This window comes from Schistocerca nitens, chromosome 10, assembly GCF_023898315.1.
Source record: "Schistocerca nitens isolate TAMUIC-IGC-003100 chromosome 10, iqSchNite1.1, whole genome shotgun sequence".
In the NCBI taxonomy this organism is placed as follows: Eukaryota; Metazoa; Arthropoda; class Insecta; order Orthoptera; family Acrididae; genus Schistocerca; species Schistocerca nitens.
In genome coordinates, this window is record NC_064623.1 from 155900682 (window position 1) to 156189039 (window position 288358).

The following is a 288358-nucleotide window of genomic DNA, read 5'->3' on the forward strand; positions in this document are numbered from 1 at the left end:
AGGGACTTATAGAATTTGGGGGGGGGGGGGGGGGCAGAAATCCAGGCAGGACTGGCATAACAGAGGACAGGACGAATTAAGGATTTGTAGGTGTGGAGGATGGTAGAGGGGTGCAACCCCCATGTCCGGCCATAGAGGAGTTTGAGGAGTCGGAGGTGGTTGTGGGCTTTGGATTGGATGGAGCGGAGATCACGATCCAGTTTAACACGCGTAATGTATCACTAAGCAAATACCGTCCGCACTGACGGAATGATACGTGATACTTCGTACTTATACGTTTGTGACTACGGCAGCGCCAACTATTACAAAGCGAAAAAAGTGGTCCAAGTAAAACATTCGTATTTCTTTACGTACTACACGAATATGTAATAAAAATGGTGGTTCCTATTTAATAAAACGTAGTTGATATCCGTTTGACCTATGGCAGCGCCATCGAGCAGGGCAACCATAGCGCCATCTGGTTTCCCCCTTGAAGCTAGACGAGTTTCGTTCTTTGTAGTTTTTTCGTTTGATGTTTATTTCGTGAGATATTTGGCCCGGTCACTATCAATGGACCACCCTGTGTAGGTCAGATGTTGTACTTTAAAGTCACATGCCCGGTATCGGCAGATAAATACGATATTGCAGTGCCTGTGCTATTCTGATTGCGATGAAAAGGTCCTTTGGACGTGCGTACATACCTGCAAGCATTTAATCAGTTAACGCAGGCACCACAATATCGTATGAGCAGCTCATGTTGCGAAATTGCTCCCCTCATACAAATTTTATATACTAGAAGTTACTTGCGTCAAAAGATAATTACTCGTTTCTAAACCCATCCTCAAATAATTTAGCCAGTTGTCGAGTTCGGCCTGGAACTCTTGAAGTAAATTTATGTGCGAAAACGCCGCCGCGTTGACAGTCACTGTGAAGACCTTTTTGGTCTGTCTTTCTATTTCTGGCATCCTGTTTGAAATTTTTTTAGCATCGCAAGTTGCGAACACAAACCGTAATAGAATTTCTTCCATCTCTGAATAAACGAAACAAACTTTGAGATTACTGTACGAGAGTCTCTTGCCACAGAAATTTCTTCTCTACACCGACAGATCGCAGGCGAGCGGCAGACTGGAACTTGTGTCGTGTTGTACATACAGCATTTTCAGCGATCTGTTGCACGCATAGACGTCTGCGCAGATATTCGCGGAATCAGATCGTTGCACGTTGACGGGCCTTATGGACCACATTCTCTCCTCCCGAAATACTTCTCACGCAGTGCAGGTCATTCAGATTTTATGTGACAGTGCTGTGCTTCAGTGTGTTTTTTTAGAAGAACTTCACCATTCTGTGTTGTATTTTTAAAATGTGTGTATTATCATATTTTTGCTGACCGTCTTTGATTTTTAACTTAACATAGAAAAAACAGCTCCCATATTTGTTTTTCTTTATTCGCTTGTCTGAACAGTGGAATATTTTACCGCATACAGCCCTCCCCCGCCCATATGGGATCGAGGGGGATGAAGTAACAACATAGGAATAAAATGAGTTGGAACATAAATATGGCTCTGAGCACTATGGGACTCAACATCTTAGGTCATAAGTCCCCTAGAACTTAGAACTACTTATACCTAACTAACCTAAGGACATCACACACCCATGCCCGAGGCAGGATTCGAACCTGCGACCGTAGCAGCCCCGCGGTTCCGGACTGCAGCGCCAGAACCGCACGGCCACCGCGGCCGGCGAATATAAATATCTCGGAAGATAAAACTCATGTAAGGATTTCCGGTAACAAGACAATGGTGCACGTTTATCAGTCCATTACGGTTTTTTATTGCGTTATTGAAGGTCGTCCATATTTGATCTCGTTTAGTAATACAGAGAAGCTGCATTCATCACTTTGTGTTCCTCATTACGACTTATCGTATGTATTTCACTTTATTGAATTACATTGTGAATATGTTGCTTGTATTCTGCTTGATTTTCGCTCTCCGTAATAATGGATGGAGTAAATGAGCCGGCTGTGGGGGCCGAGCGATTCTAGGCGCTTCAGTCCGGAACCGCGCTGCTGCTACGGTCGCAGGTTCGACACCTGCCTCGGGCATGGATGTGTGTGATGTCCTTAGGTTAGTTAGGTTTAAGTAGTTCTAAGTTCTAGGGGACTGATGACCTCAGATGTTAAGTCCCATAGTCCTTAAAGCCATTTGAGTAAATGATTCCGTATTTTTGTTTAATATAAAACAGAAGCTGGTTTCATTGGATACTGCTCTGTAGACACTTGTTCTGACCTATGAACGCGTGTGTGAAATGCTATATTTAAATGCTTTGTAAATATAATGTTGGTATTCGGGTTTTTTAATTATCATCTATTTTCGTACTTTCTCGCATTTAATGGAGAACTCCATGTTAGCGGCTTTTGATGGAATTAATATTCAACTTTATTACAACTTAACATGGAGTGAGTATGAATTTCTGCTTTGAATGGTGTTGCTCTTTGCAATTAAGTGTGCCTTGTAGTATTAGTGACAGAGTATGTACGGTAGTTATCGTGCTTACTTCGAACCCCATATTTATATAAAGAATTGTGTGGTATAGTGTGACCGTACTTCTCTCGTACTGAATGCTACTGCATTTAGTTAACTGTAGTTGTACAGAAATCACCTGTAGATCAAATGATGAAAGCACAGCTTCGTATTATTCGCTGTTGAATGTACATTGGAGTGAGTAAATGATGGTAGTAATGATTGTAGTACATTTATTTCCGTTAAAGTTTATTGTTTGTAGTACATGGTAATAGCGTGTGAACACCTGTGGGAAACTACTGTGGCGGTTTTAGCATTTGCAGCAGGAATGCCTTAGTCACTAAGACTACGAAGCATACTGGGTTGCCAGAAGGAATGTCGTTCAAAGCAGAAATACACGGAACTATTCATTCCGTGACAGGATGTAATATAGTTGAATACCAATACTGTTAAAAGCTACCAAAATGTACACTCCTGGAAATTGAAATAAGAACACCGTGAATTCATTGTCCCAGGAAGGGGAAACTTTATTGACACATTCCTGGGGTCAGATACATCACATGATCACACTGACAGAACCACAGGCACATAGACACAGGCAACAGAGCATGCACAATGTCGGCACTAGTACAGTGTATATCCACCTTTCGCAGCAATGCAGGCTGCTATTCTCCCATGGAGACGATCGTAGAGATGCTGGATGTAGTCCTGTGGAACGGCTTGCCATGCCATTTCCACCTGGCGCTTCAGTTGGACCAGCGTTCGTGCTGGACGTGCAGACCGCGTGTGACGACGCTTCATCCAGTCCCAAACATGCTCAATGGGGGACAGATCCGGAGATCTTGCTGGCCAGGGTAGTTGACTTACACCTTCTAGAGCACGTTGGGTGGCACGGGATACATGCGGACGTGCATTGTCCTGTTGGAACAGTAAGTTCCCTTGCCGGTCTAGGAATGGTAGAACGATGGGTTCGATGACGGTTTGGATGTACCGTTCACTATTCAGTGTCCCCTCGACGATCACCAGTGGTGTACGGCCAGTGTAGGAGATCGCTCCCCACACCATGATGCCGGGTGTTGGCCCTGTGTGCCTCGGTCGTATGCAGTCCTGATTGTGGCGCTCACCTGCACGGCGCCAAACACGCATACGACCATCATTGGCACCAAGGCAGAAGCGACTCTCATCGCTGAAGACGACACGTCTCCATTCGTCCCTCCATTCACGCCTGTCGCGACACCACTGGAGGCGGGCTGCACGATGTTGGGGCGTGAGCGGAAGACGGCCTAACGGTGTGCGGGACCGTAGCCCAGCTTCATGGAGACGGTTGCGAATGGTCCTCGCCGATATCCCAGGAGCAACAGTGTCCCTAATTTGCTGGGAAGTGGCGGTGCGGTCCCCTACGGCACTGCGTAGGATCCTACGGTCTTGGCGTGCATCCGTGCGTCGCTGCGGTCCGGTCCCAGGTCGACGGGCACGTGCACCTTCCGCCGACCACTGGCGACAACATCGATGTACTGTGGAGACCTCACGCCCCACGTGTTGAGCAATTCTGCGGTACGTCCACCCGGCCTCCCGCATGCCCACTAAACGCCCTCGCTCAAAGTCCGTCAACTGCACATACGGTTCACGTTTACGCTGTCGCGGCATGCTACCAGTGTTAAAGACTGCGATGGAGCTCCGTATGCCACGGCAAACTGGCTGACACTGACGGCGGCGGTGCACAAATGCTGCGCAGCTAGCGCCATTCGACGGCCAACACCGCGGTTCCTGGTGTGTCCGCTGTGCCGTGCGTGTGATCATTGCTTGTACAGCCCTCTCGCAGTGTCCGGAGCAAGTATGGTGGGTCTGACACACCGGTGTCAATGTGTTCTTTTTTCCATTTCCAGGAGTGTAGTTCTCCACTAAATGCGAGAAAGTAAGAAAAACAGATCCAAACTAAAATAAAGTAGAATAGGAACAACATATTTATAGCGTATTTAAATCGATCAGTTCATTGGCAGATTTGCAGGCAACAACAAATGTCCTCAGAAAACTATGCAAAAAAACCAACTTCTGTTTTATATGAAACAAATACAAAATGGAATCATTTATTCCACGAACTATTAAGGATGCATGCAAAAATAAAGTATAATGCGAGCAAAATATTCAGAATGCAACTCCAGTCACGTAAGAAAACGTGAACACGAGCACAATGCAGTAAAACCAACTTCTGTGTCACGCCGTGTGAAATAAGTTTTACGTTTTGACATATTGTGCTAAGGTGCATTGATTTCCACTTGATAATGGCCACAAGGAAGAATTTGCAATGTCGGGTTTTACAAATAAATAATTTTACAGTCAAAAGGTGACCATGATGTCATTCACAGTATTTTACTGTGAACCTCAGCTATGAGAAGTTAGTCTTTCATTGAGATTTCTCGACTTTATCGCTTTGCAAGGTCACAAAAACCTTTCGATTTTTTGGCACTTGCTTTACTTTACCCACGAACTATGAATATTATCAACTAAATCGCGTATTTCGAATTTAATATACGGATTTACGAACCATATTTTCTTGTATTCAAAGTTCACTGCCACGCCACTGACAGCGCTGTTGTCATTCTGTGTGTCTGTATCGTAACATGGGTCTTGCATTTCTGATATCTTGGTGTTCTGCGACAAATACACCACTGGCCATTAAAATTGCTACACCACGAAGACGACGTGCTACAGACGCGAAGTTTAGCCGACAGGAAGAAGATGCTGTGATATGCAAACGATTAACTTTTCAGAGAATTCACACAAGGTTGGCGTCGGTGGCGACACCTACAAAGTGCCGACATGAGGAAAGTTTCCAACCGATTTCTCATACACAAACAGCAGTTGACCGTCGTTGCCTGGTGAAACGTTGCGATACCTCGTGTAAGGAGAAGAAATGCGTACCATCACGTTTCCGACTTTGATAAAGGTCGGATTGTATCCTATCGCGACTGCGGTTTATCGTATCGCGACATTGCTGCTCGCGTTGGGCGAGATCCAATGACTGTTAGCAGAATATGGAATCGGTGGGTTCAGGAGCGTAATACGGAACGCAGTGCTGGATCCCAACGGCCTCGTATCACTAGTAATCGATATGACAGGCATCTTCTCCGCATGGCTGTAACGGATCGTGCAGCCACGTCTCGATTCCTGAGTAAACAGATGGGAACGTTTGCAAGACAACAACCATCTGCACGACCAGTTCGACGTCGTTTGCAGCTCGGAGACCGTGGCTGCGGTTACCCTTGACGCTGCATCACAGACAGGAGCGCCTGCGATGGTGTACTCAACGACGAACCTGGGTGCACGAATGGCAGAACGTCATTTTTTCGGATGAAGTCTGGTTCCGTTTACAGCATCATGATGGTCGCATCGGTGTTTGGCGTCATCACGGTGAACGCACATTCTAAGGGTGTATTCGTCATTGCCATACTGGCGTATCACCCGGCGTGATGGTGTGGGGTGCCATTGGTTACACGTCTCGGTCACCTCTTGTTCGCATTGACGGCACTTTGAACAGTGGACGTTACATTTCAGATGTGTTACGACCCGTGGCTCTACCCTTCATTCGATCCCTGCGAAACCCTACATTACAGCAGGATAATGCACGACCGCATGTTGCAGGTCCTGTACGGGCATTTCTGGAGACAGAAAATGTTCGACTGCTGCCCTGGCCAGCATGTTCTCCAGATCTCTCACCAATTGAAAACGTCTGGTGAATGGTGGCCGAGCAACTGGCTCGTCACAATACGCCAGTCACTACTCTTGATGAACTGTGGTATCGTGTTGAAGCTGCATGGGCAGCTGTACATGTACACGCCATCCAAGCTCTGTTTGACTCAATGCCCAGGCGTATCAAGGCCGTTATTACGGCCAGAGGTGGTTGTTCTGGGCACTGATTTCTCAGGATCTATGCTCCCAAATTGCGTGGAAATGTAATCACATGTCAGTTCTAGTATAATATATTTGTCCAATGAATACCCGTTTATCATCTGCATTTCTTCTTGGTGTAGCAATTTTAATGGCCAGCAGTGTATGTAGAGTACCTTAAGCGCCAAGCACTTTTTAGCTGCATCCATTGTTCGTTATGTTCATTGTGACACCCGACAATTACTTCCCTAATTATGTATATGACATATTGCTCTATCGTTTCCGTATGATATTTGCCAATGAATCTTGTTAAAATTCACGTGAAAGAAAATCAGTTTTGAAAATAAATGTGTGATGTAATGTACGAACTAGGACTTAGATTTCTGTTTCAGGTTGTGTAATGAATAGTTTTGCATCTTCCTCTTTATACAGGGTGTTTCAAAAATGACCGGTATATTTGAAACGGCAATAAAAACTAAACGAGCAGCGATAGAAATACACCGTTTGTTGCAATATGCTTCGGACAACAGTACATTTTCAGGTGGACAAACTTTCGAAATTGCAGTAGTTACAATTTTCAACAACAGATGGCGCTGCAGGTGATGTGAAAGATATAGAAGACAACGCAGTCTGTGGGTGCGCCATTCTGTACGTCGTCTTTCTGCTGTAAGCGTGTGCTGTTCACAACGTGCAAGTGTGCTGTGGACAACATGGTTTATTCCTTAGAACAGAGGATTTTTCTGGTGTTGGAATTCCACCGCCTAGAACACAGTGTTGTTGCAACAAGACGAAATTTTCAACGGAGGTTTAATGTAACCAAAGGACCGAAAAGCGATACAATGAAGGATCTGTTTGCAAAATTTCAACGGACTGGGAACGTGACGGATGAACGTGCTGGAAAGGTAGGGCGACCGCGTACGGCAACCACAGAGGGCAACGCGCAGCTAGTGCAGCAGGTGATCCAACAGCGGCCTCGGGTTTCCGTTCGCCGTGTTGCAGCTGCGGTCCAAATGACGCCAACGTCCACGTATCGTCTCATGCGCCAGAGTTTACACCTCTATCCATACAAAATTCAAACGCGGCAACCCCTCAGCGCCGCTACCATTGCTGCACGAGAGACATTCGCTAACGATATAGTGCACAGGATTGATGACGGCGATATGCATGTGGGCAGCATTTGGTTTACTGACGAAGCTTATTTTTACCTGGACGGCTTCGTCAATAAACAGAACTGGCGCATATGGGGAACCGAAAAGCCCCATGTTGCAGTCCCATCGTCCCTGCATCCTCAAAAAGTACTGGTCTGGGCCGCCATTTCTTCCAAAGGAATCATTGGCCCATTTTTCAGATCCGAAACGATTACTGCATCACGCAATCTGGACATTCTTCGTGAATTTGTGGCGGTACAAACTGCCTTAGACGACACTGCGAACACCTCGTGGTTTATGCAAGATGGTGCCCGGCCACATCGCACGGCCGACGTCTTTAATTTCCTGAATGAATATTTCGATGATCGTGTGATTGCTTTGGGCTATCCGAAACATACAGGAGGCGGCGTGGATTGGCCTCCCTATTCGCCAGACATGAACCCCTGTGACTTCTTTCTGTGGAGACACTTGAAAGACCAGGTGTACCGCCAGAATCCAGAAACAATTGAACAGCTGAAGCAGTACATCTCATCTGCGTGTGAAGCCATTCCGTCAGACACGTTGTCAAAGGTTTCGGGTAATTTCATTCAGAGACTACGCCATATTATTGCTACGCATGGTGGATATGTGGAAAATATCGTACTATAGAGTTTCCCAGACCGCAGCGCCATCTGTTGTTGAAAATTGTAACTACTGTAATTTCGAAAGTTTGTCTGCCTGAAAATGTACTGTTGTCCCAAGCATATTGCAACAAACGGTGTATTTCTATCGCTGCTCGTTTAGTTTTTATTGCCGTTTCAAATATACCGGTCATTTTTGAAACACCCTGTATAAGTTAATCTCTACTTTCATAGATCTTGGCACAGTCTCCCTGTGGCCATATTGTACGTAGCTGCTTTATAATTACTGGGGGTATTTTCGTTCTGTCTTTGGAACTACTGTCAAATGCGTGTTTTTTTTTCTCCAGATGGGTTTCGCATGTTTTAGGTAAAGCGTCATCAGTGGTCTGTAATTAAAGATATTTATAATTTGATTTGTTTTTGAGATCGAAAAAAAGTTCGTTAACAACATGTTGCTTTCTCGCCTACATCGGGAAATGCCGGCCGCGAGCACATCTTCAGAGTTTTTCTTCGTTATACTCTGAGACTTTCAGTCTAATTTTTAGTTGCTCTGCGGAACTAAAATACACAGTACAAACTTAGAAGTATAAAAATAAGCAGAAAACAGTGGCGTGTGAAAAAGTGCGGTGTGTAGAACGTGAGAAATACATAGTTCTGCAGAGAAACTTAAAGTTAGACTTTAAGTATCAGTGTCTGAAGAAGCCGTCCGGAGTGGCCGAGCGGTTCTAGGCGCTACAGTCTGGAACCACGCGACCGCTACAGTCGCAGGTTCGAATCCTGCTTCGGCCATGGATGTGTGTGATGTCCCTAGGTTGGTTAGGTTTAAGTAGTTCTAAGTTCTAGGGGACTGATCTTAGAAGTTAAGTGACATAGTGCTCAGAGCCATTTTTTTTGTCTAAAGAAAAAAAAACACCAAAGATGTGCTACCAGACGGCGTTTCCCGATGAAGGCAAGAAACCAAGCGGAAATCACCGTAACTGAAAAGCAACATATTGCTAACGAACTGTTTTTCGAACTTAAAAACAAATCAAAGTATAAATATCTTTAATTACAGACACTATAACGCTTTACCTCAGTAAAGCGAAACGCGTCTGGTGAAAAAACACACTTATTCTTGTAGTTGCAAGGACAGAACGAAAATACCCTCAGGGATCTTGATATACACTCCTGGAAATTGAAATAAGAACACCGTGAATTCATTGTCCCAGGAAGGGGAAACTTTATTGACACATTCCTGGGGTCAGATACATCACATGATCACACTGACAGAACCACAGGCACATAGACACAGGCAACAGAGCATGCACAATGTCGGCACTAGTACAGTGTATATCCACCTTTCGCAGCAATGCAGGCTGCTATTCTCCCATGGAGACGATCGTAGAGATGCTGGATGTAGTCCTGTGGAACGGCTTGCCATGCCATTTCCACCTGGCGCCTCAGTTGGACCAGCGTTCGTGCTGGACGTGCAGACCGCGTGAGACGACGCTTCATCCAGTCCCAAACATGCTCAATGGGGGACAGATCCGGAGATCTTGCTGGCCAGGGTAGTTGACTTACACCTTCTAGAGCACGTTGGGTGGCACGGGATACATGCGGACGTGCATTGTCCTGTTGGAACAGCAAGTTCCCTTGCCGGTCTAGGAATGGTAGAACGATGGGTTCGATGACGGTTTGGATGTACCGTGCACTATTCAGTGTCCCCTCGACGATCACCAGTGGTGTACGGCCAGTGTAGGAGATCGCTCCCCACACCATGATGCCGGGTGTTGGCCCTGTGTGCCTCGGTCGTATGCAGTCCTGATTGTGGCGCTCACCTGCACGGCGCCAAACACGCATACGACCATCATTGGCACCAAGGCAGAAGCGACTCTCATCGCTGAAGACGACACGTCTCCATTCGTCCCTCCATTCACGCCTGTCGCGACACCACTGGAGGCGGGCTGCACGATGTTGGGGCGTGAGCGGAAGACGACCTAACGGTGTGCGGGACCGTAGCCCAGCTTCATGGAGACGGTTGCGAATGGTCCTCGCCGATACCCCAGGAGCAACAGTGTCCCTAATTTGCTGGGAAGTGGCGGTGCGGTCCCCTACGGCACTGCGTAGGATCCTACGGTCTCGGCGTGCATCCGTGCGTCGCTGCGGTCCGGTCCCAGGTCGACGGGCACGTGCACCTTCCGCCGACCACTGGCGACAACATCGATGTACTGTGGAGACCTCACGCCCCACGTGTTGAGCAATTCGGCGGTACGTCCACCCGGCCTCCCGCATGCCCACTATACGCCCTCGCTCAAAGTCCGTCAACTGCACATACGGTTCACGTCCACGCTGTCGCGGCATGCTACCAGTGTTAAAGACTGCGATGGAGCTCCGTATGCCACGGCAAACTGGCTGACACTGACGGCGGCGGTGCACAAATGCTGCGCAGCTAGCGCCATTCGACGGCCAACACCGCGGTTCCTGGTGTGTCCGCTGTGCCGTGCGTGTGATCATTGCTTGTACAGCCCTCTCGCAGTGTCCGGAGCAAGTATGGTGGGTCTGACACACCGGTGTCAATGTGTTCTTTTTTCCATTTCCAGGAGTGTATTTTACCATCTAAAACTATCGGTGTTTCTTCACAACTGTAACACTCTGTGTCTAATCTTTACTCACGTCCAAAAATGGTATTGTATTCTTTTAAACATACGTAATTTTTTAGGTGAACTCCTATTAATACTAAACAAGTAATGTTAACCGAATACATAAAAAATAAAGAGGAAAACCTCATAATAAACGTCACATAGAGATGCAAGCTCTCACTCGGCCCATCCTTCTCCTTCAGGGAATTTGTGGAGGAAGGTTGTCACTGGTATGTGACCTGCACCTAAAAATACTACGTGGAAGAATGTATGATGGGGCAGTTTGGTTGTGGTAAGCGTATCAGACAGTGCATTCATCATATCTCTGATCAGTGTCTTGGGATATTCGTTAAATCGTTGTTTCCGTCTTTTTCTGAGAAAAAACCACTTTGCTTAGGGCTGCCGGTTAACCTCTGTTCAAGGAGCACAGCGGGAAACGCCAGATACCAGAGCGGAGTAATAAAGCGCATTGACACGATTGACTGTCTTGCCTCAGCTGACTACTCCAGACAAGTGAGTCTGCTGCAGAGCCCACGTCGTTTTATCCTCGTACTGACAAGGGAACCTCCCCATCGCACCCCCCTCAGATTTAGTTATAAGTTGGCACAGTGGATAGGCCTTGATAAACTGAACACAGATCAATTGAGAAAACAGGAAGAAGTTGTGTGGAACTGTGAAAAAATAAGCAAAATATACAAAGTGAGTAGTCCATGGACCACATAGGCAACATCATGACAGTGTGAGCTTAGGAGCGGCGTGGTCCAGTGGTAGCGTGAGCAGCTGCTGAACGAGCGGTCCTTGGTTCATGTCTTCCCTCGAGTGAAAATTTTACTTTCTTTATTTTTGCACAGTTATTATCTGTCCGTTCGTTCACTGACGTCTCTGTTCACTGTAATAAGTTTAGTGTCTTTGTTTTGCGACCGCATCGCAAAACCGTGCGATTAGTACACGAAAGGACGTGCCTCTCCAATGGGAACCGAAAACATTTGATCGCAAGGTCATAGGTCAACCGATTCCTCCACAGGAAAACATGTCTGATATATTCTATACGACACTGGTGACGGCATGTGCGTCACATGACAGGAATATGTTGTCGAACCACCTAACTTGTACACTTGGCGAATGGGTAAAAAGATCCTTCTACCTTGCCCGATTTAGGTTTTCTTGTGGATGTGATAATCACTCCCAAAAAAGTGATGAAAACATAAGAGTTTGTCACATAAACGGAAAATAAAAAATTAAAATTTTCGCTCGACGGAAGATTTCACCAAGGACCTTTCGGTCCGCAGCTGCTCACGTTACCACGAGACCATAGCGCTCCTGCGTTCCTAATGTCCTTGATATTGCATATCTTCCCATGAACTACTCAGTTTGTATAATTTGCTTATTTTTTCACAGTTCCACAAAACTTCTTCCTGTTTTCTCAATTGATCTGTGTTCAGTTTTTCAAGGCCTATCCACTCTGCCAACTTATAACTAAATTTGAGGGAGTTGCGATGGGGAGGTTCCCTTGTGAGACGCCAGTCTGGAGTGGCCATTTTCATTTACATGTCACCACCAAAATTGCCTTTGTTGTGAGAGCATACTGTAGCGCAGTTTTGTCCTCGGAAAGGTGAAGGTGTGTTTACGATGGATTATCCTTCTTACAAAAACTCGAAACATTGTAACAAAAAACGTAGGAACAAAGAATGGCAGTAGTGTATATTAACGACCAAAGCAGAATTCATAGTAGAAGTTGTTATCAAAGGTCACTCCTGAGAACTGAAAGAGTACGACAAGTGTGAGCCAAACATTTCACAACATATTTACCAAGAGCAGGCATTATTTACTACTGTTCTTTGAACGTTATTTGAAAGTAAGTTTACGTACTATAGTGCAGCCAGTTTAATCCTTAGAGCTGTCAGTCAGCTGTATATTATGATGATGCTTTTGTTCATTTGAAGAGCGAAACCGGTCAATAAAAAAATACAAGGTTCGACTTGTGGCTGTTTTCTAAGAATTAATTTCAGAACATGGCAGCATACATTTATCTGCTCGAGAAAATATGTACAATATCTGCAAACACATCGAACAATATCTGCAACGCAGTAAATAATGCTGCTCCGCTTTAACCTTTGCAACTTGTTTCCTTGCTAAGAGACAAATAACAATGAAAATTATTTTTGCCTTCAAGTAACGATTCTGACGTTTCACTGTTGAAATAATAAATTATTTACCAAGTCGCTATCCGTTTTCCTCAACAGATACTAATTTTACAGAGAAGAATGAGGTACCGTTAAAACGTTTTTAAACCGGCTTCTGACATCATATACTGACTTTGCGCTAAAATGTACGATTTGTGACCAATTTTAACATAAGGCTTTTAACTATATAGGCAAAAGGGCATCTTGCATGTCCAGCTTCATACCTACATTTTACGAAGCTAACTTATTAACCACGGATATGTGACCCGTTTTCATATTATCTTATTACAAACACCATTTCATTTGTTTGAAAGTATTTATGAAGTGGAGGGTTTGTATACAGCGTTCTCATAGATAATAACGGTGACTACTGCGGTAGTCCATCATCCCCGCTAATCGTACGAGTTGACTTTTCTAAACTAATATACTTCCTGAAACGACAAACATGTTTTGTCATTCTTGCCTTCAATTGTTATATACCTGTTGCTATTGTGTCCTAACGTGCTTACATAACGCACTACATGCAATAAAACCTGAAAATACAGTTAGAGCCTATTATGGTCTTACTGATATGCCAGGTTAGAAGCGAAGACAACGTTTTAAGCTATACTTGTCGCATTTATTTATTTATTTTTTTTTCCTTTATTGTATTTCAATTCCCCATCGGGGCGGGCTGGCAGCAGCATAGGCGCTGCTCTGCAGCCGAAAGACATAGAACAAAACAATAGAAGACATTTAAAAACAGCAAAGGAGAGAATAAGGTGAACATAAATATAAAAAAGGGGAACATCATGGAAGGCAATAGACAAAAAACGGGGTGACTGTAAAATGAAGAGAAAAAAACTGTTTAAAAGTAGCACACATAAAAAGCCACACACTGCGACGGTTAAAAGAAACACAAGGCACAGTAAGACTGGAGCATAAAGGTAGCGACGGACGGCATAGCACATAACGTAACACCGGCGGCGAACCTCAAGGCAGGACACAATTAAAACACACCTCTTGACGCACACGAGAAACAGCACTAAACAACACTGATGTGGCACACTGATGAAGAGCAACACAGAGGATTTGCCAGGCGCTAGGAGATGAGGGAGACCTGGAGAAGGGAGGGAGGGGAAGAGATGGGGGAGGTGAGTGGGGGGCGCGCGGAAGAGGGCCAGGTAGGGAGGGATGTGGGAAGGAGAGAGGCAAATATGGGGGCAGGGTCTCAGGGGACGGGGGGACGGAGGAAAATCCGCTCTGGGAGAAGGAGGAAAGAGGAAAAGGGGGCCCTGGGGAGGGGGGGGGGGAACAAGGCCAGACTATAGTTGGAAGGAAGGGTAGATGTCACGGCGAAGTTCGTCATCCGGGAGGGGGAGGCGTTGGAAGTTGCCCTGATGAAGGAGATGGAGGGTGTGGAGGTGGAGAGAGGGAGGGATACAGCGATAGAGGCGCGGCAACGGGCGGGGGGTGGAGTGGAAGGAGGAAACCAGAGGGTGGGGGGGATCAAGCCTGCGAACAATGGAAAGGATGCGGAGATGTTGGAGGAACAGGAGGAGGTGGGGGAAGGGGATCAGTTCGCATTTATTCTTTATATTTGATATTCATATTTCTGTTTCAACTTCCCTTCAACAAGAGGTAAATGTAAGTTAGAAATTACAAACAATAATGCATCGAAATGTACACTGCTGGCCACCGTAAATGCAACACCCTGAAGGAAGCATCCGAATCAAGTGAAATTTACACCATGGGTTTGCAGCGATGAGATATGCAACTGATTAGAATTTCAGCGCAGACGCACATCACGCGCGCCTGTGGCGCCACCTCATAGCGCCATTTAAGGCTTGGCGATTTCGGCGAGTGTACGTTCGGCACGTGTGTTTACCTTGTGGTTGTTTCACAAGACGATCAGTTATTCCTCGTAGACAACAACGAACATCATCTGATCAAGTATCCGAGTTCGACAGAGGAAGGATAGTGGCTTACCGAGATTGTGGATTATCATACAGAGAAATCGCTAGTCGTGTTGGACGAAACCAAACAACTGTAATGCGGATATGTGACCGTTGGATGCAGGAGGGTTCGACGGACCGACGTGGTCGATCGCATTCACCTCGGTGCAACACTGCACGTGCAGATAGGCAAATTGTGCGCATGGCAGTGACGGATCCTTCAGTGACATCCCGAACCATAGCACAGCACATTGCGTCTGTAACGCATCATCCAGTGTCTGCGCGTACCATTCGACGCCGTTTACAGCAGAGTGATCTGTCCGCAAGACGTGCATTGCTTCATCTACCATTGACGCAGAACCACAGACGTCTCCGTCGCCAATGGTGTGATGACAGACGGATGTGGACGGCAGAATGGAATGACGTTGTCTTTACTGACGAGGCACGCTTCTGTCTGCAGCACCACGATGGTCGGATTCGAGTGTGGAGACACCGTGGAGAGAGGATGCTGGACAGCTGCATTATGCACCGCCACACTGGTCTTGCACCGCGTATTATGGTATGGGGCGGTATTGGATATTACTCTCGCACGCCTCTAGTACGCATTGCCGGTACTTTAAATAGCCGGCGCTACATATCGGAGGTGCTGGACCCAGTTGTCCTTCCTTACCTTCAGGGCTCGGCCACAGCCATATTTCAACAGGATAATGCGCGACCACACGTGGCACGCATTGTTCAAAGGTTCTTCGTCAATAACCAGATTGAATTGCTTCCCTGGCCGACTCGCTCTCCGGATCTTTCGCCGATAGAAAACATGTGGTCCATGGTTGCTCAACGAGTGACCCAGATTACATCCCCAGCTGCCACACCAGATGATCTTTTGGCAACGTGTGGAAGCTGCTTGGGCTGCTGTACCCCAGGAACACATCCAACGTCTCTTTGACTCAATGCCGAGACGTGTGGCAGCGGTGATCTCCAACAATGGCGGCTACTCTGGCTACTGAGTCTGGCAGGAACCACATGTCACAGACGTCTGTAAACGTAATCATTTGATACTTGGTCAACATGTTATCTCCAAAATAAATTTTGTTGTGCTACCTCTTGTCTTTCTTGGTGTTGCATTTACGGTGGCCAGCAGTGTATATGGAAGAAGGTATCCTAGATTCATAATTATTATTTCATGACGTTCAGTTCATTTTTAAAGATATTTTCTCTTTATTCCCACAACTACCCTTACACCAACGACTACAATTACTCTAGAACTGGGATTATTTAAAAGTATAAAAGTGGCGAAAGTTTCACACCAGTCCCTTGATTTTCATGTGCAATGTAGGCTGTTTCTCTGTAAAACATAAGATATCTTTTTGGTTTCAGGTATATTTCATATGTCTTGTAGGAGAACACAAGTACAAAAAGATACCAGGATCTTCTGTAACTTTACAATGTGTAACGAAAACAAAGCAAGCAACACAACAATAGATAAGTAGACACGAAAGCAAAAAATTTATTTCTGTAATAGGAGTAACCTTGGCCACAATATGGTAACTTCCTGTGTTAGCGGAAGCCACCACAGTCCATAGATTCTGCACTTGCGCAGTGTACAGCATAGTCGGCAATTTAGAACTCTGAACGCGACACTGTCTATAGATCATTCACGTCATAGAAACACTTGCGTCGTGGTTGGCTGTTAATTTACAAGCCACTGTGGTGAGGCACACGTACTTCGAGTCGTCGATTTTGGCCAGAAAGTCGCTCGTGTAAAACAGGTATAATTTTAATTAATATTGTGGTTCAAATGGCTCTGAGCACTATGGGACTTAACATCTATGGTCATCAGTCCCCTAGAACTTAGAACTACTTAAACCTAACTAACCTAAGGACATCACACAACACCCAGTCATCACGAGGCAGAGAAAATCCCTGACCCCGCCGGGAATCGAACCTGGGAACCCGGGCGCGGGAAGCGAGAACGATACCGCACGACCACGAGCTGCGGACAATATTGTGTTTATACTGGTTGCTGGTGAGGAGGAAAGTTAGTTATTAGTACTTTATTAATCTCATTCATAAGCAGCCGTATCACAGTCATCACAGTCGCTCAACAAAGTTATAATTAAGCTTTACTTGTTTAATCAGAATCGGACGATGACTCTCCGTGTCCGCAGTCTCGATGATTCGAAGCGATCTGCAATCCTGTGTAAATAAAATGTCTTGGTTTCTTGCCTTGCGTAGTCAGTCGGGAAACCTCAGATCAAGCGGAAAGTTTGCTCTGATAGAGTTTAATTACCCGATGAAATAATGGAGCTCTTGAATCTAATAATTGCAGGTTCGTTTCCAATTCATCGGAAGTTCCCTTCCGAGTACCAACGAAGCGACGCCTCCGTGCATATTTCCAATTACAGAATACATCTTGACAGTGAACTGAAACTTTTGGAGGCAGTGAAAGTAACTTCACACTTTTATGGAGTTTGATAATAATATGGGACTGCAGTAGCAGAAGTTCTAATGAACTGGGTGAAAATCATGATTGAAGCTAGATGTAAACACAATCCTGTTGATGTCGTGATGGTCAGATAAGATACGAAGTTAGGGGACATCCACAAAAAAGAAATATTTGAGGAAATGTCCTTTCCTAACAAGGTTCATCAGAGAGGTAGTCATCACAAAAACATCCCTGACTCATTCAGTGCTGAGAAACGTATAGTGGAGCTTGGATTTTATCGGTGGTGAGAATTTTTTCAGCAACTTCAAGAGCGGCAGCCTGGAGAATATCAATCCCCAGCTTACAGAGGTAAAATATAAAAATATAATAAAGTATTATTTTAGAATAATTTTGTCTACTGCCAATAATAATAATAATAATAATGGCAGTAAATTGTCTTTACAAGTTCTCTGGAAACATCGAAAGAAAAGTATTAGTACCTCCAGATCTTCAAGGAGTATTGCAGACAAGAGGCTAGAGTGTTTTTCCACAAACTTTTTACACTAGTCTGAGAATTGCATGTCGGGACAAACTGACAGTATACTTTATTCTTTCACCATTTTATCACTTGAAGGTAAAATAGCAGAAAGAAAATGCTTGCCAAGAAGTATCTTTATTGTTTCAAACATTGTTTCTCATTACAAAATAGTCTGACACATAACATTTACAAAAATATAGTTTTACTTGCAGTATCTTCTATTCCTCTATATAAAAGTATATGACATTATGTTAAATATTATTCCAATAAAACCACCATTTAAATATTTATGCACTCAATTAATGTTAAATTTAATGTAAATAGCATGTCCTTCTGAATTACTTTTCTATTAATTGATTTTGTCCATTAACATCCATGAAATTCAGTTTCAAACTTTAAAATTGCTCTTCTGAACCACTTGATAATGTGGACAAAGAACGTTATTTTCCTGTGCTCTTCAATTGTTATAAGTGTTCTAGCACCTCTGAGTTCTGTTGTACAGTTATTTTCCTTTCACACCCTTGGCTATTGCAAGTATTAACTAATTTCTTCTAGAATCACCGCAGTTTTATTGTAATGTATAAGTACTAACACTGGTCACAATTTTCATCGAACTCGATATAACTCATTTTGTGTATATGTTTTCAGCGGTTAAAGTTACCTTTTGCAATAATTTACAATCTTGAATGTATAGCAGAGCTACAGTACTGGTTTGCAGTTTCCTTTGAATAATACAAGTAGCACTGGTTGCATATAAGCGAGCAGTAATAACAATACATGGTGTTCATTCATGATCGTCAAGGAGTTAGACATTTTAATTCCACCATCACAATACAGATATTCGCTAATGAAATTCTTAATAAATAATGCATCACAATTTCATAAGAACAATGATACGTCCCACACAAGAACAATAATTAGCTTTGTTAACCATTATTGAAACTGACAGTGGCCCTGAAAGGCCTTCAATATGCATCAAACTAAAGATTTTGGTCGTTTGACCAATAATATAAATCGTCTAACAGGTAGCAAAACAAATTTTAAAACTAACCTAAACTTATTTCTCCCAGACAACTCCGTCTACTACATTGACGAATTTCCGTTTAAAAACCGGTATCCTGCAAACATTTATACATATTCTACGGCGCGTTCCACATCATTTCGATAAAAAAATTATTCAAATGGTTTATGGAGCATATAATTAAACTATAGGTCGTTTCTATTAGAAACTCTGCTGTTCCAGGGTAATAGTGTAGCTGTTCTCATTTGTTTACTTCATTTTGTAGGTCTTCCATAGTAGGAAAGTTCAGTAGAATAGATGTGTCTCACAGAAGCGAAGATGAACAAGTGCTCATAGTTCTGAAGGTATGAGTCTTAGAGCCCATGTCTGCTCTACGTTTTTTCTTGTTTTGTTCCATACAATATGGAATACATGAATGCAAAAATTGTTACATGCTTTATGCCACGTCCTCTTCAAGGAACCATCTCAGCATTAGTGTTAAGTGTTAGGAAAACACGTGAGAACTGAACGTGAGTCCTCCTAGATGTGTGTGTGTGTGTGTGTGTCTATTTGTTAGTGTATGTTCGTGTGAGTGAAAGTGGGAGGGGGAGAGAGAGAGAGAGAAAGTGAGAGAGTAGACAACTGGAACAAAGTTTCTTAGAATTTTGTGCTAATGCATAGAAGACTCATAGTAGTAGGGTACGGCAAAGTGTCCATCGCACATTTGTGGACTGATCAGTACTGCTACCTGCCAATGAGTCTACAAACCAGTTCTAATGTACACCATGAATGTTGTCAGTGAATTTGAAAGAGGAAGTTTGTTCCGGAATTTTTAATAACATCTGTTCGGATTTTCAGACCGCTGATGTAAAGTAGGTCATTTTACATTCTGGATAAACAACTTATTTAAACAATGCCTTCGAGCTAAAATGTAGATACTTGTTGTTCCTTCTTTACGATGATTCCATCCGTGAATCACTTATGCGTAGATCCGATAGGGAAATGTAGCCACACAACTCGTCAGGTAACGTGTCCAAGGTGGTTCCCCAATAAGAGTTAGTTACATACGTTAATCATGTATATTACTACAAATCAGACTATCTTCTGAATCCTTTCATAAACAAAGCTATTACCCGTTGTTCTATCCTTTTGTAAAATCATATCTGTTCTGTTACATTTGCTGACTGAAAACAGGCTGCTGCCTTATGGTATTTTCCATGTACTAGGGCATCAAGATGACTGGACTACGTGCTGAAATCAGAATAACAAAAACGGGATCCTGTTGCAATGGCATTGGCTGCATTATCCCGTTAGGTAGGGAAAGTGGTCACTATGTAAGCGTTCAGAGAAACGCGTGTGATTCATATATAAATTATTTTCCTTTTCACTTAAAATGTTCGGCTGGATACCTTATATTACGTACATTCAGAATGTGTAGGCTTGACTTCTGTCAAGATGCACTGTTTTGTGAAAATCCAGTTTCCCCTGGAATGGTCGTTTTATGGTCACTTTGCCCCACCGTTCCCTGCTTCTTGATCCTAGTCATGATTACATTATAGAGAGCTGCCTGTCGAGGCATTACGTTACAGGATTCCTGCATAAGCTGAGGCTAAGCTGGAGCCTAGAGGACAGCCACTCGTTGTGCACATTTTGTACTTGAAGTTGTATAGAGCACTACTTTATCTTTACTCTTTACCAGTTTGTACCGACATACTTTTACTGCTGCTGTTGCTTCGGCACTAGACGACCCTCAGGATGCAGGTAGCGACCTCCCTGTGGGGCTCGGCGGGTGTGAAGACAACTTCCCCGTCTCGCTCGTACTGGGCATACGGCACGGAGAAAATGCATTCGAAGCCGAGGCGACTGGCGGCGCGCGCCGAGTAGTGGCTGGTGCAGTCAATACGCACCAGTGGGATTCCATGTTGCTTCGCCAGCTCACTGTAAAAGAACCACACCAGCGATGACAGGCATTAACAGAGATCCCTGTTGTGACTGACAATTCGCAATTTTTCACAAACACAACTTTTATTGATGTAAGTTCACGAGATTGATGACTGAATATACACTCCTGGAAATTGAAATAAGAACACCGTGAATTCATTGTCCCAGGAAGGGGAAACTTTATTGACACATTCCTGGGGTCAGATACATCACATGATCACACTGACAGAACCACAGGCACATAGACACAGGCAACAGAGCATGCACAATGTCGGCACTAGTACACTGTATATCCACCTTTCGCAGCAATGCAGGCTGCTATTCTCCCATGGAGACGATCGTAGAGATGCTGGATGTAGTCCTGTGGAACGGCTTGCCATGCCATTTCCACCTGGCGCCTCAGTCGGACCAGCGTTCGTGCTGGACGTGCAGACCGCGTGAGACGACGCTTCATCCAGTCCCAAACATGCTCAATGGGGGACAGATCCGGAGATCTTGCTGGCCAGGGTAGTTGACTTACACCTTCTAGAGCACGTTGGGTGGCACGGGATACATGCGGACGTGCATTGTCCTGTTGGAACAGCAAGTTCCCTTGCCGGTCTAGGAATGGTAGAACGATGGGTTCGATGACGGTTTGGATGTACCGTGCACTATTCAGTGTCCCCTCGACGATCACCAGTGGTGTACGGCCAGTGTAGGAGATCGCTCCCCACACCATGATGCCGGGTGTTGGCCCTGTGTGCCTCGGTCGTATGCAGTCCTGATTGTGGCGCTCACCTGCACGGCGCCAAACACGCATACGACCATCATTGGCACCAAGGCAGAAGCGACTCTCATCGCTGAAGACGACACGTCTCCATTCGTCCCTCCATTCACGCCTGTCGCGACACCACTGGAGGCGGGCTGCACGATGTTGGGGCGTGAGCGGAAGACGGCCTAACGGTGTGCGGGACCGTAGCCCAGCTTCGTGGAGACGGTTGCGAATGGTCCTCGCCGATACCCCAGGAGCAACAGTGTCCCTAATTTGCTGGGAAGTGGCGGTGCGGTCCCCTACGGCCCTGCGTAGGATCCTACGGTCTTGGCGTGCATCCGTGCGTCGCTGCGGTCCGGTCCCAGGTCGACGGGCACGTGCACCTTCCGCCGACCACTGGCGACAACATCGATGTACTGTGGAGACCTCACGCCCCACGTGTTGAGCAATTCGGCGGTACGTCCACCCGGCCTCCCGCATGCCCACTATACGCCCTCGCTCAAAGTCCGTCAACTGCACATACGGTTCACGTCCACGCTGTCGCGGCATGCTACCAGTGTTAAAGACTGCGATGGAGCTCCGTATGCCACGGCAAACTGGCTGACACTGACGGCGGCGGTGCACAAATGCTGCGCAGCTAGCGCCATTCGACGGCCAACACCGCGGTTCCTGGTGTGTCCGCTGTGCCGTGCGTGTGATCATTGCTTGTACAGCCCTCTCGCAGTGTCCGGAGCAAGTATGGTTGGTCTGACACACCGGTGTCAATGTGTTCTTTTTTCCATTTCCAGGAGTGTATAAACGAAAGGCAACAATAACGAAAAAAGTTTCCTAATAGAGGCAAACAAAAGTTCACTTCTAATTTCCCACAAAGCTTCATGGTAACACACACACACTCTAGTAACAGTCCAATTCCGAGACAAAGACGTAATCTTCAACGGTCGCAGTACACGAGGTCGGTATCCGGCGTGAACTGTTCGGACTTGGTTCTAGCCCCTAAATAGCTGTCTCCAGCCAATGAGGTTTTGGCGTAGTGATACTTCCTGCAGGCCGTGGCTCGAGCTCCCCCTGGAAGAAATAGTGCTCGGCTTGTCTGTTTCCATTATCTTGTAAGTAAATAGCCGGTGTTTACCATGGTGCTTTTGGGTATGCCTTGGGCGTAGAAAATCTCGTCCTCTGTGGTGTTATATGGGTTGTCGGCCCTCAGGGGCTACCTTGGTTCCGGTATAACAATCCCATTTAAGCCTCTTTTTCATAGGACAGTCACAATTAATTTTTTCATCGAAGTAAAACATAAATGATAGACTATTTGATCAAAAGCATATGGACAGCTACTAGTGAAATATGGCCTGTGTTCTCCTTCGGCTTTGCGATGGCTTGAACTCTTCTGGGGAAGCTATCAGTGAGTTGTCTTAGTGTCTGGTTGGAGGGGACCAAACAGCGGGGTCATTGGTCCCATCGGATTGGGGAAGGATGTTGAAGGAAGTCGGCCATGCCCTTTCGAATGAACCATCCCGGAATTCGCCTGAAGCGATTTACGGAAATCATGGAAAACCTAAATCAATTTAGCTGGACGCAGTTTTGAACTGTCGTCCTTCATTTGGGTTTTCCATGATTTCTCTAAATTGCTTCAGGCGAATTCCGGGATGGTTCCTACGAAAGGGCAAAGGGCATGGCCTACTTCTTCCCCACCCTTTTCCAATCCGATGGGATCAATGACTTCACTGTTTGGTCCCCTGCCCCCCGACCAACCAACCAACCAACCAACCAGACAGACACCTTAGTGATAGTTTCCCCATATATCATACTATATATCATATTACCACGCTAACAATCAGTATACACACACACACACACACACACACACACACACACACACACACACACACACACACACACACACAACAAACGAAAGCAGAATTATAGTAATAATCAGTATATATATACTATAATGATACTAATAATCGGTATATATATTAGTGTAATGCTGCTTCAGTAAGTTGGTAATTTTCATGTAGGTCATGCTCCTAGGGTGTCATGTGGGATGCGAGGCCTCCTTACAATGTGCCTGTATTGGCTCACAGTGTTGTCTCAAGAGTCTGTAGCGCCATGTGCAGTGCCGTGCCGTGCGATGGAGCCTCTCCTGGTGAAGTTCTTTCCTGTGGACTTCCCAGCAACTGAGAAATACACTCCTGGAAATGGAAAAAAGAACACATTGACACCGGTGTGTCAGACCCACCATACTTGCTCCGGACACTGCGAGAGGGCTGTACAAGCAATGATCACACGCACAGCACAGCGGACACACCAGGAACCGCGGTGTTGGCCGTCGAATGGCGCTAGCTGCGCAGCATTTGTGCACCGCCGCCGTCAGTGTCAGCCAGTTTGCCGTGGCATACGGAGCTCCATCGCAGTCTTTAACACTGGTAGCATGCCGCGACAGCGTGGACGTGAACCGTATGTGCAGTTGACGGACTTTGAGCGAGGGCGTATAGTGGGCATGCGGGAGGCCGGGTGGACGTACCGCCGAATTGCTCAACACGTGGGGCGTGAGGGCTCCACAGTACATCGATGTTGTCGCCAGTGGTCGGCGGAAGGTGCACGTGCCCGTCGACCTGGGACCGGACCGCAGCGACGCACGGATGCACGCCAAGACCGTAGGATCCTACGCAGTGCCGTAGGGGACCGCACCGCCACTTCCCAGCAAATTAGGGACACTGTTGCTCCTGGGGTATCGGCGAGGACCATTCGCAACCGTCTCCATGAAGCTGGGCTACGGTCCCGCACACCGTTAGGCCGTCTTCCGCTCACGCCCCAACATCGTGCAGCCCGCCTCCAGTGGTGTCGCGACAGGCGTGAATGGAGGGACGAATGGAGACGTGTCGTCTTCAGCGATGAGAGTCGCTTCTGCCTTGGTGCCAATGATGGTCGTATGCGTGTTTGGCGCCGTGCAGGTGAGCGCCACAATCAGGACTGCATACGACCGAGGCACACAGGGCCAACACCCGGCATCATGGTGTGGGGAGCGATCTCCTATACTGGCCGTACACCACTGGTGATCGTCGAGGGGACACAGAATGGTGCACGGTACATCCAAACCGTCATCGAACCCATCGTTCTACCATTCCTAGACCGGCAAGGGAACTTGCTGTTCCAACAGGACAATGCACGTCCGCATGTATCCCGTGCCACCCAACGTGCTCTAGAAGGTGTAAGTCAACTACCCTGGCCAGCAAGATCTCCGGATCTGTCCCCCATTGTGCATGTTTGGGACTGGATGAAGCGTCGTCTCACGCGGTCTGCACGTCCAGCACGAACGCTGGTCCAACTGAGGCGCCAGGTGGAAATGGCATGGCAAGCCGTTCCACAGGACTACATCCAGCATCTCTACGATCGTCTCCATGGGAGAATAGCAGCCTGCATTGCTGCGAAAGGTGGATATACAGTGTACTAGTGCCGACATTGTGCATGCTCTGTTGCCTGTGTCTATGTGCCTGTGGTTCTGTCAGTGTGATCATGTGATGTATCTGACCCCAGGAATGTGTCAATAAAGTTTCCCCTTCCTGGGACAATGAATTCACGGTGTTCTTATTTCAATTTCCAGGAGTGTACATATCAGCGATTCGATATGGAACGTTCAGTTAGTTCAAACTCGATGCTGACTTGGCTTGAAGGTTCATACAAGTTGCCAATTGATTCCACTGTTTTAGGATTTAATGCACTGGTAGCAAAAACCAAGTGGATAAACAGTCCAGTTGCCTGGAAACGATTGCATGAATAATTTTTTAGGCTTTGCAGGGTTGTCATCTGACCGAAACTGGGGCCTAAATACAAACAGCAGCACTTCGTTGGCACAAAAGGTCACACTGAGGAGGAATGGCAGCCCATTACTCTTCAAGGCCGAAACGACAGTGATGGTTACGATAGGAATTCGACGTTGTAACTCATCCCACAGGTGTTCCATTGCGTTCAGTTTGGCCAGTCTAATTCATCAACGTCATTAAACAATTGTCCCCACAGATGCTGATTTACGATGGGGAACCAGCGTCTTCATACTGTTCCTCTATTGCAAACAATACACAATACTGTGAAATGTGTTCACATTCTTCGGCGTTGAGCGTTTTCTTAAGTGCAGTAAGGGGAGCACGCTATAATCAAGAAGATCATTCCTAGACCATAACGCCAACTCCTCTGCACTCCACCATTGGCACTACACATTATGGTAGGTAACACTTTCTAGGTGTTTACCAAACCCATGTCGTTCCATAGGAGTGCCACAGAGTATAACGCGATTCATCACTCGTTTCCAGTCATCCACTGTCCACCTCAAGTGTCACTTAGGACTGACTACAAAAATATGTTGCTTACGAGGACGCCATTCTTTTTAACTCCGTATTTTTTTCTGTCATCAGTCTTCTAAGTGGTTTGATGTTGCCCGCCACGAATTCCTCTCCTATGCCAATCTTCTCATCTCAGAGTAGCACTTGCAGCCTTTCGCGTCTTCCCCTACAGTTTCTACCTTCTATAGATCACTCTAGTACCATGGAAGTTATAACGGATCTTTTACGTTGGGATAAATTTATTTTAATTTTTGTTAGATGTTTTCGTTAAATAGCTGAATAAATTGTAATTAGGAATAATTTAACTAAGCAGAGTAGAGAAGACAAAGTCAAAGAGATGTTCATTGGGCGGACATTGTCGTAATGTAACGTCATTGCGTTGTTCGGTTGTTAAAACAAGTCGTTTGTGTTCCGTTCTGCTGTTCGGTCGTGCGCGTATCTGAAACATCCACATAATAGTTACGATTCGATGTTCCGACAAAAGGGGTTAACGTCAGTGTTAATTTGAATTGTGGCCGACAGGATTAGTTTTGACAGATGCGTGAAAACGGACGTAACGAAAGTTGTTCGCATATCATCCTTGAACGTGACTTTTTATTTAATTAACGATGGCGGGTTGATTAAAAGCTATTATCTCATGATTAGGAACAATCCCTCTTTCCTCCTAGATAGTGATCATTCATTAACATTTACGTCATAAGGAAAAGATTATTAATAAAAGTGATGTTAAATGACAATTACGTGTTATTACGTTAGTGTGGAACCGACGTAATATCTCTGAAATGACATTGATATATAATTTGTATTAAATACTGAACTGAGATAGTAAGTAAATTGAAATTAGTGAACATTTGATACTGAGACTATAGAAGCAGAAGCGCTTAAGGTTTCTCTTCTCTAAAATGGCAAAATAGGTACGAACTTTAACTCAATAGTCGACATTATGTATTGCAAAGACATTGGCATTTCATACTTATTTTGACGACGTGCTGTTAAACAAAGGAACTTTGAGTCTTTGTACGAGTAATAAAATTAAATCTAAAAACATAATTAATAACGGCGAACTCCGCTTTAACAAACTGTACTGCTTGTCGTCATCGGGCAATAACTGCTCAACCCTGGAGACTTGTGTGGTGAATTTAGATGTCGGGCATATAAAACAAACTTAAAAATCCGTTCAAGCTACAGTGGAGTCGGCACAACACGACGTGGGCAGTTATCATAGCTGATGTTTCAACAGATGTCCTACCATCCTGTCCCTTCTTCTTGTCAGTGTTTTCCACACATTCCTTTCCTCACCAATTCTGCAGAGAACCTCCTCATTTCTTACCTTGTTAATCCACGTAATTTTCAACATAATGCTGTAGCACCACATCTCAAAGGCTTCGATTCTATTCTGTTCTGGTTTTCCCACAGTCCATGTTTCGCTACCATACAATGCTGTGCTCCATTCTCAGAAATTAGTTCCTCGAATTAAGACCTATGTTTGATACTAGCAGACTTCTGTTGGGCAGGAATGGCCTTTTCGGCAGTCCTAGTCTACTTTTTATGTTCTTCTTGTTCCATCAGTTGTGGATTGTTTTGCTGCTTTGCTAGGAGGATTCCTTAACTTTGTCTACTTCGTGACTTCCTGATGTTAAGTTTCTCGCTGTTCTCATTTCTGCTTCTTTTCATTATCTTCGGCGTTCCTCCATTTACTCTCAGTCCATACCATGTACCGATTAGACTGTTCATTCCATTCAACAGATCCTGTAATTCTTCTTCATTTTCACTGAGGATAGCAATGTCATCAGCGAATCTTAAAACTGATATCCCTTACCTAGAATTTTAATCCCACTCTTGAATCTTTTTAACTCTGTACTCGTTGTCACTGTGCTAGCTGGACTGCTGGTATAACTTTTGAACTCATGAATGAATCGTCGTGTTTATTTAATGCGACTTTTACAGCAGCTCTCCGCAATGCTGGAAGGTCCCTAACTCTCAATACATGGGATCTGCCTGGTCTTGCTTAACTTACATCTACATCTACATCTACATGGTTACTCTACAATTCACACTTAAGTGACATTCCACTCTCGAATGGCGTGTGGGAAAAAGGAACACCTAAATCTTTCCGTTCGAGATCTGATTCCTCCTATTTTATTATGAGGATCACTTACACTACGGAGATGGGTGTCAACAAAATATTTCCGCATTCGGCAGAGAAAGCTGGTGATTGAAATTTCGTAAATAGATCTCGCCGCAAAGAAAATCGCCTTTGTTTCAGTGTCTGCCACCCCAACTCGCGTATTACATCAGTGACACTCTCACCCCTACTGCGCGATAACATGAAACGAGCTGCCCTTCTTTGCACTTTTTCGATGTCCTCCGTCAATCCTACCTGATAAGGATCCCACACCGCCCAGCAATACTCCGGCAGAGGACGGACAAGTGTAATGTAGGCTGTCTCTTTAGTGGGTTTGTCGCATCTTCTGAATGTTCTGCCAACAAAGCGCAGTCTTTGTTTGCCTTCCCCACAATATTGTCTGTGTGGTCTTTCCAATTTAAGTCGTAAGTTGCTCGTAATTGTAATTACTACGTATTTAGTCGACTTGACAGCCCTTAGATTTGTCGGATTTATCGTATACCCAAAATTTATCGGATTTCTTTTAGTACCCATGTGGGTGACCTCGCACTTTACTTTGCTTAGTCCTAATTGCTACTTTTCGCACCATACAGAAGTTCTCTCTAGATAATTTGTAATTGGAATTGATCGTCTGATGATTTTACTAGACGGTACATTACAGCGTCACTTGCAAACTATCTGAGGGGGCTGCTCAGATTATCACCTAGATCGTTTATGTAAATCAGGAAGAGCAGAGAGCCTATGAAACTACCTTGCGGAACGCCAGATATCACATCTGTTCTACTCGGTGATTTACCGTATATCACTACTAACTGTGACCTCTCTGTGAGAAAATCACGAATCCAGTCACACAGACGATACTCCATATGCACGCAATTTGATTAACAGTGGCTTGTGAGGAACGGTATCAAAGCCCTTCTGGAAATCTAGGAATATGGAATCGATCTGAGATCCCTTGTCGACAGCACCCATTATTCCATGGGAATAAAGAGCTAGCTGCGTTGCACAAGAACGATATTTTCTGAATCCGTGTTGGTTATGTTTCAATAAGTCATTTTCTTCAAGGTGATTCATAAATTTCGAGTACAGTATATGCTCCAAAATCCTACTCCAAATTGAGGTCAGTAATATGAGTCTGTAATTCAATGGGTTACTCCTATTTCCTTTCTTGAATATTGGTGTGACCTGTGCTACTTTCCAGTCCTTAGGAACAGACCTTTCGTCAAGTGAGCGGTTGTATATGATTGCTAAGAAAGGCGCTATTGTGTCGGCATACTGTGAAAGTAACCTGATTGGTATACCATATGGACCGGAAGACTTGCCTTTCTCAAGTGATTTGAGTTGTTTCGCAACATCTAAGATATCTACTTTTATGTCACTCATGCTAACATCTGTTCTGGTTTCGAATTCTGGAATATTTACTTCGTCTTCTTTCGTGAAGGAATTACGGAGAACTGTATTTAGTAACTCCGCTTTAGTGGCACCATCATCGGTAACATTTCCGTCGGTATCGTGCAGTGTCGGTATTGACTGTTTATGGCCCCTGGTGTACTTTACATACGACCAGAATGTCTTTGGGTTTTCTTCCATATTTTGAGACAATGTTTCATTGTGGAAACTACGAGGCTTGTTTTTTAAGTAAGTACCGTTTTGAAATAAAAAAAAAGACTTGCTAAGATATCTCAATAATTTTATTTTTACATGAAAGCCTGTACCTTAATCTACTTTTCTACATAATTTCCGTCAATATTGAGGCACTTGTCATAACGTTGTACCAGTTTTTGAATACCCTCCTCATAGAAGTCTGCCGCCTGACTTGTTAACCACTGCATCACCACTATTTTGACTTCGTCATCGTCTTGAAGATGCTGACCGCCCAGGTGTTTCTTCAAGTGCAGGAACAGATGGTAGTCACTGGGCGCAAGATCGGGGATGTATGGAGGATGATCTAGAGTTTACCATCGAAAAGATGTGATCGAGATCTTTGGTCTGATTCGCCACATGGGGACGGACATTGTCTTGAAGCAAAACGATGCCCTCGCTCAACTACCATGGACTGTTGCTTTGATTCTGGTGTGACGTAGGCCACCCATGTTTCATCGCCCGTAACAACTTGGCTTAAGAAATCATAACCGTCGTTGTGGTACCGCTCAAGGAAAGTCAATGCAGTGTGTCAACGTTTGGTTTTGTGCACATCCGTCAACATTTTCGGTACCCAACGTGCGAACAATTTTCGGTAATTCAAGCGCTCGGTCACAATGCCGCAAAAAACACTACGAGAAACATTAGGAAAGTCATCCCACAAGGAGGAAATCGTAAAGCGTCTGTTTTCTCTCACCTTATTGTCCACTTCCTGCACCAAACTTTCATTAACGTACGAAGGACGCCCACTCCGTTGTTCATCATGCACATTTGTGAGGCGATCTTTAAATGCTCTCACCCAGTTTCTTCCATTCCATCGCTGAGAATGTTTTGTCCGTAACTGCACAGATCTCACGATGAATATCGATCGCTTTTAGGCATTTAGGACTAAGAAATCTTATAACAGTCAGCACTTCACAGTCGGCGGGACTCACGATTATCGGAGGCATCTGAAACACTCAGTACACAACATAAACAACGAAGTGCGTAGATTACGGTACACGCTTTCATGAAAAATAAAATTATTGAGATATCTTAGCATGTCCATTTTTTAAATTTCAAAACGGTACTTACTTAAAAAACACGCCTCGTACTAAAAACATCTCGCATTGATATCTTCACTAAACCTGTGGTCGATCCTTTGCGTTTACACTTTACAATCACATCACCTCAACAACAGAGGAAATGGGCAGGTTTAGGACAGTGTTGCATTTGCCAATCAGGTAGCATCCAGTGACTAGTCCAAATTCGAAGTCACTGTGAGGCGTAGCGCCGTATAACGATCCTGCCTTGGAGGCGGTTAAGTGGGAGATGTGTCTCAGAGCTGGATAGTCACAGATGAGTGACGCGAGACTGGACGCGCACGTAGTTTATGTGTCAGCCGATAGAGGTCAATATTGGATAGGGGGACTGTGATTTTAGTTTCGATTGTGCCCACTAGAGTGTACTAACTAAAGTAATAGAATGTTTTTCATAAACTGTTCTAGTATTTTCATAAAGTGTTATTATGTCTTTTAGTGTATGTAAAATGTTATAAATGTGTTTTAGCAGTATGAATGATGCGTGAGTGTGATTTAAGGTTAACGAGTCATGTAGTAAGATTTAGTGTGGGAACATTTCGAAGAAGTATGGATATGGACAAAGGGGATTTTTGTAGAATAGATTTGTAAAGTAAGTTTACGGTAAAGGGAAAGTTAATTCAGGTATAAATAACAATAGTAAATAACTTTATGCATAAGCAAAACTTCAGCATATTAGATAATTACGTCGGTAAAAAGTGCAGTCGTTAGGTTTTCTATTTTGCGTTTGGTTATTGATGAAAAGCGCGGACTGACGCGGAAGAATGTTGTTTTGCTATTGGCTGTTGAGTAAACTGACCAATGGTAAAGCAATATTCTTCGCGCGCCGTTCTCTGCTGGTAGAGAAGACTTAGAGTATTCTAGAGAAGAGTCGAAGCCTAGCCATGAAACAGTTCGGACGTTTGTAATAGTAGTACCGATGGAAACGATAAGTTGCCGGATCTAACAGTGTTTCATACATCAAAAGTGTGGTAAAGTGACGGCATAATTATTCCGATGTGTGTGTAGAAATTTCGGAATTTATAAGCGAATTTTGTGACGAGAAAAGACAGAAATTCCGCGTGGCGTATTGAGCAGGTCGGTGGCTAAAAACTGTGACTGCATTTGGTACCGACAGACTTAATATTTGGCGAGCATTCTCAATCAAAAACAATTCGTATTTTTGTAGCTAATATGTTTTCGGGAAATGCAACACCATATACTTGCTAACGTGAGTGAAAGGGACTGTGAGTGATTGTGTTAAGACTAGCACAGGCTTGGTAGTGATGTATTAATAACCCTTTCGTGAGCCGTGGGAAACATGCTTCCCACTACAATGAACTCGCTCCTAGTCCCGTGGGATTCACAGTTCCCACCTCTGTACGGTGCTACCACCTAGTGAACAGTATAGGGTACTACTTCCAATCGGAAGTTCCCGTCGTTTTTGCTGTACCTTCGCGCAGAGGCATTGTATAGCTGAGTGTTGCTCTGTAGACGAGCCTTTCAGTGCTGTTTGCGTGACATTTTGTGATTTTTTCCTCAAAGCTATAGTATAAGGCAAATATTTCTGATTTACCCAAATTTATGAAGGAAAACGTAAAATTGGAACGAGGAGAATTCCAGTTTGAAACAAAAGGAGCCATTTTTGCAGTAAAATGGATGGATAACCGACCAGTCACTTTCCTGTCCTCAATTCATGACCCATGAGAAACAGCCACAGTGAAAAGGAAAAACAAGGATGGTACTAGTACAGAGATTTCTCGTCCTGAAGTTGTGGCAGAATACAACAAAATAATGGGTGGTGTCGATAAGTTTGATCAATTACGAGAAAGGTATGCTATTGGCAGACGTTCTGTAAAATGGTGGCACAGAATATTTTATTTCCTGGTGGACGTTGTTGCAGTGAAGAGTTTTATCCTGTGGAAAATAACTAAAAGAGAAAGTGGACAGCACGATTAGCTCACATACAGGATCCATCTACCCAGACGATTGACCGCTGGCTTCTCATACCAAAAAAGGCGTGGACAAAAACCTGTCTTTCTGGCAAAAAAGGGGTATAGTACCTGAAGACTTTCGTCATGTGGCTGTAGGGGAGCATCAACCCATTTTAGGGGAAACCTGCTGGACGTGCCGTCATTGTAGTACCGAAGCTGCGGAAAAGAGCACTCGCTGTGTTTGTACATATTGTCCAATATCACTTTGCATAGACCCATGTTTCAGAAAATTTCATGGCAAGTAATTGTGAACAATCATTGTAACAAGAGAAGTAAATTTATCAAATAAATATGACATATATTGAAAAAGTTGTTTTTGTCATTTAACTCCAAGGAAGGGCAGTGGGAAGAATACTTCCCACCTTGTTGTGTGACCTCACTTTCACAGTTGGAGCAAATTTGATATTCTGTATGATAAATATACCTATCTGTTAACTACTATCTGCTCTACATTCATTAAAATAACTGCTCAATCATTTTGCCCACAAAAAGGTTAAGCACAAAATTTCCAACCTTTCATTTCGTGCGAAAATTTTCTCCCGAAACGTAAATTAGTGACTTTTATTGCAGCGTAGTTCACGTCGAAGTACAGTAGGTTTCGCTCGGCTTCCCTACTGATGATATGCTGATGGTTCAAATGGCTCTGAGCACTATGGGACTTAACATCTGAGGTCATCAGTCCCCTAGAACCAGGGTGCGATTTGTGCTTTTACCAGTGGGGGGGACGTCTTAGGGGGTTAGTAGAATTATATATGTTACTAGCTTGGACCGTGGCGTTACGCATGTTTAAACAGCTATTTATAAATAGATGTTAATGCCGAAACTCACTATTCACGCGTATGCACTATCAGAAAAGCCATCCCTTGTTATATCTTTAAAAGTACATTATAGGTAAAGCTTATTTACAAAATCATCTACATACAGGTATACGAGAGGAATTCAATAAGTAGAGGCAAATTTGTGAAAAGCTGTACTTATTCTGATGTTAGAAAACTGAAACATATTAATAGTATTAATAGTAAGACTTACCAAAAACTTTCAGTGTTCGGCTCCACAAATTTAAATTATATGTAAAGTTTTAGTCCAGTGCGTGCGAAATAAACATCCCAGGTTGGGATGCATAAACTAAAACCAGAGGAGGGGATGGTCTGATGCAGAAGGGGGGAAATCCCCCCCCATCCCCCTCTGCAAATCGCACACTGAAGGTTAGAACTACTTAAACCTAACTAACCTAAGGACATCACACCCACCCACGCCCGAGGCAGTATTCGAACCTGCGACTGTAGCAGTCACGCGGTTCCGGACTGAAGCGCCTAGAACCGCACGGCCACCTCGGCCGGCTGATATGCTGAAACAATGTTCACAGGTAGGTGCAGGTTCGTCGTAAAGGGACGGAAAGAACCGCGCCGCCGCAACTGACCTCTTTTGATTTATTAATATACTGTCAACTGCTTCTCTACTGACAACAGAATGGTTCCCACCCCCTTTTATACTGGCGTGTTCCCCTATCAGTCAGTTCTGCGATACTGTTAGTATAAACTTCTCCCCTTGGGTGCCTGCTCTGTTAGACTGTAGAGGCAGGGTAGGGCGTGGCTGGAGCGCCCACCTCGAGCGGCTGACGAGTGCCGTGGCGAGTCCTCGGCCGCGGGCAGCGGTGTCTACGCTGACGACGCGAACCTCGAGCTGGCGGCGGTCCGCCGGGTCGGGGAAGCGGCTGGCGAGCTCCGCAGAGGCCCGGGCGTCCACGAAGGTGAGCAGCTGCAGGATGCGCCGGAAGCGCGGGTTGGGGCACTGCGCAGCCGCCGCCTCCCCCTCCGCCTCGCCGCCCGGCTCGTGCAGCCCGTTGATGCAGACCGCCAGCAGCTCGCCCGACGCAGAGTCAACCGCCATGAGCGACAGGTCTGCACATCCAGGTCACCTCACAACATTGCTGGCGGTGTCGTCACCTCACACACGACACACTTCTCAGTACCAATTATTACACTACTGGCCATTAAAATTGCTACACCAAGAAAAAATGCAGATGATAAACGGATATTCATTGGACAAATATATTATACTAGAACTGACATGTGATTACACTTTCAAGCAATTTGGGTGCATAGGTCCTGAGAAATCAGTACCACCTCCGGCCGTAATAACGGCCTTGATACGCCTGGCCATTGAGTCAAACAGAGCTTGGATGGCGTGTACAGGTACAGCCGCCCATGCAGCTTCAACACGATACCACAGTTCATCAAGAGTAGTGACTGGCGTATTGTAACGAGCCAGTTGCTCGGCCACCATTCACCAGACGTTTTCAGTTGGTGAGAGATCTGGAGAATGTGCTGGCCAGGACAGCAGTCGAACGTTTTCTGTATCCTGAAAGGCCCATACAGGGCTTGCAGCATGCGGTCGTGTATTATCCTGCTGAAATTTAGGGTTTCGCAGGGATCGAATGAAGGGTAGAGCCACGGGTCGTAACACATCTGAAATGTAGTCCACTGTTCAAAGTCCCGTCATCGCGAAAAAGAGGTGACAGAGACGTGTAACCAATGGCACCCCATACCATCACGCCGGGTGATACGTCAGTATGGCGATGACGAACACACGCTTCCAATGTGCGTTCACCGCGATGTCGCCAAACACGGATGCGACCATCATGATGCTGTAAACAGAATCTGGATTCATCCGAAAAAATTACGTTTTGCCATTCGTGAACCCAGGTTCGTCGTTGAGTACACTATCGCAGGCGCTCCTGTCTGTTCAAAATGGCTCTGAGCACTATGGGACTTAACATCTATGGTCATCAGTCCCCTAGAACTTATAACTACTTAAACCTAACTAACCTAAGGACAGCACACAACACCCAGCCATCACGAGGCAGAGAAAATCCCTGACCCCGCCGGGAATGCTCCTGTCTGTGATACAACGTCAAGGCTAATCGCAGCCGTGGTCTCCGAGCTGATAGCCCGTTATGCTGCACACGTCGTCGAACTGTTCGTACAGATGGTTGTTGTCTTGCAAACGTCCCCATATGTTGACTCACGGATCGAGACGTGGCTGCACGATCCGTTACAGCCATGCGGATGAGACGCCTGTCATCTCGGCTGCTAGTGATACGAGGTCGTTGGGATAAAGGACGGCGTTCCGTATTACCCTCCTGATCCCACCGATTCCATATTCTGCCCACAGTCATTGGATCTCGACCAACGCGAGCAGCAATGTCGCGATACGATATACCGCAATCGCGATAGGCTACAATCCGACCTTCATCAAAGTCATAAACGTGATGGTACGCATTTCTCCTCCTTACATGAGGTATCACAACAACTTTTCACCAGGCAACGCCGGTCAACCGCTGTTTGTGTATGAGAAATCGGTTGGAAACTTTCCTCATGTCAACGCGTTGTAGGTGTCACCACCGGCGCCAACCTGGTGTGAATGCTCTGAAAAGTTAATCATTTGTATATCACAGCATCTTCTTCCTGTCGGTTAAATTTCGTGCCTGTAGCACGTCAACTTGGTGGTGTAGAAATTTTAATGGCCAGTAGTGTAGGAGGTGAAAAACAAAGCTTACAAATACACATCGTAATTACGGAAATAGTGCAGTACTTACAAGGGGGCGTTCAATAAGTAATGCAACACACTCTTTTTCTAAGCATGTTGGTTTTGCTCAGGATTCCAATACACCTATTTTTCAGTGCAATCTCCTTTCAATGCGACGGCCTTACGCTACCTCTTTGACAGGATCTGCATGCCCACATTGTACCACTCCACTGATCCACGTCGGAGTCAACGGCTTGCTGCGTTAATAGCCTCCCAACCATCCACGTATTGCTGCCCACAGAGTGCATCCTTCAATGGACCAAACACATTGAAGCCGGAATGTGCGAGGTCCAGGCTGCAGGGAGGATGAGGAGGAACAGTCGTGGAAGGCTTGTGAGCTCCTCTCGGGCGCGCAGACTTGTCTGAGGCCTTCCGTTGTCATGGAGACGGGGAAGTCCGCTTGCAGTTTTGTGGCTACGAACACGTTGAAGTCGTTTCTTCAGTTTCCTCCTGGCAGCACAGTACACCTTCAAATTGGTCGTTGCGCCATGAGGGGACATCAAACACAATAACCCATTCAGAGTCCCAGAAGACCTTACCGGCTTTGAACACCTCTTTGTGAAACAGGTGATGTGGCGCCACTCCATATAATCCTGATGCGTTTCCGGTTGGGAGTGATGAAACCATGTTTTATCGCGTGTGACGATGTTCGATAAAGATTGTCTCTGTCGTGATGCTCAAGCAATTTCGCAGAGATGGCCCATATTTATTTACACTACTGGCCATTAAAATTACTACTGCACCAAGATGACGTGCTACAGACGCGAAATTTAATCGACAGGAAGAAGATGCTGTGATATGCGAATGATTAGCTTTTCAGAGCATTCACACAAGGTTGGCGCCGGAGGTGACACCTACAACGCGCTGACATGAGGAAAGTTTCCAACCGATTTCTCATACACAAACAGCAGTTGACCAGCGTTGCCTGGTGAAACGTTGTAGTGATGCCTCGTGTAAGGAGGAGAAATGCGTACCATCACGTTTCCGACTTTGATAAAGGTCGGATTGTAGCCCATCGCGATTGCGGTTTATCGTATCGCGACATTGCTGCTCGCGTTGGTCGAGGTCTAATGACTGTTACAAGAATATGGAATCGGTGGGTTCAGGAGGGTAATATGGAACGCCGTGTTGGATCCCAACGGCCTCGTATCACTAGCAGTCGAGATGACAGGCATCTTATCCGAATAGCTGTAACGGATCGTGCAGCCACGTCTCGATCCCTGAGTCAACAGATGGGGACGTTTGCGAGACAACAACCATCTGCACAAACAGTTCGACGACGTTTGCAGCAGCATGGACTACTAGCTCAGAGACCATAGCTGCGGTTACTCTTGACGCTGCATCAGAGACAGGAGTGCCTGCAATGGTGTACTCAAAGACGAACCTGGGTGCACGAATGACAGAACGTCATTTTTTCGGATGAATCCAGGTTCTGTTTACAGCATCGTGATGGGCGCATCCGTGTTTGGCGACATCGCGGTGAACGCACATTGGAAGCCTGTATCCGTCATCGCCATACTGGTGTATCACCCGGCGTGATGGTATGGGGTGCCATTGGTTACACGTGTCGGTCACCTCTTTTTCACATTGACGGCACTTTGAACAGTGGACTACATTTCAGATGTGTTACGACCCGTGGCTCTACCCTTCATTCGATCCCTGCGAAACCCTACATTTCCGCAGGATAATGCACGACCGCATGTTGCAGGTGCTGTAAGGGCATTTCTGGATACAGAAAATGTTCGACTGCTGCCCTGGCCGGCACATTCTCCAGAACTCTCACCAATTGAAAACGTCTGGTCAATGGTGGCAGAGCAACTGGCTCGTCACAATACGCCAGTCACTACTTTTGATGAACTGTGGTATCGTGTTGAAGCTGCATGGGCGGCTGTACCTGTACACGCCATCCAAACTTTAATGCCCAGGCGCATCAAGGCCGTTATTACGGCCAGAGGTGATTGTCCTGGCTACTGATTTCTCAAGATCTATGAACCCAAATTGCGTGAAATCGTAATCACATGTCAGTTCTAGTATAATATATTTGGCCAATGAATACCCGTTTATCATCTGCATTTCTTCTTGGTGTAGCAATTTCAATGGCCAGTAGTGTATTTATCTATTTACACGTCTAGTTCCGTAGGACCGAATTGAGGAGCAAATATCCAATGTTAGTACATGAAATTGCAACCTAAAAGAAACAACAAATAAAATGAAATGTTTATGAACCCAAAGACGTCAAGCCATAAGTTTATTTAAACGCAATAAGCAATGTAACACAGGAATCAGCTTAATTGTTCAAGGAACTCTTCGACAGAATAGAAGGAGTAACCCATGAGGAAATTCTTCGTTTCGATTTGAAACCGCATGGATTACTGCTACAATTTTTGAATTCTTTTGATAGCTCACTGAAAATGGATGCAGCAGTATACTGCACACCTTACTGCTCAAGATTTAAGAAAGTGCGATCTAAATATAGACTGGTTTTCTACTTGGTATTAACTGAGTGAAGCCCGCAAATTCTTGGAAATGAGCTGATATTGCTAACAAGAAAGAATAGTAATATATATATATATATATATATATATATATATATATATATATATATATATATATATATTAATAAGCCAATGTTAGAATACCCAGATTAGTGAACAGGGGTTGACAAGAGATTCGCAAACTTACACCACTTATTGCCAGAACTGCCCGTTTCTGAGCCAAAAATATCCTTCGTTGCTACTCACGGCCTTGTGTTAGGCGGTGAGGAAGCCAGCAGGCTCACACTTTTGAGCACCCTGACTGGTGAAGGAACGTGACAGCACTGGCAACAGAGACGTCCAGTTGAGCAGCGAGGTGTATGACTGTGATCCGTCGATCACTTCGAATGAGAGTGTCCGCACGCTCCAACATTCCAGGAGTCACAGGGGATCGGACAGGTTTGCATGACATTAATGCATTGATGCCAGAAGCCTCGCCCACCGATTCACCGTGCCTTTGTTCACTGACAGGTTCCTGTGGACATTTTGCAAGCGCCTGTGAATATCTCTCGCGCTCTGGTTTGCCTTCAAAAGAGACTGAAAGAGAGCTTTCTGCTTTGAACGCACTCCTGTTACAGACGCCATATTGAAGGCTAGGTATAGCACCGCCACCTGTCGGAACTTCATGAGACTACAAGGTCTGAAGCAGGGATATTCCATGATGTATCACGACAAATTCTGTATTTTTTTAAACCGAAACTGGCCAAGAAATTGTTTGCATTATTTATTGCACGCCCCTCGTACCTTACTTCTGCATTGCTCATCACAGTGTCTCCAGTGTTTCTCTGAATCATAGCGGTGTGGTTATACCGGTTTTGGATATCTCCATAAGTTTATTCCGTCTATAGTACTTAATCTTGTTCAGAGGTTGTATACTGCCCTCCCCTCCTTTTCCATCCTCTCAGGCCTCTCCCTCGGCAGGTCCCACCTATTTTGTTCTTCATAGTGTGTGCTCCAAGTGGGTTTAAAGTGTGTTGTTCTGAAGTGTATTTAATACTGTGGCCAACTTATAACCTGTGCGTGTGACTTCAGTGTCTTTTTTGTGTTCTACGAATCGACAACTGTGTTTTTAAACTTTATGTCGACTTTTTTAATTGTCCCCCCCACCCATGAACGTCTCCATGTCAGTCAGTGTATTTTTACCTAAATTATCTCCCCTTACTCCGTTTTATGTCCCAATTTTTTATGGCCTTATATGTAACGTTTTCTTCTTGTATTAACTGTCCTCTCACTCAGCTGAAGAGTGGCGGATTGTGCCGCTGACAGCCCTCCCCTGTTCATATGGGGCAGGAGAATGAAATCATAAGAAAGAGAAAAAGAATTGCATACTGCCAAGTCGTTACTTCCACACTTCCTATTGTAACATCTCCTGTTAACTTCGTGGTTTCCGATGGCAAAACACACTTCATAAGGCAACATATCTGAACTCTTTACGAAATGTTAAGCACTATAAACGAAATAAGCTTAAAAATATATCTAAAAACTGCATGATTACATCGCTGGTTACACGAAGAAAGATTGGAGACACTTGGGTAAGTATTGCAGTAGTAAGGTCTGCAAATATCGTGTAACTCATGGTCAATCCTCAGTTGGACGTTTTACATCATGAATCCGTTTGCTAACAGCTGCACAAAACTTACATCGATTAGCGCCTGTCGGACGGCTAAGAAACGCCGGGACTGGCGACAGACACGCACCCGTCTTAATGCTACACTTCCTATTAACTCGTCCAAGTACTGGTCCGCCTTCCGCCGCCTTACCGGATCTAAACCCCTCCCCCCGAATACCCTCTCCATCATGATGACCAACCCTTCCCTGACAACCTTAGTAAGGCCAATCACTTTGCCTCCTACCTCTCCGATGTCTTTTCCATCCCCGATGATCCCCAGTTCAATTACTCCCTCTTCCCAGATGTCCGCGATCGAACTGACACCTCTGTCCCTCCCCTCGCTCCTGGTTTCCAGTACTTGGACAACATTGCACACACGGAACTCAATGCCCCTATCACTACACAGGATCTCATCGCTACACTCCGCACAAAACGCAACACCGCTCCTAGTCAAGATCGTGTTACCTATCACCACCTCTGTGAAGTTGTGGTCTTGTCCACCGGCTGCTACCCTGGCCTGTGGAAAACCTCCCGGATCCTGATGTTCCTCAAACCCGACAAACCGCCATCTGCTGTCTCCTCCTACCATCCCATCAGCCTTACCTCGGTCTTCAGCAAGGTCCTGGAATCCATCCTTACCCGATGCATCCACCAGTATCTCCGCCAGCACCGCCTCCTTCCCGTTACCCAGTGTGGCTTTCGGCCGTCCTTCTCAACCGATGACCTTCTCCTTCACCTCACTGACCACCTCTCCGAACAGCTCAACTGCCATTGCTCCACCATCCTCCTCTCCCTCGAACACGCCTATGACCATGTGTGGCATTCCGGTCTCCTCTTCAAGATCCAAACCTTCGCCCTTCCTCTCAACTATGTCAATCTGATTGGGTCCTTTCTTTCCCAACGTCCTTCCTATGTCACCATCCATAACACAGATTACTAGACCTTCTACCCCTCCGCCGGTGTGCCCAAAGGTTCCGTCCTCTCCCCTCTTCTATACCTTTTGTATACGGCGGACAATCCGCTGCCTTCACCCCCCGTCCACCTTCTCCAGTACGCCGATGACACCGCCTTCCTTGCCCTTGCACCCACCCTGAAACGCTCGCAACACCTTCTCCAATCCCATCTTGACCGGTTCACCACTTGGTATAACCAGTGGTTGCTCAAGACCCCGGCGATCGTCGTAGGCAAAACCACCCCTTCCTTCCGTCTCCTATCTCACCATTTACGGCCGTCCTATTGCCCTCACCCCCACCCTTAAGTACCTTGGCGTCATCCTTGACCATCGCCTCTCCTGGACCCCCCCCCCCCCCCATCTCCAGACAATCCAAGCCAAAGCATGCTCCCGACTCCATCTCCTCAAGCTCCTTTCTGGCTGCAAATGGAGTCTGGACCCCTCCACCATCCTCCACACCTATAAATCCCTTATCCGCCCTATCCTCTGCTATGCTCATCTCGCCTGGTTCTCTGCCCCTCCTACCTTCTACAAACTCATTCAAATCCTAGAACACCATGCGCTGTGCCTCACCTATCGCAACCGTCTCCCCCACGCGGATCCTCTGTGACCTTATTCCGTTCCTGCACCTCCTTTTCCTTGAACGGATACGGATCCTCTGCACCTCTCGCAAACTTGATCGCCCTCACCCACTTGTCTCTCCCATCCTCTCCCACTCCCATCCACTGACGCGCCTGCATTCCCACGTCCCACCTGCTCTCCATCTCTCCACTCTCCATACCCTCGCCCAAGGTGGCTTCCACCAGCTCCCCCTCCCTGATGATGCCCTCATTCCCTCCATCTACCCCTCCTACCAACTTTGATCCTCCTCTACCGCACCATGTGTTTTTTCCCGAGGGCACCCTCTCTCCCTTCTCTCCCTCCTCCCTTCCTCCCTCCCTCCTCCTCTGGGCTTCCAACACCCCCTACCTTCTCTCCTCCCCCTCCCTTCTCCAATGCCACTGGCATTTACACACTCCCCTCTCCCTCCCACCCCCTCCTTATTTCCCTTTTTGGCAGGTCCCCGGACTCGCACACGAATAGTGAACTTTCGCGGTCCGGAGATCTTCGCCTAGAGTTGTGTGTGTGTGTGTGTGTGTCGTCGTGTTCGTGTTTAAGTGTTCCAGTGTTACTCGTTTGTGCTCCAACGTTCGCATCTGCCATCTGTCCTCACTGTTGGTGTCCACGTGTCTGAACATTTTTATTTTGGACTCTGCGCCCGTGAACGGCTCCGTGTGTTTTACTTTTGTATGTCTACGTTTGTATATCCACTCTGTCCCCTGTCTGTTCTGCGATTGTCTTCTTTTGTCTCATTAGTTTTCTCTGTGGCCGAAGAGCGGCGTAATGTGCCGCTGCTGGCCTACCTGTATCAAGTGTGAAATTACCATTAAAGAAAAAAAAAGCGCCTGTCGCCTGCATGGATATTGTTCCTGATACAGACATAGAGCGGGTTACGTAAAACGAATCGCTAGGGGCAACTGAATCACCTTGTACATTAATTAAATTTGTTGTTCACCCCCCCCCCCAAATCCCCCTGTTGCACTTAAAAGGGGGAGAATTGAGCTGTGCATGAGTTAAGATCGATTTCTACCGCTCATGAAACCTCTGTGCCCCTCGTATCCAGCGACAGGTTGCTCGGTAGATCGCAAGGGGGAGCATAGTCGAGTACTGGGCTCCAATTCGCTGTGTTTTAGATTGCTATGGAAAGTGCGACTACCATGTTTGAAGAATTATTGTTTCCCTCTGCCTCCGTGGTCGCGGGTTTGCGTCATTGAAATTTGCACATTTGTTATTTTTCCTACCTTGGTTGTGGATACCGTGATGACAGTATTTATTTTGCAGTTAAATATGTGCGTACAAAGGAAATGATGTGCATGTGACACTTTAGGAATTATTGCTGTCCTCAGCCTTCTTGGTCATGGGTTTGTGTCTTCGGAATTCTTCTGTGACGAGGGTGTTGGAAAGTTGGTACAAGGCTACAACAAATGTTTAAGTCGGAGCCCCGACTATGTTGAGAAGTGGGGCTATAAGGTGTAGTTAACTGTTGAAAATAAAACATGTTTTATTTTCCCTGTGATTTCCATGTCGAGATCGATCGGACCTTAATGAACGAATAGCCCTCAAGAACAAGCATTCCATGTTAATAGCACAAGTCCGACTTATTCTAAGCCTACTTCTAAAAGGTAAACAAAATTTAGGTTTTGGTGTTGCTCGTTTTATGCAAGTTTTATTTCTGTGTTTATTTGCCAACAAGAAATTAAAATTAAAATTGATTGTATCCTTTTAATGACCCATAGGTTAAAACTTCAAAGAAGTTAGCCTCTGAAAGAACTTGTTCTCTTTTTAACTCTCACGTGGGAACGTACTATTGTTATTATTAAGAAACATTAAAAACCTGGCTTGGCCTTGTGAAGTTTATTATCGTGCGAATAATAATTCCTGTTGTTATCACCTTCTCTCTCTCTCTCTCTCTCTCTCTCTCTGTGTGTGTGTGTGTGTGTGTGTGTGTGTGTGTGTGTGTGTGTGTGTGTGTGTGTGTCTGTGTGTGTGTATGTATGTGTGTTATAGAGCTCCTAATCTAAGCTTATTGAAGGGACTGAATGATGGCTAAGTTCAAGTTAATCGCCTTGTGCTAACTTCTCCTTAATGACTACACGTATTTGTTTCTGGTCATCCAGCTGTCATTTAATATTGTCATTATTTTTCAATTTAAAATTTTATTAAAAGCGATTATATTATTTTTTAGAAATCGTGATCGTTCCTGACAAAGAAAATTTCTCTAAGTATTTCATGACATTTAAAATTTTCATTGTGTCATTTTTTAAATGTTTTGTGATGACTTTCTCATTATTTAGCCAATTTTAAAATATCACAAAGCAAATCAAAATTGTTAATATTCTTCTTGCGTTTGGTTCAACATCGTACCACTCCCAGGTTGATGCTCTCTGCCACTTGAGCGATGTTCAACGGCCAAAAGTATATTAAGCTGATGATATGCTCTCAGTTACTGCTGATGAAACACACTGAAGCGACAAAGAAATTGGTATAGGCATACGTATTCACATATAGAGGTGTGTAAAGAGGCAGACTACGGCGTTGGGGTCGGGAACGCCTAAATAAGAGAACAAGTGTCTGGCGCAATTGTTAGAACCGTTATTGCAGCTACAATGGCAGGTTATCAAGATTTAAGTGAGTTTGAACGTGGTGATAGTCGGCGAACGAGCGATGAGACACAGCAGCTCAGAGGTAGTGATGAAGTAGGGATTTTCCCGTACGACCATTTCACGAGTCTACGGTGAATATCAGAAATCCGGTAAAACGTCAAAATTCTTACATGCCTGCGGCCGGGAAAATATCCTGCAAGAACGGGACCAACGACGACTAAAGAGACTTGTTCAAAGTGACAGAAGTGCAATCCTTCCGCAAATTGCTGCAGATTTCAATGCTGGGCCATCAACAAGTGTTAGCGTGCGAACCATTCAACGAAACATTATCGATATGGGATTTCGGAGCCGAAGGCCCACTAGTGCACCCTTGATGACTTCACGACACAGAGCTTTACTCCTTGTCTGGGCACGTCAACACCGACATTGGAATGTAGATCACAGGAAACATGTCGGACGAGTCACGTTTCAAATTGTATAGAGCGGATGGACCTGTACGGATATGGAGACAACCTCATGAATCCATGCATTCTGCATGTCAGCTGGGGACTGCTCAAGCTGGTGGAGGCTCTTTAATGGTGTGGGTCGTGTGCAGGTGGAGTGATATGGGACTCCTGCTACGTCTAGATACGACTCTGAGAGGAGATACGTACGCAAGCATCCTGTCTGATCACCTGCTTCCAGTCATGTCCATTGCGCATTCCGACGGACTTGGGCAATTCCAGGACGCCACACGTCCAGAATTGCTACAGCGTGGCTACAGGCACACTCTTCTGAGTTTAAACACTTCTGCTGGCTACTAAACTCCCCATTGTTGAGCATATCTGGGATGCCTTGCTGCCTGATTTTCAGAAGAGATCTCAACCCACTCGTACTCTTACGGCTTTATGGACAGCCCTGCATAATTCATGGTGTTAATTCCCTCCAGCATTATCTCAGACATTAGTCGAGTCCATACCACGTCGAGTTGCGGCACTTTCGCGTGCTTTCGGGGGCCCTTCACGATATTATGCAGGTGTACTAGTTTCTTTGGCTCTTCAGTGTATAATAATCGCTGCCTCACATCATAAAAATAGACAATATTAACAGAGTAGGATATTTTACGTGGTTTTAGATTGTCGCATTCTACATCTAGATACACAATCTGCCAACCACCATGCCGTGCATGGTGGAGGGTTCCTTGTACTTCTGATAGTCATTCCTTCTGCTGTTCGCGTAGCGAATGGACGAGGGAAAAACGATTTTGTTTGTGGTCCTTACACGAGATACGTATGCTGGATTGTTCTGCAGGCTGTCGTAGATGGCGCTTTGATGTACTTTCGCAATATTGTTTCGTTCGTCTTCTTCCCTCAAAAGGTTCGCATTTAACTTCATGGAGTATTTCCGTAGTAGCCAAGTGTTCATCGAACTTAATAGTAACTAATCTTACAGCATCCATCTGAATTGCTTCGACGTCCTCCTTTAATCTGATACGATGGGGATCCCAAATAGTCGAACAGTACTAGAGAATGTGTCGCACAAATATTCTGTATATATGTATACATGAACTACGTTTTCGTTTGAGTCTTCCAATGAACCGAAGTCGGTGATTATACGCCACTAAAAATCACCTTTCGCGTTTTCATTTCTTGTCACTTTGAAGTATTACGTCTATAGAGGGTGAACATTAATATAACCAAGGAACTGCAGGGATGGATTCCTGATTGCAAACGGAGGAAAATAGTTGCTATGAAAATAGTTGCGATGACAAAAAAATGGTTCAAATGGCTCTGAGCACTATGGGACTTAACTTCTGAGGTCATCAGTCCCCTATAAGTTAGAACTACTTAAACCTAACTAAGCTAAGGACATCACACACATCCATGCCCCAGGCAGGATTCGAACCTGCGACCGTAGCGGTCGCGTGGTTCCAGACTGCAGCGCCTAGAACCGCTCGACCACTTTGGCCGGCTGCGATGACAACAAATCGTCCCGGAACAGTTGTAAGTAGGCTGTTTAGGTTTTTTTATTGGTAACGCCACCTCAGTATGAAAATCACTGGCTGTGCCGTGTGCAGTCTGTGGCTGCTTTGCATTGTTGTAATACTCGCCATTGTAGTGTTAGGCAGCTGGCTGCGAACAGCGCGTAGCGTTGCGCAGTTGGAGGTGAGCCGCCAGCAGTGGTGGATGTGGGGAGAGAGATGGCGGAGTTTTGTAATTTGTCATGAACTGCTATATATATGATGATATCAAGGTAAATACATTGTTTGTTCTCTATTAATATCTTTCATTTGCTAACTATCCCTATCAGTAGTTAGTGCCTTCCATAGTTTGTATCTTTTATTTAGCTGGCAGTAGTGGCGCTCGCTGTATTGCAGTAGCTTGAGCAGCGAAGATTTTTGTGAGGTAAGTGATTTGTGAAAGGTATAGTTTAATGTTAGTCAGGGCCATTCTTTTGTAGGGAATCTTGAAAGTCAGATTGCGTTGCGCTAAAAATATTGTGCGTCAATTTAAGCGTGTACTATTTTTAAAAGGGGATGTTTCATATGTCGACCCTTAGCCGAGGATACCTCACTGGAATCTTCTGATTTTTTTTCTTGTAGTTTGTGTAATTAGTGTAGCTTTTGTTTATTGCTAGCGCGTAATTGTAGAGAAAATCTCCTTTGTAGTTGCAGTCTTTCATTGTTGTACAGTAGAACAGTTGTGGTATGCATGTAGATTTGCACCAAGTATTTCGCAGCTGCAATTAACTAGATATTATTTTCAGTGCTATGTTAATGTGTTCCCCTATTTTTGCTCTTCAAATTGTGTTTTTCTGTGTTGTCGTGTGAAATATTGTGACAATAATGGCGTGTGAAAAACGTAATACTAGGCTCCAAAGTAAACTGAGAAATGACAGTGAAGACGAAAGCAGTGTGTTAGCGCCGCAGAGTAATGAATTAACTAATGTTCAAAGTAATAATTTGGTAATTGTGCATAGGGAAATGGAGCGGGCGGCAAACAATGGCGTAGACAGTGATCGGTCGGTCGGCAACAGCTCGCCTCAGGAATCCGAAATGACAGGACACAATTTCGCAAATACTGTAGATTCAGGTTTTGGGTCATCACCGTTTTCTCAAATAAGTCAAAACACATTTTCTGCTTGTCAAAATGTGAATGTTGCCGGTGCAAATGCACTGCCGAAAAGCGTAGAGAAACAGATTCCAGACACTAATACATTATTATTGCAATTAATGCAACAAATGGAACAAAATCAGAAACAAATGGGACAAAAGCTTCAAAAGTTAGACATAATGGAACAAAAGCTTCAAAAGTTAGACACAGTGGAACAAAATCTTAAAAAGTTAGACACCACACTTGAACAAACACGTGAGGATTTAACTAATGAGTTACATCACATCGAATCGAAATGTCAAAAAGTCTGTAACGACGTAAAAACACAAATTTGTGAGCATTTCCAACCTATTTTTTCGCGTCATGAAAATGCACTACAGAATCACGAAGCAGCCATAAAAGAACTGCAAACTACTGTTCATGAAAATCATGAGACCTTACAAGCTAAATTTGACTCAGTTGCATCTACCGATTCGGTTACGCAACTTGCAAAAACTCAGGAAAACTTGAAGGACACAGTAGATTCGATTTCAACACAAATGGACAATCTGAAACTTGGTTCAGAAAAACACACTGAGGAAATGTGTTCACTATCGGAGAAAGTAGCCGAACTTTCGGATCAGTTCACTAACTTATCTACGAAGGTAGATGATAATCTGAACGACACAAAACCGGTAGTCTTTAATGACACAGAAGAGAGCGAACAAATTAGGAAACTGAAACAAAATCTGAATCAAATTAATACGCAACACCAAAGAGAAATCCGCGAAGTACAAGATCAGCTGACACAGGTAATACAAGAATTACGTATTTCAGAGGACACTCGCGCCCCAATATGGGAAGAGGGACATAGAAATACGGATCAACCACAAAATAATAACACAGGACACTTCGGAAATTATGAAAGAAATTGGCAAGGTGCACCGAATTTTGAGATAGAACCGCCGACACGACGTAACAATGACCGATATGCTACTCGCCGACACGATGATTTTGACTATAAGCTGTTTATTACTACACGTAAATTCAAAACGTTTAAGAATTCTGCCAACGACATTCATCCACAAGCGTGGCTCCATCAATTCTCTCATTGTTTTCCTCCCAACTGGTCATTGGAGCACAGGTTAGAATTTATGTGTGGCTACTTAGAGAATGAACCAGCTGTAAGAATGCGATCGGTCATTCACGATTGCCACAGTGAAGGAGAATTTTACCATGCCTTCCTCTCAGCATATTGGTCTCAAGCTACGCAAGACCTAGTAAAACATAGCATCATAATGATGAAACATTTCGAACAATCTGAATTTTCCAGTCTTGTGAAATATTTTGAAGACATGTTACACAAGAATCAGTATCTTTCAAACCCATACAGCCCCTCAGAACTCATCCGCATTTGCTTAATCAAACTGCCTGAACATTTACGACATATTATTTTGGCAGGACGTTGCAAAGACGACATTGAAGCATTTCAAGGACTCTTACAAGAACTGGAAATTGACACTGACAGTCGCGGAACGCATGAGCACAACAATTACAGATCACATCCGTCGCAATTCCGCGATGAAAGAAATAATAACTGGACGCGACAAGGCTATTCTCACAACACAAATCGTGACCAAAACAGACACCACCCGTATGACAACCGTTGGCAGAGTAGTAATAATTACAGGGAAAGATCACCTCTCCGCGGTAATGACTATCACAGAGACAATCAGAGAAACAGACAATATGGGAACCAAAACAATTATTATTACGAGAGACAGAATAACTTTAGACGCAACGGTCCAGCGCGCAGTTACGATTCAGGGAGAAATTCTCCACCACTTAACCGACAAGAAAGAAACCACAGGAACTACCGACATGACGACAGACGATATATTCGTAACGACAGACCTGAAATGCATCAGAACTGGCGGGATTTAAACAGAGCTGGGCCCTCTCGGCAAGGTGAATTTGTAGAAGTTAGGTCTCCTAATCCCAATAACGACGCACGCCAACAAAGAGACAGACAATGACTCGCACAGCAGGCAGCCGCGTGCGCCAGCTGGCTCAGGGAAAAATAACATAGACGCTAACCTTGACAAAAATTCCAGTATTCTTTACCGACGTATACCACATGATAATTGCGTTAAACTTGAAACTCTGCGTACTAGGAAGAGTAAAAGTCTACACCACATTTCACATGTAAAACCGTTTATTGAAAAATAATCTGCTTTTTAACTTTGTCTTTGCCATATAATTTTTCACTTTACATTACTAGTATGCTTTGTCAGACTTAAGAAACTGTTAACATGCAACAATGTTTGAAGTTAAATATCCAGCCTAGAACCTAGGGAACATTTTTAAACAGAAATTACGAATGCATTGTTATAGTGAACAGACTACACAGTGTTGTATTTGTACATTCTTGCTTGTTAGTTGCACGATTACGTAACGACTATCAGGCTTACATACTTCGAACATGTACTGGTACTGCTAATGAGATTTTAATGGAACATTTTGGTTTACTTGAAAATACATTATGGATACAAAGTACTTTCAGTGAGATACCAGATGACATAGTGGTTAGTTTATGTGACAACTACACGGTTTTATCACGACACTACTAATGAGTGACAATTTACAATGTTGCTTTTGCGGTGTATCTGTTTTATATCTGCACAGTTCTTCTGAATTCGTCTGTAAAGTAAAACATGTTTTAGTAGTAACTTTTGTGGTATAGCTACAATGAGACAGCCTTTTCTGTAGCACAACAATACGTTACAGCACAGTACTTTCTTGATCACGATAAGGTACGTAATAACTACGATATCTATATGCAAAGAATTTCACTTTCGTTTATGATGAGGTAAGTACATTGACTTCTGCAGAACTTAGATAATTACGACACTTCCACAGAATTATCTTACAGCAAGACGCACATTTAGCGCTACAGGACACGCATTTGAGTGATTAATTTCGCACTTAAAACATTTATTTTTTTAAGATATTTGAAGTACAATGATACAAGGGTTTTCCGTGAAATATTTCATTCCATTGCTGTAATCTGTAACACCTGAGGGTATAATTACATTAATCCTCAGGGGGGTACACGCTTACTTTGTGTACCATGTGTGTGGCAACCACAAGGAACCCTAGCTAATATGGTATTTGCTTATACAACTTTACACATCGGTACCATATTTCTCCAACACATAAATTACACAGCTATCTGATTATTTGACAGAGAAATAAACATTCTTTTTACTACGTCAGTGACAGATGTTTACGCAATTACACATTTGGATAACTTCACACTTACGAAATTGTATGTTGTTTGTACTTTGTGAACTGTTCATATTTTTTCAGAACCATTGTGATACTATGAGAGCTTTGAATGATATATTTGGTAAGGGAGCATGATTTTAAAGTATGTTTGAGGCGGATGACACTTTTGACATGAGCAGAGAATTTTTTTAGGTTTTGAAATTATTGGAGGAAGCTACGACGTTTTTGAGATTTGACTGAGGTGTTATGATGTTATTTTTACGACAACGATGTGTATTATGCTGTTGAGGTATGTTTATGATCAATAAGCTGATGCTATATAAGGAATGTGATTACGTGTTTATATGTATATGAATAATGAATAGAAGGTAGGGACTCTGACTGGTGAAAAAGGATGTTGTAAACCGAGAATCGTACTTTAAGAGTTATGAAATTGTGTAAATGCGTGAATGTATCACAATGCCGGCGAAAATTTTTTGGACACTGTTATATTCATACGATTTTGTTTCTACAGATTTGTAACGCAAATTCTTGACCTATGAAATTTTTATATAAGACTGTCGCTGTAGCGAAAACTGCTGTCGTAAATATTTCGTTAAGAAAGGTAAGTGACCGTGAAGTAATTCAGTGTGAGCGGCCAGGTATGTCAGACGCCTGGAGAAAAAGCCATTATTGCGAGCCCTTTTCAGCGGCACAGGTAGAAAAAAAAAGGGGAGGCCATTATCCTCGCTATTGATGTTCCTTTGTAGAGAGCATCGCAAAAACGACACGGTTGAACTTGAAAACATATGTTGACACTGTGGAGCTCTTAATTTATGATATTTACAGAAATGCCTAATGAAATGACGAGAAATATTTTTACATCTGCACACCTGATTATGACAAGCGTCTTTCTACGAGAGTTGAGAGAATGTCTACTAACTTATGAAATGTCACATGACTATTGAATGATATTTTTATGCTTTGGTTTGCGTAATTGCTTATTTCATTTGATATCTAGTTTCTAGCTGCACTGCAGCATTGGTTAAAATAAAATTTTATAGATGTACTAATATAAATATTTTCTGTCTACAGATCGAGTAAATAATAATTTTTTTAAAAAAATGAGGGAGCACAAAAAGACATTTACCTTCACAGGAACTGCAATCATAGTTTTCTTTTCAAGTACTTGTTAATTTCTTTTGTAGAATAAATTGTGATGCATCACTCTAGTATTAAGATGTGACATAGGTATTAGACATGGCCATTTTTAGTGTACTATTTTTTCTGCTTGAGCTTTGTCATGTTTAGGTATAAGTGATTTCATTTTCTGCTGCTGTTTGCCAGGCATAGTGCTACTGAATTTTAATTTGTGTTACTCTGGTAAGCCAGATTTATTTTCTTGTTTGCTGCACATTGCCTTATATTAGTCGTAATATTGCAATTGCTTCGCTAATTTCTAAAATGCTGCTTCCTTTGCAAATCTGCACTTTTTTGTCATTGCTGTTTGCGTTAATTGTTTTATGTGCTGCTGCATTGCCTCCTCCCTTAGTTTAGCATCTGAGCTCAGTAGATTTAAGTTAGCTTAAGAGGGGGTAGACTATATAAGAAACTAGTTGTGATGAATGGAAAGAAATGCATTGAAGGTACATGAAAACGTTTTGGGCCAAAATGAGTATTGTACAATCATCCATAATTATTTTGAAAGAAATATGAACAGAGTAGAGAAAGCAGGTATTGATAGGACTTTTTGGAAATAATGAGGAACGAAGGGAGATCTCCGAGAAGTAAAGAAAGTTTTGTTTGCAAAATACTGCAGTAAAAGAAACCCTGTCCTTTCCTTGTGTTATCCCACTATGTGTTTGTGTACCCATGTGTATTTGTTTTCTTCCTGTCTCTGTGTACTGTTTCATAGAATTTTTTTTCTCTTCTAATACTAAGCTACATTCACTATGATGAGGAATACTGTTATCCTCAAATATAATTTGCATTAATAATATGTTATTTTCTTTGTAAAGATGTTTAGACATTATTTATTCTGTTTTGTTTTAATGCTCATGTGTGAAGTTGATGTTTCAAAATTTATTCTGATCTTTATGTATGTACTTATGTCATTATTTTTGTAACACTGATGTATATGTTTATTTCTATTCTATTGTAAAACCTGTACTACAGATGTTATCTGTATTGTTATGTTCTTTAATGATGTATTTTGTACCTTTGTAATTGTATTCTTCTGTTATAAAATTGTAATTGACACCAGTTCATCATATTATTAACTTGTAAGTTACATTTCACTGCACACGTTTCTGTTGGTCATAGTATATGGACAATATGTGAGCAGTAGGGACTGTTAGTGTTTGTATGTGTGTTAATAATCCAGCAAGGGACTGGATAACAGCATTGCTGGTTCTAAGGACAATTCCAAAAACTTTGTGAGTGCACAAGTGGTGGTTATGGACTTGCTATATTATCCGCAAGACTCTTCAATTGTGATTGTGCACCTGCACAGTCACAACGGATGGCTGCTGGCCGTCTCTACAAGGACTACAGTGGGTCTACATCTTTGATGATCCATCAGTACCATTATTTCTACAAGGACTGCAGTGGGTCTGCACCTCTGGTGGCCCAACAATACCGTAATCTCTACCAGGACTACAGTGGGTCTGCTCTGTGATGACCTACCCACCAATACTCTTCAAAACTTCGACTGACTCTGTGGTGGGTTTGCTCTGTTGTGGCCCATTACCTGTCAGCATGTCAAGAGTCAGCACTGTCTTTCCGTTGGAAGGACAACGCTACTTCTTCAAGACTGCATGGAAATCCACTACTTCCGTGTGCATTTTCTTTTACTGCTCAGACTTTGAGAAAAACACTGCTATTTTACCGTCATGAACGATCAGGACTGTCTTTATGGACTGTGAGAAAATTTGAGCTTTTGACCAACATTGTATCAATAAGTGTGTGCATTTGATTTCTTTGTTATTGTAATTGTGAAAAAAATTTTAACAAATATGTATTGGCCAGTGCCCAAAAAAATTTTGTAAAATTTTTTGTGGGTAGCATGGGGGCTATGTAAGTAGGCTGTTTAGGTTTTTTTATTGGTAACGCCACCTCAGTATGAAAATCACTGGCTGTGCCATGTGCAGTCTGTGGCTGCTTTGCATTGTTGTAATACTCGCCATTGTAGTGTTAGGCAGCTGGCTGCGAACAGCGCGTAGCGTTGCGCAGTTGGAGGTGAGCCGCCAGCAGTGGTGGATGTGGGGAGAGAGATGGCGGAGTTTTGTAATTTGTCATGAACTGCTATATATATGATGATATCAAGGTAAATACATTGTTTGTTCTCTATTAATATCTTTCATTTGCTAACTATCCCTATCAGTAGTTAGTGCCTTCCATAGTTTGTATCTTTTATTTAGCTGGCAGTAGTGGCACTCGCTGTATTGCAGTAGCTTGAGCAGCGAAGATTTTTGTGAGGTAAGTGATTTGTGAAAGGTATAGTTTAATGTTAGTCAGGGCCATTCTTTTGTAGGGAATCTTGAAAGTCAGATTGCGTTGCGCTAAAAATATTGTGCGTCAGTTTAAGCACAGTCTAGTAAAATTGATAAAAGGGGATGTTTCACAGTGTACAGAGCTGCAGCGTATTCACGTCACAACAGATGTTCATAGCGGCCTCCATCGGATTGCAGATGACAGGGATAGTATAGGTTGTCATACATGACACACATAATCGTACTTTGGCTTACACCATGTTGCCGGACCACATGCCTGGAGCTTGTACTAGGGTTGGTCTGACAAGGGAACCTCCCCATCGCACACCCCTCAGATTTAGTTATAAGTTGGCACAGTGGATAGACCTTGAAAAAAAGAACACAGATCAATCGAGAAAACAGGAAGAAGTTGTGTGGAAGTATTAAAAAAAAAAAGCAAAATATAAATGCTGAGTAGTCCATGGCAAGATAGGCAACTTCAACGACAGTCTGAGGTCAGGAGCGCCGTGGTCCAGTGGTTAGCGTGAGCAGCTGCGGAGCGAGAGGTCCGTGGTTCAAGTCTTCCCTCGAGTGAAAAGTTTAATTTTTTTATTTTCAGACAATTATTGTCTGACAAACTCTTATGTTTTCATCACTTTTTGGGAGTGATTATCACATACACAAGTAAACCTAAATCAGGCAAGGTAGAAGAATCTTTTTACCCATTCGCCATTGTGCAAGCTAGGTGGGTCGACAACATATTCCTGTCATGTGATGCACATGCCGTCACCAGTGTCGTATAGAATATATCAGAGGTGTTTTCCTGTGGAGGAATCGGTTGACTTATGACCTTGCGATCAAATGTTTTCGGTTCCCATTGGAGAGGCACGTCCTTTCGTCTACTAATCGCACGGTTTTGCGGTGCGGTCGCAAAACACAGACACTAAACTTATTACATTGAACAGAGACGTCAATGAACGAACGGACAGATCATAACTTCGCGAAAATAAAAAATTTAATATTTTCACTCGAGGGAAAACTTGAACCGAGGATCCCTCGTTCCGCAGCTGCTCACTCAAACCACGGGACCACGGCGCTCCTGTGCTCACATCGTCCTCGATGTTGCCTATCTTGCGCATGGGCTACTCAGTTTGTATATTTGGCTTATTATTTCATAGTTCCACACAACTTATTCCTGTTTTCTCGATCGATCTGCGTACAGTTTTTCAAGGCCTATCCACTGTGCCAATTTATAACTAAGGGGGGTGCGATGGGGAGGTTCCCTTGTGAGTATCCTGTAGAACTCGGTCCTCTAAATCTGGTGTACCCACAGTCTGCCTCCTCCCTGAGCGTTCATCTGTCTGAGAGGACCCATGATCAGACAAACACTCAAGAATGAAGTGTGAAGTGGTTGGTGTCTGCGAGGGTACAATTTTTAGTATAGACGTGCTGCCTCTCGACCATTTCCACCTCCTGGCAGTACACAAACACCACCTTGGTTTGTTCCCGACACGAACAGGTAACCACTCTGTTACTAACCTAAGCTGCGTCAACCACACAGCCTGCAACACACAGAGAACACACGGTACGTCTACCGTGGCACCGGACACATGTTCGTAGGACGTTTTTCCCTCCATTTCCAGTCACGAATGCGTTCCTGCAGTTAATGTTCACTTCGCATACTTAGTGGACTTTTTATGTCAATCAGTACACCACTGATACTACCGGGTGATCAAAAAGTCAGTATAAATTTGAAAACTGAATAAATCACGGAATAATGTAGATAGAGAGGTACAAATTGACACACATGGTTGGAATGACATGGGGTTTTATTAGAACCAAAAAATACAAACGACAGATGGCGCTTCATCTGATCAGAATAGCAATAATTAGCATAACAAAGTAAGACAAAGCAAAGATGATGTTCTTTACATGAAATGCTCAATATGTCCACCATCATTCCTCAACAATAGCTGTAGTCGAGGAATAATGTTGTGAACAGCACTGTAAAGCATGTCCGGAGTTATGGTGAGGCATTAGCGTCGGATGTTGTCTTTCAGCATCCATAGAGATGTCGGTCGATCACGATACACTTGCGACTTCAGGTAACACGGAAGCCACGGACTGAGGTCTGGGGACCTGGGAGGCCAAGCATGACGAAAGTGGCGGCTGAGCACACGATCATCACCAAACGACGCGCGCAAGAGATCTTTCACGCGTCTAGCAATATGGGGTGGTTCTAATAAAACCCCATTTCATTCCAAGCATGAGTGTCAATTTTTACCTCTCTAGCTACATTATTCCGTGGTTTATTAAGTTTTCAAATTTATACTGACTTTTTGATCACCCGGTACTTAGGAGACTTGTTATATCAATCAGTATACCACTGATACAATATACAAACATTACGGGATTGTTTTTGCGGTCATTTTCATTAACATACACAGAGAGAACAAGAGGGATGCTTACACCCTTCCCTGGGGGCCCTTTGCTGATGAAAACTCACCATGCTGAGCAACATTCTGGGTTTTATCACTTAAAAAGTCTTCGGGACAGGTAACTGAGAACTAGTTCCGTATGCTCCGATCTTTGTTAAGTCTCCAGCGTCCCTCCCGTGCGCCTGCGACATCGGCAGCCCGCATGACAGAACAGAGATGCGGGCTGCCTTCATCACAGCGAGGGAAACCCAAGGAGACGTTTACGGTATGAACGACGCCGCTGTCGGAGACGAAAACACAGCCTCGTGCCTCAGCCAGGGACCGCTACCCGAGCACCGAATATCGACATTAGCGCCAGAGGTCGCGATCAACAAACGGACTATTTTCCTACGCCACTCCCGTGATCGAAAGTAGTGTCAGAAGATTCATTCGCCAAACGGCCTTATAAGCCGGCGCACCGATGGCAGTTTGACACGCCACCCAGACTTGTGGCGGTCTGCTACCCGGCCGCAGCATCCACGCGCCTCGTTTGCCGGTCGTTCTGGATCGTCAGAAGTGGTAGCTTCGCACTGTGACTCAAGAATGTCGTGTTAAGATGGTCTGGCCTCTCTGGACAGCTTTGTCGTAATGTTGTGCCAACCTCTCTCTAGTGGCGTTGTTTTCTTTGGTGGACTTTCTCGAGCGAGAGACTTGTGAGGAACACATTTTATTTTTTTATTCTTCTGATACAGGACCCGAAGTAGGATTCGTACCTTGTTTTTTGCTTATACTGTGTTTTGTTTCACTAGTTTTACGACACCAGCAATGATCTTCTCTATTGGTTTTTCCCAATAGAAACAGATTGAGAAACATCGTGTGGTGTCACAAGGCTTAGGCCTGTCCCACCCCTCATTAAATCGACCAAGACTTATACGAATAATTGTAAGAACAGTTATTATTATTATGTTCTTTAAGTTTGTTTTTGGGTTTTCAGAAATACTGTGGGAAGAAAGTTTATTTATGTTGCAGATAACGTGGAAGACGTTGCCCAACGATCACCATGAAAGTTCGACGTAGTGGCAAGTGGGCAAGGAATAAAAGGAATGCTACAAACTACCGCGAGCCATGGAAGAACCTGGGCTGCGAGGGCGTCGAGCTTCGTAGGTCGTTGTCGGACAACGTCAAAGGAAGAGATATTCTGCTTTCTCTTTGTAAACAGATCGATCGAGTCTTGAAAGGTTCATGTAAAACGTGGCGGGTGACACATTAGGTGGGACCCGATGCCTGTAATACTTCCACAGTCATTAAAAATTTGTTAAACGGCAAAACCAATAGTTCATCATTTAAATAGATAAAAAGTAGTAAAGATATAGGAAAGGAAGAGCTGCGGCGTCAGAACGAAAAGTGATACATCGCTCAGTGACGAAGAAGGACGTAAACAGTTGGCGTTACGTGGTGAAAACAAATCAACTGATAAAATAGTAAGTCTGTAATTAAGCATAAAGCCATGTAGCACTGTTATCGTTCGCATTTTGTCTCTGCTGCCGAAAATACAGCATTAGCTACTTGCCTGTTGACTTTAGATGAAGTGCACACTTTTGTTCCCAGTCACTATTACGCATGGCTAAGGCCTTCTGGAATGATCATGGACTCTTGTGGACACGCCTGACTGTCTTCGAATTTGGTCACGTGGAGGACATTCGCTCTTGTAGCGTATGCACGTTGTCGATATGTGTGTAGTGCTACAACCGCTGCAGATTTGAACATGTAACACGTCAGCCTCAGTTGCAAATAGAAACCACACTTTACCCAGGTTTCAGCCAAAATAATTTGGCCTTCTTCAGAAGCGAGTGACACTAAACTTTTTTACTTGACATGGCCAAACTTGGGAATGCAGTAGTTTAGTGTCACTCGCTTCTGTAGAAGGCCAAATTATTTTGGCTGAAACCTGGGTAAAATTTGGTTTCTATTTGCAACTGAGGCTGACGTGTTACATGTTCACTTTTGACAGTTGCTGACAGGGCTGGACAATATTAAAAATTGTCAAAAATTCCCTTCAAATGTCCTCTTAGCTAAAAACGTTACGTAGTGTAAACGGGCAGGCCGTGCTGCTGAACCCTTCCAGCCAAACTATCACTCAGTAAACGTTTGTGTTAGGTGCTGTTGTTCGACGTGTAGAAATTGGGCTGGTGCCCTTCGTGCACAAACCATACTCGTTCTCCTGTTTTCGAGAGTAACGTTTTCCAGTAACGGCAGATTTCGCAGAGCAGAAATCGATGATAAACTGCACCAGTTAATTTGTCCGGTAAAGTGTATGGAGCTGTTAATCTGTCACTGACAGTTCCATACCACGCATTATTCAACCACGCCCCTATAATGGGAAAAACAGTATAGGTGCTAATGACTCAGATGTCCTGCAGCTTAAACTCAATTCCATCAATTCGCCCCCCACACCAGAAACATCTACACTATGAAGCTCAGAAGAATTTCTGCGTCGGGTGCCCCACGACTGCTCATGAACAGTGTTATTAGTCGTCTGAAAAAGTATTGCCAATATTGCCAGTAGACTTAATTGTTCAACCTTGTGTTTCATTGTCCGCTGATTAGGACTCACAGTTTCTTCTATTTTTTGTTAGTAGAGAAACCCGGCGTTCCTCAGGTATTTATTTACAGGTATGCGTCCACGGAAGTACCACGAAGCGTGTGACCTTCTGCTAAATGTTTATAATGTCACGTTTCCAAAACTGTGTGTCCCACAGTGGTATAATTTTGTAGGTACATTCAGTAGATGTGAATACTGCCTATCTAATGTGTTGCGAGTGGAGTTAGTAGCAATGAAGTAATAAATTTAAATACCACTCATGATGAGGCAGTTTTTCTCGCATCTCACTGTTTATGGCGTCATATCTCCATATATGTGTCGTACAGTTATATAATGTAGTAAGTACAGTCAGCAGAATATGTGGATACTCCAGAATGAAATATTCACTCTGCAGCGGAGCTTACACTGCTGTGACACTTCTTGCCAGATTGAAACTGTGCGCCCGACCGAATCTCGAACTCGGGACTTTTGCCTTTCGCGGGTAAGTGTTTTAGCAACTGAACTACCCGAGCGCGACTCGTTTGGTGAAAGTAAGGTTGTCAGGATGGTCTTCAGTCGCGCTAGGGTAGCTCAGCTGGCAGACCACTTACCCGCGAAAGGAAAAAGTCCCGAGTTAGAGTCTCGGGCTGGCGCACAGTTTTAATCTTCAAGGATGTTTCATATGTGTACACTGTCTGCGAAATTATTGCCAATAGAGTTAGCACAAAGGAATAATAAATTTAAATGTCGTGCATCATGCGGCAGATTTTCACGCATCTCACTGTTTACGACGTGATATCTCCTCAACTACGTGTCTTGGAAAAATTTTGCAGTTACTTTCAGTGCTATATATCCATACTGTGTGCAAAATGTGTCGCTAATATAGTTTGTAGTAAGAAAGTAATAAATTATTATGCCATACCTCATGCGCTACTTTTACTGCAAGAGCAGGTGCAAAAAGTAGTAAGCGATAACCTTCTTCACCTTCATCATTTTGCAGGGGCTGTCACCGAGAAAACATTTCGTAAGGTTTTAAAATTTAAAAAAATTGTTGCAAGTCACTAAGTGCCCTCAGTCTCAAATATTGGGTGAATTAAGTCTGGGAATTCACGTGTCACGTGCTACGCTACTTTTTCACCCTCGCACCCTCCGCTCTGATAGACAGGTGGTTTCTAAGCACACAGCGATCGTTGCCTGACAGTATGTTACACAGGGTGTAAATTTTAAGCTGACAAACCAGAATACTCGAAAAATAAGCTTCACACGAAAAAATGTGTTGAATGCAAAGTTGATTGTTTTCAAGGGGGACATCTGATGGTGCTAAAATTAGCCCGCCACCCCAGCCCCCTGGGGGTGGGGAGGGAGGCAACTTTAAAATTTCAAATGGGAACCCTCACTTTTTATTGCAGAATCAGATTCTACATAAAAAACTACGTACATTTTGTCTTAAACTTTTGTTATGATTCTTGATAGTTGGCGCTTTAATTCAAAGAAAATCCGTGTTCTCATTTTTGCGTCGAAAATGGTTACGGATAAATAAAAATTACTTATTTACTTCATAAATTTTGATTCGCTAAAACTAAAACTCTCCCTCTCTCCCAATAGGGTGGGGTTTGAGAGAGAGGAATTAGAGTTTTACAAATATTGACCCAAATATTAATTTTTTCCGCAGATTCGGATCGGGTCAACATTAGCGAATGATAACCACGCAAAAATCAGAACATGGATTTTCTTGAATTACTTCGCGAACTACCAAGAATCAAAACAAATGTTTAAGACAAAATGTACGTAGTTTTTCATGTAGAATCTGATTCTGCAATAAAAAGTGGGGGTTCCCCATTTGAAATTTGTAAGTTGCCTCCCTCCCCACCTCCAAGGGGCTGGGGTGGCGGGATAATTTTAGCACCATCAGATGTCCCCCTCGAAAACTATCAACTTTGGATTCTACACATTTTTTCGTGTGAAGCTTATTTTTCGAGTTATTCTGGTTTGTCAACTTAAAATTTACACCCTGTATATGCACCAAGTTTGCTTGAAATCGGTGCAGTGGTTTAGGAGGACATATGGAACATATATACATAGACACTTACATGCATTCATTTTTATACTGTGAATGGAATTACAGTTCCAGTGCAAGAGAGGAAAAATCTAATAAAACATGAAAGCAGATATCGCATCTGTATTAAAAACAAGAAATAGAAGAAATATCCTGCCATTGGCTATGTTTTAACCGAATAGAATGAAACGTCTTTCGTAACGAAAAAAGACGTTTAAGTAGTTTCGTAGACAGTTTCATGAACTATTCATATGGCAGTTACGGATAATAGCACATGAATGGAAAATGGTTCTGAGCACTATGGGACTTAACTTCTGAGGTCATCAGTCCCCCTAGAACTGAGAACTACTTAAACCTAACTAACCTAAGGACGACACACACATCCATGCCCAAGGCAGGATCCGAACCTGCGACCGTAGCGGTTGCGCGGTTCCAGCTGAAGCGCCTAGAACCGCTCGGCCACTACGGCCGGCGCACCTGAATGGAGGTTTTAACCATGAATACGTGAGAAAATTCAACATATTTGCTTCTCTCACACATCAGTTTTCACGTAGCTCCATTCAAGAAAACGTTTTTAGAACAACGCATACTATCGTGACTCGACCATGTCACTTGCAGCCACATTCCTGGCGCGCTCACTCTTCTGATCTGCGGACAGCACGTGAACCCCTGTCGTTTAGGCATCCCAAACGACGCAACTGTGTTGCTGATTGCAGGCCTGCTGATACAGCAGCCGCTGGGCGGGCAACGCGGCCAGCTGCCAGCGCAGAGGCGAGTCAGTGAGTTGTTGGCTAGACAGGTAGGTAGTGGAGTGGCTCTTACTGTCGGGCAGCGAGGACAGGCAGTAGTCTTCCAGCTCGCGGCACGTCTCCTCCCCCGGCTGCACCAGCTGCACCGCCACGTTGAGCGGCTCGTCGCGGAAGAAGAGGCGCCGCAGGAATGAGATCATGCGGGGGCCATCCTGCTGCGTCAGTGGGCGGATCTCGTAGCTCAGCGCGGCGGCAGGGGCCGTGGAAGGAACGGGCGTCGTCGGCGGCGACTCGAGCTGCTCATAGAAAAGAGAGAAAACGACACTTAATGTCGGGCTTTGTGAGCAGGTTTCAACAGTTCTCCTGCATCAACAGGTCACAGTCCGAAACGTTTATGCAGAGAGAAGGTTATCGTCACGACTGCCCCATGGAAGTGTGATAGGACCGCTGTTGTCTTGTATATACATAAATGATTTGGTGGACAGGGTGGTTGTTTGCTGAAGATGCTGCGGTGTACGGTAAGGTGAAGAAGTTGAATGACTCTAGGAAGATACAAGACGATTTAGACAAAATTTCTGGTTGGTGTGATGAATGGCAGCTATCTCTAAATGTGGGAAAATGTAGGTTAACGTGGATGGGTAGGAAGAACAAAACTTTAACGTTCTGATACAGTACTACTGGTGTCATGCTTGACACAGTCATGTCGTTTAAATAACTGGGCATAACGCTGCAAAGTGATATGAAATGGAACGGGAATGTGAGATCTATGGTAGGGAATTTATTGGGTGAAAGTCAGGAAAGAGTGGTTCACCTGTAAAGGAGATCGCATATACGACGTTGGTGCTAACCATTAGGTCGTTTGGGCCTATCTTCATTCTATTGAGTGTCTCAACATATTTCTGCGAGTTGACAACATGGTGTTCGCAATGTCCCAATTCTGGTGCTAATAATCCTTCCAGATGTTTGGCAAGTCTGTAGCTGGGCGAACTGATTGCACTAACAATGGGCCTCAGAGGAACACTTTCCTTGCGTATCTTTGGTAATCCATAAAGCCTGGGAGGTCTGGCAGCACGAGGCGTTAATTTCTTCACCACTTCATCTGGTAAGCCAGAATCCTTCAATAACTTCCCTGTCCTACTGACAATGGCCTGTGTGGGATCACGACTAAGCTTGCGGAACGTGGCGTCTTCTAATAAATGTAGCATCTTCAGGTAGTAGTCTGCACAGTTCAGAACCACAGTGGCATTCCCTTTGTCGGCTGGCAAGACAACCAAGTCTTCATTCTCACGTAATAACCGTAAGCAACGTCGTTCCTCCTGGCTAATATTAGATTTTGGTGGCTTAGCTTTCGTCAGGATATGGCTGGTAGTTAGCCTGACGTCCTCAGCTGCATCGTGTGAAAGATTCCTAATGCACTGCTCTATTCCACTAATTATATCCAATATTGGCAGACGTCGTGGAGCTGGAGAAAAGCCGCCAGACCTCCCAGGCTTTATGGATTACTAAAGATACACAAGGAAAGTGTTCCTCTGAGGCCCATTGTCAGTGCAATCAGCTCGCCCAGCTACAGACTTGCCAAACATCTGGAAGGATTATTAGCACCAGAACTGGGACATTGCGAACGCCAAGTTGTCAACTCGCAGAAATTTGTTGAGACACCCAAGAGAATGAAGATAGGCCCAAACGACCTAATGGTTAGCCTGGACTTTGTGTCACTTTTTACGAGGGTGCCAATACAAGATACACTGGATCTTTTGGCCCAACATTTTCCATCTGGAATCATTAAGCTGTTCCGTCACGTCCTAACGACAACGTACTTTTTGTACTGCGATGAATATTATGAGATGACGGACGGCACAGCCATGGAATCACCACTGTCTCCAACAGTGGCAAATTTCTTCGTGGAGCACTTTGGGGAGCAGGCTCTGCAAACTGCGACATTACGGCCGTATTGCTTTCTACGATACGTTGATGACACCTTCCTGATATGGCCTCATGGTGAAGATACATTACAGCAGTTCGTCGATCATATGAATGGTGTCCATCCCAACATTAAATTTACTGTCGAGAAGGAGAAGTACGGCGAGCTACCATTCTTGGATGTTTTGGTTGAGCGGAAGGCAGGAGGCCAGCTTGGTCATTCAGTGTACCGGAAACCAACAAACACTGATCGGTACTTGAACGCCAATAGTTTCCACCACCCTGTACACAAGAAAGCTGTACTGAACACGTTGGCTCATGGAGTCAAGATTATCTCTGACGACGACCACCTACAGTCTGAATTGCAGAACTTAAAACGTGTTTTCGGAGAAAATGGATACAGCAAAAGAGACATCGCAAACGCTTTCAAGGGCCGCCGACGAAAGACACCAGGCGAATCAATTGAAGAGGGTAAACGGGCTGTATTCCTGCCATACTGTGGAACAACTAGCAGTAAGTTAGGACGTCTGCTGCACAAACATAGGCTAAGACCAGTGTTCCGGCCCGCCCCTAAGATGCGAGATATGTTGCGCCCTGTTAAAGACGACATTGGTCTTCGAGTGACTGGTATGTATGGTGTACCCTGTGAATGTGGCAGTATTTACATTGGACAGACAATTCGCACGGTTGCGGAGCATTGGACTGAGTACAAGCGCCATATAAAACAAAGGGAGCTTGACAAGTCGGCCATAGCGGAGCATTGCCTAGAAAACGGACATAAGATACAGTTCGAAAATACAAAAGTGTTGGCTCATGCGTCTACATATTGAGACTCCGTTATAAAGGAAGCGGCCGAGATTCGTTTAAACAACAATTTATACAGAGACCAGGGATAAACACTGAGCAGGGCATGGGGACGGGCGTTGGACATCGAAAGAAAGCAGAGACGCGGGAGAGGCAGTTTCAAACGTGGCGCCTCCCCCTGGCGCCACCTGACGCCACCGGTGCTGCCACGAGCAACAGCTCCCTCCGCTAGCAGTCCGGGTCGACTTACGCGCGCGCACCACGTTGGATCGATCTGATTGGCTGATGATGATGTCATCATGCCTACATAAGCGAGAAACCGTAGCAGCCCCGGCAGTCAGTGAACTCCTGGCGACGATGGCGGAGATGGCCACCGAAAGCTCGAGGATTTTATTCGAATTGACGCGGCTGGAAAACCGAGAATGTTTTATTCAAGTACACATTTAATGATGGATTCGAAGATTACAGGATTGTTTCTCCTACTCCATCAACATCATATTTTTTCTAAATTTAAACCAACTACACTGCTGGCCACCGTAAATGCAACACCCTGAAGGAAGCATCCGAATCGAAATTTACACCATGAGTTTGCAGCGATGAGATATGCAACTGATTAGAATTTCAGTGCAGACGCACATCACGCGCGACTGTGGCGCCACCTCATAGCTCCATTTAAGGCTTCCCGATTTCGACGAGTGTACGTTCGGCACGTGTGTTTACCTTGTGATTGTTTCACAAGACGATCAGTTATGCCTCGTAGACAACAGCGAACATCTTTTGATCAAGTATCCGAGTTCGACAGAGGAAGGATAGTGGCTTACCGAGATTGTGGATTGTCATACAGAGAAATCGCTAGTCGTGTTGGACGAAACCAGACAACTGTAATGCGGATATGTGACCGTTGGATGCAGGAGGGTACGACGGACCGACGTGGTCGATCGCATTCACCTCGGTGCACCACTGCACGTGCTGATAGGCAAATTGTGCGCATGGCAGTGACGGATCGCTCAGTGACATCCCGAACCGTAGCACAGCACATTGCGTCTGTAACGCATAATCCAGTGTCTGTGCGTACCATTCGACGCCGTTTACAGCAGAGTGGTCTGTCCGCAAGACGTCCATTGCTTCGTCTACCATTGACGCAGAACCACAGACGTCTCCGTCGCCAATGGTGTGATGACAGACGGATGTGGACGGCAGAATGGAATGACGTTGTCTTTACTGACGAGGCACGCTTCTGTCTGCAGCACCACGATGAACGGATTCGAGTGTGGAGACACCGTGGAGAGAGGATGCTGGACAGCTGCATTATGCACCGCCACACTGGTCTTGCACCGGGTATTATGGTATGGGCCGGTATTGGATATTACTCTCGCACGCCTCTAGTACGCATTGCCGGTACTTTAAATAGCCGGCGCTACATATCCGAGGTGCTGGAGCCAGTTGTCCTTCCTTACCTTCAGGGCTCGGCCACAGCCATATTTCAACAGGATAATGCGCGACCACACGTGGCACGCATTGTCCAAAGGTTCTTCGTCAATAAATTGCTTCCCTGGCCGGCTCGCTCTCCGGATCTTTCGCCGATAGATAACATGTGGTCCATGGTTGCTCAACGAGTGACCCAGATTACATCCCCAGCTGCCACACCAGATGATCTTTGGCAACGTGTGGAAGCTGCTTGGGCTGCTGTACCCCAGGAACACATCCAACGTCTCTTTGACTCAATGCCGAGACGTGTGGCAGCGGTGATCTCCAACAATGGCGGCTACTCTGGCTACTGATTCTGGCAGGAACCACATGTCACAGACGTCTGTAAACGTAATCATTTGATTACTTGGTCAACATGTTATCTACAAAACAAATTTTGTTGTGCTACCTCTTGTCTTTCTTGGTGTTGCATTTACGGTGGCCAGCAGTGTATAAATTTTGTGTAAGTCGTCTTGTATTTCTTACGGTTATTCAACTTCGACACCTTACCGTCGCCGGCCGGGGTGGCCGAGCAGTTCTAGGCGCTACAGTCTGGAACCGCGTGACCGCTACGGTCGCAGGTTCGAATCCTGCCTCGGGCATGGATGTGTGTGATGTCCTTAGGTTAGTTAGGTTTAGGTAGTTCTCAGTTCTAGGGGACTGATGACCTCAGAAGTTAAGTCCCATAGTGCTCAGAGCCATTTGAGCCTTACAGTCCACCTCAGAGGCTTTGTTAATAGACAAAATTTTTGCTGTTGGACCCACCGAAATCCACGTCAGCTACACGAGCATCCATTCCTCAGGAGCAAGGCTACTGTATGGTGCACCATGTCATCGAGTGTCGGTATAGGCCCCTACGTTTTTCAAGATGACAGTCGGTATGCAATCACTGTACCGTGTGTTTGGTAGGTTACCGTGATTGAAAACTTTTTTGCGCATGAGGTGCTCCATTTTCCTGGCAACAGTTGGCTTCAACATGGCTGAGCAACGGGACATACTGCACTGATATCGATGGTGAGCCGCGGTGCACCTTTTCTGGCACACCAGCTCTATGGCAGTACTATCTATTACACGGCTGTATTACGATCTTTGCCCCTGAGGTAGGGGAATTGGTCGTCGGACTCAGTACGAGGCGCTAGGACGAGCTTCAAGGGACGAAGGAGCAAAACACGGGGACTCGGCCAGCAGCTGCGCGGCCGGTCTACTTTGCACGACGCTCGCGAGTCAGTGGTGCACCCGCCTGATCTCAGCTCCGGCCACTGCTCGTCGCCTTGCCTTGGTCCCTGTTCTCTCGAACAGACCATTTCCTCGAGACCATCTCGAACAACGCTCTCCATCGGAGGTGTAAGTGGTTTTGGTGCCTTAGTTTCGTGGAACCATTTGCATTGTAGCGGGTGTCACTTGTGGGTTGGTTAACCAGTGCAGGGCTTCACAACATACGTGCTCGCGGAGCAAGCTGTGAGCAGCAAGGCGCGAGCACGGAGCAGCGCGAGCACGCTACCCCCACTACCGGACCAGAGCGGACAGTGGGGAAAGTCACGTGGGGCACACAACAGCTGCCGCCAGTCAATGTAAATCCGCGGCCACCTGCAGGGATATCACTCACGAATTATTACTGCGACAAATGAAACAAATAAAGGAGAATGTACACATGCCACATAATTTTATTAGCTTGGTGTATGCCTCTACATTCGCATTAATTTGTGAACTGTTACACAATAAAAGGTGTCACTGAAGTGTGGGATTCTCGGTTATCTTGTACTTTTTGCCCCTTACAATTGCGTCTATGTTCGGAGTAATTGTTCTTGTGCATCGTAGGCGCAGCGTGCAGTTTAAATTTCGATCAGACAATGCGGTTCTCGGGCGAGTCTTGTTACATTTCATTGCAGAGAACAGTTATTCACAAACATACGTGGAACCGAACATTGATATTATTGTAGCCGCCAGTTTGTGCAAACGAGGAAATCTATCCCGAGGGAAGTGTCTGTAGAATTCCAAAATGTTTTTCTTGTTCTGAAATTTGTCTCTGTATTCTCTGTCACACTGCAGGTCAATAATTTCTTGCTGCATCTCAGGACGAATCTCTTAAGTATTCGCTGAATATGGAGAGAACAGATCAAAATCACTATCTAGTGCTGTCAGATCTTGAAAGCGCTGATCAACTAAACTATGTGAATAACGTTCACAGTCTTTGTGAACATCTTGCATGGATGATAATTTAGGAAAATGAGCTAGGTTTCCTGTTTCCAGCTGACTCACCCAAAGTGTCAATTTCATTTTAAAAGCTCGTATTCGATCTGTGAAATGAGTAATTAGCATATCTTTACCTTGTAGTAAAATGTTCAAAGCATTCAGATGGCTAGTTAAATCTGCTAAGAACGCGAGATCACATTCAAACGTGCGCGCGCATTTCTCCTCCCTCCCCTCCCTCCCCTCCCACCCTACTCCGCGACCTTGCACCTGCTCGCGAGCACGTGCCTGAGCAGACGCGAGTACTCGCGCTCAAAACCGGCCAGTTGTTAAGCCCTGGTCTAGTGCATGTGTTGATGAAGTAAGAGCAGCCGGCAAGGTGTGTGATCGCATGGACACCAGCAGTCAATACTTCCTTTAAGGAAATCAGCGTCCTAGAAGATGTAGCGACTGTAAGCTACTGAAAATATTAGGTCATAGTCTAGTTGTAATTTGCTGCATACCAAACTTAAACAATTCAGTTACATTGCAGACCTATGCAAGGAAATTAAGGTGCACGAAACCTAGTTTGTGCTGAAGTTGTGCATTTGAATAACGCAATATTATCTTGAAATTTCTCCATTTCATCTTGTACACACTCTCGGTCTTAACCATATGTGGAAATATTGTTTGGGAAACTATGAGGGCGTAAAAGTCTGATACTCTATTCTCAGCATTGGATTTGTGTACAGTTCTTAGTTTAAATGTTTTACAGCACTGATACTGCTGCAAAATCTGTCACTTCTATTAATAGCACTTACTGATTTTTTAATTTATATTATTTACTTCTTAACTTATATTAATTGATATTTGCTTGGTGTTTGCCGTGTTTTCTGCGGTCTGTTTGTGTTCCAGTTTTTCTGCGAGTTGGGGTGTGTGGGAGCGGCGCTACGTTCTGCTTCGGTGAACAGAGGCTGTGACGTGTCGTCTAATGGGAAGCGACTCCCGGTTGGGCCCCGGCGTTTAGGTGTTGTTTGGATGGCTGGTCTGCTTCTTCCGGCATTGTAAGTTACGTCACATTTCGCCCAGGTCAGCCTGGCGTCACTGCCCGTTTGATACACTCGCACTTATAATTAAAAAAAAAATTAAATTTGCTTGCCAATGAATAATATTAACTCTAACGTCTTACTTGTGTTATTGCTCAAAAATATGTATATATTTGGTGCCACATTCATTTCTTTCAATCACTTCTGATGTAATTTACTGTTCGTTAAGTAAATGTAATTTACTGCTTGCTTAAGAAGGAAGCTGTCATTTTTCGATATTATCGTAATGATGACCACATGTGAGCTGTATGTTGGCTATTTGATTAATGTGGTCTAAAATAAATTGTTAATTTATTTCTTGAATTGCTAGTTGTTGTGTTTAAGGAGTGAAATTATAGAGACCTTGACCTTCCATGCTAAGTGTACCGTTCATCCCCAGTTCCTATGCCACAGATGGGAACTGTGCGATTGTTTGCTTACCGTGTCGTTTCAAGGCACTATGATATTACGATGGTCCCCAAGATCGTCTGACCTGACGATGTGTGTGTGTGTGTGGTTTTTTTTTTTTTTTTTTTTTTGTGTCGCCACGTTAATGGCGCGGTTTACCGCTCTCGACCTGCTACGACCTAAGAAAGCAACAGTACGAGAACAACCAGGATTCCTGTTGGTATGTTAGGTCGTGTCATGCATAACGTTCCTGTCAAGCTGCAGGAATGTGTGCTCCGAGGGGGAGCTCGTCTACCGGATATGGTATCCAAGAAGTAAAAATGGCTGTTACATTCAAATAATGGATCACTCTGTACTATATGCAGACATACCTAAATATGTGTAGAATAATTGTGCTTCTCCATTAACCTCAGTTCCAAAATCTCCCTTTCTTTTCAGTGACGCTGTATTTCACATGCTTCTATTTCACTGTTAACTTTCGGAGAGTGAGGTAGTATGAAAACTAAGTGTCGAAAATGGTGAGGAATTTCAGAAACTACGAGCCACGTTTAACAAAAAATGGTTCAAATGGCTCTGAGCACTATGGGACTCAACTGCTGTGGTCGTAAGTCCCCTAGAACTTAGAACTACTGTACTTAAACCTAACTAACCTAAGGACAGCACCCAACACCCAGCCATCATGTGGCAGAGAAAATCCCTGACCCCGCCGGGAATCGAACCCGGGAACCCGGGCGTGGGAAGCGAGAACGCTACCGCACGACCACGAGATGCGGGCCCACGTTTAACACTATTAGTTGCTAGTGTGAGGGCCTTCCACGTGGATGGCGTTGCAGCTGTAGTATTGTATGGAGTACTACTATGGCTTATGCTGCTGCGTAATAAATTGTACTTCTTACATGTCGCTTGTTTCTGAGACGTCCGGAGCTGATCGTGCCATTAGCTTGCTACGAACGTCAATAATGTCCAAGCGCTTCTCGTCACTCGCATCTGCATGAGTTCAAATGGTTCAAATGGCTCTGAGCGCTATGGGACTCAACTGCTGTGGTCATCAGTCCCCTAGAACTTAGAACTAATTAAACCTAACTAACCTAAGAACATCACACACATCCATGCCCGAGGCAGGATTCGAACCTGCGACCGTAGCAGCAGCGCGGCTCCGGACTGGAGCGCCTAGAACCGCACGACAACCGAGGCCGGCTCTGCATGAGTCTGGAGTCGCTTTTTGGCTATGTTAAGCAGCGGGAAACTTAACTTAAGGATTGGGGATCACGAAGAATTCTGCTAACTAGACATCAAGACAACCCATGATCACGGAACAAGGGGGACATACAAAGCACACTAGTACTAGTAAAAAGGGCTTTCCTGTCTATGAGAAGTCTGTTAATATCAAATATAGGCCTTAGATTGAGGAAGAAATTTCTGAGAATGCACGTTTGTAGCACAGCATTGTGTGGTAGTGGAACATAGTGTGGGAAAAGTGGAACAGAAGAAAATCGAAGCATTTGAGATTTTGTCCTAGAGGAGAATGTTGAAAATTAGGTCGACAGATAAGGTAAGGAATGAATAGGTTGTCCGGAGAATGGGTGAGGAAAGCAACATTGAAAACCGTTATAGGAGGACGGCACGTGTGTGAGGACATAGAAAATAACATACATAGTACTAAAGCTGTACAGGTTAAAACTGCAGAGGAAGACACAGGTTGGAATACATGCAGCAATCAGTTGAGAACGTGGGTTTAAAATGCTTCTCTGAGATGAAAATCATGGCACAGAGTAGGAATACGTGCCAGGCCGCATCAAAACGGTCAAAAAAAGGGTACCCTTCTGTACGGTAAAAATAATTGCATTCGGTTTATTCACGGAAACGTGAGCGTAATTATATACAAAATCTGTAGACGAAATAGCATCGTCGTTGTTGGGTGGAACGTGTTACTATCTGAACATTAAAAAGTTTGTAGACGAAACAGCATCGCCGTTGTCGGTTGTAACTTCCACGGATGGAACGTGTTGCTACGTGAACATTAAGAACAGGCATCTGTGAAGCGTGATAACGTGATAACATAATACAGGAGTGCATTGCAACAATGGTAACTTTAGTACGAGTGGTGAACAAGCTTAACTCTTAACACGAATGTGATTGAGCATACGCATTGCTAGGAAGGGTGCTACGTGTCAAAAAGTCAATAAACGAAGTAATATGATTGATTCTGTTACCAGTCAACCAGGAGTGATGGTCAGCGATACCATCCCTCCTCACAGCAGGATCTCTGTGGTTGCCAGCCGTGACACCGTTACAGGGCAGCGGTACGTCGACGATATTCTGCGCCCCGTTCTGTTGCCCTTCGTGGCAACCCACTATGCTCACATCTCAGCAAGATAACGCCCGCCCGCACGCGGTGGGAGTTTCTACTGCTTGTCTCTTCGTGCTTTCCAAACACTACTTTGCCCAACGAGGTCACAGAATATCTTCCCAACTGAGAACGTTTCGAGCGTTATGGCATTGTGGTGATGATGATGAAGTTCCATACTCCTTAACAGATCGCAGGGGACGATGCGGGAGACCGTCACCGCCGTACTATGCAAGGTCCTAGCGGAGGTGGTTTGCCATTGCCTTCCGCCGACCGTAATGAGGATGAATGATGATAATGAAGACGACACAACACACCCAGTTATCTCGAGGCAGGGAATCGAACCCGGGACCCCGTGCTCGGGAAGCGAGAACATTACCGCGAGACCACGAGCTGCGGTATTATGGGCCGGGCTCTTAAACCAACTCTAGATTTGGACGATCCAACGCGCCAATTGGACAGAATCTGGGACTATATCCTTGAGGAGGACATCCAACAACTCTGTCAATCAGTTCCAGGCCGAATAGCTGCTCGCATAAGGACCAGAGGTGGACCAGCGCGTTATTGTCTTGCTCAGTTTTTGAAGCTCCAATTTTGCTGAAACTGTACTCATTTGTTCGCCGGTACATGCACATCACATCTACCGATTCCCGTCCCATTCGGATAATTCCTTCGTGGTGCATCGTATCTTTTTTTTTTTTTTGTCCGAGAATGTACGAGTATCTTGCATATACCCATATGTTTATTTCTTTACTGTGCATAGCGTTCAATAGACTCACTTCTAATATATGTGAAAGAGTGTTATAACAGAATTAAATTTTCACTCAGCAGCGGAGTGTATGCTGATATGAAACTTCCTGGCAGATTGTTTGCTGGATCGAGACTCGAACTCGAGCCTTTGCCTTTTGGACGCAAGTGCTCTGCCGACTCAGACACCCACACACGACTTACGACGCCGCTCACGCCTTTGGAAGGCCGGTGACGAGATACTGGCCGAATTAAAGCTGTGAGTGCGGGTCGTGAGTCGTGCTTGTGATGTCAGTCATACCACCACACCGACGCCTGAGAGATCGATCCGCCGGATGCGATTCTCTCGATAAATGGAAGAACGGCTGCGCTAGCCAAAGAGTGCATAGCCAGTCGCAGTACTTACGCTCGCCGCTAGACCACTTCATGTGCAGCAGGAGTGTAGTGCAGTTGTGCCAGTCTACAGTTCGTAGCCGCGCTCAGTGCTCAGCCAGCGCCGATGTTAGTCAGACATCGTCTGCAGCTCAGTCATTGCTGCCATCAAGTCTCTCTAGCCCAGTTGTAAAGTTCCGTAATAGTACTACAGTAAAGTCGACAGTACTAAGTTGGCAGCTATAAACAATTCTACGTTATGCCATGTTGACAGGCAAGCTAGTCTTCAAAATCACCGGATTCGACATTCAAGATTACGAGAGACTAATTCGTCACTGCAAGATTTGACTTGTAAATGATGTCATTCTACAGACGCTTAGTCTAGTCGCGTCTTCTGTGATTGTCAACCAACAGATCATGGACTATAACAAAGTAATAAATACTTTCTTAGTTAGTATTCCCGATAATTAATTGTGTTTTCCTGTTGTAGCTACCAAGCAGTCTTGGCATAGTAGAACCCACGTTTCCACCTCCTTGGCTACCTCATATTTGCTACCTCATGTTGATGGACTCGGTTATGGTGGAAGATCGAGAGCCATCAGTGCTTGTGTAGTTCAGTTGGTAGAGCACTTGCCCGCAAAAGACAAAGGTCCCGAGTTCGAGTCTCAGTCCGGCACACAGTTTTAATCTGCCAGGGAGTTGCACCAGACTGTGTAACTTCAAAGACCGATATAGACACTATTACTTTGTACTAGGTGATACGCAACAATATGACTATGCAGTCTGTTTTCTCATGTGCTTATCCCAATTGAATATAGGCCTGTAACCAGCTTCTTAAATTTTTCCAGATCTAAAAATGGCAGTTTAATTTGCTGACACTAGTTATCAATGTACGAATATTTTCAATATTTGCTAATAAACTGTTCTCACCAGAAGACTAAAGTGGCGCTAGGCTACAACCTTTTCTTACTCCTTTCTCATCTACTCCTTCCCTTTCGCGCCCGTCGATTTTTGTAACTGCAAATCAGTTAGTGTAGAAGTTGTAGATAACTTTTCATTATTTGTATCTTAATCCTGCTACCTTCAGAATTTCAAAGAGAGTGCCTACATATGTCTCAAAAACTTGGTAATTACCGTCAAAAGATATCGGAATAACAGATGCCGTTAAGAGAAAGATGCTTCTAACAGTCATTGGCCGAACGAGTGAAAGAGCAACATGGAAGAGGAGGAACAATTACGAGCTGGATACAGAATATTTAAAACGCTTTGCACCATACATATAGGGATGATAGGTCACAACTTTTGTTTAACACTAAATATTCGCTAATGCTTGCCACTGACGCTACGCGTGTTTTAAACACACATCAAAATTTTTTTTGCATCACCTCGGTTCCTAGAGTTCCGGGACCTGTACAGAAAATTGAAGTAGAGATCAACATAAACATCATTTCCGCCCTTTTTATTGCTCAATAAAACCACACATTGCATGTTGTACAACCATACAGGAAGACCTTCAGAGGTAGTCGTTCAGCTTCCTGTACACACCAGGACCTCTAATACCCAGTACCACGTCCTCTTGCATTAATGCATGCCTGTATTCGTCGTGGCATACTATCCACAAGTTCATCAAGGCACTGCTGGTCCAAATTTTCCCACTCTTCAACGGCGATTCGGCGTATATCCCTCAGAGTAGTTGGTGGGTCACGTCGTCCACAAACATCCCTTTTCAATTTGTGCCAGGCATGTTCGGTAGGGTTCATGCCTGGAGAACATGCTGGCCACCCTAGTCGAGCGATGTCGTAATGCTGAAGGAAGTCATTCACAAGATGTGCACGATGGGAGCGCAAATTGTCGTCCATGAAGGCGAATGCCTCAACAGTATGTGGCGACATGGTTGCACTATCGGTCGGAGGATGGCATTCACGTATTGTACAGCCGTTACGGCGCCTTCCATGACCATCAGCAGCGTACGTCGGCCCCACATAATGCCACCCCAAAAGATCAGCGAACCTCCACCTGGCTGCACTCTCTGGACAGTGTATCTAATGCGTTCAGCCTGAGCGGGTTGCCTCCAAACACGTCTCCGACGATTGTCTGGTTGAAGGCATATGCGACTCTGATCGGTGATGTGAACGTGATTGCCAATCCTGAGCGGTCCATTCGGCATGTTGTTGGACCCATCTGTACCACGCTGCATGGTGTCGTGGTTGCAAAGATGGACCGCGCCATGGACATCGGGAGTGAAGTTGCGCATCATGCAGTCTGTTGCGCACAGTTTGGGACGTAACACGACGTCCTGTGGGTGCACGAAAGCATTATTCAACATGATGGCGTTACTGTCAGGGTTCCTCCGAGCCATAATCCGTACGTAGCGGTCATCCAGTTTAGTAGTAGCCCTTGGGCGGCCTGAGCGAGGCATGTTATCGACATTTTCTGTCTCTGTGTATCTCCTCCATGTCCGAACAACATCGCACTGGGTCACTCCGAGACGCCTGGACACTTCCCTTCCTGGCACAAAGTAACAATGCGGACGCGATCGAACCGCGGCATAGACCGTTTAGACATCGTTGAACTACAGACAACACCGGCCGTGTACGTCCTTCCTGGTGGAATGGCTGCAACTGATCGGCTGTGGACCCCCTCCGTCTAATAGGCGCTGCTAGTGCGAGGTTGTTTACATCAGTGGACGGGTTTAGTGACTGAACAGACGAAGGGACTGTGTCTGTGATACAATATCCACAGTCAACCTCTATCTTCAGGAGTTCTGGGAAATGGGGTGATGCAAAACTGTTTTTGATGTGTGTAGCTGGTTCTGTCCCTGACACGTGGCAGGGTGCAGGCACTCTGTGGTGTCCGTATGCAATGCGTATGGTCTATCGTACGGTCATTAACTACCCTTGAAAGGGGTAGGTTGACCTAAAATACACTGTCCATTCACATTAATTTGATCACCTATACGGTATAAGGCGCTGCAGTCATGGACTGTGCCGCTAGTCCCGGCGTAGGTTCGAGTCCTCCCTCGGGCATGGGTGTGTATGTTTGTCCTTAGGATAATTTAGGTTAAGTAGTGAGTAAGCTTAGTGACTGATGACCTTAACAGTTAAGTCCCATAAGATTTCACACAGATTTGAACATTTTTGATCACCTACAGTCCTGGAAATTGAAATAAGAACACTTCCCAGGAAGGGGAAACTTTATTGACACATTCCTGGGGTCAGATACATCACATGATCACACTGACAGAAGCACAGGCACATAGACACAGGCAACAGAGCATGCACAATGTCGGCACTAGTACAGTGTATATCCACCTTTCGCAGCAATGCAGGCTGCTATTCTCCCATGGAGACGATCGTAGAGATGCTGGATGTAGTCCTGTGGAACGGCTTGCCATGCCATTTCCACCTGGCGCCTCAGTTGGACCAGCGTTCGTGCTGGACGTGCAGACCGCGTGAGACGACGCTTCATCCAGTCCCAAACATGCTCAATGGGGGACAGATCCGTAGATCTTGCTGGCCAGGGTAGTTGACTTACACCTTCTAGAGCACGTTGGGTGGCACGGGATACATGCGGACGTGCATTGTCCTGTTGGAACAGCAAGTTCCCTTGCCGGTCTAGGAATGGTAGAACGATGGGTTCGATGACGGTTTGGATGTACCGTGCACTATTCAGTGTCCCCTCGACGATCACCAGTGGTGTACAGCCAGTGTAGGAGATCGCTCCCCACACCATGATGCCGGGTGTTGGCCCTGTGTGCTCGGTCGTATGCAGTCCTGATTGTGGCGCTCACCTGCACGGCGCCAAACACGCATACGACCATCATTGGCACCAAGGCAGAAGCGACTCTCATCGCTGAAGACGACACGTCTCCATTCGTCCCTCCATTCACGCCTGTCGCGACACCACTGGAGGCGGGCTGCACGATGTTGGGGCGTGAGCGGAAGACGGCCTAACGGTGTGCGGGACCGTAGCCCAGCTTCATGGAGACGGTTGCGAATGGTCCTCGCCGATACCCCAGGAGCAACAGTGTCCCTAATTTGCTGGGAAGTGGCGGTGCGGTCCCCTACGGCACTGCGTAGGATCCTACGGTCTTGGCGTGCATCCGTGCGTCGCTGCGGTCCGGTCCCAGGTCGACGGGCACGTGCACCTTCCGCCGACCACTGGCGACAACATCGATGTATTGTGGAGACCTCACGCCCCACGTGTTGAGCAATTCGGCGGTACGTCCACCCGGCCTCCCGCATGCCCACTATACGCCCTCGCTCAAAGTCCGTCAACTGCACATACGGTTCACGTCCACGCTGTCGCGGCATGCTACCAGTGTTAAAGACTGCGATGGAGCTCCGTATGCCACGGCAAACTGGCTGACACTGACGGCGGCGGTGCACAAATGCTGCGCAGCTAGCGCCATTCGACGGCCAACACCGCGGTTCCTGGTGTGTCCGCTGTGCCGTGCGTGTGATCATTGCTTGTACAGTCCTCTCGCAGTGTCCGGAGCAAGTATGGTGGGTCTGACACACCGGTGTCAATGTGTTCTTTTTTCCATTTCCAGGAGTGTATATAAAGCCTAAATAACCAGCTTTTTCAGCACAGCCTGCTACGAGACGCGCAGGCAGAGATTCAGAGACTTTCTGGTAAGTACCGAAAGGGCTGTGGAGTCATTCCGACTCCAGTATCAGTGCCGCACTAGGTTTCCCATTTGAAGATCCATGGTGCGAACAGCCCGATCGAGGTTGAACCATAGGTTCTAGATTGGCTTTAAATTTAGGGGAGTTAAGTGGCCAGAGGATTAAAGTCATCCTGGTGCTCTTCGAACCTCACACGTACAATGTGAACTGTCAGACTTTGTATTGTCCTCCTGGAAGATACCATCGCACCAAAGAGGAAGAAGCTTCATGTAGCGGTGGACATGGTCCCCAAGGATAGATGTATACTTGTGCCTTCCACAATGACCAGATCAGCCAGGGAAGTCCTCTAAAATATTCTCCGGGCCATAATGCTCCGTTCTCCTGGCTGGACCATTCCAACGATTGTTTTCTTTTAGACGTTTCAATCCGAAGGAGCATAAAACGTGATTCGTCTGAAACGGTCAACTGCCTCATTCAGTGGACGTCCAGTTGCGTTACCAGCGTGCAAATTCCAGCCTTCTTTGCCGATGAGGAGCAGTCAGCATGGGTGCATAAACCAGGCGTCTCCCGCAGAGGCCTATACGCAGCTACGGTCGTTGAGTACCCACTGAAACCTTCCCGTCTCCTCTTTTTTTTACCCAACCTTCCCTTTTACAATAACTTACGAAACCTTTCCTTAGGATTTCTGTCTCTTGCTTAATAATAGCAAATGAAATCTTCCCTTTGAAATTTATTCTCTTTCTCAATCTTCACATACAAATTTAATTGCTGCTTATTAAAAGTGATTTTCTGATTATTTCGATGAAACATAGAATGTGTCGTCGTCGTGGCCCTCAGTCGTTATTCACAATAACCCAAAACTGTTCCTTACCTTTTTTACTGTTACTGGATCGTCATCTGACTGCTGCATCGAACTGCGACATGAATATACTTATTCTGGTTTACTATACTGTATTATCTCCTGGTGGGCTGTCATAATAAGTGACTGTATTTATTACCAAAGCTGACGTTATTCTCTAATAGCAAAGCTGACGTTATTCTTTAATTAATTTGACTGAAGTTACGTAATTCATAGTTACACTTTTTCTTGACAACAATAACATTTTTGCAAAGTTCTTCGTTGATGGTTTTTGGGATGGATTATAATTAGTAATGCAACATTGCTGGCAAAAATTAATTATATTCTGAAAACGCTTCAAATATTTGCTGTTGGTAATGAAATGATTTTACAAACGTTCAAATGCGACTTACTTTTTACAATAATCTTACAACTAGAATTGCGCAAACGTACGTTCAGTAGTTTTGAGTTTCGCAAAGAAAATAATTCAATAATATTAGTTCCTCTTATGGTAACAGTTAGCTGATGTCTCTGTACATTCGTTTACAATCTCTTGTAAATCATAGCTGGTGGCTGACAGGCACACTGCTCCTCTCAACCTCTCGCTTCAGACCTGCTACCGACACGCTTCACATCTCGCTCACTACTGACTTCCTTCGAAGCGCTAAAGTGCGGTCTCTCCTGCCAACAATGCTTCCCAGTGCAGACAATCCCTACTACCACTACAAAATGTATCAATGCGCGGTCTTTCCCGCTCTTTTCTTAAAATGTATCCATACGCGGCGTCTCCCGCCCTTTTTAAAATTATATCAATTTGCGGTCTCTCTTGCCAACAATACTTCGGTGCAGACATTCCCTGCTACCACAATTATTTCCAACATGACAAATATTAATTATTCCTACTTAATCCTATTAATAAAATATATGACTGGGTGTTGTGTGATGTCCTTAGGTTAGTTAGGTTTATTAGTTCTAAGTTCTAGGGGACTGATGACTATAGATGTTAAGTCGCATAGTGCTCAGAGCCATTTGAACCATTTGAATAAAATATAAACATCTTTCATAAATTGTGGTTTGACAATAGACAATAGAAGTATACACGTCTTACACCCCTGTTGGTGGCCCCTTGGTTGATTTGGTCGGTCAGTTGCTCAACAGCTGCACGTCTGTACCCCCGTATAAATCCGCACACTTGTCGTTCGCCCCTGTCGTCTATGGCCCGTTGTGTACCATAGTTGCCGCGGCTCTGGTCTTGGATAGCGCCATTTTGCCATGCACGGTATACGTTAACCGTGGCGACACGCCAACACACTACAAACTTACTTGTTTCGAAAATTGCTTCCAAGCTTGACCCTAAAGCCAACGTTCGCGCCCTTCTTGACGGCTGATAAATCGCTCATTTTCCGCGTTATAACAACTACTGCACTGTCTTGTACCCTCGACACGCTTTGTATACCCTCCACTGCTAGGTCTGCCATCTGCTGTCTGTGAGTGTTTCTTGCACGTTGACCTCGAAAATAGGCGATGGTCACATTGATGTGACTAGACCGCGTACATACAGGGTGTTACAAAAAGGTACGGCCAAACTTTCAGGAAACATTCCTCACACACAAAGAAAGAAAATATGTTATGTGGTCATGTGTCCGGAAACGCTTACTTTCCATGTTAGAACTCATTTTATTACTTCCCTTCAAATCACATTAATCATGGAATGGAAACACACAGCAACAGAACGTACCAGCGTGACTTCAAACACTTTGTTACAGGAAATGTTCAACATGTCCTCCGTTAGCGAGGATACATGCATCCACCCTCCGTCGCATGGAATCCCTGATGCGCTGATGCAGCCCTGGAGAATGGCGTATTGTATCACAGTCGTCACACAATACGAGCACGAAGAGTCTCTACATTTGGTACCGGGGTTGCGTAGACAAGAGCTTTCAAATGCCCCCATAAATGAAAGTCAAGAGGGTTGAGGTCAGGAGAGCGTGGAGGCCATGGAATTGGTCCGCCTGTACCAATCCATCGGTCACCGAATCTGTTGTTGAGAAGCGTACGAATACTTCGACTGAAATGTGCAGGAGCTCCATCGTGCATGAACCACATGTTGTGTCGTACTTGTAAAGGCACATGTTCTAGCAGCACAGGTAGAGTATCCCGTATGAAATCATGATAACGTGCTCCATTGAGCGTAGGTGGAAGAACATGGGGCCCAATCGAGACATCACCAGCAATGCCTGCCCAAACGTTCACAGAACATCTGTGTTGATGACGTGATTGCACAATTGCGTGCGGATTCTCGTCAGCCCACAAATGTTGATTGTGAAAATTTACAATTTGATCACGTTGGAATGAAGCCTCATCCGTAAAGAGAACATTTGCACTGAAATGAGAATTGACACATTGTTGGATGAACCATTCGCAGAAGTGTACCCGTGGAGGCCAATCAGCTGCTGATAGTGCCTGCACACGCTGTACATGGTACGGAAAGAACTGGTTCTCCCGTAGCACTCTCCATACAGTGACGTGGTCAACGTTACCTTGTACAGCAGCAACTTCTCTGACGCTGACATCAGGGTTATCGTCAACTGCACGAAGAATTGCCTCGTCCATTGCAGGTGTCCTCGTCGTTCTAGATCTTCCCCAGTCGCGAGTCATAGGCTGGAATGTTCCGTGCTCCCTAAGATGCCGATCAATTGCTTCGAACGTCTTCCTGTCGGGACACCTTCGTTCTGGAAATCTGTCTCGATACAAACGTACCGCGCCATGGCTATTGCCCCGTGCTAATCCATACATCAAATGGGCATCTACCGCCTCCGCATTTGTAAACATTGCACTGACTGCAAAACCACGTTCGTGATGAACACTAACCTGTTGATGCTACGTACTGATGTGCTTGATGCTAGTACTGTAGAGCAATGAGTCGCATGTCAACACAAGCACCGAAGTCAACATTACCTTCCTTCAATTGGGTCAACTGGCGGTGGGGGAAGTACAGTACATACTGACGAAACTAAAATGAGCTCTGACATGGAAATTAAGCGTTTCCGGAAACATGTCCACATAACATCTTTCCTTTATTTGTGTGTGAGGAATGTTTCCTGAAAGTTTGGCCGTACCTTTTTGTAACACCCTGTATTGACCTTCACCCGTTCAAATGTTTATCATATACCATGTAAAAATATGGAATAAACCTGTGAAGAACTTTTCGAAATTTTTGGAAACAACGGGCCACATCGATTCAGTTAGGCAAAAAAGTGATCGAAAGTATCCGGACATCTGGCTTAAAAGTTCGTGGTGCCCTCCATCGGTAATGCTGGAATTCAATATTGTGTTGGCCCACTCATAGCCTTGATGACAGCTTCCACTGTCACAGATATGCGTTCAATCAGGTGCTGGAAGGATTCTTGGGTAATGGCATCCCTTTCTTCACGGAGTGCTGCACTGAGGAGAGTTATCGATGTCGGTCGATGAGGCCTGGCACGAAGTCAGTGCTCTTAAACATCCCAAAGGTGTTCCATAGGTTTCAGGTCAGGACTCTGTGCAGGCCAGTCCATTAGAGGGATGTTATTGTCGTGTAACCATTCGACCACAGGCCGTGCATTATGAGCAGGTGCTCGATCGTGTTGAAAGATGCAATCGCTATCCCCAAACTGCTCTTCAACAGAGGGAATCAAGAAGGTGCTTAAAACATCAATGTAGGCCTGTGCTGTGATAGTGCCACGCTAAATAACAAGGGGTGCAAGCCCCTTCCATGAAAAGCTCGACCACACCATAACACCACCGCCTCCGAATTTTACTGTTGGCATTACACACGCGGGCAGATGACGTTCACCGGGCATTCGACATACCCACACACTGCCATCTGATCGCCACATTGTGTACCCTTATTCGTGACTCCGCACAACATTTTTCTACTGTTAAATCGCCCAATGTTTACGCTCGTTACGTGAAGTGATGCGTCGTTTGGCACTTGCCGGCGTGATGTGAGGCTTATGAGCAGCCTCTCGACATGAAATACAAGTTTTCTCACCTCGCACCTAACTATCATAGTTCCTGCGGTGGATCTTGATGCGGTTTGGAATTCGTATGTGATGGTCTGGATAGATGTCTGCCTACGAGTTGCGGCTAGAAAAAAACCGGACTGAAGCTGGAAAAAACATTTATTTACAATTATTTACAATTTCATGTTATCTCCTTCAATGTACTCTCCTCCTCGGTCTCTACACCGCTCCATACGAATTTTCCACTGTTCATAGCAATGCTGCAGATCATTTTCGGTAAGTCCATACATTACTTCCGTCGCTTTTTCTTTTACTGCTTCAACAGTCTCAAATCTAGTTCCTTTCAAAGCTGACTTGACTTTAGGGAAAAGAAAAAAGTCACAGGGGGCCAAATCAGGTGAGTAGGGTGGATGATCTAAGATGGGAATGTTGTGTTTTGCCAAAAACGTCTTCACTGACAACGCACTGTGAGCTGGGGCATTGTCTTGGTGAAGGATCCATGACTTTTTTCTCCACAAATCGTTCCGTTTTCTCCGTACTCGCTCACGTAGGGTAGCCAGGACGCTAATGTAGTAATGCTGATTCACTGTTTGTCCCTCTGGTACCCAATCAATGTGCACAATCCCTTTGATGTCAAAAAAAAAAACAATCATCATTGCCTTGAATTTCGATTTTGACATTCGTGCTTTTTTTTGTCGTGGAGAACCAGGAGTTTTCCAATGCATCGATTGGCGTTTAGTTTCGGGATCGTAAGTAAAAAACCACGATTCATCGCAAGTAATAACATTTAGTAAGAAGGTGGGATCACTTTCAATGTTTTCCAGGATGTCAGAACAAATCATTCTTCGGCGTTCCTTCTGTTCAATTGTGAGACACTTTGGAACCATTTTTGAACACACTTTGTTCATGTTGAAACTTTCATGAAGAATCTGCCTAACACTTTCCTTGTCAACTCCTGTTAATTCAGACACTGCTCTGATTGTTAAACGGCGATCTTGTCGAACAAGTTTACCGATTTTTTCAATGTTTGCATCAGTTTTTGCTGACAATGGTCTGCCAGTGCGAGTGTCATCACTGGTGTCTTCGCGGCCATCTTTAAATCGTTTAAACGACTCAAACACTTGTGTTCGCGATAAACAATCATCGCCGTACACTTGTTGTAACATTACAAACGTTTCACTTGCAGATTTTCCTAGTTTGAAACAAAATTTGATGTTAACACGCTGTTCTTTCTGTACACTCAACATTTTCCGACGCACAGACAAAACGTCAACTACTTAAAACAGACACCACGGGCAGACTGAGTGCAGGAGGCAGATGAAACTCGAGCAGTAGGCGGAGCGAGAGTCACGTGACAGGCCACGTGACTTTCAGCCTTATTGCATTCGTTTTATTGTTTCACCAGTACTAGTCCGGTTTTTTTCTAGCCACACCTCGTATAACACATTACGACCCTCTTCAACGGTCGGTGGTCTCAGTCACTCAGCAGACGAGGTCGGCCTGTACGCTTTTGTGCTGTACGCGTCCCTTCACGTTTCCACTTCATTATCACATCGGAAGCAGTGGGCCTAGGAATGTTTAGGGATGAGGAAATCTGGCGTACAGACGTATGGCACAAATGACACTTAATCACCTGACAACGTTCGAAGTCCGTGAGTTCCACGGAGCGCCCCATTCTGCTCTCTCTCAATGTCTCATGACTAGTCGTTGATATAGAGTACCTGGCAGTAGGTGGCAGCACAATGCACCTAATACGAAAAACGTATGTTTTTGGGTGTGTCCGAATACTTTTGATCACATAATGTAACTAGGAACAATGAACAGAATGTCAAAAATCAGAGGAAAACAGACGATAGAATATTAGGGCACTGAAACAAGGTAGTAGATGGATTAATGTAACATCTTAAATATACCTTTTACAAGTAAATGTTATTTAATGTAATATTTTGAACGCTTTTGTAAATAAGAAAACAAAAAATAAGTTGCAGAATAGGGAAAGAGCAACTTCGGTTTGGAGGATAAGTCAGTTATCTCCGTCACTGATATTTAAAAACTAACACCATTATCTGACAAGGACACAGTGGGCCGCTATCATGCGCACTATTGCCAACCCTTGCATATTACCGTTCTGAACGATCTCGTCCGGCTCTAGTACAAAGCGGTGATGACCAAGGAATTAGTGAGCGTAATACTAAAATAAACGGATCATCATCTGCTACGACGCAAGTCTAACGTTCTATGAGAGAAACGTGGAATTTGAAAAGGAAGGAAGGAATGAAGACTGGGTTTAATATCCCTTCGACATCGAGGTCATTAGAGACGGAGCACAAGCTCGGATTGTATCAAGGGTTGGGAAGGAAATCGGCCGTGTTCTTTTAAAGGAACCACCCCAGCATTTGTGTGGAGTGATTTAGGGAAATCAAGGAAAACTAAATCAAGATGGCCTGACGCGGGCTTGAACCGTCGTCCTCCCGAACAGTAGAATTTAAACCTGCCTGTAGTAGCAAATCAGCGCTCCATATGAACAATGCCAATTGGAAAGATGTTCGAGTTTCATGATGTATGTTAACGGGATGTGGATGTGAGGGAAACTCTTAAGTGGAGCCTTACACTGCTTACTTTGTGAAGAGAAATACAAATAAAATGTGTGACAACCGACTATCTGGGACAACATAATTCGACAGTGTGTAAGACATTTTTTGTTTATTTTATTCTAGCAGCTTTTCATTTGGAAGTTAGCTGCCGTTCCAGACTTTGCTTCCACATGAGGTGTCAAATCCAGGTCCTTCGAATCACTAGCCAGTGACGCTAACTCTTTTTTCTCCTTCGAAATTATCTATTTCCATTGGTAACACGAGTTACTGAAGTTTTACCCAGAAACTAGAAACATCAAACCACTGATTGGAATTTTTTTTAAATAAAATCATTTTTTAATATAGCACATTTTGGAACCAGCTAGCCCGATACAGATTCCTAGTCTCATACACATAGTTCTGGAAATTGGTGATTGAGTATACTTGTAAGAGTTAAAACGAGGAACGTCGGACGCATCAGTATTCAGCTGATAAACAAATAGTTCATCTCCTTACTATTCGCGATTGCAAGCGCCCACGTTTTTCGATATAACTACTACAAGCATTTTCACAGCTAATAAACAGTTCACAGTCGCAAATTATCCGCAATATCTCTATGAGGTTAGAAACCTGTCTGGGGCTGGGAGAAATTATAAGAAATACTTTTTAGCTCTGTTTAAGATGTGGTACATTAAAAATTAAATTTTAGTTACATCATTATTTTATGGATTTTAGTCCTGCGTTTGAGTGAAATTTTTCAGTTTCAAACGTATTGATGAGATTACATCAGACACATGTGGTAAATTTCAAGTTTATTTCCGTTTCACTTCACCTGAGTCAACTAGTGTATTGGTTCCTTCTACATGTATCTCGCATAAAGAGTGTGAATATAGTATTAGACAGATTCAAGCTAACACGAAGAATTACCAGCAATCGTGCTTCCCGCGAAACTTTCGCTACTGGAACAGGAAAAAAAGGCGAAATGGTCATGGTACCAAACACCAGACAAGAAAAAGAGTAACTATTCCACTGTTATTCTGTTCTGAGCGATGTTAAAAGTCTCGCATCTCCAACTCATAGGGAAGTGATATCCTTCGCCATACACTAGACAAGAAAGCTAATTGATATTACATTGTCATCAAGTTGTGAGCTGTGTTGAAAGTTTTAAGTTTCTACCTTACCGGGTTCATTGGGGCTTCCAGATGCTTGTTGCCAACCTTTTGCGCGTCAGTGTGTATATGTGTGGGGAAGAGGGAAGGGGGAGGTGGGGTGACGTGTGGGACAGTGGGATAGGAGATGGAGGATTATGAGTTTAGTTCTGCTGCTGAAAATTGTAATTTGAGCAATCGAAAAATTTGACAGATTAAAGGAGAATTGAATCAACTTCGCGCACACTTCACTTCAGCATTTTTTTATTCAAAAAGATTTTAGGGTTTTCTAATTGAAAATTACGTTACGATACTCAGGGAATTAAACACCACAACACACACATACTCCTGCCAACAAGCAACTGAATGTCTAAGCAGTTTAGAAATGAGAGCAAAAATATAACAGCAATATATATTTATCAGCAGCTGATTGCGGTTCAGAGGTCTGTCACTTAATCACGCGCCGAGCGCGTGCATTGTGCGAACCGGCATTAGCTAACAGCTCCCAGGATTGCATCAGCGTAATTGAGTTGTCGGTCACGCGGATATATAATTCAGCTGCCCCTACCGATCGTTCTTATGCAACCTGCAGCACCTTCAAATAGCACAGGCAAGATATTCATATACTCTCCCATGCTATGTGCAAACTATTAGTCCTACAGAAAAAAATGAACAGGGCTGTTATGTAGGATGTTTAATGTAGACAAATTTTGTACTCCGATTCGTTTTCGTTAGAGGCAGTAGTATTCGGGTCAATCAACAACAAACTACACAAGTGACTTTATACTCGTAAGCCGATGCCTGGAGCGAAAAAGTACCCAGTACAAAATTTAAGTACATTAAATTTTCTATAGAAATTTCCAATTCATTTGTTATGTAGCCTATAACGAAGCGTGGGAACATGAAAAACTAGTGTATGGTTTTTGAAGGCTCCGCAGGTTACATAGAATCCAGCACTAGGGGCAGCTGAATTACCCTGAATATACGCTGAAGAGCCGAAGAAACTGGTATACCTGCCAAATATCATGTAGGGCCTCCACTAGCACACAGCAGTGCCACAACACGACGTGGCATGGACTCGACTAAAGTCTGAAGTACTGCTGGAGGGTATTGAGACCACGAATCCTGCAGGACTGTCCATAAATCCATAAGAGTACGAGGGCGTGGAGATCTCTTCTGAACAGTAGGTTACAAGGCATCCCAGGCTCAATAATGTTCATGTCTGGGGAGTTTGGTGACCAGCGGAAGCGTTTAAACTTCTCTTGGAGCCACTCTGTACCAATTCTGGACGTATGGAGTGTCGCATTTTCCTGCTGGACTTGCCCAAGCCCGTCGGAATGCACAATGGACATGAATGGATGTGCCGGCCGGTCTGGCCGTGCGGTTCTAGGCACTTCAGTCTGGAACCGCGTGACCTCTACGGTTGCAGGTTCGAATCCTGCCTCGGGAATGGATGTGTGTGATGTCCTTAGGTTAGTTAGGTTTAATTAGTTCTAAGTTCTAGGCGACTGATGACCTCAGAAGTTAGGCGCAGTGGTAAGACACTGGACTCGCATTCGGGAGGACGACGGTTCAATCCCGCGTCCGGCCATCCTGATTTAGGTTCTCCGTGATTTCCCTAAATCACTCCAGGCAAATGCCGGGATGGTTCCTCTGAAAGGGCACGGCCGACTTCCTTCCCCATCCTTCCCTAATCCGATGAGACCGATGACCACGCTGTCTGGTCTCCTTCCCCAAAACCAACCAACCAACCTCAGAAGTTAAGTCGCATAGTGCTCGCAGCCATTTGAACCATGAATGGATGCAGGTGATCAGAAAGGATGCTAACGTACGTGTCACCTGTCAGAGTCGTATCGAGACGTATCAGGGGTCTCATATCACTCCAACTGTACACGCCCCACAGCATTACAGAGTCTCTACCAGCCTGAACAGTGCCCTGCTGACATGCAGGTTCCATGGATTCATGAGGCTGTGTCCATACCCGAAAACTTCCATCCGCTCAATACAATTTGAAACGACACTCGTCCGACCAGGCAACCTCATTATAGTCATCAACAGGCCAATGTCGGTAAGGACGGGCCCACGCGAGGCGTGAAGCTTTGTATTGTGCGCCATCAAGGGAACACGAGTGGGCCTTCGCTCCGAAAGCCAAAATCGATGATGTTTCGCTGAATGTTTCGGAGATGCTGTGTCCCATCGCTCGCGCGCCGACTATAACACTACGTTCAAACTCACTTGATTGTTGATAACCTGCCATTGTAGCAACAGTAACCCAGTAACCGATCTAACGACTGCGGCAGTCTTACATAGGCGTTGCCGACCACAGTACCGTATTCTGCATGCTTACGTATCTCTGTATTTGAATAGGCATTCCTGTACCAGTTTCTTTGGAGCTTCAGTGTTTATGATGGTGTTTATAAAAAAAATAGAGAAACGTCGAGATGGTTCTCGTAATGCCTAGAGCTCTCACAGAACATTCATACAAATATGTGAGAGTGTCAGAAAGTTCATTATTTGGGATATTAAGATGTCTTGGCGACGCATGAGAGGCCCATGTTGCACTATGTCGGTTTGCGGTGAGGACGTTTTCATAACACCAAGTCTTGACACCCGTTCCGATTTTTTTCCAGAAACGAGTTTCCGTGTTTTATATTTTATTCAATTCCATATCTTCAGGTAAGATGTCGCCTCGCCTCACTTCTCCAACCATGCCTGACATTACGTGAATATCACCATTCTAGGATGCTGGGTTGGAAAAAGGGGGTGCAGGATATCAATTTATCGTCTATGGCCTCTCAGATCATCAGACCGTACATCCTGCGATTTTTGTCTGCGGGATACACAAAGGATAGTGATTTTGTATCACCTATGTCAGAAGAATAATATACAGAATAATGAAAAAGAAAACTGATGTGTTAGATGACGGTCAGTTTGGCTTTAGGAAAGGTAAAGGCACCCGAGAGGCAATTCTGGTACTGCGGTTGATAATGGAAGCAAAACTAAAGAAAAATCGAGACACGCTCATAGGATTTGTGGACAATATTAAATGGTGCAAGATGTTAGAAATTCTGAGAAAAATAGGGGTAAGCTATAGCGAAAGACGGGTAATATACAATATGTAAAAGAGCCAAGAAGGGCTAATGAGAGTGAAGGACCAAGAAGTAAGTGCTCAGATTAAAAAGGGTGTAGTCTTTCGCCTCTATTGTTCAATGTATACATCAGGTTTGCATTAAATCGCTCTGCAAGAAGCGATTACTGAAATAAGACAGGTTCAAGAGTGGAATTAAAATTCAAGGCGAAAGGATACCAGTGATACGATTCGCTGATAACATTGCTATCCTGAGTGAAAGTGGATCTGCTGAATGGAATGAAAAGTCTAATGAGTACAGAGTACAGGTTGAGAGCAAATCGCAGAAAGACGAAGGTAATGAGAAGTAGTGGAAATGAGAGCAACAAGAAACTTAACATTAAGATTGATGGTCACGAAGTAGATGACTTTAAGGAATTCTGCTACCTAGGCAGTAAAATAACCAATGACGGACGGAGCAAGGAGGACATGAAAAGCAGTTTAGCGCTGACTAATAAGGGCATTCCTGGCCAAGAGAAGTCTACCAATATCAAATATCGGCCTTAATTTGAGGAATAAATTTCTGAGAATGTATTTTTGGAGCACAGCATTGTATGGTAGTGAAACAAGGATTGTGGGAAAACCGGAACCGAAGAGAATCGAAGAATTTGAGATGTGGTGCTACAGGTGAATGTTGAAAATTTGGCGAAGTGATAAGTTTATGAATGAGGAGGTTCTGCGCAGAATCGGAGAGGAAAGGAATATGTCGGAAACGGCGACAGGGAGAAGGAACAGGATTATAGGACATCTGTTAAGAGATGAGGGAATGACTTGCATGGTAATAGAGGAGGCTGTAGATCGCAAAAACTGCACCGGAAGGCAGAGTCTGGAATACACCCAGCAAATAATTCAAAAAATGGTTCAAATGGCTCTAAGTCCTATGGGACTTAAAATCTGAGGTAATTAGTCCCCTAGACTTCAGACTACTTAAACCTAACTAACCTAAGGACATCACACGCATCCATGCCCGAGACAGGATTCGAACCTGCGACCGTAGCAGCAGCGGGGTTCCGTACTGAAACGTCTAGAACCGCTCGGCAACCTTTCTCTATCCAAGAACTTTGGGAGTGGGTTTGTACCGTTTGTAGTTCGTGTGAAATAAAAAACCTGCACTAGGAATAGATAAAACTGTGTTGCGTCATTAGGATAAGAGAATAAAGACTGTGAAGAAACCTGCTATCTCCTGAGAAGTAAGGAAGAACTGAAATACTGTACTGATGGGCAGATGGACCTCCGTTGCGGCGAGAAAAATGCATCGCCTTGTTGGTGTACGATAACACGCGTTGCAGGGACGACACCGCAGTATACGTAAACAGAAGTTAAGAAAAGTAGGTCAGATTTTATCTGCAGCTGATTGCGTCCCTGCAGTGCAGAGGTCTATCGCTTACCCACACGCCGAGCGCGTGCATTGTGCGAACCGGCATGAGCTAACAACTCGCAGGATTGCATCAGGGTAATTGAGTTGTCGGTCACGTGGTTCGTTTATCGACGTCATTGACCGGCAACGCATTCTCCTGGGAGGGTCTGCGTTGTTGTTTCGAGGGTCGACAGGTGATTACGTGGGCTGATCCGCACTCAATTAGGTGAAACATTGCAATACGAAACTGTGAAATCGTTAGAGGTGAGTGCTGACTGATGTGAAATGAACGTAGAAAAAAATCCGTACATCAAGAAGTAATTCACGTAGAGTAACGAAATTTTGGGAATACGCGTGTCTAGGTGACAAATTTAAGTGATTAACGTTGTAGCAGGTGATCAAAAAGTGAGTATAAATTTGAAAACTCAATAAACCACGGAATAATGTAGATAGGTAAAAATTGACACAAATGCTTGGAATGACATGGGGTTTTATTAGAACAAAATCAAAATCAAAATAAAATAAAATAAAAAAAGAAATACAAAAGTTCAAAAAATGTCCGACAGATGGCGCTTCATATGATCAGAATAGCAATAACTAGCATAACAAAGTAAGACAAAGCAAAGATCATGTTCTTTACAGGAAATGCTCAATATGTCCACCTTCATTCCTCAACAACATCTGTAGTCGAGGAATAATGTTGTGAACAGCACTGTAAAGCATGTCCGGATTTATGGTGAGGCATTGGCGTCGGATGTTGTCTTTCAGCATCCATAGAGATCTCGGTCGATCACGATACACTTGCGACTTCAGGTAACCCCAAAGCCAATAATCGCACGGACTGAGGTCTGGGGACATGGGAGGCCAAGCATGACGAAAGTGGCGGCTGAGCACACGATCATCACCAAATGATGCGCATCTGTCGGACATTTTGGTTTTTTTTTTTTTTTTTGGTTCTAATAAAGCCCCATGTCATTCCAAGCACGTATGTCAATTTTTACCTCTCTATCTACATTATTCCGTGGTTTATTAAGTTTCAAATTTATACTTACTTTTTGGTCACCCGGTATGATCACACATTGTAAGCCCTAGAAAAGGCATTATAATTCTGTGAAATGCTGCCACATTAATGACAGATGTAACAGCCAGAATGCTGAACGCAAGCATGTAGATGTGCATGGATTGTGTCGTACAAGTGCCAGATGTCAGTTTGTGGTCTGGAGTTTCACACCTGTTGCACGTGTTCGGTCAATACAGGGGCGGTTAATGCTGGTTCTGGATGACGCTGGAGTCGTCTTCCGGTGATGTTCCATACGTGCTCGATTGGAGACAGATCTGGTGATCGAGCAGATCAAGGTAACATGTGGAGACTCCGTAGAGCATATTAGGTTAAAACAGCAGCTTGTGGGCGAACGTTATCCTGTTGGAAAACATCCCCTGGAATGCTATTTACGAATGGCAGCACAACTGGTCGAATTACAAGACTGACGTACAAGTTTGCAGTCAGGGTGCTGTCATATGAAGTCGCACCCCAGTATATGTCCAGTGTGTCAGACAGGCTGATTGCAGACGCTCACCTTGCCTCGTCCTAATCAATACACCGACGCAGAAACGGCTTCCGTTAGAAGTCAAAACAGACCTCCACTCCGCCCTCCATTGAGCTCCTGCTGGACATCGCCGAAGTCTCAAACGGTGGTCACGCTGCAGAGCGTCTGGTTCAGAACTGTCCTTGAAATAACCGATTTGGAAGAGTTCGTTGTGTCACTGTGGTGCTAACCGTTGCTTGAATTGCTGCTGCAGAGGCACTACGATGCGCCACAGCCATACGCCGAACACGTCCGACTTCCCTCTCGGTAATGCCACTTGTCCAGAGCCATACGTGCGACCACACTTTCACGTGACCGCCGCTGCCGGCAATCATATACAGTGGCTGCATCCCTGCCAAGTCTTTTTTCAGTGTCGCGGAAGGAACATCCAGCTTCTCGTAGCCTCGTATCCCTCAGTGAGCTGCTTGAGCTCACAACCAGTTTTTTTACGTCTTCAGTTATTTGCTGGATGTATTCCAATCTCTGTCTTCCTCTACAGTTACCTCTAGTACCATGGGAGTTACTCCCTGATGATTTAACATACAGGGTGGCGCACGAAATGTGTTACCACTTTGTTTTTGAATATAAACTTTATTGTCAAAACGATCTGAAATGAAAATATACTACAACGAAGAGCCGTCCATGGAGATTTGTTCTAACTCAGTACATGCTGAATATGTCCACCATTTCGTTTCCTAACTTCCTTCAAACGAACACTGAAGTTAGTGATTACCCTACGGCACATGTCTTCCGTAATGTCACTGCAAGCTTGAAGAATAAGTCTTCTGAGCTCCAGTAAATCACGTGGATGTTTCGGGAAAATATTTTCCTTTAGGTACCTCCCCAAAAAAAAAGTCACATGGATTGAGGTCTGGACTACTGGGGGGCCAATTTTGTCCGTCAAAAAAAATGGTTCAAATGGCTCTGAGCACTATGGGACTCAACTGCTGAGGTCATTAGTCCCCTAGAACTTAGAACTAGTTAAACCTAACTAACCTAAGGACATCACAAACATCCATGCCCGAAGCAGGATTCGAACCTGCGACCGCAGCGGTCCTGCGGTTCCAGACTGCAGCGCCTTTAACCGCACGGCCACTTCGGCCGGCTTTGTCCGTCATTGAAGCGACCTGGAAACCTGAGTGAAATGATCCGCATGTCGAAATGCCCGTGTAAAAACTCCAACACAGTGTTTGCAGTATGTGGCCTTGCTCCATCTTGCATGTGTTGAAGGGCAAGGCAGTAGCAAGAAGCTGTGGAATGAAGCTATTGCGAAGCATGCTAAAAAAACGCTCGCTGCTCACAGTTTCTTCAAAGAAAAAGGGTCCAATAAGTCCGTGACTGGAAACTTCTGCCCACGCTGTAGTCCTCGGAGCATAATGTTGTCGTTCATGAAGCACTTGTTGGTTTTCAGTGGCACAAAAGCGTACATTTTGTTTGTTATCCACACCGTCTAAATGAAAATGCGCCTCGTCTGAAAACCAAACGGTGTTGAGGGTTTCTTCCCTCTCCTTCGCCCACTGAGCAAACAGTAGTCTTCAGTGAGCTTCTGTGCATAGGTAATCTTGTATTGGAACATATGGAGTTCACGTTTAAGAATGCGTTGAACGGAGCGTCTGGATATTCCCAGTTGCACTGCTGCCTTTCTACACGATTTCCCGGGACTTCTCCGTACAGCAACTCTCCGGCGAACAAACAGGCCGAGGTCGCTTCGCTTCCAATACTGTTCCTTCCTGTACAAATTTATCGTACAACCTGTGGATGGTCTTCTTGCAAGTGACCCATCGTGTGTTAAACTGTTGTCGAAAACGCCTCTGAGTCACAACAAGGCTTTTCGTTTCATGAAAACGTAACACAATTGCCGATCATTGCTGTGTCGTCAGTCTTCCATTGTCAGCCATTGCTGCTTACTCGTCTCCCAGCGGCAGTATCGTGAATTACACGTCATTTCGTAAATCATTTGTTTTTCCAAGCTCTGCTGGTACTGCTGTAGGCATCCAAGCGGGATATCTAATGTGCGTCGTAAATTGTGAAAGAAACAATTGGTAACACATTTCGTGCGCCACCGTGTATGTCCTATAATCCTCCCCCTTTTTCTTGTCACTGTTTTTCGTATGTTCCATTTCTAGCCGATTCTACGGAGAACATCCTCATTCCTTACCTCATCAGTCCGCCTAATTTGAAACATATTTCTGTAGCACCGCATCTCAAAAGCTCCGATTCTTTTCTATTCCCTCATGTTTCACTGCCATACATTTCTCCAAACGTACATTCAAATGTCTTCCTAAAATCAAGATCTATGTGTGCCGCTACCAGACATCTTTTCGCCAGGAATGCCCTTCTTGCAAGTACTACTCTGATTTTATGTCCTTCTTGCTGCATCCATCATTGATTATTTCGCTCCCTAGCTAACAAAATTACTTAACTTCATCCACTTCCTGATCGCCAGTCGTGATGTTAAGTTCCTCGCGGTTCTCATTTCTGCTACTTCTCATTACTTTCGTTTTTCTTCGATCTACTCTCAGTCCACATTCTGTATTCATTAGGCTGTTCACTCCATTCAGCAGATACGGTAATTCCCCTTCACTTTCACTACGGTAGTAATGTCGGCAATTATCATTCATATCCTTTCACCTTGAATTTTAATTCCACTCTTGAACCTTTCTTTTACTCCCATCATTGCTTCTTACAGCGCGTATTTCAAGCAAACCTGATTTCATCGTCATGGTGGCACCACTAGAGCCACCCTTAAGCGACTGGCGTGAAATTTGAATGGAGATCTTCTTTCAGATGTAGAAACGCGCCTCCAATCTCGTGCAACTGCATCATGGAGTTGTGATTTTTTCCGCAATTGAACGAAGGTTTGTCATAAAGTTGTAACTATCAGCTCGAAAAGAAATCGAGCTTCTATAAAAAAAAATTCGCGTTTCAATGTGACACGTCTTTTCCTACGACGAATGACTTGTCGGAGATCTTGGTTGTAGAAGTCTGATTCTGGTACTCAGGAAACTTTCTACCTTTGAAAAGGTAGTGTCATCATTCTGGTTTTCATCTGAGGAAAAACGAAGAATTGGTTCCATGTCAGAAGAATGTGGGGGTGCGCCCGAAGAAGCAGCATGTGTTGACTGGGTCCCACGACGATTCTTCTTTACAGACTCCTGTATCCTCGTCACGACATTTCGTTGGGATGCTCCTCCGTCAGTTTTCCCCTGACGAGCACTACTTCTAAGGGCTGTCAATTCGACTAAATACCTAGGAATTTGTGGTGTGCGTAGTGTAAGACCTTCGGTACACACAACATCAGATTATTTGACTTGTCGCTCTAACGAAGTAGACGAGTGTCAGCAATATGTCTCGTGGTCTTATCGTGGCGTGTTTGTCTTCTGCCGTTAGGTCAGACGATAGAAATGCCACTTGCACGCTTAGAGTAGCAGGTTGACGGTGACCAACGTTAAACAGAACTTGATTAATTTTCACACACATTTATTAAAATAATAAAAAGCTTAGACATTATGTAACTTGAGCCGGCCGAAGTGGCCGTGCGGTTAAAGGCGCTGCAGTCTGGAACCGCGAGACCGCTACGGTCGCAGGTTCGAATCCTGCCTCGGGCATGGATGTTTGTGATGTCCTTAGGTTAGTTAGGTTTAACTAGTTCTAAGTTCTAGGGGACTAATGACCTCAGCAGTTGAGTCCCATAGTGCTCAGAGCCATTATGTAACTTGATTCTGGATGCTGTTTACAATTGACAATCTGAAGTTCCTTCGGTCTTGGTACGTTAATCTTATTCTCACATATCTCTGATACTTGACAAAGTGTCTATTCATTTATCTTCATGGCTATGTACAGGAATATGGTAATCTTATTAGGCGCAGACTGAAACTTGACTATAAACTGGTACAGACAAATGAAGACTGGTACAGACTAATGCAGACAATTGCAGACTGACTAATCAGAGGTCTGTACACTCGTTATAATACCTCGCGCGTTCATGTATCACTGCGCGAGTGTAATCCGCGAGGAGAAAAGTTCTACGTTAGCAGCAATCTCATTGGCTGCGTTACATATTAATATGCGGATCGCCAGAAGCAGAATTTGGTCCGTCTCTAAGGCAGCGCCATCCCATAGTGTGGAGACGGACGAGTGCTGCGCCTGCACTGTTGTGCTTAGCAGGGCGCGCTCTAGTGGGAAAGTTGTGTACGCGCTGACTACGCGGAACTATGTACACAACAGAATTACAATTACGACCACATACTTCTAGATAATATTGTGCGGAAGACGAAACAAAGACTGTGCTTTGTTGGTAGAACACATAGAAGATGCTATAAACCCACTAAAGAGACAGCCTACATTACACTTGTCCGTCCTCTACTGGAATACTGCTGTGCGGTGTGGGATCCTTACCAGGTGGGATTGACGGAGGCCATCGATAAAGTGCAAAGAAGGGCAGCTCGTTTCGTGTTATCGCGCAATAGGGGTGAGAGTGTCACTGATGTGATACGCGAGTTGGGGTGTCAGTCACTGAAACAAAGGCGGTTTTCTGTGTGGCGAGATCTATTTACGAAATTTGCATCACCAACTTTCTCTTCCGAATGCGAAAATATTTTGTTGACACCCACCTACGTAGGGAGAAATGATCATCATAATAAAATAAGAGAAATCAGAGCTTGGACGGAAAATTTTAGGTGTTCCTTCTTCCCTAGCGCCATTCGAGAGTGGAATGGTAGAGAAGTAGTGTGAAAATGGTTTGATGAACCCTCTGCCAGGCACTTAAGCGCTAATTGCAGAGTAACCATGTAGATGTAGATCTGATAGCACCACAACGTGGCGGTGTAAAAAGTATGGCAGTAATTTCTCCAACAATGATCAGGTTTTCGTGCATGACGGCGGTAGTCAATTCACACGTTTCCAGTGTTTACTTTGGTCCCTTATTTTGGGACGATAATTACATACCACCTGTGGTGGTTAGGTAGCTAATGAGGTGACCAGGACTGTCCTAATACAGTAGCAAAATTTCAAATACTGTCTCGATTTGGCGGGACTTTTGATAGTGTGTGAGCAGCGGCGGAACCCAGCAGGTGGCCACCTGTCTCGTGTTCAAAACTGTAAGAGTTTCTAGATTATTTTTGACATTCAAGGGATGTGATAGCTCTGTATTTTCATTCCGTGTATCATACACCGTACCTGCACTTTCGATATTTTTCGAACAGTAGTCTTCAGCAGTCCGTCTGCTGCGCCACAGAGGTTCTGAGTTAAAGCAATGTGGTCTTTGGTTGTCTGTAGCATTATCATTGCTGTAGCATTCTGTGGGTTGTTGTTGTTGTGGTCTTCAGTCCTGAGACTGGTTTGATGCAGCTCTCCATGCTACTCTATCCTGTGCAAGCTTCTTCATCTCCCAGTACCTACTGCAACCTACATCCTTCTGAATTTGCTTAGTGTATGCATCTCTTGGTCTCCCCCTACGATTTTTACCCTCCACGCTGCCCTCCAATACTAAATTGGTGATCCCTTGATGCCTCAGAACATGTCCTACCAACCGATCCCTTCTTCTGGTCAAGTTGTGCCACAAACTCCTCTTCTCCCCAATCCTGTTCAGTACCTCCTCATTAGTTATGTGATCCACCCATCTAATCTTCAGCATTCTTCTGTAGCACCACATTTCGAAAGCTTCTATTCTCTTCTTGTCCAAACTATTTATCGTCCATGTTTCACTTCCATACATGGCTACACTCCATACAAATACTTTCAGAAAAGACTTCCTGACACTTAAATCTATACTCGATGTTAACAAATTTCTCTTCTTCAGAAACGCTTTCCTTGCCATTGCCAGTCTACATTTTATATCCTCTCTACTTCGACCATCATCAGTTATTTTGCTCCCCAAATAGCAAAACTCCTTTACTACTTTAAGTGTCTCATTTCCTAATCTAATACCCTCAACATCACCCGACTTAATTCGACTACATTCCATTATCCTCGTTTTGCTTTTGTTGATGTTCATCTTATATCCTCCCTTCAAGACACCATCCATTCCATTCAACTGCTCTTCCAAGTCCTTTGCTGTCTCTGACAGAATTACAATGTCATCGGCGAACCTCAAAGTTTTTATTTCTTCTCCATGGATTTTAATACCTACTCCGAATTTTTCTTTTGTTTCCTTTACTGCTTGCTCAATATACAGATTGAATAACATCGGGGAGAGGCTACAACCCTGTCTTACTCCCTTCCCAACCACTGCTTCCCTTTCCTGTCCCTCGACTCTTATAACTGCCATCTGGTTTCTGTACAAATTGTAAATAGCCTTTCGCTCCCTGTATTTTACCCCTGCCACCTTTAGAATTTGAAAGAGAGTATTCCAGTCAACATTGTCAAAAGCTTTCTCTAAGTCTACAAATGCTAGAAACGTAGGTTTGCCTTTCCTTAATCTTTCTTCTAAGATAAGTCGTAAGGTCAGTATTGCCTCACGTGTCCCAGTATTTCTACGGAATCCAAACTGATCTTCCCCGAGGTCGGCTTCTACCAGTTTTTCCATTCGTCTGTAAAGAATTCGCGTTAGTATTTTGCAGCTGTGGCTTATTAAACTGATTGTTCGGTAATTCTCACATCTGTCAACTCCTGCTTTCTTTGGGATTGGAATTATTATATTCTTCTTGAAGTCTGAGGGTATTTCGCCTGTTTCATACATCTTGCTCACCAGATGGTAGAGTTTTGTCAGGACTGGCTCTCCCAAGGCCGTCAGTAGTTCCAATGGAATGTTGTCTACTCCGGGGGCCTTGTTTCGACTCAGGTCTTTCAGTGCTCTGTCAAACTCTTCACGCAGTATCGTATCTCCCATTTCATCTTCATCTACATCCTCTTCCATTTCCATAATATTGTCCTCAAGTACATCGCCCTTGTATAGACCCTCTACATACTCCTTCCACCTTTCTGCTTTCCCTTCTTTGCTTAGAACTGGGTTTCCATCTGAGCTCTTGATGTTCATACAAGTGGTTCTCTTATCTCCAAAGGTCTCTTTAATTTTCCTGTAGGCAGTATCTATCTTACCCCTAGTAAGATAAGCCTCTACATCCTTACATTTGTCCTCTAGCCATCCCTGCTTAGCCATTTTGCACTTCCTGTCGATCTCATTTTTGAGACGTTTGTATTCCTTTTTGCCTGCTTCATTTACTGCATTTTTATATTTTCTCCTTTCATCAATTAAATTCAATATTTCTTCTGTTACCCAAGGATTTCTACTAGCCCTCGTCTTTTTACCTACTTGATCCTCTGCTGCCTTCACTACTTCATCCCTCAAAGCTACCCATTCTTCTTCTACTGTATTTCTTTCCCCCATTCCTGTCAATTTTTCCCTTATGCTCTCCCTGAAACTCTGTACAACCTCTGGTTCTTTCAGTTTATCCAGGTCCCATCTCCTTAAATTCCCACCTTTTTGCAGTTTCTTCAGTTTTAATCTACAGGTCATAACCAATAGATTGTGGTCAGAGTCCACATCTGCCCCTGGAAATGTCTTACAATTTAAAACCTGGTTCCTAAATCTCTGTCTTACCATTATATAATCAATCTGATACCTTTTAGTATCTCCAGGGTTCTTCCATGTATACAACCTTCTATCATGATTCTTAAACCAAGTGTTAGCTATGATTCTGTGGGTAGAAAGTGGATAAATCGGGCCTTGGTCACATTACTGAGAAGGGGACCATACGAACTTCAGCCCATCGATTTGACTCATATTGAAAGGGTGTGCAGGACACAACTGGGTTTCAGTACACACTAATGATGCAATGAAGGCTTTCACGACTGGATGTTTCAGCTGCTGAGAATTTTTCCGGGTTGTATGGCCGTGGTCCATGGAACTCTTCAATCCCTGACGTTTCGTCCAAGGCTACGTTGGACATCTTCGGAGGTGCTCCTGATTGTGCTGAGTCTTGCCGACGGCCATACATCCTGGAAGAATTCTCAGCAGCTGACACACTAATGACCCAAAACATCATGACTACCTGTTTAATAGCATGTTGTTTCACTTGGATTGCACAGTGAGTGACCGTCCAACCTCTGCGTTTTGTGATGCGACGTGGTCGTCCAGTACCATACGGACTACTCGTTATTTCCCAATCATTCAACCACTTTCCACAGGTGCTCACGACAGTAGTACGCCCACAGGCGACCAGATTTGCCGTTTCAGAGATTCCCGTTTCCAGCGGTCTTCGTCAGAACCCCTCACATCAATGGATTTCCGCTGTAATGGCTACCCACTCGTCTCTCTTCCGCTTACATTCTTTCCTTACTGCGTCACACGCCAGCAGCACCACCAGGAGGCAGGCAACCTCGCGGTGGGTAGTGGCCACAATGTCTTAGCTCACCAGTGAAAGTAAACAGAAAGACACAAATCTCAACCGTTTTCGAGAAAATTGAGTTTCAACATTTTTGGCGTGGTTGTATACTTTGTAAGGTCGCTAATAATCAAGCACTGCGCAACCGAGCGAATAAGCGTATAGTTCCGTAACTGCGAAGTCTTTGGATCGAATCTCACTGTCGGTACTTCCTTCTTTTTGTTTTCATTCCCACATGTGTGGTACGCCACAAAATAGTGTGATGAGCGAGAACCGCTTACGAATGTGAACCAAGTTTGTTTTACAATAGACGCATTGAAAGAAGCGTGCAAAAAAATTAGGCATTCGTTACATTTGCTGCATGTCGCAATAATTGCTGTTTTCCATATTTCCACTATTAGCATCATTCTGATTCGTGCAGTGCACCGTAAGATAACGTTATACATGTATGTGGATACATAATACAGGGTGATTCAAAAAGAATACCACAACTTTAAAAATGTGTATTTAATGAAAGAAACATAATATAACCTTCTGTTATACATCATTACAAAGAGTATTTAAAAAGGTTTTTTTCACTCAAAAACAAGTTCAGAGATGTTCAATATGGCCCCCTCCAGACACTCGAGCAATATCAACCCGATACTCCAGCTCGTTCCACACTCTCTGTAGCATATCAGGCGTAACAGTTTGGATAGCTGCTGTTATTTCTCGTTTCAAATCATCATTGGTGACTGGGAGAGGTGGCCGAAACACCATATCCTTAACATACCCCCATAAGAAAAAATCGCAGGGGGTAAGATCAGGGCTTCTTGGAGGCCAGTGATGAAGTGCTCTGTCACGGGCTGCCTGGCGGCCGATCCATCGCCTCGGGTAGTTGACGTTCAGGTAGTTACGGACAGATAAGTGCCAATGTGGTGGCGCTCCATCCTGCTGAAATATGAATTGTTGTGCTTCTTGTTCGAGCTGAGGGAACAGCCAATTCTCTAACATCTCCAGATACTGTAGTCCAGTTACAGTAGCACCTTCGAAGAAAAAGGGACCAAAAACTTTATTGGCTGAAATACCAACGTTTAATACACCACCTATCAGGAGGTTTAACACCATACTTCGTTCGAAATGCACGCTGAACAACTGTCGTCGATTCACTTCTGCCGTACTCAATAACACAAAAAGCTTTCTGTTGAGCGGTCGCCATCTTAGCATCAACTGACGCTGACGCCTAGTCAACAGCGCCTCAAGCGAACAAATGTACAACTAAATGAAACTTTATAGCTCCCTTAATTCGCCGACAGATAGTGCTTAGCTCTGACTTTTGTCGTTGCAGAGTTTTAAATTCCTAAAGTTGTGGTATTCTTTTTGAATCACCCTGTATACCGAGTGATCAAAAAGTCAGTATAAATTTGAAAACTTAATAGACCACGGAATAATGTAGATAGAGAGGTAAAAATTGACACACATGCTTGGAATGGACATGTCCGAAAGAACAGATACCATACTCGTATATATAGTTAAGGCTCACCGGCCACTTGACCATCTTCTTCTGTGCGAATGCACGAACAGTGCCCGAACTCTTACGGGAATCGCCAACGCGCCGCGAGTAATGAGTATAATGGCCGGGGGCACTACGAATGTAGTGCGGGACAATACGTTGAGAATGTGGGTTTCGCGGGAGGCGTGCCAGAGATAAATCCCTGCAGTCGCGATATCCTCTGTGTCCTCGGTGGCTCAGATGGATAGAGAGTCTGCCATGTAAGATCCCGGGTTCGAGTCCCGGTCAGGGAACACAGTTTCATCTGTCCCCGTTGACGTATGTCAACGCCTGTAAGCAGCTAAGGGTGTTCATTTCATTGTAATTTCATTCTAACGAGCTGCTTGGTCTCCGATGGTATCTGTTCTTTCGGACATGTCCGACATGTCCGGAGGAACAGATACCATCTTAGTAAATACATATTGAGCACTTCCTGTAAAGAACATCATCTTTGCTTTGTCTTACTTTGTTATGCTAATTATTGCTATTCTGATCAGATGAAGCGCCATCTGTCGGACATTTTTTGAACTTTTGTATTTTTTTGGTTCTAATAAAACCCCATGTCATTCCAAGCATGTGTGTCAATTTGTACCTCTCTATCTACATTATTCCGTGATTTATTCAGTTTTCAAATTTATACTGACTTTTTGATCACCCGGTAAATAAAATGATTGTACTGATTTCATTGAAAGTATGTGTCGTCTTTTTATTTCCAGTCTCCTTACCAAAACATTTTTTCTAGTTTTTTCAGAATAAAGATTATGAAAATAATAAATATATTGCTAGAATTGCATGGGAATGAAGAAAAAGCAGTAGTGCTGGCAACGGGAGCCGATCCGGAGACCTCGCGCTTATAAAACAGATACTCTCTTGGCTGTCGATTCATTGATTGCTAGCGACCATGAAAGGTATACGAGCACGCCTAAACTTTTCAGAGAGGTTTTTCTCGAAAACGGCTGAGAGCTGCGTGTTCCTCTTTGCATATATTCAGGTCCTATCCGTGCTCTAGAGATCCTAAGTCGGTGGAGGAAGAGGAGAGAGGTGGGGACTTCATACTGTCTCCTCCTGGGTTAGTCTGGAAATAGCTTGCAGCGCATAGAGGTAAACATACAGAGCATGTTCAATTGTGAAAATACGATTTGGTAATGATTTTCAGGTAACGTTGATGCTACATTCCTTGCTTCGCGTAATTTATGATGTGTTTGGAAAACAGAAATTTGTAGTGAGTTTTTTTCTGTATTGGTTCAAACATTGGTTAGTTTCATTGGTGAGACACGATTATGCAAAGTTTTCAGTTCACATGGCTTGCATTCACAAGTTAAAGATTTACCACACCTTCGCCATTCTATTAACTCAAGTCATGGCAGAGTCATAATTCCCATTAAAACAGTGATTTTTGAAAAGATGGTTGCAGTTGTTGAAGAATCAGAGTTTTAATATAGCTTATGAATGCTAGTCTCTTTCTGTGCCATTAAGTAAATGCTGCCTTCTCTAACACCTCGTCATGAATTTAATTTTCTGATTATGTACTCGTATATTATGTATTGGATATTATTGTTACTTCATTTAGAACGGGAAAGTGGTCAAACTTTGATTATTTAAATGTGTTAAAATGTAAAGTAATATAGAATAAGCTGTAGCGAATCAGATGGACCGCTTCAGAAAAGGCAACTGCGCTAGTCAGTTGAGCGAGTATGTTCGGCGCGCAGGAGATGGATAGAGGGCAGTTCGGCTGGAGACACCAAAGGGTACAGTTCGGATTGAGACGCGAAAGCGGAAGTCGCTCTTTAGGTGAAACGACTTGAAAATTTCTCGTTGTGTGGTATCGCGGGGCTTAAGTCTCTGAGCGGTGAGCAGCTGCGCGCCTGCAGTGAACTCCTATAACTTTTCATGTAAATATCGAGGTGGAGTATTGTGTTTCGCGATGAGATTGTGAATGGTCCAACTGTGTCAAATGGATATGCGCTCTAATGTAACAGTAACTCTAAATACGACCACTTTCGCTATTTGTTTACTTTCTGAATAAACATGATTCTAACCAAATCGCAACTGCCTGGCCTACATCATTCGTGGGTCGTTTATTTAGTTGCCGATATTATTATTACTGTTATTATTTGTTATGTTTACTTTGTATTTCGCAAACTTGCCATCAGGCAGACAATTTAACCAATACAATTGCCTTCTTAACTTTGAATGTCACGGCCAATAGCCTTGCATTAATGCGCTTTCTGATAAATAAAGAACAAAAGTAGCTATTATGCACTAAACTTTACAACAAATATTTTGTTAGCTAGTGATTCAATACGGTGTCATGCTGTCATCGTACAATGTGTTTAGTGTGGAGGCTCAAATGGTTCAAAGGGCTCTGAGCACTATGGGACTCAACTTCGGAGGTCATTAGTCCCCTAGAACTTAGAACTAGTTAAACCTAACTAACCTAAGGACATCACACACATCCATGCCCGAGGCAGGATTCGAACCTGCGACCGTAGCGGTCTCGCGGTTCCAGACTGCAGCGCCTAGAACCGCTCGGCCACTCCGGCCGGCTTTGCGTGGAGGATATGATGATCTGAAAATACTGATAATTTACTATATCTTTCAAACAAAGAAACTTACAGAGTTGATATTTACAACGTTTGTCAATTTAATGATGCGCTTCTATATGAAATGTCGATCAACCAAAGCGTTCAGATTTTAGCATTCAGGTCTTTGTTACAAAACTTGTTAATTTCACTTTAACACTACATCCCTAAGCCTTATAGATATGATAAATATTCAAGTTTTATTGGGATTACCATGAATATTTATGGAGGATGGCAGATTAAAATTACTATGGCTGTATTCCCTGCACTACTACAGAATTAATTAGTTTTCATAAATGTTTCCCTTTATGGCCGATCTTAGATCCGCCATATTTAACACTGCTACGTCTCCTCGGTCACAATGGCTTTTGCTGGGTTTCCCTATGACGTAGGTTCTCGTCTGTCTCACTCGCACACTGCAGCGCTTAGCACTCAATAGACCCCATCTTGTGGTGAATCTGCGCCTTTTGTGGCACGCGGTCCTGGAGGACAGAGTTCGTTTCACAGTTCCTGTAGGCTGACTCTTTCGGACATATATTTAAATGAGAGAGCAGTGCTGGTTAACTCACAATGTGATCATTAAAATGTAGACGCAGGCTTCCGCGGCCGTAGTCACAGTCAATAAAATTCTTCTGGGTCTGAGGCCGCATTGTCAACTACAAAATTCCGACGTTTCGACGACTGTCGCAAGGCGCCTTACTCAGGGTATATTGCAATACAGCCTGAGGAAGGCGCCTTGCAATAGTCGCCGAAACGTCGCAATTTTATAGTTGACAACGCCGCCTCAAACCCAGAAGAATTTTATTGACTGTGATTAGTGAAACTTCATGACTGCCCCTCGAATAGCAAGATACCTACATTATTTCTTCCTATATACCACTCATGAATCGCATACATAGGCGGAAGGGAGGCGGGAGCGGGATGATGTTGGTACACAACATAACCTCCGCAACGCACCACTCGCTGACATAGAAAGTGCAGATACTGTTGCGAGCTGCTACGTCAAAAATGAGTTACTCATTGCCACGGCAAGATAAACAGCTTGCCGGCCGCTGGTGGCCGAGCGGTTCTGGCGCTATAGTCTGGAACCGCGCGACCGCTACGGTCGCAGGTTCGAATCCTGCCTCGGGCATGGATGTGTGTGTTGTCCTTAGGTTAGTTAGGTTTAAGTAGTTCTAAGTTCTAGGGGACTTATGACCTCAGCAGTTGAGTCCCATAGTGCTCAGAGCCATTTGAACCATAAACAGCTTACTGAATGCTCTACTACAGAGTACAACACAGGAACACGACACTAATTTCCTCTGTAAACAACGATTGGAATGTAACACCAGTCGTTCGATTGACATTAGCTCCTTAGATCATGGAGCACGTCTACAGCGGCTGTGAGAACGTCCTTAGAAAATCTCTTTGCACCAGATGTTCCCTCCATTGCCGAAAATATGGAAATCGCGTGGTGCACGATGTGGACTGAATGGCGGATGTTTACAAACCACCCATCTACAAGGGTGAGGCTGGGCCTGCATCGTGTTCGCCGTGTAGGGTGTTGCACTGCCGAGCGGCACTGCTCAAATTTCCATTGCTCTCGACGTCGCACAGCATTGCGAGTGTCGCACAGTGCGAATAGCCGTAATGGCTGTGTCCTTTGTCATAAACTCTGTGTACACAACTCCTTCACAGTCGAAGAAAGTGGCCATGCCGAACCCCGCTGACGACGCAACCTAGCACTTCATCCGCGGAAACGATGACGTGTGTCTCCACTCTGAAGGCGCTCTCTTTGTTGCACGTGGAAAATTATTGACACGTGTCTCATCGAGCGTAGGACGGCTCAGCAAACCACTGCTTTCCGCGGATGCGGTCGCTCTGTCACTTAGTGCAAGTATTTCTATCTGACGGCACATCGGCGACTCGCTCTTATTTGTGATGAAGAAAAAGGTGAGATCATCAGCATAACGCAAACATCTATTTCCCCGGTGAAGAAGTAGGGATAAGGAATCGTGCCTTATCCGAAACTCACCTTTAGCAGTTAATCAAAGAACCAACTGCCCGCAGCTCGTGGTCGTGCGGTAGCGTTCTCGCTTCCCACGCCCGGGTTCCCGGGTTCGATTCCCGGCGGGGTCAGGGATTTTCTCTGCCTCGTGATGGCTGGGTGTTGTGTGATGTCCTTAGGTTAGTTAGGTTTAAGTAGTTCTAAGTTCTAGGGGACTGATGACCATAGATGTTAAGTCCCATAGTGCTCAGAGCCATTTGAACCATTTGAACCAAAGAACCAACTAGTGGAAGTGACGTCTTAGGCCTGCTGTTGAAAAATAGACCCGATCTGTATCGTAGAACAGGGAATCAATGACCATAAGGCAGTTAAAGCATCACTGAATACGACGGTAAACAGGAATACAGAGATAGTTAGATCATTCTGTTTAGCAAGAGCGACAAAAACAGAGTCTATTCTTCAGTTTCTCCCGGCGTATTTGTTGCTCGAACAGTCCACGGGTATATGGCTCTAAGCACTATGGGACTCAACATCTGAGGTCATCAGTCCCCTACACTTAGAACTACTTAAACATAACTAACCTAAGGACATGACACACATTCATGCCCAAGGCAGGATTCGAACCTGCGACCTTAGCAGCAGCGTGGTTTCGGGCTGAAGCGCCTAGAACCGCTCGGCCACAGCGGCCGGCACCACGGATATACTGCCGGTTCATAGTTTCCAACGGAAGTCATAGTGTCACGGAAGAAGAGGTAGCCACTGCCTTTATTCCATACAATGGCGCACTATCAGGGAAAATCGGCCGTATATTAAAGAAACAGCGAGTTAAAACCATCTTTTGCCCGCCCAATAAAACACGGGCATTACTGGGAAGCGTGAATGATGACCTCGGTTTGAGGAAGGCCGGCATATACCAAATTCCCTGTGAGTGTCGAAGATTTATATCGGACAAACAGTACGCACCATCGAAGATCGTTGCCGAGAACATTAGGGGCACACTCGACTGAAATATCCAAATCAGTCGGCGGTAGCAGAGCACTGTTCGTCCGAGAAACACGAGATGGATTATGAGTGTACCAAGATCCTGGCTCAGACCTCTAAATATTGGGACAGCGTTATAAGGGAGGCTATCGAAATTTGCACCAGGGAAGATCAACCGAGATTGCGGCTACAGTCTCAGCAAGGCTTGGGACCCAGCACTGAATGTAATTAAGAAGACTCTCAGCAAGAAGTACGAACTGGCGACCAGGGCGGACGTAGCAAGCACCTCGACGCTACGACAGATTCCGACGCCCACGTCTTCGCGACCGCCGGCGCGCGGGCGCGGACGGCGAAGAGAGCGGCCCGCGGAGGGACGGGAGTTAAATCGGCCGCCCGCCCTCAGGAGCTCAGTTCGTTAGCGCACCTGACGATGGCGACGTGTCTGATCGCCGAAATATTGTGCCCGTTGACACTATGAACCGGCAGTATACCCGTGGACTGTTCGAGCAAAACAGAGTTTACGTTATATGACAGGTCAACATGAAAATTTCATCTCCAGCACTGACAACGATGACCATCAATGGACAAAGTTGAATAGCATTGTAGAATTGTTTCGATCGATATTTGCCGGGAAAAATTGTGAGGGTTGGAAAAGACACACACTGATTCGACGATCAAGCTGCTACAAAAGCAAAGAGGGCTTCCCTGCTAATTTAAACGTAGTCAAAGTCTCAAACATAAACAAAAACTAAACGAAGAAATAACTAGCGTAAGAAGAGCCATGTGTTCAGCAAATTTTCTTTTTTCTTTGCGTATTCTCCCGCTCCAAGGAGGGGTCGCCCTTGTTATTACGCATTTGGCAGTGTTAGTGGCAGAGGGTGGCCGGATGCTTTTCCTGCCGCCACGCCGAACCCCCCGGGACGTAACGAGTGTACCACAGCTGTCTGCGTCTAGTGTGTGGTGTCACCGCACGACACCACACTTGCTAGGTGGTAGCTTTAAATCGGCCGCGGTCCATTAGTACATGTCGGACACGCGTGTCGCCACTGTTAGTGACCGCAGACCGAGCGCCACCACACGGCAGGTCTCGAGAGACTTACTAGCACTCGCCCCAGTTGTACGGACGACTTTGCTAGCGACTACACGTACGAAGCCTTTCTCTCAATTGCCGAGAGACAGAATAGCCTTCAGCGAAGTCCATGGCTACGACCTAGCAAGGCGCATTAACCATATCTGGAGAGAGTCTCACTTGTATTATCAAGAGAAATGTACCACAATGAATTAAAGTTAAGTATACGAGAAGCTCCGTTCTTTTCTTTATAGCTTTCATCACGTATCCTGTTTCAGACTTAACGCCAGTCGGCGTGTGTGTACGCGTGCCTTTCGGTTACCCGTCACTGTGGACTGGCTGCCTTGTCAGTCCACTACATAGTGTAAGCCACGAAATAGTGCGAACGTGTTCAGATGTCTGTGAGGCGTGTAACTGAGGCGGAACGTGCAGACCAGCTCGGTGTTCACCTAGCGGAATGTGGAAAACCGTCTAAAAACCACATCCAGGCTGGCCGGAAAACCGGACCCCGTCATTAATCCGCCGGGCGGAATCGATCAGGGGCCGGCGCGCCTACCCGAGTGTAGAGAGCCTGTATACAGAGAGAGTGGCCATAGACCAAGTTGCCCGTGATTGGTTGACTAGCTTTGGCAGAAAAATGGCGCCAAACGTCTCTCGCGCTTCCTATGTTCGCCCTGCTTTTGAATTGAAGTTCAGAGGACTTTTGGAAACGATTAAAAGGTATTTGAATTACTGAGAGACTTGTTATGCGTTGTGGATGCATGTTCGATTTAGTTGTATATCGTTTTTAGTACGTATATTAGCGTTTGCGATGTTAAATACAAGTTGAAATAATGAAGTGTTTTGTGATGAAGTCGGTAGGCCTACATGTTTGAAGTAAACACGTTAGTAATTGTACAGTATTGTTTTTGGCATCTGTAATTCGTTCTGCAGACGTTCGTAAATGATGCCAGGTTGTGCTGCAATTGGTTGTTCCAATAGAGGCGAAGGTGGATTTCCCGTGTTAGCATTTCCACGCAATGAAGAAAGACGAAAGCAGTGGGCAGTCTCAGTCAACAGGGCTGACATAAATCAAACAGGAGCCTCGTGGAAACCAGTTCTAGGGGACTTATGACCACAGCAGTTGAGTCCCATAGTGCTCAGAGCCATTTGAACCATTTGAAGCCAAAAGTCGCGCCCGCAATTTGGCAGAAAAATGGCCGCCGTATCGTCCGGTTGGCCGCTCTCTCCCTATACAGGCTCTCTACCCGAGTCCAGGAAGCAGCGCATTAGCGCTTTTGGGTACTCTGGAGGGGCCATGTGTTCAGCAAATGCGAAAGTAAAATTCTGTCTATCAACATGATAGAAAATTCTAAGCAGTTTTGATCTTACGTTAAAGAAATGGACCGAAGACGTCTGTCCACTCACTCTGTGACCATACTGGCGCTGTAAAAGAGGATGATACAGAAAATGAAGAAAGGCCGGTCGGAGTGTCCGAGCGGTTTTAGGCGCTACAGTCTGGAACCGCGAGACCGCTACGGTCGCAGGTTCGAATGCTGCCTCGAGCATGGATGTGTGTGATGTCCTTAGGTTAGTTAGGTTTAAGTAGTTCTAAGTTCTAGGGGACTGATGACCACAGATATTAAGTCCCATAGTGCTCAGAGCCATTTTTGAACCAAAATGAAGAAATACTAAATGTCTCTTCCAAAACTGTTTCACAGAGGAAGAACGCACTGTAGTCACTCATCTCAACCGTAGCATATACAACATAGTCACAGATAGGCTATGTTCACTGAAGAGCCAAAGAAACTGGTACACGAGCCTAATATCATTTAGGACGCCCGGGAGCACGCACAACAGTACGTGGCTTGGACACGACTAATGTCTGAAGTAGTGCTGGAGGCAACTGACACTATGAATCCTGTAGGGCCGTCCATAAATCCGAAAGAGTACGAGGGGGTGGAGATCTCTTCTGAACAGCACGTTGCAAAGCATCCCAGATACACTCAATAATGTTCACGTCTTGGGAGTCTAGAGCCAGCGGCAGCCTTTGAACTCAGAAGAGTGCTGCAAGCGTGCAGAAGTGCCGCAACTCGACGTGGTATGGACTCGAGTAATGCGTGATGTAGTGCTGGAGGGAACTGACAGCATGAATCCTGCAGGGCTGTTCGTAAATCCGTAAGAGAATGAAGGGGTGGCGATCTCGACAGCACGTTGCAAAGCATCCCTGATATACTCAATAATGTACATGTCTGGGGAGTCTGGTGGCGAGTGGTAGTCTTTAAATCCAGAAGAGTGTTCCTGGTGCCATTCTGTAGCAATTCTAGACGTGTGAGGAGTCGCATTGCCCTACTGTAGTCGCACAAGTCTGTCAGAGTGCACAATGGACAAGAATGGACACAGGTGGTCAGGCAGGATGTCCACGTACGTGTCACGGTGTCAGAGTCGTATCTAGACGTGTCAAGGTCCCATATCACTCCAACTGCACACGCCCCACACCATTACAGAGCCTCAACCAGCTTCAACAGTCCCCTGTTGACATGCAGCGTCCATGGATTCATGAGTTTGTCTCCTCCATACCAGTTCACATTAATCCGCTCGATACAATTTGAAACGAGACTCCTCCTACTAGGCAACATGTTTCCAGTCATCAACAGTTCAGTGTCGGTGTTGACAGCCCAGGCGAGGCGTAAAGCTTTGTGTCGTGCAGTTACCAAGGGTACGCAAGTATCGATGATGCTTCGTTGAATGGTTCGCACGCTGCCAGTTGTTGAAAAAAATGTTCAAATGTGTGTCAAATCTAATGGGACATAACTGCTAAGGTCATCAGTTAGTAAGGTTACACACTACTTAACCTAAAGTATCCTAAGGACAAACACACACACCCATGCCCGAGGGAGGACTGGAACCTCCGCCGGGACCAGCCGCACAGTCCATGACTGCAGAGACTGAGACTGCTCGGCTAATCCCGCGCGGCGACAGTTGTTGAAAGCCCACCACTGAAATCTACAGCAATTGGCGGGAGTGTTGACTTCTGTCACGTTGAACGATTCTCTTCGCTCGTCGTTCGTCCCGTTCTTGCACGATCTTTCTCCGGCCGCTGCGATGACGGAGATTTGATGTTTTACCGAATTGCTGATGTTCTTGGTACACCCTTGAAATGGTCGTACAGGAAAATCTCCAGTTCATCGCTATCTCGGAGATGCTGTGTCCCATGGCTCGTGCGCCGACTATAACACTATATTCTAACTCACTTATATCTTGATTACCTGCCATTGTAACTGCAGTAACCGATCTAACAGCTGCGCCTGACACTTGTCTTATATAGACGTTGCCAACCGCATCTGCCTGTTTACATCTCCCTGTATTTGAAAACGCGTGTCTATACCAGTTTCTTCGACGCTTCAGTGTAAAGAAGTAGCCAAGAGATAGAAAAACAGCTGAAATCGCTCAACGAGATACCAGTTTGATTCTGCACAGTGTATGCGAAGTGGCTTGCCCCTCTTTAAGGAGCCGTGTAAGCCCAGGCCTCTGGAGGAGCGAAACGCACCGAATGATTGGAGAAAGGAACAGCAGTTTTGAAAGAGGGGCGTCGAAAAGACGCAAAAAATTATAGATCTATACCTCTGACGTCTGCCTATCGTAAAATTTTGGAACATGTTTTAAACTGACATATCATCACATTTATGGAGCCGGCCGAGGTGGCCGAGCGGTTCTAGGCGGTACAGTCTGGAACCGCGCGACCGCTCCTGTCGCAGGTACGAATCCTGCCTCGGGTATGGGTGTGTGTGACGTCCTTAGGTTAGTTAGATTTAAGTAGTTCTAAGTTCTATGATGACTTTAGAAGTTAAGTCCCATACGGCTCAGAGCCATTTGAACCATTTGAACATTTCTGGAGACGATGATCGTGTGAATCGCAGCTCGCTCTGTTCGCCCGCGAGAACCAGAGAGCTGCAGATACAGGCGCCCAGGCAGATGCCGTGTTGCTTGACGTCCGGAAGGCATTAGGTACAGCTCCGCGCTGCCACGTAGTGAATAAAATACGACCGTATGGAATATCAGACCACAGCATGTCATTCTGAATGGAGAAAAGTCTGCAGACGAAAAAATTACTTCGGGAGTACCCAAAGTAGTGTTACAGGTCCATTACTTTCTACTTAATACGTAACGTCGGAAGTTGCACAAGGCTTTTCGCGGATGATGGGGTTCTGCCCAGAGAAGTCGCAAGCGGTGTGAGATGGTTCAAATGGCTCTGAGCACTATGAGACTTAACATCTGACAAGGGAACATCCCCATCGCACCCACCTCAGATTTAGTTATAAGTTGGCACAGTGGATAGGCCTTGAAAAACTGAACACAGATCAATCGAGAAAACAGGAAGAAGTTGTGTGGAACTATGAAAAAATAAACAAAATATACAAACTGAGTAGCCCATGCGCAAGATAGGCAATATCAAGGAGAATGGGACGTCAGGAGCGCCGTGGTCCCGTGGTTAGAGTGAGCAGTTGCGGAACGAGAGATCTTTGGTTCAAATCTTCCCTCGACGGAAAATTTTATTTTCGCAAAGTTATGATCTGTCGGTTCGTTCATTGACGTCTCTGTTCACTGTAATAAGTTTTTAGTGTCTGTGTTTTGCGACCGCACCGCAAAACCGTGCGATTCGTTGACGAAAGGACGTGCCTCTGCAATGGGAACCGAAAACATTTGATCGCAAGGTCATAGGTCAACCGATTCCTCCACACGAAAACACGTCTGATATATTCTATACGACACTGGTGACAGCATGTGCGTCACATGACAGGAATATGTTGTCGACCCACCTAACTAGTACACTTGGCGAATGGGTAAAAAGATTCTTCTACCTTGCCCGATTTAGGTTTTCTTGTGGATGTGATAAACACTCCCAAAAAAGTGATGAAAACATAAGAGTTTGTCACATAAACTGAAAATAAAATGTTAAACTTTTCACTCGAGAGAAGACTTGAACGAAGGATCTCTCGTTCCGCAGCTGGTCACGCTAACCACGGGACCACGGCGCTCCTGAGCTCAGACTGTCCTTGATATTGCCTATGTTGCACACGGACTACTCAGTTCGTATGTTTTGCCTATTTTTTCATAGTTCCACACAACTTCTTCCTGTTTTCTCGATCGATCTAAGTTTTTCAAGGCCTATCCACTGTGCCAACTTATAACTAAATCTAAGGGGGGTGCGATGGGGAGGTTCCCTTGTGAGGTCATCAGTCCCCTAGAACTTCGAGGCAGGATTCGAACCTGTGACCGTAGCGGTCACGCGGTTCCAGACTGAAGCGCCTTTAGCCGCACGGCCACACCGGCAGGCCTATGGGACTTAACTACTAAGGTCATCAGTCCCTAAGCTTACACACTACTTAACCTAAATTATCCTAGGGACAACCACACACACCCATGCCCGTGGGAGGACACGAACCTCCGCCGGGACCAGCCTCATAGTCCATGACTGCAGCGCCCCAGACCGCGCGGCTAATCCCGCGCGGCAGTAGCATAATTGTCCGTGCCTTGGAGCCAGAAACGTGTTACAGCGGATGGAGGAACTCATCTTGATGTCTCGGCGAACATATTCGCCGGACGTAAATCCTATTGAACCCGTCTGGATCGGTATCGGGCGCCATCAGCGAGTACGCAAATTACCTGCCCGTCATGTACGCCAATTACGTGACCTGTGCGTAGACATCTAATGCCTCATACCTCCACAAACCTACCAACAAGCTGTCGGATCCCTGACACGCAGAAAAGTCACCTATTTCTTTCCTAAGATGGACAAAGAAGCTATTAAACACCTGGTCATAATGTTTTGGCCCATCAGCATACTTCCATAAAATATCTGGTCGTATGCGTTCTGAGCAATCTGAAGCGGCACGACCACATCTCTGGTAAGGTAGATGTGACACTGATATTCATTGGAAGAATCCTCAAGACATGTAGTTTATCAACAAAGGGAGTAGCTCACGAAACACTCCATTCGACCAATACTTGAATATTGCTCTTCACGCTGAGATCACTACAAGGTGGGAGTACCGAGCGAGGTGGCGCAGTGGTTAGACACTGGACTCGCATTCGGGAGGACGACGGTTCAATCCCGCGTCCGGCCATCCTGATTTAGGTTTTCCGTGATTTCCCTAAATCGCTCCAGGCAAATGCCGGGATGGTTTCTTTCAAAGGACACGGCCGACTTCCTTCCCCATCCTTCCCTAATCCGATGAGACCGTTGACCTCGCTGTCTGGTCTCCTTCCCCAAACCAACCAACCAACCAACCAAGATGGGAGTAATAGAGGAAACAGAGGACATCGAAATAAGAGCAGCACGTTTCGTTACAGGTTCATTTAGTAAGCGCAAAAGCGTCACACACATGCTTAGCCAACGTCTGTGTCATGTACTGTAGGAGAGGTGTTCTGAGTCACGGTATGGTCTACTGTTAAAGCTCCGAGAGCGTAGCTTCCTAGAAGAGGTAGCTAATATACAGGGCGTAACGTGTATAACTGTAGATATTTTATTGGCTGAACGACTTTACATCAGTATTTAATTCATTTGCAGACTAACAGTTATAGCTATTAGGGTTAGTATGTTTTGGGGCTGGTTGTAACGTCCTAGTGCTTGTGGCAAGAGAAAGCCGTTAAAGCTTATTTTCCTCTCGGTATCAGGCCAGGTGTTGAAGAGTGGGTGCAAGACGCAAAACGGGTAGTCTATGCTGACAGGTGCTAGTTCACTTAGTGGTGCAATTACGGCCATGCAGAAAAAACAGGTCGTAATTTTTGTGACGTGTTTGTGGAGAGACAGTTCGATGCAGAGTAAAAGGAACCACCTTCCTAATATGTGTACATATTACGGTACAACACATAAAAGTAGCTGCACTTACATTCGTTATCACCCACTCGAGTCAGAAGATAGCAAGAGCCGACAAATTCAAGAATTATAGCACAATCAGCTTAACAGCTCATGCATCCAAGTTGCTCACAAGAGTAATATAAAGAAGAATGGAGAAGAAAACTGACAATTTGTTGTATGAAGATCAGTTTGGCTTTAGGAAAGGTTAAGGCATCACAGAGACAGTTCTGGCGTTGCGTTTGGTAATGGAAACAAGAGTGAAGGAAAAACAAGACACGGTCGTTCGATATGTCAACCTGGAAAGAAGCGTTCGATAATGTAAAATGGTGCAAGATGTTCGAAATTCCGATTAAATAGGATTAAGGTATGGAGAAAGAAGGGTAATATATAATACGTACAAGAACGAAGAGGGAAAGATAAGACTAGAAGACCTCCGGCCGAAGTGGCCGAGCGGTTCTAGACAATTCAGTCTGGAACTGCGAGACCGCTACGGTCGCAGGTTCGAATCCTGCCTCGGACATGGATGTGTGTGATGTCCTTAGGTTAGTTAGATTTAAGTAGTTCTAAGTTCTAGGGGACTGATGACCTCAGAAGTTGTCCCATAGTGCTCAGAGCCATTTGAACAATTTTTGACTAGAAGACCAAGATAGAAATGCTACGAGTAAAAAGGATGTAAGCGAATGGTGTAGTATTTCGCCCCTACTGTTCAATTTGTACAACGAAGAAAGATTGAGGGACAGAAAAGAAAGGTTCAAGCATGCGATTAAAATTCACGGTAAAAGAATATCAGTGATTATTCGCTGATCACGTTGCTGTCCTCAGTGAAAGTAAAGAAGAATTATAGGATGTGCTGAATGGAATGAACAGTCTAATGAGTAGAGAATATTGACTGAGAGTCAATCGAAGGAAGACAACAATAATGAGAAGAGCAGAAATGGGAATACCAAGAAACTTAACATCAGTATTGGGGTCACGAAATAAAAGAAGTTAAGGACTTCTGCTACCTAGGTAGCAAAAATAAACCTTCATTTATGGGTTGCCATTCAGGCAAGTGTCATATTAGTCATGAGTTTGTTCTGCAACAGGACAATGAGCGCAAACATGCTTCTAAATTGTGCGGAAGTTATGTCAGTAGAAAAGGAGAAATGAGGGGAACTGAAGAACTTCACTTGACCAAGTCAGTCATCTGACCTAAATCGGGCTGAACTCTTACGAGGTGAATTTTTCGTGGAGGTCAGAAAACCAATGTCATCTAATGTTGAAGATCTATGGAGTAATTTACAGACATGTCGGACTGCAATAGCTGCTAAAACACACAAAATGATATTTCCAAAATGCCAAGAGTTTATGCAGCTGTTCTGGGGGCAAAGGGTCGGTACTTTGAAGACACTGCAATATAAACTATACAGGGTGATTCAAAAAGAATACCACAACTTTAAAAATGTGTATTTAATGAAAGAAACATAATATAACCTTCTGTTATACATCATTACAAACAGTATTTAAAAAGGTTTTTTTTTCACTCAAAAACAAGTTCAGAGATGTTCAATATGGCCCCCTCCAGACACTCGAGCAATATCAACCCGCTACTCCAACTCGTTCCACACTCTCTGTAGCATATCAGGCCTAACAGTTTGGATAGCTGCTGTTATTTCTCGTTTCAAATCATCAATGGTGGCTGGGAGAGGTGGCCGAAACACCATATCCTTAACATACCCCCATAAGAAAAAATCGCAGGGGGTAAGATCAGGGCTTCTTGGAGGCCAGTGATGAAGTGCTCTGTCACGGGCTGCCTGGTGGCCGATCCATCGCCTCGGGTAGTTGACGATAAGGTTTCATAACTAACCTTTTTCGTAGGACTCTCCATACAGTTGATTGTGGAATTTGCAGCTCTCTGCTAGCTCTGCGAGTCGATTTTCCTGGGCTGCGAACAAATGCCTGCTGGATGCGTGCTACATTTTCATCACTCGTTCTCGGCCGTCCAGAACTTTTCCCTTTGCACAAACACCCATTCTCTGTAAACTGTTTATACCAACGTTTAATACACCACCTATCAGGAGGTTTAACACCATACTTCGTTCGAAATGCACGCTGAACAACTGTCGTCGATTCACTTCTGCCGTACTCAATAACACAAAAAGCTTTCTGTTGAGCGGTCGCCATCTTAGCATCAACTGACGCTGACGCCTAGTCAACAGCGCCTCAAGCGAACAAATGTACAACTAAATGAAACTTTATAGCTCCCTTAATTCGCCGACAGATAGTGCTTAGCTCTGCCTTTTGTCGTTGCAGAGTTTTAAATTCCTAAAGTTGTGGTATTCTTTTTGAATCACCCTGTATTTTATTCTACTTAGCGCTAGAGGGAGAAAATATTTATTTTGTTCGTCTGTTTAGTTTGGTCGATGTGTTTGTAAAATGTGATAAAGTGTATGGTTTTTATGATAGGTAATCAAAAACTTTTGACTGGTAGTCTATTTATTTTTTTATTTCCTCTCGAGGTACTGGAAAGCCTTCAGACGAACCAGTTCACTAATGGAGTAAGAGTTGCCAAACATTATTTTAATTTCAAAATTGCTAGCTATTAAAAGAGGTTATATTAGAAGCTGTGCAAACAAGCATCCATACAAATAGTAAAATTTCGCGTCTGGAGCACGTCATCTTCGTGGTGTAGCAATTTTAATGGCCGGTAGTGTACTTTCCTAAAATTTCCTCAATAAACCGAAGTCGTCAATTCACCTTCCATACCACAGTCCTCACACGCGCGTTCCATCTCACATCGCCGGCCTCGGTGGCCGAGTTAGTAACATTAACTGGTTTGGCACAAATGGGCTAGCTTTTAAACCCTGAAAAAGTACAGGTAATCCAGTTCTGTACTTTCAGAACTCTGTTGCAGTATGTAGGGTCTCAAAGACCGGCAGGTGCTGAAGTAAATATGTTATTTAATCGAAGGCTTCCGAGTTTTGCCAGTTTCTGCTGACTGAGGATTTGAGAAAGACGCGACGGTGGATGAAACGAAGAATATGTGGAGGGGATGTGTATTTTACGTTCCCCCTTGTGATGTAATCAGTCCTAATACACATTATGAGCTCCCTAATACGGATATGTATCGATATTTTCATTTGTGAGAGAAGAAGCTCATATAAAACTATAATCTCCAAAACTCCATCATTCATGTATCGCTTTTGACATCTCACGTCATTAGGATAATTTAGAAATTTTGACGTTAAATATTTTCGCTAAGTTCCTTAAAAATATTAGTTGATTTAAACAGGATCTTTACCACAAATGTAAATAATTTTCTTTTTTGCCTTTATACGGAATATTTGTCCTCTCTCGCACTTTGGTGGGAAGAGCTCTAACAAGGGAACCTCCCCAACGCACCCCCCTCAGATTTAGTTATAAGTTGGCACAGTGGATACGCCTTGAAAAACTGAACACAGATAAATCGAGAAAACAGGAAGAAGTTGTGTGGAACTATGAAAAAAATAAGCAAAATATACAAACTGAGTAGTCCATGTGCAAGATAAGCAACATCAAGGACACTAGGAGTCAGGGAGCGCCGTGGTCCCGTGGTTAGCGAGAGCAGCTACGGAACGGGAGGTCATAGGTTCAAGTCTTCCCTCGAGCGAAAAGTTTAATTCTTTATTTTCAGTTTATGTGACAAACTCTTATGTTTTCATCACTTTTTTTGGGAGTGATTATCACACCTACAAGAAAACCTAAATCGGGCAAGGTAGAAGAATCTTTTTACCCATTCGCGAAGTGTACAAGTTAGGTGGGCCGACAACATATTCCTGTCATGTGACGCACATGTCGTCACCAGTGTCGTATAGAATATATCAGACGTGTTTTCCTGTGGAGGAATCGGTTGACCTATGACCTTGCGATCAAATGTTTTCGGTTACCATTGGAGAGGCACGTCCTTTCGTCTACTAATCGCACGGTTTTGCGGTGCGATCGCAAAACACAGACACTAAATTTATTACAGTGAACAGAGACGTCAATGAAAGAACAGACAGATCATAACTTTGCGAAAATAAAGAAAGTAAAATTTTCAGTCGAGGGAAGACTCGAACCAAGGACCTCTCTCTCCGCAGTTACTCACGCTAACCACGGGACCGCGGCGCTCCTGAGCTCACATCATCCTTGATGTTGCATATGTTACACGTGGACTACTCAGTTTGTATATTTTATTAATTTTTTTCATAGTTTCACACAACTTCTTCCTGTTTTCTCGATTAATCTGTGTTCAGTTTTTCAAGGCCTATCCACTGTGCCAACTTATAACTAAATCTGAGGGGGGGTGCGATGGGGAGGTTCCCTTGTAAGAAGCAGTTCTGTTTTAGTTGTTGTAAAGAGCAGTCCTGTTGTGTACAGAGCTAAAGCTTGGACGCTGATGGCTGTAAATTTTCTTAATCAGTCGAGTGAAACATTTCCGTATATAGATGGTAACAGTGTGTAAACTTTTCATTTCGTAGTTAGCGAGCGAACGAACACTAGAACTTTTGATTTCTTAGTGCAAGAAGTATCGACGACCGTCATATCCCCGAAAAGAACACGAGTCCAGCAACGGAATCACGTAAATAACAATGCATTAAATTCGTAATATGGGCCTTCCATTCAGTATTACTAAAAAGTGTCTAACATCCTGGATGTGGAAACGTCACTAAACAGTTATTCTTTAGTGAAACGCCCGCATCTCGTGGTCGTGCGGTAGCGTTCTCGCTTCCCACGCCCGGGTTCCCGGGTTCGATTCCCGGCGGGGTTAGGGATTTTCTCTGCCTCGTGATGGCTGGGTGTTGTGTGCTGTCCTTAGGTTAGTTAGGTTTAAGTAGTTCTAAGTTCTAGGGGACTTATAACTACAGCAGTTGAGTCCCATAGTGCTCAGAGCCATTTGAACCATTTTTAGTGAAACGACATGTTACATCCTCCAACCGGTACTATTGCCGCTCCCAAGTTTCGGTTGATATGATCTGCTGTGAAAACAAGAAAGAATCCAAGAAGCAGCCATTTGTGCTTGCTTATTAACATTACGTTAGTTATTAATCGTTTTGCCTACAGACTGTGTAAGTAGGCTGTTTGTGTTTTTTATTATTGGTAACGCCACCTCTGTATGAAAATCACTGCTTGTGCTGTGTGCAGTCTGTGGCTGCTTTGCATTGTTGTAATACTCGCCATTGTAGTGTTAGGCAGCTGGCTGTGAACAGCGCGTAGCGTTGCGCAGTTGGAGGTGAGCCGCCAGCAGTGGTGGATGTGGGGAGAGAGATGGCAGAGTTTTGAAATTTGTCATGACCTTTTATATATATTATGACTATTGAGGTAAATACATTGGTTGTTCTCTATTAAAATCTTTCATTTGCTAACTATGCCTATCAGTAGTTAGTGCCTTCAGTAGTTTGAATCTTTTATTTAGCTGGCGGTAGTGGCGCTAGCTGTATTGCAGTAGCTTGAGTAGCGAAGATTTTTGTGAGGTAAGTGATTTGTGAAAGGTATAGTTTAATGTTAGTCAGGGCCCATTCTTTTGTAGGGATTATTGAAAGTCAGATTGCGTTGCGCTAACAAAATATTGTGTGTCAGTTTAAGGACAGTCGAGTATAATTGTTAATAAGGGGACGTTTCAACTGCTACCCTCTGTTCGTCTACCATCAAGCTAAACCGTCGTGTAAATAAACGTATGCTCTATAATTTATCATCGGCTGCATTGTTCAAGCCGGCCGGAGTGGCCGAGAGGTTCTAGGCGCTACAGTCTGGAACTGCGCGACCGCTACGGCCGCAGATTCGAATCCTGCCTCGGACATGGATGTCTGTGATGTCCTTAGGTTAGTTAGGTTTAAGTAGTTCTAAGTTCTAGGGGCCTGATGACCGAAGCAGTTAAGTCCCATACTGCTCAGAGCCATTTGAACCATTTTTTTGCATTGTTCAAGCTTGTGGTACCGATAATACCGCTGGAAGTAGATCTGACTCATGTATAAGGTATTTTGCTGTTTGAGCGAATGTAAGGCTATCACTTGCTAAGGAATCGGAACTCTTAAGTTTACCAGACAATAGTTGTGCTAAATCCATCTAATTCTCGTATGCAATATCAATTTCGATGTGCTTAATTTTTAAAAAACCAACTTACAAAATTATAAAAGTCGCTAAATCTGCGTAGAAACATTTGCAAATTGTTGAAGAACTGGAGGAAAGTTCGGCCGTTCTGCCAGAATCGTTGAATCACGTCTGTGTCGAACTAGTGGCTAGCTACAAAATGGTTCAAATGGCTCTGAGCACTATGGGACTTAATATCTGAGGTCATCAGTCCCCTAGAACTTAGAACTACTTAAACCTAACTAACCTAAGGCCATCACACACATCCATGCCCGAGGCAGGATTCCAACCTGCGACCTAGCGGTCGCGTGGTTCCAGACTGAAGCGCCTAGAACCGCTCGGTCACACCTGCCGGCTGGCTAGCTACAACGGACATGTGCAGCTAGGTATGATAATCAACTGTGATTCCACACACTCACGGTTATGCCCTCGTTGGCTCCATCCCACGCCTTGGGCTCTCCGTCGGGCAGCGTCTTCTCCTTAGGCTGCCAGCTAGAAGAACCTCCACAGCACGCAAGGATCCTTCCGTACGGAGACATGGCAGAGCGCTGGGCTACTGGCAATGCGAAACGTCGCAGCCGGTGTAGAGAACGGGGCCACACGCGGAAGGGGCAGATAAAGCAGCCGAGATGCCGTATCGCCGCTGATACCGGTGGCCGTGACGAAAGCCAATGTGCAGAGGTGTGCCGTTTTAAAAAGAGCGGGACGTCTGCTTCCACGTACGGAACGAATATCCAACCTGTGTTACTCAAAATTATACTGACAATGACCATAATTTACGTCACAGCTCGTAGGGGTTTAGAGAAAAACGCGCAGAAAAAGCTCCAGAAGATTGTACTGCGATAATGTCGCACTGCCGACCAACTTTAATTTTGATGAGACTGTCTCCAGATTTCATATTTATTTGGCTACTACAGGGTGGCGCACGAAATGTGTTACCATTTTGTTTTTGAATATAAACTTTGTTGTCAATACAATCTGAAAGGAACATATACTACAATGAAGAGCGTCCATGGAGATTTGTTCTAACTCAGCACATGCTCAATATGTTCACCATTTTGACACCTAACTTCCTTCAAACGAACACTGAACTTAGTGATTACCCCACGGCATATGTCTTCCGTAATTTCACTGCAAGCTTGAAGAATAAGTCTTCTGAGCTCCATTAAATCACGTGGACGTTTCGGGAAAATGTTTTCTTTTAGGTACCCCCAAAGGAAAAAGTCACATGGATTGAGGTCTGGACTATTGGGGGGCCAATTTTGCCCGTCATTGAAGCGACCTGGAAACCTGAGTGAAATGATCCGCATGTCGAAATGCTCGTGTAAAAAATCCAACACAGTGTTTGCAGTATGTGGCCTTGCTCCATCTGGCATGAACCACTGCGTGTTGAAGGGCAAGGCAGTAGCAAGAAGCTGTGGAATGAAGCTATTGCTCAAATAACGCTCGCTGTTCACAGTTTCTTCAAAGAAAAAGGGTCGAATAAGTCCGCTGTAATCCTCGGAGCATAATGTTGTCGTTCATGGAGCACTTGTGGGTTTTCAGTGGCCCAAAAGCGTACATTTTGTTTGTTGACCACTCCGTCTAAATGAAAATGCGCCTCGTCTGAAAACCAAACGTTGTTGAGAGTTTCTTCCCTATCCTCCGCCCACTGAGCAAACAGTAGTCTTCAGTGAGCTTCTGTGCACAGGTCATCTTGTATGGGAACATATGGAGTTCACTTTTAAGAATGCGTTTAACGGAGCGTCTGGATATTCCCAGTTGCACTGCTGCCTTTCTACACGATTTCCCGGTACTTCTCTGTACAGCAACTCGTACCGCTTCAATATTCTCCGGCGAACAAACAGGCTTAGGCCTAGGTCGCTTCGCTTCCAATACTGTTCCTTCCTGTACAAATGTATCGTACAATCTGTGGATGGTCTTCTTGCAAGGGACCCACCGTGTGTTAAACTGTTGTCGAAAACGCCTCTGAGTGCCAACAAGGCTTTTCGTTTCATGAAAAAGTAACACAATTACCGATCGTTGCTGTGTCGCCAGTCTACCATTGTCAGCCATTGTTGCTTACTAGTCTCCTAGCGGCAGTATAGTGAATTACACGTCATTTCGTAACTAATTTGTTTTTCCAAGCTCTGCTGGTACTGCTGTAGGGATCACAGCGGGATATCTAATGTGCATCGTAAATTGTGAAAGAAACAATTGGTAACACATTTCGTGCGCCATCCTGTAGTTTCGACGTTGCGTCAACGCCATCTTCAGGCCCGAACACTTTGGTATCAGTTGTGTGTCGCTGAGTGCTAGAAATCTGCTGTGAGGCCAACACGTGCTCCACATGGATGGCAGGCAGTAACTAACATTAGTTACTACTCAGTACTCAGCCACACACGATTGATATCATCAAAGTGTACGGGCCTGAAGATGGCGTTGACGCAACGTCGAAATTAGTAGCCAAATAAATATGAAATCTTAAGTAGAGCTGGAGGAGTTTCATTTTTAATAAAAATTGTACCAGCAGAAGTTCTCCCATCATACAGTTTAAATATGGATGTACGAAGATCTCCATTTCAGAGTGGCACTTACACCCTATGCCTCAAACAGTATTCCAATATTAAACGAACCTAGGAATATATCTCAGAAGCACATACCTGGTAAGGTTTTCATCTCAAGACAACGAAATATCTCAAAAATCACGCATCAGATTAAAAAACAGAAAAATAGGCGTCGGGTGATATAAGTGTTGATCCCCCCCCGCAGCCTCTTCTCAAAGGGGTGGATGGGGGGGGGGAGGGGAAGGGGAAGAGGCAACTTTGAACTCTTAAATACACCGATGGAAAAAAAGAATCTAACACCAAGAAGGAGTTGTGCGAGATAAACGAAAGTTGGTAAGCGTGTTTTTACGTATGAAAGATGACGTCTATTCAGATTTCACGCCAGTCGTATCTATGAGGATGCACACCAAGTCTGCTGTAAATATGCGCTGCAACAGTCGCAAGCGTGCGTTACGTTTGAGATTGAAAGTAGTGAGCTGATACTTCCTGGTAGATTAAAACTGTGTGCCGGACCGAGACTCGAACTCGGGACCTTTGCCTTTCGCGGGCAAGCGCTCTACCATCTGAGCTACCCAAGCACGACTCACGGCCCGTCCTCACAGCTTTACTTCTGCCAGTACCCCGTCTCCTACCTTCCAAACTTCACAGATGCTCTCCTGCGAACCTTGCAGAACTAGCACCCCTGGAAGAAAGGATATTGCGGAGACAAGGCTTACAGACAGTCTGGGGGATATTTCCAGAATGAGATTTTCACTCCGCAGTTGAGTGAGCGCTGATTTGAAACTTCCTGGCGGATTAAAACTGGAAACATCCGCCAGGCTGTGACTAAGCCATGTCTCGGCAATATTCTTTCTTCCAGGAGTGCTGGTTCTGCAAGGTTCGCTGGAGAGCTTCTGTGAAGCTTGGAAGGTAGGAGACGAGGTACTGGCAGAAGTAAAGCTGTCAGGACGGGGCGTGAGTCGTGCTTGGGTAGCTCAGATGGTAGAGTGCTTGCCCGCGAAAGGCAAAGATCCCGAGTTCGAGTCTCGGTCCGGCACACAGTTTTAATCTGCCAAGAAGTTTCAAATCAGCGCACACTCCGCTGATGAGTGAAAATCTCATTGTGGCTTAGTGAGTTGATGTTAACCAAGAAAGTCTTTAAGAGCACTATGATGCCATCATCAACACCTCATAGAGTTTAAACTAGGTCGTGTAATAGCACTATCAGAAGCCGAATGTTCCTTCTGCGATACCGGAGAAAGACTCTGGTGTAGACATTGTGTAAGACGTCGTGGTCTCCTGACCTTCATTGCTTACATATTCCGCCCTCACAATCAATTCCGCACATCAAGACGCTTCATTCGAACCCAAACTCGATAAGATAAAGTCAGTGTTGTATGAATTCATGTAAACGATATGCAAATAACTAATAAATCGCAAGTGCGCACCGTGGTTGAAATACTCGAGGCTGGCGTACACACATACATTCCAGACACGACGGTCACAGGAGCTTTTAGTTCGAGAGGGGCAACCGCACGCCAGGAGGCCGGTCCCAACCCATCTACATCGGCCGGTGACCGCCTGTAGAGAAGGCAGCGTTTGTCCAAGTGAAAAGACGACCCCGTGTTCGGCTTAAAAGCAAATTCCGCTACATTGTGTGGGAGCGGCCAGCCTACGCATTCTTTACACATAGCACGCAGTCTCAGAGAGACAGCAAACGCCAAACGCCGATACTACAGATTTCCGGATTGGTCGCCTTAAACGAAACGTCATTCTCCCGTTTTAGAAGAGCAATGCTGATTGGCAGACGATATTTCTGACGCCTTGAGCTGAAGGAGTAATGGAAGAGACCGAAAGATATACCCCTTCACATCTGGCGTGGCGAGGGGCGATTCCGTTGTCACTCTTGGAGCGAGAGCACATAATGAGAGCGTGCGCCATCGTATGTGTACTCAAACAAGTGAGGAACAAGTCTCTCCTCAGTACTTCACAGGGAGAGCACCTCTGTCGAGAGCGAATCGGAGTGCGACTCTATATTGAGTCCCTGCGATTAAGCGTGTTGACCGCCACACTTATGGTGCAGTGTGAACGGACAGAGTTATAGTTAAACACCTACGAGCGAATTTTGAGTGGCATCGCGGTGGACTGGTTATCTGACCGGTGTACCATGCCAATAGTTAGACTAGGGGCGAATAGGAATCCTTGACTTCATCAAGGCATAGGGAGAGTTTGATTGGTGAAGGTCAATCCATATAGAACGAGAGTTATCTTATTTGTCAGCGGCGAGCGGCACAGACAGCAGTCATCGCAGCTTACGGTACTGTGCGCAACAGCTCTTGCGAGCGCCATATTTCTTCCACAACAGTACACTTCACTGCATTTCACACGCGACAGCCTCGACCGTACCTAGTAACATTCTAACGGATAATTATTCAAGTTGAGTAGGCGCAGCTCTCAGCCATTCTGCCAAGTCAATAACAATCTTAAACTTTGTATAGAAGTTTCATTAGCGAATCCTATCCTTGAGAGGTAACTTCACACTCCGAAAAGTACCAGGAAATAACGTGTTAAGTTCATAACTAAAAGTGCCATTTTGGTTTCTCAGAATTTTGGCAAAGTAAATAATAACTTTCGTTAGTTTCATGTTCAAAATGGTTCAAATGGCTCTGAGCACTATGGGACTTAACAGCTATGGTCATCAGTCCCCTAGAACTTAGAACTACTTAAACCTAACTAACCTAAGGACAGCACACAACACCCAGCCATCACGAGGCAGAGAAAATCCCTGACCCCGCCGGGAATCGAACCCGGGAACCCGGGCGTGGGAAGCGAGAACGCTACCGCACGACCACGAGATGCGTTAGTTTCATGTTTTTCTTGCACTAACTAGCACTGTTCCAGTACCCAAGTATCCCACTAGTTACATAAGAAATTTTGTGAATTTTTTGTGTCATTTCCTTACAGCGGACGACTCCAGAAATTTATTGCTGAAAGTTTTCCACGCATTTCTCTTTAGAACGTTAGCAGCGTCTGCCTGACTTCTGTAGTAGTGCGGGGGTGGAAATTGCATCTTGCAGGAGCCACAGGGTAAAGGGTACAGCTCAGATTAATCCGTTGCACAGAATGACAGAATAGCAAACCCATACGCACATGACTAGTGGTCGTCACGGGGAGAAGGCTACGTGGCCTTACCGAGAGGGAAGACCGTCGTATTGGGCGTGTGCTTGTGGCGCATCGTACTGCGTCTCCAACAGTTGGCACCACGGTGACAACGCACTTTTACAACTCTGTTACTTCAAGGACAGCTCCGAGCGAGATGCCCTGTAGCCACTGACTGCAAACCATCGCCGTCTGCAACTCATTGAGGTCGGAATGGAGGTCTGTTGTGTTTCCTGATGAAAGCTGGTTCTGCCTCGGAGCCGGTGACGGCCGTGTGTTTGTTATAAGGAGGGCAGTTGAGGGCCTGCAACCAACCAGTCTGCGTGCTAGGCACACAGGACCTACACCAGGAATTATGGTCTGGGGTGCGATTTCGTAGGACAGCAGGAGCGCTCTCGTGGATATCCCACGCACCCTGACTGCAAATGTGCTCTTCACTCTGGTGATTCGACCTGTTGGGCTGCCATTCATGAGCAGCATTCCAGGGGATGTTTTCCAACAGGATAACGGTCGCCCACATCCCACTGTTGTAACCCAACATTCTCTAAAGTCTCGACATGTTGCCACGGCCTTCTCGATCAGCAGATCTACCTTCAATAGAGCACATATGGGATATCATCGAACTATAGCTCCAGCATCATCCAACATTAACCGTCTCTGAATTGATCGGCCAAGTGCAATAGTCATGGAACTCCATCCCACAAACTGACATGTATAACAATGCATCCACGTCTTCATGCTTGCACTGAACATCCTGATGGTTACACCGGTTATTAATGAACCGTGAATCTACTCTAAAAACCTTTTTTTTTGCTTTATTTAATAGCGATTCATCAAGAACATTAACACATTTAATCACACTATGTGAGCGTGGAAGTAGTTGCCAGTGGGTAACTGACGAAAACAAATCAAATTTCTTTCAACATATGGAAATTTTATTCCTAAAAGCCTTTCTTTTTTTAGAAACAGATTTAAAATTGTAATCAGAAATCACCCTCTAAATATCAAGTTACAATTTATTCAGAGGCAGAAAGAACAAATTTTTGACTGTATGAGCTTTCGGGCTGAGAACCTTGCTGCTCCCTTTTGACAGGGCAGGAGTCACGACCGCTCACAACAGCCTCTGAAAGACTACACTGGTGCAAATCTACAACACATCAGTTTACTTTAAACTAAAAATTTTAACAACCCACACAAACACATTAACTTTGCACTCGGTGGGAGGGATGGAAATGGTACAAAACACTAACTTTAAAAGATTAATTTGCCACCGAAGGTGCAACATGATTAAAAAAAAAACATCTTACGGTGGAAGCGTGGCAACTTTATATACTAAATTGACCATTTAAATAAAAACCCATGAACTGCAGTCTTGCATAAAATATACAAGGTTGGCCAAACATGCTCTACATTACACATACAGGGTGTTACAAAGAGGTACGGCCAAACTTTCAGGAAAATTCCTCACACACCAAGAAAGAAATATGTTATGTGGACATGTGTCCGGAAACGCTTACTTTCCATGTTAGAGCTCATTTTATTACTTCTCTTCAAACTACAGTAATCATGGAATGGAAACACACAGCAACAGAACGTACCAACGTGACTTCAAACACTTTGTTACAAGAAATGTTCAAAATGTCCTCCGTTAGCGAGGATACATGCATCCACCCACCGTCGCATGGAATCCCTGATGCGCTGATGCAGCCCTGGAGAATGGCGTACTGTATCACAGCCGTCCAAAATACGAGCGCGAAGAGTCTCTACATTTGGTACCGGGGTTGCGTAGACAAGAGCTTTCAAATGCCCCCATAAATGAAAGTCAAGAGGGTTGAGGTCAGGAGAGCGTGGAGGCCATGGAATTGGTCCGCCTCTAGCAATCCATCGGTCACCGAATCTGTTGTTGAGAAGCGTACGAACACTTCGACTGAAATGTGCAGGAGCTCCATCGTGCATGAACCACATGTTGTGCCGTACTTGTAAAGGCACATATTCTAGCAGCACAGGTAGAGTATCCCGTATGAACTCATGATAACGTGCTCCATTGAGCGTAGGTGGAAGAACATGGGGCCCAATCAAGACATCACCAACAATGCCTGCCCCAACATTCACAGAAAATCTGTGTTGATGACGTGATTGCACAATTGCGTGCAGATTCTCATCAGCCCACACATGTTGATTGTGAAAATTTACAATTTGATCACATACTGACGAAACTAAAATGAGCTCTAACTTGGAAATTAAGCGTTTCCGGACACATGTCCACATAACATCTTTTCTTTATTTGTGTGTGAGGAATGTTTCCTGAAAGTTTGGCCGTACCTTTTCGTAACACCCTGTATACCGCCTCTCAAGATGATAAGAAAAACATATTTCAGGAATTCGGCCGTTACATTTCAAGCAATAAATTCGTTAACACCGAATCCGACAAACATGACAGAGGCAGCTATTAACGTATGGCAGATTGAGAGGGAGATTACAGAACAACCCGAACCGCAAGTTGCTCTAACCCGCCCTTACTTCACAAGGGAAAAACGGAGCACCCAATTCATAAATAACCACCTTCCGCGCCGACGCTCAAGGCGGACAAGTGTCTCAGTGCGCGACCGACCAACCCATCGATCCAACCGCCAATGACCATTGCCTGTGCAACTCGAGCAGACTGGAGGCCTAAGATGCAGGAACTAAGCCCCGACCGGGCGACCACTAGCTGAGTTCTGTTACTGGCGGAGTGGCAAGACTCTCATTTTGCCGGCTTTAAAGTTCGATCCAAACGACAGACATACTGGTACTCCGAACGACAGACACACTAACTGCCGCACTAATGCGAACGAGAGGCAGACCATCAACTGGTGACGAGAGACTGACCCAGAGTGACTGACAAGGGAACCTCCCCATCGCACCCCCCTCAGATTTAGTTATAAGTTGGCACAGTGGATAGGCCTTGAAAAACTGAACACAGATCAATCGAGAAAACAGGATGAAGTTGTGTGGAACTATGAAAAAAATAAGCAAAATATACAAACTGAGTAGTCCATGCGCAAGATAAGCAACATTTGCTTATTTTTTTAAATAGTTCCACACAACTTCTTCCTGTTTTCTCGATTGATCTGTGTTCAGTTTTTCAAGGCCTATCCACTGTGCCAACTTATAACCAAATCTGAGGGGGGTGCGATGGGGAGGTTCCCTTGTGAGTGGCGAGCTCATAGCGCCCCTTAAATGCACGTCAACAGGCAACCTTTCCCCTTTCCCACCAGAGGGAGACACCAAAGCTGCGATTGCCACAGCGGCGCCACCGCCAGAAACGGAGGGCGACTGCTTCAAACAACGCGCTGCGGCGCGCTCTTCAAAACGGAAATTTTTTCCACGGCTCAATTAATGTACCAGCATTCAGATTTTCAGTGGCTTTTCTCGCACTTACATTAACCTGTCATCTTGCAATGTTAATCACTTAAATGTGCTACCGAGAAAAATGTTTTCCCGAAATTTCAATACTTTACATTAATTAATTATTGCTGCTCTCATTTTTTCTACGTCAGTGTAGGAACATTCTATTTTCATTGGATAATCGTATTTCACTGGAAAAAATACGTAGCTTTTGTATGTAACACAATCTTTGTTGTGTCATAGATGGCGCTGTACATAAACGAAAATGGAGTTCAAAAAACACATTGACTTTAGAAAAATGCATTCTATAAAAAAAAAAGAGAGAACAGTCGTGTTCAGTGATTATGAAAAAAAAGATGATTTGAGTCTGTCCTCACCTCTCACCAACATGGTGCTTGTTTGTAAGAATTGTTTTTCAGTACATGTTCAAAAATGTCGCCATCAACTTCGATGCAGTTATGTATCGGCACATGGAATGACTCGGCACAACTGAGAAGTGCCATATCTTCTGACATGCATTGGCGATACGCTGAATCATGTAAACGCGCTTTGTTCGTACTTCATTATAAATTTCCCTCTTAAGTAATCCCATAAACAAAAGTCAGGTGACGTCTGATCCGGTGATCTTTCAGTCCAATACAACGGACCACTTCTTACTGCACATGCGATCTAATACTTCCCGTGCCGCTTCAGAACATCGTGCTGGACAACAATCATCTTAAAACCACATTGTTTGTTGCAAATCCAACGGAAGGTGTGCAAGTAATACCGAGAGAACGTCATCCAATGACGCTCGATGTTTATCACCATTTAAAGCGCCATCGATGAAGAGTGGACAAATGAGTTTGTCACCAATTGTTTCACGCCAAACGTTCATATTCCCCAGCTCCTTGTATTCAGTCTGGCGCTACCAATGCGGGCTTTCCACATTCCAATAGTGCATGTTGTGTCGATTAATCGTATCTGGTTCGTGAAGATCGACTCGTCACAGTAAAATACTCCAGCGAAGAAACTGGAGTGTCTCTCTATTTGCTGCGGGGAACACTGGAAAAATGTTACTCGCTTCTGGAAACCATTGCCATGCAGTTCCTGATGGAGGGAAATATGAAGCGGACGCTATTTTATACGTCGGCAAAAAGTCGTCTAAATAATTCCCGATTCCCTATTTAACTGCCGAGTGCTGATGTGGCGGTTATGATTCACTGCAGCTAATATCACATATTTCTTCTTCTCTCCAACAACTGTTTCTCGACGGTTCCTCTTTCGTGACTGCACATCGGTCGAGAACTGCCGAATAACTCGACAAAAAGAAGATGGTGCTCACACCTTGTTTGGAAAACGTGAGCGTAACGGGTTACAGCATTATCGACATTTCTGCTATTTTCCCCACAAATCTAAAACCGCCTCAATTTTAAGAACCTGCATTATAGCTAATGATGTAGTCAAGGTATTCCATAAGCACGCAATGTCACTACGAGCCGCTTTTGTGGTACAGTGTCAAAAGCCTTCCGGAAATCCAGAAATACGGAATCGATTTGAAATCCCTTTTCAGTAGCACTCAACACTTCAAGTGAATAAAGAGCTAGTTGTGTTTCGCAGGAACGATGTTTTCTAAACCCATGTAGACTGTGTCAATAGACCGTTTTCTTCGAGGTAATTCATAATGTTCGAACACAATATAAGATGAACATCAACAAAAGCAAAACGAGAATAATGGAATGTAGTCGAATTAAGTCGGGTAATTTTGAGGGAATTAGATTAGGAAATGAGACAATTAACGTAGTAAAGGAGTTTCGCTATTTGGGGAGCAAAATAACTGATGATGGTCGAAGTAGAGAGGATATAAAACCCAGACTGGCAATGGCAAGGAAAGCGTTTCTGAAGAAGAGAAATTTGTTAACATCGAGTATAGATTTAAGTGTCAGGAAGTCATTTCTGAAAGTATTTGTATGGAGTGTAGCCATGTATGGAAGTGAAACATGGACGATAAATAGTTTGGACAAGAGGAGAATAGAAGCTTTCGAAATGTGGTGCTACAGAAGAATGCTGAAGATTAGATGGGTAGATCACATAACTAATGAGGAGGTATTGAATAGAATAGGAGAGAACAGGAGTTTGTGGCACAACTGGACGAGAAAAAGGGATCGGTCGGTAGGACATGTTCTGAGGCATCAAGGGATCACAAATTTAGCATTGGAGGGCGATGTGGAGGGTAAAAATCGTAGAGGGAGACCAAGAGATGAATACACTAAGCAGATTCAGAAGGATGTAGGTTGCAGTGAGTACTGGGAGATGAAGAAGCTTGCACAGGATAGAGTAGCATGGAGAGAGGCATCAAACCAGTCTCAGGGCTGAAGACCACAACAACAACAACATATGATCCGATCCGATTCTACAAGAAAAATGTTATATTCGTATTTAAGATTTCGAAAGTTTACGTCCAAAGAGTGAGACATGGCGGGGACCCGGTGATTTTTTAGGCACCTGTATCGTGGTATTCCATAGACCCTGTGGGTACTGTGCAACGTCGCATTACTGCCAAGGGTTACGTGATCATTTTGGCTGGTTAGATATGTGCCATGGTATCCTGTTTGTTCTCCAGTGGAGATGCTGTGTTCCAATACGGCAGGGCAGCTGTTCACACACCTCACATCGTTCAGGACTGGTTTCCTGATCACCAGGACAAACTTTCGCCTCTCCCCTGGCCACCATAGTAGGCTGTGGTCTACTCTGGAGAGAATTATGTGTGATCTCTATCCACGTTCGTGGTTACCTCAACTTGTTACTATTTTGCAGAAACAATTGTATGAGACGCTTTGAAACCATACAGGACCTGTATTTATCCATTCTGAGACGATTGGAAGCTATTTTGAGTGCCAACGGTTTTCCTACACCGGAATGTGTTTTTGGTGTTAAACATTTCTGTCCACTCGCTGTGCATAAAACACGGAACCTATGCGTGCTGGCCTATGTTTACGGTTTTTGTCAACTTGGGAAACGCTAGTGTCCAGATCATACGAGGTGCGACGATAAAGTAATGGGACCAAGATGTGGCAACCCTGCAGGCTTGTGTAGGCACAATATCTTTGACCTTGATGTATAAGCTACTTCTAGTCCAAGTGGCACATCGATGCAACTGCTCAGTCGTGAGTTGTGCTCTAATAAGTTAACACAGGTTTGTGTCTCTCGTCACGGAAATGGAACCGCACAATATTGCGCAATGGTATGCCATTTCTTTTTGCTTTCAGTTGTGTGAAAACGCGATGACAACTTACGATAAGCTTCAGAAGGCTTTTGGAGAGGAGGTTATGTCAAGAGCTCAAGTTTTTCGATGGCATAAAATATTTTGTGAAGGCAGAACGAATGTTGAAGATGAAGACCGAAGTGGACGACCATCGACCTCACGGACGGATGTCAACTTGGCCAGGGTGCGTGAACTCGTACGATCTGATCGAAGATTATCCGTGAAAATGATTGCAGAAGAACTCAACATCAATCGAGAAACAGTTGGTCTAATAATAACTGAAGATCTTGGTATGAGAAAGATTTGTGCAAAAATGGTCCCCAAAAATCTCACACCACAACAACGAGAAACACGGAAAAATGTGACAGCCGATCTGTTAGAGCAAAACGAAATCAATCCAGAATTGTTGAGCCGTGTCATCACTGGTGATGAAAGTTGGGTTTTTCAGTACGATCCAGAGACAAAACGCCAAAGTTTGGAATGGTGCTAAAAAGGATCACCCAGACCAAAAAAAGCTCGCATGTCAAAGTCAAAAGTGAAATTCATGCTTGTGCGCTTTTTTGATTCCAAGGGAATTGTTCATAAAGAGTGGGTGCCTCCTGGACAAACAGTTAACTAATATTACTACAAAGAAATTTTTGAAAGACTTCGTAAAAGAGTTCTTCGTGTCCATGCCAACATTTCTGATAATTGGATGCTGCATCACGATATTGCGCCATCCCATACTGCTCTGTCAGGACAGCAATTTTTCAACTCAAAACAAATTTCAGTACTACCACAGCCACCTTATTCACCAGATATCACTCCGTGCGACTTTTTTCTATTTCCAAGAGTCAAAACGGCGGTCAAGGGACACCATTTCCAAACAACACAAGATGTACAAAGAGCTGTGACGAGGGTCTTGGAGGATATTACGGAAGATGAGTTCCAGAAATGTTACCATCAACGGCAGAAGCGCTGGAAAAAGTGTGTGCAATCAGAAGGGAACTACAACACTAAACTTGACTAAAACTGTAAGCAACATTTTTTTCACATCAGTCTCATTACTTTATTGTCGCACCTCGTGCATCAACACGGAAATGAACAAAACTGTGTAACATTTTGTCACCGAGCACGTTGAAATAAACCTCCTGGTTCACCTGAAAGAGTGGGCCCAATTCACGGTCCCTACAAGATTACAGAACCACCTGCGGCCTGAAATTCACCCGCAACACCCTAAAGTGTAAATGCGTCATTGGGGGAAATCAACACTCTTCGGCCCACACTACACACTCAGTCAGCCGCTCTTCAGTTTCTGTGTGGTTTGGCCTAACAAAAGCGTGCAGCTTTACGTGCCGCTGTGAGCGATCGTCTTTTACGGAGCTTCCGTTTCCAACTGTATATTCATGCAGTTGCCCTACTAAAATCAAGAACGCAAGCGACACGAGGCGTTCAGTAAGTAATCCAACAACACATGTTTGCTCGGCCAATTTCGGTTGGAAAAATGCAGAATATGTTGTGGGACATCGTGGAATATTCCTGCTTCAGTCCCTACAGTTTCATGAAGTTTCGACAGGTGGCGCCGCACTTCAAAGTGGTGTCTGCAACGGAAGTGCATTCCAAGCAAGCAGTGTCATTGGGTTTCTTCCGGCGGAAAACCACAGCATCGCATATATTCATAGGCGCTTGCAGTATATCTACCGATAGTTCGTAGTGAACAAAAGCACGGCGAGTCGTTGGGTGAGGTGTCTGCCACCATCGCAACAAGGTCGCGAAAACTTGTCCCATCTTCCACGTGCTGGCCGGCCGCACTCAACTCTGACTCATGCAGTGTTGTAACGTGCGGATTGTCTCTTTTGAGGTTACTGACCGATCACGGTCAAACACCTCGGTGCACAGCTGGACGTCTCTATTGTTAGCGCTGACACACTCGTCCACCCGTTGAAGTACCCAAAGGTGTGTGGGCGCTGGGTTCCTTGCCGCCTAACCTTAAAGAGCAACAGAAGATCATTTGTGCGCAATTGCTTGCGCGTTACGAGACTGATTGTGACAGTTTTATGTCGAACATCGCCGCTGGCGATGAAACATGGATTCATTACTTAGAACCGGCAACAAAATGGGAACCATGGAGTGCCGCCACGCCATGTCTGACCCTTAACATAGACAAATGTAATGTATTGGGAATACATAGAAAGAAGGATCCTTTATGGTAAGATTATATGATAGCGGAACAAACACTGGTAGCAGTTACTTCTGTAAAATATCTGGAAGTATGCGTACGGAACGATTTGAAGTGGAATGATCATATAAAATTAATTGTTGGTAAGGCGGGTGCCAGGTTGAGATTCATTGGGAGAGTCCTTAGAAAATGTAGTCCATCAACAAAGGAGGTGGCTTACAAAAGTCGTTCGACCTACAGTATTGCTCATTAGTGTGGGATCCGTACCAGGTCGGGTTGACGGAGGAGATAGAGAAGATCCAAAGAGAGGCGTTCTGCATCGCGGTGTAGTTTGCTGTCCAGATTTCGAGAGGGTGCGTTTCTGGATGAGGTATCAAATATATTCCTTCCCCCTACATATACCTCCCGAGGAGATCAGGAATGTAAAATTAGAGGGATTCGAGCGCCCACGGAGGCTTTCCGGCAGTCATTCTTCCCGCGAACCATACGCGACTGGAACAGGAAAGGGAGGTAATGACAGTGGCACGTAAAGTGCCCTTCGCCACACACCGTTGGGTGGCTTGCGTAGTATAATTGTAGGTGTAGATGTATGTCTCCTCCGAAGAAAAAGTTCAAAGCCGCTCCCTCAACCAGTAAAGTCGTGGCGACGGTCTTCTGGGACTGTGAAGAGTTATTCTGTTTTTTTTGTCCTCCCTCGTGATGCAACGATCAACTCTGAAGTATGTTGTACTACCGTCAGGAGATTGAGGAAGCCACTTCAGCGTGGTCATAGCCTGAAAAATGCAAGCGAACTTCTCTTTCTCTATGACAACTCAAGGCCTCACCCTCGTCAGCGCACTCTAGAGGTGTTAACAAAACCTTCCGTCTTCCATCTGTTTGACCCCATGAAGGATGCACTTCACGGGAAGCAGTACGTGGTTGACTTGGAGAGTAATTGCAAGAAGAGAACTATAGTGGGCATAACATTTTCTCCGAGCAGAGGTACTATTCTTGACAAAGTATTGGTACATCAACCGACTGGTGGACGCCCAAGAGGTCGTTCGCGAAGGAGCTGGAAAGACGGAGGTAGCAGATGCAACAGCCAGCCTCGAGGATGCCCGAGACAGAAGTAAATGGGCAACGTGTCTAATTAGTTTCTGTGATGTTCTATTTAACCATGATTCCTCATCCTCCTCCTGAACAGGTCATGAAGACCCAACGGTACGGACCGGCCGCCGTGTCATCCTCAGGCCACAGGCGTCACTGGATGCGGATATGGAGGGGCATGTGGTCAGCACACCGCTCTCCCAGCCGTATGTCAGTTTCCGAGACCGGAGCCGCTACTTCTCAATCAAGTAGCTCCTCAGTTTGCCTCACAAAGGTTGAGTGCACTCCGCTTGCCAACAGCGCTCGGCAGACCGGATGGTCACCCATCCAACAACCTGCCCAGCTCGACAGCGCTTAACTTCGGTGATCTGACGGGAACCGGTGTTACCACTGCGGCAAGGCCGTTGGCACAAACGTGATTCGTGGACTTGATCTATTGATCATTACGTTATGTTTTATGTTGACGTATTTGTATATTTCTGTCTGCTGCTGTGGGCCTGAATGGCCTGTTTATATGCAATAAATGATTACGATGATAATGTTTAATTTCAGTATGTCCGTTATGGATGACGAACTGCAACTATGATTTAAATCGATGATTTACGAATATGCGACTAGTCGCAATTTTTTATTGTAGATACGATTTATTGTACCATCAAAAACGGCTCTGAGCACTGTGGGACTTAACATCTGTGGTCATCAGTCCCCTAGAACTTAGAACTACTTAAACCTAACTAACCTAAGGACATCACACACATCCATGCCCGAGACAGGATTCGAACCTGCGACCGTAGCAGTCGCGCGGTTCCGGACTGAGCGCCTAGAACCGCTAGACCAACGCGGACGGCTATTGTACCATCAATTAGTTTTCGAGCCGCTGCAGGGTGAGCATCAGATAGAAATGTTACAGGGACATCATATCGTGGTCCAAGTCTAGCTGCGGTGACGGGGAGAGCAGTGAGAATAATTAGTGGTGTTCACCCAAGGACGTCACGTAGGCACTTTTTCAAGGAGTACTGCACCATCACAGTACATGCACTATTGGCCATTAAAATTGCTACACCAAGAATAAATGCAGATGATAAACGGGTATTCATTGAACACATATATTATACTAGAACTGACATGTGATTACATTTTCACGCAATTTCGGTGCATAGATCCTGAGAAATCAGTACTCAGAACAACCACCTCTGACCGTAATAACGGCCTTGATACGCCTGGGCATTGAGTCAAACAGAGCTTGGATGGCGTGTACAGGTACAGCTGCCCATGCAGCTTCAACACGATACCAGAATTCATCAAGAGTATTGACTGGCGTATTGCGACGAGACAGTTGTTCGGCCACCATTGACCAGACGTTTTCAATTGGTGAGAGATCTGGAGAATGTGCTGGCCAGGGCAGCAGTCGAACATTTTCAGTATCCAGAAAGGCCTGTACAGGACCTGCAACATGCGGCCGTGCATTATCCTGCTAAAATGTAGGGTTTCGCTTGGATGGAATGAAGGGTAGAGCCACGCGTCGTAACACATATGGTGTAACGTGCACTGTTCGAAGTGCCGTCAATTCGAACAAGAGGTGTCCGAGACGTGTAACCAATGGCACGCCGTACCATCACGCCGGGTGATACGCCGGTATGACGATGACTAATACACGCTCCCAATGTGCGTTCACCGCGATTTCGCCAAACATGGATGCGACCATCATGATGCTGTAAACAGAACCTGTATTCATCCGAAAGAATGACGTTTTGCCATTCGTGCACCCAGGTTCGTCGTTGAGTAAACCATCGTAGGTGCTTCTGTCTGTGATGCAGCGTCAAGGGTAGCCGCAGCCATGGTCTCCGAGCTGATAGTCCATGCTGCTGCTAACGTCGTCGAACTGTTCGTGAAGATGGTTTTTGTCTTCCAAGCGTCCCAATCTGTTGACTCAGGGATCGAGACGTGGCTGCAAGATCCGTTACAGCCATACGGATAAGATGCCTGTCATCTCGACTGCTAGTGATACGTGCCCGTTGGGATCCTGCACGGCGTTCCGTATTACCCTCCTGAACCCACCGATTCCATAGTCTGCTAATAGTAATTGGATCTCGACCAACGCGAGCAACAATGTCGCGATACGATAAACCGCAATCGCGATAGGCTACAATCCGACCTTTATCAAAGTCGGAAACGTGATGGTACGCATTTCTCCTTCTTACACGAGGTATCACAACAACGTTTCACCAGGCAAAGCCGGTCAACTGCTGTTGGTGTATGAGAAATTGGTTGGAAACTTTAATAATGTCAGCACGTTGTAGGTGTCGCCACTGGCGCCAACCTTGTGTGAATGCTCTGAAAAGCTAATCGTTTGCATATCACAGCATCTTCTTCCTGTCGGTTAAATTTCGCGTCTGTAGTACGTCATATTCGTGGTGTAGCAATTTTAATGACCAGTAGTGTAATAATCTTATAATAACAAGCTTTTTTTCACGCGTTTTGCAACTTCTTATTTATATATTTTCTACGGGGCCTAAAATATACTGGAAATTTAAAAAATTGCTAAAACCAGACCTATCACCTGGTGTTGTGCTGTTCAGCCACACAATTTGCACCAGAAAGAACGTCCGTAAGTACTTAGGGACAATGTGAAAGTATCTTGACACTCCGCCCGTCAGTTCAGTTGAGATGGGTGCGGCTGTGGCGTGAAAGATGAGCACAGCTATACACGAGCGTGTGTAAGTGTTTATGTGTATGTGTGTGTGTGTGTGTGTGCGTGCGTGTATGTGTGTGTGTGTGTGTGTGTGTGCGCGCGCGCGCGCGCGTGTGTGTGTGTGTGTGTATGTGTGTGTGTGTGTGTGCGTGAGTGCGTGCGTGTGGGTGCGAGAGTGAATGTACGTGCGCTCGTTGCCGCCCTTCGCGGTATCCACTTTGCGGCCTTGTTAGCTGTAACGCTAAGCGGCTGTTTGCTTAAGGCAATCTACGCGGGTCTGTGACGCGCCAGCAGGCATGAGCGCCCATTTAGCGACCTGTTGTCCACTGAGCGGTAGCGTGGCTTAGGAGCTCAGACTTGTCCTGATAATGGAAAGAGTATACAATGTAAAGTGGCATACCAAGAACACCTCGACCGAATGCTATAACGCTGATGCTACAATAGATATTGGTTAAAATTTCATCCTTTTCTCTTTTGTGCCAACATCATCTCAGAGTAGCACTTGTATCCTACGTTCCCAGTTATTTGTGTAATGTTCTCCAGTCTCTGTCTTCCCCTAAAGTTTTTTCCTCTGTAGGTCCCTCGAGTATCGTGAAGGCTATTCCCTGATGCCATAATACACTCCTGGAAATTGAAATAAGAACACCGTGAATTCATTGTCCCAGGAAGGGGAAACTTTATTGACACATTCCTGGGGTCAGATACATCACATGATCACACTGACAGAACCACAGGCACATAGACACAGCCAACAGAGCATGCACAATGTCGGCACTAGTACAGTGTATATCCACCTTTCGCAGCAATGCTGGCTGCTATTCTCCCATGGAGACGATCGTAGAGATGCTGGATGTAGTCCTGTGGAACAGCTTGCCATGCCATTTCCACCTGGCGCCTCAGTTGGACCAGCGTTCGTGCTGGACGTGCAGACCGCGTGAGACGACGCTTCATCCAGTCCCAAACATGCTCAATGGGGGACAGATCCGGAGATCTTGCTGGCCAGGGTAGTTGACTTACACCTTCTAGAGCACGTTGGGTGGCACGGGATACATGCGGACGTGCGTTGTCCTGTTGGAACAGCAAGTTCCCTTGCCGGTCTAGGAATGGTAGAACGATGGGTTCGATGACGGTTTGGATGTACCGTGCACTATTCAGTGTCCCCTCGACGATCACCAGTGGTGTACGGCCAGTGTAGGACATCGCTCCCCACACCATGATGCCGGGTGTTGGCCCTGTGTGCCTCGGTCGTATGCAGTCCTGATTGTGGCGCTCACCTGCACGGCGCCAAACACGCATACGACCATCATTGGCACCAAGGCAGAAGCGACTCTCATCGCTGAAGACGACACGTCTCCATTCGTCCCTCCATTCACGCCTGTCGCGACACCACTGGAGGCGGGCTGCACGATGTTGGGGCGTGAGCGGAAGACGGCCTAACGGTGTGCGGGACCGTAGCCCAGCTTCATGGAGACGGTTGCGAATGGTCCTCGCCGATACCCCAAGAGCAACAGTGTCCCTAAGTTGCTGGGAAGTCGCGGTGCGGTCCCCTACGGCACTGCGTAGGATCCTACGGTCTTGGCGTGCATCCGTGCGTCGCTGCGGTCCGGTCCCAGGTCGACCGGCACGTGCACCTTCCGCCGACCACTGGCGACAACATCGATGTACTGTGGAGACCTCACGCCCCACGTGTTGAGCAATTCGGCGGTACGTCCACCCGGCCTCCCGCATGCCCACTATACGCCCTCGCTCAAAGTCCGTCAACTGCACATACGGTTCACGTCCACGCTGTCGCGGCATGCTACCAGTGTTAAAGACTGCGATGGAGCTCCGTATGCCACGGCAAACTGGCTGACACTGACGGCGGCGGTGCACAAATGCTGCGCAGCTAGCGCCATTCGACGGCCAACACCGCGGTTCCTGGTGTGTCCGCTGTGCCGTGCGTGTGATCATTGCTTGTACAGCCCTCTCGCAGTGTCCGGAGCAAGTATGGTGGGTCTGACACACCGGTGTCAATGTGTTCTTTTTTCCATTTCCAGGAGTGTACATTTAATATCGTGTCCCGTTTTCTTGGCGGTCTTTTCAAAATGGTTGAAATGGCTCCAAGCACTATGGGACTAAATAGGTGTAAGTTATAGAATAAGACGGGTAAGACAAAATAAGACTAGAAGAACAGTAACGAAGTGCTACGATGAAAAAGGTTGTAAGACAGGGATGCAGGATTTCTCCCTTACTGTTTAGTTCAAAAAATGGTTCAAATGGCTCTAAGAACTGTGGGACTTAACATATGAGGTCATCAGTCCCCTAGAACTTAGAACTACTTAAACCTAACTAACCTAAGGACATTACACACATCCATGCCCGAGGCAGGATTCGAACCTGATACCGTAACAGCAGCACGGCGGTCTTTTCCGCATGTTCCTTTTTTCGTCAATTCCCTACTTTATCATTCCACCTAGTTTTCAACATTACTCTATAGAGCTACTTCTCAAACGCTTTGATTCTCTTCTGTTCTGACTTTCCCACTCTTCATGATTGACTACCATACAGCTCTGAGCTCCAAACGTACATTCTCAGAGAGTTTTTCCTCAGATTAAGGCCTACGTTTGATACTACTAGACTTCTCTTGACCAGAAATGCTCTTTTTCCTCTACTAGCGGTTTTTTATGTCCTCTTTACGCCTTCCGCCATATGCTATCTTCCTTCCAAGACAGCAGAACTCCCCAAATCTGACGTTAAGTTTCTCACTACTCTCATTTCTGCTACTACGTATTACCTTCGTCTTTCTTCGATTTAGGGTCAATCCACATTTCGTACTCAGCAGACGGTTTTGTCCCATTCACTGTGTACTGTATGTTTTGGTTGGCAGGAGAGCCAACACCGGGTTACTAGAAGGAGGCCGAAAGGCACGCGTTTTAGCTCACGCAGGCTGGCGTGAGGTCTGGAACAGGACAAGGAAATTAGAATTTAGAAAAACGGACGTAGCTGGTGGAATACTTAACTTTTATCCGTTAATGAAAAACGTCGGTCTTGCCGGTACATGAATCAATATCAATAGTAACTGATAATGGCGCCTTGCTAGGTCGTAGCAAATGACGTAGCTGAAGGCTATGTTAAACTATCGTCTCGGCAAATGAGAGCGTATTTTGTCAGTGAGCCATCGCTAGCAAAGTCGGTTGTACATCTGGGGCGAGTGGTAGGAAGTCTCTCTAGACCTGCCGTGTGGCGGCGACGGTCTGCAATCACTGATAGTGGCGACACGCGGGTCCGACGTATACTAACGGACCGCGGCCGATTTAAAGGCTACCACCTAGCAAGTGTGGTGTCTGGCGGTGACACCACACTGTAATTCTTCCTTACTTTCGTGGAGGCACGCAAAAGTCATCGGAGAGTCATTGTATTTCTCCCTGCATTTTAATGTCATTTATGAAAATCTGTTTTATTTCTACAATAATATCATCAACGTATAAACAGTAGCCGGCCGCTGGGGCCGAGTGGTTCTAGGAGCTTCAGTCCGGAACCGAGCTGCTGCTGTGGTTGCAGGTTCGAATCCTGCCTCTGGGATGGATGTGTGTGATGTCCTTGGATTAAGTTAGGTTTAAGTAGTTCTACGTCTAGGGGACTGATGGCCTCAGATGTTGTCCCACAGTTCTTAGAGCCATTTGAACCATTTTTTGAACCAAACGGTAAGGGAGAAAGCCTGCATCCCTGTCTTACAACCTTTTTCATCCTAGCACTTCGTTACTGGTCTTCTATTCTTATTTTGTCTTACCCGTCTTATTCTATAACTTACACTTATTTTTTTCTAAAAATTTCGAACATCTTGCACCATTTTACGTTATCTTAGTTAACATATCCTACGAGGCTATATTCATTTTCTTTATGCGAACTTATTTTTCTGTACACAAAAATCTATTCCTTCAGAATAAGCACAGTGCGAGTTCGTGATGGCTTTGGGATCTCTCTAATGTTACTGAAACTGTCCCCGGAGCACATGTAGGTGATCACATTCTTTGACACTTTGACAAAGGTCAGGTCAAAGGGGTGATGGACGTGGGAACATCATACCGACACGCCTCACGGACATTTGGCTGTGGCGCTAGGGGAAGACACGGGGCTTTTCTAGAACGTCTACACTGGTGGGAGACCGCCATTGTCACTGCAGCGAATATATCACTCCTCTGAAGGAGTAACTCTATTGTCTGATGTAAGGAGAACAGAGAAAAAAAAGCCAATGGAGACATAAGTCTTATGTAATAAAGAGATGCTTTCATGTTTATACTTCAGTAAAACCTTCATGTGGGAAATTTCAATTACTTCTCATTCAGATTATATGTTGAAGGGATTTAGTTTTTGTTTAACAAAATGGATTTCGGTCCATATTGGGCCATTTTATGGTTATGTAAAAGATCATGAGCTGGGCAACATTCAAATATTTGCTTACAATACGAGAGCCTCGTGACACAGAAACATCTAAAAACTCACATATAATTACCGTTGCTGTAAGGTGCCCTCGGATAGCTAAGGGAAATATCAGGATATGGTTGGTTAAAAATCAGCTGAAAGCTCCAGAAAATGACTGACGTATGTAAAACACAAAAGATTTTCATACATTCATAGTTGAAATGGAGGACAGTGGGACGTCAGCTGGTATAAATTTATATTAAAAATGTAGAAATTCCTCCAGCTGTATTTAAGGTGTCGATTTTATCTTGGCAACTAGTTTCAACGTTGTAACAACGTCATCTTCAGGCCCATATACTTGTTGACGTCAACTGCGTGCGGCTGATACTAGAAGTCGGTGGTGAGGTATGGACGTGCTCCGTGTGGAAGGTGGTTAGTCTCCGAGGGAACCAAAGCGATGCTGTTCAGACATGGAGGAGATACAGAGAGACAGGAACTGTCGATGACATGCCTCGCTCAGGCCGCCCAAGGGCTACCTACGGACTATGGCTCGCAGGAACCCTGGCAGCAATGCCACCATATTGAATAATGCTTTTCGTGCCGCCACAGGACGTCGTGTTACGACTCAAACTGCGCAATAGGCTGCATGATGCGCAGCTCCCGACGTCCGTGGCGAGGTCCATCTCTGCAACCACGACACCATGTAGCGCGGTACAGATAGACCCAACAACATGCCGAATGGACCGCTCAGGATGGCATCACGTTCTCTTCACCGATGACTGTCGCATATGCCTTCAACCAGAAAATCGTCGGAGACGTGTTTGGAGGCAACCCGGTCAGGCTGAGCGCATTGGACAAACTGTCCAGCGAGTGCAGCAAGGTGGAGGTTCCCTGCTGTTTTGGGGTGTCATTATGTGGGGCCAACGTACGTCGCTGTTTGTTATGGAAGGCGCTGTAACGGGTGTACGATCCGTGAATGCCATCCTCCCGACCGATAGTGCAACCATATCGGCAACATATTGGCGAGGCATTCGTCTTCATGGACTATAATTCGCGCCCCCACGTGCACATCTTGTGAATAACCCTTCAGGATAACGACGTCGCTCGACTAGAATGACAAGTGGATTTCGCGCTGCGCAGTCATAAAGCTCACCGAATTTGGACAACAGTGAATATCTCGCGGCTGTGTCTGGCCAATAGAGATGATTTCTTCAGGCACCTACTCATCATGCACGTGTTCTGTCTGTCACTATGACGGCAATACACGCGAGTAAAGCAGACAGTGAGAACTTGTGGATTTTTTTTCCTTTGGCTCATCTGTCTCCTGACAGTTTGGATGTGGCCTGCCACGAATTTCTCCACGTCACCAATTCCTTCATCTCAAAATGGCACTAAGTCCTCAATTAATTGCTGGACGTATTCCAATCTCTGTCTTCCCCTGCAGTTTTTGCCATCTATAGCTCCCTCTCGTACCATGGAAGTTATTCCCTTATGCGTTATGTCCTATCATCGCTTCTGACTGGTTTTATGCTGTCCGGCAAGAATTCCTCTCCAGCGCCAAACTTTTTATCTCAGAGTAGCACTTGCAACCTACGTCCACAACTACTTGCTGGAAGCGCTCCACCCTCTGTCTCCCCCTACAATTAGTGCACTATACAGCTCCTCTAGTGCCATGGAAGCTGTTTACTGATTCTTAACTCTTGTCTTATCCTCCTGTCCCTGTCTTCTTCTCGATGTTTCCCATACATTCCTTTCCTCGCCGATTCTGCTGAGAACCTCCTCATTCCTTACCTTAATTTTTAACTTTTTTCTGTATCATCAAATCTTAAATAACTCCATTCTCTTCTCTTCCAGTTTTCCCATAATCCATGTTTCGTACCACACAATGCTGTGCTCCAAACCCACTTTCTTAGAAATGTATTTATCCAATTACGGCCTACGTTTGATACTAGAAGGCTTGTCTTGGCCAGGAATGCTCTTTTTGCCAGTGCTAGTCTGCTTTTGAGGTTCTCCTTGCTCCGTTCATCGTCGGTTCTTTTGCTCCCCTGGTAGCAGGATTCCTTAACATCTACACTACTGCCCATTAAAATTGCTACACCAAGAAGAAATGCAGATGATAAACAGGTATTCATTGGACAAATATATTATACTAGAATAGATATGTGATTACATTTTCACGCAATTTCGGTGCATAGATCCTGAGAAATCAGTACCCAGAACAACCACCTTTGGCCGTAATAACGGCCTTGATACGCCTGATCATTGAGTCAAACAGAGCTTGGATGGCGTGTACAGCTACAGCTGCCCATGCAGCTTCAACACGATACCACAGTTCATCACGAGTAGGGATTGGCGTATTGTGACGAGCCAGTTGCTCGGCCACCATTGACCAGAGGTTTCAATTGGTGTGAGGTCTGGAGAATGTGCTGGCCAGGGTAGCAGTCGAACATTTTCTGTATCCAGAAAGGCCAGTACAGCACCTGAAACATGCGGTCGTGCATTAACCTGCTGAAATGTAGTGTTTCGCAGGGATCGAATGAAGGGTACAGCCACGGGGCTTAACACATCTGAAATGTAACGTCCACTGTTCAAAGCACCGTAAATGCGAACAAGAGGTGACCGAGACGTGTAACCAATGGCACCCCATACCATCACGCAGGTTGAAACGCCAGTATGGCGATGACGAATACACGCTCCCAATGTGCGTTCACCGCGATGTCGCCAAACACGAAAGCGACCATCATGATGCTGTAAACAGAACCTGGATTCATGCGAAAAAATGACGTTTTGCCATTCGTGCACCCAGGTTCTTCGTTGAGTACACCATCTCAGGCGATCCTGTCTGTGATGCAGCGTCAAGGGTAACCACAGCCACGGTCTCCGATCTGATAGTCCATGCTGTTGTAAACGTCGTCGAACCGTTCGTGTACATGGTTGTTGTCTAGCAAACGTCCCCACCTGCTGACTCAAGGATCGAGACGTGGCTGCACGATCCGTTACAGCCATGCGGATAAGATGCCTGTCATGTCGACTGCTAGTGATACGAGGCCGTTGGGATCCAGCACGACGTTCCATATTACCCTCCTGAACCCACCGATTCCATATTCTGCTAACAGTCATTGGATCTCGACCAACGCGAGCAGCAATGTCGCGATACGATAAACCCCAATCGCGATAGGCTACAATCCGACCTTTATCAAAGTCGGAAACTTGATGGTACGCATTTCTCCTCCTTACACGAGGCATCAAAACAGCGTTTCACCAGGCAACGCCGGTCAACTGCTGTTGGTGTATGAGAAATTGGTTGGAAACTTTAATCATGTCAGCACGTTGTAGGTGTCGCCACCGGCGCCAACCTTGTGTGAATGCTCTGAAAAGCTAATCATTTGCATATCACAGCATCTTCTTCCTGTCGGTTAAATTTCGCGTCTGTAGCACGTCATTTTCGTGGTACAGCAATTTTAATGGCCAGTAGTGTAACTCCTGACCTCCAATTCTGATGTTGAGCTTTACACCTTTCTCATTGCTACTACCTTGCATTACTTTCGTCTTTCTTTGATTTTCTCCCTCTCCATACTCTTTACTAGTATAATGTTCATTCCATTCAACAGGTCGTGTAATTCTTTACTTTCACTGAGGGTATCAATGTCATCAGAGAATCTTTTCATCGTTTTCTTTTCACCTTTAACTGTAAATCCACTCTTTATCCTTACTTTTATTTCTATCATTCCTTGTTCGATGTGTAGACTGAAGAGTAGGGGAGAAGGACTACACCCCTTCTTCCCTTTAATCGGAGCACTTCATTCTTAGTCTTTCAGTCTTATTGTTCCCTCTGGGTTCTTATTGTATATTACCTGTATTTTGCTAATGCTTACCCTTATTTTACTCAGAATTTCGAACATTATTTCACACAGTCGAACGTTTTTTTCAGGCTGACATATTCTATGAGCGTGTCTTGATTATTCATCTTTCTTGCTTCCATAATTAACCGCAACGTCAGAGTTGCCTCACTGGTGCCTCACCTTTCCTGAACGCAAACCGATCATCATCTGGATTCACCACGACTCAATGACCTGAGGACCCACCCATCATCAGGGGAGTTGTTGCTAGCTGATTGTGCCCCTCGGGGGCAAACTGTCACAGGACTGTACTACCGAAGACACGTGATCAAGTTATGGGAGCCTATCAAGACGAAGCGTTGCACAAAGCTGCCTTAGAGGTGTTTTCGCTCGATAACACGTTGGACTCACACTGTTCGGGAGGACGACGGTTCAAATACGCATCTGGTCATCTAGATTTAGGTTCTCCACGATCATCTGAATCGCTCCAAGCAAATGCGACGGTGGTTCTTGTGAAATGGCACAGCCGATTTTCTTACGCATCCTTGAAACAATATGAGCTTTTGCTCCCTTCCACTTTGCGCAGGACGTACTCGTACAGACCATATTCTCGGGACACGGTGCCCAGCGACTGCTTTCCCTTTCCTCGTATCAAGAAACCATTCAGGCACTTCCAGAGTGGCAACGATTTTCGAGGTGCAATATTTCCCGAGCATCCAAAATGCACACTTCTCCAGCAAAGGTTTCATGCAAGTCATCCATCATTTAGCTAAATGTAAAGTTTTCTCGTCATGAGGAGTGATCGAAGACATTTTAAAGGAAACTCGGTTATAAGGTCCTTGAATGATAGGCAGCAGCATGAAGACTTCTGACATTATTGGGCCAGTACTGTTGGCGGGGAACGCTGAGACGAAACAGCTGCGCCAGCCGGCCGCTGTGGCCGAGCGGTTATAGGCGCTTCAGTCCGGAATCGCGCTGGTGCTACGGTCGCAGGTTCGAAACCTGCCCCGGGCATGGATGTGTGTGATGTCCTCAGGTTAGTTAGCTTTAAGTAGTTGTACGTGTATGGGACTGATGACCTCAAATGTTAAGTCCCACAGTGCTTAGAGCTTAGAGCCAGATGGTAGCGCTGGGACTGAACTGCTAATGGAGCAGATCGGAACTGCTGGTACTGTCGACATGAGGCGTAGTGAGGAATTAACTTTCCTCGGTCCGTTGATGGCCTAAATACACTCCTGGAAATTGAAATAAGAACACCGTGAATTCATTGTCCCAGGAAGGGGAAACTTTATTGACACATTCCTGGGGTCAGATACATCACATGATCACACTGACAGAACCACAGGCACATAGACACAGGCAACAGAGCATGCACAATGTCGGCACTAGTACAGTGTATATCCACCTTTCGCAGCAATGCAGGCTGCTATTCTCCCATGGAGACGATCGTAGAGATGCTGGATGTAGTCCTGTGGAACGGATTGCCATGCCATTTCCACCTGGCGCCTCAGTTGGACCAGCGTTCGTGCTGGACGTGCAGACCGCGTGAGACGACGCTTCATCCAGTCCCAAACATGCTCAATGGGGGACAGATCCGGAGATCTTGCTGGCCAGGGTAGTTGACTTACACCTTCTAGAGCACGTTGGGTGGCACGGGATACATGCGGACGTGCATTGTCCTGTTGGAACAGCAAGTTCCCTTGCCGGTCTAGGAATGGTAGAACGATGGGTTCGATGACGGTTTGGATGTACCGTGCACTATTCAGTGTCCCCTCGACGATCACCAGTGGTGTACGGCCAGTGTAGGAGATCGCTCCCCACACCATGATGCCGGGTGTTGGCCCTGTGTGCCTCGGTCGTATGCAGTCCTGATTGTGGCGCTCACCTGCACGGCGCCAAACACGCATACGACCATCATTGGCACCAAGGCAGAAGCGACTCTCATCGCTGAAGACGACACGTCTCCATTCGTCCCTCCATTCACGCCTGTCGCGACACCACTGGAGGCGGGCTGCACGATGTTGGGGCGTGAGCGGAAGACGGCCTAACGGTGTGCGGGACCGTAGCCCAGCTTCATGGAGACGGTTGCGAATGGTCCTCGCCGATACCCCAGGAGCAACAGTGTCCCTAATTTGCTGGGAAGTGGCGGTGCGGTCCCCTTCGGCACTGCGTAGGATCCTACGGTCTTGGCGTGCATCCGTGCGTCGCTGCGGTCCGGTCCCAGGTCGACGGGCACGTGCACCTTCCGCCGACCACTGGCGACAACATCGATGTACTGTGGAGACCTCACGCCCCACGTGTTGAGCAATTCGGCGGTACGTCCACCCGGCCTCCCGCATGCCCACTATACGCCCTCGCTCAAAGTCCGTCAACTGCACATACGGTTCACGTCCACGCTGTCGCGGCATGCTACCTGTGTTAAAGACTGCGATGGAGCTCCGTATGCCACGGCAAACTGGCTGACACTGACGGCGGCGGTGCACAAATGCTGCGCAGCTAGCGCCATTCGACGGCCAACACCGCGGTTCCTGGTGTGTCCGTTGTGCCGTGCGTGTGATCACTGCTTGTACAGCCCTCTCGCAGTGTCCGGAACAAGTATGGTGGGTCTGACACACCGGTGTCAATGTGTTCTTTTTTCCATTTCCAGGAGTGTAGTAGGGAGCTGTTGGATATCCGCGTGGCGCTGCGAGGGTACCCGATCAGCTGCGACAAGCATGCTACCTGCCAGCGATGTGTGCCCCGGAGACCCCCCCCCCCCCCCCAAGGCGCTATGGAGGCGACTTGGTAAACAGCCCAGGCCATAGAAGGAAAATATCTCGGTGTTCATTAAAGCCCTTCATCCACGTACGCCTGGCGGGGCGACTACCCGTACGACCAGCCAGTTGTGCGGAGGAATCGACTTCTAGGCGGATACAGCAAAATGTGTCGCATTGAAAGGTGAAAATGCGGAGTGCAGCAATTAGTGGGAATCTGCTACTTAGTGCGTCTTTGACGCTAGGTGGTGGTGCCATCGCTGGCTAGAGTCGGAGGAGCGTGAATGGTGAGTTAGTTGGCGCGTCTCGGAGCGGCAAGACGGTTGGTGTCCGCTGGGTACAGGCACTGCAGGCCGTTTCCAAGTACCTTGACTGGTAAACGGCACTGAATTAATTTTGGTACACGACAGTGCTTAGCCGGACTTGAGGGCCCAATGTGCATTTGGCGGTAGCTTTGGCTTGATGCGGAGGTTATAGGACTGACATGTGTCCATGTGTTTTGGATAAATGGCAGCATCGGTCGTAAATATTGAATTCCTTTATTTTACAGATCGAATTCTCACACGAAAAAGAGCAGAATTACAGGTCCAGTACACCATATTATATTTTTGTTAATATATTTTCATTATTTTTGGTGAATGCCTGTTAAGGCATCATTATGTCTGTCAAATTTTCGCGTATGATAAGAGAGGGCGTAACGTCCCATCGTGAAGTCTTAATGTTTTTACGTTTAAACGAATTTTTGGAAACGTAAAAAAGATGTCTCTGATGTTAATTTTCTGTATTTGTTTTTAAGAAATTACTATGTGCTTTTACATTAGGTATATTTTTATAAAAAAATTTATATTGTACTTTACGTTAGAGGACGTAATTTATTGTAATTTTTATTATGCTTGTACTACGTTTCTAAAGTTTTGCTATGACTTCTGACGATAAAAGATGGTGATTTTAAAGGTTGTTTTTATGGAAGCTTTGGTTTTTCTATTAATGGTATTTGTTGTGTTTGATGTGATCGTGTTATACGCTTTGGAATATAGAGAGCACTATAATGCTTGTTTTTCCTATCCTGAGCTTAGCTAGTTGCCGGTGTAAGCTACAACAAGCTCACTGTACGTTGGATCGCCTACTGCTAAGGTTACAAGATAGGCTCTTCTGTAAATTTTAGCCGGCCAGGGTGGCCGAGCGGTTCTAGGCGCTACAGTCTGGATCCGCGCGACCACTACGGTCGCAGGTTCGAATCCTGCCTCGGGCATGTATGTGTGTGATGTCCTTAGGTTAGTTAGGTTTAAGTAGTTCTAAGTTCTAGGGGACTGATGACCTCAGAAGTTAAGTCCCATAGTGCTCGGAGCTATTTGATTTGTAAATTTAAACATTACTGTATGCAGTAAAAGTGAAGATATCTATTGCAAGTAAAGAACGCAGTATATGTTATACCTCACAGAAAATGTTGTGTTATTATGATAGGCCTACAAGGTTCGAATTATTTACTATGTACGAAAATCTGTATATTTGCATATATTTACTGTTTCTGTGGTTTTCTGATGGTGGCTATAAACGGGGCTACGTTTGTGTTGAGATCGTCATGTCTGATGGTTCTTACGTTTTCTAGCACAGTGACCGAAATCGATCCGTAAAATAAATGATTTTAATATTCACGACCGATGCTCTGTATATTGACAATGATATGGCTGTGGTGCACACGGTTCCTAATGGAACTGGACATCAAGGCGACCTATGTCCAGCTATGGGTTTCAACAGAATGTCAGCCTGAGTGTTCCTAGCCCTATACGGAGTGTTTACAGATTAGGTATACAAAAGTAACCCTTAATTGTGAAAAAGGTCAGTAAGTTGCAGAAATGTTTCATACAACAGTGAACGTAGTATATCTTCAGCTTTTATTTAGAAGTGTTCACTGTGGCTACCTTTTGTAACACGACAAATGTCCGACGTGTAATCAGTTTCCTGACAAATCCTATGTCGCAAGTCTTGGTGTATGTTGGCATCTGCTTCTGTTAGCCCTTGTCGCAGCCCGTCGACGTTTTCCGGAGGCGGAGAAACAAACACTTTGTCTTTAATGTAATCCCACTGGAGTTAAATCAGATGACAGTGTTGGCCAGCGTACTGTTCCATCACGTCCAGTCCAGTCCGGCTCATTTCTACGGAGTTACGCGACAACTTCACGACGATAATGTGCTGGCGCGGCATCTTGCTGGAAAATAAATTCTGCGCCCATATCATGTTGTGACTGTGGCATTACACAATGTTCGAGCATGTCCAGGTGTGATATGCGAGTTGCAGCTAAGTCGGCAAGAAAGAAAGGATCTAAGTCTTGTTAAAGGTTAGAGCGCAAAAACTATTTAGGCCACTCCAGTATATGTTCGATTACATGAGAAAGTTTCAACCCATAAGCCAAAAATATGCCGATTGGCATTACTGCGGGTATGGAAAGTATTTTCGTCACAGAACACAATTGTATTAGGGGGACCACACCCTGCCTATCTAACCCATGTTAATTTAGGCAAGTATTTGACCCATTTCTGAAAAAACTATTTGATGCAGTACCTTAATATTTTTACTGTATGTTACATAATGCTAATAGAGTCAACTGTACTAAAATCTACTTTATCCATTTTATAGTTGTTAAGAAATACGTTTTTAAATGTATTAACAAAAAATATTAATTTTTTTCTGCAGAAACTTTTTTTTGTGAATATTAGTGAATGTAGTACCAGAGATGGCTTTTTATTTTACGCAGAGTCTCTGAAAATTTCATTCGTTTATTTATGATACTTTCTGATATAATGGGGCATATGTACTGAAAATTTTAGTTTGCGGGAAATTGACTTTAAAGAAAAACTTTTGAAATTTGTTACTTACAGTTAATTAAAACTGTCCTGCTGCATATGATGGCCCCTCTTTGGCCTCTAGCAGGTCTTCCAGCTTCTTTTCACCTTCCTGGATGTTTGTCTTGCTTTCTTGGCCATATTAGATGCAGACCTGTCTGCATCGGCTATCTTCATTTTATCGCAATGTTGCAGCCCAGTGATCATATTTTCACCAGGATTAATTCCCAGCTTTTTCAGTACTCAACACTTTCCAATATTACCACAATTGAATGTAATAACAGCATCATGAACTAGTTTCATTGCATGCATGCCTACAAATACAGTTTTAGGAAGGCGGTTCCAAATTATGCTGTTGAAACATTCATTTGGGTTATGCGTCTGCCTATGCAGACATTTCCTTAGAAGGATAGGATGAAAAAAAAATTGCTCTGAGCACTATGGGACTCAACTTCTGAGGTTATCAGTCCCCTAGAACTTATAACTACTTAAATCTAACTAACCTAAGGACATCACACACATCCATGCCCGAGGCAGGATTCGAACCTGCGACCGTAGCGGCCGCGCGGTTCCAGACTGTAGCGCCTAGAACCGCTCGGCCGCTTCGGCCGGCGGTCAGGATGAGCCAAGTCTCTGAAAATAGGTTTAATTGCTGAAATAACATCAGCAGGAAGAGAATGCTGGTGAGAATAGGATTCTCCAGTTGCCTGTACCACGAATTTTCTCCTGATGGACACAATCCACGACATGGCTTATCATCAGTAGAGGACTTATGGAAGAATATGGCCCAAACATCTCTCTTCATTAACTCCAGATTTTCTTTATTTCTCCTAATTGCCTGCTCGTAGTATACCTGCAAGTTTTCTACAACAACTACTCGCGATCACAGTTGAACAAAACTAACCGCATGTTTGAAAGCATGTTGTTTACAAATAGCAGAAACGAAAGAATGCAGACCGTTGCATTCCGAGGATAGCCAACACACTCGGGAGTAAAACAAAATCCCTAACGTGCAATGTAGGGGATATAAAGATCTAAAATATACGCAGAAAAGTGGGTGACAGGAAAGTGGGCGACACACATAAATACACGTGTTAGGAAAATGCTCTTTGAGTGCTCGAAAAAAAAATTTCAGCAAAATCCTTTTCAGAGTACTTAAATAAAACCTTAAACTATCGAAATATGATCAACCGGAAAATCAATTTTTTTCTACCTGAACCATCGTGTGGTCCCCTTAAGAAAATCGTCTTCAGTCTGCATTTTTTTAATCATTTCTGCACATAACCTAGCGTGTTTTTCTTTGTCTCTCTTACTTAAAGTGCGCAACAGTTCCAATTTGTAGGGTTTGAGTGACAGGCTTTTCCAGAATGTCTTCCACACTGTAACACTAGACATATTCAATTTTAAGCTGGCACACCTCGTTGATTTACCAGGACTACGAATGTAAGACGGCCGAGCTTGTTCAATTGCTGCGTCAGAGTCGGCTGGCTGACCCTCATCCGGCATCCTGCATGACACGCAGCCAGTCTCAGTAAAACGATAGTACCAATCAATAACAGTCTTTGAGGTGGTGGCTTGCGATATTTAGTTGTGAATCGTCTCTGAACTGTATTGGCAGATTTGGATTCATGAACCCATAAGCAACACTGTGCACTGTGCACATCTGCGTGACTGCTGGAATAACAGACAGTCTGTGTAGGGAGAGAGTGGCCAACCGGACGACACGGCGGCCATTTTTCTGACAAACTGCGAGCGGGACTTTTGAATGGCCAGTAGTGGAGTAGTGGAGTACACACTCACCGAATCAAAAGCACAAGACAATATGGCGAAATCATTCGTTACATGCCTTTCTTTGCAGCTATAATATACTCATAGTAGCCTACTACGTACAGCACAGGAAAATTTGACACAGTGACTGTAAAAATTATTCGTTACTTGCATTTATCTCATTTAAAGTTCGTTTACTAGACATATTGCAATGAAAGTAACGTAAATAAAAAATAGTGTATAGCATTTGTTTTGTATCGGAAGTGCATAACGCTAAAGATTTAACGTACCTGTATTACGTCAGATGAATGAAAGTCGTAAGCAATTTTTTACAACCAAATGCAGCACAACCTGGCATTGTTTACGAACGTCTGCAGGACGAATTACAGATGTCAAAAACAATACTGTACGATTACTAACGCGTTTACTTCAAGCATGTAGGCCTACCGACTTCATCACAAAACGCTTCATTATTTGAAATCGTATTTAAGATTGCAAACGCTAATTACGTACTAAAAACGATATGCAACTAAATCGAACATGTATGCACAACGCATAACAAGTCTCTCAATAATCCAAATACCTTTTAATCGTTTCCCAAAGTCCTCTGAACTTCAATTCAACTCAAAAGCGCGGCGAACATAGGAAGCGCGAGAGACGTTTCGCAGAAAAATGGCGCCAAAGCTAATCAACCAATCACGGGCAACTTCACCTATGGCCACTCTCTCTGCATACAGGCTCTCTAGAATAACTCATTCGCGCATGCCACCTAGCAGGAACGTCTGGAACTAACAATTTTAGGCGGGAATAAATCTCGGACGTATACTTCATTCAGTGCTGTATCAAATATATCTGTAGTTTATTTACCCATTTCACAATTGAAGTTTACTTTTCTGTAACTAATTTGTAAGCGCTCTGTACTTCTGCTGTGTTCAGTGGTGGTCTGCATTTGCAGTACCTCGAGTCACATTGTACACTAGCAGGCGACAAAATATTCCACTTTTACAATTCTTGTTTTAGAACGGTTGCGACTGTACCGCCGAACTGACTGTAGTAGTAGCAAGTGTTGTTCATGAGCTAGCTCAGACCGTTTCTCACTCCGGCATAGCAATTTCTGAGTATTGTGAGTGCCAGAGGCCGCGCCTTGGTGGGCCGATACTGCGTGCAGTGTTTTGTGTGTGGCCCAAGCTAAGCCAGTCTGAAGGTTCGTATCGCATTGGCTGGCATAGCGTGCAGGTGTACAGAGAAACTTGTTTTTGAATAAGCTAACGGCGTCTCTTCACTATTGGATTAAGGGGGACGTTGATGGAATTAACAAAAAAGTCAATATTCGATTTATTTTTTATTTGTTAGTACAACTCATGGACAGTAAGTTCCCAAAGGTTCAATGTTGAAATCGCATCCGAAGTGCCTGAATATTAATTAAAAGTGTGACGCGGCCTCCGTGCCAAAAATGCATGCCCAAGGCAGGATTCGAACCTGCGACCGTAGCGGTCGCACGGTTCCGGACTGTAGCGCCTAGAACCACTCGGCCACACAGGCCGGCGCCCACGTTTTGAAGCAGCACTTAAATACCAGCACAGTCAACAATGATTCTGTGTATTATTTCAACCAAACATGTGCGGGATACATCTAGAAGGCCGTGGTACGTACTCTTTGATTTATGTATATAATCTTTGACTCTGTTCGTATCTTTTAAACAATAACAAACTAGCTGCATCGTTTAAGACGAAGCAATTTTTTTTTTTTTTTTTTTTTTTTTTTTTGCCTTGTGATACTGACGGAGATTTATACAAGTGTTCTATTCTTTGTTCATTCAGCTATTCCACGACCACAAAGAGTGTGTACAAAACTGGGTAAACGTCGGGAGGATGAAGGTATTAGAAAGAATGGGCTTCGAGACACGAAATTTTACTCAAGACATCCCGAGAAAAATAGATTTACAGCGCGTCTCTGCAGCTGAAAAGTCAGTTGAAGACCTGTTAAAGGAAAGAAGACAGACAACAAGAAACCAGAAGAGAAGCCTTGAAGGGAAAGACGACCCAGGGTACAAATGTGGTGCCTTTTGAAGAAGTGACATAAGGAAAAAAGTTAGGTTGAACTTTAAACTGCATTTCCTGGAAAGTTTGTTTTTTAAAGTTTATGTACATTTTCCTCAGATTCTATGAATGAAAGAATTATGAAATTTTGTACAAATATTTCTGTAAACCTAATAAACTTTGTCTCAAGAGCAAATTTTGAAATTATGATTGCAAGCTGAGATATGGGGCAAAGTGCTTGGAATTTTGCATGAATTTAAATTTGTACTTCTGCAATTATAATTAAAAAAGTATGAAAATTCTCCTATTTGACCTCTCCCAAAAACCTCAGAAGGTTACAACATATAAAGAGATGAAACAAAGAAATTTTTGTAGAAATCTCTTGAATACTTTCTGAGAAAAAGGAGCATACATTATTTTTTGAAAATAAAACTTCAAATTTCATTCAAAAAAAGTTGAATATATATAATCAAAGGATTTTATATCTAAATGCTTTACTTTCATGTAAAGGGCGGTTCAAAATTTCATTGCCTTATCTGCAAAACTGTGGATTTGGTGCATTTTTGAAATAGTGTGTGTTTTTCATCAACGTCCCCCCTTAAGTGAAAATTTACTGAACTGATTACTCTTATCATCAGGAGTCTTTTGACTAATAACTGTTTGCTGATGCACGTAGGTCACTGTGTAAAAATCGAGATATGGGAGGGTCGTCCACGAAGGAAGTTCCGTTTCTATTTCTATCCGCGGCAGCGCTACCATCGAAGTTTCGAGCATGCGTGGCAGTTACACTGACTCAAGGAGAAGACGGAGAAGACATGTACGCCATTTTCAGATCGCTGTTGCCGACGTGTGCTTTGCAGTGCTTCTTTATAATGTCAGGCGTAATTGAAAATGCTGCCGTGTGTAATGAGATCTGTGATTCGTTTTCTAAATGCAAAGAAAAATAAACCAAAGGAAATTCATCGGCAAATCTGCGAGGTTTACGGACAGAATCCTATGCTTTGTTTTGCCCCACAAGCTTTTCAGCTCCTGTCGCACTTTCGGAGTTATTCTCGGTGGCAACAGTTAGTGACACACCGTGTATATTACAGGGTGGTTAGAAGGTGGGTTAGACTGTTGAATGAAGGACGTGACCAAGTGCACGATGAAGAACGAAATGGACGCCCGTCTGTCGTTACTGACCAACTGGTAAGTTTACACTTAGTGCACTTGCTATGGAAGTTCCGCAAATCTCACCATCACTAATTCATGAAATTGTTACTGAAGAACTGAAATTTCGAAAACTTTGCTCACATTGTACCCAAAATTCTTACTGAACAACGCAAAAAACAGTGGATGGGCAGTGCACTTCAGTTTTTGACACGCTACAATGAAGAAGGCGGTGGGTTTCTTTCTCGGATAAGTCACGGGGGATGAAACTTGGCTATCGTACGACATCCCTGAAACAAAACGGCAATCAATGGAATGGAGACACACTTCATCCCCAACGAAGGTTAAGCCTAAGCAAATCTTGATGCCTCGAAAAGTCATGTGCACTGTTTTTTGGGACAGAAAAGGCATTTTTCTCATTGATTTCTTACCACGTGGCCAACCAATCAATGCACATGGCTACTGCGAGACCATTAAGAAATTGCGCCGTACAATACAGAACAAGCGCCGAGGATTACGATAATGCCTGACCACAAACTGCGAATGTGACCAAAACAACTTTTACGGGAATTTCACTGGGGGCCGTTTGATCATCCTCCGTACAGCCCGGACCTCGCTCCTAGCGACTTTCATCTCTTCTTACACCTAAAATCTGTGCTTCGTGGTCAACACTTCAACGATGATGTCGAGCTGAAAGAACATGTTACCACATGGCTGAATACACAGGCGCAACCTTGTATGAAGAAGGCATACAAAAACTTGTGCCATGCTATGACAAGTGTTCAAAATTGTTCAAATGGCTCTGAGCACTATGGGACTTAACTGCTATGGTCATCAGTCCCCTGGCCTAGAACTTAGAACGACTTAAACCTAACTAACCTAAGGACATCACACACATCCATGCCCGAGGCAGGATTCGAACCTGCGACCGTAGCGGTCACGCGGTTCCAGACTGTAGCGCCTAGAACCGCACGGCCACTCCGGCCGGCTATGATAAGAGCCTACAAAATTTCGGAAGCTATGTAGAAAAGTAGTTTAACAGTTGTAGATTTTTGTACAATAAATATTTTTTCTGTATCTGTATACGTTTGTTTCATATAAGCAAACGGAACTTACTTTGTGGACATACCTCGTAATATCATTGCTTAACGTATGGCATGAGACAGCTACGTTACTGCTATGGAAAATCAACATAAGAGAGAGGTTTTCTTTGTCAAGGCTATCATCGTAATTACCTTGCGACTTTGGTAATTTCCTGTGGAATTCATCTATCAGTGGTGATCGTTTTCAGTAAATAATTACGGTTGTTTTCAGATTACCTAAAGAAATATGTGTGATATATAATGTTCTTGAATGGGCGGTGGATGTCCAGTAAATGTTGTCGGTAGAACGAACAAGACGTCGTTTGTCACTGTATGGTGGGCGACAGCTGTTAATGGTACCGACTCTACAGCTAAATGAGGCGTCCGTTGGAGTTGGCCGAGGCTCAGTCGTAAGAAGTGATTGTTAAGCCTTGGCATTTTATCGAAAGCTTTATCTCTAGTATAGGGTAAAATACTTATGTACAATGTGTGTAAATAGCGTTATGAAATTATTGATTTTAATTAATATTCCATTGGTTACATTGTATGTTATACTGACTGAGTTTGTTCAAATGACTGCTGTTATTTTAACAAACTTGAAAACTTTCCTTAATTCGATCGCTTGGACATAAAATTGAGAAAAGTGTACGTATCATTGATGGTTAATACACTACTGGACATGAAAATTCCTACACTAGGAAGAAATACAGATGATAAACGGGTTTTCATTGGACAAATATATTATACTAGAACTGACATGTGATTGCATTTTCACGCAGTTTGGGTGGATAGATCCTGAAAAATCAGTACCCAGAAAATCAACCTCTGGCCTTAATAACGTCCTTCATACGCCTGGGCATTGAGTCAAACAGAGCTTGGATGGCGGGTACAGGTACAGCTGCCCATTCAGCTTCAACACCATAACACAGTTCATCAAGATTAGTGACTGGCGTATTGTGACGAGCCAGTTGCTCGACCACCATTGACCAGACATTTTCAGTTGGTGAGAGATATAGAGAATGTGCTGGCCAGGGCAGGGGTCGAACATTTTCTGTATCCAGAAAGGCCCGTACAGGACCTGCAACATGGTGTCGTGCATTATCCTGCTGAAATGTAGGGTTTCGCAGGGATCGAATGAAGAGTAGAGCCACGGGACGTAAGACATCTGAAATGTAACGTACACTGTTCAAAGTGCCGTCAGTGCGAAAAGAGGTGACCGAGACGTGTAACCAATGGAACCCCATACCATCACGCCGGGTGATACGCCAGTATGGCGATGACGAATACACGCTTCCACTGTGCGTTCACCACGATGTCACTAAACACGGATGCGACCATCTGTAAACAGAACCTGGATTCATCAGAAAAAAATGACGTTTTGCTATTCGTGCACCCAGGTTGGTCGTTGAGTATACCATCGCAGGCGCTCCTGTCTGTGATGCAGCGTCGAGGGTAACCGCAGCCACCGTCTCCGAGCTGATATTCCTTGCTGCTGCAAACGTCGTCGAACTGTTCGTGCAGATGGTTGTTGTCTTGCAAACGTCCCCATCTGTTGACTCAGGGATCGAGACGTTCCTGCACGATCCGTTACAGCCATGCGGATAAGATGCCTGTCATCTCGACTGCTAGTGATACGAGACCGTTGGTATCCAGCACGGCGTTCCGTATTACCCTTCAGAACCCACCGACTCCATATTCGGCTAACAGTCATTGGATCTCGACCAACGCGAGCAGCAATGTCACGATACGATAAACCGAAATCGCTATAGGCTACAACCCGACCTTTATCAAAGTCAGAAACGTAATGGTACGCATTTCTCCTCCTTACACGAGACATCACAACAACGTTTCACCAGGCAACGCCGGTCAACTGCTGTTTGTGTGTGAGAAATCGGTTGGAAACGTTCCTCATGTCAGCACGCTGTATGTGTCGCCACCGGCGCCAACCTTGTGTGAATACTCTGAAAAGCTAATCATTTGCATATCACAGCATCTTCTTCCTGACGGTTACATTTCGCGTCTGTGGCACGTCATCTTCGTGGTGTAGCAATTTTAATGGCCAGTAGTGTAATTTAATGGTCTGTGATTACATAATAAATGTTTAGTTTTAATAAACGTTTGTAAGTGTCACTCAGCATTTTTAACACCCAGTCCTCGCTCCACCTACCCATTTGGAACAAAAGAGCCAACGCAATCAAGTACCATGGTCGCAGACTGATGTTGTCGAGATGGTAACTAAAGCTTCATAATAGGGCCTCGTATAGAGGCTGGTTGCGTGATAATGTTACAGACTCTCAGGGGTGATGGATAAGGCCAAATGTATCAATCTGAGGTAAGGGACTCTGGTGTGGGGGGCGACCGAGTTGTAAGTTGTGACCGGGAGTCGTCCTGATACCAGCGACAGCGGAAAGCATGTACCGGTACTGACGTTCGTAAGAGCGTAGGGTGGGCAACTTTTAGAGGTAATGGAATGGGTAAAAATAAGAAAAAAGTCTAGTGAACCTGGGTTACATTACGCACAATATAAGAGCTAAGAGTACTTCTTCAGTAGATCCTCCAGGAGTTCACGGATAAAGCCGTAGAATACCTCACACGCTTAACGAATGCCATCCTGACACACCAACACTTCCCTGACTTTTGGAAGACGGCCAAGGTCCTGATGTTCAGGAAGCCAGGGAAAGACCACTCCCTCCCACAAAATTACCGACCCATCAGTCTGCTGTGCTCGCTCAGCAAGATTGTTGAGAAGGTAATACTAAAACGTATCACTAGGCATTGCATCGCCAACGACACCCTAAGACCGGAGCAATTCGGCTTTAGGAATCACCACTCGACAACACAACAACTCCTCCGCGTAGTCGAACATATAACACACGGCTACAACATGAACAAAGCCACAGGGGCCGTGTTCCTAGACATCGAAAAGGCTTTCGATCGTCTCTGGCACAACGGACTCATACGCAAACTAAGCGAAGCTGGTTTCCCGGACGGACTCGTACGTCTCATACACTCATATCTCACGAACAGATGTTTCAACACTAACGTGCAGGATAAACAATCAACACAACACGGTATCCAAGCTGGAGTACCCCAAGGAAGCATCCTAGGGCCCATCTTGTTTAACCTGTACATTAATGACTTCCCAGCGACACGAAACACGACGTTAGCCGTCTACGCGGATGACACAGCCATCCTCGCGCAAGACTGGAAACCGTCGAACATCAACTCACGAATACAGACAGCACTCAGAACAGCTGAGCCTTGGCTGGAGCGATGGCGTATTAAAGTAAACGTCGACAAGTGCGAAGCAGTTCTGTTCACACGCAGACCGAAACTACTGCGCAAACACCAACACTGTAGACCGATAACACTACATACACGCCCAATACGTTTCCGAGAGAAAGTCAGATACCTTGGTGTCTGGTTGGACCGGAAACTTACATGGGGGGACCACATCGAATACGTTGCCAACCGAGCGCACGCGAGGCTCAAACAGCTTTACCCAATGCTCAACAGGGAAAGCACACTGAATAGGAGGGTGTCGAGGTCCTTATACATGACGCTGATTACACCTCTGATGACGTACGCAGCTCCCGTCTGGGGATATGCAGCTCCCACACGACTGCGCCGCCTGCAGATCATACAGAACAAGGTGCTACGAATCATTAGCAAAGCTCCACGCTTCACACGCACCGTGGATCTTCACCACGAATACCGCCTTGATACCCTCAAGGAAGTATTCAAAAAACACGCCACACGACTATACAGGAACTCGAGACACTCGAACAATCCTTTCATCCTCACTCTGGGAAACTACGATCACAACCACAGGTGGAAACACAAGCGGCCAAAGACACTGCTAGCTAGGGCATAACCACCTACGGTAAACTAAAATACGCAAACAGCGACAAACGTCGGTAAGCCCCTGCATATCAGCAACACTGACTGGCAACTACCAGCTGCTATTAGAGCCGACCAACAGGCCACAGCAGGGACACCGACGAACTCGCCCACAGACGCACAAATAATCTGCCAACATTCCCTCACACTGTGCTTCCGGTATATGACTATCGGACACAAGATCGATAACAAACCTAACTGTTGCAGGTTGCAGGACGCGGAACGAGGACTCTGCACCAGCACCCAGCGCCAGCCGCCGAGCAGCACAAACGCACAACGTCAAGGTATCGACATGCATGATATCCACTACTAACAAAGCCTATCCTTGCACAACCTATCGCAGGCAGCAAGACATCCGCTACTGCTCTTGCCGCCCGACCTAACTTTCGCAGAGGTTTTTTTCCCTTGGCTCTTGCCTTGGCACTTTTTTTCCTCTGCCCTTCAAACCGCTACCCTTCGTCAGATTTCGACCAATTTATCTCCAGATGAGCGCGTATTAATGGTTAATCCTAACCAGACGTACGCAAACGTCGCAGTACCCACATCCTGCGACACCTCACTTTAGTGAATACTAACCCTTATGCAGAGATGGCAGTAGACCTTTTGTGTTGGCCATCATGCCGGTGTGGGCGTGGAGGGGCTCCACCTCTTAAAAAAAAAAATCTTCAGTAGATGTTTCACACTAGCGATGATGAACAAGTCCTCGTAGCTCCTCAGGTGAGCATTTTAGAGCCCACGTTTGCAAGACATTTTTTTCTTCTTTTGGTCCACACTACCACCTCTGAAAGTAACCTATTCTATAAGTTTAGTCAGAACAGTATCGGCACATGTATTCCACTGTCAGAGGAACGAGAGCGATTTTCGCTTATAACTTTTAACTCTGTCCTTTCCTGACCAATGGCTGTTACGTCAAATTGATACGTTTACCGTTCTCCACCATCCGTGAAAGTTTGTAACATCATCCCGGAAACACCCTGTGCTATACAGAGTGAGTCACTAACTATTGCCACCAAGAATACCTCCGAAAGTACGATAGGAGCTGAAAAGTTTGTGGGACAAAGTTGCATGGGACAACGGGGGCCATAATATGACGTTGGTTTTTGTCGTTAGGTGGGGTCGCATCAGAGATATGAACTTTGTTTTATTAAATGGGATGCTGTAGTTTAGTACTTATTTTCTGATAGCGACTATCGAGACGAATCCAAGTAAGGTCTTTGAAGGTCAACGAAGATCTAAAACGTGGCATGAACGTCCATTTACAGAAGGTGTTCGTATCAATGCAGTGCTGCAATCCTCTTATCATTGATCAAGTGGTATTCCTTATCAATTCGGCGCTTAGCCGCGCGGGATTAGCCGAGCGATCTCAGGCGCTGCAGTCATGGACTGTGCGGCTGATCCAGGCGGAGGTTCGCGTCCTCCCTCGAGCATGTGTTTTGTGTTTGTCCTTAGGATAATTTAGGTTAAGTAGTGTGTAAGCTTAGGGACTGATGACCTTAGCAGTCAAGTCCCATAAGATTTCACACACATTTGAACATTTTGAACTTCGGCGCTTATCGGAGCACATGCTCTGACAATTCTCTCTCGCATATCTTCAGACGTAGTTGCGACGTCTTTATAAACAATGTCTTTTACGAATCCTCACAAGAAAAAATCCAGAGGCGTCAAGTTTGTCGAAAGAGCCGGCCACGGCACATCTCCTCTGCGTCCAATTCAACGATTTGGGAGTTGTCTCTGATACTCATTTGTAGCCATCAGCGAAAAATGTGCTGGAATCCCATCGTCTTGATACCACATTCTGTTTCTTGTTCCTAAAGGTATTTCTTTAAATAACAGACCTAATGTTTCTTGCAGGAATATGGTGTACTTCCTAACATTAAGATTTCCTCCGATGAAATAGGGGCTTATAATTCTGTCCTCCAGAATCTGAAGTCAACATGAATTTTCAGTTGCTCTATAATGCATGTTATGCAAATTAACTGTTACATAGTTCGTGAATGTAGCCCCGTCAGTAAATAAAATCAAATTAATAGATGTGTCACCCCTCTGAATCTGATGTTGAGCCCATCGGCAGAATTCAATGCTACGCATACAATCCTTACAAGTTAATTCTTGGTAAAGACTGATATGGTAAGGCTGGTATTTATAGCGATGCAGAACACGAACAACACTACTCTGGCTCACGCCAGATTACCTTGTGATTTGACGCGAACTAACACAAGGTTCTCCAACTAATTTCCGTTTTCTCGTTAGTAATTTTCCTTTTCCTGGTATGTTTCCGATGCGTTAATGATCCAGTTGTTCTCAATTTATCATACACATACGAGGGCAGTTCAATAAGTAATGCAACACATTTTTTTTCTGAAACAGGGGTTGTTTTATTCAGCATTGAAATACACCAGGTTATTCCCCAATCTTTTAGCTACACAACACTATTTTTCAACGTAATCTCCATTCAATGCTACGGCCTTACGCCACCTTGAAATGAGGGCCTGTATGCCTGCACGGTACCATTCCACTAGTCGATGTCGGAGCCAACGTCGTACTGCATCAATAACTTCTTCATCATCCGCGTAGTGCCTCCCACGGATTGCGTCCTTCATTGGGCCAAACATATGGAAATCCGACGGTGCGAGATCGGGGCTGTAGGGTGCATGAGGAAGAACAGTCCACTGAAGTTTTGTGAGCTCCTCTCGTGTGCGAAGACTTGTGTGAGGTCTTGCGTTGTCATGAAGAAGGAGGAGTTCGTTCAGATTTTTCTGCCTACGAACACGCTGAAGTCGTTTCTTCAATTTCTGAAGAGTAGCACAATACACTTCAGAGTTGATCGTTTGACCATGGGGAAGGACATCGAACAGAATAACCCCTTCAGCGTCCCAGAAAACTGTAACCATGACTTTTCCGGCTGAGGGTATGGCTTTAATCTTTTTCTTGGTAGGGGAGTGGGTGTGGCGCCACTCCATTGATTGCCGTTTTGTTTCAGGTTCGAAGTGATGAACCCATGTTTCATCGCCTGTAACAATCTTTGACAAGAAATTGTCACCCTCAGCCACATGACGAGCAAGCAATTCCGCACAGATGGTTCTCCTTTGCTCTTTATGGTGTTCGGTTAGACAACGAGGGACCCAGCGGGAACAAACCTTTGAATATCCCAACTGGTGAACAATTGTGACAGCACTACCAACAGAGATGTCAAGTTGAGCACTGAGTTGTTTGACTGTGATCCGTCGATCATCTCGAACTAGTGTGTTCGCACGCTCCGCCATTGCAGGAGTCACAGCTGTGCACGGCCGGCCCGCACGCGGGAGATCAGACAGTCTTGCTTGACCTTGCGGCGATGATGACACACGCTTTGCCCAACGACTCACCGTGCTTTTGTCCACTGCCTGATCACCGTAGACATTCTGCAAGCGCCTATGAATATCTGAGATGCCCTGGTTTTCCGCCAAAAGAAACTCGATCACTGCCCGTTGTTTGCAACGCACATCCTTTAGAGACGCCATTTTAACAGCTCCGTACAGCGCTGCCACCTGTCGGAAGTCAATGAAACTATACGAGACGAAGCGGGAATGTTTGAACATATTCCACAAGAAATTTCCGGTTTTTTCAACCAAAATTGGCCGAGAAAAAAAATGTGTTGCATTACTTATTGAACTGTCCTCGTATTTAAATCTACGACGTGGAGGGTGAGTACGTTGAGGATATCTTTCAGCGTATAAGTCTCTAGCTCTCACTGAATTTCGTTGGCATTCTCCGTAAATGAGAAGCATATCGACTTGTTCTTCGAAGGAATACATCATTCGCGTTCGCTTGATGCGGCGATACTAGTCTTACCGTTCCTATTAGTGTTGTATTGAGAAACCGTCGAATGGCATTTCCATGTCAATATCACGTTAGATGGATACGCCGTATTCGGCGAATATTGACTATTTGCGCGATATACGAGAGTAAATCGTCAGAGCATGTACTTCAATAAGTGGCGAAGTGATAAGGAATACCACTCGATCCATGATAAGAAGATTACAGCACTTCACTGATACCAATGGTCATCACTTCGAACACCTACTGTAAATGGACGTTCATGCCACCATTGTGATCTTCGTTGACCTTCAAAGGCCCTACTGTTGCACATCATTGGACTCGTCTCGATAGCCGCTATCAGAAAATAAGTACCAAACTATAGCATCCCATTTAAAAAACAAAAAAAAAAACAAAGTTGACGTTCACATCTCTGATTCCACCCCACCTAGCAACAAGAAACCGTCATATTATGGCCCTTGTTGTCCCACGCAACATTTGTCCCACAAACGTTTCAGCTACTATCATGCGTTCGGAGTTATTCTAAGTGGCAATTGTTAGTGTCTCGCCCTGCGTAACTTCAACACGGTTTTTCAGCTTCTCTTATTAAGAAGTGGAGCGTATTGATGCATCTGTGACTAACCGTCTGACAATGAGCATATTCGCCTTCTGCTTGCGTTACCTAGCCTCCTCGTGTCCGGAATTTCCACAGCAGTAGGTCTGCGGCAAACACTCCGATACGGCACGCCGTCTCCTTGCCGCTGCCGTTGCGGTGTCTACAGCCCAGTTTCCTCTACACGCTCCGACAGCGGAGGAACGCAGGCGCCGCGTGGTGTATTAGCAAGACGCCTGGCTCTTGTGACCGCAATCGGAACTTCCTCTTTATATCGCACTGTGAACAGCTGTCTGGCGGAGCATATCGTCGGATGGATACAGATGACGCCACACCAGCAGCTCAGATCTTACCAGTGTCACCAGATAGTTTCCCCGGTACTGAGAAATGATTAACACGAGCGGAAGCTACCAAGACATGGGTCCTGTGAGATTTTACGAAGGAAACGCGCTGCACGGTTAGCCTCTTTGGTAGTTCTAATGTATCGAGAATATCTTATGCAACAAAAAATACCACGTCACTGGAAAACAGTGCACGTCACACGCCCTTACAAAAAAAATAAAGGATCGGCTGCACAGGATCATAGACCACCATGGTTGACATCCGCCTGTCGCTACATTCTAGAGCGTATTCTGAGCTCAAGCATTAAGACGGACCTGGAAAGATAAAAGATTTAGAAAAAAAATATCCGTCGAAGGCGAGTAGGAATCGCGCAGCATGAGTTCATCCAACCCGATTTTTGCCTGTTATAGCTATCGATATTGGCAAGATATTGGTCCTGGAAACCCGAACAACTTATCAAAATCTCACTGTAGTTCCCCAGAATAGCTTGGACATGAAAAAACGAGGGAGCAGGGGTCTTTAGCGTATACAGGGTGGTCCATTGATCGTGGCCGGGCCAAATATCTGACGAAATAAGCATCAAACGAAAAAACTACAAAGAACGAATCTCGTCTAGCATGAAGGGGGAAACCGGATGGCGCTATGGTTGACCCGCTAGATGGCGCTGCCATAGGTCAAATGGATATAGGAACCCTCATTTTAATTAGTACGTAAATAAATATGAAAGTTTTAGTTGGACCACTTTTTTCGCTTTGTGATAGATGGCGCTCTAATAGTCACAAACATATGGCTCACAATTTTAGACGAACAGCTGGTAACAGGTAGGTTTTTTTGAATTACAATACAGATCGTAGCTACTTAAACCTAACTAAGGACATCACACACATCCATGCCCGAGGCAGGATTCGAACCTGCGACCATAGCGGCCGCGCGGTTCCAGACTGAAGCTTCTAGTTATCACAGATAAGCCGCATAAATTAGTTAGGGCTAGCTTAAAATTACAGGTAAGACACAGTCACATCATTCAGAGTCATGAATTGCATTTCAAAACTGTTATTAGGGTCGGCTGAGGTAAACATCAGCTTAGATTTTACTTCTTATGAAGACAAACTTAGTCTCACAGTGCAGTGTTACATTTCCGTGTGTATGAGTCCATTATTTGGAATTCTACTTAGTCAAGTCGCGTACGTAGACTCACAGGACATTTTTCGAGAAGTACTTTTGCTTATTTATTCTTTCAAAACTCGTTTTGTAATATCATGAAGCACTTCTATTCTGCTAGTATTTTGTGTTGGAGTTGCAAGTCATGTATTGTGACGTCACGTGTCGTTGCACTGTCCATTGTTCTCCAGAAAATAGAGTTTCACTGAACAGCTTATTTAACATACAGTTTTACGTTTTCTAATTAATATGGTAAACGTAAATACTGTTACCAGATAGCATTTCCATAAGTACACCACTTGCACTGCTCAGGATTACAACACAGACACACACGCACACACGCGAAGTTTAAGACACTATTTCAGTCCAGTACAGTTGTAGTTCACATTATGCAACTTATTATTTATTTTAATTCAGAGAGGTCGTAAAAGATTTGGTTAAATGGAAACCATCGCTAAGAGGACAAGGAGCCGGTAACGTCATATGGAGATACTGCTGGAAGTGCATTCCAAGGGAGACACAACCCCCTGGTGGAAATAAAAAAATCTCTGAGAAATAGGTTTCAGTGACTGAATTCACAGATGAACTACAGAGTCCCCATCTGGTATGGTGGCAACGAACTATCAGCATCGGTTCAGTCTCAATGTGCAGACGCGGATTATTGGCCTTGTTCAACTAGTCATCATTCCTCATCATTCCACAACGCCTCATAGGATATATATATATATATATATATATATATATATATATATATATATATATATATATATATATATATATATATTACTGGCCATTAAAACTGCTATACCACGAAGATGACGTGCTACAGACGCGAAATGTTAAAGGAAGAAGATGCTGTGATATGCAAATGATTAGCTTTTCAGAGCATTCACACAAGGTTGGCGCTGGTGGCGACACCTACAACGTGTTGACATGAGGAAAGTTTCCAACCGATTTCTCATACACAAACAGCAGTTGACCGGCGTTGCCTCGTGAAACGTTGATGTGATGCCTCGTGTAAGGAAGAGAAATGCGTACCGCCACGTTTCCGACTTTGATAAAGGTCGGGTTGTAGCTCATCGCGATTGCGGTTTATCGTATCGCGACATTGCTGCTCGTGTTGGTCGAGATCCAATGACTGTTAGCAGAATATGGAATCGGTGGGTTCAGGAGGGTAATACGGAACGCCGTGCTGGATCCCAACGGCCTCGTATCACTAGCAGTCAAGATGACAGGCATCTTAACCGCGTGGCTGTAACGGATCGTGCAGCCACGTCTCGATCCCTGTCAACAGATGGGGACGTTTGGAAGACAACAACCATCTGCACGAACAGTTCGACGACGTTTGCAGCAGCATGGACTATCAGCTCGGAGGCCATGGCTGCGGTTACCCTTGACCCTGCATCACAGACAGTAGCGCCTGCGATGGTGTACTCAACGACGAACCTGGGTGCACGAATGGCAAAACGTCATTTTTTCGGATGATTGCAGGTTCTGTTTACAGCATCATGATGGTCGCATCCGTGTTTGGCGACATCGCGGTGAACGCACATTGGAAACATGTATTCGTCATCGCCACACTGGTGTATCACCCGCCGTGATGGTATGGGGTGCCATTGGTTACACGTCTCGGTCACCTCTTGTTCGCATTGACGGTACTTTGAACAGTGGACGTTACGTTTCAGATGTGTGACGACGCGTGGCTCTACCCTTCATTCGATCCAAGCGAAACCCTACATTTTAGCAGGATAATGCACGACCGCATGTTGCAGGTGCTGTACGGGCGTTTCTGGATATAGAAAGTGTTCGACTGCTGCTGGAATAATGGTAATGTGGCTACTACATGGTGGTGCTGCTCCAGCTCAGCTCCGTACGGGAACCTTAAAGTAGCATTCCTACACTAGAAATGGTGGCCGAGCAAGTGGCTCGCCAAAATACGCCAGTCATTACTCTTGATGAACTGTGGTATCGTGTTGAAGCCGCATGGGCAGCTGTACCTGTACACGACATCCAAGCCCTGACTCATTGCCCAGGCGTATCAAGGCCGTTTTTACGGCCAGAGGTGGTTGTTCTGGGTACTGATTTCTCAGGATGTATGCACCCAAACTGCGTGAAAATATAATCACATGTCAGTTCTAGTATAATATATTTGTCCAATGAATACCCGTTTATCATCTGCATTTCTTCTTGGAGTAGCAATTTGAATGGCGTGTGTGTGTGTATCTGACAGAACAAACACTACTTTTATACATACTGTGAAAACGTGATGGCTCCTTGACATTGGAAATTTGAGTCGGTCGGGGACCGTGTCTGGATGGGCGAAGCAGTTAAGGCAACTGAACATGAGAGGCGGTATATCCGGGTTCAGGTGAGGCACAAGTTTTCACCTTTCGCCATTGCATTTCCACAGTGCCCTGTGTGGCTGAAAGTCGCTAGTTTCCCACCACCCACCCTTTCCCTTTCCTTCCCACTGATCTACTGTACACACAGTTTCTGTACATCTCTGCAGGTGACACTGCATCCTCTGCTGGAAGAAGTTGCCTTTGGTGGAACGAGGGTAATGTGGCTACCACATGGTGGTGCTGCTCCAGCTCAGCTCCGCACGGGAACCTTAAAGTAGCAGTCCTACACTAGAAAACTGCCCGTAGAGCCGTGCCCGTCAGCACGCCGCTTCTGGAATTCGGACAGGCGTGCCAGGCCCCGGATTGAACCCTCTCGGCAGATTAAAGACGAGAGCCCGGTGTTCACGAGGTTTTTAGGCTGTTTTCCTTATCTGACAAGGTGAATACTGGGCTGGTACCCACGTCCCACTTTAGTTACACGATTCACACACATTTAGAAAATGTTCGTACACTTTCACGTGGGTAACACAACAGGCAGACAGCTGGAACACGAGGATTCCATCTGGGGGGGGGTTAACGTGGTGTCGATTTTAAGGCCTTCCGGCTGTTCTCTAATATTGACGTTGCCAAATCCTGTGTAGGTACGGGACGGCGGCAAAAGAAAAAGAAGAAGAAGATTCTTATATTAAAGATAACGTTCCTCAGACTGAAAATGTACATGTTCGTCTAAAACAATGGCGTAGTTCATAACTGCGTAATTAGACGAGCCGGCCGGAGTGGCCGAGCGGTTCTAGGCGCTACAGGCGCAGGTTCGAATCCTTTAGAGTAGACGTGTGGTTGAGAAACCTCAGGTAACAGGCCTCGGCGTATGCGAGGTGGTTTATGGCACTAAACACACATTTGAAAATTATAACGTTTATGACCTGTAATTCATGCCCTTATTTAAAGCAAGATAGGCGCACCGAAAATAGTGCCGTTAAAAACAGTTATAAATTCTGCAAACCTCATATTTTAACACCACAGTCAGTCTTCACTCAGCAATATCAACCAACTACATTCATAACGATTTCGTGAAATGTAGATCGCAGACGCAATATACTCCAAATATTTAATCTTCGTGTGGCAGGTCGCAAAGGGAACTTCAAATTTAATTTGAAATACGCTACTGGCCATTAAAATTGGTACACCACGAAGATGACGTGCTACAGACGCGAAATTTAAGCGACAGGATGAAGATGCTGTGATATGCTAATGATTATCTTTTCAGAGCATTCACACAAGGTTGCCGCCGGTGGCGACACATACAACGTGTTGACATGAGGAAAGTTTCCAACAGATTTCTCATACACAAACAGCAGTTGACTGGCGTTGCCTGGTGAAACGTTGTTGTGTAAGGAGAAGAAATGCGTACCATCACGACTTTGATAAAGGTCGCATGGTAGCCTATCACGATTGCGGTTTATCGTATCGCGATATTGCTGCTCGTGTTGGTCGAGATCCAATGACTGTTAACAGAATATGGAATCGGTGGGTTCAGGAGGGTAATACGGAACACCGTGCTGGATCCCAACGGCCTCGTATCACTAGCAGTCAAGATGACAGGCATCTTAACCGCGTCGCTGTAACGGATCGTGCAGCCACGTCTCGATCCCTGAGTCAACAGATGGGGACGTTTGCAAGACAACAACCATCTGCACGAACAGTTCGACGACGTTCGCAGCAGCATGGACTATGAGCTCGGAGACCGTGGCTGCGGTTACCCTTGCCGCTGCATCACAGACAGGAGCGCCTGCGATGGTGTACTCAACGACTAACCTGGGTGCACGAATGGCAAAACGTCATTTTTTCGGATGAATCCAGGTTCTGTTTACAGCATCATGATGGTCGCTTTCGTGTTTGGCGACATCGCGGTGAACGCTCATTGGAAGCGTGTATTCGTCATCGCCATACTGGCGTATCACCCGGCGTGATGGTATGGGGTGCCATTGGTTACACGTGTCGGTCACCTCTTGTTCGCATTGACCCCACTTTGAACAGTGGACGTTACATTTCAGATGTGTTACGAGCCGTGGCTCTACCCTTCATTCGCTCACTGCGATACCCTATATTTCAGCAGGATAATGCACGACCGCATGTTGCAGGTCCTGTAGGGGCCTTTCTGGGTACAGAAAATGTTCGACTGCTGCCCTGACCAGCAGATACTCCAGATCTCTCACCAATTGAAAACCTCTGGTCAATGGTGGCCGAGCAACTGGCTCGTCACAATACGCCAATCCCTACTCGTCATGAACTGTGGTATCGTGTTGAAGCTGCATGGGCAGCTGTACCTGTACACGCCATCCAAGCTCTGTTTGTCTCAATGCCCAGGCGTATTAAGGCCGTTATTACGGCCAGAGGTGGTTGTTCTGGGTACTGATTTCTCTATGCACCCAAATTGCGTAAAAATGTAATCACATGTCAGTTCTAGTATAATATATTTGTCCAATGAATACCCGTTTATCATCTGCATTTCTTCTTGGAGTAATAATTTTAGTGGCCGGTAGTGTAATTTCTTCCAGATAACTCTTACTGTTCTATAGAAACTGTGATGGGAAAAGTAGTGTAGTGAAAAAAATGTGAAATGCTGTACGTAGTGTACTGTTAATACACTGACGGAAAGGAATCGTAACACCAAGAAGGAGATGTGCAACATAAACAAAAGTCGGTAGGCATGTTTCTACATCTGAATGATGAAGTCTGCTCTATAGTCGCACTAAGAAGCATTAGTTTTGCTTTAAATACACGTGGTACCGCTCGTGAGCGTCAGTTACCTTTGCGACTGGACAAGGTGAGTTGTAGTTAGTCAAGAATTCTTTCAAGACGACAAAGAAGGCGCTATCAACACCTCACTGAGTTAGACCGATGTCCACGAGAAGTTGGACGTTCCTTCTGCGATATCGCAGGAAGACTTGGCAGGAATGTAGCCACTGAATATGATGTCTGGCTGCGGTGGTCAAGAGAATGTACGGTCGCAAGAAGACCGGGCTTCGGATGACCCCATGGTACTACCGAGAGGGAAGACCGTCGTGTTCGGCAGTCGCCACCACAGTGACACAACGAACTGTTACAAGTCGGCTACTTCAAGTAGAGCTCCGAACCAGACGCTGTGTAGCCTGCATTCAACAGATCCCAAACCACCACCATTTGCGACTCACCAGGAAAGTACTTGGGCTCGAACAAGCAGATCTGTATGGACGGTTGGTTACAGGAGCATTGTGTACCTCTGAATGTGCTGGTGTGTGTCGTTTTTCTGCAAAACTCTGCAGTCGTGCTCTAGATATCACTGTAGATGTAATTGTAGACGCCATACGCAATGCAGCAATCTTAACTATAAATGTAAATGCGGAATGTCAATAAAATGCTCCGAGCAATACGAATGACTGCAAAACGCACAGTGAAGAAATGCAAGTTGATCGCATGGCGTATTTGCACATTCTGTAATACCAGTGTTGAACGCAACGTCAATGACACTTTTGACGTTGTTCACTGGTTCACCAATATCGTAGCCAGCGTTCTGCCACGCGAACGAAGCATTGGTCTGTATACTCCCGCAGATAACTGATTGTAAATGACAGAATGCATATTCGTGATAAAGAATCTGTCGTGCAATTTCGGCTGCATATTACTGGAACGTAGTTTAATGAAGTCTGTTATTCTCTTGGCATATATTTTATATTGCCTGAAGAAATACACATCCAGAGGTTGTGCATATTTTGTAGTTTTAGGCGGAATGATTTTTAAATCTACATGTTTTCCGCCAGATGGTTCCAGTAGTACTCGTTCATCCTTATGTCCAGACCAGGAGTCACAAAGTACTAATGACTTTCTCGACAAATGTGGATTCAAAACTGACAGAAAAAACGTCTTCAGATGTTGTTTCGTCATCTTCCAACTCACACTTGCAGCGACGACGAAATTTGGAGGGCACCGCGTTTCTATTTCCCTTGACACGCGGGTCCAAACTTTCCACTGGATTCTTGGAAGCAAATATAGAGTTTGTCTGCCAGTCGTCCGTCCATTGATATAGCAACATCGATCGTGTAACTATGTGTTGCACAGTTAACTGATTGCAACATCGCGACAGTGTTTCTCTCCCCTTTCATGGATAGTGTTCTGTCACAAGAAAGTTCATAGTTGAACTGACTCTGATCACAGTTCCGTACAGAACTAATATCGATGTTTTCTCTCGTGATATGCTCACTGACGTCAGCAACAAACGTTTGAGCTCTTTCAATCAGCTCTTCTTCGTCTTCCTTATCTTTTCGTGCTTGGAGCATAGTGATACGGCGTGATTTTATCCTAAAGTCCTTTTTCAAATTAGTAATAAATCCTAGAGAAGCTGTAAAGTTTGTACACCCGAGATTTCTGACTACGTCGAATGCCAAATGTTGTAAATGCCAATAATGAAGGGCGGAACCGCATTCTCGCACTTCATCGAATTTCACCATTACACGCTCCTTGATGGTCTTGAACAGCAGTGTACGATTTCCTTTGAAAACTGTATTTCCTTCTCTTTTCTTTGCCACGTAATCCAGTATGTTTTTAATATTGCTTTTAGACTTCAGTTTAGGGTATCTTTCCAGAAGCTTGTCGTCTGTGTCGAAACCTCTTACGTAATAATCATCGTACATGTTCTCCAGTGTGTTGTCATCAAGCGCCGTAATGATACCTGCAACTTTAACCTTCTTCTTGGGAGACGGTTGGTATTCACTGTCACTGCCTCCATCGCCTCTTCCCGCACTTGCCGTAGCACTGCCGTCTGCAATGAGTTGTTCCTCATTATCATCCCTATCATCATCATTATGTGTTAGTGTTACAACTGTATCTGTTTCTAACTTAAGCCGATATTTCTGCACTATAATAGATACCAGAAAACATGCGAATGATTCGTCTTCTACACCAATACCATCTTCACGAAGAAGGGTTTTTCGTAACTTCATCTCAACCAGTCGCAATACATTAGCAGGATTGATTACCAGTCGCCGAGCCATCTGACGCTTCCATACACAAATAATGTTACAAAACGCAACTTGAGAGGCACACTGCACCGTCCCTACTGGTCCCGACTGCCGTACCGGCAGGTCAGTGGGCAATGTGGCATGGCATACGCAGAGGCCTCTAACGGAGGACTGCAGAGTTTTGCAGATGCGGGAGTATCACTAGTGCAATAAGAGACCTTTACATTATTTCTCACACGATTTTGGTGTATTTTTGTTTGTTCGAGACCAAGTACTTCCCTGGTCAGGCGTGCCATGCGAAAGCTCATAGCGGGCCAGGGTGGAGGTGAGCTGTGCTTCCTTGATGAAAGGTGGTTCTGCCTCTGTGCCAGTGATGGACGTATGCTCGTTAGAAGGAGGCCAGTTGAGGGCCCCTGCAACCAAACTGTCTGCGTGCTGGACAAACTGGACCTACACCTGGAGTTATGATCTAGGGAGCTGTCATACGAATTCGCTTCACTGCAAATTTGTACCTCAGCCTGGTGATTCGACCAGGTGTGCTGCCATTCATGAACAACGTACCAGGGGTAGTTTTCCAACAGGATAACGCACGCCCACATACCACTGTTGTAACCAAACATGCTCTACAAAAATGGTTCAAATGGCTCTATGGGACTTAACATCTATGAACTTCCTGGCAGATTAAAACTGTGTGCCTGACCGAGACTCGAACTCCGGACCTTTGCCTTTCGCGGGCAAGTGCTCTACCAACTGAGCTACCCAAGTACGACTCACGCCACGTCCTCACAGCTTTACTTTCGCCAGTACCTCGTCTCCTACCTTCCAAACTTCACAGAAGCTCTCCTGCGAACCTTGCAGAACTTGCACTCCTGAAAGAAAGGATATTGTGGAGACATGGCTTAGCCACAGCCTGGGGGATTTTTCCAGAATGAAATTTTCACTCTGCAGCGGAGTGTGCGCTGATATGAAACATCCTGACAGATTAAAACTGTGTGCCGGACCGAGACCCGAACTCGGGACCTTTGCCTTGTTGTTTGGAAGGTAGGAGGCGAGGTACTGGCGGAAGTAAAGCTGTGAGGACGGGGCGTGAGTCGTGCTTGGGTAGCTCAGTCGGTAGATCTCTTGCCCGCGAAAGGCAAAGGTCCCGAGTTCGAGTATCGGTCCGGCTCACAGTTTTAATCTGAAAGGAAGATTCATACCAGATTTGTTATCAGTCGAGTACGCATGGAACATAATTGGACTACAACTCCAGCATCACCCACAAACAGCATTATTCGTCCCTATACTGACTGACCAAGTACAACAGGCGTGGAACTCCGTCCCATAAACTGACATCCGGCACCTGTACAACACAACGCATTCTTGTTAGCTTGCTTGCATTCAACATTTTGGCGGTTATGCTGATTATTAATGTAGCAGCACTTCACATCTGCAGTGGCGTATCTCGCGATGTCATTAACCTGTGATCTTGAAATGTTAACCACTCAAATCTGTTACCTAGACAACTGTATTTCCTAAATTTCATTAATCGACGTTAATTATTTTTTGGTGTTGCGATTTTTTCCCGACAATGTAGGTTGTTGTTGTTGTGGTCTTCAGTACTGAGACTGGTTTGATGCAGCTCTCAATGCTACTCTATCCTGTGCAAGCTTCTTCATCTCCCAGTACCTACTGCAACCTACATCCTTCTGAATCCGCTTAGTGTATTCATCTCTTGGTCTCCCTCTACGATTTTTACCCTCCACGCTGCCCTCCAATGCTAAATTTGTGATCCCTTGATGCCTCAAAACATTTCCTACCAACCGATCCCATCTTCTAGTCAAGTTGTGCCACAAACTACTCTTCTCCCCAATCCTATTCAATACCTCCTCATTAGTTACGTGATCTACCCACCTTATCTTCACCATTCTGCTGTAGCACCACATTTCGAAAGCTTCTGTTCTCTTCTTGTCCAAACTGGTTATCGTCCATGTTTCACTTCCATACATGGCTACACTCCACACAAATACTTTCAGAAACGACTTCCTGACACTTAAACCTATACTCGATGTTAACAAATTTCTCTTCTTCAGAAACGCTTTCCTTGCCATTGCCAGTCTACATTTTATATCCTCTCTACTTCGACCATCATCAGTTATTTTACTCCCTAAATATCAAAACTCCTTTACTACTTTAAGTGTCTCATTTCCTAATCTAATACCCTCAGCATCACCCGATTTAATTTGACTACATTCCATTATCCTCGTTTTGCTTTTGTTGATGTTCAACTTATATCCTCCTTTCAAGACACTGTCCATTCCGTTCAACTGCTCTTCCAAGTCCTTTGCTGTCTCTGACAGAATTACAATGTCATCGGCGAACATCAAAGTTTTTACTTCTTCTCCATGTATTTTAATACCTACTCCGAATTGTTCTTTTGTTTCCTTTACTGCTTGCTCAATATACAGATTGAATGACATCGGGGAGAGGCTACAACCCTGTCTCACTCCTTTCCCAACCACTGCTTCCCTTTCATGCCCCTCGACTCTTATAACTGCCATCTGGTTTCTGTACAATTTGTAAATAGCCTTTCGCTCCCTGTATTTTACCCCTGCCACCTTCAGAATTTGAAAGAGAGTATTCCAGTTAACGTTGTCAAAAGCTTTCTCTAAGTCTACAAATGCTAGAAACGTAGGTTTGCCTTTCCTTAATCTTTCTTCTAAGATAAGTCGTAAGGTTAGTATTGCCTCACGTGTTCCAACATTTCTACGGAATCCAAACTGATCTTCTCCGAGGTCCGCTTCTACCAGTTTTTCCATTCGTCTGTAAAGAATTCGCGTCGGTATTTTGCAGCTGTGACTTATTAAACTGATAGTTCGGTAATTTTCACATCTGTCAACACCTGCTTTCTTTGGGATTGGAATTATTATATTCTTCTTGAAGTCTGAGGGTATTTCGCCTATCTCATACATCTTGCTCACCAGATGGTAGAGTTTTGTCATGACTGGCTCTTCCAAGGCCATCAGTAGTTCTAATGGAATGTTGTCTACTCCCGCGGCCTTGTTTCGACTTAGGTCTTTCAGTGCTCTGTCAAACTCTTCACGCAGTATCTTATCTCCCATTGCATCTTCATCTACATCCTCTTCCATTTCCATAATATTGTCCACAAGTACATCGCCCTTGTATAGACCCTCTTTATACTCCTTCCACCTTTCTGCCTTCCCTTCTTTGCTTAGAACTGGGTTGCCATCTGAGCTCTTGATATTCATACAAGTGGTTCTCTTCTCTCCAAAGGTCTCTTTAATTTTCCTGTAGGCAGTATCTGTCTTACCCCTAGTGAGAAAAGCCTCTACATCCTTACATTTGTCCTCTAGCCATCCCTGCTTAGCCATTTTGCACTTCCTGTCGATCTCATTTTTGAGACGTTTGTATTCCTTTTTGCCTGCTTCATTTACTGCATTTTTATATTTTCTCCTTTCATCAACTAAATTCAATATTTCTTCTGTTACCCAAGGATTTCTATTAGCCCTCGTCTTTTTACCTACTTGATCCTCTGCTGCCTTCACTACTTCATCCCTCAGAGCTACCCATTCTTCTTCCACTGTATTTCTTTCCCCCATTCCTGTCAATTGTCCCCTTATGCTCTCCCAGAAACTCTCTACAACCTCTGGTTCTTTCAGTTTATCCAGGTCCCATCTCCTTAAATTCCCACCTTTTTGCAGTTTCTTCAGTTTCAATCTGCAGTTCATAACCAATAGATTGTGGTCAGAATCCACATCTGCCCCTGGAAATGTCTTACAATTTAAAACCTGGTTCCTAAATCTCTGTCTTACCATTATATAATCTATCTGATACCTTTTAGTATCTCCAGGATTCTTCCAGGTATACAACCTTCTTTTATGATTCTTGAACCAAGTGTTAGCTATGATTAAGTTATGCTCTGTGCAGAATTCTACAAGGCGGCTTCCTCTTTCATTTCTTCCCCCCAATCCATATTCACCTACTATGTTTCCTTCTCTCCCTTTTCCTACTGACGAATTCCAGTCGCCCATGACTATTAAATTTTCGTCTCCCTTCACTACCTGAATAATTTCTTTTATCTCGTCATACATTTCATCAATTTCTTCATCATCTGCAGAGCTAGTTGGCATATAAACTTGTACTACTGTAGTAGGCATGGGCTTTGTGTCTATCTTGGCCACAATAATGCGTTCACTATGCTGTTTGTAGAAGCTAACCCGCACTCCTATTTTTTATTCATTATTAAACCTACTCCTGCATTACCCCTATTTGATTTTGTATTTATAACCCTGTAATCACCTGACCAAAAGTCTTGTTACTCCTGCCACCGAACTTCACTAATTCCCACTATATCTAACTTTAACCTATCCATTTCCCTTTTTAAATTTTCTAACCTACCTGCCCGATTAAGGGATCTGACATTCCACGCTCCGATCCGTAGAACGCCAGTTTTCTTTCTCCTGATAACGACGTCCTCTTTAGTAGTCCCCGCCCGGAGATCCGAATGGGGGACTATTTTACCTCCGGAATATTTTACCCAAGAGGACGCCATCATCATTTAATCATACAGTAAAGCTGCATGTCCTCGGGAAAAATTACGGCTGTAGTTTCCCCTTGCTTTCAGCCGTTCGCAGTACCAGCACAGCAAGGCCGGTTTGGTTAATGTTACAAGGCCAGATCAGTCAATCATCCAGACTGTTGCCCCTGCAACTACTGAAAAGGCTGCTGCCCCTCTTCAGGAACCACATGTTTGTCTGGCCTCTCAACAGATACCCCTCCGTTGTGGTTGCATCAACGGTACGGCCATCTGTATCGCTGAGGCACGCAAGCCTCCGCACCAACGGCAAGGTCCATGGTTCATGGGGGGACAATGTAGGTAACATACAATTATCGTCCTTCGAAATTAGTTACATTGAATATCACAGCATAATAACATAATTTTAATTATTTGACAATATATGAATCGACATTGCAGAATTATCATTGGTCCTGTAGTAAAATCGTTGACAACCTGCAACCGACATGTTATATTATGTTGTTATTGTGACGCATCACATAAGTAACATTAACCTGACAACACATGCATGATCAAATACTGAATATAATGTTGTTGAAATGTACTAAGAGTAAGTAAATTAGAAATGACGACAATGCTATGTTATCTATTAACAGCATACTCGGTATAACTGTTCGTTGTGTAAACTGTAATGTTGGTATAATACAGTTGTGCTGTAACGTGTATTTAATTGGTGAATAGCTAAAAAGCTAAAATAGCGATGTATATCGACAAAGAAATAAATTAAGTGCAAAATAGTGAAAATGTATCATTTATAAATGATCTAAAGGACAGGGTGCTGCTGTTTGCTGATGATGCTGTGGTGTACAGGAAAGTGTCGAAGTTGAGTGACTGTAAGATGATACAAGGTGACTTAAAGGAAATTTGTAATTGGTGCGTTGAATGCTAGCTTGCTCTAAACGTAGAAAAATGTAAGTTATCGCAAATGAGTACGAAAAAATTTCCGTTACAATCGAATGCAGCATTAGCGGTGTACTGCTTGGCACATTTACATCAGCTAATTACGTGGTCGTAACGTTACGAAGCACTATTCAGTTGAACGAGCAGATAAGGACGGTAGGAGGGAAGTCGAATTGTCGACTTCGCTTTATTAGGAGCAATTCAGGAATATGTAGTTCATCTATAAGGGAGACCACGTACAGAAGAGTAGTGCAACCCATTCTTGAGTACTGCTCGAGTATTTGGGATCTCCAGCAAGTCAGATGAAAGGAAGGAATTCAAAAAATGGTTCAGATGGCTCTAAGCACTATGAGACTTAACATCTGAGGTCATCAGTCCCCTAGACTTAGAACTACTTAAACTTAACTAACCTAAGGACATCACACACGTCCATGCTCGAGGCAGGATTCGAACCTGCGACCGCAGCAGCAGCACGGTTTCCGGACTCAAACACCTAGAACCGCTCGGGCATATCGGCCAGCGAAATAATTCAGGGACGGGCTGTTAGATTTTTTCCTGTATGTTCGATGAACACGCGATTATTACGGAGATGCTTCAGGAACTCAGTAACAATCCCTGGAGGGAAGGAAAAGTTTTTTTTTCCCATGGAATACCACTGAGAAAATTTGGAGAATCGGCTTTTCAAGGTGACTGCAGAACGACTTTACTGCACCCAACGTTCATTGCGCGTCAGAGCCACGAAGGAAAGATACCAGAAATTAGAGCTCTTAGGGAGGCATATAGGTAGCCATTTCTCCCTCGCTCTATCTGCAAGTGGAACAGGAAAGGAAATTACTAGTGGTGGTGCAGGGTACCCTCCGCCATTCACCATGCAGTCGTTTGCAGAGTATGTCCGTTGATGTAGAGATCTCTCTCTTCGGTTCACGGAGAGTCTTTGCCAGAGAAACATTGCAGTTTAACTTCACTGAAAAATTCTTTTTTTTTTTCATTCCAATTTATACCAGAAATAACTGAAGTATTTGTAGTGAATTCAGCGAGGGTATGTTGATGATTACGTGTCTGACGCAGCTTCATAGTATTATTCAGCATTACCGTCTCGGAGCTAGAATACAACTAGAGTTGTAAAACTACCGTAAGTAAGCATAGACTAGAGCAGGTTCCCTAGTGTTCGTGGTCAGTTAACATCGTAACCGCGTTACCTGTATGTTAGGTATGTTGCATACCTATTGGGCGTTACTACATTTCAATCTCTTTCTCTGCGTATGCGACCAGTGTCTTACTAGGTTCCTCTGGAAACCGGAAGAGGTGAATCATCTACAGAGTGAATGAGGATACATGTGGGGCTGCGTAACCTGCGTAACATTTTTATTCTACATGGTTATTCTCCAGTCCGTCACAAAAATAAACAGTCAATGTTTAATTCAGATTATACTCGAAAATTGTTGATTTGTAACGAGAAACACAGGCATTCTGTAGTAAAAATTAAAATTTATTTACCATAGAGTGCTAGAAAACGCATTTTCCTCAGGAAGGATACAAATTTAAAAAAACGCTATACGAAAACACATCAAACATGGCTTCAGTACTTCGTCGAGGCCATATAAAAATGTTTGCGATATTCATAAACAACTTCCGCATCTATGAGTAATGCCAGAAAACTCTTGCCATTGACCATGATGAAGGACGTTTATTAAGTACAAAATAACAACAATAACTACATAGTTTTTTTCATGCTCGTAATTGCTCTGGTTACATAAAAGCGCGGAATTTAGACGATCACCTAATTTTTATCCCTTATAAAATGCAATTTGTATTTTGTAAGGATACAAAATACACAGTGAACTAACATTAAATGATGTGCAGTTCTAATTATGTGCAAAACAAACAAAAAACAAACCGAAGTAGTCGGTTCTAGTCTATAACATATTATTTATGTTTCTTTCCCTACCAATGCTACGAATGCTACCGATAATACTACCATCTACCACCTCATTTATGCAGTGAGCGTTATATCATAATTTGGAAAAAATTTCGGACACTTTCAGGAAAAGAAGATCCATATTTTATGGACACATTCTCAGAATCAATGATAATAGAGTGACCAAAAGAATTCTCTACCTTGTCCTTTCAATGAATATTAAAAAGAAATGGATACCTAAATTCGAAAAAGATGTTTGCGAAAATAGGCATCACAAACAAAATTCCACAGTACAGTGCTGCATTTAAAACTTTAAATCCCAAGCAACATTTTAAAGCTAATTCAAGTGTTATCGTTTAAGAGAACATACACAGAAGAAGGTAAAAGAAACCAGAGTGAGAAGATGAAGGTATTTTGGGAGAAGAAGAAAGCGACTACATCAGCAAAGTAAGTTGAGACGTGCTCCTTACCTGGGCATAATCATGTAAATAAATAAATAATTCATCTAGCTGATGATGTATGTAGGTCTCAGGCATTGGCGACAAAATAAATCAAACGCAACCACGAAGTTAACAGTTGGTACATGCCATTTTCCTTGACTTCCGGAAGGCGTTCGATACAGTTCCGCATTGTCGCCTGATAAAGTAAGAGCCTATGGAATATCAGACCAGCTGTGTGGCTGGATTGAAGAGTTTTTAGCAAACAGAAGACAGCATGTTGTTCCCAATGGTGAGACGTCTACAGACGTTAAAGTAACCTCTGGCGTGTCACAGGGGAGTGTTATGGGACCATTTCTTTTCACAATATATATAAATGACCTAGTAGATAGTGTCGGAAGTTCAATGCGGCTTTTCACGGATGATGCTGTAGTATACAGAGAAGTTGCAGCATTAGAAAATTGCAGCGAAATGCAGGAAGATCTGCAGCGGACAGGCACTTGGTGCAGGGAGTGGCAACTGACCCTTAACATAGACAAATGTAATGTACTGCGAATACATAGAAATAAGGACACTTTATTGTATGATTATATGATAGCGGAACAAACACTTCTAGCAGTTACTTCCGTAAAATATCTGGGGGTATTCGTGCGGAAGGATTTGAAGTGGAATGATCATATAAAATTAATTGTTGGTAAGGCGGGTGCCAGGTTGAGATTCATTGGGAGAGTCCTTAGAAAATGTGGTCCATCAACAAAGCAGGTGGCTTACAAAACACTCGTTCGACCTATACTTGAGTATTTCTCATTAGTGTGGGATCCGTATCAGGTCGGATTGACAGAGGAGATGGAGAAGATCCAAAGAAGAGCGGCACGTTTCGTCACAGGGTTATTTGGTAAGCGTGATAGCGTTATGGAGATGTTTAGCAAACTCAACTGGCAGACTCTGCAAGAGAGGTGCTCTGCATCGCGGTGTAGCTTGCTGTCCAGGTTTCGAGAGGGTACGTTTCTGGATGAGGTATTGAACATATTGCTTCCCCCTACTTATACCTCCCGAGGAGTTCACGAATGTAAAATTAGAGAGATTCGAGCGCGCACAGAGGCTTTCCGGCAGTCGTTCTTCCCGCGAACCATTCACGACTGGAACAGGAAAGGGAGGTAATGACAGTGGCACGTAAAGTGCCCTCCGCCACACACCGTTGGGTGGCTTGCGGAGTATAAACGTAGATGTAGATGTAGAATTATATACAAATAGGTTACGCACTGCACTTGGATCTTAGAATGTAGCGTCACTGCATTCGTAGAATATCGCAGTATCGTTAATTTACCTTAATGTCCCACGATACCGGCTTGAAGACATCGTGCGGCTGCTGCTCGAACACTTGCGTAGCCATGCTTCGCGATGATTCTTCTTGCAGACGGCGGTAGAGGGCACACAGAGAGCGTAGGAAGCTGACAGAGATTCCTGTGCGTGTAATGCGAATGCCCGGTAGAGAGGGACGCGTTCTGTTACCGAACGCCTGTTGCGTCGCTGTCGTGCGCCGCGACGGAAACGGTTAGCGCGACGGACAGCGCGTGTTTGTGCTCTGTGCGCGGCGCCCGCCGACGCGCAAGTCTGCCGGCGTCGTCCGCCCGCCGCTTCCCGGCATGCACCGCGCGGGCGCCGCTCGCCGAAGTCAGCGCCCCTGGCGGCCGTGCACGGAAGAACAATTCGGCAGCCAGCTAACAAACGAACATCTGAGTTTGTAATTATACAGAAATTGTAAAAGTTGCTAATCTCAAACTTCCTAAAGTTTTTGACCGAACGCTGTGAAATATTAACACGACGTTGATTTGGACTATATGTGTGTTTTTATATACGTGTTTTTACATGTATGTAATATACAGGGTGCGTCAAAAAAATGTATACACACTTTGAACTGTCATAGACAATTTATTTCCCGTTCTACAAGGTTAAATGTCTGTGAGAGAGTAATGTTATGTTTCTTCAACAGGTGGCAGCAGTGGTAAGGAAGTAACTGCAACATGGCGGACGTGCGTTTGAGCTTTCACGCGCGGAAGCAGATAATTAAGTGGTACTGGAAGTTTGAGAATGTAGCTGCGGTTCGAAGACAGTGGAGAAGTGAGTATGGTACAGAACCACCTTCAAGGTTAACAATTACACGTCTACGAGACAAATTCGAAATTCATGGAACAGTGTATGATGTACATAAAGGTCGATCAGGACGACCTCGTACAGCTAGCTATAAGTGATGATTCCACAAGTACGGTCTTGGAACTGTTTCAGCGTTCGCCTCAAAAATCTTCAAGGCAAGCGGCACGTGAGAGGAATGTAAGTGCTAGTAGTGTGCTACGCATTCTGAAGAAAGGCAAGTTTCGTGAGTACATTACAAGACTGGTGCAACAGCTAAGTGACGACGATCCAGATCGAAGTTTAGAATTTTGTGAATGGGTTCAGGAGATGGTGAGACGAGAACCGAGATTTATGGGTAGCATAATTTGGTCGGATGAAGCCCAATTCAAACTCAATGGAACTGTCAATAGGCACGATTGTGTGTACTGGACTGAAGATAATCCTCACATTACAGTTCAAAAGGCTGTGAATTTGCCTGGTGTAAATGTGTGGTGTGGTTTGTCTGCAAGGGGACTCATTGGGCTTTTATGCTTTGAAGGTCCTGTTACTAGAGAAACGTACCTAACAATGCTTGCTGATTCCATATTCCCTGCCATTCGTGCATTATACGGTAATGATGAGTTTTATTTCCAACAAGATGGCGCCCCATCGCACTATCATAGGGACGTATGAGCATAGCTGGATCACAATGTGCCAGGCCAGTGGATAGGACATAGCGGACCAATCGAGTTTCCTGAACGCTCTCCAGACCTCACGCTGCTGGATTTCTTCTTATGGGGCACAGTAAAAGATGAGGTGTACAAACGTAGACCACGTAACCTGGACACACTTTGGAATGAGATTCAGGCGGTGGGCGCAGAAATCTCATTGGACACTTTGGTACGATGTACGGAATCAGTGGCGACTCGTACTCAGAAATGTATTGATGCTCAAGGCCACCAGTTTGAACATTAATGACATTTGCAAAGTACAGTTATTTTTCCAGTTGGACTTTAAGCTTTCCATTTCCAGAAATTTAACATTGTAGAATAGGAAATAAATTTTCTATGACGCTTCAAAGGGTGTATACATTTTTTTGACGCACCCTGTATTTTCACCAACTGCAACATAATCGCATACACAAACAGTGATCCAATACTGTAAAATGTTTTTTATTCCAGACTCCAATCACAATATCAATTCTTTACACGATGACCGGTTTCAGTTTGTAATGACCATCCTCAGATCTTTTTTACACCATGTCCTAAAGTGATAAGGCCATAATGGCATCGTCAAAGCAAATAAATATTATCAGCACAGCATCGTCACATGGATCTAAAATACGGTGTAGAATAGGCCACATCGTCCACATAATGATGAATAATCTCCATGTGGACGATGTGGCCTATTCTACACCTTATTTTAGATCCATGTGACGATGCTGTGCTGATTATATTTATATGCTTTGACGATGCCATTATGGCCTTATCACTTTAGGACATGGTGTAAAAAAGATCTGAGGATGGTCACTACTGACTGAAACCGTTCATCGGCTAAAGAATTGATTTGTGATCAGAGACTGAAATAAAAAAACTGAATTATTCATGGCGTTTTTTCTTTCATTTTTCTTCCGAAAATCCTCTTATATATTCACTCTGTTTCTTCTTGCCCTTTTCTATCCACTTCTTTCTGGTTATTCATACATTCCTTTCCTCGCCAATTCTGCGGATAACCTCCTTATCCCTTGTCTCATCACTTCACGTAATTTGCAACTCTTCTGTAGCACCAAACCTCACATGCTTCCATTCTTTTCTGTTCCAATTTTTGCAACAGTTCATTTTCACTACTATACAATGCTGTATTCCAAACGTACATTCTCAGAAATTTATTCATCAAATTAAGGCCTATGTTTCAAATTTGTAGACTTCTCTTGGCCAGGAATACGGTTTTTGTCAGTCTTGCCTGCTTTTTGTGTCCTGCTTCTGTGCGTCACGTGTTATTTTGCTGCGTAGCTAGCAGAAATTCTTAACCTCATCTACTTCATGATCAGCAATTATTATGTCAAGTTTCTCGGTATTCTCATTTCTGCTACTCCTTGTTAGGCCACAGAACTGGTCCTCCTCCATTAGTGTATCTGCCATGGTAGGTACCAGGCAGTGCACCATAAACACACTGAAATGCGCTGGAGTTCCATTGTGCATAAAGCACATGTTTCTCCTTATTTGCAGAGGCACATGTTCTAGTAGGACAGGGAGGGTATTCTAAATACAGTCCCTGTAGCCAGCACCTGTAAGACGTGCTGGGAGAACGTGTGGCCCGACCAGAGAGTCACCTATAATTCCAGGCCTCTCGTTACTCTTAATCTGATGCTGATACCTAGCCTTTACTGTAGCAAGAGGACTGCGATCGGCCCCTATGTGCTGACTAGTCCACGTCTTCCAAATGTTGCCTCGTCTGTAAATAAAACGAGACACAGATTGGCAGTTTGAGTAACAAACCAAGGGCCAAAGTTCATCCGTGTTGGGCCATCAGAAAGCGTAAGTCCCCGCACACGTTGAAGTGAACTTGGCGATGTACTACACGCCACAGCAACTTGTCTTGGGCTGGAATCTGGATATTCTTCGACAGCCGGTAAAACGTGCTCTTTCTGGCCAGGTGTACGAGCTACACACTATCTTATGTAATTCTGCTGGCTTTCGTGGCCGTTGTCACTGAAGTTAAAATCTTCTGTGTCATTACGCCGCGTCATGTTTCTACTAAAATGATCGACGTTTCGACCCCTCTGATGGGATCATCCTCAGGATGATATGGTGTCCACTACTGCCAGAACACTGTCGAGTGTCGCGTCCTCTTATAATGGAGAGTTTTCTCGCGTTCGTGCTGGAGAAGTGACAGTATCGGTTAAAATTAATACGACTACCATTGGTGGGCCATAGTCATTGGCTAATGTTCCCTCTAAAAATGGTTCAAATGGCTCTGAGCACTATGGGACTCAACTTCTGAGGTCATTAGTCCCCTAGAACGTAGAACTAGTTAAACCTAACTAACCTAAGGACATCACAAACATCCATGTCCGAGGCAGGATGCTACCCCCTTCATCTCAGAGTAGCAATTGCAACCTATGTCCTCAATTATTTGCTTGACGTATTCCAATCTCTGTCTTCCTCTACAGTTTTTGCCCTCTACAGCTCCCTCTAGTACCATGGAAGTCATTCCCTCATGTCTTAGCAGATGTCCTATCATCCTGTCCCTTCTCCTTATCAGTGTTTTCCACATATTCCTTTCCTCTCTGATTCTGCATAGAACCTCCTCATTCCGTACCTTATCAGTCCACCTAATTTTCAACATTCGTCTATAGCACCATATCTCAAATGCTTCGATTCTCTTCTGTTCCGGTTTTCCCACAGTCCATGTTTCACTACCATACAATGCTGTACTCAAGACGTACATCCTCAGAAATTTCTTCCCCAAATTAAGGCCGGTATTTGACATTAGTAGACTTCTCTTGGCCAGAAATGCCTTCTTTGCCATAGCGAGTCTGCTTTTGATGTCCTCCTTGCTCCGTCCGTCATTGGTTATTTTACTGCCTACGTAGCAGAATTCCTTAACTTCACTGACTTCGTGACCATCAATCCTGATGTTAAGTTTCTCGCTGTTCTCATTTCTACTACTTCTCATCACTACTTCGTCTTTCTCCGATTTACTCTCAAACCATACTGTGTACTCATTAGACTGTTCATTCCGTTCAGCAGATCATTTAATTCTTCTTCACTTTCACTCAGGATAGCAATGTCATCAGCGAATCGTATCATTGATATCCTTTCACCTTGTATTTTAATTCCACTCCTGAACCTTTCTTTTATTTCCATCATTGCTTCCTCGATGTACAGATTGAAGAGTAGGGGCGAAAGGCTACAGCCTTGTCTTACACCCTTCTTAATACGAGCACTTCGTTCCTGATCGTCCACTCTTATTATTCCCTCTTGGTTGTTGTACATATTGTATATGACCCGTCTCTCCCTATAGCTTACCCCTACATTTTTCAGAATCTCGAACAGCTTGCACCATTTTATATTGTCGAACGCTTTTTCCAGGTCGACAAATCCTATTAAAGTGTCTTGATTTTTCTTTAGCCTTGCTTCCATTATTGCTTTTAATGTCACAAAAGGTTTTGACTTTCCTGTATGCTGAGTCTGGTCTTCCGACAATCATATCTTTTTCGATGTCTTCACATTTTTCCCGCAGCCATTTCGTCTTAGCTTCCCTGCACTTCCTATTTATTTCATTCCTCAGCGACTTGTATTTCTGTATTCCTGATTTTCCCGGAACATGTTTGTACTTCCTCCTTTCATCAATCAACTTAAGTATTTCTTCTGTTACCCATGGTTTCTTCGCAGCTACTTTCTTTGTACCTATGTTTTCCTTCCCAACTTCTGTGATGACCCTTTTTAGAGATGTCCATTCCTCTTCAACTGTACTGCCTACTGCGCTATTCCTTATTGCTGTATCTACAGCGTTAGAGAACTTCAAACGTATCTCGTCATTCCTTAGTACTTCCGTATCCCACTTCTTTGCGTATTGATTCTTCCTGACTAATGTCTTGAACTTCAGCCTACTCTTCATCACTACTATATTGTGATCTGAGTCTATATCTGCTCCTGGGTACGCCTTACAGTCTAGTATCTGATTTCGGAATTTCTGTCTGACCATGATGTAATCTAATTGAAATCTTGCCGTATCTCCCGGGCTTTTCCAAGTATACCTCCTCCTCTTGTGATTCTTGAACAGGGTATTCGCTATTACTAGCTGAAACTTGTTACAGAACTCAATTAGTCTTTCTCCTCTTTCATTCCTTGTCCCAAGCCCATATTCTCCTGTAACCTTTTCTTCTACTCCTTCCCCTACAACTGCATTCCAGTCGCCCATGACTATTAGATTTTCGTCCCCCTTTACATACTGCATTACCCTTTCAGTATCCTCATGCACTTTCTCTATCTGTTCATCTTCAGCTTGCAACGTCGGCATGTGTACCTGAACTATCGTTGTCGGTGTTGGTCTGCTGTCGATTCTGAAACTACAGACTGGTTCACTTCCGACCTATTACACCATCCACGAGGGATATACCTAGCGCGCATGCGCAGCAGGAGACTGTACGCGCGAAAGGAAAATAGATGTCTTATGTCCTGATGACTTATAAAGTCGTTCGTTCTACCGTGCGCAACTCAAGGGCGACTGTATGATATACTGAAGCGTCATGCGTTCAAATTATTTGTGAAATCAAGGTTCCTATTTATAAAGAAATTGTTTTCTACCATTATCTATTAAGTAATAGTTTTTCTTTCATGTAGGTTAGTACTGTTCTGAATTACAGTCGCAACAGTTTTATATTACGACACTTGATTACACAGATATATGTATATCGAAATTTACATTTATACAGCATATTGCACATGGAGGATCCACTTATTTTTGGAGCTATTGCCCTGGCAGTGACAGTAAATCTTCGGATTAGGGCAGAACGGCGACGAAAACGAAAAGTCAAACGTTATTGGGTTCGACCTTGGCTGACACGAATGGTGGAAGGCAGGGAAATATATTCACTGTTAATGGAAGGACTGAGGCCCGAAGATCCGCAAGAATTTCGGAACTTCGTTAGGATGGACATGGCCTGTTTCGAGAAGCTGTTGTCTATGATAGAAGATGGAAAAAGAAAGTGTGACACAGTCATGAGGGGGGCTATCTCACCTTCTAGAGAGTAACAATTATATGGTTATGTTTTGTGATCATACCAGCCTAGATCACTAATAAAATACCGGTGAACGCCCTGTAATGTTGCTGGCTGGTTGTAACATTACGTTTCCTGGCGAATGGGGAATATTTTAAGTGTCTGGCTTTTAGCCCCAGAATAGCACAGCCCACCATTTCAGAAGTTATTGTGTATATTTGCACTGCAATTTGCAACACATTAAATGACCAATACTTAGGTGACCTTGTGTTATTTTTCCAAGTTTGGACTATACTCAGAATTTTGCAGTCCTCGTCTGTCGCACTGGGGAAACTGCAAGGACGTTCTCCCTTTCACTGCCAGTTTCTCTTTTCTGGCATGTTGAAATCAAGCAAGAGCTTCAATTAAATCAAACCTGAACTTCCGTAAACTAAGGCATTACGATACAAATCGAAAATCACCGTATAACGTTATATGCATATTCCTGAGAAAGAAACGATTTCCGACTACCTTATTATGATACAGTGGGTCATACATACACCTTTCCTCGCTGTATGCCTGATTTCAGACTCTTAATTCCTCTCTGCTCCATTTCATTTTTAGAATACGAAGCTATCAATAGAAAAAAGAACCTTTCACAAACAGTAGTATATGAGAGTCTACTGCAAAAAAAAGTTTCTTTTCTGCATTTGTGAAACCTATTTACTGAAAAAAATGCAGAAGATCCCCAACGCGAAAAATCCCCAATACGAACGTCTGAAATTAGCCACTAGACGCCTAACAATAACCAAACAACAAGCAGAAAGCACCGTGGTACACCATTTTGCGCATGCGCGAATTATCGCTGCCTACTGCGCATGCGCGAGTTGACGGCGGTTTAGAATTGTTCTCTATTCCTTCGTGCAGAAAATGTGTCTGCTAATTTTTGTAGTTTCACCCGTTCTACCGCTAGATGGGTGTCGCGATAGACCAGTACCGTTCGCGGCGGATCTTCGTGTAATACCGGCTTTACTATCCGCCGAGGTGACTTGCAGCACGTTGTTTATGCCTCTCGCACACCGCTTCCGCGTATTCCCTTCCTTGATGGCGGGGAGCCACGATGCCGGAAGCCTATAGCCGTCCTCTCTATTGAAATTACATGCATTCTTACAAGGGAACCTCCCCATCGCCCATGAAAAACTGAACACAGATCAATCGAGAAAACAGGAAGAAGTTGTATGGAACTATGAAAAAAATAAGCAAAATATACAAACTGAGTAGTCCGTGTCCAAGATAAGCCACATCAAGGTACATGTATACTGATGAGCACCGTGGTCCCGTGGTTACCGCGAGCAGCTACGGAATGGAAGATCCCTGGTTCAATCCTCCCTCGAGTGAAAGGTTTTAATTTTTTATTTTCAGATAATTATCAAAGTTCATGCACTCAGACATGATCAACTTCGCTCTCCAAAATTCCAGGACATGTTCAGATTTGCTTGGACACATGCAGGATTTGACGGTCTACACACGGAAAAACTTGAAATCTTTAAAAACGTATGTTTTGACAGAGCACAGGGAAAACTGTGCGACTGTGAAACTTGCATTCATTTGTTGCCGTTTATGTGACAAACTCTTATGTTTTCATCACTTTTTTGGGACTGATTATCACATCCACAAGAAAACCTAAATCGGGCAAGGTAGAAGAAACTTTTTACCCATTCGCCAAGTGTGCAAGTTAGGTGGGTCGACAACATATTCGTGTAATGTGAAGCACATGCCGTCACCAGTGTCGTATAGAATATATCAGACGTGTTTTCCTGTGGAGGAATCGGTTGACCTATGAATTTGCGATCAAATGTTTTCGGTTCCTATTGGAGAGGCACGTCCTTTCGTCTACTAATCGCACGGTTTTGCGGTGCGGTCGCAAAACACAGACACTAAACTTATTACAGTGAACAGAGACGTCAATGAATGAACGGTCAGATCGTAACTTTGCGAAAATAAAGTAAGTAAAATTTTTACTCGAGGGAGGACTCGAACCAACGACCTCTCGTTCCGCAGTTACTCCCTCTAACCACGGACCACGGCTCTCCTCAGCTTACACAGTCCTTGATGTTGCATATCTTACACTTGGACTACTCAGTTTGTATAAGTTGCTTATTTTTTCATAGTTCCACACAACTTCTTCCTGTTTTCTCGATTGATCTGTGTTCAGTTTTTCAAGGCCTATCCACTGTGTCAATTTATAACTAAATCTGAGGGGGGTGCGATGGGGAGGTTCCCTTGTTAGAAATTTCAACCGCTTCTCGGACCTTTCTTCCATAAATGTTTATTTCTTTAGCCAGTACACGTACGTTATTAAAATCGATGTCGTAGCCACAGTTCTCATGATGTTCCGCTACTTCCGATTTTGCGCTTTGTTTTAGCCGCATGTACCGTTCGTCTTCGTGTGCGAGCGGCATAAACAACGCGCTGCAAGTCACCTCGGCGGACAATAATATTTTGGGTAAACATTCCCCTTCTCTTGCTTTGTCCGTTTCGAATCTAGCCAACGGTGACTACCAACCAGTAGCAGTAGCAGGAAGTTCAACCAATAGCCCCTTTTCCAGTGAAAGTGTGGAATAGTGCCTTTCTATCCAATGACGATGGACCGCCAATGACTTTTAACCAGTACCATCACTTCTCTAGCACGAACGGGAAAAAACTCTCCTTTATAAGAGGACGCGACACTCGTCTCTGACAGTGTTCTAGCAGTAGTGGACACCAAAAGATCCTGAGGAAGATCCCAGCAGAGGGGTCGAAACGTCGATCATTTTAGTAGAAATATGACGCGGCGTAATAACCCAGAAGATTTTAACTTCAGTACACATTATCTTCCTCGATCAACAGTCTGCCTCGGCGACGAAATGGTACACAGCACCAAAGATTGGATGATTCGATTGTCTTGAGTCTGGGGACGCCGTCTGATACAGCCATGCAGCCTAGCGTCGATAGCCAATCACGGGCCAACAGGACAATGCACGTCCGCATGTATCCCGTGCCACCCAACGTGCTCTAGAAGGTGTAGGTCAACTACCCTGGCCAGCAAGATCTCCGGATCTGTCCCCCATTGAGCATGTTTGGGACTGGATGAAGCGTCGTCTCACGTGGTCTGCACGTCCAGCACGAACGCTGGTCCAACTGAGGCGCCAGGTGGAAATGGCATGGCAAGCCGTTCCACAGGACTACATCCAGCATCTCTACGATCGTCTCCATGGGAGAATAGCAGCCTGCATTGCTGCGAAAGGTGGATATACACTGTACTAGTGCCGACATTGTGCATGCTCTGTTGCCTGTGTCTATGTGCCTGTGGTTCTGTCAGTGTGATCATGTGATGTATCTGAGCCCAGGAATGTGTCAATAAAGTTTCTCCTTCCTGGGACAATGAATTCACGGTGTTCTTATTTCAATTTCATGATATCCAGTATTACAAATGTACTGTCTCTGATGGACACAAGTCCAGATCTTCCGTTCTCAAAACTCCGCCATCTCTCTCCCCACATCCACCACTGCTGGCGGCTCACCTCCAACTGCTCAACGCTACGCGCTGTTAACAGCCAACTGCCCAACACTACAATAGCAAATTCCGACAATGCAAACCAGCCACAGACTGCACACAGCACAGTCAGTGATTTTCATATAGAGCGCTACGTGGCGTTACCAACATAAAAACCTAAACAGCGTACTTACAAAGTTTTAACAAGTCTCTCGGGCAATAAACCCCATCTAGGATACAAAGAATCAGACAGGTGCATAGATAACGGAAGTTGTTGGGTTCTCCCGGGAAAGCCTTCATTAATGTAAGAGGCGGTCAAAAAGTTTTTGTTCGAAGGCCGTGCATTCCACAATCGGTGTGCTGGTGAGCCACAACTGGCGTGAGCACTGAGGCAACCATCCCGCCGGTGCACACAGCCTTGCCGAGCGCGGCTCGTGTTCATGCCGTTTCTTGCTTGACACCTTCTCTCTATGGAACTGTCGCCTCGTTTCTTATTCGATTTACTGGCGTCACCAAGTTGCTGGCTTGCCTGCCCGTGAGTGGCAGCAGCAGCGCGTATCGATAAGAGCGCTGTCGTATTATCTTTGAAGAGACCGTTAGTATTTCCGGGTCGTCGTTTGTCGGGGGTTCAGTCGGGACGCAACGCCAGTGAAGTCCGGACACCCAGTACTCGCCGAACGCTCGCGACACGCATGCACTGTCCGACTGGAGCGGTCGTCTCATCGGACGACGTGTATTCGGTCTTTTGACTGCTTCTGGGCCTCGTCAGTTGGTCATCTTGCCGGACATGGGTCGGTTCCTTCCCTGTGTAGAGATGTTGGGTGGCCAATGGGCAAGTATTACCTCTGCAGTGAGCTCCGGACAGCCAAGACTCGTCCGAGTGTTGCTGACACACGTGACTTGAGTGGGAACCTTGGTTGGTCGTTCGGTCGGTCGTCTTCGGGTTCTCTGTGTGCGTCGACTTGTTATTCGTCCTGGTTGTTCCACAGTCCTTTTACGATTGTTCGAGTTCTTGTGGAAGTGTTTGCGTGGAACTGTGTCTAGCTTGTGCAATGTCGACTGAGCAATATGTTAATGCTGTCTGCGTACTGGAGTAGGCTGTTGGTCGGTTGGGACAGAGCAGTGAGGAAGTCTCCGCGGCGAGGTCCTTAGCGTAGTGTTCCGTAGTGTGTTTTTCCCCGCCGTGTTGATGCTGCCCGTACCGCGTGTAGTTTGACAGCCTTTGGTGTTGTTCATATTTTTCAGTGCTTGTTGTGCCTTGGCTGTTTTTAGATACCAGTTTTGAAGACGTAGTGCTGCTGGTAACTTCGTCCTCTCTGCCATTGGTCGGCCGGAATTGATTAGGTTGTGGGTCTGTCCTTGAGCCGTTCCTGGGTCGGATTGCTATCCAATTATTTAGTATTACGCTTGTCTGCCTGACTCCCCTCACCTTACATTAGATCTACCTCCTCAGGCCGACCCTTGGAACACTTCTGAGCACCACTTTTCTGTTGGTTTTAGATTGTGATTTTCTGTTAGTCTGAAGTACTGCCAGATGCTTTCAGCCTTTTATTAGTTTAGTTTGTTTAATTTTAAGGTAAGGCCTTCAGCCGACTTAAAGTAAGCTTTCAAGATTGAATTGTTTAAAACTATTTTAAAAAAGAGATTTGCCTCCATTTGAAACCTTTGTTATCCAGGCCTTAAGCCTTGAGTTGTTCAGTGTTCAGAATGTGGCCTTCAGCCGCGCTTTTACGTGAAATGTTTTTAAGATAAAGAATTCAGCCGTCTTAAATTAAAACTCTGAAGATTCTTGTTTAAACTAATTTTGCTTTAAAAAAAGAAAGAGGAATTTTGATTGGAAAGGCCTTAAGCCTTGAGTTGTTCTATGTTCAGCATGTGGCCTTTAGCCGAGCTTGAAATATTTTGAGGTAAGGCCTTCAGCCCCGTGTATTTCTTAAAGCAAACTTAATAACTTGTGTTCGGGTTTGCGGCCGTATTGTATTGAGTCGTTTTAAGGGTATGTGTGATTACGTATTTTTAGGAAAATAAAGTATTTGTATTTTGTGCAACTGACAGCAACTGATTTGGGCCCCTTTCCACAACCACAACCTGATCCGCTCTGTCGTGCGAAACCAGATTTCAACAGTTGAAGATACTGGTTTGTTAAAACACCGTGTCCAGCTGTGTGAAGAAATCCACAACAGGAGTCTTCGACTCTTCAGGGTCTTCCTGAGGGATCGAATGCGCGATAATCGCATGGGGATAAACCAGGACTATGGAGCCGATGATCGAATGTCGCCCTATGAGTTGGTGTAACTTCTCAAACAGACATGTAACAGATCGATCGGCGTCTTGTGCCGAATCGCGAGGAGCCTGGAACTTGGCGCACCGTACCAAAACGGTGGTTTTCGACTGACATGGTACCCCATACATTTTCTTCATTCTGCGATGGATGTGTGCAGGTTTTGTCCTTCGGCAGTGATTTTAAAATCCTTGGCTGAAAACGAAGCGAGTGTTAAGAAAATTCTTGCACTAAATTTACACTGACAATTTGCGGTGTAATTTTTAACACAATTACATTTGTGAGTTTTGCGTTACTTATAACGTCCAATAACTTAATCCGTGTATAGAAATCTGGGACATTACTATAAAAAGTAGATGTCAGATGGTTTCTCAAATGTGTTACTCTTGAATACGTGTTCCTTTTCAGTGATGAAGTCTTGCATTTGTAATGCATGCGACCACCCAAACTTGGCACATAGTAATTCCATGGAAACGTCTTGATCGGTAAAAAAAAAGTATTTATGACGCGTTTTGACTTATCATCATCAGATAAAATATGCTTACAAAAGCTCATACACGTGAGCAATAAAAGAAAAACGTACAGTCTCACATGGAATTGCCATTAGCCGATATTTCCAAAAGACGTTATGTGGAGACTTCACATGCTAGACATATGAAGTCTCCAAATAATATCTTTTGTAAATATCGCCTAACGGCAATTGCATATGAGACTGTACGTTTTTCTTTTATTGCTCACGTATATGAGCTTTGTAAGCATGTTATATCTGATGATGATGACTCGAAACACTTACTGAATAAAGTTTTCTGCGATCAAGACGTTTTCATGGAATTAGTGCATATCTTAAATACTTGCTTTTAAGCATGTAAGCAAGAAGAAGATATTGCTCTAAAAAGTAGATGGCAGATTACTTTTTAAATGTATTCATGTCTTTAATGATATTTGATTTTAAGCGTGTAAACAAGAAGAAGGGTAGGGGAGGAAGTAGCGGACATCTGATTAAATTAAAAATGCTTAATGTGTCGAATAACTGACTTAAGCATGTAAGCGAAAAAAAAAAGTTTAGGAGAGGTTTGAAATAATGTTTAAAGTTTGTTGGAAAACGCTAAGTTGCCTCATTGTGGAACACTGTATCAGTAAGGTAAGCCGGCCGAAGTGGCCGTGCGGTTCTAGGCGCTGCAGTCTGGAACCGCGTGACCGCTACGGTCGCAGGTTCGAATCCTGCCTCGGGCATGGATGTGTGTGATGTCCTTAGGTTAGTTAGGTTTAACTAGTTCTCAGTTCTAGGGGACTAATGACCACAGAAGTTGAGTCCCATAGTGCTCAGAGCCATTTGAACCATTTTTCTTTTAAGTAAGGTAAGTGTTTCTCCAATTTAAGCTAATTTTTCGCGTATCTCAATATTTATGACGTCGTATCTCCTTGACTGAGTGTCTTACAATCATATAATTTTGGAGTACATTCATTGATATACTTGGATACTGTCTGTAAAATGTGTTGCAAATGTAATTAGTAGTAAGGAAGTAATAAATTAAAATGTCGCGCCTAACGCAGAAGTTTTACTGCATGATCAGGGTAAATGTAGGAAGCGGTAAACATTCTTCTTGTGAGCATTTTCTTGGGGTGTCAGCGAGAAAAAGTTTCATAAAGGTTTGAAATTACGTGTGAAGTTTGCAGAAAGTAGCTCAGTACTGTCACTTTAAAATACTCGACGAATAGAGTTCGTGTTTTTATTGGCCATCCATTACACTACCACAAGACAAACACGCCTTATTGTGTTAAGGTTTCAACATAAGAGTATATTCCTTAATGAGTAGATTATGGCAGGATTTTAAATTGTGTGAATTATTACGCGGAATATTGGAAACCAAATTTTTGTTGCAGCTGGAGGCGTTAGATGGGTAACATATAAATGTTAGGAGTTTGCAGGATAGCGGTTTAGTAGTATGGGTATACTGTAAAAGACACAAGGACGATGGTGTAGTATTGTAGCAGCACCACCGTTTAGGATAGGGAAAGTTAGTTTTGTGCGATATTCAAAGCACGAGTTACAGCCAGGTGTGGGACGGATTGCTAGAAGTTAAACATACGAGCAGTTGCGAAAGCAAATAGAGGCCACAGGGGCGTAGAACTGCTGGAGATGGCACACACAGCAGTTTCCATGGCGCAAATCGCAGGCAAATCACTGGCCAACCTAAGTGTTACACATACGTGACACGAACCAGCGCGCTTGACAAAACAGAAGTGCACAGCCGAGTATAAATAGGTGTCGTTTCCTAACGAAATTGATTCAAGTGTGGCAGCTCTCCTGGATAGTGGGGCATGTCACACTACCGGCGACACACGGAAGCAGATGGGGTGCCAGCGTCACAGTCCACAGCGTGTCGTTGGCTCGACCCTCTGAGGCCGATGCAGGGCCCACAACCGGCCGGCGGCGGGATACTCTTCGGCTCACTACCGCGGGCAGTCGTCTCGGCTCCCGGCACACGCTGGAGACTTCCGAGGCGAGGGCCACAGATATGGACGCCGGATAGCAGGCGCTTGTCAGTCACCGTGATCTCAGCCACGCCGGTGACGAGAAGGACGCAGCTGGCCGCCTGCAGCTGACACCGAGTGGCGCTGAGTTGGCAGGGACGCAGACCGCTGAGTCAACCGTGGCATCCTGATGACGACGCACTCCGCTGGCATACGAGGCTGGCACGACGCAGCATCGGGTCGGGCAGGCCGTTGGGGTGCTACCTCAGCATTGCGGGGCCTGTGACGCAGACCGAGGTGAACGGAGCATTGTAGAGGAAACAAATAAATCGTTTGGAAAGTTCTTGCCGAGTTTTCGTATGGCACCTCCTCGCATCCGTCCACTACATTTGATGTCAATACGCCACATTTGGCGTCTCATACCACAACAGTATGAATGTTTACTTGTAATTTAAAAACAGTTTGTGATGTTTCGTTATTTAGCTGAGCTCAATGTAAAAATCGACCTTGCCAGATGTCTGAACCAGGGAACACGTGTCCCAGAATAGTAAGGATACACTGTGGATTGATGTGGCAAGAAACATCAGACAGATTCCAACATGTAACATTTTGTAGCAATATGTAATGGACTCAGTACAGGTGTACACTCACACGGAAAACAGGCGGTAGACCTGGGTTCATTCTCAGCACCCTGGGAAAATGGAGTGGATCTTCGAAGGAGATTTCTTATAAATGACTTGTGAGTCCTATCCTAGAATAGTGCCTAGGTGTCTGGGAGCAGTACCAAATAGGGTCGACAGGGGACACTGGCCGTTTCCAAAGAAGGGTGGCGCGACTGGTGACAGGTTTGTTTGGCTGACAGAAGGCTGTCACGGAAAACCTGAATTGGCAGACAGTTGAAGACAGGCACCTGACATCTCACGAAAGCCCAGCTACAAAGTCTAGACAATCAGTGTTAGTGAATAAGCTGGAACTGTTCTTCAGCCTCCAAGTATCGCTCCCGTGGGACACTTTACACAAGATTACACTTAAAAAGAAGCTTAGCGTCATTTAAGTGTGCATTTTTATCGCATTCCGCTCGCAAATAGAACGAAAAGAAATCATGACTCGTGGTACCACTCTAAGCACCTCCAGACGTACCTCTCACAGCGGTTTTCATAGTGTATGTATAGACGTGGGTAGAGGTAGAAACTTGAGAAAGTTTTATTGCGTTGTGGGCATCCCCTGCCGGTAGAGAAACCTGCACCCAGTGTATTTTTGTGTCTTCTTTGGAGCAGAATAAATGATAGTTTGTTCATTCCTTGAATCATATACCTCTTTGTAATTCATTCTTTTGACACTTTGTGATATTGCTTTAAAAATGGTTCAAATGGCTCTGAGCACTATGGGACTTAACTTGTGAGGAACTTAGAACTACTTAACCTAACTAACCTAAGGACTTCACACACATCCATGCCCAAGGCAGGATTCGAACCTGCGACCGTAGCGGTCGCGCGGTTCCAGACTGTAGCGCCCAGAACCGCTCGGCCACTTCGGGGCCGGCCTTGCTTTAAAATTCAGCGTGCGGTTGAAGTAATATTACGCCGCTTGTGGCAATCGCGAATATTACGTCATCTCGTCGGTTTCGTGTGTTTTGATATTGATTTCGCATTCAGAGTGAACAGTGAAGAGGAGAAATGTTTGGAGAAAATGATTTACGAAGCCTTTGAAGAGCCTACAGATGATGGAAACTAGGTACTTGATGACGATTCAGACTATAAGTCATCTGAAAATTGTAGGAGTTCTAGGCTTTTTGAAAATTAATTACTGCATACTTTTATCGTATTATTTTCACAAATTGTGTTGGTATGAAGAATTCTCCTCCAGGTACATCAGGAAATGAATGCTTGATAAAAGTTCAGTGACTGTGTCTCTCTTCAAGTTTTAATTCACATCTACTATTACTGTCAGGAAAATAATCCCAACACCGAGAAAGAGTTGGCAAGCTTGTTCCTACTTCTGAAAGATGGCGTCTATTCAGAATTTGCACCAGTCGCTTAAGAGTAGCGCTAGTAGTTACTCTATGAGGATGCAAATCAGGTTTCCTTTAAATACACGCTGTGGCGATCGTCAGCGTTAGCTACTTCAACGACAGCTCCGACCTAGACGCCTTGTAGCGTGCATTCCAGTGACTCCAAACCACTGCCGTTTACGACTTCAGTGGTGTCAAGCGAGAGCTCATTGGAGAGGAGGGTGGACGTCTGTTGTGTTTTCTGATGAAAGCTGGTTCTGCCTTGGTGCCACTGATGGCCGAGTGTTTGTTAGGAGGAGGCTCAAATGGCTCTGAGCACTATGGGACTTAACATCAGAGGTCATGAGTCCCCTAGAATTATAACTACTTAAACCTAACTAACCTAAGGACATCACACACTTCCATGCCCAAGGTAGGATTCGAACCTACGACTGTAACGGTCGCACGGTTCCAGACTGAAGCGCCTAGAACTGCTCAGCCACCCTGCTCGGCTAGGAGGAGGCCAGTTGAGGCCTGGGAATCGACGTGTCTGAGTGCTAGACGCACTGGAATAACACCTGGAGTTATGCTCTGGAGTGATATTTCGTATGACAGCAGTATCAGTCCCATCAGTCTCCCACGAACCCTGACTGTAAATTTAACGTCAGTCTAGTGATTCAACTTGTTGGGCTACCATACGTGAACTGAATTCCTGGTGATGTTTTCCAGCATGATAACGCTCGCCCACATACTACTGTTGTTACCCAACGTACTCTACAGAGTGTCGATATGTTGCCTTGGCCAGCTCGATCACCAGATCTGTCTCCAATGGTACACACATGGGACATCATCAGACAACTCCAGTGTCATCCACAAACAGCATTAACCTTCCCTGTATTGGCCAATCAACTGCGACAGGCATGGAAATCCACCCCACGAACTGACATCTTGCACTGATGTAACACAATGGATACACGTTTGCATGCTTGCATTCAATATTCTGGCGGTTACATTGATTAGTAATGTACCAGCTTTTCATATTTGCAATGATTTATCTCGCGCTCGCGTTAACCTGCGATCTTGCAATGTTAAATACTTAAATGTGTTACCTACGCAGATGCATTCCCGAAATTACTCTACCTTAATTACTTTTTGGCTTTGCGATTTTTTATCCATCAGCATATATCTTGGCCCAGCCCGTACGTGCATAGTCTCTCTGCACAACAGATGCTTCAGGAGAGTCCCGGACCGAGTAGGGATCAGCCTGTTGGCCACTAAGCAGACACCAGGAGGCGTCAGCTATGCCACTAGAGGTCGCGGTGTACAAGGACTATTTTATTGCACATAGACAGGTGATCGGAAATAGCATACACATTATTCCACTGCAGGCAGCCCATTTAAATCCAGGCACAGACCACAGAAGGCAGTTTGACTGTACCTCACCTCGAGCCCTCATCTCCACTCTATCCAGTCGAAAGCCCACAACTGCCTCTGACTCCTTAAACTCTGGCTGGACATTGGGGTTGCACCCCTCTACCATCCTCCACACATACAAGTCCTTGATCCATCCCATCCTCTATTATGCCAGTCCTGGATGTCTGCCCCCCCTCCCCCCAGATTCTGTAAGTCGCTCTAGATCCTCGAACACCATGGACTCTGCCTCGCCTCCTGTATACACCTCCCGTGCCCCACGTGGATCCTCTATAACCTGATTCCTTTCCTCCATATGCTGCTTTTCCTCGCCATCCTGATGCCCCCCAACACTGATTGCTCCTCTCCTCTCCAACCCCTGCCCTCTGCTGCGCTTTCATTGTTGGTCCCCCCTATCCTCCACCTCTACACCCTTAATTTCCTTTCCTGAGGTGTCTTTTGTCAACTCCGCCTCCCAGATTGTGCACTCTCTCCCTCCATTTATCCCTCTTGTCAACTCTGATCCTCGCCTTCCCCCCCTACCTCTGTCCTTTTCCTGGGCTCCCTCTCCCTTCCCACCCTGTTTTTCCCCACCTACCATTCCTTTGGCTCCATTCTCTCCCCCGAGTCGTTTTGCTTAGCCCTCCACCTTCCCTACTCTTTTCTCATGTCCGCCCTGCCTCCCCCCCCCCCCCACCTATTATGTGTCCCTCCATCGGCTGCCCCCTTTTTTTGCTTTCCCTCCTTTTTCCCCCTCATCTGTCCGGGTCCCCCCCCCCCCCCACTCCCACCTGCCTTCGTGTCTATAGTGTAGTGTTTATGTGAGTGTTCGGTGTTGTGCGTCCCCTTTTCAAGTTTTTCGAACAGAAACCTGACTATCACGCGTTTTTTTTATTGTGCCTGTCAAATTACTATGTGTAATAATCAGCATCACAAAACCTTTGTTTTTATATTTTCACCTCCACAACTTTTCACCATGCTACAGCGTGTTATCGCCTGTTTTTAGGGTTTGTTATCCACTCATTATGTTTTTAACTCGTCTGTAGGCCGCAGAGCGGCATATTATGCTGCCGCCAGCCGCCCCCCGCCCCCCCCCCTCTGCGGGAGAATCGAAATTCAACAAAGAAAAAAAAATAGAAGGTATTCTTCGCCGAGTAATCGGCTGGGCAGGAGCCGAGGGCAACCCACAACCAGGGGTTTGCCTCGGTGCATCCAGGAAGACGTGTCGCAATCCACCACCGTTACATCGCTGAGTCTTTCTCCTGGAACCACGACCAATCGACGTGTGGCCTACGACGCTGTATCAACCAACAGGATTTGTAAATCATACAGATTGTTGACTTTGGTTACACCGAAGTCTAAATCCTCCCACCTACTGTGGACATTGACCATTAGTGATTGATGTCGAACGCCAGAAAATATAACTTATTTATCTTCTGAATTACGTTGACAGCCTTATTCAAGCCCTGGCCTCCCGCCAGACTAGTTAGCGGAGGTATGAATTGTTGTTCTACTACAATTGGCCCTCTGGTAAGAGTGATTTTGTTGTCTGGACATACAGCTAGAAATTATTTGCTATTGTTGTAATTCGGCCATCAGTCAGTTATTGTTTCTGATTTCGGCCTTCAGCCATGGTCAACACCACTAAAAAGGGATTTGTGTTTACTCGCAGGAAACAAACTTAATTTCTTAACGTTCTGAGAATCGAAGTTGTCCTCTGACCTCAGCTATAGCAGCATCACATCTGTTATGTGCTAAAAACTGTGCTACAACACATTATTAATACCGCACTAAAATTTCGCTTTGAATGTAAGGTGCAAATGACGTTAAATTTACGCCATTTCATGTGAACAGGAAATCGCACAACCGCTACGTCATTTCTTTTCGAATAAGAGCTGGTATGCAAATAATCGACTGCACATGCTCCGATATGAAGCTATCCCTTCCGTCCCCACAAATGCAACCTTGCTCACAGAACCAGGTCAGTATTTTTCTTTGAAGCTGCGTGTACGGTAGTGCATGTACAGAATATGTGGATGTTTTAAAAATATTATGAAAAGGAAGGTTGCCACTCACCATACAGCGGAGATGCTGAGTCGCAGAAAGGCACAACGAAAAGACTGTCACAAATAAGCTTTCGGCCAGCAAGGCTTTCGTCAAGAATAGACGACACACACACACACACACACACACACACACACACACACGGTCATGCAAACGCATTTCACACACATACGTGATTGCAGTCTCGGTTAACTGAAGTCCTGTGGCCTGTGCTAAGAGTATTGTAGGGAAATAGTACTGTTTTTAGCTTGGAAGAAAAGACATTCCATATTTGCTGATAGTCCGGTTAGTTACTTTTGAACAATTATTCTGTTAATTAACTTGTAATGTCAATTCGTAGTGCAATCATTCTCACAACAAAATTTGTAAATGTTGCCTTACTTATTGAAGTCTGCAAACATACAGTCGGTTTATCGTGGCAGCGCCTTCAAATCTAGGTGCTCAGGTAGAGCCTGCACGCAGCGCCCCTCACGAGAATCCAACCATCCTAGAGGAATCGGATTCCGACCATGGCTAACGACAGGCCTGGCACGCCCACCACGGATGCATCCTTTGGCGGGACTGGCACCAACTCTGCGTCCAACACTCTCCCACCCTACCCGCGCCCGTTAGGCCAAATTTTTCTGCCCCTCTGATGTAGTACTGTCACCGTCGAAGGATGGTACGGAGCTTCAAGGCCCACCGCCACACCTCCAAAGTGTATTGCAGTAACGCAGTGTCACTGCCCTGTGGATAGATTTACTGCCTCACCAACACAGTTAGACCGCAAAATACCGGTGATGCTGTATTGTAACATACCACAAAAATAAAAAAAATTAAGTCTGCTGATGAATTACCAAGTGCTGTAAAACAAAGCTCTCGAATTAAATCCTGATAACGCTTTGCGTGTACTCGTCACTGCACTGCACAACACTCTTCTGGAAAGTTGATCTCTTATTACTGAAACGATAAAAACCGTTTAGAGAAAGTTCCTGCAGAGAGATATGTACGACAGGGACAAATTACACATCTACATCAGCAAACCGACAGGCTCTTCTGCCCAAGTCTATCCTATTCCTGTACTCTACAAATTTGGTAACCTTTCTACATTCGCGTCCCGAAAAGGCACTACAGTTACATGCTTCGTCAACACAGATGGTTTCTGTACCAAAAAAAAAAATAAATTGGTTCTAGAACAAAACATTACAGCTATTGGAATTACTGAAACCAAATGCTTCGGCAGAGACATAAGCCTTCTCGATTATGTATGTCGCAGGTTAGACAAACCAAAACCAGACAGAGTAAGACGTTTAAAGGAGTGGTCACCATCTTTCAAGCAAAATAACTGGCAGCTATAAGACTTGAGGAAAATTTAGAAAACCGATCTTCTTCGCAGCCGTACATGTAACTCCCACAGAGGATATACAAATGGATCTCTTTGATTACATCTCGACACTTGTCCCAGCAATCATCATACGAGACCTTAATGATATATCCACTCCTCTTGGCGCCAAAATCAACAACATAAACGGCGATCTCCTCCTTGCAGGTCTAAAGTACAATCTGATTCACTTAGAAAGTAATTCACCTAATTTCGCCAATCACCCTGGAACCTCCATAGTTGATGACATTGTTCGCACACCGCAAATATCTAGTAACTGTGGACGGAGGTGATACCATTTCCAGCTACCATGTCCTCATCATCATAAAAACAGCGGCTATCACTCAGTCAAGAATGCCAATGACAACAGGAAAACTTCATCGAATTCAAAAACCCTAATACAGAAAAATTCGGAACGGAATTTTTAAGCAAAGAGGCCATCACGACAGCCATTAAAACTTCAAAAGACCTTGACAACTATAACTAGCTAATCGTCCTAACGATAAAATCCATCACTAACAATACATCAAAGAAAACAATCATAGAACATAAGGACAGGCTTCTACACATGTTCTTAACGTAATCAAAGAAATAAGAAAATTATATAGACAAATTAAACGATTACCTAATGAAAGGACTAAAGCTGAATGGGACCGTCTTAACAATCAAGTTAGATCAGAGATTCGCCAATTCAGAGCAAGTAGATGGGAACCTGAGTCACCACTGCTTCACCTACATAACCAAACTCTCGTTTGGAATAAATTCAAGAAAAATTAGTGGCAAAACCGTCACCGAAGTACTGTGTTTACAAACAGATGACAACATCACTGTGGAAAAAACACACGATCATCCACAGGACCACAAATTTGACGATAACCAATAGGAAATTACTGCTAGGAAACTTCATTTATTCCTGTACAAAAGTAGTGCACCAGAAAATCAACCACTATTGAAAGAAATAAAAGAATGTGAGACAGCCTCTGCTATATTAAGCAGCAAAACTACAGCACCTGGAAATGACAGCATTGGACAATTTGATCTCATACTACTTCTGCCACAGAGACTTGCTCAAACACTAAAACCTGTATTGATTGCAGCCTTAACTCAAAAAATCTGTACCGTCCCAATGATAACATTGACATATTAGAATGCTTCCGGAACCTGGAGAACCCAAAGAGAACCCTAACTTGTACAAGCCTATCACATTCCTTCCAATAATTGGCAAAACCTGTGAAGCAATGTTTAATAACAGACTATAACAGTTTGCAGAAGACAGCAGCATCACACCACTTGAACAAGCTGGCTTCAGAAACAGTCACAGTACCGCTGATCCATTATGAATTAGCAAAGTAGCAAAAATCTGCAGCTTAACAGATGCAATTGCTGCTCTCTTTCTGGACATAGAACGCGTCTTTGATAAGGTATGGCATGAGGAACTTCTTGACAAAATGCTAAAATACAATTTCGTACCCGAAATAGAACAATTAACAGCTAACCCCTTTGGGAATGGAAAAGTAAAGTAGGGGATCAAAAACCATCTTACTTCACAGTCAAAGCGGGAGTCCGTCGGGGTGCCGTCACCTCCCCATCGTTATATACGGTATGTAGAGCTGACATCCGAAGTTAAAGGTGGGAGAATGAAGACATAGCAGTGAACGAGGGTGACACCACTTACTGACGTCACGCACCCACCCTCAATGCAATCAATGAACAAGCCAACAGCTACATCAGCGAACTTGAAAGCTGGCTCACTAAATGAAGAATCCGACCTAATCCAACCAAAAGTCAACTTATCCCATTCCGACATAGAAATCTCACTAATCGCCAACGGCAGGACCCCAAAAACTCAGCATTCGACTTTGCGACAAGAAAGTACTCCATAACCAAACGTAAAATAGGTAGATATCTAAGTAGATGAACTCTCAAAATGGTAGAAAAACACGACTGAAAAGATTGAACAAGCTGAAATCCGACTTACTTAAGTACGTCTCATGAAATACCGAACACGTGAAGTGCAGAAACCAGTTGCCCTTCTTACAGACAAAATATTTCTCCGACACATTCTCAAATATGGAGCTCGAGCATGGATTGTATCATTTAAGCAGCCGAAAACAATTCTATCTGCGGACCGGAAGATGCTTCGAATAGCTGGAGATCTACGCTTTGACTTTCCAACAAACTACACTCCTGGAAATTGAAATAAGAACACCCTGAATTCATTGTCCCAGGAAGGGGAAACTTTATTGACACATTCCTGGGGTCAGATACATCACATGATCACACTGACAGAACCACAGGCACATAGACACAGGCAACAGAGCATGCACAATGTCGGCACTAGTACAGTGTATATCCACCTTTCGCAGCAATGCAGGCTGCTATTCTCCCATGGAGACGATCGTAGAGATGCTGGATGTAGTCCTGTGGAACGGCTTGCCATGCCATTTCCACCTGGCGCCTCAGTTGGACCAGCGTTCGTGCTGGACGTGCAGACCGCGTGAGACGACGCTTCATCCAGTCCCAAACATGCTCAATGGGGGACAGATCCGGAGATCTTGCTGGCCAGGGTAGTTGACCTACACCTTCTAGAGCACGTTGGGTGGCACGGGATACATGCGGACGTGCATTGTCCTGTTGGAACAGCAAGTTCCCTTGCCGGTCTAGGAATGGTAGAACGATGGGTTCGATGACGGTTTGGATGTACCGTGCACTATTCAGTGTCCCCTCGACGATCACCAGTGGTGTACGGCCAGTGTAGGAGATCGCTCCCCACACCATGATGCCGGGTGTTGGTCCTGTGTGCCTCGGTCGTATGCAGTCCTGATTGTGGCGCTCACCTGCACGGCGCCAAACACGCATACGACCATCATTGGCACCAAGACAGAAGCGACTCTCATCGCTGAAGACGACACGTCTGCATTCGTCCCTCCATTCACGCCTGTCGCGACACCACTGGAGGCGGGCTGCACGATGTTGGGGCGTGAGCGGAAGACGGCCTAACGGTGTGCGGGACCGTAGCCCAGCTTCATGGAGACGGTTGCGAATGGTCCTCGCCGATACCCCAGGAGCAACAGTGTCCCTAATTTGCTGGGAAGTGGCGGTGCGGTCCCCTACGGCACTGCGTAGGATCCTACGGTCTTGGCGTGCATCCGTGCGTCGCTGCGGTCCGGTCCCAGGTCGACGGGCACGTGCACCTTCCGCCGACCACTGGCGACAACATCGATGTGCTGTGGAGACCTCACGCCCCACGTGTTGAGCAATTCGGCGGTACGTCCACCCGGCCTCCCGCATGCCCACTATACGCCCTCGCTCAGTCCGTCAACTGCACATACGGTTCACGTCCACGCTGTCGCGGCATGCTACAAGTGTTAAAGACTGCGATGGAGCTCCGTATGCCACGGCAAACTGGCTGACACTGACGGCGGCGGTGCACAAATGCTGCGCAGCTAGCGCCATTCGACGGCCAACACCGCGGATCCTGGTGTGTCCGCTGTGCCGTGCGTGTGATCATTGCTTGTACAGCCGTCTCGCAGTGTCCGGAGCAAGTATGGTGGGTCTGACACACCGGTGTCAATGTGTTCTTTTTTCCATTTCCAGGAGTGTACTTTCACGAAACACTTAAAACAGGAACATTCTAGACAGAATGAAAGAACAAATCACCATATTCGGGCTCAACAGACACCGTAATAATGGACTTACAAAATCAGCTTGAGCTTGCAGCACGATCATACAAAGTTTAATTTACTGAAATTGAAATATGCATTTCCTCCCTACTTTATTCTTGAAGCAGTATCGAATTTGCTATACCAGAATCCGCTGGGAAACGAAATCAATGGAACTGTCAAGAGATCAAAGATACCTACAAGGATTTGGGAAGATGCAGCAGCCTGATAGAGAAACAACAGCTCATTGAGCAAAATTACTTCACTCATCCCCTATAGTAGAACATTTTCTATATCGACTATGTTTTCAAGTCCCACATCTTCTACAGATTTAGAAGGAGATTTTCTCAAACAACAGCTCATTGAGAAAAATTACTTCACTCATCCCCTATAGTAGAACATTTTCTATATGGACTATGTTTTCAAGTCCCACATCTTCTACAGAATTAGAAGGAGATTTTCTCCAACAAAACTCCAAAATCACAATACAGCACTAGCAAGGCCACTGAGATAACATAAAAATATATAAGGCGAACAACAGACAACCAATCCCAGCTGAGGAATTATCGACTGAAAGGCTTTTCCTTCAGCCGTAATACAAATGTCGTCATTTAGAATGAAGGAAATTTAATGAACAACATTTTCCTCTCAACTATCCATCTACATGCAATTTAAAAAATTCTATAAAATTAAATAAACACCCAATTCTCCTAAATAAACGTTATCACAACAGCACAAACCACAACTACCAGCTGAGAAAGGGCTGTGCTCTCCTACAGCCTACCATCTCCTTCAGAGGTGGAATGAAGATAATATTAAAAAAAAGAGAATGTATCGCATGGCCTATTGTGCCACGCCTCCTAGCGTCAACACATGCTGTTAGTTCATCCATATGATTGTCCAATCCTTAATCAGTACACGATTCTGATGAAGTATATTACTTAACTTATAGTCGGATGCCACTACGTTCTTTCTTTTATTGTTATGGTGGCCGCTACGATGAATTAATCAACAGTTTTACAAAACCTTAGACTCATTGCACAAGCAGGGAATTTGTGAACGTCTTTTTTCAGTCTATGTTAGTAAGAGTCTAATCTCGTTCACGGCTAACCGCCCAGTGATCTAGTTGTAGGTTGGGCACCTAACTGCATCCAGGACCAACAAAAATATGATTTTCAGTATTTCACATAATTGTCAACCGAATTTAAAAATTTGTAACGCAGTTATAAACTACTCATTAAGGAGGAGGAGGAGGAGATTAGTGTTTAACGTCCCGTCGACAACGAGGTCATTAGAGACGGAGCGCAAGCTCGGGTGAGGAAAGGATGGGGAAGGAAATCGGCCGTGCCCTTTCACAGGAACCACCCTGGCATTTGCCTGAAGCGATTTAGGGAAATCACGGAAAACCTAAATCAGGATGGCCGGAGACGGGATTGAACCGTCGTCCTCCCGTACTCATTAAGGGGAATAATGATGATGAAGGAGGGCACGATCAGCAGAGTAAAGTTGCGTCCCATCCGCCGGAATAGGCCGAAGAAGATGCGGCACAAGCAGGGTAACACATTGCCATCAACTCGTCGAGCCCCGGAGGGCAGTCCGAAAACGCCTACAACCCGCACCAGAAGAGGCCGGCGGATACGCTGGAAGTACTCACATGTTCCAGGAGGCGGGGTCTATACTGGAGTCGCAGCAGGCAGAATACACTGCGCACTCTGTACATTTGTGTCTTCTTTGGAATGGACTAAGTAAATGTTTACTCTTTGAATGATTGTTATTCCTTGTAACTGATTCTTATGTAATGCTCGTTTCACAACAGGTCCCGCAAACATGAGTACCGGAGATTTACAAGGTAAATCAAGGTAACGACGAGCTGGAAATGAATAACAGAAACTTCGCCATTATGTTTCAAGGAACTCATGCCACTGAACTGCATTATCTTGATTTCATTAATACTGTCTGGTCATCTGCTACGAAAATGACTTAAAACATTTAATTTGTCATGAATATTGAAACACAAAACACTGAATATTTTAACCTACATGGAACACGTAATAAAAAAAACTCATATCAACAGGACGATTGGTGCGTTTGTAAATGCTAAGAATGAGTTCTTTATTATGTTCTTCACATGGATTCAAATACGCAATACTGCGTGTTTCAATATTCATGACAACTGAAATAAGTGATTTTTCGTACGAGATGATGGCTTACGGCAGACTGAAGCCAGTTGCAATGAACTTCGTATTCTGCCTTTACACAAATATTTGGCGCTTTATTTCCAAATATGTGCCGATTTCCGATTGCGTGGTTAGGAATCTAAAAGGACAGTTTAAATTCTACATCTACACCTACACTCCTGGAAATTGAAATAAGAACACCGTGAATTCATTGTCCCAGGAAGGGGAAACTTTATTGACACATTCCTGGGGTCAGATACATCACATGATCACACTGACAGAACCACAGGCACATAGACACAGGCAACAGAGCATGCACAATGTCGGCACTAGTACAGTGTATATCCACCTTTCGCAGCAATGCAGGCTGCTATTCTCCCATGGAGACGATCGTAGAGATGCTGGATGTAGTCCTGTGGAACGGCTTGCCATGCCATTTCCACCTGGCGCCTCAGTTGGACCAGCGTTCGTGCTGGACGTGCAGACCGCGTGAGACGACGCTTCATCCAGTCCCAAACATGCTCAATGGGGGACAGATCCGGAGATCTTGCTGGCCAGGGTAGTTGACTTACACCTTCTAGAGCACGTTGGGTGGCACGGGATACATGCGGACGTGCATTGTCCTGTTGGAACAGCAAGTTCCCTTGCCGGTCTAGGAATGGTAGAACGATGGGTTCGATGACGGTTTGGATGTACCGTGCACTATTCAGTGTCCCCTCGACGATCACCAGTGGTGTACGGCCAGTGTAGGAGATCGCTCCCCACACCATGATGCCGGGTGTTGGTCCTGTGTGCCTCGGTCGTATGCAGTCCTGATTGTGGCGCTCACCTGCACGGCGCCAAACACGCATACGACCATCATTGGCACCAAGACAGAAGCGACTCTCATCGCTGAAGACGACACGTCTGCATTCGTCCCTCCATTCACGCCTGTCGCGACACCACTGGAGGCGGGCTGCACGATGTTGGGGCGTGAGCGGAAGACGGCCTAACGGTGTGCGGGACCGTAGCCCAGCTTCATGGAGACGGTTGCGAATGGTCCTCGCCGATACCCCAGGAGCAACAGTGTCCCTAATTTGCTGGGAAGTGGCGGTGCGGTCCCCTACGGCACTGCGTAGGATCCTACGGTCTTGGCGTGCATCCGTGCGTCGCTGCGGTCCGGTCCCAGGTCGACGGGCACGTGCACCTTGCGCCGACCACTGGCGACAACATCGATGTACTGTGGAGACCTCACGCCCCACGTGTTGAGCAATTCGGCGGTACGTCCACCCGGCCTCCCGCATGCCCACTATACGCCCTCGCTCAAAGTCCGTCAACTGCACATACGGTTCACGTCCACGCTGTCGCGGCATGCTACCAGTGTTAAAGACTGCGATGGAGCTCCGTATGCCACGGCAAACTGGCTGACACTGACGGCGGCGGTGCACAAATGCTGCGCAGCTAGCGCCATTCGACGGCCAACACCGCGGTTCCTGGTGTGTCCGCTGTGCCGTGCGTGTGATCATTGCTTGTACAGCCGTCTCGCAGTGTCCGGAGCAAGTATGGTGGGTCTGACACACCGGTGTCAATGTGTTCTTTTTTCCATTTCCAGGAGTGTACATCCATACTCCGCAAGCCACCTGACGGTGTGTGGCGGAGGGTACCTTGAGTACCTCTATCGGTTCTCCCTTCTATTCCAGTCTCGTATTGTTCGTGGAAAGAAGGATTGTCGGTATGCCTCTGTGTGGGCTCTAATCTCTCTGATTTTATCCTCATGGTCTCTTCGCGAGGAATACGTAGGAGGGAGCAATATACTGCTTGACTCCCCGGTGAAGGTATGTTCTCGAAACTTCAACAAAAGCCCGTACCGAGCTACTGAGCGTCTCTCCTGCAGAGTCTTTCACTGGAGTTTATCTATCATCTCCGTAACGCTTACGAAATGGTCCTGTAACGAAGCGCGCTGCTCTCCGTTGGATCTTCTCTCTCTCATCTATCAACCCTATCTGGTACGGAATCCCACACTGCTGAGCAGTATTCAAGCAGTGGGCGAACAAGCGTGCTGTAACCTACTTCCTTTGCTGCGGGTGAATCGAGGAGTGACAACCTTCATATTTTTCCTTGTCTCAAAGTCGATAACTGATCAAGTGGTTGTCGATGTAGCGCGTGACGTCAAAATGACGAAAATTGCTGCGAAACGAGCATTAGCCGTGATTCTTTTGAGGCAACACTCGTTTCACAACACTTCCCTCATGTATGAACCACATTCTGACGGCGCGCGCAATATTGATGACAGCAGTGTTCGATGCGTGCTCCAAAAAAGGACTTCATACACGCATAACAGATATATATAAAAACACGTCATTCTTAGACTGATTTATGATAACTTGTTGTAACTAACCGCCACATGATAATTAATCGACGGCCGATGCCTTAATGTACGAGTGCTACCTGACGAATGTGTTGTTACCGTCAATAATTTACAAATTAAGCATGATCAATGTTTCAAATGTAATTTGCAGTATGCCGTTTCAAGGTAACGGGGCACTAAAAAATTATCACAAACGCGTCACCATTATAATTAAATGTCACTTAACAGCCCAACAATAACACAACCCTTCAAGATATACGCACATCAAAAAAAGTTTTGTATCCCCTCGGTTCCGAGAGTTCCGGAACCTGCACAGAAAATTGAAATAGAGATCAACAAGTGGCTCTGAGCACTATGGGACTTAACTGCTGTGGTCATCAGTCCCATAGAACTCAGAACTACTTAAACCTAACTAACCTAAGGACATCGCACACATCCATGCCCGAGGCAGGATTCGAACCTGCGACCGTAGCGGTCACGCGGTTCCAGACTGTAGCGCCTAGAACCGCACGGCCACTCCGGCCGGCTAGAGATCAACATAAACATCATTTTCGCCATTTTTATTGCTCATGAAAACCACACATTGCATATTGTACTACCACACAGCGAGACCTTCAAAGGTGTTGGTCCAGATTGCTGTGCACACCGGTACCTCTAATACTCAGCAGCACGTCCTCTTGCATTGATGGATGGCTGTATACGTCATGGCATACTATCCAGAAGTTCATCAAGGCACTGTTGGTCCAGATTGTCCCACTCCTTAACAGCAAGTCGGCGTAGATCCCTCACAGTGGTTGGTGGGCCACGTCGTCCATAAACAGCCCTTTTCAATGTATACCAACGATGTTCGGTAGGGTTCATGTCTGGCAAACATGCTGGCCACTCTGGTCGAGCGATGTCGTTATCTGAAGAAAGTCATTTACAAGATGTTCATGATGTGGGCGCGAATTGTCGTCCACGAAGACGAAAGCCTCGCCACTATGCTAGCGATGTGGTTGCAATATCGGTCGGAGGATGGCATTCACGTATCGTACAGCCGTTACGGCGCCTTCCATGACCACCAGCGGCTTACGTCGGCCACACATAATGCCACCCCAAAATAGCAGGGAACCTCCACCTTGCTCCACTCGATGGACCGTGTGTCTAAGGCGTTAAGCCTGACCGGGTTGCCTCGAAACACGTCTCCGACGATTGTCTGGTTGAAGGCAAATTCGACACACATCAGTGAAGAGATCGTGATTCCATCCAGAGTGGTAGAGTCGTCATGTTGCTGGGCCAATCTGGTTTCTGTACAAATTGTAAATAGCTTTTCGCTCCCTGGCCGCGCGGAGTGGCCGTGCGGTTTGAGGCGCCTTGTCACGGACTGCGCGCCACTCCCGCCGGAGGTTCGAGTCCTCCCTCGGGCATGGGTGTGTGTGTTGGTCTCAGCATAAGTTAGTTTAAGTAGTGTGTAGGTCTAGGGACCGATGACCTCAGCAGTTTGGTCCCTTAGGAATTCACACACACACATTTTTTTTTCGCTCCCTGTATTTTACCCCTGCCACCTTCAGAATATCTTATATTAATGAAATATACGTTTTACGCTTTATGTGCACTATGCGCAGACCATATGATGGTAACTCTGTTCACTGAAACCGGTCATCGTAAATAATGATGTTACAAATGTGGTTTTACCTGAGTAGTTGTCTTTCTTTAAGCTGAATATTTACAAATCAGCATGAACAAGTTTAAACATAGGATATTCCAGTTTGTCAACATGCTGCGCCATTTCGTTCTAACATACTCTGATACTGTGTTGGGGCGAATGTCAGTATGTAGTACGACTGCTGAAAAGGAAGTTGTACAAAAAAAGTCCATGGTTAAACGGGATGCGTGGCATTATTATACTAAGCGTATTGTGGGGAAGTAGTACTCTTTATATCATGGAAGATAAAGACATTAATATTTGCTGATAGTCCGGTTTATTATTATTATTGAGCAATTATTCTGTTAATTATCGCCGGCCGGGGTGGCCAAGCGGCTTTGGCGCAACAGTCCGGATCCGCGCGACCTCTACGGTCGCAGGTTCGAATCCTGCCTCGGGAATGGATGTGTGTGATGTCCTTAGGTTAGTTAGGTTTAATAAGTTCTAAGTTCTGGGGGGAAGGAGACCAGACAGCGAGGTCATCGGTCTCATCGGATTAGGGAAGGACGGGGAAGGAAGTCGGCCGTGCTCTTTCAAAGGAACCATCCCGGCATTTGCCTGGAGCGATTTAGGGAAATATCGGAAACCCTAAATCAGGATGACCGGATGCGAGTCCAGTGTGCTAACCACTGCGCCACCTCGCTGGGTTAAGTTCTAGGGGACTGATGACCTTTGAAGTTAAGTCCCATTTGAACCAATTTTTGTTATTACCCTGTAGCGGCAGTTCGTAGTGAAATCATTCTCGCAGCTACGTTTGTGAATCTTGCCTTATTTATGTAAGTCTATATTTTGTCCTGTCCATGGTCACAAAATGTCAATGGCTAGGTCTACCACGTCTCCTTTTGTAATATTATGTTGTAGGTTGTGTAATTTCAAACCATGAGAGTGGGTGGGCATAGCGTTGAACCTGTATTTCGATGCCATCAGTTTCATTCTGTTGTTGTTATGGTCGCCCCTACGTTGCATTAACCAGCATTTATACGGGATGTTAAACCCACAACACCAAGTAGAAATTTTCTTAACGTCTTTCTTCAATTTGTGTTACTAAACAGCCAATCTTGCGCTGTGTTTGAACTGTTTGGCCAGTTTCTCGTAGTTCGGGTCGATCTTTTGATCCGCCCTAGATCTAGTGACTTGGTACTGTAAGGCGATCATGTCATCACCCACAACACCAAGTAGAAATTTTCTTAACGTCTTTCTTCAATTTGTGTTACTAAACAGCCAATCTTGCGCTGTGTTTGAACTGTTTGGCCAGTTTCTCGTAGTTCGGGTCGATCTTTTGATCCGCCCTAGATCTAGTGACTTGGTACTGTAAGGCGATCATGTCATCTTGGTTTTTGTATGTTATCCATGTGTACGTCGGAGAGAAAGAGGAAGGTTACGTTACTGTTAAACAAACTTTGGTCTTGTCTTGGCACCATTCTTGCATTTGCGCAGTTTTACATTCTCAGTTGAAGTTTGGTAGGTGATGGTCGTATTCTGTAGTGCTGTGTTGACTTATGATTGCATCTTTTAGATGAAGAAAGATTGACTGGAAAGGAGAGCAAGGATGAATAAGATGTATGTATTAGATAACGAAGAGAATATAAATTTGAATAATGTTGCAACTTTTTGAAGAGAAGAAGCCTGAAGTAAGACTGCGGTGCTACGCAGCCAGTTTGTCAGAATGATTATTGTAAACTAGTTGCTTTGCACATTTGCTCAGAGCTGACAGAAAGACCACCCCTGTTTCCTGAGTCATGCAATAACATATTAATTGATTAAGCTGTTTGGTTTTATAGTAATTCTCTATTAACGTTGTATCTTCTTTAAATCATTGTTCACTTTGCTAGGCATAGTATTGTTCAGACGTATGTTATGTGAAAACATCATGCCAAGTTTTACGCTCTCTTTTTAAATACATGGTTCATTCTAAAATAGTTGTCTTGGAATATTATTTCATAGGAATAGCTACTCTCTCCATCCCACTGTTCATTACTACGCATTATGACATCTCACAGTTTGAATATAGTTTGGAACTTTTATTTAGACATACAAAGCCAGCAAAAAAATGTATATCGATATTTGTGTTGCTTGAGGCTTTCCCGACGGACATGTTGTATATATGGTTCTCGGGCGATACGTCGGATGTCATAGTGAAAACTCCTCAATATTTCATCAGCGCAACTGGCCGACATCTTCAGCTGCGACGAACACACTGCTAAGGCATTTTTTTTTCTTTATTGTTATTTAACACCTTACATAAGGTGGGCTGGCAGCAGCATACTACAGTGCTCTTCAGCCACAAGTTTTACAAAGAAAATACAATGGTGATACAGAAAAAAGTGGAGGGCAAAAAACAGTAGACACAGAAACAAATAACACGTAGCCGTTCACACGCGAAAACACCTAAAGAAACTGATGGCCCTGCACACGGACACTGATGACGGAGGCGACACGTGAACGATGGAGCGTGCGCGGCGAAAACCACTGAGGCACAAATACATCGGCACACACACTAAAACGATGGCGATGATCTCTGGCACGTGAATGTCCACTTAACGTGTGCGAGTCTGGGGACCTGCCAAGAGGGGAAGAAGGTGGTGGAGGAGGGAGAGGGGAGAGCAAAGATGCCAATGGCAGAGGAGATGGTGGGAGGAATGAAGGTATGGGGTAGGGGAAGACCTGGGAAGGAGGGGGGAGAAAGGGAGAAGGGAGGGAAGGGGGAGAGAAGAGAGAGAGGGTGCCCATAGGATCAAACACAGGAAGAGGGAGGGAGTATCAAAGTTGGTAGGGGGTAGATGGAGGGGAGGAGGGCATCATCAGGGAGGGGGAGCTGGCGGAAGCCATCTTGGGAGAGGGTATGGAGAGTGGAGAGATGGAGAGCAGGTGGGACGTGGAAATACAGGCGCAGCAGCAGATGGGGGGCGGGAGAGGATGGGAGAGACAAGTGGGTGAGGAGGATCGAGTTTACGGGAGGTGTAGAGGATCCGTATCCATTTGAGGAAAAGGAGGAGTTGGGGGAATGGAATGAGATTGTACAGGATCGTCGTGGGGGAGATGGATGCGATAGGCGAGGTGAAGAGCATGGCGTTCAAGGATCTGAAGGGATTTGTAAAAGGTAGGAGGAGCGGAGATCCAGGCAGGGTGGGCGTAGCAGAGGATGGGGCGGATGAGGGATTTATGGGTATGGAGGATGATTGAGGGGTCCAGACCCCATGTACGGCCAGAAAGGAGCTTGAGGAGACGGAGTCGGGAGCGTGCCTTGGCTTGGATTGTCCGGACACTGGGGGTCCAGGAGAGGCGACGGTCCAGGGTGCGCCAAGGTACTTAATGGTGGGGAAGAGAGCGACAGGACGGCCATAGACGGAGACATAGAAGTCGAGGAGGCGGAAGGAAGGGGTGGTTTAGCCTACAATGATCGCCTGCTAAGGCATGACTAGAGCCCCCTATTTATGCCAGTCTTAGGCAGGAAGTGCGCATGCGCGGAGGCGCCAAATTCGATGGCAAATAGCTACGATATCAACCGATAGCTGGAAGGACAGCGACGCCACCTGCAGGATGAAGAACCAAAGACTTCAGCGCACGCGCGGTGGCTGCCGCTGCTGCCCTGCGCTGCCACCGGCTGCACAACCGACCTCTGTCGGAAGCCGCAAGCAAAGATGCGCGTCCGCGTAGGCGCATGACTATCCTCCGGTTGTCAACAGCATATTTATGTTACTGGCGATTCGTCATCCGTCGAATGACAAATAGTGCTCCTCTCTGCTCGGTGCGACTTCAATAGGGCCACTGCTGGATCCCAAGCTGTACTGAGCAGAAAGCCTGTGTCTCTCTTAACAAGATTCGTCGAGCTACGTATTTCCACTGCTTCCTTAATAACACTGTCGCAGTACGAACTCGTCGATGCAAGATTTTAGTGTGTTGATAATTCATAGAATGTCCTGTACTGAGACTGCTCGGCCACTGCACTCTTCTCTGGTTGCTCTAGACGAGTGTAGCGTCGGTGTTCAGTACATCTCTGTTCTACAGTGCGACAAGTTTGTCCGATGAACGACATGCCGTAGCTACAAGGAATCTCGTAAACACCGGGTCTTCTCAGGCCAAGGCTGTCCTTAGACGAGCCCAAGAGAGCTCTGAGTTTTGCCGGCGGACGAAAGACACATTTATGCCTCTTCAATAATCTTCCTATTTTTGAAGAGTCACCGCCGATGTATGGCAAAATGACCATTCCCCTTTGTTCTTCGCCTTCTTCCTTACGTTGGGTAACCCGCTTCGAGTGTAATGCAATATCGATATTGCCGCTCGATTTGAGTTACGAGTGAGCTGTAGTATGGTCTTTGGCTCGACAGATGTTAGTACTTACATCTCAATATTTAGAAAACAAGATGGCTGGAGCCCGCTTGACATTCGAGCAACGAAAATTTAGGGAGCGAAAGGCTATTTACAATTTGTACAGAAACCAGATGATAGTTACGAGAGTCGAGGGGCATGAAAGGGAAGCAGTGGTTGGGAAGGGAGTGAGACAGGGTTGTAGCCTCTCCCCGATTTTATTCAATCTGTATATTGAGCAAACAGTAAAGGGAACAAAATAAAAGATCGTAGTAGGTATTAAAATCCATGGAGAAGAAATAAAAACTTTGAGGTTCGCCGATGACATTGTAATTCTGTCAGAGACAGCAAAGGTCTTGGAAGCGCAGCTGAACGGAACGGACAGTGTCTTGAAAGGAGGATGTAAGATGAACATCAACAAAAGCAAAACGAGGATAATGGAATGTAGTCGAATTAAATCGGGTGATGCTGAGGGAATTAGATTAGGAAATGAGACACTTAAAGTAGTAAAAGAGTTTTGTTATTTGAAGAGCAAAATAACTGATGATGGTCGAAGTAGAGAAGGCATAAAATGTAGACTGGCAACGGCAAGGAAAGCGTTTCTGAAGAAGAGAAATATGTTAACATCGAGTATTGATTTAAGTGTCAGGAAGTCGTTTCTGAAAGTACTTGTGTGGAGTGTGAAACATGGACGATAAATAGTTTGGACAAGAAGAGAATAGAAGCTTTCAAAATGTGGTGCTACAGAATAATGCTGAACATTAGATGGGTAGATAACTAATGAGGAGGTATTGAATAGAATTGGACAGAAGAGAAATTTGTGACACAACTTGATTAGAAGAAGGGATCGGTTGGTAGGACATATTCTGAGGCATCAAGGGATCACAAATTTAGCATTGGAGGGCAGCGTGGAGGGTAAAAATCATAGAGGGAGACCAAGAGATGAATACACTAAGCAGATTCAGAAGGATGTAGGATGCAGTAAGTACTGGGAGATGAAGAAGCTCGCACAGGAAAGGGTAGCATGGGGAGCTCATCAAACCAGTCTCAGGACTGAAGACCACAAAACAACAACAATGCCGATGAAGTGCATTGTCAGTGGTGGTGGGAGTTCGGTACAGAACCGCCAACCCGCCTAAAAATTAAACGCATCACTGACAAGTCTGAATTGCATGGAACGATTTGTGATGGCTCAAATGGTTCAAATGGCTCTGAGCACTGTGGGACTTAACTTCTGAGGTCATCAGTCCCCTAGAACTCAGAACTACTTAAACCTAACTAACCTAAGGACATCACACACATCCATGCCCGAGGCAGGATTCGATCCTGCGACCGTAGCGGTCGCGGGGTTCCAGACTGAAGCGCCTAGCATCGCTCGGCCACACCGGGCGGCCGATTCGTGATATTCACACAGGAAGACAGCGTACAGCTACTGCTTCGTCCTGCTTCGTCGACTCTCGTGTTGGAAACTTAGTTCATTCTTCACAGAACTCTACTAAACAATGTGCACGTGACGTGGAGTTTCTCAGTACAAGTGTACGAAAAATTCTGAAACCTGCAAAGAGGAAAGTTTGCATTCCACGATAACTACACGTGATTAATGATGACGATCCTGATCGTCGAATGCAATTTTGCGAATGGTATCAGCAAATGGTAATTGATCAACAGTTTGTTACGAAAGTAGTGTGGAGTGACGAGGCACAATTTAAACTTACTGGAACCAGGGGTTCATGTGTGGTGTGGACTATCATCTAGGGGCTTAGTAGGACCCTTTTTCTTCGATGCTACTGTCACTGGAGATGTGTACCTGGAAATGTTACGCACATCAATTTTGCCAGGCGTATGTGCGCTTTATGGAGCTGATGAATAGGTCTTCTACCAACAGGACAAGGCGCCTGCACACTACCACCTAGCAGTACGAGTTTTCCTGGATGACAATTTTCCGGGTCATTGGACTGGACGAGGAGGGCCCATTGAGTTGCCTCCACGGTCACCAGCTCTAACACCTATGGACTTTTGCTAGTGGGGAACTTGAAAGATAACGCCTATCGACGTAAGCCACGCACGTTGGACGAACTTCGCCAGGAGATTACAACGACATGTGCAACGATCTCCATTGTAACATTGACTGACATAGTTGCGGCGACAGCTCGCCATTTTGTTATGTGTATAGGCACCAACGGTGAACATTTTGGGCACTTAAAGTTACCATGTGCTACACTGAAGGTTGTACAACATGTGTGATCAATTATTAAATGTAAAATAAACACATAAGCAATACTTTTCGTTCCTTAAAGTTGGTATATATATATATATATATATATATATATATATATATATATATATATATATAACACTAGTCCACAATGAATGCAAACTTTTTCTTTGGTCTTGTGCTTCGAGTATTTCTTTAGAAGTAAATTGGGATTAAAAGAAACATACAACTAATAAAATGTTCTGGGCTATTATATCGTTGACGTGCAGATTTCACATTAGAGCCCAAGGTTTCGTTCCAATCTGAGGAGGACATTTTCAAGGGGGATTCTAGCGTCTTTGAATGTCCGATTCACACCCTGGATCGGTATTCAGTAGCGAACCAGAGTGTGAATCGACCACGGTTTAATTACCGGAAACGTTTTCTTAATTGTAACATTTCAACTTGTAAAAGTTTACATTTTACGAAATCAGTATCAACAGAATTACCAGGTGTTTCCTTACATATTTCAGTACTAGATATCATTTTCAATTTTTTCCCTGTAATTATTACTGTTGAAACGAAATTTCATCTACGTATTCGGGATTTAATACAAGCAAAATTAAAATACGTGTATTTAAAGTCTACTAAACCTGACAGTGTTTTGAAACTCCTAAAACATACTTGCACACACAAATCAGAGTTTTAAAAAATTAAATATTTTAGCCACTCAACAGGTAATGGCTGCTACCTACGGGACCAGCAACGTAAGTGTTAATAAAGAAATACAGTTTTTCGTGGAGCACCTTGACAATCTGTGATCTAGGTAATTTTGTAGCGAATACACAGGAGGGCTACAGGAATAACTAGCTGCGAGTACCTTCACTTACGTAATATACTCACGTCATTCGACATATTCGAGAAATACTGTCAGGGTCTAAAATATTGGGCCGTCCTCACATAAAGTCATTTCGACGGCCACATGATCAAAAACTGGCCCTAAACCTAATGTAGGTTTCAGATTCTGTCCCATGCGATAATTCAAACAATTTGAGTTATTTGTACTTTTGGCAGCAGTCTCTTCATGTCAGAGAAGCACTTATACACAACGTTCAAATGTGACGCCAAAGAGTGGCAAGTACAAATTGTACAAAATACTGAACAGTGATCCATGACTCATTTACACTTTCTACACTGTTGCGAAATCGGCCTCAGGCGATTTCTGCACTCCTCCAGTCCTGTCGTGGCGTTTCGGTTGTTCACAGAGAACTCGTCTGCCTATTGGTTCTTTTGTCATTCTGACGTGTTGGACCAAACCTGAAGCTTCTATGATACCTAACCACTGTGTCATATAATTGTGCACTGCTGGTGTATACTGCCACAAAATCAGCACCGACTGTAACAGCTCCCCTTCGAATCAAAAACCAGTTACAGTCAGATATTCAACTTGAACAAAGACAAGTTTTCAGCCAAGATCGCTTTTGTAAAACCTTATCTTACGACGACAGTTTTAGGTAAACAGAGTTACCATTATCTGGTGTCTCAATAATGCACATAAAGTGTAAAACACATCACATTCACAAACCAGCGTACAAGTAATTAATATAATATATAATATATAATACACTCCTGGAAATTGAAATAAGAACACCGTGAATTCATTGTCCCAGGAAGGGGAAACTTTATTGACACATTCCTGGGGTCAGATACATAACATGATCACACTGACAGAACCACAGGCACATAGACACAGGCAACAGAGCATGCACAATGTCGGCACTAGTACAGTGTATATCCACCTTTCGCAGCAATGCAGGCTGCTATTCTCCCATGGAGACGATCGTAGAGATGCTGGATGTAGTCCTGTGGAACGGCTTGCCATGCCATTTCCACCTGGCGCCTCAGTTGGACCAGCGTTCGTGCTGGACGTGCAGACCGCGTGAGACGACGCTTCATCCAGTCCCAAACATGCTCAATGGGGGACAGATCCGGAGATCTTGCTGGCCAGGGTAGTTGACTTACACCTTCTAGAGCACGTTGGGTGGCACGGGATACATGCGGACGTGCATTGTCCTGTTGGAACAGCAAGTTCCCTTGCCGGTCTAGGAATGGTAGAACGATGGGTTCGATGACGGTTTGGATGTACCGTGCACTATTCAGTGTCCCCTCGACGATCACCAGTGGTGTACGGCCAGTGTAGGAGATCGCTCCCCACACCATGATGCCGGGTGTTGGCCCTGTGTGCCTCGGTCGTATGCAGTCCTGATTGTGGCGCTCACCTGCACGGCGCCAAACACGCATACGACCATCATTGGCACCAAGGCAGAAGCGACTCTCATCGCTGAAGACGACACGTCTCCATTCGTCCCTCCATTCACGCCTGTCGCGACACCACTGGAGGCGGGCAGCACGATGTTGGGGCGTGAGCGGAAGACGGCCTAACGGTGTGCGGGTGTGCGGGAGCGTAGCCCAGCTTCCTGGAGACGGTTGCGAATGGTCCTCGCCGATACCCCAGGAGCAACAGTGTCCCTAATTTGCTGGGAAGTGGCGGTGCGGTCCCCTACGGCACTGCGTAGGATCCTACGGTCTTGGCGTGCATCCGTGCGTCGCTACGGTCCGGTCCCAGGTCGACGGGCACGTGCACCTTCCGCCGACCACTGGCGACAACATCGATGTACTGTGGAGACCTCACGCCCCACGTGTTGAGCAATTCGGCGGTACGTCCACCCGGCCTCCCGCATGCCCACTATACGCCCTCGCTCAAAGTCCGTCAACTGCACATACGGTTCACGTCCACGCTGTCGCGGCATGCTACCAGTGTTAAAGACTGCGATGGAGCTCCGTATGCCACGGCAAACTGGCTGACACTGACGGCGGCGGTGCACAAATGCTGCGCAGCTAGCGCCATTCGACGGCCAACACCGCGGGTCCTGGTGTGTCCGCTGTGCCGTGCGTGTGATCATTGCTTGTACAGCCCTCTCGCAGTGTCCGGAGCAAGTATGGTGGGTCTGACACACCGGTGTCAATGTGTTCTTTTCTCCATTTCCAGGAGTGTATATAGGTATTACACATAAATCAGTACAGGTCAATACATGTGACTTATTTGCCCTGTACATGTACTCCGTGCCTTAATTAGCTGGACTGTTGACGTAAGATTTATTGGAACGCCATGTTAAAACGAGTTTGTACAATCCGTTCAAGGTTAAACCCACTATTGAAAAATGTTTCGCCAAATACATCCGTCCTATATTACAGACCACACAGTACATCACTGATGCAGGGCACCGATGAAGCGACACGCTACGAAATTTTCTAGACAACATGGTGACATTTAGTGCCACTGGAGGTCGCTTGTGTATTATGTCATCGTCAAATGCAAATATAACTATATCATTTTAATAAAAATTTGCTTACTGGTATCCAAATATGTTCTCTGCAGCAGGTAAAAGCTAAAAAATTTCTAAAAACAGAAGGATATACGTAAGTATATGAAGGTAAAAGAGTTAGTCGAGAGAGAGAACATGTGTTTAAGACTACAACTTAATCGTATTTTAAAAGCCTGTCTTTGTGTAACGTCAGATATAAGACAAGATAATCACTCAGTAAAATTATCGACGATGTGCTTGCACAGCGGAAAACTATTTGACGACGGAATTGAGAGAGCTTGTGTGTTCATGACATCGTCAACTGCAAATATAAATACGTAATTTTAATAAAAACGTGTTTACTATAGAATTATAAGATTATTTTCGTTGGAGGTAGAAGCTAAAATATTTTCTAAGGCCATAAAGAACATACGTAACCATATAGAGGCAAAACAGTAAGTTAACAAAGACCACAAGTCGTTTACACTGCATCCTAATTCGTAATCCAAAATTCTACTTTACAAGACAAATAGTCGCACAGTAACATTTGCTGTCAATATGCTTGCAGAGCTGACAATAAGCTGAGAGCCGAGGTTACAATGTTTTACTTCCTTCTGTTTTTAAGAAATACTTTACCTTGTACTCACTACACAAAAAAATTGTTATTGTATTCCAGTTAGGAATTACCAAATTTTAATTAAAATTACAATTTGCATTTGCAGTTCACGATGACGTGAATACACAAAAGACCTCTTGTGGCACTAAGTGTCAGCAAGTTCTGTAGCAACTTTCGGTGCGAATCAGTTTAGCGGCTGAGTTTTATCAGTGCTTCACTCTGTGATCTATAATATGGGACGGTCACACTTGGAACATTTTCTAAATACTGAATTGATGTATGTGTGTTGAACATGCTGGTTTTACCTTTAACATCCATCATACGTCAACAGTCTAGCTAATTAAGATATGGAGTATACGAACAGCGTAAACTGACCACATGTATCGACCTGTACTGAGGTATGTGTAATAATAATCTTGTTGTTGTTGTTGTCGTTCTCTTCAGTCCAGATACTGGTTTGAAGCAGCTCCCTATGCTACTCTATCCTGTGCAAGCTTCTTCATCTCTGCATCGCTACTGCATAACTACATGCTTCTGAATCTGCTTGGTGTATTCATCTCTTGGTCTCCCTCTATATTTTTTCCCTCAACGCCGTCCTCCGCTACTAAACTGGTGATCCCTTGATACCTCAGAACATGTCCTACCAACCGATCCCTTCTTATAGTCAAGTTGAGCCAGAAGCTCCTCTTCTCCCCAATTCTATTCAATATCTCCTCATTAGTTATGTGATCTACCCATCTCATCTTCAGCATTCTTCTGTAGCACCACATTTCAAAAGCTTCTATTCCCTTCTTCTGTAAACTATTTATCGTTTGTGCTTCTCTTCCATACATGGCTACACTCCATACAAATACTTTCACAAACGACTCCCTGACACTAAAATCTATACTCGATGTCAACATATTTCTCTTCTTCAGAAACACTTTTCTTGCCATTGCCAGTCTACATTTTATATCCTCTCTACGTCGACCATTATCGCTTATTCTGCTCATCTTCTACTTTAAGTGTCTCATTTCCTGATCCAATTCCCTCAGCATCACCCGGTTCAATTCGAATACATTCCATTATCCTCGTTATGGTTTTGTTGCTGTTCATTTTATATCCTCCTTTCAAGACACTTTCCATTCCGTTCAAGTGCTATTCCAGGTTTTTTTCTGTCTCTGACAAAATTACAAGGTCATCGGCGACCCTCAAAGTTTTTATTTCTTCTCCATAGTTTTTAATACCTACTCCGAACTTTAAACATAGGATATTCCGTTTAGTCAACGTGCTGCGCCATTTCGTTCTAACATTCTGGGATACTGTGATGGGGCAGATGTCAGTATGTACTACAACTGCTGAAAAGGAAGTTGTAAAAAACAGTCCATGTTTACACGGGCTGCGCCGCATTATTATACCAAGAGTATTATGGGGATGTAGTACTCTTAATATAATGGAAGATAAAGACATTCATATTTTCTGATAGTCCGGTTAATTAGAATTGAGCAATTATTCTGTTAATTTTCCTGTAACGGGAGATTGTAGTGAAATCGTTCTCGCAGCTACGTTTGTGAATCTTGCCTTATTTATATAAGCCAATAGTTTGACTCAGTTTTATTCGCTAGGTATCAATGGCTAGGTCAACCTTGTCTCCCATTGTCAGTTTAAGCTTTAGATTCTGTTAAGAAGTTTGTGTAATACTTATTCAGTGCAATTTCATATTATTAGAATGACTGAGCATATCATTGAACTTGTAATTTAATGCTATCAGATTTATTTTTTTGTTGTTGTGGTCGCCCCTACGTTGCATTAATCAACATTTATACGGGATGTTTATGTCACAACACAAAGTAGAAATTTTGTTAACGTCTTTCTTCAATTTGTGTTACTAAACAGCTAACCTTGCGCTGTGTTTAAACCCGTGCATGTTGTCGTCTTGTTTTTTTAACTGAATAACATCTGGTGACGTTTCTGTCTGTTATTCAAATATGTGAACAGGGACAGAGCTTCTCATTTGCAACCTACTTGGTAAATCATTACCGCCTCTCATAATCAAATAATTTTATATTGGATTCAGTCAAGCAATGTTTTTGGAGGACAACGTTTTCGTCTTTGTTATCTTTTTATACAGGGTGGTCCATTGATAGTGACCGGGCCAAATATCTCAGGAAATAAGCATCAAACGAAAAAACTACAAAGACCGACCCATAGCACCATCTGATTTCCCCCTTCAAGCTAGACAAGTTGTAAATAGGCTGTTTAGGTTTTTTTTATTGGTAACGCCACCTCTGTATGAAAATCACTGGCTGTGCTGTGTGCAGTCTGTGGCTGCTTTGCATTGTTGTAATACTCGCCATTGTAGTGTTAGGCAGCTGTCTGTGAACAGCGCGTAGCGTTGCGCACTTGGAGGTGAGCCGCCAGCATTGGTGGATGTGGGGAGAGAGATGGCAGAGTTTTGAAATTTGTCATGAACTGCTATATATATATATATATATATATATATATATATATATATATATATACTCCTGGAAATGGAAAAAAGAACACATTGACACCGGTGTGTCAGACCCACCATACTTGCTCCGGACACTGCGAGAGGGCTGTACAAGCAATGATCACACGCACGGCACAGCGGACACACCAGGAACCGCGGTGTTGGCCGTCGAATGGCGCTAGCTGCGCAGCATTTGTGCACCGCCGCCGTCAGTGTCAGCCAGTTTGCCGTGGCATACGGAGCTCCATCGCAGTCTTTAACACTGGTAGCATGCCGCGACAGCGTGGACGTGAACCGTATGTGCAGTTGACGGACTTTGAGCGAGGGCGTATAGTGGGCATGCGGGAGGCCGGGTGGACGTACCGCCGAATTGCTCAACACGTGGTGCGTGGGGTCTCCACAGTACATCGATGTTGTCGCCAGTGGTCGGCGGAAGGTGCACGTGCCCGTCGACCTGGGACCGGACCGCAGCGACGCACGGATGCACGCCAAGACCGTAGAATCCTACGCAGTGCCGTAGGGGACCGCACCGCCACTTCCCAGCAAATTAGGGACACTGTTGCTCCTGGGGTATCGGCGAGGACCATTTGCAACCGTCTCCAGGAAGCTGGGCTACGCTCCCGCACACCCGCACACCGTTAGGCCGTCTTCCGCTCACGCCCCAACATCGTGCTGCCCGCCTCCAGTGATGTCGCGACAGGCGTGAATGGAGGGACGAATGGAGACGTGTCGTCTTCAGCGATGAGAGTCGCTTCTGCCTTGGTGCCAATGATGGTCGTATGCGTGTTTGGCGCCGTGCAGGTGAGCGCCACAATCAGGACTGCATACGACCGAGGCACACAGGGCCAACACCCGGCATCATGGTGTGGGGAGCGATCTCCTACACTGGCCGTACACCACTGGTGATCGTCGAGGGGACACTGAATAGTGCACGGTACATCCAAACCGTCATCGAACCCATCGTTCTACCATTCCTAGACCGGCAAGGGAACTTGCTGTTCCAACAGGACAATGCACGTCCGCATGTATCCCGTGCCACCCAACGTGCTCTAGAAGGTGTAAGTCAACTACCCTGGCCAGCACGATCTCCGGATCTGTCCCCCATTGAGCATGTTTGGGACTGGATGAAGCGTCGTCTCACGCGGTCTGCACGTCCAGCACGAACGCTGGTCCAACTGAGGCGCCAGGTGGAAATGGCATGGCAAGCCGTTCCACAGGACTACATCCAGCATCTCTACGATCGTCTCCATGGGAGAATAGCAGGCTGCATTGCTGCGAAAGGTGGATATACACCGTACTAGTGCCGACATTGTGCATGCTCTGTTGCTGTGTCTATGTGCCTGTGGTTCTGTCAGTGTGATCATGTGATGTATCTGACCCCAGGAATGTGTCAATAAAGTTTCCCCTTCCTGGGACAATGAATTCACGGTGTTCTTATTTCCATTTCCAGGAGTGTATATATATATATATATATATATATATATATATGATATTAAGGTAAATACATTGTTTGTTCTCTATTAATATCTTTCATTTGGTAACTATCCCTATCAGTAGTTAGTGCCTTCCTTAGTTTGAATCTTTTATTTAGCTGGCAGTAGTGGCGCTCGCTGTATTGCAGTAGCTTGAGTAGCGAAGATTTTTGTGAGGTAAGTGATTTGTGAAAGGTATAGTTTAATGTTAGTCAGGGCCCATTCTTTTGTAGGGATTATTGAAAGTCAGATTGCGTTGATCTAAAAAAAAAAAAAAAATCATTGTGTGTCAGTTTAAGCACAGTCTAGTATAATTTTTCAAAAGGCGACGTTTCATATGTCGACCCTTAGCCGAGGATACCTCACTGGAATCTTCTGATTTTTTTCTTGTAGTTTGTGTAATTAGTGTAGCTATTGTTTATTGCTAGCGCGTGATTGTAGAGAGAATCTCCTTTGTAGTTGCAGTCTTTCATTGTTGTACAGTAAAACAGTTGTGGCAGGCATGTAGATTTGCAGCAAGTATTTCGCAGCTGCGCTTGCAATTAACTAGATATTATTTTCAGTGCTATGTTAATGTGTTCCTCTATTTTTGCTCTTCAAATTGTGTTTTTCTGTGTTGTCGTGTGAAATATTGTGACAATAATGGCGTGTGAAAAACGTAACACTAGGCTCCAAAGTAAACTGAGAAATGACAGCGAAGACGAAAGCAGTGTGTTAGCGCCACTGTGTAATGAATTAACTAATGTTCAACATAGTAACTTGGTAATTGTGCATAGGGAAATGGAGCGGGCGGTAAACAATGGCGTAGGCAGTGAAACAATTGGTGAACAGGGAAGGATTATCGATCGATCGCTCGGCAACAGCTCGCCTCAGGAATCCGAAATGACAGGACACAATTTTGCATATACTGTAGATCAGGTTTTGCGTCCTCACCGTTTTCTCAAATAAGTCAAGACACATTTTCTGCTTGTCAAAATGTGAAAGTTGCCGGTGCAAATTCACTGCCGAAAAGCACTGAGGAACATGTTTCAGACACCAGTGCATTGTTATTACAATTAATGCAAGAAATGGGACAAAAGCTTCAAAAGTTAGACACAGTGGAACAAAATCTTAAAAAGTTAGACACAATGGAACAAAATCAGAGACAAACACAGCAACAGTTAGACACAATGGAACAATACCAGAGACAAACACAGCAACAGTTAGACGCAATGGAACAAAATCTTCACACCACGCTTGAACAAACACGTGGAGATTTAACTACTGAGTTACATAACATTGAATCGAAATGTCAAAAGGTCTGTAATGACGTAAAAACACAAATTTGTGAGCATTTCCAACCTATTTTTTCGCGTCATGAAAATGCATTACAGAATCACGAAGCAGCCATAAAAGAACTGCAAACTATTGTTCATGAAAATCACGACACCCTGCAAGCTAAAATTGACTCAGTTGCATCTACCGATTCGGTTACGCAACTTGCAAAAACTCAAGAAAACTTAAAGGACACAGTAGATACGATTTCAACACAAATGGACACTCTGAAACTTGGTTCAGAAAAACACACTGAGGAAATAAGTACACTATCAGAGAAAGTAGTTGAACTTTCGGATCAGCTAAATAATTTATCTACGAAGGTAGATGATAATCTGAATGACACAGAAGAGTGCGAACAAATTAGGAAATTCAAACAAAATCAGAATCAAATTAATACGCAACACCAAAGAGAAATCCGGGAAGTACAAGATCAGCTGACACAGGTAATACAAGAATTACGTATTTCAGAGGACACTCGCACTCCAACACGGGAAGAGGGACTTAGAAATACGGAAAAGCCACAAAATAATAACACAGGGCATTTCGGAAGTTATGAAAGAAATTGGCAATGTGCACCGAATTTTGAGATGGAATGGCCGACACGACCTAACAATGACCGATATGCGACTCGCCGACATGATGATTTTGACTATAAGCTGTTCATTACTACACGTAAATTCAAAACATTTAAGAATTCTGGCAACGACATTCATCCACAAGCATGGCTCCATCAATTCTCTCATTGTTTTCCTCCCAACTGGTCGTTAGAACACAGATTAGAATTTATGTGTGGCTATTTAGAGAATGAACCAGCTGTAAGAATGCGATCGGTCATTCACGATTGTCACAGTGAAGGAGAATTTTACCATGCCTTCCTCTCAGCATATTGGTCTCAAGCTACACAAGACCGAGTAAAACATAGCATCATAATGATGAAACTTTTCGAACAATCTGAATTTTCCAGTCTTGTGAAATATTTTGAAGACATGTTGCACAGGAATCAGTACCTGTCAAACCCATACAGCCCCTCAGAACTCATCCGCATTTGCTTAATCAAATTGCTTGAACATTTACGACATATTATTTTGGCAGGACGTTGCAAAGACGACATTGAAGCTTTTCAGGGACTCTTACAAGAATTAGAAATTGACACTGATAATCGCGGAACGCGAAAACAGGAATACAACAATTACAGGTCACATCCGTCGCAATTCTGCGATGAAAGAAATAATAACTGGACACGGCAACGCTATTCTCACAACACAAATCGTGACCAAAACAGACACCACCCGTATGACAACCACTGGCATAGTAATAGTTACAGAGAAAGTTCGCATTTCCGTAGTAATGAATATGACAGAGACAATAATAGAAACAGACAATATGGATACCAAAACAATTATTATCAAGGGAGACAAAATAACTTCAGACGCAACGGTCCACCGCACAGTTACGATTGCAGGAGAAATTCTCCACCACATGACAGAGAGAAAAGAAACTATGTAAACTACCGACATAACGACAGACCTGAATTTCATCAGAACTGGCGGGATTTAAACAGGGCAGGGCCCTCTCGTCAAGGTGAATTTGTAGAAGTTAGGTCTCCTAATCCCAATAACGACGCACGCCAACAAAGAGACAGACAATGACTCGCACCGCAGGCAGCCGCTTGCGCCGGCTGGCTCAGAGAAAAATAACATAGACGCTAACCTTGAGAAAAATTCCAGTATTCTTTACCGACGTATACCGCATGATAATTGCATCAAGTTCAAACTCTGAGTATTATGAAGAGTAAAGGATTGCACCACACTTCACACGTAAAACCGTTTATTGAATGATAATCTGCTTTTTAACTTTGTCTTTACCATAAAACTTTTCACTTTACATTTTTAGTATGCTTTGTCAGATTTAAGAAACTGTTAACATGCAACAATATTTGAAGTTAAATATCCAGTCTAGAACCTAGAGAACATTTTTAAACAGAAATTACGAATGCATTGTTATTGTGAACAGACGACACGGTGTTATTGTGTGTGTACATTCTTGCTTGTTAGTTGCACGATTACGTAACGACTATCAGGCTCACATACTTAGAACATTTACCAGTACTGCTAATGAGATTTTAATGCAACATTTTGGTTTATTTGAAAATACATTCTGAATTTAAAGTACTTTCTGTGAAATACCAGATGACACAGTGGTTAGTTTATGTGACAGCTACACGATTTTATCACGATGCTACTGAGTGACAATTTACAATGTAGCTTTTGCAGTGTTTCTGTTTTATATCTGCACAATTTTTCTGCATTATTCTGGAAAGTAAAACATGTTTTAGTAGCAACTTTTGTGGTATAGCTACAATGAGACAGCCTTTTCCGTAGCACAACAATACGTTACAGTACAGTACTTTCTTCATCACAACAATAAGCGTAATAACTAAGATATCTATACGCAAAGCATTTCACTTTCGTTTATGATGAGGTAAGTACATTGACTTCAGCAGAACTTTGCTTACAGAGGACGATAACTACGACACTTCCACAGAATTATCTTACAGCAAGACGCACATTTAGCGCTACAGGACACGCATTTGAGAGACTAATTTTGTACTTAAGCCATTTATTTTTCAAGATTTTTGAATTGCAAAGAAGGTTTTCCGTGATACATTTCATTCCATTGCTGTAATCTGTAACACGTGAGGGTATAATTACATTAATCCTCAGGGGGGTATACGCTTACTTTGTGTACCATGTGTTTGGCAAGCACAAGGAGCCCTAGCTAATATGGTATTTGCTTATACAACTTTACACATCGGTACCATATTTCTCTAACACATAAATTACACAGCTATCTGATTATTTAACAGAGAAACAAACATTTTTTATTACATCAGTGACAGATGTTTACGCAATTACACAGTTGGATAACTTCACACTTATGAAACTGTATTTTGTCTGTACTTTGTAAACTGTTCATATTTTTTCGGAACCATTGTGATACTATGTGAGCTTTGAATGATGTATTTGGTATGAGATCATGATTTTTGAAGTGCGTTTGAGGCAGATGACACTTTTAACATGAGCAGTGAATTTTTTTAGGTTTTGAAATTATTGGAGGAAGCTATGACGATTTTGAGAGTTGACTGAGGTGTTATGATGTTATTATTACGATAACTATGTGTATTATGCTGTTGCGGTATGTTTATGATCAGTAAGCTGATGCTATATGAGTTATTTGATTATGCTACGTATCTGTTATGATGAAATATTGAAGAAATGTCGACGAATAAGGTAAGGAATAATGAGTAGTAGTTAGGGACTCTGATTTGTGAAAAAGGTTGTTGGAAACCAAGAATCGTACTTTAAGAGTTATGAAATGTGTGTAAATGCGTGAATGTATCACAATGCAGGCGAAAATTTTTTGCACACTGTTATATTCATAGGATTTTGTTTCTACACATTTGTAACGTAAATTTTCGACCTGTGAAATTTTCATATGAAACGTCACCTTTGAACAATTATACTTGACTGTCCTTAAACTGATACACAATATTTTTTTAGCGCAACGCAATCTGACTTTCAAAAATCCCTACAAAAAAAATGGCCCTGACTAACATTAACCTATGCGTTTCACAAATCGCTTACCTCACAAAAATCTTGATTACTCGAACTACTGCAATACAGCGAGCGCCACTACTGCCAGCTAAATAAAAGATTCAAACCATGGAAGGCACTAACTACTGATAGGGATAGTTACCAAATGAAAGATATTAATAGAGAACAAACAATGTATTTACCTTAATATCATATATATATATATATATATATATATATATATATATATATATATATATATATATATATATATATAGCAGTTCATGACAAATTTCAAAACTCCGCCATCTCTCTCCCCACATCCACCACTACTGACACTGTTTGTTCTCTATCAAAATCTTTCATTTGCTAGCTATGCGTATCAGTAGCTAGTGCCTTCCATAGTTTGAATCTTTTATTTAGCTGGCAGTAGTGGCGCTCGCTGTATTGCAGTAGTTCGAGTAACCAAGATTTTTGTGAGGTAAGCGATTTGTGAAACGCATAGGTTAATGTTAGTCAGGGCCATTTTTTTGTAGGGATTTTTGAAAGTCAGATTGCGTTGCGCTAAAAAAAATATTGTGTATCAGTTTAAGGACAGTCAAGTATAATTGTTCAAAGGTGACGTTTCAAAGTTTCGTTCTTTGTGGTTCTTTTCGTTTGACGCTTATTTGTGAGATATTTGGCCCAGTCACGATCAATGGACCACCCTGTATAGCCTTACATATTGTATGAGAACTCGTAAATTTGTTCTAACACAATTGGAGTTTGTACAGTGGTCAATTTTAATGCTGTTACCTTCACTTTCTTCACGAAACTGAGCCATAGCTTCGATGCTACTTCGTAGTTTCTTGCGTATCCATTGTACTTGTGCCGTGCGCCTCAAATGTCACGTAACTGATCGAAAAAGTTCTATACCGTATAGAACGTTCAAGCATATCAGGAAATCTCGAGCCCGTTGGAACGCAAGTATCGTTTGCCGAATTCCATTTCAAACTAAGAGGCTAGCGAAGTGTATCACACTGAACTTGTAATCCAGCGCCATAAGATTCTTTCTTCAGACAAATTCCGGGACGGTTTCTCTGAGAAGACACTGCCGATTCCCTTCCCGATCCTTCAGTCATCCGATGGGACCGATGATCTTGCGGTTTGGTCCCCTCCCCGAAACTAACCAACCAACCTAACACGATGATGCATGACAGTGGAAAGTTAACTAAAAGTTTTTGCGTCACAAGTGACCTTAAGATAAAATTACGTTCAGAAAATGACACCGGACTTCGTAGTTTGGCTACCGAAAGAAAATAGGTTTGCTTTTGGGACGCGCAATAAGTGAAAATGGTGGCAGATGCATTGCATGATCGTAGTAACACGACCGACGAACGAACCTTTGCCAAAAGGCATTGAATAAAATCAGACGACAACAAGAAATGAATTATATAATAAGAAGTGATTAAAATAAATATTCATAATAACATAATTTAACTCAGTCAGTGTATTATTGCACGATACCTACTTTAGTCCATCCGTTCAGGAGGAAAACTAGGAAACAAGAGAGTAAGAGACGGCGCTGAGAGAACAGCATTTGTCCTTTTTAAAACAAACAAAGAACTAAATACAGCTGATGAACTTCTGTGTATTTACTACATGTTTGAGATTGGGAAAACATGGGTATACAGGTAAATATTTTATAATACAGCCCCATTAAAAGTCGGTGGTAGGGTTTCTCATGATTAACTTGACAACGCCATTCAACAAGTCGCTATTTAAAGCAAGTCCATTCCATCATATTCACAGTTTTTCGCAAATAATGTCGCTTTAACTTCTTTTGTCTTAGAATCCACATAATGCATACTACATTACATCAGTTACATAAATTAATAAATAGCCTTATTTCACTGACACAAAAAATGGAATTGTGATATATGTAAGAAAATGTTTTCTTCCTTTGGTTAAAGTAAGCTGTCGCTTTTCCCTTTCTTCCATTAATCCAGTATTCGAGGACATGAGAACAGCTGACACAGTCTGCTTGTTACTGATTTGTGAAAAGTAAATCATACGCCCACGGAGGTGACAGAGATCGGCAGACTGTTTCATTTCAGAGGATGGGATCCAGAAGATGAATTTCTTGTTCATACAGTCCATAGATGTCACGACCCACCTAGCACGTCGTTCAAGTGGCGGTAATGATTTACCAAGAAGGTTGCAAATGAACAGTTCATTCCCTGTTCACATATAACAGACAGAAACGTCACCAGATGTTAATCAGTTAAAACACAAGACCACAACATGCACGGGTTGAATAACAGGGCAAGGTAACTCTTTAGTAACACAATTTCTACTTGATGTTGTGAGTTTAACATCCCGTATACATGTGGATTAGTGCAACGTAGGGACGACCATAACAACAAAAGAATCAATTTAATAGTCCTCAATAAGAAGTTCAATCAACATATTGGCTTTTATAAATAAGGCAAGATTCACAAACGTAGCTGCGAGAATGATTTCACTGGAAACTGCCGTTACAAGATAATTAACAGAATAATTGCTCAATACTATATAACCGGACTAGCAGCAAATTTGAATGTCTGTATCTTCCATGATATAAAGAGTACTACTTCCCCACAATACGCTTAGTATAATAATGCCACGCAGCCTGTATAAGCATGGACTTTTTTTCCACAACTTCCTTTTCAGTAGCCTCACCACATACTGACATCTGCCTCACCACAGTATCCCAGTATGTTAGAACGAAATGGCGCAGCACGTTGACAAACCAGAATATCCTATGTTTAAACTTGTTTATGCTGATTCGTAAATATTCAGCGTAAAGAAAGACAACTTCTCAGGCAGAACCACATTTGTAAAATCTTTATTTACGATGACCGGTTTCGGTAAACAAAGTTACCATCATATGGTCTGCGAATAGTGTACATAAAGCGTAAAACATATTACATTCTGAAAACTTGAAAGGGTACAGTACCGCCCGACATTGAAAATGGTACAACATTCTTCCTTATTCTTGTCAGAACAACATATTTTTTGTAATAATAACTCAATTTCACTTAATACACCGAAGCCGGATACCAGTGTAGGAAAGAAGGACAATTTATTTACTTAACTGATCACGTGTGCACTCCCACAAAATAAATGCCTACATCTCATTTTGTGAGATCTTTGAAATGAGTGAATGTATGGTCGTCTGCTAACCGCACATAGTAATTGTGCAATATATGATCATCCTTTTCAGTAGCCGTAGTACATACTGACATCTGCCTCACCACTATCCCAGAGAGAAGAGAACCACTTGTATGAATATCAAGAGCTCAGATGGCAACCCAGTTCTAAGCAAGGAAGGGAAGGCAGAAAGGTGGAAGGAGTATATAGAGGGTTTATACAAGGGCGATGTACTTGAGAACAGTATTATGGAAATGGAAGAGGATGTAGATGAAGATGAAATGGGAGATAAGATATTGCGTGAAGAGTTTGACAGAGCACTGAAAGACCTGAGTCGAAACAAGGCCCCGGGAGTAGACAACATTCCATTAGAACTACTGATGGCCTTGGGAGAGCCAGTCATGACAAAACTCTACCATCTGGTGAGCAAGATGTATGAGACAGGCGAAATACCCACAGACTTCAAGAAGAATATAATAATTCCAATACCAAAGAAAGCAGGTGTTAACAGATGTGAAAATTACCGAACTATCAGTTTAATAAGTCACAGCTGCAAAATACTAACGCGAATTCTTTACAGACGAATGGAAAAACTGGTAGAAGCGGACCTCGGGGAAGATCAGTTTGGATTCCGTAGAAATGTTGGAACACGTGAGGCAATACTAACCTTACGACTTATCTTAGAAGAAAGATTAAGAAAAGGCAAACCTACGTTTCTAGCATTTGTAGACTTAGAGAAAGCTTTTGACAACGTTAACTGGAATACTCTCTTTCAAATTCTGAAGGTGGCAGGGGTAAAATACAGGGAGCGAAAGGCTATTTACAATTTGTACAGAAACCAGATGGCAGTTATAAGAGTCGAGGGGCATGAAAGGGAAGCAGTGGTTGGGAAAGGAGTGAGACAGGGTTGTAGCCTCTCCCCGATGTTATTCAATCTGTATATTGAGCAAGCAGTAAAGGAAACAAAAGAAAAATTCGGAGTAGGTATTAAAATTCATGGAGAAGAAGTAAAAACTTTGAGGTTCGCCGATGACATTGTAATTCTGTCAGAGACAGCAAAGGACTTGGAGGAGCAGTTGAACGGAATGGACAGTGTCTTGAAAGGAGGATATAAGATGAACATCAACAAAAGCAAAACGAGGATAATGGAATGTAAAATTAAATTGGGTGATGCTGAGGGGATTAGATTAGGAAATGAGACACTTAAAGTAGTAAAGGAGTTTTGCTATTTAGGGAGTAAAATAACTGATGATGGTCGAAGTAGAGAGGATATAAAATGTAGACTGGCAATGGCAAGGAAAGCGTTTATGAAGAAGAGAAATTTGTTAACATCGAGTATAGATTTAAGTGTCAGGAAGTCGTTTCTGAAAGTATTTGTATGGAGTGTAGCCATGTATGGAAGTGAAACATGGACGATAACCAGTTTGGACAAGAAGAGAATAGAAGCTTTCGAAATGTGGTACTACAGAAGAATGCTGAAGATAAGGTGGGTAGATCACGTAACTAATGAGGAGGTATTGAATAGGATTGGGGAGAAGAGGAGTTTGTGGCACAACTTGACTAGAAGAAGGGATCGGTTGGTAGGACATGTTTTGAGGCATCAAGGGATCACAAATTTAGCATTGGAGGGCAGTGTGGAGGGTAAAAATCGTAGAGGGAGACCAAGAGATGAGTACACTAAGCAGATTCAGAAGGATGTAGGTTGCAGTAGGTACTGGGAGGTGAAGAAGCTTGCACAGGATAGAGTAGCATGGAGAGCTGCATCAAACCAGTCTCAGGACTGTAGACCACAACAACAACATGATCATCCTTGAGATGGTCCCTTAGTCACCCTTGGTGGAACCAAAGAGATGAATTTTACCTGAACTTTGAGCACCTGAAATGTGGCTGACCAAATAGGTAGTATGGTGCTCCCCCACCTCGGCGGAGGTGCGAGATGACCTGCAAAACGGCCATGTTTCAGCACTCTGGCGCTGGACCTTGTGTTGGTAAGACCTGTCATAGGTGTGCTCCGTAAAGACAAAAGACAGGAGAGCATGATATGCATGTGAAATACTTAAGAGTAGTTTGGAATAATTATTTCTCTATTTCAGGAACTTTTGGGGGGAGAATTAAATGACAGGCAGGTAATATTAAGGGGATCGTAGTAATCTTCGGAAGTGACCAACGGTCACAATGAAACGACGTGTAGCAATAAGCTGAAATACTTGCGAGTGCTAGTACTAAGTTGAAATACTTCCGAGTGCTAAAGTTAAGCTGAATTACGGGCGTGGGTACTATAAGTTGGAAATATTTAAGAAATGGCGTGTGCAGGACTTGAAATTAGAGACGAGCACTTCCACGTGGTGAGTACTGTGTGATCTTAATATTACTTTGCGTGTTATGTGTCCGTGTGACGCTAGATTCAAACTCTAATACTCGGAGAGAGAAGCAAGGTGAGTCAGCCGTCCATCCAGCAACGCCACTTGATTTGCATTACACGGGAAGACGTAAATATAGCCTCCAGAGTTCGTAGTAGGAAAGAAAAGTTACGAAGTGGGGCAGTGTCGTGTGAAACTGGGATGAATACTAGTTGATGTGGGAAAGCTGAATGTGAAGTGATTCTAACGTTGTGACTATTCTTTGTGATGTATTCTATGTTGCCAGTGTGATGTATTTCATGTAATTTAAGTATGTGTCGTTTCCATGGGAGAGTAGCAAGATAGGTTCAGGGGCAGTGGGTTATGCATTTTCCTTTTTGTACCGCTCGGTATGGAGTAAATTTTCGTGATGATGGGTGTGAGAGTCGAATTGTGAGATATAGCAAAAGATCCACCATCCTGTCCAGGAAGTGCACTGTAGCGTCAGATAGTTACGAGACCATAAGACAGAGAATCACCAATGTAAAGCCATGCTCACTGGACGGAGTTTGTCATGTATAATTGTTGTATAAAATGTAATGGTGTGTTTAGGTTATCTTTGAATCATAATAGAATTTATCGGAATAAAAAAGATAGTTGAAAGAAGAAGATTGGTGGCCTTCTTCTTCGAGTAGAGTGTAGTCATGATATCCAGAATTTATAATGTGTGCGCCATTCATATTCAGTGCGATGCCACGTGTTGATCAAAGCCGTTGGGTAAGAAAGAAAATGTGGTATTGCCTGAGCGTAGTGAACAATCAGAGTTGTGTAAATTCCTAATAGTCAGATGTGCGTTATCTGTTTCCGTTGCGTAATATTGAAACAGGAGAATAATTTGCAGCTTAATTGTGAGTACTAGAGCTCATAATCAGTCATTGCTGTTACTCGAGAAATAGTAATAAATCGACTCGTTTGGTAGACCACTCATCTTGCAGGCCTGACTCCTTGATGCCACAATATGAGCAAGGCATGTGGGTGCCTCTCATAATTTCGACCCTGCCAGGATTGTGCTGTTAGGGTTTGGTGTTAAGATTTTTTTTTATTGGATTTGTCAAGATTTTTACGAAATCTGTGATAGCGCTAAGAAAAATTTTTTGTTTGCAATTTCTTTCTGGAGTTTTGAGGATCTTTTTTATGTAATTGATTGCTTCGTTGTCCAAGGCTGGAGGATCAATGTATAATTTTTGTGTGTGTAATGTCCTTAGTACCTAGGTCGCAGTCGAAAAGTGTAGTCACCATGGAGAAGAGTGATTATGGTGTGAACGTAGCAGGCCGCATAGTGGAGCAAGAAGTAGGTGTCGACCCTGGGTTAATGAGCGAGCATGGCAAACATTCAGAAGGGGCTGAATTGGTCAGCGGATCGCGGCTAGTTGATCCGTTAGGCGGCGGGCTTTGCCCACAATCGGGGGCTTTTCGTGACGACGCGGGCGAGCCGAGACTAGGTCAGGTATGCGGTGAAAGTGTAGCTACCTTTAGCGAAGCTAAGGTTTCTCAGGCGAACGAGGTGAGCACGCCGAAAGCAGCAAATGTCAATGTGCTATTGCAGTTTTTACAGAGGATGGATAGAGATAATAAGGAGAGAGATAGGGAGAATAAGGAAAGATTGGAAGCGAATAAGGAAAGATTGGAAGCGATGGATAAAGATAATAAGGAAAGATTGGAAGCGATGGCTAAAGATAGTAAGGAAAGATTGGAGGCAATGGAAAAGAAGAGGCAATGAGGAAGCTACACTCAGCGTCTGAGCGTCTGTCCGCAGTTAATAGTAGGTTAGATGAGGGGCAGAAAAATCTGAGTGCGTTGAAGCAAGTATGTGACGCCGTTAAAGAAAAAGCCAATAATTTGGAGGTACGAATAATTGCAATAGAGAGTGATATTACAGAACGTAGGGACGTGTTGCAGGTGAGCGAATCAAAGAAGTAGTGGAGGACTTAATTGCAGATAAACAAGGGGCATTAGACAGTGTGGAAGCTCAAGTCACCCGGCAGGAAGTGGCGCTAAATAGACACAGGGATGAAGTTGCGGAGGTAGTGGTCAGAATAAATAAGATTAGTGCAGATGTAGAAAAGATCAGTATAAGAGGCGAGACGGGCTCTGACAGTACGCAGCGAGAGGTTCATGCAGACCAGGAGGAGATACAATCACTATTACAGTTTAAAGAGGCGCAATTAGAAATAAATAGGAAACATAGGGAAGAACTGAAACTTCCTGGCAGATTAAAACTGTGTGCCCGACCGAGACTCGAACTCGGGAACTTCGCCTTTCGCGGGCAAGCGCTCTACCAACTGAGCTACCGAAGCACGACTCACGCCCGGTACTCACAGCTTTACTTCTGCCAGTATCTCGTCTCTTACCTTCCAAACTTTACAGGAGCTCTCCTGCGAACCTTGCAGAACTAGTACTACTGAAAGAAAGGATATAGCGGAGACATGGCTTAGCCACAGCCTGGGGGATGTTTCCAGAATGAGATTTTCACTCTGCAGCGGAGTGTGCGCTGATATGAAACTTCCTGGCAGATTAAAACTGTGAGCCCGACCGAGACTCGAACTCAGGACCTTTGCCTTTCGCGGGCAAGCGCTCTACCAACTTTTTTTTTTCGCGGGCAAGTGCTCTACCACTTTTTTTTTTTTTTTTGCGAGCAAGTGCTCTACCATCTTTTTTTTTTTTTTTTCGCGGGCAAGCGCTCTACCATATCAGCGCACACTCCGCTGCAGAGTGAAAATCTCATTCTGGAAACATCCCCCAGTCTGTGGCTAAGCCATGTCTCCGCTATATCCTTTCTTTCAGGAGTGCTAGTTCTGCAAGGTTCGCAGGAGAGCTCCTGTAAAGTTTGGAAGGTAAGAGACGAGATACTGGCAGAAGTAAAGCTGTGAGTACCGGGCGTGAGTCGTGCTTCGGTAGCTCAGATGGTAGAGCGCTTGCCCGCGAAAGGCAAACGTCCCGAGTTCGAGTCTCGGTCGGGCACACAGTTTTAATCTGCCAGGAAGTTTCATATCAGCGCACACTCTGCTGCAGAGTGAAAATCTCATTCTGGATAGGGAAGAACTAACACAGTTGCAATTAGCGTGCAGAAGCGAAGGTGACATACCAGCAGGTATACTGCAGAGGGAGAGTGACATAAATTCAAAGAAAGAAAATAGGCAGAAACAGGAAGACGAACTCAGAGAGTTAGAAGAACGGTTGTGTCGGATAAAACAGGTGGCAAACCCAACTGGGTATAGTCCAAGGTCGGAAAACATAAATGCGGAAGAAGAATGTAGGAGGCACTTCGTGTCGGTACAAACGTACACTTGTTTTCCGGATCCTGATAACTACCAACATCCTTGCCTGTGGCTGTCTCAATTTCAAGATTCATTACCTTCATCGTGGGGACCGCTCCTCAAAATAATGTTTGTGTGTAACCATTTGAGGGACGAGGCTAGAGCGAAAATGCAGGATGTTATTAAAGACTGTAGTAACAACAAGAAATTTTGTGACAAATTTTTAAATGAATTCTGGTCGAAAATTTAACAGGACCAGGTTAAGCAAAGCACATTGATGATGCCAAATTGTAAAGAAGGTGGTAGAAGAGATCCAGTGGCGTGCTATCAGGAAATGCTGAGACGAAATAGATATTTGGATGTGCCATACGACCCTGGGGAGCTCATTAGGATCTGTATAACGAAGTTCCAGTTAAATTGGGCAGAGATATAGCGATAGCAGGCAGAGGCTTAGACGATTCTGCGTCATTTCAGCACTTGTTACAGGAACTGGGTAATGAGAGTAACATCGTGAACGGAGACACGACTCATAGGTCAGACAGAGTCGAGGATAGGAACGGCAGAACCTAACAGAATGACAGGAGAGCATGGAATCAGAGGAATGACGGAAATGGAAGATGGCGAGGTAATAGGGGGCAGAATTTATGGGGAATCGACCGTCAAACCGGCAAAATAGAAGATGGGACAGAGATGGAAGAAGAAGGGAAAACGAAAATGATGGGCCAAGAGAGGATAGGCAGTCATTGGGTTCACTACAGGACAATCACTGTCACAATGACGGAGGGACAGGAAGGTGACTACATGATAGACGGGTACAAGCCAGGACTATTGGCTCTGGCTCTGAGCACTATGGGACTTAACATCTGTGGTCATCAGTCCCCTAGAACTTAGAACTACTTAAACCTAACTAACCTAAGGACATCACACACATCCATGCCCGAGGCAGGATTCGAACCTGCGACCGTAGCAGTCACGCGGTTCCGGACTGAGCGCCTAGAACCGCGAGACCACCGCGGCCGGCGCCAGGACTATTAATGATGTAAATAATATTAGTTATATCGATTACGGACAACTAAGAGATAATCTGTTAGAGGAGGTAGGAGATGTGGGGAGTGAAGACCACCCAACAATTAGCGTAGAAATAAATAATGTAATAGTACCGTGTGTCATCGACACAGGCAGTGTAATGAGTGTTTTGAGGGAAGATGTGTTTAAGTGTTGTAGTCTTACAAAACCATGGCCAACGTTGCCATTGCAAAGGACAACAGTGAGAGGAGCAGTTACCGGAAAGGGAACTGAGGTTAAGTAACAAGCGCAGGTAGACTTTGTGTGCCAGGCGAAGAGGTTTAGTACAGTGTTCATGATTGTATTGTCGCTAACCGTTGAAGCGATAGTAGGCGTAAATTTTTTGAACCAATATAAAGCAGTAGTTAACACGAGAAATGGTTCGATGGAGTTGAAACGAGATTCGGAGGAAATTACATTAAGATCGACGATTGCTTGTGTGCTAATGATAACGCACACTTAGCATTATGTCTCGTGGTAAAGTCCGGTGGACAGGCACAGAATAAGGGGTTCGAACAAGAGAAGAAGGAAATTCAGAAATGTTTGGAGGAGGAGATCAGGGAGAAAATCTGGCATTTACGAGGGACCACGGTCTACGGTGAATTGCAGAAAATTTTATACGAGAACAGGAAGGTAGTTAAGGGGCTCCGGAAAGGCTCAAAATCATGAAAAGTTCAATTTTTACTTTTTTGCGTTTTCTGAATCTGCAGACTATTACGTTTTAATAGATATATAATTTATTCAATTCCGAAGACTACAACTATTTTTAAATTTTTTTTGAAATGTGTTCTACATGGGCGTGACCCACTGTGGCGCTGTTAAACTGCTGTCAAATGGTGTTATTATTAACGTCCGTGTTCATCAGGTACATTTTAGTGATGTGAGATAGTATGTGTTGTGGCTAACCTGTGATGGTTCAATATATATCGCTGGTGTGATTGTCGATTGTTTCATGTTTATTTACTCTGTCGTTATCTCGAAAATATTCGTAATTAATTCTGTTTCTTGAGTCTCTGTTTTGTTGAAGTATAATAATGAGTAAAAGTAAAGTTATTAGAAATCCTCTGAAGGCTTTTAAGAAAAGGAGAAATGTTGGAAAGCCAAAGGTATGTGTTATTACTGTAAACAATAAAGACGATGAAAATCCCCAACGTAGCTTGTGTCCCAAAGAAGTGTGTAAGTGTTGGTGTAAGTGTTGGTGTAAATATGACAAAGGATTGCTAACTGGTGAAGTGTACACTCATAAGCCTAGTCTGCCTCATGCAATAATGGAGGTGATAAAACCTATTTTCAGAGACTTAGCAGCACCTGAACTGTTGAAAAAGTGTATTCACGGAAAAACTCAAAACCCCAATGAAAGTGTAAATAGTGTTATATGGTCGAGAATCCCCAAGACTGTATTTGTTGGAATAGAAACACTTCACTTTGGTGTGTACGATGCTGTTGCGACTTTCAATGATGGCAACATTGTAAGGTGCAAGGTATTTAGAAATATGGGAATGAAGATAGGTTCTAACATGGTACGAGCGATGCTTGCTTTAGACAAGGAACGCCTTCGGGCTGCAGACAGGGCTGTAAAGAGTCTAGAAATACAAGCAAGAGTAAACAGGAGGAGGAACAAGAGGAAGCTGGAGGAGGAGTTTGCAGAGGATGAAGATAATCCATCCTATGGACCTGGAATGCACCAAAAAGTTAATCGAATCTTTGTCGCTCGATTCCCAAAACTTTTATTTTCTCATACTAATTACATGTTTTCTAAGGATCTTCCAAACATATTTGTTTCAAACTTTCAGTAAATGTTACACAGTACCTTCTGCATAATTTAACACAGCCTTTTTCCAAAAAACTGTATATTTTTGAATATATAAATAAAAAATTGCAAAAAAGTGTTGTGAATTTTCATTACAATTGAAAAATAATCATCTTTAATAACTGAACTAAAATTTTGTAAAATCCCTGTGTTAAGTTGTAGCCCATATTCCAATAAATAATCTGTAAAAAGTTCAACTTCCTACCTCAAATACTTTGTGAGGAAAGATGTAATTTATAAACGTTATTTTAACATTGCAAGTATAGGGCGTTCCGGAGCCCCTTAAACATGATGCGGGTACAATAAGAAATTTTGTGTATAGATTCAAGGTAAAGTCTCATAAACAGTTTAGGGCCCAAGTGTACCTGATACCTGTTATGTACAAAGAAAGAGTAGAAGCTGAGATCGAAAGCATGCTACAACAAGGGATTATCGAACCAGCATCCAGTCCGTACAACAGCCCTTTAGTTTGTGTTGAAAAAAAGGATGGGTCAATTAGATTAGTTTTGGACGCAAGAAGGATTAATAAGATAATAGAGCCAGAGACAGATCGGCCACTCACACTTGACGAATAGCTACAAAAGTTCCACGGGACCAGAGATCTCAGCTCAGTTGATTTGAGAATGAGTTTCTGGCAGGTGGAGTTAGATAGGGGGTGTAGAAAATACACAGCTCTCTTGTGCTATGGGAAATCGTATCAGTTCCGGAAGCTACCATTCGGGTTAAATGTATCATCCGCGGCATTTATCAGAGCGCTAAATACTATCATTCCTAATGAAATAAAAGATAAGGTAACACAGAACGTGGATGACGTCCTGAGAGCAGAAAGAAACTGGGAAACCACAATAGAACGTTAAGCATATTGCTCGGTGCATTGGAGAGACATGGGGTAACCGTGAATCTGTGGAAAGTCAGAATTTGGACAAAAAGAAATCGAGTTTCTAGGTCACATTGCGACGCCAGAAGGAATAAGACCAAATCCAGACAAACTCGAAGCAATCATAGATTTTCTGGTGCCAAGAACAAAACGTCAGATACGGGGTTATTTAGGATTAATCAATTTTTACAGGAGTTTTATTGAGATTGGGGGTGCAGTGACACCCAGACTATGTCAGCTGACTGGAAAGAAAACGGTATGGAATTGGGACCCTGTCGCGCAGGAAGAGTATGAGGCGTTAAAGAAGGCACTGCTATCGGCACCTCTTCTCGGGCATCCAGACGTAGGGAAAGAGTTTTGTATGGCCACAGACAGTTCCCGTAGTGGACTTGGGGTAACATTGTTCCAAGAGCAAGAGCAAGGAGGAGAAGTAATACAACAACCTATTGCATTTGCGAGCCGAGTGCTTAGCAAAGCTGAGAGAAATTACACAGTAACTGAGCTTGAAGCTTGGAAATAGTATTGGGGTTTTAGTAAGTTTAGATACTATTTGTATGGGAGGCATACTAAAATCTATACTGACCACAAGTCAGTACAGTTTCTGATGTCGGCCAAACTTAACCATAGACGACTCGCTAGGTGGGCACTCTATTTACATGAGTTTCAGTTTTCGGTCATGTATATTCCTGGGCCACAGAATATAGTGGCAGATGCGTTTTCGAGGAACCCAGTAGGTCATGGTCAATGCTTTGATGAGGAGGTAAACGAGAACAGATATGACATATTGTATATGCAGGGCATGCCGTTCGAGAAATACATAGGGGCGGTACTCACAAATATAGCGAAAGATCAGGATAAAGACGCGTCATGGTGAATGGTGAAGGACAGAGTTAGAGCGAACTTAGATGCCAATATAGCGCGCTTCTATACAATTCAGAACGGGGTTCTTTTCTACCATAGAAATCGGAACACACAGGACTGGGTGTTGTGCATACCAAATGAAATAGTCAACAAGCTGATCTGGTATACGCACCTAAGTTATGGGCATTGCGGGGCAAGGAAATGCTGTAAGAAATGAAGGGAATCAGTTTATTTCATTAGCATAGAGAGGAGGATCAAGAACGTGCTTGGTAGTTGCAAATTGAGCCAGAAGGCAAAATCGTTAACTATCTCATGCAAAGCACCGCTTTTTCCGATAGTGCCAGGTAGATTGAGGGAATTCGGAGCATCAGATTTGTTTGGCCCGCTACCTAAGTCAGTGCAGGGTTATAGATATGTTTTAGTAGCAGTGGAATTGGTGTCAAAGTATGTGACTTTTACCGGATTGAAACGTGCGACGGGAAGGACAGTAGCAGCGGCGATCGTTAAAAACTGTTTGCGAAAAGTAGGAACTGTAGATAAGTTCATAGCTGACAATGGACCACAATATAGATCCAGACAATGGCTAACCACACCGAAGAGAAGAAGGATAAAACCGGTGTTCATATGCCGATACCATGCTGCAGGTAACCCCAGTGAAAGAGTGGTAAAAGAACTGGGAAAGTTGTGTAAGAACTATTGCCATAGGCAACATAGAAGTTGGAGTATTTTTCTCAAAGATTTTCAGGACATCCTCAATGAGCTGCTACATGGAGCAACTGGTTTATCACCAAATACGGTATTAAAGAATAAACCACCACCAGATCGAGTCAGGGAGCTGGTAGATTTTCCGCGATCAGGAAAGCAGAGGCACACGGAAATTGTCAAGATTGCGATAGAGCGTACTACGAAGGCAGCTAAGGATAGGCAGGAGAAGCAGAAAGGAAAGATCCGTAAGATCGAATTAGCAGTAGGAGACAAGGTTCTAATTAAAACTCACCGATTATCAAAGAAGCACAGATTACTAACTAGCAAATTCTTTACTGTGTATAGTGGACCACTCAGAGTGAGGGGGTTTGTCCATGTACATGCTGTACTGATTGAGACGATCAAAGGAAAACAATCGCGTGGGCTTCATCACATTTCTAACACCACATTATGGAAAAGTTAAGGATAGATCGAAAGTAGGTAAGCTGTGGTAGATAATCAGTGTATTTATTTGTGGTGTGTAACGCTGTGCAGGGTCAAATCGAACATAAGAATTTTCAGGCGGGATGTCAGGAAGTATGACGGAATAGACTGTTCGAATGAGTCATGAACAGGAGTCGACAGAGTGGTGTATGTACGTATTTTTTGTCATATGAATAAGGATCAAGCAGATACGACGTGATGATTAATGAGTGGATAATGATAGAGAGAGAAGCGATGTGATAAATAGTAGTGGATAAAGGTGGTATTTAAGGAGAGAAGCGAAGTGAAGCAGTGTGATTAATAAAGAGAGATCCGACGTGATGAAACAGTGGTAAATAAAGGTGAGTAGAATTAAGTAATGTGGAGATATCTTAGATGTATGTTACAGAGAGGCCTGTGTATGCTGCAATCGAGATTGATGCGAATGGCGAAGGAAGACCAGGAAATGATGGAGTAGTGGACGGACGGAGAGCCGAAATACGAATGAAGAGATGAGGACAACAGCACAACGTGAAAGGACATAAAGGGAGAATGAGATCAAAAAAATTGTTCAAATGGCTCTGAGCACTATGGGACTTAACTACTGAGGTCATCAGTCCCCTAGAACTTAGAACTAATTAAACCTAACTAACCTAAGGACATCACACACATCCATGCCCGAGGCAGGATTCGAACCTGCGACAGTAGCGGTCGCGCGGTTCCAGACTGTAGCGCCTAGAACCTCACGGCCATTCCAGCCGGCAGTATGAGATCCAGATGGTGAACGTTGTGGAATACTGACGTAAGATGTAATATATTTTGTGACGGCCTTCGTAGCGACAACACTTCGCTGTAGAAACGGCCTATGAAGTCACCGCCACACTTTTAATAGCGGGCCGACCGGTCCGCTGGAACAGTGAACAGAAAGATGAAAACCCAAACACTCGGATTAAATGAAAGTCGGTACTTATCTTTATTAACGACGATACAGAACACAGTGGTGAACATGGTCTACAGAAATCTGTCTAGTTCGAGTCGGTGCGGCTAGGTCGGCGTCGGCTGACGACAAACAGCAACTCTGCTGCGATGAACACACAACGGACTAGCAAGTACACAATTCGGTGGCGAGTATACAACTGAGCGGCGAATACAGAACTGTCCTAGCGCTCGCGACTCCAGCGCTTAAGAAGCCAGAAGCCAGCGGTGGCGCGCGCAGACTTGCGGCGATTTCCTGTATCGCTGGCGCTGCTTATGCGGACGGCGTCCGGACTTTGATGCTGCCAACCTTTTTGGCAGCGGGTTCGATTGGCATTACTGGCTAGGATATAACACTCCTCCCCCCCAAATCGCCGCACCGTCGTTGAATAATGACGTGGCGAGCGTCGACGGCGGGGGAGGGGTCTGGCCGCAGGCGTAGCAGAAGAGACCGGGGCGGAGACTGTTGTCGGTGGCAGTCCCCGGTCCGCACCCCAGCATTGGCTGCGCGGGGCCTCGGGAAACACCGACTGAAAACCGAGGTCAGGGTGCACGCCTGTGACCACGGGCCCAGCTTCTGGTACTGGACGCGACGGGGCGTCGGGACCCACGAAGAGAGGCAGCGTCTCCTGACGCTGCGTCGACGGCTGCTGAGTGGGCGCCGGACAAGGCGCTGCGGTGTCAGACTCCTTGGGGGTGCCCAAGGAAAGCGGCTGCAGGACAGGCTGCACAGCCACCGCTTGGGAAGGCGGCCCGGCTGAGGGGTCGACGTCCATCAGCTCCGAAGGCGGTGGCGACTGAAGAGGGACCGCAGGCGCCGGAGCGACCACCTGGGGCGCTCCCGGATGAAGCTGCGCGGGAGGCATCAACGGGACGGGCTGTCGGCGTGGTAGCGGCGACGGCTGCTGCTGCTGCCCTGGGGGCGGCAGCGAAGTCGGAAAGCGCGGCTGGAACCCGCCGCGGACCAAATCTGTGGACAAAGAACGAGCGGCAGAATCCGGGCGGCCAGCGCGGCGCAACTGGTTCTGATGCCTCCTGTGCACCCCAGTAGCACCTTGAACAGTATAAAAACCGCGACCCTGGACACTTATCACGGTACCACGTTCCCAACGACGGCGACCGTGATAAACTCTGAAAAAAACGGCGTCGTTGCGCTGAAAACGCGTGCGATGCTCAGAAGCGGCGGGTCGATCCGGGGGATGCAACAACCGTAGTAGGGTGCGATGACGACGGCCGTGGAGAAGCTCCGCAGGCGAAGGGCCGTCGCGGGGCGTGGTCCGGTACGACGACAGGAACGTGATGAGGGCCTGCTGACGAGAGTGCGTAGCACGAAGGCGGTCCATATGATCCTTGAATGTGCGTACAAAACGTTCCGCTGCACCATTCGATTGAGGGTGGAACGGCGGAGTAAGAACATGGCGAATGCTATTGGCAGAACAAAAACTTTCAAATTCAGCAGAGGTAAATTGTGGACCATTGTCAGACACTAAAACTTCTGGAAGACCCTCAATACAAAAAATTGAAGTCAACGCCTGTATAGTTTGTGCAGGCGTTGTAGACTGCATGGGCACAACAAACGGAAAATTACTAAATGCATCTATCACGATGAGCCAACGAGAATGCCAATATGGACCAGCGAAATCAATATGTACTCGCTGCCAGGGACCGGCAGGGCGTGCCCACTCAAAATAGCGTTGAGGCGGAGCAGCTTGGTGTTCGGCACACGTCGAACAATCTGTAGACATCTGCGTAATCTGCTTATCAATACCGATCCATGTACAATGACGGCGGGCAAGCTGCTTGGTGCGGACCACTCCCCAATGACCTTGGTGCAACAAGTCGAGGACCTTGGATTGGAGCACTTGGGGAACCACTACACGAAGCTGGTCATTCTCGGTGCGTAACAGCAAAACTCCGTGCGAAACAGACAACGGATGACGTTGCGGATAATAGCTTACGACAACTCGTGGGTTGGGCGGGTGGAACAACAACTCCCGCTTCACTTGCAGTCTGTATATTACTTTTTACAGCGTTTGAATTACGCTTGGGTCGCATAGCAGAGGGCTGGGTGGGTGGCTTATTGCGAACAAGTTTATTACCCACACGAACCGTGGAAGAGTCTTTAAACGCGACCTTCTGGGCGGGCTGGCTTTGAAGAACATGAATATCCATGGGCTGGGCAGCACTAGAATTGTTCTTGCGTTTACGCAAACAAACAGTCTGGATGTGTCCTTTCCTTTGACAAAAGTGACAAACCGCGTTTCGTAACGGGCAACGTTCACGAGGATGAGCAAGAACACACTTAGGACAAGACTTAACTCTATCATTTTGCACACGCGGCTGACGAATGTGTTTAACATGACGCGGCCGGCTAGTGTTTACAGTCTGACTCTGCCGGTGGGGCCGCGGGCGTGACATAACTTGCTTAGCACAGGCAATTTGAGAAATACATGGCTGATCTAACTCACACTCAGCATAGTCAAAAGTATCTTGGGCTTCAATAATGTTCATCACAGTCTCTAATGACGGGTCAGGCAACTTTAAGATAGCAGCACGAATACGAGAATCTGCAATGTTTTGAGTAATAGCGTCGCGTAACATGACATCACTGTAGGAAGCTCCACACACACAATTAAATCGGCACTGACGGGTGAGGCCCCGTAAATCTGTTAACCACTGTTTATTAGATTGATGTGGCAGTTTCTTTAATCTGAAGAACTTGAATCTGGCCGCTGCCACATGAACTCGCGACTCGAAATACTCAGCAAGCTTGGTAACAACAACGTCATAGTCTAAAGCTTCTGGCTTGGATTCCGGGAACAACTTACAAAGTAGTCTATAGACTTCCACGCCTGCAGTGGAAATTAAATAAAGCTGCCGCTCATTACCTGTGATTTTGTAGACTGACATGTGTGCCTGCAACTGCGCGAAATATTCTTGCCATTCTTCTCGTGATGCCTCAAAAGCACGAAAAGGCGGTGCTGCCTGTGCTTGTTCCTTGGGTGGTGGTGGATTAGCCGCTTGTTTGGCGATTGCTTCCACCAGACTTTGTATTTGCTGACTCTGTAACAAGATCAACTGTTGTAATTCGGCAGACATAGTGAACACAAATTAAACCAGCCCCCAAAATTCTATCTCAAGAAACAAGTTGAACCAGCCCTGCACACGAGTTCGGAAGTCCTCGTCGCCAGTTTTGTGACGGCCTTCGTAGCGACAACACTTCGCTGTAGAAACGGCCTACGAAGTCACCGCCACACTTTTAATAGCGGGCCGACCGGTCCGCTGGAACAGTGAACAGAAAGATGAAAACCCAAACACTCGGATTAAATGAAAGTCGGTACTTATCTTTATTAACGACGATACAGAACACAGTGGTGAACATGGTCTACAGAAATCTGTCTAGTTCGAGTCGGTGCGGCTAGGTCGGCGTCGGCTGACGACAAACAGCAACTCTGCTGCGATGAACACACAACGGACTAGCAAGTACACAATTCGGTGGCGAGTATACAACTGAGCGGCGAATACAGAACTGTCCTAGCGCTCGCGACTCCAGCGCTTAGGAAGCCAGAAGCCAGCGGTGGCGCGCGCAGACTTGCGGCGATTTCCTGTATCGCTGGCGCTGCTTATGCGGACGGCGTCCGGACTTTGATGCTGCCAACCTTTTTGGCAGCGGGTTCGGTTGGCATTACTGGCTAGGATATAACAATATAAGTGTAAATCCAATTCTTACCATAACATTTGCAATATGGCAGAAATAATATTTTTGTTCTTGTTGTTGAAGGCTGGTACCAGTATAACTAATCAAAACGGTACCAAGAATGTGTACAGTTATTTTGCAGGATGAATGATTTGTGTATTTTTTGTTCTTAGATGAAATGTCGCAATTCTAAGTCGATATTTAACAGGATGAATAATCGGTAAAGTGAATGCAGAGGTAAGCCGATGGAAAGAGGTGCCGGAGTGAAAGGACGAAATCGGAGACTGGAATGTTATCTCTGAAACAACTCCATGTGTTATGTGGTTGAATATAAGGGAGCAAAGGTATGGTATGTTGACGTGAGTGTGGTGGTGTTAAAGTTAGCTGACTTCTAGAACTATGCTGTTGGTGTATTAATGGATTGAATGAGAAGGAAAATGTGGTGTCACTTGAGTGAGAGTCGTAGAGTGGTGTGATCAATGCACACACTCCTGTAAAGGGTATGCTACTGATCCATAAGTAAAACATTATTGTGCTTTATTGTTTGATTTGGATGAACCTCGATGGTAGGTCAGGATATGACATCATGTGGATGGTACATATATGTCCTAGAAATGTTGTTATATATAATAAAGGTAAAATATGTAAAGAGATACTAATTTCTGTTTGTCACAAGCACAAAGGTGCATTGTATGTTGTAGATTTAGAATCATCAGTTTCCAAAATGTTTATTGTGTTAGGTTCAAAAAATGGTTCAAATGGCTCTGAGCACTATGGGACTTAACTACTGAGGTCATCAGTCCCCTAGAACTTAGAACTACTTAAACCGTACTAACCTAAGGACATCACACACACATCCATGCCCAAGGCAGGATTCGAACCTGCGACCGTAGCGGTCACGCAGTTCCAAACTGAAGCGCTTAGAACCGCACGGCCACGCCGGCCGGCCTATTGTGTTAGGATGTTAAAGTAGTTTACTATTTGATATTATGTGATAGGTAATTGTGAGCTGTATAGGGGTATTAATTTCAGTCTGTCACAAGCACAAACGTGCGTTGTATATTGTAGTTTTAGAATCAACAGTTTCTAATATGTTCACTGTGATAGGATGTTAAAGTAGTCTACTATTTCATATTGTGCGATGGGTAATTATGAGCTGTATAGATTGTTTCTTATTCCTTTTTTTTAACACTTTCATGTTTTGTATGATGTACGACAGGTACAATCAATAGCACAAGTTTGGGCTGTATATAGAAAAGGGATAAATGTTGATGTTGTATGTGTAGAAAACTAGGGTGTATGATTTTAGGTTTTTTAGAATAAAGATTCTTTTATTACCAATGTATCTAGTAGATCATACATGTAATCAATGAGTAAATACTGTAAGAATATTCTTTTGTCTGTAATGTTGCGAGATATACAGAAGGGTCTGACTGATTGGGTGTCGTAGCACTGAGGTGCTCACGCAGAACGCGCCCATACCTGCATAAGAATGCGGGAGGCTGAGCTGACGTCGGCATGGGAGAGGCGACAGAGCTGCTGCGCTCCCCACTCCACTGTCGGTCGAGGTACACTCCACGCGCGCGCTGCAACAGGTCAACGGCCTGGGGCGACACACACCTACCACTGGCCATTCATAAGTTGCGCCACCCTTATGACTGGAGACAGTATCCCGCGGAGGCAACAGCGGGTGGTTTTTCTGCTCAACGGCTCGCGCGGCGGCGGCGCAACGGTAGAATGAACAACGCGCGGCAGAGTCCGGCGGGGATTTTTTAACAGCAACTATTAACTAGTACTGGGCTGTGGAGCCATGAAACAATATGACTGCTCATATGTCTCAATAAAATGGAAAGTGAAGGACTGGTCAAAAAGATTTCGGGCTTGCAGCTGGTCGTCGTAAACTTCATTGCACGATATTTGGGCTGGACAACTGCCAGCCATCTTCAGGTGAGCTGAACGAGGACTGACGAAGACGCTCTCCGCTCCAGCTTATATAGTGCGCTGATAGTACTGCCGCGCATGCGTTGCAATTGTGGAGACAGAAGGGCCACACCGCCCAGCAAATTTATGAGATGACGGGATTCCATGCGTTATTCAATTGGTAACCACTGCCACGGTTCCTTAGATTTCCCACAATGCATATTTCAGCTTATTCTTTGATAATGGAGTCCCAAAAAGTTGTTGCAGTGGCCAAAATCGAAGTTTTGTCGTACTCCATTGACCGTCCGTTAGAAATACAATGTTGCGCAACTGCAGACTTACTAGGTTGCGGTAGACGAGTGCAACGTTGATGTTCTAATGGACATTCAATGGAGTACGACAAAACTTCGATTTTGGCCACTGCAACAACTTTTTGGGACTCCATTATCAAAGAATCAGCTGAAATACGCATTGTGGGAAATCTAAGGAACCGTGACAGTGGTTACCAATTGAATAACGCATGGAATCCCGTCATCTCAGAAATTTGCTGGGCGGTGTGGCCCTTCTGTCTCCGCAGTTGCAACACATGCATGGCAGTACTATCAGCGCACTATATAAGCTGGAGCGGAGAACGTCTTCGTCAGTCCTCGTTCGGCTCACCTGAAGATGGCAGGCAGTTGTGCAGCCAAAATATCGTGCAATGAAGTTTATGACGACCGGCTGCAAGCCCGAAATCTTTTTGAAAATTTTACATGAAGGACTAGTGTTTCCATGTTGTGAGTGGTGGAAAAAATTTTGTCTTTAGCAGACAGGACGATTTTTTTGTTTTGTCTTGACCACTGAACGGTGGGATCCATAAACTTTTGAGAGTGACTTGTTAAGTGTGCTTGGTATACTTAAAGAGGACAGTTGTCGTTTGGTGACTAATTATTGTCTGAACGCAAGAAACTAAAGTGGGACATTGACATTTGCATTTGTAGTAGGAGACATTTCTTTAATTGGTGCAGGAAGAAGAGCTGTTTGTTGGAACGTAAGACTTTCAATTACACCTTGAACTGAAAGGACAGGACCGTGGGTAATAGTAGTTGTAGGGCCATTTCTGGACGACCGGATTCGTGTGTATGGTAATCTGAGAGTGTCTATGACATTTGTGTTTAATGTGAGATACAGTTTACTGTTCAGTGCGTGTTGAAAATGCCGACCTAAAGACTTTCGTCTGGGGACCGTGGGAGAGCTTTGACACCGAGACAGTGTTTCTAGGAAAACTGTCAGCAACTTTTGGACCCCAAGAAAATCACAGAATGAAGTGATTCCGTGTGACTCGCAAGGTAGGGAATAATGTATTTGTAATTGTGTAAATTTTTTTATACACTCCTGGAAATTGAAATAAGAACACCGTGAATTCATTGTCCCAGGAAGGGGAAACTTTATTGACACATTCCTGGGGTCAGATACATCACATGATCACACTGACAGAACCACAGGCACATAGACACAGGCAACAGAGCATGCACAATGTCGGCACTAGTACAGTGTATATCCACCTTTCGCAGCAATGCAGGGTGCTATTCTCCCATGGAGACGATCGTAGAGATGCTGGATGTAGTCCTGTGGAACGGCTTGCCATGCCATTTCCGTCTGGCGCCTCAGTTGGACCAGCGTTCGTGCTGGACGTGCAGACCGCGTGAGACGACGCTTCATCCAGTCCCAAACATGCTCAATTGGGGACAGATCCGGAGATCTTGCTGGCCAGGGTAGTTGACTTACACCTTCTAGAGCACGTTGGGTGGCACGGGATGCATGCGGACGTGCATTGTCCTGTTGGAACAGCAAGTTCCCTTGCCGGTCTAGGAATGGTAGAACGATGGGTTCGATGACGGTTTGGATGTACCGTGCACTATTCAGTGTCCCCTCGACGATCACCAGTGGTGTACGGCCAGTGTAGGAGATCGCTCCCCACACCATGATGCCGGGTGTTGGCCCTGTGTGCCTCGGTCGTATGCAGTCCTGATTGTGGCGCTCACCTGCACGGCGCCAAACACGCATACGACCATCATTGGCACCAAGGCAGAAGCGACTCTCATCGCTGAAGACGACACGTCTCCATTCGTCCCTCCATTCACGCCTGTCGCGACACCACTGGAGGCGGGCTGCACGATGTTGGGGCGTGAGCGGAAGACGGCCTAACGGTGTGCGGGACCGTAGCCCAGCTTCATGGAGACGGTTGCGAATGGTCCTCGCCGATACCCCAGGAGCAACAGTGTCCCTAATTTGCTGGGAAGTGGCGGTGCGGTCCCCTACGGCACTGCGTAGGATCCTACGGTCTTGGCGTGCATCCGTGCGTCGCTGCGGTCCGGTCCCAGGTCGACGGGCACGTGCATCTTCCGCCGACCACTGGCGACAACATCGATGTACTGTGGAGACCTCACGCCCCACGTGTTGAGCAATTCGGCGGTACGTCCACCCGGCCTCCCGCATGCCCACTATACGCCCTCGCTCAAAGTCCGTCAACTGCACATACGGTTCACGTCCACGCTGTCGCGGCATGTTACCAGTGTTAAAGACTGCGATGGAGCTCCGTATGCCACGGCAAACTGGCTGACACTGACGGCGGCGGTGCACAAATGCTGCGCAGCTAGCGCCATTCGACGGCCAACACCGCGGTTCCTGGTGTGTCCGCTGTGCCGTGCGTGTGATCATTGCTTGTACAGCCCTCTCGCAGTGTGCGGAGCAAGTATGGTGGGTCTGACACACCGGTGTCAATGTGTTCTTTTTTCCATTTCCCGGAGTGTATGTTTTATTCCTGAACGGACAGTAAGTGTAATTGTATTTCATTAACATATGTTTTTAGAATAGTTAATGTGTTTGTTTTTTGTTTGTTCTAGGTTATCAAGTTCACGTAGCATTTTTATTAGAATATTTGGTACAAGGATGCTTTAATTATTAGTCAGTGTCGCAATACTAACGTAATGGCTCTTGTTGCATTGGTCGGTAAGGTTGTCACACGGGACAAGAGTTTGCATTCCTCAACAAATATAGGAATTAACTGATGTATTTTGATGTCGTGGACAGTAATAATCTTGTTGGTGTGTTGACTGAAGCCACTTATTTGCATTATCACACTGGTGATATTTCTCATTGAAGTGTAATGGAGGCTAGTCGAAATGCAAGTTCTTGTCGTCTAAATATGTAACAACAGAGATGAGTAGTAGAATAAAATACGAGAGTTACTGGTGGATTCAAGCACTTATTGCTAACTATTTACTGCGTGTATTGATCGAAGTTGATCGACTGACTCACTCAGTAGCAGGTATTTGTACTGGTGGACAAGGATAAGGTTAAACTCACAGTCGAGTACTGCTGGCAATTGCTTAAGTGATGATAGTTTATGAGATATGACATGATGTCTTAGATGGACTATATTACGTAACCAGTATGTCACTTGTGGTACATTTCATTGTTTTTTTTTTCTCAGTTTAATTTCTCTGTAGGTTTGACGTACATTTTAGAGTAATGGTATGGAGCCTCACGTTCTACATGTAACTAGTGTACGCAATTTTTTATTCTTTTGTTGATATTGTTTTGTATTTAGACATTGCTTTGTAAAGATTATTACCCTGCAATTTATGAATGTAAGATTACTTGCTCAGTGTTTGGACGGTGAGCTATTTAAAATTTCATGAGTACAATTAGAATTTTTTATTTGCTATAGAATTAGTGAAGTTTGGATTACTTCTAAAAATAACGGAGATCCCAGTAACTAAGCAAATGTTTATCTCACTATTACTTTTATTTGTGAGATGTAATGTTTTATTTGTCATTTGGATTGATGTAAGTTTGTATGTGTACGTTACTCCGTATTGTGGGGAGTACAATAATGCAATAACTGTGTCAATAATTTGGTAAAGTAACAGCATTTGGTCGTCTATTTAAGGTCACCAGGGGCTAAGGTCTCCTCCTGGTTATTATGATGACTTGCTACGTTCGTTTGAATAGTTTTCTTAAAAAATTGTCGGAACTACCCTCGCATTGCAAGGATAGTACCATGCCATTTTTTTCTGCATGGGTAGCTGGTGGTGAGAGGGTGCAATACTGACCGACTTTGCAAATAGGTTACAACATTCTTCGTTATTCTTGTCAGAAAAACATATTTTTTGTAAAAATAACTCAATTTCACTTAATACACCGAAGCCGGATACCAGTGTAGGAAAGAAGGACAATTTATTTATTTAATTAATCACATGTGCACTCCCACAAAATAAATCCCCATATCCAATTTGGTGATATCTGTGAAATGAATAAATGTATAGTCGTCTGCTAACTGCACATAGTGAATGTGCAATATGTGATCATCTTTGAGATGGTCCTTTGGTCACCTTTGGTGGTACCAAAGAGAAATTTACCTGAACTTTGAGCGCCTGAAATGTGGCTGACCAAAACGGTAGTATGGTGCTTCCCCACCTCGGCAATGTTTCAGCACTCTGGCGCTGGATCTTGTGTTGGTAAGACCTGTCTTAGGTGTGCTCCGTAAAGAGAAAAGACTGGAGAGAATGGTACGCATGAGAAATACTTAAGAGTAGTTTGGAATAATTATTTCTCTATTTCAGGAACTTTTGGGGGGAGAATTAAATGACAGGCAGGTAATATTAAGGGGATCGTAGTAATCTTCGGAAGTGACCAATGGTCACAATGAAACCACGTGTAGCAATAACTTGAAATACTTGCGAGTGCTAGTACTAAGTTGAAATATTTGCGAGTGCTAGTACTAAGTTGAAATATTTCCGAGTGCTAAAGTTAAGCTGAATTACGGGCGTGGGTACTATATGTTGGAAATATTTAAGAAATGGCGTGTGCAGGACTTGAAATTAGAGACGAGCACTTCCACGTGGTGAGTACTGTGTGAGTCTCAATCTGTGTATGAGACAAAGGATAAAGTACTCGTCCAAGGTATCAGTTGAGGATTCGCTTGTGTGACGAATATGATCTTAATATTACTTTGCGTGTTATGTGTCCGTGTGACGCTAGATTCAAACTCTAATACTCTGAGAGAGAAGCAAGGTGAGTCAGCTGTCTAACCAGCAACGCCACTTGACTTGCATTACACAGGAAGACGTAAATATATCCTCCAGAGTTCGTAGTAGGAAAGAAAAGTTACGAAGTGGGGCAGTGTCGTGTGAAACTGGGATGAATACTAATTGAAGTGGGAAAGCTGAAAGTGATGTGATTCTAACGTTGTGACTATTCGTTGTGATGTATTCTATGTTGCCAGTGTGATGTATTTCATGTAATATAAGTATGTGTCGTTTCCATGGAAGAGTAGCAAGATAGGTTCAGGGGCAGTGGGTTATGCATTTTCCTTGTTGTACCGCTCGGTATGGAGTAAATTTTCGTGATGATGGGTGTGAGAGTCTAATTGTGAGATATAGCAAAAGATCCACCATCCTATCCAGAAAGTGCACTGTAGCGTCAGATAGTTACGAGACCATAAGACAGAGAATCACCAATGTAAAGCCATGCTCACTGGACGGAGTTTGTCATGTGTAATTGTTGTATAAAATGTAATGGTGTGTTTAGGTTATCTTTGAATCATAATAGAATTTATCGGAATAAATTATTAGAAGGGCATTCTGTTAACAAAAAGGTGAATGGCCTTTCAGATCATGATGCACAAATTTTAAGTCTAAAAGATTTTTGTGCTGCAACACATGTTAAATATAGTTACCAACTTTTTAGGAAAGCTGATCCAGTTGCTGTACAGACTTTTGTAAACCTTATCAAGGAACAAGAGTGGCAAGATGTTTATAGTGCTGATACAGTAGACGATAAATATAATGCTTTCCTCAAGACTTTTCTCGTGCTCTTTGAAAGTTGCTTTCCGTTAGAACGTTCAAAACAGGGTACTAGCACAAACAGGCAGTCTGGGTGGTTGACTAATGGGATAAGAATATCTTGTAGAACAAAGTGGCAATTATATCAAAACGTTAGAAACAGTCAAAATCTAAATGCAGCGGCCCATTACAAACAGTATTGTAAGGTGCTTAAAAAAGTTATTAGGAAGGTAAAAAGTATGTGGTATGCAGATAGAATAGCTAAGTCTCAGGATAAAATTAAAACCATATGGTCAGTCGTAAAGGAAGTGGCTGGTCTGCAGAGACAGGTCGAGAATATAGAATCAGTGCGTAGTGGGGATGTCCGTGTTACTGATAAGTCGCATATATGTACAGTACTTAATAATCACTTTCTGAATATAGCAGGTGAACTAAATAGAAACCTAGTCCCAACAGGGAATCATATAGCGCTCTTAGAAAAAAGTGTTACGAGACTGTTACCTGAAATGCTCCTCCATGATACTGACAAGAGGGAGATTGAGTTAATAATTAAATCACTAAAGACCAAGAACTCTCATGGATATGACGGGGTATCTAGCAGAATACTGAAGTATTGTTCCACGTATGTTAGCTCAGTACTTAGCCATATCTGTAACTTTTCCTTTAGGAGTGGTCGGTTTCCAGACCGATTGAAGTACTCGGTAGTGAAGCCACTTTATAAAAAGGGAGACAGGGATAATGTTGACAATTATAGACCTATTTCTATGCCATCGGTGTTTGCTAAAGTTATCGAGAGGGTTGTATATACAAGGTTACTGCAGCATTTAAATTCACATAATTTGCTGTCAAATGTACAGTTTGGTTTTAGAAATGGCTTAACAACTGAAAATGCTATAGACTCTTTTCTCTGTGAGGTTTTGGACGGATTAAATAAAAGGTTGCGAACGTTAGGTGTTTTCTTTGATTTAACGAAGGCTTTTGACTGTGTTGACCACAAAATATTACTGCAGAAGTTGGAACATTATGGAGTAAGGGGAGTAGCTTACAATTGGTTCGCCTCCTACTTTAAGAACAGAAAGCAGAAGGTAATCCTCCGCAATATTGAGAGTGGTAATGATGTTCAGTCCCAATGGGGCACTGTTAAATGGGGCGTTCCCCAGGGGTCGGTGCTGGGGCCACTGCTGTTTCTTGTTTATATAAATGATATGCCTTCTAGTATTGCAGGTGATTCAAAAATATTTCTGTTTGCTGATGACACCACCTTGGTAGTGAAGGATCTTGTGTGTAATATTGAAACATTATCAAATAATGTAGTTCATGATATAAGTTTGTGGCTTGTGGAAAATAATTTGATGCTAAATCACAGTAAGACTCAGTTTTTACAGTTTCTAACTCACAATTCAACAAGAACTGACATTTTAATCAGACAGAATGGGCATGTTATAAGCGAGACGGAACAGTTCAAGTTCCTAGGCGTACGGATAGATAGTAAGCTGTTGTGGAAAGCCCATGTTCAGGATCTTGTTCAGAAACTAAATGCCGCTTTATTTACCATTAGAACAGTATCTGAAATAAGTGACATTTCAACACGAAAAGTAGTATACTTCGCATATTTTCATACGCTTATGTCATATGGCATTATTTTTTGGGGTAATTCTTCTGATTCAAAAAGGGTATTTTTGGCTCATAAACGGGCTGTTCGAGCTATGTATGGTGTAAGTTCGAAAACCTCTTGTCGACCCCTATTCAATAGTCTGGGAATTTTGACATTGCCCTCACAGTATGTATTTTTTTTAATGTCGTTTGTTGTTAGCAATATTAGCTTATTCCCAAGAGTTAGCAGCTTTCACTCAGTTAATACTAGGCAGAAATCAAATCTGCATGTGGAATGCAGTTCCTTGACTCTTGTGCAGAAAGGAGTGCAGTATTCTGCTGCATCCATTTTCAATAAGCTACCACAAGAACTCAAAAATCTTAGCAGTAGCCCAAACACTTTTAAGTCTAAACTGAAGAGTTTCCTCATGGCTCACTCCTTCTATTCTGTCGAGGCGCTCCTGGAAAAGCTAAAAAATTAAGCAAATTCCAGTGTTACATTCTTGATTTTCTTTATTTAAACTAACGACTTGTCGCCTGAATATGTTTCTTATATTTCATTTTATCTGTTTCTACAATCGTGTTATAATTTCATGTATTGACTCGTTCCATGACCATGGAGACTTCTCCTAAATGTGGTCCCACGGAACAATAAATAAATAAATAAAATAAATAAATAAAAAAAGATAGTGAGAAGAAGAAGATTGGTGGACTTTTTCTTCGAATAGAGTGTAGTCATGATATCCAGAATTTATAATGTGTGCGCCATTCATATTCAGTGCGATGCCACGTGTTGATCAAAACCGTTGGGTAAGAAAGAAAATGTGGTATTGCCAGAGCGTAGTGAACAATCATAGTTGTGTAAATTCCTAATAGTCAGATGTGCATTATCCGTTTCCGTTGCGTAATATTCAAACAGAAGAATAATTTGTAGCTTAATTGTGGGTACTAGATGTTACTCTAGAAATAGGAATAAATCCACTCGTTTGGCAGACCACTCATCTTGCAGGCCTGACTGCTTGATGCAGAGTATGAGCGAAGCATGTGGGTGCCTCTCAAACTAACGTATATTTCATGAATATAAGACATTCTGAGGGTGGCAGGGGTAAAATACAGGCAGCGAAAAGCTATTTACAATTTGTACAGAAACCAGATTTCAGCTATGAGTCGAAGGGCATGAACGGGAAACGGTGGTTGGGAAGGGAGTCAGACAGTGTTGTAGCCCCGATGTTATTCGATCAGTACATTGAGGAAGCAGTAAAGGAATCAAAAGAAAAATTGGGAGTAGAAATCAAAATCCATGGAGAAGAAATAAAAACTTTGAGGTTTACTGATGACATTGTAATTTTGTCAGAGACGAAAAAAACATAAAAGAGGAGTTGAACGGAATGGACAGTGTCTTGGAAGAAGGATATAAAAAGAACAGCAACAAAATCAAAACGAGGACAATGGTGTGTAGTCGAATTAAATCAGGTGATGCTGAGGGAATTACATTAGTAAATGAGACACTTAAAGTAGAAGATGAGTTTTGCTATTTGGGGAGCAAAATAAGTGATGATGGACGAAGTAGAGAGGATATAAAATGCAGACTGGCTATGGCAAGGAAAGCGTTTCTGAAGAAGAAAAATGTGTTGACATCGAGTATAGATTTAAGTGCCAGGAAGTCTTTTTCTGAAAGTATTTGTATGGAGTGTAGCCATGTTTGGAAGTGAAACATAGGCGGTAAATAGCTTAGACAAGACGGAAATAGAAGCCTTTGAGCAGTCATGGACTATGCAGCTGGTCCCGGCGGAGGTTCGAGCCCTCCCTCGGGCATGGGTGTGTGTGTTTGTCCTTAGGATAATTTAGGTTAGGTAGTGTGTAAGTTTAGGGACTGATGACCTTAGCAGTGAAGTCCCATAAGATTTCACACACATTTGAACATTTTTGAACCAGTAGATGAACCCATTATTACATCATTACATACCGTTATGGTGATTTGAAATATTTAAGTAACTGTGAAGCGACAATCAGTTACTTCCTGACAACTACTTCCACGCTCACCCAGTGTGATGAAATGTGTTAATGTTCTTGATGAAACGCTAGTAAATAAAGTAAATTCTTTAAGAAAAGATTTTGAAAGTAAATTTACGGTTCAGTTGCTCTTCATCTGAGCGATCCTCCGAGCAGCAACGCTCGAACAAACGGCGTGATCTCGTAATAGTGGAGGTTTCAGTACTGGGTTAATGTTCACTCAGCTCAAAAGTCCTAGGTCCGGTGGACAACGAGGTTGTGGCGCTCGCAACTGCAGCCCCTCGATCCGGCAGTGCCTGCGTGCCGCCAGTGGACCCGGCATGTCCTCGCACTGCCGTATCTCACCGCTGCTCTTCCCAAATGAACTCGCTCACACACTCCCACCCGGAAAACACTTGACGTCCCTCCAAAGATAGTACCACCCTACTAGATAGCGATAACCGCTGCTGCTGCCGCTCGCGGACAGAGACAACTCTAGCAGATGTAGTGGCGCCAGTAAACACAAGTAGACAACGAGACGCCACTATACCTATTACATGATGCCAACCTACCAACAGCACCAACGCGAGCCACAAGGCTCAGCGCCAGGCATTTTTTGTCTTATACAGGGTGAAAAGTATTTAAACCGACAAACTCTGGGAGGTTGTAGAGGACATCAAAACAAATATTTTTCCATTATGTCATTTTTTCCTATGAGGAGTATTTAAAGTGGTAGAGGAAGATTTCTCTGGCGGAAAATAACCAACACTTTTCTATTTTTTTATGACCAAGAGATAACACATTAACACAACCCAATTTCAATTACAGTAGATTTTCAAAAATGCCTCCATTGACACTTAAACAAAGGTTACACCGCCGGGTCACGTTCCGTCTGACACAGGCAAAAACCCCAGGAGTATCCTGAATTGTTCCTGCTGCTGGCACTATCCGGGCAACCAGATCTTCTTCTGATGCAACAGGAGTTGCGTTAACAAGGTTGCGCATCTCTCCCCACACAAAAAGTCCAGAGGGGACATATCTGGGGATCGAGCAGGCCATGGTACAGGACCACCTCTGCCAATCCACGTTTCTGGGAACCGTCGGTCCAGGAATTGACGCACACGACGACTGAAATGTGCCGGCACCCCGTCATGTTGGCGCCACATGCGTTGTCTTGTAGGGAGCGGGACGTCTTCCAGCAATTCTGGCAATGCTCTGGCGAGAAAATTGTAATAGTACCTGCCATTTAATGGCCTAGGTAGCAGATACGGCTCAATTAAACAGTCCCCAACAACACCGACCCACACATTAACGAAGAACCGCACTTGATGAGCGCTAGTAACTGTGGCATGCGAATTGTGCATGCTGAAGACTCTATTACGCCCGAACGTTGCTTCATAGGTAAACAACACAAAGGATGGAAATGTAGGATAAATTGCCAGGTACTACTGCGAAAACTGTGGTCTGTGTGGATAATCAACTGGTTCCAGGTTGTGGACACGCTGTAAGTGAAATGGACGTGACAATTGCTCTCGAAGGACTGTTCTTACATTCGTCTGATTAGTCCCCGTATTACGTGCAATTCCACGAGTGCTGACTGAAGGATCCCGCTCCACATGCTGAAGACAGCTTCCTCAAATTGCAGCGTTCTTACTGTGCGACGGCGTCCCTGTCCAGGTAATCTGCTAAATGACCCGATCTCACGCACACGTTGATACACAGCAGCAAAGGTCGTATGATGCGGGATACGGCGATTAGGATATTGTTGTTGATAAACCCGCTGTGCAGCTCGTCCGTTGTGGTGCGCTACGTAGTACGCACCAAGCATGTCAGTGTACTCACTCCAGGTGTATCGCTCCATTAGTAAACAGAGACAATGCACTACTACACTGGTGGACAGGAGTTGCCTACAACTGAAGAGCATAAAACGGCCTCCACCGGTTTAAATAATCCTCATAGGAAAAATTGACATTAGGGAAAAATATTTGTTTGGATGCCCCCTACAACCTCCCAGAGTTTGTCGGTTTAAATACTTTTCACCCTGTATAGGTGTTGCCGACCGCCGGGCAGCATTCTGCAGCTTTACATATCTCTGTATTTGAATACGCATGGCTGTACCAGTTTCTTTGACGTTTCAGTGTATAATAAATCACCAGAAAGCATGACCTACAGAATACTGATTCCCGATGAAAAAACACGACACATCGTCCTGATCTAATAAGAATGTCGCTCATTGAAAGCATTTCTACGAAAGTGTGCGAGAAAGCTCACAGTCTGCCGCCATAGGTTACTCTTCAGGGTGGTAATCGGTCGCGGTCATAATCGGCGGTGCACTGCCGTTGTCTTTACCCTGTAGCGCTGCACTGTAAACGCGTCGCTCACTCGGAATCGGGCCGGCCGCTGTGGGCGAGCGGTATTTCGTTTTCGACTTCTTCACGCTTTTGATGCAGCCATTTCGTATTAGCTTCCCTGCATTTCTTATTTATTTCATTCCTCAGCGACTTGTATTTCTGTATTCCTGAGTTTCCCGGAACATATTTGTACTTACTCCTTTCATCGATCAACTGAAGTATTTCTTCTGTTACTCATAGTTTTTTCACAGTTACCTTCCTTGTACCGACGGTTTGATTTCCAACTTCTGTGATTGCCCTTTTGTAGAGATGTCCATTTTTCTTCACTTTACTGCCTACTGAGCTATTCCTTATTGCTATATCTATAGCCTTATAGAACTTCAAGCGTGTCTCGTCATTCCTTAATACATCCATATCCAACTTGGATATTGGTTCTTCATAAGTAATCTCCTACATTTCAGTCTGCATTTAATCACTACTACACTGTGATTCGAGTCTGTATCGACTCCTGGGTACGCCTTACAATACACTATCTGATTTCGGAATCTCTGTCCGACCATGATGTAAACAACTGAAATCTTCCCGCATCATTCGGTCTTTCCCAAGGACACCTCCTCCTCTTGTGATTCTTGAACAGAGTATTCGCTGTTACTAGCTAAAATTAATTACAGAACTAAACTAGCCTTTCTCTTTTCTCATTCCTTGTCCCAAGCCCATATTCTCCTGCAACCTTTTCTTCTACTCCTTCCCCTACAACTGCATTCCAGTCCCCCATCACTATTAGATTTTCATCTCGCTTTACGCACTGTATTACCCTTACAATAGCCTCACATACTTTCTCTGTCTCTTCATCTTCTGATTGCGACGTCGGCATGGATACCTGAACTATCGTTGTCGGTGTTGGTTAGCTGTCGATTCTGATGAGAACAACCCTATCACTGAAGTGTTCTTAGTAACACACTCTTTGCCCTACCTTCCTACTTATAAAGAATCCTACTCCCGTTACACCATTTTCTGCTACTCCTGATATTACCCTATACTCATCTGACCATAAATCCTCTTCTTTCCATTTTAGTTCACCGACTCCTATTACATCTAGATTGAGCCTTTGCTTTTCCCAGCCGGCCGTTGTGACCGAGCAGCTGTAGGAGCTTCAATCCGGAACCGCGCGACTGCTATGGTCGCAGGTTCGAATCCTGCCTCGGGCATGGATATGTGTGATGTCCTTAGGTTTAAGTAGTTCTAAGTTCTAGGGGACCGATGACCTCAGATGTTAAGTCCCATAGTGCTCAGATCCATTTGAATCGGGCTCGGCGTGAGACCGCTGGAGAACTGCAGGCGGCCGTCCTATAAAGGTCGCCTGGCGAATGTGAGCCGGCTGTGTCCGCTGATCGTGAGGCCCTCCTTCTTTTTCTTCCTTTTTTGAGTCATCAGTACAGTGACTTGTCTGATGCCATCCACTACCAATTCGTCTCCTGTGCCTACTCTTCTATCTCATGGTAGCACTTGAAACGTACGACCACAATTAATCAATTATTTGCTGGATGTATTCCACTGTCTTCCTCTACAGTTTTTACTCTCTACAGCTCTCTCTAGTACAATGGAAGTTATTCCGCTATGTCTTAACAGATGTCCTACCATCCCGTCCCTTCTCCTTGTCAGTGTCTCCCATACATTCCTCTCCTATTCTGCGGAAAACCTTCTCATTTCTACAGAGAACCTCTTCATTCCTTACCTTTTCAGTCCAATTAATTTTTAACATTCTTTATAGCACCACATCTCAAATGCTACGATTCTCTTCTGTTCCAGTTTGCCCACAATCCTTGTTTAACTACCGTACAGTGCTGTGCTCGAAATATACATACTCAGAAATTTCATCCTCAAATTAAGAAAATTGGAAATTTGTGGTAAATACACTACTGGGCATTAAAATTGCTGCCGGCCGCGGTGGTCTAGCGGTTCTAGGCGCGCAGTCCTGAACCGCGCGACTGCTACGGTCGCAGGTTCGAATCCTGCCTCGGGCAGGATGTCCTTAGGTTAGGTTTAAGTAGTTCTAAGTTCTAGGGGACTGATGACAACAGATGTTAAGTCCCATAGTGCTCAGAGCCATTTGAACCAATTAAAATTGCTACAGCAAGAAGAAATGCAGATGATAAACGGGTATTCATTGGACAAATATATTATACTAGAACTGACACGTGATTAGATTTTCACGCAATTTGGGTGCATAGATCCTGAGAAATTAGTATCCAGAACAACCACCTCTGGCCGTAATAACGTCCTTAATACGCCTGGGCATTGAGTCAAACAGAGCTTGGACGGCGTGTACAGGTACAGCTGCCCTTGCAGCTTCAACCCGATACCACAGTTTATCAAGAGTAGTGACTGGCGTATTGTGACGAGCCAGTTGCACGGCCACCGTTGACCAGACGTTTTCAATTGGTGAGAGATCTGGAGAATAAGCTGGCCAGGACAGCAGTCGAACATTTTCTGTATCCAGAAAGGTCCGTACAGGACCTGCAACATGCGATCGTGGATTATCCTGCTGAAATGTAGTTTCGCAGGGATCGAATGAAGGTTAGAGCCACGGGTCGTAACACATCTGAAATGTAACGTCCACTGCTCAAAGTGCCGTCAATGCAAACAAGACGTGACCGAGACGTGTAACCAATGGCAGCCCATACCATCACGCCGGGTGATACGCCAGTATGGCGATGACGAATAGACGCTTCCAATGTGCGTTCACCGCGATGTCGCCAAACACGGATGCGACCATCATTATGCTGTAAACAGAACCTAGATTCATCCGAAAAAATGACGTTTTTCCATTCGTGCACCCAGGTTCGTCGTTGAGTACACCATCGCATGCGCTCCTGTCTGTGATGCAGCGTCAAGGGTAACCGCAGCCATGGTCTCCGAGCTGATAGTCCACGCTGCTGCAAACGCCATCTAACTTTTCGTGCAGATGGTTGTTGTCTTGCAAACGTCCCCATCTGTTGACTCAGGGATTTAGACGTGGCTGCACGATTCGTTACAGCCATGCGGATAAGATGCCTGTCATCTCGACTGCTAGTGATACTAGGCCGTTGGGATCCAGCACAGCGTTCCGTATTACCCTCCTGAGCCCACCGACTCCATATTCTGCTAACAGCCATTGGATCTCGACCAAGGCGTGCAGCAATGTCGCGATACGATAAACCGCAATCGCGATAGGCTACAATCCAACCTTAATCAAAGTCGGAAACGTGATGGTACGCATTTCTCCTCCTTACACGAGGCATCACAACAACGTTCCACCAGGCAACGCCGGTCATCTGCTGTTTGTGTATGAGAAATCGGTTGTAAACTTTCCTCATGTCTGCACGTTGTAGGCGTCGCCACCGGCGCCAACCTTGCGTGAATGCTCTGAAAAGCTAATCATTTGCATATCACAGCATCTTCTTCCTATCGGTTAAATTTCGCGTCTGTAACACGTCATCTTCATGGTGTAGCAATTTTAATGGCCACTAGTGTACTATTGGACCAAACTGCTGAGGTCCATGGTCCCTGGCCTTACTCACTACTTAATCTAACTTAAACTAACTTACGCTAAGGACAGCATACACACCCATGCCCGAGGGAGAACTCGAACCTCCGACGGGGGGAGCTGCGTGAACCGTTACAAGACGCGTAAGACCGCACGGCTACCCCGCGCTATCTATGTTCGACATTAGTAAACTTCTGTTGGCGAGGAATGCCCCTTTTACCAGCGCTAGTCTGCTTTTTACGACATTGCTCCGACCATCATGGATTTTTTGCTGCCTAGGTAGCAGAATTCCTTAATTTCATCTACTTCGTGTTTACCAATTCTGATATTCTATTCAGCAAATCCTGTAACTCCTCTTCACTGTTACTGAGGACAGCATTGTCATCAGCATATCTTATCATTTCACTTTGCATTTTAATTCCACTCTTGAACTTTTATTTCCGTCACTGCATCTTCGATATACAGCGTGTTTCCGTAAGAGTGTGCAAAAATGGAACAGGAGATAGAGAATGCTCCACTGAACAATTTTAGGCTGGGTACCTGGGGTCGGAGAAGCCAGCTTAAGGGGCTCCGGAACGCCCTATACTTGCAATGTTAAAATAACGCTTATAAATTACATCTTTCCTCACAAAGTATTTGAGGTAGGAAGTTGAACTTTTTACAGATTATTTATTGGAATATGGGCTACAACTTAACACAGGGATTTTACAAAATTTTAGTTCAGTTATTAAAGATGATTTTTTTCAATTGTAATGAAAATTCACAACATTTTTTTGCAATTTTTTATTTATATATTCAAAAATATACAGTTTTTCGGAAAAAGGCTGTGTTAAATTATGCAGAAGGTACTGTGTAACATTTACTGAAAGTTTGAAACAAATATGTTTGGAAGATCCTTAAAAAACATGTAATTAGTATGAGAAAATAAAAGTTTTGGGAATCGAGCGACAAAGATTGGATTAACTTTTTAGTGCATTCAAGGTCCATAGGATGGATTATCTTCATCCTCTGCAAACTCCTCCTCCAGCTTCCTCTTGTTCCTCCTCCTGTTTACTCTTGCTTGTATTTCTAGACTCTTTACAGCCCTGTCTGCAGCCCGAAGGCGTTCCTTGTCTAAAGCAAGCATCGCTGGTACCATGTTAGAACCTATCTTCATTCCCATATTTCTAAATACCTTTGGCTTTCCAACATTTCTCCTTTTCTTAAAAGCCTTCAGAGGATTTCTAATAACTTTACTTTTACTCATTATTATACTTCAACAAAACAGAGACTCAAGAAACAGAATTAATTACGAATATTTTCGAGATAACGACAGAGTAAATAAACATGAAATAATCGACAATCACACCAGCGATATATATTGAACCATCACAGGTTAGCCACAACACATACTTTATCTCACATCACTAAAATGTACCTGATGAACACGGACGTTAATAATAACACCATTTGACAGCAGTTTAACAGCGCCACAGTGGGTCACGCCCATGTAGAACACATTTCAAAAAAAATTTAAAAATAGTTGTAGTCTTCGGAATCGAATAAATTATATATCTATTAAAAGGTAATAGTCTGCAGATTCAGAAAATGCAAAAAAGTAAAAATTGAACTTTTCATGATTTTGAGCCTTTCCGGAGCCCCTTAAGGAGATATCGAAGTAAACTTGTCTATTGCTTTCTCTAACACTACTGTTTTCCAGCTTTTATTTACATGTACATTTTTTATTTCGCGCAAGAAAACAAGGAGGACAAGCCTGATTACTAGGAAGTCATGATGCAGGTTTTGTTTACTTTACTTGTCCGATAGGGAGCTCTATTGTATCGTATTTACATCGTCCCACGACAGAACGTGCTATGAATCAAACGACAGACCCGCTCATTACTCAGTGCTGTTGAGAGACGTACAGTTAATACGATGGAGCAGTACCCGCAGAGTTTCGCAGAACTCGTTGACATGCGCCTTGTGAATAGGTAAGTACGTTGCAACGCTCTAGCTGCTGAAAGGCTGCACATGGCATGATTTTCTAACAGTCATCATCTGTCATTAAGAGGAGGTTTACAATCTTTTGGTTCAAAAAATCGATATTTCTTTAATTGCCATTTTGGATCCATAAAAGTGTTTAGAATCAACCCCTGAAACGGAACGGAAATGTTTGTTATTTGTGGTTGAACAAAAAAATGCACCTACACAAAATTCAAATGAAAGTCTGAACGCGTGTGTTTGGAAGTTAGCTCCCAAGCAGTTGCATTCTGGTGCGCAGACTGTGGAGATTGCGCCTTTCTTGGCAGTGAAACTCTTCAACGAGTGGTATTCAGCAACGATGGACGCCACCCTGGGACTCTATTCGACGCATTCGCCAAGCATTCGGACGACCACCGGATTCAAGCGGCCGAAAACAGCTTGTCACCGGCCGCACGAGCGGCTCTGGAGCAGCGCAGGATGGCCCAGATCGAGCAGAACACCCTCTGTGAGGAAGAGGAAGGACTAGTTTATCGACCCGGAAGAGCAGATTGAACGTACGTTGCGCAATATTGTATTTATATGTAGTCAAAACTTCAAACGCGTTTTTCTCGAAATGACGTTTCTCTTATCGCGCGGTATGGTAACTTCAAATCTACTGAACCGATTGACATGATTCTTTGTTTCCGACGAAGCTAACTAAATTGTCTAGGAATTGTACAGCTTTTATTCCGATCCATCAACTATAAATATTTTTACTTGGCCGACGTCGAAAAATCGATGAAAAAACCCTATTTTTTTAAATGGCCGCCATTTTGTTTCCTATTGTCCAAATAACGTAAGCGAGGTACAACTCCTAAAGAATCTTATATACTTTTTTTTGTCATCAGTCTGGTTTGATGCGGCCCGCCACGAATTCCGTTCCTGTGCTAACCTCTTCATCTCAGAGTAGCACTTGCAACCTACGTCCTCAATTATTTGCTTGACGTATTCCAATCTCTGTCTTCCTCTGCAGTTTTTGCCCTCTACCGCTCCCTCTAGTACCATGGAAGCCATTCCCTCATGTCTTAGCAGATGTCCTATCATCCTGTCCCGTCTCCTTATCAGTGTTTTCCACATATTCCTTTCCTCTCCGATTCTGCGTAGAACCACCTCAGTCCTTACCTTATCAGTCCACCTAATTTTCAACATTCGTCTGTAGCACCACATTTCAAGTGCTTCGATTCTTTTCTGTTCCGGTTTTCCCACAGTCCATGTTTCACTACCATACAATGCTGTACTCCAGACGTACATCCTCAGAAATTTCTTCCTCAAATTAAGGCCGGTATTTGATATCAGTAGACTTCTCTTGGCCAGAAATGCCTTTTTTGCCATAGCGAGTCTGATTTTGATGTCCTCCTTGCTCCGTCCGTCATTGGTTATTTTATTGCCTAGGTAGCAGAATTCCTTAACTTCATTGACTTCGTGACCATCAATCCTGATGTTAAGTTTCTCGCTGTTCTCATTTCTACTACTTCTCATTACCTTCATCTTTCTCCGATTTACTCTCAAACCATACTGTGTACTCATTAGACTGCTCATTCCGTTCAGCAGATCATTTAATTCTTCTTCACTTTCACTCAGAATAGCATTGTCATCAACGAATCGTATCATTGATATGCTTTCACCTTGTATTTTAATTCCACTCCTGAGCCTTTCTTTTATTTCCACCATTGCTTCCTCGATGTACAGATTGAAGAGTAGGGTCGAAAGGCTACAGCCTTGTCTTACACCCTTCTTAATACGAGCACTTCGTTCTTGATCGTCCACTCTTATTATTCCCTCTTGGTTGTTGTACATATTGTATATGACCCGTCTCTCCCTATAGCTTATCCCTACATTATTCAAAATCTCGAACAGCTTGCACCAATTTATATTGTCGAACGCTTTTTCCTGGTCGACACCCTATGAAAGTGTCTTGATTTTTCTTTAGCCTTGCTTCCATTATTAGCCGTAACGTCAGAATTGCCTCTCTCGTCCCTTTACTTTTCCTAAAGCCAAACTGATCTTCACCTAGCGCATTCTCAATTTTCTTTTCCATTCTTCTGTATATTATTCTTGTAAGCAGCTTCGATGCATGAGCTGTTAAGCTGATTGTGCGATAATTCTCGCACTTGTCAGCTCTTGCCGTCTTCGGAATTGTGTGGATGATGCTCTTCCGAAAGTCAGATGGTATATCGCCAGACATATATATTCTACACACCAACGTGAATAGTCGTTTTGTTGCCACTTCCCCCAATGATTTTAGAAATTCTGATGGAATGTTATCTATCCCTTCTGCCTTGTTTGACCGTAAGTCCTCCAAAGCTCTTTTAAATTCCGATTCTAATACTGGATCCCCTATCTCTTCTAAATCGACTCCTGTTTCTTCTTCTATCACATCAGACAAATCTTCACCCTCATAGAGGCTTTCAATGTATTCTTTCCACCTATCTGCTCTCTCCTCTGCATCTAACAGTGGAATTCCCGTTACACTCTTAATGTTACCACCGTTGCTTTTTTTAATGTCACCAAAGGTTGTTTTGACTTTCCTGTATGCTGAGTCTGTCCTTCCGACAATCATATCTTTTTCGATGTCTTCACATTTTTCCTGCAGCCATTTCGTCTTAGCTTCCCTGCACTTCCTATTTATTTCATTCCTCAGCGACTTGTATTTCTGTATTCCTGATTTTCCCGGAACATGTTTGTACTTCCTCCTTTCATCAATCAACTGAAGTATTTCTTCTGTTACCCATGGTTTCTTCGCAGCTACCTTCTTTGTACCTATGCTTATATACTTAGCTAATGTCAACTCAATTTTGATTTCAGACGAGCCAGCTGACCTGTGACATACCGCGCGTGGAGGTTTACATGGAAATTTTGTTTCGTTCCGACGTCACTTCCGCCTTTGATCTTCGACATTTCCGGTCAAAAAAATTCCAGTTTGTAGAGGAAATATCAATAAAAATTTTGACCAAATTTGACATTGATATCTATAACATATCCCGAGAAAAAAATCTCAAAGGAAACGCTTTTTTCGGGCCAAAGATAGTAAACACCCATTAAGGGGCTCCGGAACGCCCTATACTTGCAATGTTAAAATAACGCTTATAAATTACATCTTTCCTCACAAAGTATTTGAGGTAGGAAGTTGAACTTTTTACAGATTATTTATTGGAATATGGGCTACAACTTAACACAGGGATTTTACAAAATTTTACTTCAGTAATTAAAGATGATTTTTTTTTCAATTGTAATGAATATTCACAACATTTTTTTGCAATTTTTTATTTATATATTCAAAAATATACAGTTTTTTGGAAAAAGGCTGTGTTAAATTATGCAGAAGGTACTGTGTAACATTTACTGAAAGTTTGAAACAAATATGTTTGGAAGATCCTTAGAAAACATGTAATTAGTATGAGAAAATAAAAGTTTTGGGAATCGAGCGACAAAGATGGATTAACTTTTTAGTGCATTCCAGGTCCATAGGATGGATTATCTTCATCCTCTGCAAACTCCTCCTCCAGCTTCCTCTTGTTCCTCCTCCTGTTTACTCTTGCTTGTATTTCTAGACTCTTTACAGCCCTGTCTGCAGCCCGAAGGCGTTCCTTGTCTAAAGCAAGCATCGCTCGTACCATGTTAGAACCTATCTTCATTCCCATATTTCTAAATACCTTGCACCTTACAATGTGGCCATCATTGAAAGTCGCAACAGCATCATACACACCAAAGTGAAGTGTTTCTATTCCAACAAATACAGTCTTGGGGATTGTCGACCATATAACACTATTTACACTTTCATTGGGGTTTTGAGTTTTTCCGTGAATACACTTTTTCAACAGTTCAGGTGCTGCTAAGTCTCTGAAAATAGGTTTTATCACCTCCATTATTGCATGAGGCAGACTATGCTTATGAGTGTACACTTCACCAGTTAGCAGTCCTTTGTTATATTTACACCAACTGTCTTCTTCTTTGGGACACAAGCTATGTTGGGGATTTTCATCGTCTTTATTGTTTACAGTAATAACACAACATTTCTCCTTTTCTTAAAAGCCTTCAGAGGATTTCTAATAACTTTACTTTTACTCTTTATTATACTTCAACAAAACAAAGACTCAAGAAACAGAATTAATTACGAATATTTTCGAGATAACGACAGAGTAAATAAACATGAAACAATCGACAATCACACCAGCGATATATATTGAACCATCACAGGTTAGCCACAACACATACTTTATCTCACATCACTAAAATGTACCTGATGAACACGGACGTTAATAATAACACCATTTGACAGCAGTTTAACAGCGCCACAGTGGGTCACGCCCTTGTAGAACACATTTCAAAAAAAATTTAAAAATAGTTGTAGTCTTCGGAATTGAATAAATTATATATCTATTAAAAGGTAATAGTCTGCAGATTCAGAAAAAGCAAAAAAGTAAACATTGAACTTTTCATGATTTTGAGCCTTTCCGGAGCCCCTTAAGAGTGTTTATTTACGGGAGACTGGTTCAGTGGAAGGAAGAAACGAGGGACTTTGGCAACATCAGGATGACTCGCACGCCCTATTTTGAAGAAGATCTGCCGGAAGCTGCTGCAGCGGATCTCACGACAACTACTCGTCGTCTTGCACGTGAAATGGACGCTGCACACACTAGCGTGCGGCGAGTACTTCACGAACAACAATTACACCCATATCACCCACAACGAGACCGTGCAATGCTTGTGACTTACTTTGGACCAAAGGTCACATTGTGCCTGTGGTTGCTCTAGCAATGGACTGATCTACCAGTTTTACTCCAAATCGCGCTGTTTACTGACGAGACCTCATTTGGTCGCGATGGTATTTCGAACAGCAGGAATAGCCGCGAGTGGGCCGAGGAAAGCCCTCACGCTGTGGTACAGTCACACCATCGAGTGTGTTTTGCTGTGCGTATCTGGGCGACAGTCTCATTGTGTCATATCTTCTACCTGGCCCTTTGAATGGCCACCTGTACTTGAGGTTTCTACTACCTGGGTTGTTGGAGAACCTACCCTTGGCTGCTAGTGAGAGGAAGTGGTGTACCGCCTCACTTCAACCATCTCAGTGCTGTCTTTCCTGGTCACTGGATGGGAGGGAGCGTCCTACTCCACGGTCTACGAGGTCGTCTCACCTGAATCCCCTTGATTATTTCCTGTGGGGATATCTAAAGCCACTCGTGTATGAGACCTAGGTGGATACGGATATGAAATTAGTTGCCAGAATTGTAGATGCCTGTGCTGTGATTCGAAACATACCAGGGATATTTGTCACGGTGCGTCAGATGTTTTTTCGCTGACGTCATGCTTGCATTGAGGTTGATAGTCGTCAGTTACAGCGCATTTTGTAAGATACAATACAAATAGTACGTCCATTGTATCAGTGGTGATATTTGCATTTAACTGCAACTAACGTAAATAAAAAAGTACACAGTAATGTGATTTTATTCCTATTATCTCTTTAAGGGGGGTAGGACCTCAAACGTGACGACTATGAGCAGGAGAGACACCACAGGAATTTTTAATTTCCACTGTCTATACTTTTAAAAATAAATTCATAAAACTTTGTCAGAATGACCAGAAAGGACTCAGGATTTACACTTATAGTGGTGGAAGTTCAAAAATATAAGAAAATAATTTATTTTTTTACATTTGTATTTCACCTTTTTTCACTTACCATTGGCTGCATTTGTTGCTATAGGTACACTTTTCTTCATAAGTAAGCGAGATTCTTCGATGAATTTTGCACAGCATACAAACCATACGTACAGGTGTATGAAACTCTAGAATTTTCCAAATATAATAAAAACTGTGATAAAAATTGAGATAATTAACTATCAAATTTGAGTTTTTTCTAAACATGAAGTTTAAAATGTAAGAGAACATTCATTTTTTCATAAATTAAATAATTTCTAGAGTTTCATACACCTGTAAGTATGGTTTGTATGCTGTACAAAATTTATCGAAGAATTTCTCTTACTTATAAAGAAACGTGTACCTATAGCAACAAACGCAGCCAATAGAAGTGAAAAAATTATGAACTTTCACATGTAACAAGAAATTATTTTGTTATTTTTTTTTTAACTTCCATTGCTATGATTGTGAATCCTTAATCCTTCCTCGTCATGCTGACAAAGTTTTATGAATTTATTCGTAAAAGTATAGGCAGTGGAAATTAAAATGTCCTGTGGTGTCTCTTCTGCTCCAAGACGGCCCGTTTAACGTCCTACCCCCCTTAAACTGATTTCTGCGAGCCCAAGTTCCCTACTCAAATTGTTCAGTGGAACATCCTCTAAGTCTTGTTAAATTTTCGCTCCTCTTACGCGACACCCTGTACAGGTTGAACAGTAGGGGCGATAGATTACATCCCTGTCTTACACCCTTTTTAATCTGAGCACTTCGTTCTTGCTCTTCTACTCATTGTTCCTTCTTGGTTGTTGTACATGCTGTATAGTACCCGTTTTTCCCTAGAGATTACCCCAATTTTTCTCAGAATTTCGATCGTCATACACCATTTTACGTTGCCGAACGTTTTTTCCAGATCCATAAATCCTATGAACCTGTCTTGATTGTTCTTTAGTCTCGCTTCCATTATCAACCGCAAAGTCAAAATTGCCTCTCTGGTGCCTTTAGCTTTCCTACAGCCAAACTAATCGTCATCTAGCACGTATTCAGTTTTCTTTTCCAGTCTCCCTTTATATTAGTCTTGTCATGAACTTTGAGGCATGAACTGTTAAGCTGACTGCGATAATTTTTCTACTTGTCGCCTCTTGCAATCTTTAGAATTGTGTGGATGATGTTTTCGCAAATGTCATATGTTAAATCGCCACACTCACACATTCTGCTTCAAATTTTCTTTCGTTATTAATTCTGACGAAATTGCGTGTGGATCAATGCTAGGGAGTGAGCCACAGTTATTAAAATAATTAAGTACATGGTTACAACTTTGCTTCCGCCGTTTTTTCCCCAACATTTAGGCTCTAATGAAACAAAATGGCTACAAATGTATCATTCAAAGTATTTTCCATCGCTGGCCACTACTTTCTCCCATCTTTCAGGCAGTGTACGAATCTCGCATCGAAGATATTGTTCATCTTTTGAAGCGATCCACGAATCGATCCAATTTGTGACTTCTTCATGAGATCGGAAGTGTTGGTCAGCCAGGCCATGCGCCAGTGATCTAACCAGGTGATAGTCAGAGGGAACAATGTATGGAGAATACGGCGGGTGGGGTAGGACTTCCTATTTTAACGTTTCCAACAACGAATTGACCTCTTTTGCAGCGTGGGGTCGAGCGTTGTCGTGCTGCAAACTCACTCTATCGTACCTCTCGCTGTACTGCGGCCGTTTGTCTTTTAATGCTCTGCTCAAACGCATTAATTGCATTCGATAACGAGCACCTGTGATTGCTTCACTTGGTTTTTACAGATAGTACACGACGCCGAGCTTGTCCCACCAAATGCAGATCGTGATCTTGGAGCCGTAAATATTCGGTTTGGCACTCGACGTGGAAGCATGGCTGGGATATCCCCATGATTTTTTGCGTTTAGGGTTATCGTAAAGAATCCATTTTTCGTCCCCGGTCACAATGCAATGCAGAAATCCCTTCCATTTTTGCCTCTGAAGTAGCTGTTCACAAGCGCACAAACGCCGTTCAACGTCTCTTGGTTTCAGTTCACACGGGATCCAAGTTCCTTCTTTCTGAATCATGCCCATAGCCTTGAGACGTTTTGATATGGCTTGCTGCGTCAATCCCACTAATCGTGCCAATTCTTCTCGAGTTTGACGCGAGTCTTCACTCAGCATTGTCTCCAGTTCTGCATCTTAGAGAACATTCTCTCTTCCACCACTATGCCGGTCTACGACCTAAAAATCGCCGTTCTTGAAGCGTTGAAACCACTCACGACACGTTCTTTCACTAATAGCGCCCTTGCCACACGTACTTGACAGCATTTGATGAGACTCAGCCGCTGTTTTCTTCATACTGAAACAAAACAGTAACACCTCCCGCAAATGACGAGAATTAGGCTCCTACACTGACATTTTCAGTCAAGAACAACTTTATGATGCAGACACAAATATACTAATGTTTGAATGAGGTTATGTTGACCGAGGTCCAAGCTCACTGCCTGACGTCTGCAATCTGTTTCTTTCGACCGCCGGAAGCAAAGTTGTACGCCTTGTAATTTCTTAAATAAATAATTTTTGTTAATTCATTTCTCTTATTCGGCTCGCTTGACAATGGTTTTGTGCGTAAGCTCCGTTCTGATTCTTTTACTCCACAGTGGATATTTCTTCATATGAAAACTTCTTTTATAGGACTTCGAACACATTTACTCACCAAACAAATGGGTCGTACTGGGCTATTTATGTGCATTTAAAGAAGACGGAGCCTTTCTCTATGTCAACGCGCGGTATGGTTGAGGATGACTTTTAACATAAAATGAAACAAATATTAAGCAATATCACTATATTCAATTATCACACATAAACAATGAATTTACAATGAGACTTACATTAGGTAAAATATAAATGATAATGGCGGTGTGCCGTATAAATCTGCCATAATCACAGAAAAGCATCCACGTTGGCTCGCTTCTAAAACAAGAAGGTGCCGTCCGTATCACAAAAATAATCGAGGGACGTAATTCTACATTTCTTTTTGCGGTTGTATCCTACAATCAATACAACCATTCATAGTATTTAATTTTAATTAACACTTTATGTAGTTATTTATTAAGTTGGAAATATTTCGTACGTAAATTACGCTCTTCCCACAGACGTACCTTCAAATTCCCCCTGAATTGCGAGGCGAAAGGACGCAATTGCAGGAGAGCAATTCACGCTAAAGCACATCTTATTCTATATTTACAACTTATGTTCGCGAACAGTGAAGGTACGCAAATTTGAATGCGGCGGGTGTGTCACGCACATTTCAATGGTCGTAGCGACTGCCGCGCGCATGCTCAAACATGTATTTTCATCTGCGGCTAGATACAGTTACTTCGTAGTCCATGTCGCAACACACTGCTCACAGCTTATTAGCACTTGCGTTTGCACGTGTGCGGAAATCTCACAGTGACAGAACACTACATGAAGTCTTCAGAGGAAAATATGCAATTACATCTATAACAGGTAAAACAATCTCAAAAGTATTACATCTATTTACACAAATACAATTCGATTTAGTTGATTGTCTCATTGGACAAAGTTTATTGCTTTTAGAATGCCTTTGGATGCAGATTTCCAGTCTATGTACGACGAGTCGTCGTTCAATACTCATACGCACAATATAACTCTGTCAGAGACAGCAAAGGACTTGGAAGAGCAGTTGAACGGAATGGACAGTGTCTTGAAAGGAGGATATAAGATGAACATCAACAAAAGCAAACGACGATAATGGAATGTAGTCGAATTAAATCGGGTGATGCTGAGGGAATTAGATTAGGAAATGAGACACTTAAAGTAGTAAAGGAGTTTTCTATTTGGGGAGCAAAATAACTGATTATGGTCGAAGTAGAGAGGATATAAAATGTAGACTGGCAATGGCAAGGAAAGCGTTTCTGAAGAACAAATAAATCATGTATTAAGATGAATTACACCTGAAGATGGACCCACAGTCCGAAATGAATCGTGTACTGAATAAAACACGAAATATGGTGACTGAAGGCGTTTTGTAATTCATACCACAACTGTCGTTAATTTTTCATGTATGCATTGCTCGAAATATATGTTCTTCTCGTCAATCCAATTGTTAAATTCTTCGCTTATGTTTGCGAAATGGCTGTCTGTGTCTAACTGACGCTCATGTGTGAATTGTTTGGTTAACGTGTTCACCTTGTCCGCAACTTGTGAAACCCGCGTAGTTACTGATTCATGAACTGCTGCGCAAGACTTTGACTCGCAACAGTTTCGCAGGTGGCGTTTAACTCTTTGATTTCACTCTGAATGTTTATTACGTCATTTGTGGTTTTTTCTTGTTGTAAATTTAGTTAGGAAAAGTTATCGAGTTATGTCACTTGTCTGCTCAGTCTTGCGTTTATTTCGTTTGTCCTTTCGCATGAAGTGTCTTTTAATACTGTCATATCTTTTTGTATGTATGCTCGTAGTGCGTCGATATGCGCGGCAGTGTCTTTTTTATTATTCATCGTATGATTTTGCATTGATGTCATATATGTGTCACTGTCTCTCTTATTTTCAGTCATTTGTTGGATTATAGTATTAAGCACAAAAGCAATATTTGTCAATTGAAACTGTTCCGCCCCCGCCACGCCTTTTAACATGATGTCACGGTCAACAATTGGTTCAGAGCTGGCTTTTAATAATTGACTAGGGGTCGGGACGTTAATAAAATTACCGTCACGAAATGTATTATGGAAGGAAAAATTTTTTGAATTCGCCAGAGATTATACCCTCGAAAATTAATTTCGTAAAATTCAGTATAGCAACAATGACGGTTTTACTGAGCAAGAATAGCAGTTGATCAGAAAATATTTAACTGTTAGAGCGGCTCTCCACTTTGGGTTGTACGAGACATAATTCGGCCATCTTGTAAAATTGTGTAAGTCTATTGCTGTAGTGGATTATTCGACAGCGTACACTGCAACTCGCTATTTTAGCAAAAGTAATTTCGGACAATGTTTTAGGGAAGCTACAAAGCAAACTACTATTATGGAAAGCGTTTGAACTAGTATTCTAAAGTATAAATGTGGTATTTTACCTTAGATCGTATTTTTCAATGCAGGTTCCAGATTTCATTATAATTCCCATTGAATTTCTCTCTAGTTTGGTTGTTACATTTTTTCAATGGTAATGGCCCCTCCAGAATGTTCGCATCGTCCATGCACAAAGGAACACAGTATAGTCTATACAGTAATTGGTCCTGTCACGGTAACCGGTTTAAATTTTCTTTCGTTATTGATTCCGACGAGATTGTGCATTGATAAATGCTAGGGAGTAGCCACACTTATTAAAATAATTAACTAATTTCTTAAATAAATTATTTTTGTTAATTCACTTCTCTTGTCTGACGCGGGTGACAACCAGAATTAAGCAAAATATAAATGATAACGCCGGAGTGTTGTATAAATCTGCCGTTCTCACAGAAAAGCGTCCGTGTTGGCTGGTTTCTAAAACAAAAAGGTGCCGTCCCCATAAAAAAAAACTGATTATCGCAGTTCTACATTCGGTTTTGCGGTTGTATCCAACAGTCGATACAACCGTTAGAGTAGTTAATTTTTAATTATTACTTTATTTATTTATTTATTGCGTCTCAAATATTTCTTATGTAAATTACGCTCTTCCCGCGGATGTGCCTTTGAAACGCCAACGTGAACAGTCTTTTTTTTGTTTTTTGTTTTTTTTTGGCACTTCCCTCAATGATCTTAGAAATTTCGATGGAATGTTATCTGTGCCTTCCGCCTTATTCGATCTTAAGTCTTCCAAACCTCTTTTAAATTCTGATTATTATACTGGATTCCCTATCTCCTCATTATGAACTCCTGCTTCTTCTTCTATCACATCAGACAAGTGTTCCTCTCACAGAAGCCCCCATTGCATTCTTTCCGCCTATCCGCTCTCTCCTCTGCATTTAACAGTGGAATTCCCATTGCACCATTAGTGTTACCACCCTTAATTTTCCTTTATACCTACTGATAGCCTTGGGAGAGCCAGCCATGACAAAACTCTACCACCTAGTGAGCAAGATACTGACCCTACGACTTATCTTAGAAAATAGATTAAGGAAAGGCAATCCTACATTTCTAGCATTTGTAGACTTAGAGAAAGCTTTTGACAATGTTGACTGGAATACTCTCATTCAAATTCTAAAGGTGGCAGGGGTAAAATACAGGGAGCGAAAGGCTATTTACAATTTGTACAGAAACCAGATGGCAGTTATAAGAGTCGAGGGGTATGAAAGGGAAGCAGTGGTTGGGAAGGGAGTGAGACAGGGTTGTAGCCTATCCCCGATGTTATTCAATCTGTATATTGAGCAAGCAGTGAAGGAAACAAAAGAAAAATTCGGAGTAGGTATTAAAATCCATGGAGAAGAAATAAAAGGTTTGTGGTTCGCCAATGACATTGTAATTCTGTCAGAGACAGCAAAGGACTTGGAAGAGCAGTTTAACGGAATGGACAGTGTCTTGAGAGAAGGATATAAGATGAACATCAACAAAAGCAAAACGAGGATAATGGAATGTAGTTGAATTAAGTCGGGTGATGCTGAGGGAATTAGATTAGGAAATGAGACACTTAAAGTAGTAAAGGAGTTTTTCTATTTGGGGAGCAAAATAATTGATGATGGTCGAAGTAGAGAGGATATAAAATGTAGACTGGCAATGGCAAGGAAAGCGATTCTGAAGAAGAGAAATTTGTTAACATCGAGTAAAGATTTAAGTGTCAGGAAGTCGTTTCTGATAGTATTTGTATGGAGTGAAGCCATGTATGGA

General features: G+C 44.3%; 2 protein-coding genes and 1 pseudogene across 4 annotated transcripts; all 3 read right to left on the minus strand.

The window, feature by feature from the left end:
• Window positions 1–18004: 18004 nt before the first annotated feature.
• Window positions 18005–186873, minus strand: LOC126210555 (arylalkylamine N-acetyltransferase 1-like). Of its 3 annotated transcripts, none has more exons than XM_049939814.1 (4): window positions 186608–186873; window positions 62267–62489; window positions 34303–34597; window positions 18005–20787 (listed from the first exon to the last, which is right to left on the minus strand). In XM_049939814.1, the coding sequence occupies exons 1-4, from the start codon at window positions 186671–186673 to the stop codon at window positions 20589–20591; spliced, it is 783 nt and encodes a 260-aa protein (XP_049795771.1). In that variant the 5' UTR covers window positions 186674–186873; the 3' UTR covers window positions 18005–20588. The 3 variants fall into 3 exon arrangements, with proteins under 3 accessions (XP_049795771.1, XP_049795770.1, XP_049795769.1); XM_049939813.1 differs by having other exon boundaries at window positions 62267–62492; XM_049939812.1 differs by lacking the exon at window positions 186608–186873 and adding an exon at window positions 122595–122745.
• On the minus strand, window positions 138026–138143 carry LOC126210990 (5S ribosomal RNA; annotated as a pseudogene).
• A 43291-nt stretch (window positions 186874–230164) lies between the features above and the next one.
• LOC126209957 (proline-rich protein HaeIII subfamily 1-like) lies at window positions 230165–255173 on the minus strand. Its single transcript, XM_049939070.1, has 3 exons — window positions 255044–255173; window positions 253454–253971; window positions 230165–230221 (listed from the first exon to the last, which is right to left on the minus strand). Exons 1-3 carry the CDS (start codon window positions 255171–255173, stop codon window positions 230165–230167), a joined length of 705 nt encoding a protein of 234 aa, XP_049795027.1.
• Window positions 255174–288358: the final 33185 nt, after the last annotated feature.

Bases quoted from the DNA above. Each gene is read 5' to 3' on its own strand.
- LOC126210555 (XM_049939812.1), bottom strand. From the start codon at position 122,714: ATGTCTCCGTACGGAAGGATCCTTGCGTGCTGTGGAGGTTCTTCTAGC. The intron at 34,598-62,266 runs GTAAGAGCCACT...CTGGATGTGCAG, and splicing joins CCTGTCCTCGCTGCCCGACA to ACCTGTCGCTCATGGCGGTT. The intron at 20,788-34,302 runs GTGGGCGCTCCA...GTTCTTTTACAG, and splicing joins GCACTCGTCAGCCGCTCGAG to TGAGCTGGCGAAGCAACATG.
- LOC126209957 (XM_049939070.1), bottom strand. From the start codon at position 255,173: ATGGATATTCATGTTCTTCAAAGCCAGCCCGCCCAGAAGGTCGCGTTT. The intron at 253,972-255,043 runs GTAATTCAAACG...CTTTGTCCACAG, and splicing joins CTCTGCTATGCGACCCAAGC to ATTTGGTCCGCGGCGGGTTC. The intron at 230,222-253,453 runs GTCTCTTCTGCT...ACTTCTTAACAG, and splicing joins CGACAACAGTCTCCGCCCCG to AATCTAAAGCTTAAACTGAC.